Source organism: Xenia sp. Carnegie-2017, unplaced genomic scaffold (assembly GCF_021976095.1).
Source record: "Xenia sp. Carnegie-2017 unplaced genomic scaffold, XeniaSp_v1 HiC_scaffold_26, whole genome shotgun sequence".
NCBI lineage: Eukaryota > Metazoa > Cnidaria > Anthozoa > Malacalcyonacea > Xeniidae > Xenia > Xenia sp. Carnegie-2017.
In genome coordinates this window covers 1-285,000 of record NW_025813489.1, presented here as the reverse complement: position 1 = coordinate 285,000, position 285,000 = coordinate 1, and the positions used below count along the sequence as shown (strand labels likewise).

At 34.7% G+C, this 285,000-nt stretch overlaps 21 protein-coding genes, 10 long non-coding RNA genes and 1 pseudogene across 35 annotated transcripts; 14 read left to right on the top strand and 18 right to left on the bottom strand.

Moving 5' to 3' along the window:
- The window catches only part of LOC124453907, a 90,842-nt pseudogene extending 74,838 nt beyond the window's left edge, over positions 1-16,004 (top strand).
- Positions 3,472-5,873, top strand: LOC124453826 (kinetochore protein NDC80 homolog). The gene is made up of 7 exons (XM_047004675.1): positions 3,472-3,919; positions 4,008-4,070; positions 4,408-4,507; positions 4,595-4,621; positions 4,696-4,763; positions 5,350-5,399; positions 5,489-5,873. Exons 1-7 carry the CDS (start codon positions 3,905-3,907, stop codon positions 5,604-5,606), a joined length of 441 nt encoding a protein of 146 aa, XP_046860631.1. The 5' UTR covers positions 3,472-3,904; the 3' UTR covers positions 5,607-5,873.
- Positions 10,889-11,438, bottom strand: LOC124453838. Its single transcript, XR_006951215.1, has 2 exons — positions 11,303-11,438; positions 10,889-11,217 (listed from the first exon to the last, which is right to left on the bottom strand). It is a non-coding gene; the product is annotated as an uncharacterized LOC124453838 (long non-coding RNA).
- Positions 16,005-16,962: 958 nt separating the features above from the next.
- Positions 16,963-23,246, bottom strand: LOC124453836 (regulator of telomere elongation helicase 1 homolog). Its single transcript, XM_047004685.1, has 5 exons — positions 23,211-23,246; positions 18,660-18,745; positions 18,499-18,576; positions 18,340-18,417; positions 16,963-17,125 (listed from the first exon to the last, which is right to left on the bottom strand). The coding sequence occupies exons 2-5, from the start codon at positions 18,714-18,716 to the stop codon at positions 17,105-17,107; spliced, it is 234 nt and encodes a 77-aa protein (XP_046860641.1). The 5' UTR covers positions 18,717-18,745; positions 23,211-23,246; the 3' UTR covers positions 16,963-17,104.
- LOC124453830 (nuclear pore membrane glycoprotein 210-like) lies at positions 20,045-21,698 on the top strand. The gene is made up of 4 exons (XM_047004679.1): positions 20,045-20,240; positions 20,447-20,508; positions 20,657-20,746; positions 21,616-21,698. Exons 1-4 carry the CDS (start codon positions 20,065-20,067, stop codon positions 21,651-21,653), a joined length of 366 nt encoding a protein of 121 aa, XP_046860635.1. The 5' UTR covers positions 20,045-20,064; the 3' UTR covers positions 21,654-21,698.
- Positions 23,247-31,964: 8,718 nt separating the features above from the next.
- Positions 31,965-35,002, top strand: LOC124453906 (mucin-21-like). The gene is made up of 3 exons (XM_047004736.1): positions 31,965-32,072; positions 33,766-34,408; positions 34,722-35,002. The coding sequence occupies exons 1-3, from the start codon at positions 31,965-31,967 to the stop codon at positions 34,979-34,981; spliced, it is 1,011 nt and encodes a 336-aa protein (XP_046860692.1). The 3' UTR covers positions 34,982-35,002.
- Positions 35,003-36,484: 1,482 nt separating this feature from the next.
- Positions 36,485-60,063, bottom strand: LOC124453873 (CLIP-associating protein 1-like). Of its 3 annotated transcripts, XM_047004711.1 has the most exons (35): positions 59,649-60,063; positions 57,868-57,946; positions 57,742-57,785; positions 57,360-57,416; positions 56,920-57,011; positions 56,477-56,552; positions 56,112-56,209; positions 55,466-55,536; positions 52,557-52,597; positions 51,652-51,727; positions 51,509-51,576; positions 51,232-51,324; positions 50,991-51,083; positions 50,859-50,908; positions 49,824-49,917; positions 49,647-49,691; positions 49,413-49,483; positions 48,985-49,044; positions 48,770-48,847; positions 48,466-48,510; positions 48,216-48,356; positions 47,645-47,703; positions 47,297-47,530; positions 46,992-47,106; positions 41,137-41,255; positions 40,616-40,668; positions 40,336-40,455; positions 39,227-39,391; positions 38,955-39,118; positions 38,777-38,852; positions 38,202-38,277; positions 37,919-37,986; positions 37,603-37,689; positions 37,014-37,508; positions 36,485-36,949 (listed from the first exon to the last, which is right to left on the bottom strand). In XM_047004711.1, exons 1-35 carry the CDS (start codon positions 59,832-59,834, stop codon positions 36,842-36,844), a joined length of 3,597 nt encoding a protein of 1,198 aa, XP_046860667.1. In that variant the 5' UTR covers positions 59,835-60,063; the 3' UTR covers positions 36,485-36,841. The 3 variants fall into 3 exon arrangements, with proteins under 3 accessions (XP_046860667.1, XP_046860669.1, XP_046860668.1); XM_047004713.1 differs by lacking the exons at positions 37,603-37,689; positions 37,919-37,986; positions 38,202-38,277; ... (1 more) ...; positions 38,955-39,118; positions 39,227-39,391; XM_047004712.1 differs by lacking the exons at positions 55,466-55,536; positions 56,112-56,209; positions 56,477-56,552; ... (3 more) ...; positions 57,868-57,946; positions 59,649-60,063 and adding an exon at positions 53,898-54,100.
- A 12,601-nt stretch (positions 60,064-72,664) lies between these two features.
- Positions 72,665-73,587, top strand: LOC124453888. The gene is made up of 3 exons (XR_006951255.1): positions 72,665-72,742; positions 73,226-73,299; positions 73,377-73,587. It is a non-coding gene; the product is annotated as an uncharacterized LOC124453888 (long non-coding RNA).
- A 5,294-nt stretch (positions 73,588-78,881) lies between these two features.
- Positions 78,882-79,625, bottom strand: LOC124453859 (lysosomal Pro-X carboxypeptidase-like). The gene has a single exon (XM_047004705.1). The coding sequence runs from the start codon at positions 79,478-79,480 to the stop codon at positions 78,947-78,949; it is 534 nt and encodes a 177-aa protein (XP_046860661.1). The 5' UTR covers positions 79,481-79,625; the 3' UTR covers positions 78,882-78,946.
- Positions 79,626-81,479: 1,854 nt separating this feature from the next.
- LOC124453905 (kinetochore protein Nuf2-like) lies at positions 81,480-88,962 on the bottom strand. The gene is made up of 18 exons (XM_047004735.1): positions 88,836-88,962; positions 88,606-88,680; positions 87,937-88,019; positions 87,736-87,797; positions 87,612-87,639; positions 86,975-87,044; positions 86,617-86,690; positions 86,479-86,515; positions 85,608-85,664; positions 85,248-85,310; positions 85,090-85,179; positions 84,904-85,014; positions 84,003-84,061; positions 83,279-83,363; positions 83,083-83,189; positions 82,272-82,356; positions 82,057-82,131; positions 81,480-81,548 (listed from the first exon to the last, which is right to left on the bottom strand). Exons 1-18 carry the CDS (start codon positions 88,929-88,931, stop codon positions 81,480-81,482), a joined length of 1,326 nt encoding a protein of 441 aa, XP_046860691.1. The 5' UTR covers positions 88,932-88,962.
- Positions 88,963-89,736: 774 nt separating this feature from the next.
- Positions 89,737-92,184, bottom strand: LOC124453892. The gene is made up of 2 exons (XR_006951256.1): positions 91,291-92,184; positions 89,737-90,609 (listed from the first exon to the last, which is right to left on the bottom strand). It is a non-coding gene; the product is annotated as an uncharacterized LOC124453892 (long non-coding RNA).
- Positions 92,185-103,680: 11,496 nt separating this feature from the next.
- LOC124453815 (TNF receptor-associated factor 6-like) lies at positions 103,681-113,516 on the bottom strand. Its single transcript, XM_047004661.1, has 5 exons — positions 113,459-113,516; positions 113,053-113,130; positions 112,057-112,345; positions 110,155-110,368; positions 103,681-104,440 (listed from the first exon to the last, which is right to left on the bottom strand). Exons 1-5 carry the CDS (start codon positions 113,471-113,473, stop codon positions 104,110-104,112), a joined length of 927 nt encoding a protein of 308 aa, XP_046860617.1. The 5' UTR covers positions 113,474-113,516; the 3' UTR covers positions 103,681-104,109.
- A 542-nt stretch (positions 113,517-114,058) lies between these two features.
- On the top strand, positions 114,059-114,985 carry LOC124453904. Its single transcript, XM_047004734.1, has one exon. It carries the CDS (start codon positions 114,059-114,061, stop codon positions 114,983-114,985), a length of 927 nt encoding a protein of 308 aa, XP_046860690.1.
- Positions 114,986-121,481: 6,496 nt separating this feature from the next.
- Positions 121,482-122,654, bottom strand: LOC124453903 (craniofacial development protein 2-like). Its single transcript, XM_047004733.1, has one exon. The coding sequence runs from the start codon at positions 122,652-122,654 to the stop codon at positions 121,482-121,484; it is 1,173 nt and encodes a 390-aa protein (XP_046860689.1).
- Positions 122,655-124,416: 1,762 nt separating this feature from the next.
- Positions 124,417-144,172, bottom strand: LOC124453816 (TNF receptor-associated factor 6-like). 2 transcript variants are annotated; one of them, XM_047004663.1, is made up of 6 exons: positions 143,992-144,171; positions 142,445-142,785; positions 141,563-141,614; positions 136,963-137,073; positions 126,660-126,821; positions 124,417-124,723 (listed from the first exon to the last, which is right to left on the bottom strand). In XM_047004663.1, the coding sequence occupies exons 2-6, from the start codon at positions 142,774-142,776 to the stop codon at positions 124,688-124,690; spliced, it is 693 nt and encodes a 230-aa protein (XP_046860619.1). In that variant the 5' UTR covers positions 142,777-142,785; positions 143,992-144,171; the 3' UTR covers positions 124,417-124,687. The 2 variants fall into 2 exon arrangements, with proteins under 2 accessions (XP_046860619.1, XP_046860618.1); XM_047004662.1 differs by lacking the exon at positions 124,417-124,723 and having other exon boundaries at positions 126,347-126,821; positions 143,992-144,172.
- LOC124453817 lies at positions 128,185-128,891 on the top strand. The gene is made up of 2 exons (XR_006951206.1): positions 128,185-128,418; positions 128,611-128,891. It is a non-coding gene; the product is annotated as an uncharacterized LOC124453817 (long non-coding RNA).
- A 132-nt stretch (positions 144,173-144,304) lies between the features above and the next one.
- Positions 144,305-145,347, top strand: LOC124453902 (mitotic spindle assembly checkpoint protein MAD1-like). The gene is made up of 2 exons (XM_047004732.1): positions 144,305-144,382; positions 144,528-145,347. Exons 1-2 carry the CDS (start codon positions 144,375-144,377, stop codon positions 145,345-145,347), a joined length of 828 nt encoding a protein of 275 aa, XP_046860688.1. The 5' UTR covers positions 144,305-144,374.
- A 4,656-nt stretch (positions 145,348-150,003) lies between these two features.
- Positions 150,004-151,595, top strand: LOC124453901 (probable ATP-dependent DNA helicase HFM1; the record flags this gene model as incomplete). Its single annotated transcript, XM_047004730.1, has 6 exons — positions 150,004-150,030; positions 150,141-150,221; positions 150,333-150,488; positions 150,717-150,763; positions 151,323-151,476; positions 151,569-151,595. Coding segments are annotated over 6 exons (492 nt in total), but the record flags the coding sequence as incomplete, so codon positions are not given.
- Positions 151,596-160,417: 8,822 nt separating this feature from the next.
- Positions 160,418-168,736, bottom strand: LOC124453900 (WD repeat-containing protein 3-like). Its single transcript, XM_047004729.1, has 12 exons — positions 168,611-168,736; positions 168,442-168,518; positions 167,807-167,869; positions 166,952-167,021; positions 166,791-166,840; positions 166,106-166,174; positions 165,955-166,033; positions 165,634-165,807; positions 165,216-165,288; positions 164,698-164,754; positions 163,846-163,946; positions 160,418-160,508 (listed from the first exon to the last, which is right to left on the bottom strand). The coding sequence occupies exons 1-9, from the start codon at positions 168,734-168,736 to the stop codon at positions 165,253-165,255; spliced, it is 744 nt and encodes a 247-aa protein (XP_046860685.1). The 3' UTR covers positions 160,418-160,508; positions 163,846-163,946; positions 164,698-164,754; positions 165,216-165,252.
- Positions 168,737-168,976: 240 nt separating this feature from the next.
- Positions 168,977-172,439, top strand: LOC124453812 (TNF receptor-associated factor 6-B-like). Of its 2 annotated transcripts, XM_047004659.1 has the most exons (5): positions 168,977-169,016; positions 169,463-169,536; positions 169,663-169,738; positions 171,932-172,030; positions 172,097-172,439. In XM_047004659.1, exons 3-5 carry the CDS (start codon positions 169,667-169,669, stop codon positions 172,310-172,312), a joined length of 387 nt encoding a protein of 128 aa, XP_046860615.1. In that variant the 5' UTR covers positions 168,977-169,016; positions 169,463-169,536; positions 169,663-169,666; the 3' UTR covers positions 172,313-172,439. The 2 variants fall into 2 exon arrangements, 1 of the variants encoding a protein (XP_046860615.1); XR_006951203.1 differs by lacking the exons at positions 171,932-172,030; positions 172,097-172,439 and adding an exon at positions 170,769-170,975.
- Positions 172,440-173,317: 878 nt separating this feature from the next.
- LOC124453813 lies at positions 173,318-184,044 on the top strand. Its single transcript, XR_006951204.1, has 6 exons — positions 173,318-173,437; positions 174,402-174,591; positions 176,841-177,038; positions 177,506-177,890; positions 177,966-183,183; positions 183,919-184,044. It is a non-coding gene; the product is annotated as an uncharacterized LOC124453813 (long non-coding RNA).
- Positions 184,045-190,767: 6,723 nt separating this feature from the next.
- LOC124453814 lies at positions 190,768-192,098 on the bottom strand. The gene is made up of 3 exons (XR_006951205.1): positions 192,038-192,098; positions 191,751-191,882; positions 190,768-191,137 (listed from the first exon to the last, which is right to left on the bottom strand). It is a non-coding gene; the product is annotated as an uncharacterized LOC124453814 (long non-coding RNA).
- Positions 192,099-196,179: 4,081 nt separating this feature from the next.
- LOC124453893 lies at positions 196,180-197,592 on the bottom strand. The gene is made up of 2 exons (XR_006951257.1): positions 197,516-197,592; positions 196,180-196,391 (listed from the first exon to the last, which is right to left on the bottom strand). It is a non-coding gene; the product is annotated as an uncharacterized LOC124453893 (long non-coding RNA).
- Positions 197,593-209,292: 11,700 nt separating this feature from the next.
- On the bottom strand, positions 209,293-210,764 carry LOC124453885. The gene is made up of 2 exons (XR_006951252.1): positions 210,666-210,764; positions 209,293-209,534 (listed from the first exon to the last, which is right to left on the bottom strand). It is a non-coding gene; the product is annotated as an uncharacterized LOC124453885 (long non-coding RNA).
- A 1,593-nt stretch (positions 210,765-212,357) lies between these two features.
- On the bottom strand, positions 212,358-224,248 carry LOC124453899. The gene is made up of 7 exons (XM_047004728.1): positions 224,208-224,248; positions 215,567-215,697; positions 215,073-215,435; positions 213,921-213,959; positions 213,209-213,274; positions 212,526-212,567; positions 212,358-212,446 (listed from the first exon to the last, which is right to left on the bottom strand). The coding sequence occupies exons 2-7, from the start codon at positions 215,685-215,687 to the stop codon at positions 212,358-212,360; spliced, it is 720 nt and encodes a 239-aa protein (XP_046860684.1). The 5' UTR covers positions 215,688-215,697; positions 224,208-224,248.
- Positions 224,249-224,444: 196 nt separating this feature from the next.
- On the top strand, positions 224,445-226,418 carry LOC124453886. Its single transcript, XR_006951253.1, has 3 exons — positions 224,445-224,517; positions 225,383-225,489; positions 226,129-226,418. It is a non-coding gene; the product is annotated as an uncharacterized LOC124453886 (long non-coding RNA).
- A 588-nt stretch (positions 226,419-227,006) lies between these two features.
- LOC124453887 lies at positions 227,007-230,073 on the top strand. The gene is made up of 4 exons (XR_006951254.1): positions 227,007-227,196; positions 228,273-228,316; positions 228,747-228,803; positions 229,876-230,073. It is a non-coding gene; the product is annotated as an uncharacterized LOC124453887 (long non-coding RNA).
- A 475-nt stretch (positions 230,074-230,548) lies between these two features.
- LOC124453897 lies at positions 230,549-232,363 on the top strand. The gene is made up of 7 exons (XM_047004727.1): positions 230,549-230,614; positions 230,741-231,010; positions 231,139-231,236; positions 231,304-231,398; positions 231,482-231,545; positions 231,800-231,968; positions 232,359-232,363. Exons 1-7 carry the CDS (start codon positions 230,596-230,598, stop codon positions 232,361-232,363), a joined length of 720 nt encoding a protein of 239 aa, XP_046860683.1. The 5' UTR covers positions 230,549-230,595.
- A 9,526-nt stretch (positions 232,364-241,889) lies between these two features.
- On the bottom strand, positions 241,890-243,647 carry LOC124453880. The gene is made up of 2 exons (XM_047004718.1): positions 243,624-243,647; positions 241,890-242,761 (listed from the first exon to the last, which is right to left on the bottom strand). Exon 2 carries the CDS (start codon positions 242,719-242,721, stop codon positions 242,188-242,190), a length of 534 nt encoding a protein of 177 aa, XP_046860674.1. The 5' UTR covers positions 242,722-242,761; positions 243,624-243,647; the 3' UTR covers positions 241,890-242,187.
- Positions 243,648-247,140: 3,493 nt separating this feature from the next.
- LOC124453896 lies at positions 247,141-249,495 on the bottom strand. Its single transcript, XM_047004726.1, has 3 exons — positions 249,059-249,495; positions 247,243-247,666; positions 247,141-247,198 (listed from the first exon to the last, which is right to left on the bottom strand). The coding sequence occupies exons 1-3, from the start codon at positions 249,078-249,080 to the stop codon at positions 247,141-247,143; spliced, it is 504 nt and encodes a 167-aa protein (XP_046860682.1). The 5' UTR covers positions 249,081-249,495.
- Positions 249,274-265,235, bottom strand: LOC124453895 (putative leucine-rich repeat-containing protein DDB_G0290503). The gene is made up of 13 exons (XM_047004725.1): positions 265,045-265,235; positions 263,777-263,836; positions 262,561-262,596; positions 261,880-261,957; positions 260,765-260,982; positions 257,644-257,689; positions 257,217-257,324; positions 255,473-256,969; positions 253,349-253,468; positions 250,126-250,336; positions 249,620-249,782; positions 249,547-249,578; positions 249,274-249,332 (listed from the first exon to the last, which is right to left on the bottom strand). The coding sequence occupies exons 1-13, from the start codon at positions 265,177-265,179 to the stop codon at positions 249,274-249,276; spliced, it is 2,763 nt and encodes a 920-aa protein (XP_046860681.1). The 5' UTR covers positions 265,180-265,235.
- A 445-nt stretch (positions 265,236-265,680) lies between these two features.
- LOC124453894 (kinesin-related protein 11-like) lies at positions 265,681-271,543 on the bottom strand (the record flags this gene model as incomplete). The annotated part of the gene is made up of 5 exons (XM_047004724.1): positions 265,681-265,782; positions 267,104-267,233; positions 267,569-267,705; positions 267,987-268,064; positions 271,529-271,543. Coding segments are annotated over 5 exons (462 nt in total), but the record flags the coding sequence as incomplete, so codon positions are not given.
- Positions 271,544-285,000: the final 13,457 nt, after the last annotated feature.

Below are 285,000 nucleotides of genomic sequence, written 5' to 3'. Positions count from 1 at the left end.
TTGATGTCACAATGTTTTCGCGCCAAAATGACGTAATTCGTACTCTTTGCTGAAGCTCCTAATGAAACTTAAGCAAACCAATCGACGCATGCGTTGTATTTTGTTGTGTTGTAATGATTCTACTACGTCATCAGCTATGGTCGTGTCAGAGTTGTACGAGAGAGAACATACGCATGCGCAAGTTAGCCAGTTGTGTACGTCTTGTCGCAAGCGAAGCTACGGAAAAATTTAGGAAGGATATTTATTCATTATAATCCTTCCCATCCATAATACAATTTCTCACAGGATCTTCTAAAAAGGATACAATCGCTAATTACAGATAAGTTTATCGTTTTCCTTACGTTATTGTTCATAACTTTTGCCCCATTTATATAGAAACAATTAAAGTATGTCATCCGAATCATTAACCGATGACGAGCACGCCGTGTCTGAATTTTATGAAATCAGCGCGCCGCAACGGCCTGATAGTGCTCCCACTAGCGGTGACTCACGTTTATACTCATTGCTTTCGGCTATGGAGGCTAACATGTCAGAAACGAATAAATATCTGAAAGGTATATTTGACGAGCATAATGCCGCCAAAAAAGCGACCACGTGCGTCTATTGAAAACAATGAATTATTGATAATAGACGAAGCCGAACAAGGCGAACAGCATGAGCACTCGGCCCCAAAGAGGGCAAAAATTGCCACAAAGTCTGGGCACAATTCTGACGGCAATGACCGCTCATTTGACCAGCAAAGTCCTGAGTCTGAAAGTACTGAGGGAAACTCTGAGATTGTGCATGAATCAGACGATACTTTGAGTTTATTCGGAGGACCAGAAATTGATTCAGAAATTGAAAACACGGTCGATAACGATGATCTTATTTCTGAAATTGCTCAAACACTATCTTCTAAGGAGCAAACCGGGCCCCCCATTTCAGAAAAATTGGCAAAAATCATAAACGCCAAGCTTAGCGAAAATTTTGACGTTACCAAATTAAAAGAAATTCTTAATAAGTACCTCGACCAAAAAATTGCGAGCAAATGTATGTGCCGAGAATAAATCAAGAAATATGGCAAAAAATGAAGCCATTTACTAAAAAAGGGGATATCAAAATGGCGAATCTACAAGATTCCACCATCAAAGGTTTATCAGGGCTTGCTTGTAGCATTGACAACCTTTTACAATGCAGGGAAAATAAGACAATTCCAAATTATAGAGCTCTTATACCAACACTGCTTGATGTAACTGCTTTATTTGGCCATGTATGCAAAGAACTTTCATACAAGCGCAAAGAGGCAATTCGGCCCATACTTCATCCTGATTTTAAACCGCTCTGTGCAAGGACTCGCAAAGTGGGCCCTCTTTTGTTTGGGGAATGAGAGTAATGAATCTTATACCCAATCCAGGCCAACGGGCACAAACTATTTTTACAAAACGGTTTTCATCAACCCAATCACAGGCACGCAAGCCTTTTTTATACCAACAAGGGAGGGCACAGTTCCCTCCCAGAAAACCCCAAACATTCACAAAGAACTAGAGTTATTAAAAAATCAGGTAACACAATTTTCAGAATTTGTTGAGCATGTACTTAAACCTTATTTTACCAGAAAAGTTAATTCATTTCAGGCTGGTCCAATTAAACTATGCCACAATGAATGGGCAAAGCTTACTACAGACCCCGATATTCTTGAGATGGTTTCAGGGGCAAAAATTTCTTTTAAAGGTTTTAAACCAGTTCAGCACCAGTCTCCTCCTCACTCTCTTCCTAAACAAGGAAGAAGCGAAATCGATGAAGCTATTCAGGCATTGAGAGATAAAGGAGTAATTATTCCTAGTAAATTTGATTCTACTGAATTTGTATCACCTATCTTTACCACTCCTAAAAAGGATGGTGGTGTCCGCCTGATTTTAAATTTAAAGAAACTAAATGAATCGGTCGAAAACTTTCATTTTAAGATGGAAAATATCCACACTGTACTTAAACTTATCACAAAAGATTGCTGGATGGCCTCTTTAGATTTAAAGGATGCCTACTATAGCGTACCTGTCCATCCAGAATCTCAAAAGTTCTTAAAATTCCTTTACAAAGGAAAATTTTACCAATATACAGCATTTCCTAATGGCCTCTCCTCTTGCCCGAGGAAATTTACTAAGCTACTTAAACCAGTTCTGGCCACATTACGTGTAATAGGTCACATTGTCATTATATACATCGATGATTTACTCCTGGTAGGCTGTTCCTATGAAAAGTGCCTTGACACAATTATACAAACCTTAATTTTATTAGAGAAGCTCGGTTTTGTCATTCACCCATTGAAATCTGCATTTATTCCAGTACAAGAAATAACTTTTCTTGGTTTTTTAATAAATTCACGAACCATGACAATTCAACTTACCAATAGTAAAAAAGAAAAATTGCTCTCCCTTATTAAAGCAATTCTAGCGCCCGCTAAAGTTCGGATTAGAAAGGTGGCTCAGTTAATTGGCCATATAGTATCAAGACTTCCAGCAGTGGAATTTGGACCGCTTTACTATCAAGCTTGAGAAAGATAAAACTTTAGCATTATCACAAAACAAAGGCAATTTTGAATCGTTTGTGATTATTTCCGATGAATCCAAAGCAGAGTTGAAATGGTGGCTAAAAAATTTAAAGGACTCTTTTAAATACATTCTATCTATACCAGATGGTAGACAATAGTACTACAGTGTTTGTCATAAACAATATGGGCACTAGTCATAGTGTCATGTTAAATACTACAGCATTAGAAATCTGGGAATTTTGCATAATACACAAAATCAAAATATCTGCCGCACATTTACCAGGGTCAAAAAATGTAATTGCGGATAAAGAGTCAAGAAAATTGTACCGTGAAGGTGAATGGAGGTTAAATCCCGTTTGTATCAAGATTGCCATGAGCAAGTTTAATTTCCAGCCTGAAATTGACTTATTCGCTTCACGACTAAACAAACAGTTTAATCAATACTGCTCTTATCGACCAGACCCTGAGGCAACATATATTGATGCTTCTCCATCCCGTGGAAAAACTTAAACTTTTATTGTTTCCTCCTTTCAGCTGCATCTTACAAACTGTTCAAAAATTCTACAGGAAAAGCCACTGGCATTTTGGTAATACCAAATTGGCCAACACAACCTTGGTATCCCCTAATCGAACCAATACTTTTACAACCTCCTCATGTTTGTCCACCGTCGCAAAACCTGCTCAAACTACCAGCTGCACCAACAGAAGTGCATCCACTAGTAAAAAAGCTAGAGTTGAAAATATGTCTTGTGTCAGGCAACAACTTACATCAATAGGTGTCTCTCCAAGTTCAGCAGAGATAATCATGGCCTCTTGGAGAAAGGGAACAAAAACCCAATACCAAACTTATATAACTAAATGGAGTCAATTTTGTGTTGCTACAAAATGTGAATTTTTTAATCCCTCTATTACCACAATCATTCAATTTTAACTAACCTTTTCATTCAGGGCTATCTTACTCTGCTATAAATTCTGCACGCAGTGCATTATCTGCCATAACCCAGACCAACAATCGAAACAAATACAGCATTAATATGATGCAGCATTGATATAAAACATCATATTGCTATCATATGACAAATATTCCAATATGCATTCTAGTAATCAATGTATAACATAATTCACACAATGTTTGTGACCTACCGAGCCTGAAATCTCTATGAACTTTGCAATTTACTTTGCAGTTGTATTTTACAGTTCCTTTATAGCCATATCAGTCCAACGGACACAAATAAAAAACTAAAAGAAAAACCAGAAGAGGAAGTACCGAAAATCTTCAAGAGTCTTGCTTACCCCTTCACCATTCATAAAACATCATTATCCAATGTTGGCTCACCTCACACATGGCCAGTGCTCCTTGGTGCACTTCACTGGCTTATGGAACTTGTCAAGGTTGAATTTTGTACAAATTGAAATTGAAGATTGATGAGTTTGCCCAAACATTTTAAAGCGTGATTTCCTTTCCTTCTTTTTTTTTCAGTTGGCTCAAAATGTTAATGACACCATCGACGAATGTCTGTTTCCCATGAATGATGAGGACAAGGTAAGTTCTTATCTCTATCAAAATGTCTTTGCAGTCTGAATGCCATAACATGTGATAACATGTGTTTCAAATGTACCTAGTCTAATATGGCTGTGACAGTCATAGATATATGGGATGTTTATGCTTGATTTTCCAATGAATTGTATTAATATACCAAGCAATTAAGCGAAATGTAAATGTTTGACATGATAGGGCAAAACCTGCAAAGTATCTTCAGAAAATCTAATCTAAACCAAAACAACCACTACTAAATCATTCCAGATCCATCTCTGTATTCAGCAGATGTTTCTGCCACTGTTAATGTCTCACTATGTACACCTTTGTCTTGTTACCCCAGTTGTATTTTGATTACCTTGAGAAAGCGTACGAAGCGTTTATTTACGGTCAAGACTTAGATAATCTGGATGAGTACACAGAAGCACTATATGAAGAACTGAGTGAGTGAAGTTGTCATTGCATCAATTCCTGTAACCTTTGGTAGTGACCTACAAGATTTATGCATGTATCTGTTTCTATTAATGTAGGAAACAAGAATGCTCCACTTATTGCTGGTAAATGTGTATTGTTGAAAAATTATGTGCATCGTCACTTTGTAATGTACAATTTTATGATTTTCATATTCCAGAAAACGAAGAGCTGAGTCACGAAAACAAGCTACTGGAGGAAGAACTGGCGAGACTTGAAAGTGAACCGGTAGGAAAGATATTGTGTCGTGAAATTTTGAGAACTTCAAATTGCTTATTTCTAAATGTGAGTGTGAGCAAAATAATCGCAAACGGTTGGGTACTTTTACGTACATGTGTGAACATTTTGGAAAATCGCTCATATAAATTGTTCAGAGCCAAAACTTTGGCCACTGGTGAAGCTCCATCACTGTGAAAAATTACTGTGACATAATTTATGACATAATTTGGCTCGATCCTAGGAATGGCTCGGTTTTCCGATTTTCATTCAGATTATTTGGCCAAAAATCGTACTGTGATTTTTCTTGCACGGAGCTTCATTTGTGCAAAATTAATTTAAAGGATTTTCCACAAATGTTCCCATACACGTTCATCCCTTTAAAGGTGCATCTTGTTAAAGTGAGCTACGTGTTTGAAATTTGTCATTCATCCTTTTTGGTAGGGGTGGGTTGTGGTCGCCCACTTTTATAAATACATACTTTTGTATTTCATATTATCTTTGAAATTACCCTCCCCTTTTACCTCCCTTTATCTCCATCTTTTCACAGTTGATAGATGTGTAGCTAACAGTCTTAACATATTCATACTTAACCTAGTCAAAGCTTGAAGCATTAGTGGAACAAAAGAGAACACTAGAGCTCGACAAGTAAGAGAAGATTTACCGTGATGTTGCTTCCACCATGTACGTTGTATTAATTTGTGGAAACATGTACTGGGGATGTTGTCGATTCTTAGGACTAAATTCTACACCTACATCACTGATCTCGAGAAGCATCGTCTCAAACTTGAGGAAAGAAAAATTCAGAACGAAGAAGAATTGAATGATCTCAGTAAGTGCAGTGTGGTGTCTTGAGGCATCCTCTTACACTTGCGTAGGGTGAACTACCCCTCCAATGTACAAGCCCTATCCTGAGTATGTCCAGTTAGGTCACCCCAATCGTGAAACTCAACTCACTTTCACAGAAAAACCCTACCGCTTATACGCTGACCCTTAGATAAGCCCATTTACTTGGGTAATGTTTATAGATCACTTCAGTACGTACGTACGTATAATATAGTCCATGCAATACTTCTGCCTCCCCCCCTCCCCCGCTATATTAGCGTCCATGTATAAGTCCATTTGTAAATTATGCGAACGCTAAGGGTAGGGTATAGTACTTATTTTCTTCTGACAAAATATATCGACTGACCGAAGTTTACTTTGAGGAGAAAGTAATTATGAGCATGTTTCATTTTGACTGTTACGGGATTTCATCATGAATTTTACTTCAAATAATCGTGATATTTTCATTTTTTATGTTACCTCAATTATGTAAAGATTAAAATCAACAGAAGTAGAGTTGAAGCGTGAAGAAGAATATTCTTCTTTGCTCGTCAGCTTTATATTTCATGCGTTATGAAATATAAAGCATGAAATATAAAGCTTACGAGCAAAGGAGAATTTTAGAAAAACTCCATGAAAGAAGAGATACGCTGGATGAAAACATATGGGCGACCGAAATGAATTATGCGCGCAGATACGAGCAGGTATATTTGAAATTTACTGACAACAACCACTGGCGGGAAATTTATATAGGGGTTAATATCGAGGTGCCTTCTCCCTATAGCATGAGATTTCCCATCACATTCTATCCAGAACAAAAGTTGCAAACCAGTCAAGGTTTAACACCGTAATAGTACAGAACTCTATCAAATAGTCATAGTTAAGAACGACAGAAGGTGTACATTATTGTATTTTTGTTGTGTTGTAATGAATTAAAAAAAACTCGTGGTTTTTATTGAAATGCCAAATCGTAAAAGAGCTTGCTTTCCTCGCATAGAATCGTGAGCTCAGCTGAAAACGCCTGTGGCAATGATTACGAGCTGCAGTTGAGCGGTTGAGCGGTAACATCAGCCGCACTAAGTGCACAAATCATATGTGATTCACAGGACGCTTTACAATACGAAAACAACTATCTCAAACGTGTTTTCGACAAAAACAACTATAACTCTGACTTTATCAAGCGCAACACGTACAAACCCAACGAACCCAACGAAACGAACAACTCAGTGACAACAGCAACGATACCTTACATCAAAGGTACGTCTGATAATATCTCGCGTATCTTACGACCATACAACATACGTGTCGCACATAAACCAATCACAACGTTACGACAAGTACTAACGAACATAAAGGACAAAGAACAACCCAACGAACGACAAGGTGCAGATTACAAAATAAACTGCTCCGACTACCACGCCTCCTATATCGGGGAAACTGGCAGGAACTTAAACATAAGACTTACTGAGCACAAACGAGCTACTAAGAAACACGACAAAACTAATCACATTGCCGAACATCACCGAATGACAAAGCACAACATTGACTGGGACTCGGCAAAATGCATCACTTACAGTACTGACTATAGACAACGGCTTACATTAGAAAGTTGGTACACCAACTAGAAACAAACCCCCCTGAACAGATCACAGCAATTACTGGCACCTTACAAACGACTTATTCACAATACAAACAAACGATCAACTAAAAAACATCACACTTCAAACTAATTCACAATGACAATACACAATTGACACCCACACATTACAACTAAAAACGTCACACCTATATCACACATCACAACTAAAAATAAAATATTTCACTTCACACTAATCCACAATGACAATACCCATTTCCTGCACACACAATACACTGACGTAAGAACCAGACAACAAATACGGCTAACCTGACGTTTACTCCTCTTTTGACTCTGAAGATGACTACCGCTAAGGTTGTCGAAACATCAGTCAACAACAACAAAAACAGTCCTTCTCAGGACTTTATTAACCTGGACGATCATCATTTACAAACTTATAGTTGACTCTCGGGCCCCTTCTGATCATCCAAAACACGCATATCAGATGAGAAAACTAAAATTGTTCATAGAAATTACAAGCAAGCCACATGAAATGCTTTTTCGAGTTGATTTATACAAACAGCCAGTGTATCCCCTTAAAAGAATCTGTGACAACTGTTCTTCTATTTGAATAGGTAGAATAGCAAAGTGGAAAAGTTGAATTTTTAGGAAGGCAATATATTTGCTCCAGTAAATCATTTGCCAAAGAACATGCTTTTGAGGGGTTTTTCGGAAAGGCTTCAAATGCAAATTGTACAAAGCTTGTAAAACCGGTTGCTAGTTTTCTCTTCCAAAATTCTCTTCTTTTCCCAATACTGCTATACAAAGTACTATCTTTCAAAAGAACTTAACTCTACATATCATGAATATATGAATACGAGCCTCCTCCCCCCAGTTAACAATCTTTCTACGCCCATGCTCGTCCAATTTCTCAACATTAAACAGTTACATTCGCTCTTTAACACTGGTTTGCGCATGCACAGTGCTGTATCTTGTACAACTTCCATTTGTAACTGTTGACTCGTAGAATTCCTTCTAATTTGCGTTATAATCTTCTACGTTGCGTACAATACACTGCTGTGTTGTAGCATGTTTGTAATTAATAAAATGCTTTACATTCACTTGTCATCTAAATATTATATTAGGGAGCTTTAGCACGAGTACGGCTACGGCTACGTGTTTTTGTTGTCGCAACAATGTTTTCGCGCCAAAATGACGTAAGTCGTACTCGTAGTCTGTGCTAAAGCTCCCTATTATTTTGTTACGTGCGTCATTTTTAGGTAAGTGAGCTTGTCATGGCATATTTACTCTTTAAAAAACATGATTACAACGAGTGTGGTCTCACTCACTTATTCTTCTTGTTTTTTGTTATTTTTTATCTATATTTTAAAATTTTCATACTCCAGGTGTCAAGTTTACTACGAAAGGCTTACGAAAATCGTTCTGTGGCAGATACAAACTGTAACGATCGCTCGTCGAGAAGTCACTCTGTCTTTCAACTAAAACTCGTCGGGAGTAATGAGATTACTGGGGAACTAAGTCAAGGCAGGATTATGCATATTTATGTTTTGTTTTCAGTTTAAGAATTTTTGAAATAGTTCGTCATATTAGAATATGGATGTTGACTATCGACTTAGTTCTATATGATTAGTCCAGCTTTTATTTTGCTTTAACACGTTTCCACGCGGTAAAACAGGGACTGCGCAGCGAAATCAAATCTGGAGGGTTGGAAAGCCTGTTTTCCACTAGGCACGTGTCGTAACCTATCATAGCATGCGCCCTGTTACGTTTTGCTACGATACGTTACGATACGTGGCTATTGGAAAACAGGCTTAAGACATATATTAACTAAATATACTACGTCTTACCTTGCCTTTAATTTAGCTAAAATGTATAAATGTTAGCAAAAACTTTATCTGGGGAAAAGTGGGTGTGTGTGCTCTAGTCCCCACTCTCTTTGGCGCCGTGGCTGTAAATGTCTCCTCGATATTTATTATATATTCAGTAGCAAAAGAATCTGCAAAATTGTTATCTATTGTTTTGCGATGACGATGAGCTAAATTTTTTCAGGGGTATTGAGTTTGGTTGATCTGGCGGGTTCTGAAAGAATAAGTCAATCCAGATCAACAGGATTAAGACTTAAGGAAGCTAATCACATAAACTAGAGCCTCACACATTTGGGTATAGTCTTCAACTTCTTGGCTAAGAAGGTAAGCATATACTTACCTTATGATGGATGAACTTGAATTCATTGACAGGAGATATGATTTTTGTATTTTATTGATTAACGCTGTGCACAATGCGATTTTAAACATTACATAAATATAAGAAAAATGCATACATCTGCAACAATAGACCGTTCTTTGAAATTCCAACAATAAAAATTTGCATGTTTAGATTATTTATTCCAGAAAATAAATGTTTGCGTCTGTTTTTAAATTTACTCAATCATACGTAGCTATACTGTGTAGAGAGATGATAGTCAAATAAATTATAATACATTTTAGGCTAGTCACGTGCCTTATAGAACCTCGAAATTAACTCATTTGTTGCAAAACTCTCTTGGTGGTAACAGTAAAAGGTTGGTATTACTGAATATATGTGTATCAGATTTTCATCAATGTACACACGTCATTGTAGATGACATGAAGTATTAACATGTGTTAGTTGTGATAATTAGTGTATGTAAATAATACATTCATATTTCAGTTTGATGTTCGTGAATGTTTCTCCTCGCGAGGACTCTTTCCAGGAAACCCTATGTTCACTTCGATTTGCCACTCAGGTATGATTCGTATATATCATAGCATGATTTCGAGTGCAATTCGGGGAAAACATGCACGAGTGAGTTTTTCAAAGACTATCGAAATTGCACAAGTCTGAAGGACGAGTGCCTGTTTTTCCCAAATTGCACGAGAAACCATGCTATTACTTATTAATAAAGTACATGAAAAAATTTCTCAATCCTGCCGGCAAGTTGTAAATATCGACAAACTCGTATTTTTGAATTCCGTGAAATATTACTTTTCGCAACACCATAGCTTCCGCACACGCAGCTAGAACAAGGTATCTACTTTTAACAGTGTTCATGTGTTCATACAGAAATAATTTGAAAACGGTGAACTGTAAGCTCGTTCGCCAAAGCATGAGTGTATGATCTATGAAGTAGAACATATATTTAGCATTTAATCTATTGTTGTATTTTCTCATGCTATGTCATTAGGCTGCGACTACAGATATTTTTCATACGTCAATTTCTACGTGAGAAAGTGAATCTCATTTCATTTGGTTATAAACTATATATGTATGTTGCAACTAGCATTCAAGTTATTGTTTTTGGAAATTTAACGTAAATTGTAACAGTGAAATCTGCACAACAATATCATCAGGCATTAATATTTCACTATTGGCTGATTTCTAAAGGACATGACATAAGCATCCGCATAAACGTAAACTTAAAAAAATATTTAACTCAAAGAAGAACAAATGAAGAATTGAATAAAAATTCCACGATGTCTTTGTTCTTGTAAACATTTTAGTAAGAGTAACTAAAGTCTTTTCGCTCATGTTCATTCCACTGTTGTAAAACATGCATAAACGTTTTAGCACGCTGCCTTACCCTACACTTTTATTCCATCAAAATCGCCATTTTCCATTCATTGATATTCCGTGTGAAAACTTTAAGAAATAACTTACAAGAAATTCCTCTGCAGTACAAAAAGTGTGAAGTTCAAAGTAATTATAAATGTCTTATAATACAATGATATCAAACAAAAATATTTCCACTCGAAGTTCAGGCACAAAAATAGAAAATTTACTATAATATACATATACAAGGAAGTTTCTTTACGAAAACAATAAAATCCATAAAGACAAAAAATGTTTTCATATTCTTAAAAATTATTTATCAGGATTAATGGCACAATTTCACAGAATACATACGTCAGTTGTTTTGCCGTAATAGTCAATCTGATGAATGTCGCGAGCTAAACCAAAGTCTGCAATTTTCATTACTCTATCTTCACCAACTAAAATATTCCTGGCAGCAAGATCGCGATGAATACACTACAAAATTATTGGTGGTGTAAGGGTAAATCATCACACCAATGCTTATATAGCTGTACAGTGATATAGTTCAATCTAAAGCCACCTTTCTTCCTGACAAATATTCCATTCCACGAGCAATTTGATAACTGAAGGAGACGAAATCCCTAAAGCACAACTTTTCTTCTCCTTCTATTGGAATGGTCTCTCCGTTTCGGTCAAGTCTTCTTTCACGAAGATATTCTCGTAACATATGATTTACGACAGTGTTTTTTGTTAAAACCGCCGATTTTTGCACATCGTTTGAAAAAGTGATGTGCAATTGTTTTCAATTTAGCTAAAACGATGTGCAAATTACACATTGCACACCGTTATTTCGCACACTGCATTAAGTCATCAAACAAGGTCTCACATGTACATATCTCCTTACCCTCGTAAAGTAGCAACATGAGTCTGTGTGTTGCCATTCACTTCAAAAACCCTGACACTGCGATATGACGAGCAAGTTGCATAGCACGACCAGATTTACAGGTGACCGCCCCAATGTAATGTTTCAATGTTTCGTCGTAAGTTCCTAACAGAGAAAAGCAATTATGCATTTCAAAAAACCAAAATCATTCAAAATACATACTTCTTGCATTTCTTTTTCTTTCATCACAACGTTTCCTTGAAGTTGGTGTTTCTGTCACTCCAATCATTTATATTAAAGGACATTGGCAACGAAAATTTTTTTTCATACGTTTATTATAGATTGCTATTGAATACTTTAATCTCGTGTTTTTGCGTCTCTTTTGAATTTTGCTGTTGAGAAAGTTTGAATATAGTTGACCTGATGTGCTTCATTTACAATGAAGCAAATCACATCGGCACATCACTTCCGTCACATCGTTTTTCACTTTAAGATGTTTTTCACGAGATTTCAATTTCGAAAAATTCGAATAACAAAATCGATGAAAAGCAACAATTCACAAGAAACTAAAAAATAGAAGAAAAAACTATGAAATCAATGCTGTATTTCTTGAAATAGATAATATTATAATAACAACTATCTCACTTCACAAATCAATTCAGTTTCTATTCGACGCTGTTTTTCTTTTTTGATCTTCTCATCCTTTTGCCTTGACGATGTAGAAATTTGTTTTATGATTAGGATAATTCAATTTACTGCATGGATAACACGGTTGACTATATAGATAATATGGTTCACGACATGGATAATACGGTTGACTATATGGATATTACGGATCACTACATGGATAAGACGGTTGACTGTATGGATAACAAGGTTGACAGTATGGATATGGTTCACTACATGGATAACACGGTTGACTGTATGGATAATATAGTTCACTACATGGATAACATGGTTGACTATGTGGATAACACGGTTGACTATATGGATAACACGGTTGACTATATGGATAATACGGTTCACTACATGGATAATACGGTTTGCTACATGGATAACAAGACGGCTCACTTGATAGATTATACGGTTCAATACATGTATAATATGGTTCACTAAGACTAAATGAATGATATGGTTCACTAAATGGACAATACGGTTTACCACATGGATTATATAAAGTCCACCATATGAAACAGGGTGACTTTTGGATATGTAAATTTATAGAACTTTACTTGCAAAGTAATTTTGTCTCATGTTGAGCTTGCGCTAATGTTTGAAATTGCTCCTGAAGTTCTGTTAATTGTGAAATGAAATCCTGTAATGAACGAGCCTAGGAAGATATGGGATAAAAGAGAAGATAAAGAAGTAAAAATTTGATGGAAAATGGGTTAAAAGTTAAGCAACAAACCGGACCCGTTCAATATTGTTCTGATTGTATTCAATTTTCAAGTTGTCTAATGTCGTTCACGATTCATTGACTGAAATGAAACGATTTTGAATCAGACAATTTCAATAAAAAAACTTTGAATATGATAAAGTTTAATGGATCTTTGAGTACACCACATGATAGATTGAATACACCCCGTGATAGATTAATACATCACGTGATGGATTGAATACAACACGTGATAGATTGTTTACCGTAAAAACGTGTCACATATACACAAAGTTACAAAAACTTACTCTTACTTCAATCTTATTATGGGCAACTTCCAACTCTACTTCTTTATCATTTTCTCGTTTGACACACTCATCCAGTTGATGTTTTGTTTGTTTTAATTTTTCTCGTAATTTCTTAATCCTACCATCCATCTCTTCTTTTCGCTTTTAAACCAAACATTTTCCTCTTTCAAAGAGTTTTTTAGCTTCACTATTTCCTGAAAATCTTTGCGCATCTAGAAGAAATAATTATTTGTTTATTTTTTCATGAAAAAAATGAACAAAAAATTGGAATCAAATGATGAGTAATCGACGCTGTTTAGTTTGATCAACGTCATACGTACGTAGACTTAAAATTTATTGAGTATCCATTTTTACCTTACCAATTTCCTTCTTATGATTCTTCTGAATTTCTTTTATTTCAGAATCATATGTTTTTCTAACCTTGTCGATTTTCGTCTCCATTGTAACAGCTTCCACTTCCATCTCGCGTTTAACGTTCACATCTACATCTACATGTACATGTACATGCACATCTACATTTACACCTGGCATTCTGATAATGTCGAAACATGTTTGCTCTCAAATAAATCGTCGTTTTTCTCAAGTGTTTTTTAAAATTGCTTCTAATTAGAAATTATGGTAGAACGAAAATTGTCATGTTAAGGATGTGTCAAATATAGATTTAATAAAATACAAATATGTTTGCAATGTATTGACTATACCGCAGCTTTATCTATTTACTGCATGTTCTATTATTGAATTCATTATTCATGTATCTACAATCACCATCTTTATTATATTTAGTTCCACGTACGAAGTCCTCAAGATCTGAAACTTCGTATTTCATTGAGAGACAATAAAAATCGTTTGTTTGATAAATTTACGTCACTTGAAATTATTTGGACAAGCAGCAGCTATGATATGGCTTCATATTGTTGCTTAAACAAACATCTTTCTCCAAGTATACACGCCATACATACGAGACCATTATGTCCGGAACGTAAAGCAAGAAGTTCTGTGTTTAAACAAGATAATGGTACAGCACGAACAATAGGTGTTAGTAAAGCTATTTTAATGTTTTTTGTTAATCTTGTAACGATGTTGTCGTCTGTATAATTTTTTTCTTTTTCATCTTTTGATATTGTACGTAAGGTCTGTGACCAAAATGCGAGACGTGTTAAGAAGATAATGACAGACGTTACATCAAATATTACGGTAAAATAGAGAATCAGTTTATAGTTTGAAATACTTACATCGATACCATGTTCTTTCCAATCTTTAAGGTCTTGACAAACTTTTTTAGGTTGATTGAGCAATCCACTCTTCCCTCTCCAATAGATTTGTTTGTGTAAGTACTATCGATGTTTTTCCAGTCATCATTATTTGACCAAGCGTTTACGAGAACTGCTATAGTTGTAGCAATGTCGAGAGATCGTAGAACTAGAAAAAATAACAAACTGTGCGATGTATCCACGATAGTTTAACTTTGCAACTTTGTTATAATTTTCACTAACTTTTCTTGTCATTTTTTGTAAACGAGTCAAGGTTGTAGTTAGTGCATGGTGTTATTCAAGTGAATGTCTCTTCATTATGTATTTCATGTTATATCTACGTAAGATTCTTTAATATTTTATTAGAAAATATCTTTAAATAATCCAATAACCATTATTCATTTACCGCATGTAACATTGATTTATATGTCAAACATTTCATCGTCAGATTCATAAAATAAGAGTATTCTGCGCATTTCTACGATGGAAACGAAATAAAAAGTATACGCAACATTGGGTATAGTTTATGGTTTACACACCAGTTCACGTACGAACAGGTATACCTGCTCTTTTCATATGTATTTGCATTAAAATATTAAATTTTTTACAAAAAACAGCAAGTAAAAACCTACCTGTCATTTACTTTGTAGTTTTCTTCTTTTCATATGTAAAAGAAATTAATACGTACTTGCAGAAAGATAGCATGATTAACGTCCTTTCATGTGACAAATTATTACAATGAAAACCAATCATATTTTCTTAGCAAAATATCTTGTTGTCTGTTATTTCATTATGTGCTCTTTTTTAATGTTATTTCCCTTCTTTTTAAGTTTAAGTTTATGATATGTATGTAACAAAACCAAACAGTACACTGACATTAGTCGAACAGTCTACTCTTGCTTTACAGTGTCCCTAGTTACCCATAGCAAGCCATCCACAGTTATCCAGCAGTATTCTAACTTTCTTTATTATTTCATTTTGTTTTTTCAATCAATATGTTTCGTTCGTTCATACGTTTTTCTAGAGCTTTTTTTCTCTTTTCGTTTTTGTGTTGTCACCAGTTTATGTTCTTTTACGATATTTTTTTTAGTTTGTAGATCTCAAACATGTGTTCTTTGTATGTTGTTGCTCATGTTATATTCCATGATATCTTGTTTTCTCTAGGCTTAGCTTGAACTGTTTCATGAAAGAACAAGTGCACTTATGATAAACGTATGGAACGGATCGTACACACAGGAATGATACTTTCAGCAATAACTGTTGAAACAACTTTCCAAGTCTGAATCGTGCTTACCGTTTTATGGATTTTTTTATCATCAGGCTGTAAACCTTTCTTGTTAAAATTATCCTTCAGTGTTTTGTAGGTTTCGTGCACTGTTTGATTAGTTTTGTATCTTTTCTAACCGCATGTAGAAGTTTCGTGTCGAATTTTTGTGAAACTGATTTGATATTTTGAAACTGATAAACTTTTTCATCATATTTCCTTCCAGGGCTATGTTTAAACACAATGGGCTATGTTTCCTTCCAGGGCTATACTTAAACACAATTAAATTGTAAAATAACCAGAAAACTGGTCGATAAGTCTTTCCCCATTTCCTTCAATCCTGTTGAAACATTCTATCAGTATACGACCTTCAGAATAATTTATATAATGGATGACAATTTACTATAAAGGAATAACAATTTATACGTACCAGTTGATATTAATAACGTATTAAATCTCACTTCATGGTAGAGTTGAGTTCATTCCCAATTTGAGTGTCTAGTGTCTACCTATTTTGCTGCGCACATGACATGGATGAGATGTTTTTATCGGTTGACTTATTTTTCGAAAACACATACAGCGAAAAAGTTATGTTGATTTCAAGGTTCTGTTGAGCATCGGTTCTTTAAAGTATCCTAACAAAATGGCCGCTTGGACGTTACACGAATGTTGAACGATTTTGAAAATAAGGATTTTCCTCATCCAACAAGGCAAAAATTCCATTGTTTTTCCACTCGCTACCCTCCCTATACATATACTTCCTAGAGCAAAGAAAATGCAAAGAGAAAATAGTTGTTTATCGGTATGGTCTGATCATAGGTGGCCCAAAAATCACATAGCTAAATTGTATAATTAACGATAACTCTCTCCCATTTCATTGCAACAGACCGTAACATTGAAACAGAAGTTTGCGGTGCGCGGTCTGTTACGATGAAATGAGGAGAGTTTAATGTATTTGTTTAATCTATTTAGCTAGCTAAATGATTTTTTAGAGACGCCTATGGTCTGATTGACCAATTGGAAAATCGGTCATATTACTAAGTACTATTTAATGCCTGACTGCCCTTCCCCCACCTCACCTTACCCCCCCCCCCAACGGTAAAATACTTTTGCATTACACAGATTATATCGCTTCAAATTTCAAACTCTATATTTTGCCATATTATTTTCTGACTTTAATATTCCACGTGAGAAACATTTTTTACAATGTTTTCTTTACAGAGCTTTCATCGTTACTTTCCAGCACATTGCTATCGGATTCTTTGTCATCTCCTTTACTGGCTTCATCCTCAGTCTTTTCCTTTAACTTTTCTTCTGTATGATCTTGATAGCTACAAAAAACAGATGATATAAATCATACAACAGCATAGATAAAGCAATTTTGCCCACGTAGAAGCCGAATCGTTAATACGCATTTAATAAACATGACAACGAATATTTCAACATCTTGTGTGTGATGTCATCTTTAGTACAGCTGTAAGGCTGGAAAAAATTGCTTTTGAGGGAACTATTTCCAGTTTTAGTAAAACACTACTAAAAATAGCACTTGAAGTTTAGAAAAAATATAAATAGTTTAAGTCACAATGAGCTACTTTAGCGGAAGATGAAACTTCGTAGTCACTCATAAAGCGACCCCACAAAGTGACGGACTAACGGTAACGTAGTAACGTACTTGCAAACAAAGTTATTCACAGCAACGAGCATTTAATGCGATGATATTACACAAGATACTAGCTTTAAAGACGTATAATAAAATAAGAGGTTTAATAAAACATCTATTTTAATTCATCTGTCTCTCATTACTGTTATTTTATAAAAGAAACAAAAGATGTTTAATGTTACATGTTTGTAAATGTAGATCGTCCAGGTTAGTATAGTCCTGAGAAAGACTATTTTTGTTGTTGACTGACGTTTCGACAACCTTAGCGGTAGTCATCTTCATTTGACTCTGAAGATGACTACCGCTAAGGTTGTCGGAACGTCAGTCAACAACAAAAAAAAACAATCGGTAAGGAGGGGAGGGTGAGGTTCGAAGTCTTGTTTGCAATGGGGAAGTAAAGAAAGGAATCATACTTGCTATTTATATTTCAACTAACAATGCTTTAATGGGATATTTTATTTGAAATCTACCATATCCGTGATTTGTTCTAGTTTCTTTCATATCTTAATATCATAGATATTAACATTACGTTGTTGTGATGTACTCAGGTATAGCAACAAGATAATCATTGTCTTCAATGTTCTACCAACTAAACTATAACAACAACATTGGACTATGATGACTTTTCAAAACACAGTTCTAGTTTCTTTCATACTTTAATATCATAGATAATAACATCACGTTGCTGTGATGTACTCAGGTATAGTAACAAGATAATCATTGTCTTCAATGTTCTATCAACTAAACTACAGGATTAACTTGATCATTGCCTTCAATGTTCGATCAACTAAACTACAAGATTAACTGTGGACTATAATATTTATAAAGAAAACTAGTGCTCCAAAACAATGTATCGGACAATATTCGCCTCTCATACCTTTCCTCTACATAAAGCCAAAAACATCGCTCCTTTAAACTCGGTGCTTTTCACTTTTTCATAAAAGCCATCCATAGTCTGAAAATACAATATTAGAACTAATTATTAATATATTATAGCACATCTGAAGACGATCTGAACGAATGAAAAATCTATCACCTCCGCAAACTCAACATTCCTTCGAGGTTCGATGAATATAGGTTTACGTTGCTTAAGTCTCGGCCAATTACTTTTGGTCTGTAAGGTATAGATAAAGAAAATGTATATGAGACGATGTGATCAATAATATCATATGATTTATGAAAAGCGATATCCAGGACCTTCCAGTTTTGAACAGCGACCTCAAGCGAGGTATAGGTTGGAAAAAACACCAACATTCCATCAGGGACAACCTGAGCAAAGTTTACTAAAGAAAAGAAAAATGTTAAAGTTAGAGTACTCTTAAATGTGCGCTTAAATTTAATGCTGTGACGAAAGAAATCTTTTAAAATGTTTTAAAGTAAAACATTATAATCCGACGTTTTACCGATTGATAGTGAAAAATAAGACAAAACAATTTATCAATGCTGCTAATTACTGTAAGTGGTGAATTATCTAACTATTAGTTGCCTTGATTTGGGAGACTTTCATTGCTGTTTAAGAATGCTAGTAATCCAGTTGTAGAATAAGAGTATTTAGTACTTAGTATACAACTATACATAATTTTATAATAGTATTGTTACTTTTTGAGAATCATTTATAAATTAGAAGTTACTGTAAAAACTGACTGATTTTCTTGCAGACCTTTTGCTTTTAATCTGCCGAGTTTTGTCACACTTATATAGTGCAGTAGGAATGTGTGTAAGCTTATTTCAAATATAATTGTGATCATTACTTGTAAGTTATATGATTTTACATCTGTTAGTCAATTCAGTAAACGTTGTGAACGTCTATATGATCATTTCGTACGTGACTTATGTTTACATGGCTTCAGCCTCGTCAAGACCCCCCACCCCTTCCTCTAAAAAATTTAGCCTTGGTCAGCACTGGTCTGTATCAATAATAAAGGTCGACGTCTTAAAAAGTAGAAAAAAACGTTTATTTACAAAGACTTTTTTGAATTTTGTACAATATGTTAAATTTATTCTCAAATTATTTTTTAATACCACCTTCGTGTCTTAAATGAAAAATAGAAATAAAAGTCACAAATTAATGCATGAATGGCTGGAATTTTAGTCCCCCAAGCTTTTAAATGCCAATCATTGATGTGTGAAAACAAAAATGCCAATTTACGCAAATTCCACTATAATTAATGCTATCCATGACAAATATTTAACACCTCAATAACAACCTGCACGTTTATTATGTCTAACATCTAATGGAAGCACAAGCAAGCGTTCGAAATTTTCTCTGTAATATGAAGTTTGCATTGCACTTGCCACAAAAATACAACATTTCCTTTGAAATTATTCGCTTTGCGCGGGGCCCTCAAAATCGCTGGGCTCCTGGCAACTGCCTTGACGCCCTCCTCTTAATACAGCCCTACTTCAACCGTCAATAAAAATTGTTTATAAATTTCACATGCAGAGTGGATATAAGCTTTTTGAAAATAGTGGATTGTTATTATTGTGTTTATTTTCTTACTAAAAAGATAATTTGCATTTTTGGGTAACTTTACTTCTTATTTATTGTAGGAAGGACTTTATGTTAGAAATACGAAACATACCGTTCGTCTAAACTCCAAAAATGGCGGGGTTTAGGAAGATTCTTTTGTTAAAATGTTTTCTTTCATTATTTGATTTATTTTTCTGTGAAAAACAACCTGATACTTTGAATGTTTTAAGCATCCTTCTTCCTTATTCTACGGCAGGCTCAGCTAACGTCAACTTTACTGTTTGGGCACAGAGTGGTTGCTATAAGTGGTTCGTTGAAATGAACATATTTGCACGTGTTTAATTTTATATATGACTTTCTATTGAGTCTTTGTTTATATGTATATTATGAAAGATGAAAGGTTTAAAAAACGGCTTTGATTAAGATGATATTATTCCCAATTTGTGTACTGGTAAAATTCCTTAGAATTAAGAAACATGAAAGACTTATAACGTATAATGTGATTTGATTTTAGGAGTTCTTCAAGACCAAAGATTGCCGAAATTCGACCTGTTATTGGTATTTCACCAAAGAAAAGTGAATTTTGTTTTTTTCCCACTAAATTATGCTTTAAATTATTCTGTGTACAGTCAGTGTGAATGTGTACATGAATGATAATGAATATAACGTCCAGCAAGACTAGTATTGATTTCTAAAAAGAAAGATTATTTATTTTTGTCATTAGGTCAAAATGACTGTAGTCAAAAGGCGATAGTCACATCACAGTCATCAAAACCTGAAAAGCAAACTGCAATAATTGTTGCTGAAGAGAAAGGTTTGTCAAATCTTGATGATTTTAAACTATTTGTGTCATTGTATGAGGGATTTTTCTAATAAAATTGAAATTTGATCATGTCTAGTAATAAATGATCTCTGTGACAGATGTGTGTTTACTTGACACTAAAATTAGCTATTTTCAGCTAAAACGATATCTTATATATTAAATATTTTATTTGGTGTGTGTAATCTCCTTAATTTCAAGAGAAAATGCAAATGCCAATTGTAATCTTGTAATTTGATGTATGTCATTGTCTAAATGTTTGTGTATTAATGAGGAAAGAGTAATTTCTCATTGTAACACAAGCACAAACATCTTGTATTAAAAAGATATATCTGCAATTTCAGCTGTAAGAGTGTCTCCCTTTCACTTCAATACATTTAAGCAAAGATCATGATTTTATCTGATTTTTTTTACTTTCAGTAACTTTCAATGTCATTCGTGCTGATGTATTCGTCAGCAAAATAAATCGTATTCAAATCCAAACTACAACACGTGAACTTTTACTGGGAAAATCACCAGAAGTTCTTCAAGTCTTCGCTTATGATGATACAGATAATTTATTTTCTTCAATTGATGGCCTTGTCTTTTACTGGCAACTTATTACTATTCCTGGATCTTTGGATGCCTCCAGCATATTAAGGTACGTAGTACAACTGCATCAATAATGTATTGTCATGTTAGATAAGTATAATGAGTGCTAAAAAATTTTTTTAATCACTTTGTATTTAGGATTGTCCCATTTGCTGAATCAATTTATGAAACCTCAGCTGCTATTTATGCTTTAGAAGCCGAGGTAAACTCTATGTTTACCACATTGCTGTTGTCGAAGTCGGACTTAACTCATGAAAATTGTTTATTTTTAGGGTTTAATGGGGCAGCAGTATCATTGTTGAAGGCCTAACAACAGGAACAGCACTGGTCAGAGCAAAATTAAGTCATCCAACCTTCCAGGTTTGCTAAATATATAAATTATCGTTAATGTATTCACAACTTACACTAGACAGTTTAAGTTGTCCCATTTAAAAATGATTTAGGCAATTTGTAAATTGTTGCGTTTATTGTAAATTTTGTGGGTTATGTAAAGGATCGTACTTCGTAGTACTTAAGTCTTTCTTGGACAGCTTTATGCACGTATGAAACATAGTCCATACGTCGTAGATCAATTCACAAATCTAACAACGAGCCAGACAGTGTTGTTTTCCAATGTGCAAACAATTCACACGTATTCAAGAATTCCTATGTTATATAGTTTGTTACGTATTTTGAGCGTTTAATGAATTCTTATTTTCCCTAAAATGGACGGATACGTACGTACGTCAGTCATAAAACATCCATAAAAAATAAATCGGGGTGTTGAATTGTGAAAGAGAAAAGTGTTTCAGATCAACTTAAATTAAAAGTCAAAGTTGGATTAAAGTTAAATTACAAGCTATATTTCTCCCTCTGGATAGCGCAATTTGATTTAAAAGAAGCAAAATTTTGTACATTGATTGTGTTCACGTTGTTGTATAATAAATATTGACGATACGTGATTTTAATTCTAAAACAAAAATGAAAGGATCACAGTCACAAAATCGTTCTGTGCTACATTTAAAATGATCGTTATATATAAGAACTGATTTATTTCATGATAATTGTGACGTTTTTCTCTATGATTTGCATTGCGAGCGTGCAGCTGATAAGTTTAATGAATTGACTTTTTAGGTGTTATCCTTTTAAAAACTTTAAGTCTTGAAATCAGTTATATCGACCAATTATTATAAGTCAAAAGATAAACGTTCTTTGAACCTGTGCAGTATCTTTTGATTTCTTTGTATCTTTTATGATAAATACTCGTACAAGAACACTTGCGATACATCGAGACATTTAAGCACTAGTTCATCGCGTGTTAACGTTTCATTGAGAGACTTAACTTGACGTCCAATATGTGCATGGCGTGCTTCTACATAACCATGGACATTACACTTTAGATTTTAAAGAGAAAATCGTTCAGCTTGCAAACCGTCGATTGTAAGACAAGAAGTGGTTATTTACACCATAAGCTTGTGATATGTTTTGTTCAAAATTTAAATTGAAGTCAATGGATGTTCTTCTCATAATACGTACTTGAATCAAAATTAAATGGGATTCAAAAGACTGTGTGTTTTTTACATTGTATTATCTTTGGATCCGTACTGTCAGTGCGACTTCTCTGCAATTTGCCAATAAATTGTTAGAAACTTTATGTTATTTTTGTGAAAAGACTAATCACGTGAGTTTTGTTTTTCGGAGATGAAAATTATAACGATGTTCGTACGTAGCTTATAAGCGTATTTCCTTTGTTATAAAAAAAAAGCAAAAATATCAATCTGAGAGCGTGAGTGGCGTTTCTGTATATATCTATTCTGTGCTCCTTACATAAGATAGGACATATAATAAATGCATACATAATTTTTTGTAATATAATATGCTAACATACCATTGTTGACATCAGGGGTCTCCAAAACTACGGCCCGCAGAGACACTTAAGAAAAATAATAGTATTATTAAACAAAATAAACTTTATGCAGAAAGTTCACGTTATGACGCAAGCCAGCTAGCAAGAGTGGCTCACGTCAATTTTTGTCCCAACTTCCTACTGAGACAGAATCTGTTTACATACCATATTACACTGCAGTAAGATGGCTAAGTTGTGAAAAAGTGCTGTCAAAGGTTTTTGAGCTAAGGAAGGAGCTATTTTCTTAACTAATGAAGCTTGTGTTATGTACTTCGTTTTATGTTTGTAAATGATGATCGTCCAGGTTAATAAAGTCCTGAGAAGGACTGTTTTTGATGTTGTTGACTGACGTTTCGACAACCTTAGCGGTAGTCATCTTCAGAGTCAAATGAGGAGTAAACGTCAGGTTAGCCGTATTTGTTGTCTGGTTCTTACGTCATTGTATTGTGTGTGCAGGAAATGTGTATTGTCATTGTGGATTAGTGTGAAGTGAAATATTTTATTTTTAGTTGTGATGTGTGATATAGGTGTGACGTTTTTAGTTGTAATGTGTGGGTGTCAATTGTGTATTGTCATTGTGAATTAGTTTGAAGTGTGATGTTTTTTAGTTGATCGTTTGTTTGTATTGTGAGTAAGTCGTTTGTAAGGTGCCGGTAATTGCTGTGATCTGTTCAGGGGGGTTTGTTCCAAGTTGGTATACCAACTTTCTAATGTAAGCCGTTGTCTATAGTCAGTAATGTAAGTGATGCATTTTGCCGAGTCCCAGTCAATGTTGTGCTTTGTGATTCGGTGATGTTCGGCAATGTGATTAGTTTTGTCTTGTTTCTTAGTAGCTCGTTTGTGCTCAGTAAGTCTTATGTTTAAGTTCCTGCCAGTTTCCCCGATATAGGAGGCGTGGCAGTCGGAGCAGTTTATTTTTTAAACTGCACCTTGTCGTTCGTTGGGTTGTTCTTTGTCCTTATAAATATTTCTTCCCGCCCATTAGACGAAACTGAAACGCGACTACTATCTTACGGACTAAAACATTCCATAACACCTAGACAAATCCCGACTGAGACGATAGTATCAAGTGTCGAGGCTGTCCTAGCGTATCAAAGAGACTTGTCAGAGGCAACAAAAGACGAGATCAGAAGCAGGATAGCCTCCACTTTACAATCGTCCTCTATACGCAGAGGCCGCGGAACCGGGGGGGCATTGGGGGCAAGTGCCCCCCCACTTTTTGCAACCGGGAAAAATGTGCCCTTTTTCATGGTATAGAAATGCCCTTGTTTTGGTAAAATTGGACTGAAGAAGTTTTTCTTAGATACAATTAGCCCCGAGAGTAGAACAAAGTCTGTCGGCATCATGCAAAATCAGCTATAGCTTAGTTTTTGATCTTGATTACCCAGATGGATCAAAAATCGCGTTTGTCGATTGGGGTTGTCTTTGCAGGCCTCCGCCCAGTAACTTAACCAATGAGAAGTCGCAATTTATGATCCACATGAGACTATAAATTCTACGGCAACGCATTGCTCCCGTCGTATTGTCTTTCAGGCCATTGGTCCTACAAAACTGTTGACAATTCATAATCATAATAATTGAAAATTTTGCGGTTTGAATCACTTCTAATCAAAATCATCATGCCTAGAGCTGCTAGGCGAAAACGAGAAAAGGAAAAGAGCTTGTAGAAACAGCTAAAGGATGCGAAAACTGACGAGTTTTTTTAGTAGTGCTCCAGCAGAGAACGTTGTTGACCAAAACATCGACTCTAGGTCTAATTTGACACTGCCGTCAGCTACAGAAACTCCATCAACGTGTTTATCTCCTCATTCTCACGAATCTGACTCTACATCGTCTTCAGAGATACTAGTCGCGCCGCCGACCGAACCAGTTCACACACCTTCTCAAAACCTAACGTATGCGTCTTTGCCAAGTTCCACGACTACCGCCCTATTGGTAGGACCTATGCAAATTGAGTCAACGGAATGTTTAGCACTCGATTTTAAGCGTTTGTGCTGTACAGCCGACACCTACCATCCCACCCTAGAAGAAATAAAGCACACGTCTAGAAAGCAAACCAGTACAGGAGGATCGTCAGAATGACACGAACTTGTCCGTCTTCTATATTTTTCCAATATACAGGAACACATACTGCATGACAAAAATGGCACCATTGCCTGTTACTTCTGTAAAAGAGCGATGCGTCAAGACCTTGTTACTTACAAACATAATGGTGCTACGTAGATGACACAATCACAGCACTACATGCAGACGAGATTGATGACTTCCATACTCACATCAACAAACAGAACAGCCACATACAATTTACCAAAGATGTCGAAGAAAACGGAACTCTTCCTTTTCTCGACTGTTTGGTAAAACATGACAATCAAAAACTAGGAACAACAGTTTATCGCAAGCCAACACATACTGACCGACTACTAGACCAATCATCTTACAACCCTACATCACACAAAGCCACCACAATCAGAACATTAACAAGACGTGCACAAATCATATGTGATTCACCGGACGCTCTACAAAACGAAAACAACTATCTCAAACGTGTTTTGACAAAACAACTATAACTCTGACTTTATCAAACGCAACACTTACAAACCCAACGAACCCAACGAAACGAACAACTCAGTGACAACAGCAACGATACCTTACATCAAAGGTACGTTTGAGACTATCTCGCGTATCTTACGACCATACAACATACGTGTAGCACATAAACAAATCACAACATTACGACAAGTACTAACGAACATAAAGGACAAAGAACAACCCAACGAACGACAAGGTGCAGTTTACAAAATAAACTGCTCCGACTGCCACGCCTCCTATATCGGGGAAACTGGCAGGAACTTAAACATAAGACTTACTGAGCACAAACGAGCTACTAAGAAACAAGACAAAACTAATCACATTGCCGAACATCACCGAATCACAAAGCACAACATTGACTGGGACTCGGCAAAATGCATCACTTACAGTACTGACTATAGACAACGGCTTACATTAGAAAGTTGGTATACCAACTTGGAACAAACCCCCCTGAACAGATCACAGCAATTACCGGCACCTTACAAACGACTTATTCACAATACAAACAAACGATCAACTAAAAACATTACACTTCAAACTAATTCACAATGACAATACACAATTGACACCCACACACTACAACTAAAACGTCACACCTAAATCACACATCACAACTAAAAATAAAATATTTCACTTCACACTAATCCACAATGACAATACACATTTCCTGCACATTTCCTGTACACACAATACAATGACGTAAGAACCAGACAACAAATACGGCTAACCTGACGTTTACTCCTCATTTGACTCTGAAGATGACTACCGCTAAGGTTGTCGAAACGTCAGTCAACAACATCAAAAACATTCCTTCTCAGGACTTTATTAACCTGGACGATCATCATTTACAAACATATAACGATACTCCCGGGTTCAAACCATTTACTTTAGTACTTCGTTTTATTAAAATATTCGCTCTTTCACCAGCGGTACACGGTTCGTCGGCCGCTCAACATGCTGGATGAAAGTTCATGTGGCCCTATGGCTGTAAAGTTTGGAGACCCCTGGTTTACATGAACAGTTTGATGTATTGGTGCAACCACAGCAGTGGAAATTTATTTATAGGTTTTGTCATTTTGAGGGGCCCGCATACAGCAAAGTCATTTTTTCATTTCTATACTGCCTTATAATAGCGCCAAAGGAAGACAGAAATCCCTGCACGAAACATTACATTGTAATTATTACATTATACTTACTGTAATTACGACATTATATTTCTTGTAATTATTACATTATACACATTACGAAGAAAGGTTGAGTGCTTTCGTCAGGTGTCAAGTTGATGTTTTGTTTTCAACGTGTGGTGATCAAGGGAGGCTCAAGATTTGGTTTGGAAGGGCCCCATGCAAGTTTGATGCACCGTTGGCTCTCCTGTTATAAAAACTTAAAGCAACTACCGGGGGAGGATGAGTAAAAATCCATTTTCAAACAGACGTACGTGTGACAAAGTATCCTCACCAAAAAGTTGATTTAAAATTGCTTAGATTAAAATTTACTAGGAATGTTTCGATTCCTAATGTTTTGCAAGCACTTTCTCAGGGCCTACTTGGTATTCGAAATAAAGAAAATGCGAAATTCTTTGTATTTCGCTGTTAACAAAATGTCCTACATTTTCTAAATGAGGACATCGTTGGTGATGGTGACAACACGCACCTGCTTTTAGAGGACGCTAAAATTGAATCAAGATATTGATGTTAGAAGTTAAATATACAACACAATAATTCACAACAAATACATAATTATTTTGTTTCCATATTATAAAAATAGTTACAACTGCATTGAGCACAGTGCGTTAGCTTAGAATAGAAACAAAGTAGCTGCGTGTACATAAGTTCATCATCACAAGTGAATTCTTATGGGTTGTTTTTATACTACAGATTTATGCTAAAGACTGATTATCTATTTGAACAAACTTGAGCAAGCAAAACATAGTTCGTCTTCAAGTTCGTCTGTGTGTATATACGGGCAAACTGACAGATCGTCCATCAAGATGCGCAGGAATTATTTGAATAGTTTGTTTACTTAGACGAATTTGCATGGGTATTTTGACTTGACGCATCATCCTTCTGTGAATATAAATGTGGAATGAGGACAAACTACGGAAAAAATAATACTTCGTAGTTCATAACTCGCTCCAAAATCTTCCAAAGGCAGAATTGGACTTTGTGTGGTTTATTAATAGAAAGTTCGTCTTGTGTTTATACTTAGACGTATGATCTGTTAGACGGATCATTAGTCCAAACGGATGGGATTATTCGCCGTTTAATCAAGTAAGGCTTTAGGTGATTATTCTGACATTATTTGTGACAAAATTAAACCAAATAAGATAGAAAGTATATACAATATTTATGAATTGCGACAGAAACTGTAATAAAATGTTACAAGAAATTAAGATGCGTTTTATTATGTCAATGTTTACCTAAATTTTAGGGGGCTACAGGCCTCTCAGTTGCACCACCACCCCACCACCCCACCACCCCACCACCCCACCACCCCACCACCCCACCATCCTGTTTTATACGCCTTTAGAATCATCTTGCCTTAACACAAAGCTGTTATGCATCTGCTGATTCGTTTTTGGGACTGTATGCTATCCGATTTGTATGCACAGTCGACACACAGTTTTCAATTTTGCTTATAACTCTTCCGATATAATTATTCTACATCACAGATAAACATTTCAATTGCCTAAAGCACTTATCGTCACATGATTCAAAAGTCTTTCATGTGGAGCCAAAAATATTTTTAGAAATACAAGCGTCTTTGTTTTTGTTGTTAATTTTGTTGTGATTTTCAAAAATACATCATTCTTTCCGTGCATTTTTTTGGAAATTTTTGTCGTTTCTAATTTTATATAGGGGACTGTTTTGATAAGTACCACAGGCCTTTGATGACCTGTGTATGAAACAATCCATGTCAAGATAGAGGGACTTCTTGATTCTTTTCCTGGTTGTGATTTTAAAATCATCTTTGAATCTAAAAAAATTCAAATTCAATTTGAATCAATGTGTGTGGTACATACAAAAATAGGTTTTTTACAAATGACTAACTTCCATCATATTTGGAGCCTTGCAATGAATGTTATAAAACTGATTAATTGCAACCCACACCTCACATTCTACCGTGGCAAATATTTATGCCAGCATAGTTACCTAGGTAGTTGATATGGGGGGATAGTTCAAATTGCTATTTTCCGTGCTCTCACCTACCGCGCATTAACAGAATGAACAAGCTAATGCTGCTTAGATAGAAAATCTCTAATGAATAAAATTTTCTAATAAAGAACCTTTAAGTTTGTAATTTTTCCATGTAACAAGAAAGCAAATTTCTCTGTTTTTTGAATTTGTAAGCTTTTGAACGCAATATTGAAAAAGTCCGCAAATTTTGTTGTAACTATATAAAGTAGGGATCCAAGGTTAGTGCTAAGTTTCTCAGAAAAAATGTTTCTAGACATAGCAAATAAAATTAATTTCAAGTCTGCTTAGTATCGAGTCTTGGCCAGGGGCGCTACAGGAGATTATGAAAAAGAGGCCGAACTCTTTGAATTTGTTTGAAAACTGAATCTGTCCTGTCATTTTTTACTATCATTCAATTTTTTTGTTTTTTTCTAATAAAGGCGCAGCATCTCGCCCACCTAAATCCGCCCCTGTTGGCGTTTCAAAAAATGCCAAACTAAAATTCATTTCGAGAAGTGCTTATCAAAGTCTAAGCAGTTTGTTTCTTGACGAATAGCCTTAGACGTAAATAAACCTAAATTTCGTATTTGCACTTACATAGCGTATACATAATAAGGACATTTGGCACGCCACAATCATACATTCGTAATTCATGCATCACATTTTTTTTTACTATGCAGTATACAACTTAAAAGTTACGAAATCACTCATGATTTACTTTCTTTGTTTCGGTTATGTTGTATTTTTTGATTCTTCTGACACATATGTGAAGCTCATGTGTTCGGAAGAATAAATTGCTTTGCTTGCGATATTTTCTAGCGCAAAATTCCACCTAAATAATAAGGCAACGAGCAGTAAAATGCAACGGTATTCAATAAATATTTACGTAGTACAATTTGCATCATTTGATGAATAAGTCCAGTTTTCGGCAAGTTTGCATGAATGAACATTCATTTCGTATTTGCACTTTCGTAACGATTACATGAAAGTCGACAAATTATTAATGTCTTACATGACTTTCTCATATTGTTCTAAAGCACTCCACAACTAATGCTTTCTTCAAGGACAGTAATAGTGCACTTTATTTCTCGTAAAATGTTTCTTAACGAGGCAGATGTGTGCGCAACTTCAAATTTTATTGTCGTATGTTTAAGACGAATTCACCAACACGTAGTGTATGAGTGTAGTTTGACCAGAAGTTGATAGCAGGTTGCTAAACAAACAGCACTAACCAAGTACTTGGCAAATGCGGCAATAAGGCGAATTAAATAGCAATATTCTTACATTCTATATAAACTCGAGCTTGCAAAGTCTTCAAAACATTTGTCTACAGTGCCAGCATTAATGAAAAGCGTCATAGTTAAAAGAAATTTTTTGGATTTTGAAATATTCTATTTCCCCTTACTTTACTCTTAATACACAATTCATGATACAGTTTGCACAAAAATAGCGCATGCGCGTTTAGATATTTTTTCAAATAATAGAGCTGCTGGGGATAAAACGGGGTAGATACATTGTTATAAATGTCTTAACTAATGTGAGTTTAAGTTGGTGTTAAAATCTTTTTTAACAATCGCTGAAAAACTAATAATAAATTTCTAAAATATCATTAAACATAAAATGAGTGTTATTACTAGACACCACCCGGAAGGTTTACATTATGACTGACTGAGTGACTGACTCGTGTGAATTTTCGCCACTTACCACAATACTGCAAAGTTCCTATGAAAACATTGCACTAAAAGTAAGGCGCTATGATGTATTCTTAAATACGTGACCCCCTATCAGTATTGATTTGCAGTTGATCACTGGAAGTGATAAATTAAAAGAAAAACTTTGCCAATGCAAAAGGCCAAAATAAAATTCTATTTGAATTATTATTTAAAAAATGTAAAGGAAGGTTTATGAAGCTTTCGTTAAAAGTTCAACGATGAAAATGATGTTTTAACGATGTAATTATTCAGTGAATAATTACTTAAATAATACAACGTTTATATAAAAGTAATATGATACAGTGACATAAATATGGATAACTTATAACAATAATAAGGAAATGAGATGAATTAATGGGGAGCGTGTTGCAAACTAAATATTGTGTTGAATCTAAAAATTTGAACATTGATGTCATGGTTAGTTTTGTTAATGTGGAGTGCTTCTTTGATTTTAAGGGAGAATGAGGTGTCTGCGGTGTCGATAATTATGGAGCAAGAGGGTTAAAAGTTGGTTTTATGAAGGAGATTTAGGAAGGTAACGGTAGATATGAGAGTTTTTGCCTGTTGTGGTATATTCCTTGATTCTTGTGGATAAACGGCACCTTCTCAAATCTCATTCATGTAAAAGCAACTATTCACCCTCCTGCTTCAATATCATCGACACTGCAGACACCTCTTTCTCCCTTAAAATCAAAGAAGCACTCCACATTAACAAAACTAACGCTGACATCAATGTTCAAGTTTTTAGACTCAACACAATATTTAGTTTGTAACACGCTCCCCATTAATTTATCTCATTTCCTTATTATTGTTATAAGTTATCCATATTTATATATTTATGTTACTGTATCGTTTTACATTTGTATAAACTTTGTGTTATTTATGTAATTCTTCACTCATACTAAAGATGGCATCATGACGTGTCGAAACATGTCTATTTTCAAAACCTCGTCGCTTACATTAAATGAACCTTTTTCCACCATTTTCTAGTTCAGTTTATCTTGTTAGCCTGTCTGATTTCCTCGTAAATGAAGCGAACCATCGAATTCACTTGTAAAAAAACAGAATTGTCAAACCAGAGTACCTTTTCTACGAAATCATCCAGAATCCATCTCTGAGATGCGTGGTCTGAACCACAAAAATTGTGAGGCGTCAAAACGTTTTTGAGATCATTGTAATAATTTTCATATTTCTATCTGTTTCGTGTCATTTACTTATTTCATTTCAATTCACCGTCACTTACACAGGTTTCATGTCCAATGTGCCGCGCGCGTGATAAGGCTGGGACCGAGCGACGTGATAGTGAAATATTCAAAGCGATACTCGTCGATTTCGAAGAACAGATTGGAACTGACGATGTTGCAAAGGTTTGTGACCCATGTTACTGCATGTTAACCTTTGTTTTCCACATTCTTCCTTTGCCACGAGTCTTTTTCTTGTGCCTAACTTGTATTACTTATAAAAATACGATTGTAGTACCATTGTTGCAACAATTTCTATTGCTTCAGTAAGACGAATTGACAACGTATTTACCTAATTAAAATTCAACTATTTAAATTCAACAGTCGTATTACAAGTAGTACGACTTTGCCCGTCCTCTGTGCTGGTAGTATAGCTAACAATCCCGAATTTTGAGCTTGAAATAATCAAAATCACCACAAAGTATTCACAAAAACATTTAATTGACGCTATCGTTGACAGTGTGTGAAGCACTGTCTAAATTAATTCTGCAAACATAGTAAGACCTTGGTATAATTTCGTAAAAGCACTATTGCTAATTTACATTTAATATAAACGACGACAAGTTTTTTGAAAATAGACATGTTTCGACATCTCATGATGCCATCTTCAGCATGAGTGAAATAATAAGTGATGCAAGGTTTGTATAAAAGTAATATGATAAATAAATTACAACAATAAAAAGGAAATAAGATGAATTAATGGGGAGCGTCCGAGCGTATTATGAAAAAAATATTGTATTGAATTTAAAAAGTTGAACATTGAGGTCAGGGTTAGTTTTTTTAATGTGTAGTGCTTCTTTGATTTTAAGGGTGAATGAGGTGTAGGCAGTGTCGATGATTTTGAAGCAAGAAAGTGAATAGTTGGTTTTACATGAGTGAGATTTAAGAAGGTGTCGGTAGATATGATAGGTTTTGTCTCTTGTGATATGTTCGCTGATTCTGGTGGATAAATGGCGCGAAGTTTCACCAATGTTTCGGGAATTACATCCCGCGCAATTGAATTCATATACCACCATACATTTAATTGAATCAGGGATTGGGTCTTTGAATGAGAAAAGGTTTTCGATTTTGAATGATGTAAAAATTAGTCGAATCTCAATATCTGTACAGAAGCGTTTCATAATGTTTGTAAGTCAACGTCCAACATACACCCGCTGCATGCTTGTTTCTGTATTCTTCAAATTTCATATCATTCTAACGTGGATAAAAAGTCTTAGTCCAATTAATATTTCGTTTGAGTTTACAATAAATAATGTTTTATGAGTTGCGAAAATGCATAAATTTAAGAGATTTGAATATTCGCATTGCATATTGGTAATGACGCTCACATTCCGTCTAGTCATTTGCCGTACGATGTTAAAGTATCCCGCAGCAAACCAGATCACTTCTTGCATACTGTAGTATTACTTTTTGTATTATTCGTGTATAAATGCAATTATTGCTTCCTATAAAATACATCCAATTGCCTGAAAGGTTTGTACAGTAATTTTCTGGAAAAAATAATTTTTACCAAATTGGTGGTGCACTTCTATGTTATAGAGGACTAAAAATTTTTTAGACAACCTCTCGAAAGAAAATATGTAGTAATTGCTCTACTGCGGTGGGCAATGCATGTAAGCGATGCTCCAACTGTGGACAGCTCATTCCAAAGAGGCCTTCTTCCGTGTCAATACCACAATATTCGACCACGACAAGACAGAAAATGCTGCTGATGAAAAGGGTTAGATATGTGTTCTTTAATGTATCTTAGGGTATTGGAGCAGATGTTAAAATATCAATGTATAATTTGATTGGTTTCGGAATTGGACTTTTTTTGTAGGCTCAGACTCTTCAACAGAACCACGGTTATCATGTGGTGGTAATGTATTATCACCCATCAACCACTGGAGGTCCAACCGTCTGGGATTCTGCTGCAACTCCTGGCTTGGCGACAGATTTTATTAGCAGCAGTGGTGTAATTGGAAAATCAGCCAGAAACGTGTTTCAAACCGGGATGAAGAAGTTATGGCAAGATAGAAATGAAGATAGTCAATCTACAGATCTTTCATCTACGAATACTATCCCTGCCTCTACTTCCCCTTCCGTGTCGTTTTCTGTTTCTCCTTCTTTTTCAGCATCTTCATCTATAACTCTTTGTAGCTCTGTTACAACCTCTCTTCCAGTTAGTAGCGCTGCTTCAACATTCAATCCTATACGCAAAGATCTTCATTTTAATACGATTTCCGCAACTTTCGAATCTTCCTTCCTCTCTGCCGCTACAAATACCAATACAAATGTCGTCACTGATTCTTTTAGCACTAATCCCACTCTGGCCTCTTCCAGTGGATGTACCTTGATCGGCAATTCTTCATCTGTTTCAACCTCTTCTTCCTCTTCTTTAAGCTCCTTCGTCGCTACAACATCTGTGTCTACCATATCTAAAACGACTGCCCCATCTGTCCCTACAGCAACTTTTAGCACAGGTCAGGAATAGTGTACATAGGTATTAGCATTAAAATGGTTGATTTTTTAGTTTCTTAGAAGTTTTTAGGTTGTCGCAAAACAAGTTCGATCTTTTGTTGATTAATTTTGTCATCAACATGGAACACATTTCACAACAGTAAGCATGTCCAAACACACATGACTACTTTCAGCTTTAAAATGTTAAAACTTGATTTGGCTCTTTGGCAGTTACGTACATGCCGATGATGCGTAGCAATATTTCTTCTGTCATAAAGAGTGATCAACGAAGCAAATGGCTATGTCTTGAATTTAAATTGTTTCATGTACACTTAGGAACTGTTGTAGCATTGGCCAACGAGAATGGTGTAGTGTGTGGTTTTGGATGTGTCTCAGGAATGTCGAAGGTGCATAATCGGCCCGTGACTCCCGGCTACCTAGCTGTCTTTTTTACTAGTGTGGTACCGGGGAAAACAGTTGCTCCACCATTTCCTGGTCCATTCGACGAAGATGTCGTAAGACCTGGCGAGTCTTACATTTGGCCAGTTGACAGAATGTTTGTTGCTGGACCAGATGATTTTACTCACAATATATAGCTACGTAAATCTTCTGCATTTTTTTTCTTTGTGGATTTTATTATTTTCCTAAAGAAACTTCCTTGTATATGTATATTATAGTAAATTTTCTATTTTTGTGCCTGATCTTTGAGTGGAAATATTTTTCTTTAATATCATTGTATTATAAAAAGAACAGATTTTATATTATGCGCGTCATATCACGTAAGAAGTCCAAATAAGAAATTTCCGAGTCGTGAAATAAGACATTTATAACTACTTTGAACTTCACAATTATTAAAGTTGAAGTTAAAGTTGAAGTTGAAGTTATCTATTATTTCTTAAAGTTTTTACACGGTATATCAATGAATGGAAAATGGCGATTTTGATGGAATAAAAGTGTAGGGTAAGGCAGCGTGCTAAAACGTTTATGCATGTTTTTGCAACAGTGGAATGAACATGAGCAAAAAGACTTTAGTTTCTCTTACTAAAATGTTTACAAAAACAAAGACATCGTGGAATTTTTATTCAATTCTTCATTTGTTCTTATTTGAGTTAAATATTTTTTAAGTTTACGTTTATGCGGATGCTTATGTCATGTCCTTTAGAAATCAGCCATTAGTGAAATATTTAATGCCTGATGATATTATTGTGCAGATTTCACTGTTACACTTTACGTTGAATTTCCAAAAACAATAACTTGAATGCTAGTTGCAACATAGATGTATAGTTTATAACCAAATGAAATGAGATTCACTTTCTCACGTAAAAATTGACGTATGAAAAATATCTGTAGTCGCAGCCTAATGACAGAGCATGAGAAAATACAACAATAGATTAAATACTAAATATATGTTCTACTTCATAGATCATACACTCATTCTTTCATAATTGCATTAAAAATATTCCAAAATAAATAGATTAGAAAATAAAATTTGCGATATGTCTTAGAAAAATTAGAGCTCATTTATTATCTAAAGTATTTATGTAATACACGTACACGATTTTATTCAAGTGTTGTTCACCTATTAATCCCAAAAATAAGATGATTTAAAAGTTTTTCTATGGAGATGCATAATAAATTCAGAAAAAAGCGTCAACTGTTGCGTCAAAAAAAAAACACTAAGACGCCAACAACCAACGAACTATATTCCAGGTGTATCAAAAAAGTAGACTCTTGGAAAAGTTTCTCTAAAATAAGACACGCATGTGTATTTTAACGTTCTCTGGTACAGCTGGTAATGATTTAAAATATAAAAATAATATTACCTATATATTTATTCATATCATATGAATAGCTATTAAATATATCATGAAATGAAAATTAACTTAAATAAACATTTTCATGTTTGTAAATGATGATCGTCCAGGTTAATAAAGTCCTGAGAAGGACTGTTTTTGTTGTTGTTGACTGACGTTTCGAGTCATAAGATGACTACCGCTAAGGTTGTCGAAACGTCAGTCAACAACAACAAAAACAGTCCTTCTCAGGACTTTATTAACCTGGACGATCATCATTTACAAACATGTAACGATACTCCCGGGTTCAAACCATTTACTTTATTTCCTAACATTTGTGTAAGAATTAAGCAAATTACAAGGACACTAGGAATTATATTTTTAGTTGACAGATATATATCTTCTGCCATACATACAAACATTTCCCTTTAGTTCAAAGAGGAAAGTTTTCTTTGTTCCAATGTTTTCGCAAGAACCATTCACTTTAGAAACATTTTCGATGTTCAGTTTCAAGTTTATGTTTTATAATACGAAATTTTGCACACCTTAACATGTTAAGTACGTATGATATTAGCATCAATAATAAAAATAGTAATACACTTCTAGTTTAGAATCTCAATTTCTTTAAAACAGTCAGTGTTTAGAAGTGAAAACAATACAATGTTATAGTAAAATAAGATTGTAACCTTTATTAAATGTATCAGACGATTCATTCGATAGGGATACTGTCACATTATCTTGTATGGTATCAACACCATTTACACTTGTATCCTGCAAAATTAAATAACTTGACAACTAGCACCAGCTTCAATGGACACTTTTATTTACTACTTACGGTCGAAACACGAGATGTTTCATCTTGATAGCGAGAAGCATCGTACTCAGTATTTTTAGAGACAGAGAAGGAGGGACTTATGGGTAATTTCGGTTCTGAATGTAACACATGACGTGAGCTGTTATTAATTACTGTATCATTTGTATGGATCTCATCACTATGATAACCAGATGACGTAATACTCGGTGAATTTTCCGGGGGGTTTCCACATGCTTTCTTTCCTTCTAAGGATTCAGAGCTTTCATTCGAGCGTAGAGATGTTGCACTATCCTCTCGTTGTAACGGGGAAAGTTCATTGGAAACAACATCTACAGATGCAACCGGATCATCGCCATTGCTCGAATGTCTTGGCGCTGCGAGAGGAATACTACGGTAACCAAGGCGACCAGGAGAGGATGGCGGTTTTGCGTTTGATACATCGGACTTTGAAGTGTACGCCCTAGGATCATTGTCAACTTTCTTCAAGTGATTAAGGATAAGTTTTTTGGCGGTCTCCTGCATGTGAAAAAAACCCATTATGAATAAAGGTGTCACTCAAACTTTATAATACAAAATATGAGATTTGCTAATGTTGCACGAAATAACTTACGTGAAGTGTTTTTGAAAACTCAGGCAACATGCTACTGAATATTGGAGTATTCAATTCAAATAACGCAATCACGACATTCGCAGATTCCTGTAAAAGAATAAAAACAAACAACTGGATAATTTAAATTTCGAAACAAAAAACAGCTGAAATATCGTAAAAATATAATGATTCAGTAGCACAATCGTAGATGCGCAATCGACGAAAAGTAAATTTCTTATTTAACGTAAGATTGCTCATAAACTTTCATAAACGACACATTGATTTAAAGTGTGTAATACTACATATTAATGTTTCAAATGTTGACATCAATACAAACCTTTCGAACCTCGCCGCTTTTCGGGTCCGAATTCCACTCGATTAATCGTGATGCGGTCAGCCTCGTCTCTACGTACAGTTAAATGAAACTAAACATTTTTACAGGTCACGTGTGTACGTCAAGTTTTCTACATTGTGACCATCTACAATGATTTTCCAAAGAGAACCAGAAATTTTTTAAAAGCTATTAGTACTAAAATAACAATTGTATGGTAATTGTTGCATATTATAGTCATTATAAGCCCCAACATGAGAAAGTATAGAGGGTAAAAGAAAAAGGATACCCGATGAATTGATAAAGTCTGCAGCATCCAACCGTACAATGAGCCCTTGCAAATAAATTAAGATGGCAACTCTGGTCTGAAAAAGATTGAATATAAAGTTTTATTAAGAAAGAGCGAAGCCTTTACTGAAAAATATTTGACCAAGTTATTATTGTAAAGATCAAGCAAGTAGGAAGGTGTGTACTTAAGGGACCGATATTTCTCAGTAAAGACCATGCAAGCGAAGTTAATAAAAAGTTTAAAATATGGGCATGAGACATTTGTAGTTTAGCTGCTAGTTTTAAAAAGGTTTGGAACTAAGCCAATAAAATTCCGCTTTTTCACCGGAAGTGATGCAGGCCATATAATAAACATAGTAACAACCAACCGAAATTATTATGACGATGAATACACACTATTTGTGTACAAGATTTTGACAGACTGGGATTAAATCACACTAAATTGAACACAATAAAAGTATGACAGTAATTGGATAGCAGAAAAAATCAGTCATCTGAGTCTTTTATTTATCCAGAACTATGTTTACGACCAAATGAGGCTCTTGACAAAATGTTTTGTACAACAGAATACTTTACCTTTGGATTTGGTATTTCTGACATAGAAATATATTTCGTCATTACTGAAAATTGAACGTACAACGGAAACGAATCTCTGTAAAAAGAAAATGTAGTTGTATTATGGTACAACTGAAAAAAGGAAAAACTTGACGGAAGATTGTTATACATTTTTAGAATTTCTTATATAAAGTTCTACCTGTCAACATCCAAGACTCTAACAACTTTGGAATGTACAGAAGCAAGTAAGTTACCACCCAGTTTACCAAGTAATCGTGTCAGCAAAATAAATAACCATTCGTTAAGGTCAGCTTTATGTATAACCATGAAATCCGTAAGGGGGTCCAGGAATGCACTATAGACCTAGAAATAAATTACACAAGAAACCATTTATTTATGAAACTTGAAACTTTATGAGTAAAGATTTAACTAGTGTTACTTGTATTTAAACTACATATGGATTATTCTTACTTTATTATGAGGATCGTAGAAAAACCGATGGAAACATTCAACACAGACTACGATTTCCGTATGAGTGTGAGTACGTGAAGTTCGAAGGTAAGCTTGAATAGCAGTGAGAGCATCACATCCAGACCAACTCTTGCTTTGGCACAAACGAGTAATTTCGGAGATTTCCTGCACAATTGAAAAATTAACATTAAAAGTAAATACGCACTTCTCTACGAAATATATCCCAGCAATGACGAAATTCTGTTTTCATATCTACTTTGAGTTGCGTTCAGCTATATGAAGAGCACACAAAGCAAGTGAAAGGTAGCTATAATTACCACGTGTTCAAGTATGTAAATAATCTACATACGTGTCAAAGTGCAAATGTTATTAGCCGGCTTAAGTAATGTATAGTAGAGTGTTGAAAGTTAGTCAATGTAAAATGTATATTAGGGGCGAATTTCCAAGGTGGTGGGGGGTGCAGGAAGTTACGAACTCCCTAAGAAAAATTCTAAAATGGTAATACATACTGTAGACTATTATAACAGTATTAGAAGCTAAGAAATTGTACAGTAAGACTGTGTAAAGAGTGGAACTTATCATTTCAAAGGCAATTACATGCCGTGCATGAATATTTTCATTGAAACATTAAAATTGAAATAAAAATTACTAAATGTGATGTATCCTGTTACTTTGCCAAGTCAACTCAGTTTGTACTTTATTTTCTTGTTTGTCATGTATAAAAGCAACTGTTGTATTCGTGTTTCACTCGTCGTTGGCAATATTTGGATACATAATTTATGAGCTTTGTTGATTATTTGAGGAAGTATTACACAACTATACAACTAAGATTTAGAATTTACTTAATTCTATCAAAAATGCTTAAAAGCTAATAACGCTTCCAATTCGCAAGGTTAACTCATTTGTTAGTCTACAAATCTCCAATAGCCCAAGCCCCCCGCACCATTAGCTAGGAGAATGATGCACACCCCTCCTGTCAAACGAGCATTAATCCGCCCCAAGGCAAATGATGTATATCATTTGAAGTAGTAAAAACAGTTGATTTCACCAGACATACAACAAAAGATGTGTAGTATATACAATGAGAGTACAAAGAAAGAAAAACCAACCAGAGTTGTCATAACAGAAGATGATCTATCTGAGTGTACACTAGATGTATCACTGCCTTCATCTTGTTCTTCAGAACATGTTGAATTAAACGAGTAATTTCGCGGTCGTGGACTTTTCGACTGCAAAAGAAAGAATTATATATTTATAATAATAGCAAAAAAAAACATGGCGAAGTTTACCAAATTATCAGTTAAATTAATTAAATTTGTTGTTTGATAATTGATCAGGAATATTTTTAACTACAGTTATCCACCTCTCTATGTGAAATGTTATTCTTACCAAAGCATCCCAAAAAGCAGCTTCGGTAAAATCCTTCGCATCCAGTCTCCTCACTGTATAAGACGGATACATCATTATGCAAATGTAAAGTAGTTAATCAACCAAGTCAGTAATTTTCTCAATCACCTCCCCTCCCTTCCAACCAAAAAAATTATTAAAAACATGAAATTGAACCAGATGATAAGCAGAGTACTTGAAAAAAAAAGTTAAATTAAGTTACATAGCAATCAAGGTTAATATGTCATCAATAATATATTCGTTAATATTCATCGATTGCTAAGTTATATAGCAATCAAGGTTATTCTGTCCGAGTAAGCAGTTGTGACCTCGGACAGAATAAGGTAAGAACGCATATAGTGACTAGCTACTTTGAAATAATTACGGTCATCAAAATACAATTACAACATTCAATAATTAAAGGCAAAAAAACCAAACAATCTTAGAGGACAAACTGTTTTATTAGCGCGAGATACATTCTATAATTTCAACGAACAAAGAACTGTTATGAAAGTAAGTCTTACCATGAGATGGTTTCCTTCCATGTAAGCTACTGCTACTGAAACTACGTAAACCACGATCACGTGTAGGGCTAGGATCACGACTACTGGCACGTGAGTTGCATCGTGATGCAGAACGGGAACTAGAATGAACATAAAAAAAGGACTATATATGAAAACAAAACATGTAGCGACATATCTATAGGTATGCTCAATTAAACTATATATAATAATAATTGATTACTGGTAAACATATTTTTGAGGAATTATGCTCACTTTGGTGTCGGTATCTTTGATCTTAAAGGACACATGCAACATAAAATTCGGATTGTTATTTTTGTACTTTACATGAAGGTATAGCTCCAACTAATAGTTCACCAAAGTTTGAGACTCAAAGGATAAATATTTTTGAAGATATGGAGGTTTAAAGTTGATGCTTTACTGATAACGTATTGAAAGTGCCCGACGAGCTAGCGACAGCTACCGATGTCGCTGTGACGTAATAGTTGACATTCGCTAAACGCGGTCAATTGCGCGCTTCGTTCAAAATATATTGGTAACTTCTTAACAACACGACAATTTAGCATTGAAAATATGGATTATTGTGCCGCATTTAATTGTAAAAACGGTTCTTCTAAGAACCACCAAACGCAGCAAAAGAAAACAAGCGCATGCGAGATATTTGGATTGAAAAAATCCGACGCAAAATTTGGAAGCCAAAAAAGAGCTCAAAATTGTGCTCGCAACATTTCGAGAGTTCGTGCTTCGTGCAAAATTTTGAAGCGATGCAATCAGTAGGATGGACAGCAGGACGGCTTCGCCTTAAGAAGGATGCTGTACCCACGATTTTTGAATACACTGTGGAACCCACAAGTGTAGCATCTAAAAAAAAGGAAGCAGCCAACAAATGTTAGAACTGCATTTGAGAAGAGACGAAGGCAAGAGGTGAATATTATAGTTATAGTTAGCAATATTTGTTTACATTTATCAAAAACTAAGCTATATAGCATTACCAAATTGAAGACAATTTTATAATTTTAGATTATTGACGACGTTCTTGCAGAACATGACGACTTTCTTGTAGACGACGACCACGATGTGTCGACATCGGCTCGAAATGTTTGTGCGTTTTACCTCAAAGGAAGTTTGTCTAAGATGAATGATGTCAAAATATATGTAGACAGCGAAACACAAACATATACAGTGGTAACTAATTCAGACTAATGCCGTTTGATCTTTTCTTTGTTATTTTAACTCATAAAAAATTCCTTAACGTACCTTAGAAGCGCAATGTGAAATGCCAAGCAGCCATAACAATCCGTCCGCAAAAACACGTAAGGTCAAGAACCACTCAAACAAAAGTGCCAAATATGATAAGTAGAGGTATAGACTTTCCATTTCGGCCGTTTTGATTTTTGTGAAAATCCAGCAATACGATAATTTTATGCTAAGGTACGGAGGTTGAGTTAATTTAAACAAAAAATCACAGCACACAGACGACGTTATGTGAAATTGAACATTTTGAGGATAGCGCTGTATGGTGTGATACAGAAAGCACGTCGACGATGAGCAATAGCAACATGGATCAGACTCTCAATGTTCAAATGAGTTAAGCGAAAATGAAGAATCACAATGACAATGCAAATCCGTGCCACTGTCGGTACGCCGTAGCGTAATGCTCTGAACGATACAAAATTTTGTCTAAGATACTTTCGGCATTATACACTTGTCGACATACACGTAATTACACTTCTAAGGTAATATTTACTCGTTTTCTTCATAGGTCAATGTCATGTCATGTGTATACATACTCTCTTCCTTGTGTCGCCATATATCGCCATGTATCAGAGGATCAGTGTTGTTTACCTCTTGGCAACATATACTTTCCCGTCCTGTACTCATGACCACACAAAAGCCACACTCGCACCTAAAAGATAAAAACATTCTTTCTACTTTGGGAAAAACAATGAAGCATCAATAAAATGCAACTAACCATTCAACATTTCCAATTCTGTGAATGTATTTATCTTCGCTTTCCGATGACGAAGAATTGTATTGAATTGTATTCATTACTATGACCACCTTGCGCGTTGGCCAAAGGCTCAAACATGTAAGGTTGTACCTCATTGTTATTGACGACAATATCATAATCGGCTTCTTCAGAAGAAGAATCCACTAATTTTTGTTAAATAAAAAACAGTAATAGCAAACTACCGAAAGCCGTGCAAGAATTGCGTGCAAGTCGTAGAATGATATAAGAACGATGCTACTACGCTAATACGTCACTCTTTCCCAGTTCCCAGACTTAAAAAATCTCTCGGCGTTTTAGCAATGGTCATCGAATATCGTGTTTTTACCGATTATAACCCTAAATATCTTTTTAAATATTTCGCGGACGACTTTGAAACTTGGTACGTCTTATTTTCACGCTATAGGCATTACAATAAAATAAAGTTGTCTTCTAGCTTGCATGTGTCCTTTAAAGGACTTGCCATAGTAGAATATACGTTTGATCTTTCTTTCGGTGAAAACATAAAATGGAGGCGTGAAGGTGAAGTAGAGCGACTAGCAGCTACAGAAAGATAAACGAAGATCTAATTAAAGTATTCTTTTGCACAACAACTGTATGTGTTGAAAGATATATATTCAATGATCAAAAATGCAGTAAACCACTCCTTGACTTCTAAAATGCTGAGTTGTACAAGCAAACACACGAAACTTAAGAAAAAAGAACCGAAATAGAGAAAATAATTTCGTCATACGTTGTGACATGTATCCTCGATGAACGACTTTCGATGAAGACAGTGATGGTCTAGGTCTAACATCACTTGGTGCATAGTTTGACGGTTTAACTGCATCTTCTGTTCTTGATCTACGACGCATGCGCGCTCGTTCAGCTGCACGAGCATCGACAATACTGACTGATCTAGCAACCATTCGACTGGGAGTTGAAGAGTTATTTTTCTTTCCAGGTAACGCTCGACGTCCTGGTGAGGCTGTTGATTTTAGTTATAAAATATAGTCAAAATCACATATACAATAATAAAATACAAAGAGTAGAATTGTTTTTGTTTGAAAATTAATTGACTTAGCTAGTACAAGGAGCATACCCTCTCTTGAAATTAATCTTGTCGGTTTATTATTAGTGACTACATCAGTCCTCGTTACTCTACAAGACAAAGAACTGCTGTTACATTAAAAAGAAAAACGTTCTTAATAAAACATATCAATCTTACACAAAATACTAAATCTCTCAATATTTACTATAAATAAGTCATAAGGAAGTAAATACAGTGCATACAGTACATATCACAAGTTTTCTACGTGAAAATTTCTTCTCAAATTGGAATTTCAACAGAGTGAAAAGTGTAATTATCCAATACCACGAAGGAAAATCATGTGTGTGTCACTTTACGTCTCATACTTATGACACTCGATACTTAACTACGGAGTCACAAGATACATGGCATTGTGTTTTACGTATTGAAGTTTAGTGCAAGTCTAGTTCCCAAAGCATTGTGTTTTACGTATTGAAGGTTAGTGCAAGTCTAGTTCCCAAAACATTGTGTTTTACGTATTGAAGTTTAGTGCAAGTCTAGTTCCCAAAGCATTGTGTTTTACGTATTGAAGTTTAGTGCAAGTCTAGTTCCCAAAACATTGTGTTTTACGTATTGAAGTTTAGTGCAAGTCTAGTTCCCAAAACATTGTGTTTTACGTATTGAAGTTTAGTGCAAGTCTAGTTCCCAAAACATTGTGTTTTACGTATTGAAGTTTAGTGCAAGTCTAGTTCCCAAAACATTGTGTTTTACGTATTGAAGGTTAGTGCAAGTCTAGTTCCCAAAGCATTGTGTTTTACGTATTGAAGTTTAGTGCAAGTCTAGTTCCCAAAACATTGTGTTTTACGTATTGAAGTTTAGTGCAAGTCTAGTTCCCAAAGCATTGTGTTTTACGTATTGAAGTTTAGTGCAAGTCTAGTTCCCAAAACATTGTGTTTGAAGTTTAGTGCAAGTCTAGTTCCCAAAACATTGTGTTTTACGTATTGAAGTTTAGTGCAAGTCTAGTTCCCAAAACATTGTGTTTTACGTATTGAAGTTTAGTGCAAGTCTAGTTCCCAAAGCATTGTGTTTTACGTATTGAAGTTTAGTGCAAGTCTAGTTCCCAAAGCATTGTGTTTTACGTATTGAAGTTTAGTGCAAGTCTAGTTCCCAAAACATTGTGTTTTACGTATTGAAGTTTAGTGCAAGTCTAGTTCGCAAAACATTGTGTTTTACGTATTGAAGGTTAGTGCAAGTCTAGTTCCCAAAGCATTGTGTTTTACGTATTGAAGTTTAGTGCAAGTCTAGTTCTCAAAGCATTGTGGTTTACGTTTTATGTTTAGTGCAAGTCTAGTTCCCAAAGCATTGTGTTTTACGTATTGAAGTTTAGTGCAAGTCTAGTTCCCAAAGCATTGTGTTTTACGTATCGAAGTTTAGTGCAAGTCTAGTTCCCAAAGCATTGTGTTTTACGTATCGAAGTTTAGTGCAAGTCTAGTTCCCAAAACATTGTGTTTTACGTATTGAAGGTTAGTGCAAGTCTAGTTCCCAAAGCATTGTGATTTACGTATTGAAGTTTAGTGCAAGTCTAGTTCCCAAAACATTGTGTTTTACGTACTGAAGTTTAGTGCAAGTCTAGTTCCCAAAGCATTGAGTTTTACGTTATATGTTTAGTGCAAGTCTAGTTCCCAAAGCATTGAGTTTTACGTTTTATGTTTAGTGCAAGTCTAGTTCCCAAAGCATTGAGTTTTACATTATATGTTTAGTGCAAGTCTAGTTCCCAAAGCATCGAGTTTTACGTTTTATGTTTAGTGCAAGTCTAGTTCCCAAAGCATTGAGTTTTACGTTATATGTTTAGTGCAAGTCTAGTTCCCAAAGCATTGAGTTTTACGTTTTATGTTTAGTGCAAGTCTAGTTCCCAAAGCATTGAGTTTTACGTTATATGTTTAGTGCAAGTCTAGTTCCCAAAGCATTGAGTTTTACGTTTTATGTTTAGTGCAAGTCTAGTTCCCAAAGCATTGAGTTTTACGTTATATGTTTAGTGCAAGTCTAGTTCCCAAAGCATTGAGTTTTACGTTTTATGTTTAGTGCAAGTCTAGTTCCCAAAGCATTGAGTTTTACGTTTTATGTTTAGTGCAAGTCTAGTTCCCAAAGCATTGAGTTTTACGTTATATGTTTAGTGCAAGTCTAGTTCCCAAAGCATTGAGTTTTACGTTTTATGTTTAGTGCAAGTCTAGTTCCCAAAGCATTGAGTTTTACGTTTTATGTTTAGTGCAAGTCTAGTTCCCAAAGCATTGAGTTTTACGTTATATGTTTAGTGCAAGTCTAGTTCCCAAAGCATTGAGTTTTACGTTTTATGTTTAGTGCAAGTCTAGTTCCCAAAGCATCGAGTTTTACGTTTTATGTTTAGTGCAAGTCTAGTTCTCAAAGCATTGAGTTTTAAGTTATATGTTTAGTGCAAGTCTAGTTCCCAAAGCATTGAGTTTTACGTTTTATGTTTAGTGCAAGTCTAGTTCCCAAAGCATTGAGTTTTACGTTATATGTTTAGTGCAAGTCTAGTTCCCAAAGCATTGAGTTTTACGTTTTATGTTTAGTGCAAGTCTAGTTCCCAAAGCATTGAGTTTTACGTTTTATGTTTAGTGCAAGTCTAGCTCCCAAAGCATTGAGTTTTACGTTTTATGTTTAGTGCAAGTCTAGTTCCGAAACCAAAACAGCAAAACATGCAAACAAAAACATGCAAAACATGAAAACAAAACATGCAGCGACATATCTATAGGTATGCTCTAATAAACTATATATAATAATAATTGATTACTGGTAAACATATTTTTGAGGAATTATGCTCACTTTGGTGTCGGTATCTTTGATCTTAAAGGACTTGCCATAGTAGAATATACGTTTGATCTTTCTTTCGGTGAAAACATAAAATGGAGGCGTGAAGGTGAAGTAGAGCGACTAGCAGCTACAGAAAGATAAACGAAGATCTAATTAAAGTATTCTTTTGCACAACAACTGTATGTGTTGAAAGATATATATTCAACGATCAAAAATGCAGTAAACCACTCCTTGACTTCTAAAATGCTGAGTTGTACAAGCAAACACACGAAACTTAAGAAAAAAGAACCAAAATAACGAAAATAATTTCGTCATACGTTGTGACATGTATCCTCGATGAACGACTTTCGATGAAGACCGTGATGGTCTAGGTCTAACATCACTTGGTGCATAGTTTGACGGTTTAACTGCATCTTCTGTTCTTGATCTACGACGCATGCGCGCTCGTTCAGCTGCACGAGCATCGACACTACTGACTGATCTAGTAACAATTCGACTGGGAGTTGAAGAGTTATTTTTCTTTCCAGGTAACGCTCGACGTCCTGGTGAGGCTGTTGATTTTAGTTATAGAATATAGTCAAAATCACATATACAATAATAAAATACAAACAGTAGAATTGTTTTTGTTTGAAAATTAATTGACTTAGCTAGTACAAGGAGCATACCCTCTCTTGAATTTAATCTTGTCGGTTTATTATTAGTGACTACATCAGTCCTCGTTACTCTACAAGACAAAGAACTGCTGTTACATTAAAAGAAAACGTTCTTAATAAAACATATCAATCTTACACAAAATACTAAATCTCTCTCAATATTTACTATAAATAAGTCATAAGGAAGTAAATACAGTGCATACAGTACATATCACAAGTTTTTCTACGTGAAAATTTCTTCTCAAATTGGAATTTCAACAGAGTGAAAAGTGTAATTATCCAATACCACGAAGGAAAATCATGTGTGTGTCACTTTACGTCTCATACTTATGACACTCGATACTTAACTACGGAGTCACAAGATACATGGCATTGTGTTTTACGTATTGAAGTTTAGTGCAAGTCTAGTTCCCAAAACATTGTGTTTTACGTATTGAAGTTTAGTGCAAGTCTAGTTCCCAAAACATTGTGTTTTACGTATTGAAGTTTAGTGCAAGTCTAGTTCCCAAAACATTGTGTTTTACGTTTTATGTTTAGTGCAAGTCTAGTTAAGGGTTCCTGCCAATCAAGGTGAATAACATACCTTGAAGTCGCACTGGTCGGTCGAGTTCTTATTGAACCGCGAGAAGAAATCGTCGATTTTTCAACTGTATGATCAATATCAGAAGACTTTTTGTCAACTTCAAGTAGTTTTTGTTTGCTTCTGTCTAAGTCATTGAACATTCTGAATGATGGAAAAAAGAAGCTTGATGTATGTGGCTGCAACACAAATCATTTCAAACGAAGCAAAATAAAAACAGCAAATAAAAACTATTCAATTTACAATAACATACTTGTCTGCCTTGTCTTTAAATAATTTCGAAAATTGCCAAAACGCCCTTCGGTAAAAAAGAGATTAACTAAATATAAATTTTCACTGATCGCATGAGAAACACGAACTCGCCAATAGTCGTAACCATGAACAGGTCAAATGGACAATGTAAAAGAATACGTTGAAAATTATAGGCAAAAGTAATTTAAGTAAATAGAAATACTTTATGCTGAAATACAAATTAAAATTTTCTAATACGTCAGTATAGACTCAAAGTTTTAAATAAGTTGAAAAAGTCAATGAAAAAAACTCAATGACATACATACTTTCTTATAATTGCACGGACATCAGAACTTGCGTCACTTAAGCCATTTCGAACAACCTTCTCTAATTCATCAACATGTCTGAGAAGTAAAATAGATGAAAAAAAGATGCTCTATGTAGCATTGTGTGCATATATGATTATGTTTTCTAATTTGGAAAGATTCTCAAGCACAAAGCAGGAAAGAAAGAATATTCTTTCTATGCTCTCTATACTTACGATTTTAGATAATGCAGTTCCCAATATTCCAAAAGTAGCACAACATAATCTGCGCAACGACTAGAAATGCAAAAGCCATAAATAGCATTTATACTAAATGGTTGATACAAGTTACAATATCAAATAAAAATGTATGTATACAAAATAAAAAGTGTTCAATATCAGAGCAGATAGAGCTTTGAAATTATATTTCAATAAAACTTGAAATGATTCACTACACAATGTTTCACGCAAAGTATGAAAAACGTGAAACACTGTAATAGTGAGTTATATCATGTGTTTTTAAATATAATTTAAAGTTAATATAAGTTAAATATAAAAGTTATCTAATAAAAGTTATGCTGATTTCTTTCAAAGCAGATTCTAATCTGAGCAAAGTACAGGACCCTACCATTCCAAATTTAGATCATTTCCCAAAATGTACTTACATTCGGACAGGTGTTGATCTTGACGCCATTCGAGTAGTAATGTGAAGAATAAGTCTGGGATAATGGGTGTTCTACAAAATATAACACTGGCTATATTTCATAATGATAGGTAAGATACAAGACAAATAGCATTCGACAAAATAGTTGATAGATTAAAATAAACAGACAGTTTCCTTTTGGTTTCTGGCCCTTTGCGTATACCATATACGTACAAGCAAAAACAATAAAAAATACCTTAATGATTATCTTTGCACATGTATCCCCAGACGAAGCCATTACCTGAATAAAAATAAAAACTATGTAGTAGAACAGCTTTTTTTGTAATAAGTATTTGACTCATGTGAAAGGTAAAAATAAAAAAAAAACATGCAGGTATATAAGAAAAAGTGAAAGACACAGATGTCTACAAACCTTAGTCGCAGTGTTCGCGTTTAGGTCAATTACCGTTGGAAGAATACAGTCTACGACTGGACCAAATTTATTGCCAAGTTTTGTAGCAAGATAGCTGAAACCAAAGAGCATTATAAATTAACTGCAGCTATACAACTCAACTTAAAGAAATTTTCTTCGTTGGTTCAAGCATTTCATCAGGATATATTTCCCAGGGATGGCATTGAGGGAAATTACTTGAAACACTATCACCAAGAAAGCGATGAAACAAAATACTTCGTGAGTATCTGAAGTTGGAATCCTGTGTAGCCTGAATCCTTGAAATGCCCGAAGCTAACTGTACACCGTAGTCAAAAGAACTTACACATCAAACTGACCTAAGAGGATTATAAAATTCTAACTTCTCCCATCACATGTTAACAGGGCCAAATTTTTGAGCATTTGGTTTTGAATGAATACGAATAAAGAATTAGCGCATCTATAGATTTTGCATTACGCCTAAGGCCACGAAGAGTTAGTGGCGTTTTTTGGGGGAAGGGGAAGCGGAGGTAAGGACAAAGTATGTTTCGAGGCAACAAAGACCAAATGATACCCAAATTTGTTCTCTTTAGAGTTACGACGTTTTAAAAAATATGATTTGGGAGCTTTACAAGTTCATTAACAGTTTTAAAAAAAAAAACACGTAAAGTTATAGCTACATTGCAGAAAGACGTTTTGGTGAAAGAGAAAGTAAAAATTTGCTTTTCAACGACTTCATGCAAACAGGATTTTCAATTTCCAGAATACATAGAAACTTTTGTTGGGTGGTGGTGAGTTTAAGAAAGTTATTGTCAATTTACAATTCATTATTTCTAATTTAAATTGAATTAATGCATTTTAATGGCATGTTGACAACGCGAACATGCTTACGTAGCAGTGAAAATAAATAAAATATTCAGCATCAGAAAATGACTTCAATAAACAGCAAGTGGATCAAAGTTTGAAATATAAAATAGAAACTAGAAGATTGAACTTAAAGTTAGGATACTAAATTAACTGCACATGATATAATCTAACCTCAATGTCACACATGCCTCTCTAGCCACAGCAGATCTCAATGATTTGACCTGACAAAAAATAAAATACGTATATATAATAAGTTCAAGTTTTAAAGCACGTGTTTGAAAGAAAAGAACGAAGAAAACTTACAGCCGCATTAAAAGCACCTTCCAAAGGTTTCAATTGTGTCATAAAGTCAAAATCAAGCGAACCTCCGTCCACCAAACTACGGACTCTTTTTAACTATACGATGGATTCATAAAATCAATATTACTTGACCACGATGAAAAAAATCAAACATTAACACACACGTTTTCATAGCAAAAGAGATATACACATTGTCTAGTATACATATACATAGTAAGCAAAAGTAAATATGGTGAACACATACTGCTGCAACATGTTCCTCCCAGTCATCTGATGGACTTGATAACGCGTTGGAAATCTTTGTTAACGCATCACTCAACTCTCTGGCCGAACCAATCTGTGAAAATTGATATTTTTTATACATTTTTAGATCAATGATAGACATGAAGTAGCAGCAGACACAGCAAATTGACACCAGTTGTTTTGGACTGATATGTTTTTACAAAGATATATCTTATTTCTTATTTCCCAAGACAGAAGTAATTCAAATCAACTGTAAAGAAATGCAAATGCAAACAAACCTGGACAGTTGGAGTATCCGTGTATGCTCGAATAAAATCATTTTCATCGACAGCACCCGCAGCAAGTCCTATAAAACGCAAAAGATAAAAGGAACATTTACACAAACGTTTATTGTACTTAAAATAAACATTTTATTAGCTACCTGATGTTGAGGATCCTTCGCTTTTTGCTTCATTTCGCAAATTTGATTTCTTCAGTTTAACACTTGCTTCTCGCCTCTATGGAGACGAATGTGCAGAATGAGTGTCAATACACTTTAAAAGGATTAGGCTGTAATGCTTATAAACCTTTGCATTCAGTCACTTATTTATATATTTTACGAAAGAAAACGACAATATCGTCACCATAGGATTCACAAAACACATATTAATGTTTCCCTATTCGTTTTTACTCTTTTCTACAAGTGTGAAAAATTTTGTAATCAAAGAGCGTTTTCCAACCACGCGACTAGCAGGTGTTATGGATTTAAGTGTCTGAGTACAACAGATAAGTACAATGTGTTCAACTACATAAATTTTCATTTTTCAAAAACAATAAACTGTTTCAGACATATCAAAAATTTTTTGAGCAACCACATTTCGAGTAAATAATGTTTAAAATTCGTGTAATCGATACTTTAGAATTTCACATAACGCTGTTCGGTGATCACGTACACATTTAAAACATGGACGACTTTTAGTGGTTTGGGAAATGAAAATTGCTGTCATTTTAGATTTAATCACTGGATAACCAGATCCACAAGAACAAAAAAGCACATGTGATAAACTATCTAAGAAGTCATGTAACAGGTAATGCATTTTAAAATACAAAAAAATATTGTCTTAGTTAGTTCATAAAACACCAGGAAAACTTTACTCTTTTGTTCAAAAATGGAATTTTCTATCAGTACGTACATTTAAAGTGAAGAGCAGAAATGTGAAAGCAAGTGAAATGAGATCAGTGGAGGGGGGCAATTGTTCATGTTTAATTAAGACAATTTTACGTATAAAATACTAAGCTTGCCACAAACGCAACAACCACTAGAAATTTTCTTTCTGATACAATTACCTTGACGGGTTCTTGTACATCCCCATTCGCTTTTGGTGGACCTAAATAATAAAAATTAATTGTACGTAATGACAAATACTTTAAAGATGCTTTACTTCATAAAAAACAGACTGCTGTTGCGTAAATAGAATACTATATTCTCGCCTAGCCCCAGTGCCCATCAGTGACTAGCGCATTAAAAAACAACTTAACAAGCGTGTGTGGTAATGCTAAAGAGATGGAAAAATCGCCACCAGAACAAGTCACTTAAAACAAATTTTGACTAGGCATTGCTATACAAATATTTCTTCCACACATGACATACTTCAAGACTGACATAAAGTCACTAAAGAATGAAATAGTCTTTGACATGTAACATAAAGCATATTGTTTTTTGGTGTGTTTTTTTTTTTGTATAAAATATTCACCTATATGATGTAAAACTTTTTACTTGCTTTTTTTATAAAATATTTAGCTATACGATGTAAAACTTTTTACTTGCAACGAGACTAAAAAATATTTTCAGAAGTAAGAAATATTGTAGCACACCACCAATGGTTTGGTTGTGATTCAATGTTTTGGTAAACATGCCGTGACTGCAGTATTTCCTCAGCGATGAACAGCGATTATAGATTTTTACACAGTGACGACTAAAAGAGCCGTGCTGTTATAACGATACCTAGTTGAGATGAAACATTCTTTAGTTCAGGTAATCAAGTTTCGTCAATTAGCATGACGTCAAAATGCATGTCATTTCACTGGTTTTAACTTCCAGACATCAATGGAATAACTAAGACTATTTCTCCAACTACAATCTTTTAGTTCGCTTCTTTACTTGCATTCATGTGCAAACGTCATTAATTGCATTGGGGACAATAATTATGTTGCAAAAAAATTTCAAATGGTTTTGAATAAACGTGAAATGAACAAGAACGCAAACAACAAACAAAGGGTTAGAATGAAAATATAGGAAACAAAGGTCATAACCTGGTATAGTGCTTGCACAATTTCTCGAATACTCAAATGTTATAACGAAATGTGCGCGCAAGATATATGATAAAGCCATCCAAAACAATTTCTGTACAATAGACCCCCTCCCATAACCAGAATATTTCCTGCAGTATCTTGGATGACCTTGTCTGCAAAAGATGGCAACTTGGTAAACACTACACTCCACCGCATTTGCTAAGAACAGAGCGGTGAAAAACACTCATTCTATAATTACATAGAGCAGTGTACTTGCATTATTTCTGCATACGTTGGTCCTGAGCCCGCGCTCTACAACAAATCGACATGCATTTAAATTCGAAATGCAACGTAAATGTAAAATGATCTTACAAAAATATCCTAGAAAAAACATACCCTGCGAACGAAACGTCTCGCACATATGATTTATATCGTGTAAAAGTTCGTAATATTCTTTAGAAAGCGCTGAAAATGTTTCGTTTTCCATAGGTTTTAAACAAAAAGCAATAGCTACTCTGAAACATCTTGAAACATAAAAACTAATCTAGATCGACTCCACGCAAACATGATAATCAAATATTTACAGTCTTCGTTCACTTTTCGACAACTAAAAAGATATCCTTGTCATAGTACATGAAAAGCCAGTACTTTCTTGACAGACGATAAACAGTATTTACCAGCTGGTCTGCATGGGCAGACGTACACACACCACACAGTAAGAAATTTCCTTCACAAATTGCAACAAAATACTCCATAAAATCCGTACAAGTAACTGCGTAGCTTAATGTTGTCTTTGCAGTCTATCTTCGCAGCATTGTAATAAAAAGTCGCTATGTTTTTATACGTTTTATGTAATTATTCCATCACTCCATTTAGCACAAGTATATTGCGTGAGTAAACTTTCGTGAAATAAATATGTAATTTAAGTGATTAATTATTAACAAAAATATTAAATATTAAAACTAGAATGAAACAAACTAAACCGAAGTATACGCAAGTATGAAAATTTAAAGTAAAAATAAAATTTAAAGAAACTGTACAGAAAACATAACGCAGAATCAAAGGCAATTTTTGTGATATCGTGAGAAAAAATCCATCGCATGATAAAAATAAAATCCGATGACTAAAATGTATTTAACTACAATTGGAATGAACAACTATAACAAAATTAGTATTTTGTTCAACATTTGTTTATACATACCAACAAGAAAAAGTAACAATTGCCTTAGAATGTTCAGAATTTTTATTAACAGAAAACACAGTCAAAGTTTAGACACCTACATAGCGTGCAGCAGAATTTCAGAGATATTACGCACATTTACAACAAATGATTGATTTAAAATATGGTTTGCACAGCTTTCCAAAGAAATATCACAGAGGCAATATATTTATGAGTCTGTTGGTAGCATTGTTGGCAGACTGAAAATTGAATAAAATCATTAACATAACCTCAAAAAATGGAGGTCAAAGGATAGTGGAAAGCTTCAGTGAAAACCATGTGCTAAAAAACTGTTCTTCAATTGACATTAAAAACATTGGTTGTAACTTTATAATTTGATGCGATGATTTGAGAAATGACAGAAATTGTTTACCACACACACTTGCGTGTACATAAATGATGTTTAGGTGCAATGATTGATATTGTTTACCAAACACACACTTGCATGTACATAAATGATGTTTAGGTGAAATGACAGAAATTGTTTACCACACACACTTGCGTGTACATAAATGATGCTTAGGTGCAATGATTGATATTGTTTACCAAACACACTTGCGTGTACATAAATGATGCTTAGGTGCAATGATTGATATTGTTTACCACACACACTTGCGTGTACATAAATGATGCTTAGGTGCAATGATTGATATTGTTTACCAAACACACACTTGCGTGTACATGTTTAATGCAATGATGGATATAGTTTGCATAAAAATTATCGATCAAATTATACGAATCCTACCGTCCGTAGCCGAAGCAATCATAGTACCAGACTTTAACACTTCATCAAATTTTGAGTTGATCAATGAAAGTCTACCGATAAAAAAATCAGAAAATAAAAATTATACTCCAAATGCACACTGTCTAAATTTCTTCTTAAACATTATAAATCTTCTGCTCGACAATTTCTTTGAAAAACCTTTTCCAGCTGACAATTCGGAAAATTAATTAGTAAAACACACTCCAAAAACATCATCATGCAAACTCAAAATTTAAGTTATTAAGAGACGCGATTTAAAAGCAATATCTCAAATTTATTTCAAAGTCATTATCAAGCTAAGTGATTATTTACAATTTATAATTTAGTTTAGACCAATTATGCACCACAAAACGATTGCTGCAAAATTTTGTTTCGAAAACAAATTATAGGCGTTGAAATACGATAATTTTCTTTAAGTGCAATATATTCAAATACTCGTCAAAGAACCAATAAGAGGTCGTAAAAAAGACACATGTTAATCAAATTGGGTTTGTGCCTCATCCCGTTTCATAAGAAATTACATAATTAATTTGCAATAAAACTCGTTGTTGATATAGTTTTTGCTTGATTTTGAAATAATACGAGACCTTTATTGACGAATAAATTGAAAATGGTGACAACTGTATACCTTGTAGGTGGAATTCCTCTTTTACTTAAATCAATGCGAACTTTTTCACCAACATGTCGATATATTTCAACAAGAGTACGAATGGCATTATCCCGCACCTTTAGTGAATAGAAAGAGCACATTAACGGTTCATTAAAAAATCATTCAACCGACGCTAATTTTAAAATTCCATTAATGGTTGCATCAAAATCATATGTAAAAAACACAGAAATGTTATAATTTATATGCGACAACATTTTTCTTACGGCGAACAAACAGTCGGCATCAGCAAGAGTAAAATGTATACAAAAGTTTTAGATTGGAATGTAACTACATTATAATGACAAGCTATGAAATATGAGTAGTATGTACAACAATATACGTACCTGACTGTTGGCATCACCCAATAATTTGCATATATGAGGGGTGAACTTTGATATAGACAAATTGGTTACACCAAATCTGATATAAAAATAAAAGATAGAGAAATACATGAAATGTTAACCATTTGTTTTGATAAACATGTTAATACCTTTTTAGTGTTGAATACAGAGACCTTGTAGCAAGACGAAACAAAACAACTACTATATACATATGTGTTCGCTACAGGTTACATCAATTTTTTCCCATTTAAACTATGTTTCTGTTGATCTACATCTTACTAAACCTTCGCAATCAGCAAAAACTGTCCACATACAGTTCACATCCTTAATGCATCACAAAAACTAAGTACAACATCCTTAATGCACATAGCGACGTAAAATCCAAACAACAAGTTTCGATTATGTTACTGTGACATGTGTAAAACAATAAAGACAAACTTTCTTACACATTGATTGAATCCATGAAACATGTCATAACTTCTTCACGAACTTTAAAGCCTTTATGAGAAAATGCTGGTATCAACAAATCTAATACAACCTGAAAAACAGCACATTTTCAACTACTATGCATATAGCATGAAAGTGCATCTTAAATTTTTAATAGTGTCTTTGTTTCACTTTAACATTGTATAATTTTCAACTCTTTGCATTTCTAGCATCAGTTTAGTAATCAAATTATTGGCCATTCACCATAGCAATTGAACTTTTCAACGTAATATTTAAATTAGTCACTATGACAAATTCTTCATTTTCATATAAATTTGTTAAACATGTTGGTAATTTTCAGCAAAAAAAGCAATGTATCATGATGACTAATAACAGAGTAAATATTAAACTAGTTGAGCCAATTATTTACAATACACACAACAAGAAATGTTTTACGCACCTGAGGGGTGAATGAGTGCATTAGTTCCTGAAGGAATGATCGCGAATTTTCTCGAACCTATATGGTTGAAATTATGTTATGTTATAAATACAGTACAAAGTATACCCCCCAAAAAAGTGACACCATAAATAGAGATTATTTCATTGTTCATAAAAATCTGCTAATCATAATGACTACAATCAAGGAAGTTCAATCATAGGCTATTTGTTTGAATTCATATAAACAAAATATCATTGAATTCCCTTGTGTGTAATCGTATTAATACTTTGTGTAGTGTAATTTTTGTTACACCCTGTATAACTGGTAGTGTTTCTTAAAGACTTTCTTAAAAGTTATCATTCGCCATTCGGTAAGAAAAGGTATCACATAAGTTATAACATACCACTGCTTTGCTATCACCAAGGCGATCAATGATTATAGGGACAACTATTAACACAAGATAACAAGGACAATAGTAAAGGTATACTAAAAAATAGCTTTTATTTGTTATGCACTAATCCATACTTACCTTTATTCAAATTCAATTTTACAGATTTTCCACCTCTTCTAATAAGAATTGTAAATAATTCCAAACCACTAGCACTGATCTAATGGAAGCAGAGAGTTGTAAAAATTCATAAAAACACTATTCTTTGATAATAAATATTTCTATTTTGTTCGTAAAATTGCATAAAGAAATAATAAAATTAAAGTGTAGTTTGTTTACATGAGCCACGTAAGCGATGGATCTTCTAGTTTGGATTGTATGTCAATTGCTATTTGTTACTATAGCATGACAGATTTTTCTTGGTAAACTTCTGTTACCTTTTTATTATCATATGCACCCCTCCGGCAAAACCCCCTGCCAAGGCTACCTCATTGTGCATGCTCCCTCTAAATCTATCCCGTGCCATGTCAGCGAGAATTAAGTTGGTATTACATAATTTTGTCTAATAATCAGGGCTCAAAATAACAGACAAAATGCCTTCTGTCATGATGTATTACGATTTTTGACCAGTCACCAATACTCATAAATTGCTTATTTTAGGTGTAGACCATTCTGGTTAATGGTGTCCTGAGAGCTGTTCACATTCGTATTGACTGAGGTTTCAACAACACAATGGTAGTCACCTTCAGAGTAAAGTGAGAAGTAACTTGCACTTGTAGTCCTTGCTTGATTCTAAAGATGACTATTGCTAAAGTTGTTGAATTGTCAGTTAACACCAACACCAACAGTGCTTGTAAGGACTACACTAACCAGGACGTTTTACATCTACAAACATGCATGTAAAAATACTCACAAAACGTTTAAACCATTCAATTCATGCATAAATTGTATCAAAGAACGTTAAAAAATAATTTGAGACAACAAATTATCATTTTTGATGTTTTAATTTCTTGAGATCTTACTATGGATTGCATGCCTATTCCATAGTACTTTTGGGAAAAACATAAAAATGTGGTTGGTCAAAATGATTATCAAGGTAAAAATTTGGTCAGTCTACAAGCATTTTCAGCAGATCATTGCCCTACAACCAGCAATTATTTTGAGCTCTGCCAATAATATATAAAGATAAGTTTATGTCGCAATTGATGTGTATCACCGAAAATAGTATAATGGAAAACCACCATATCACAATTTTGCATAAATTTATAATTTATATGAAAAAGGGTAAAACATTTATAAATACAACATATTAGTAAAGTTTGAATGACTCTCTATATTAAAAACAAAAGATGTTTGAAGAAATTTCTGCACCAAGCAATTAATTTCATTTAACACAGCAACTTTCACGGTTTCAAAGTTAATTTCATGTGGAAATGGTTCATTTGTACTTCAATGTCTCGTACGGCTTTTGATGGAATGTCATGTAAAATCACACAACCATTTTAAGGTTCCTACGTTGCTATTAATAACACATGTAACCAAATTATTTCATTTTTGTTTCAAAATCATATAAAACTAAGATGTGAATTATACTATCACATGAGTTGCACAAGTTATTTCTTATTACTGCGATGCTCATTTAAACAAAAATATCAGTGAAGCTACAAGAAAGCTACGGTTTAATAAATGATAAAAGTATCAATTCAATAAAACGAAAATGCTTATAAAGCAAACATTCGTCTCAATATAAAAATTATAATTATTCCAACAGAGAGCCATACAAAATTAACTATAAATAATGGATTTCTAGAGCTTTCGAGCGAAAAACATTGTTTGTGATAGTGAGTAAAACGACAGGACAAGAATCAATAATTGCCGCAACATAAAAATTTTAAAATTTATAAATGGTAGAGTTGACAAACCTTATAATTTCCACTGTTTATCCATATTTTAAAGTTGTCGACAAGGCAATCGATCGCATCAGCAGTAAGCGGACTTAGAGGATTACTCAGATACTTCTTCAACTCTTCGCTGGCCATAATTTTCTTGTGTGTATCGTTTTGTTGTACCATTGACAATAGACTATTTAGTTCTGGATAGTCGTCCATTTTCGACAAGGCAAGATCAGAGTTGTATCGTTGAAATTAACCCAATCCTCGAATAAGCGATAAAACCAAATCTTTAAAATTTAAGTAACGCTAAGAAATTAGCCTCCTTTCTCGTTGTGTTGCATGGCACAATTTCTTACAAGATAGGGTGAAGATGAAATATTATGTAAAATAACACATTGTTTCTCGCATAGCCGCCATTTTCTGTCTTCTTACCTCTCGGCTCTCGAGTCTCGATGAATCGTAACGTCACGCGACAAATTTGTTTGTGCCATTTCGTAGCGGTTAGCACTATTTTCCACCCAGCAAACTGCCCTTTACTTTACACAATCGGAAATAAATTAAAGATGGCGGCTAATGGGAAAGAACCAAAAGCTAAAAGGAAACCATGCATGCACTGGTGCAAGGTCGTTTTGAGATGGCGAGTAATTTTATATTTTTATAATACAGTTTTTAATATCAACATATGAAAATATTTACAGATAAATGTTGCAGTATAAATTTTCATGCAACCACCTTAAGTTATAAACTTATAATCTATATTGTGTAAAATATTAGATTGTGTAAAATATTATATTGTGTAAAATATTATATTTCAAAGTAAAGGGCGGTTTGCTGGGTGGAAAATAGTGCTAACCTTTCGTAGCATTCACGAATAAAAATAACAATAGAAGAACACGGGGGGTGTTTCGATAAAATTGCAGCAATGATCATTTACGGTCAGTGGAGAGACGGAGACAAGACCAGACCAGTGAACTCGACATTTGAATAACTGGAATGATAACCGAAGCCAAAAATTGAAGCCAAAAAAATATTTGTCGTCATCATTTGTCATCACACGTCAGGCTCTAGTCTCTCGCATGTTCATTTTAATTTTTTTAAATCATTTGTCCCTTGGTAATGGTAGAGTTCGGATCTTGATCAGAGCGTAAAAATAACGAATTTTTTGGAATGAAAAGGTTCACGGAAAGTGAATCAAAGTGATAAATCGAGAAGCAAGATGAGGTGAACTTAGTCGATCTGCTCTTACGCTGCGGTTTTCCTTTAAAACATATCAAAGTCTTTAAGGATATTCAATTGTTGATATAGAGATGACAACCATTTAGTATTTCAAGTTTCAAGCACTATCAAAATCGATGAAAAATACAATGGCTCTGTAAAAAGTAAAAATGCGAGTTATAGACTCAATATTTTTTATTAAACTGGATATTCAAGTTTCTTTTTTATTCGGAAAAAAAGATCTTTAAGTCCACTGAAATGACAAAAAAAGACAAACACTGTCTGACACCGTTTGAAAAATTACCTTCCGATGTAAGAAAAATTTTTGCTTGAATATTTTCTCGTCATATTTTCTTATTTTATTGTCTTTTTAGCATACAGTGTAATTTTCAGTTGGCTTTTCCTCGTTACAAGTTGTAAGTTACAACGAGCTCACTGTAGTAAAGTTTCAGCTGTAAAAAATAGCCTTTTGCGAGGAGTTAGCCTGGTGTGTTGTTTGTAGTGATGTTGTTTATATGTTTATGCTTTCGAAATTTGTATTCAAATTTATATTGGCCGCGTATGTTTGGCACTCAGGGGAATGATACTGACGTACAAACCGCGTGAATATTCGACTTTCAAGGACTGGAACTGACGTACAAACCGCGCAAGAGACTAGGACTTTGGCTTCAACTTTTTATCTATAAAATGTATTGTCGTTATCATTCCAGATATATATATATATGGAGTTCACTGGACCAGACACAGGATTCAGTGGTGGGAACAAGCGAGAAAATACAACAATGTGCTTAAATGACATAATCAGATAACCAAAATATGAATTCTAGTAGTGAAAAAATTCGTATGATAGCAATTAAGACTTAAGTCAAAACAAGACCAAAGTTCGAAGAACTAAAATTCACCATAGTATAGTCAGGCATTGCAAATTTTCAACTGCCATGAGTAAAAATCCCATATGAACAAAACTATTATAAATATGAAACCAATTTACACAAGATTGACACTTTATTTTATAAGTTTCCTCCTTAAGTTTCTCGCGTTTCTCGCTGTATTTCCAATGGTTGGCGATGCTCTTACTTCGTTTAATCTACTTAAGTCCGATGTCGAAAAATCTGTGGTCCAAGCTGTTGACGAAGCACAGCCCTTTCAGGTGGAAACAGACGCTTCCGAGTTTGCTCTTTCAGCCACTCTCAACCAAAACGGTCGCCCAGTTGCGTTCTTTTCGAGGACGTTAAGTGGATCAGAACTTAAGCACGCTTCAGTGGAGAAAGAAGCAGCGGCTATCGTAGAAGCCGTGAGGAAGTGGAGACACTACCTTACGGGTAAGCATTTTATGTTAATTACTGATCAGAAGTCAGTAGCTTACATGTTTGATACCAAGCAAAAGAGCAACATTAAGAACGATAAGATAATGAGATGGAGGATGGAACTATCCACTTATGATTTTGATATAATCTACAGAGCAGGAGAAGAGAATGTACCAGCGGATACATTTTCTAGGATAAGAGCAATGAGCATGACCTCCGATAAGCTGATAGAGTTTCATGAATCCTTGTGTCACCCAGGAATAACGCGGATGGCACATTTTGTAAAAAAACCGTAATCTCCCTTTCTCTATTGATGAAATTAAGCTCATGACACAGTCCTGCAAGATATGCAGGGAAAGTAAGCCTCAATATTACAAAACAGAACATTTCCATTTAGTAAAAGCGACTCAACCCTTCGAGAGACTTAGTTTGGACTTCAAAGGACCATTGCCGACGACTAATCATAATAAGTTTCTTCTTACTATAATAGATGAATATTCAAGATTTCCTTTTGCTTTCGCTTGTAAAGACGTTAGCGCGGAGTCAATTATAAATTGTCTCTGCGAATTGTTTTCGATTTTCGGTATGCCTGCTTACATACATTCGGATAGAGGTTCTGGCTTTATGAGTGTAATTACACATACGTTCGTTTCACTTCTCCAACATCAAACATTGTTCGTTCATTGTAGACCCGTTCATAGATTTTTAAAAGGTTAAAAAACATGTTGACTTGTTTCAAATTCAGATTTTTAATGATTGTAAAAATAAGATCAAATCATATTGATAAAACATTGACAATATTTAAAGAATCTTAGCCTCAAGAAGAAATTCTATAGAATCAAGTCAAAGGTCATGTACCTGTTTTTAAGTAAAACCTTTGGTGTTGTTCCTTTGGCGCCAAATAGAGTCATGTAAACCTTGGCATCAGTTCCTCCACCAAGGACATCTCCAGTCTCTACACTGACTTCATATACAAAAAACAATAAAATCTTTAACCAATAAACTAAGTGAATCGTTTCGCTTGCTGTAATATTTCAATGCCATTGGGCGTCTTTTGCATGCCGAAGTTTTCGTTCGACAGTTTTACAATTAGAAGTCTGAATCATTCGTGATATCATGCTATTGTGAAATATTTGCTTGTTTTGCATCGGAAGATGAGACTTAAATGTGTGACGGAAATATCTTTCTTTCTCATTATTTTACAATTGATATTCTTCAAATGTGTGAATGAAATGATTTTGGACCTACATGCAATCTACTTCAAACCAGTCGGGGTTTTATATTTAATGGAGACAAAACGTAATTAAATTTTGCACTATTCTAGAATTGCGTTAAACCTTTTTGCCTTGTCGATCAAAGTGAGAAAATAAAAGAAAATAGCCCAAACAGAAAAAAAATTGTATCGAAATCATAACCAAATTTAATCGCCAATGACTTCAAATACTTGATCTTGTAAAGCCCGGCGCACACGAGAGCTATGATCTCAGCAAAATGTCATTCTTGCCAAGTGGCGTAAGCAAGTTGCTCTCGTGTGCGGGTAATTTGATAATTGGATGTGACGTTTTTGATTCATCCAATCAAAAGTATTTGCAAATTTATTAACGGTATTTTGCAAAGTGACAAATAACATGTATTAAAGTAAATGGTTTGAACCCGGGAGTATCGTTATATGTTTGTAAATGATGATCGTCCAGGTTAATAAAGTCCTGAGAAGGACTGTTTTTGTTGTTGTTGACTGACGTTTCGACCACCTTAGCGGTAGTCATCTTCAGACTTCAAATGAGCAGTAAACCACCTGACGGTTAGCCGTCATTGTATTGTGTGTACAGGAAATGTGTATTGTCATTGTGAATTAATGAACTAATTGTTGATTGGAAACGTCATTGTATTGTATTGTATTGTCAGAATAAAGACTCTTACCCTCTTCTGTCATTGCCAGCAATTATTTCCTTTTCGTCCATCTTATAAATACGTTAAGATTAAGAAAAACTTAAAAGTGAATGTGGAAAAGTTCTCATCGCATCATATATCATGTTAAATGCTTTGCGTTAAACTTAGAAGATAAAATAGGTAAATTATTATTCTTTACTTTAATAATCAAACTGATTGACACGCCCCTTACTCGAGTTCCTTCACTGTGGTATATTGCAACTGTACTTCACTCATTTTTCCCTCGTAACGCATGCTGCCATATACATTGATGTGTTTCTCTGACAACTTTTATGTTCGACTCACAGTAATCAATGTTTTGCTGCAACATGGTCTCCAACATTGAATTAACTTATGCTGATTTGTTTGAAGGTGAGTGAAGACTTTTTTCTCCGCATTCATTATTATTAATCATTATTGTTAATCATTATTATTCTTTATTATTAAATACTGAGAGTTTAATGCCCCGTTCACACTGTTTTTGTTGTAGTAATTTTGAGCTGCTGTAAAACGTCATTAAATGCACGCTCGAATTTCCACTTTAAAAATGGCGACATATTTATCGTTTGCCCGTTTGGTTCGTTTTCCATGGCATTAACATGATAATTATTATTTTAGTCGATATAGCTTCAGACCAAAGCGCTAATATGTCAACAATTATTTGAAAACTTAACATAAGATCTTTAAGAAATCGATACTGACTTTAACTAACTTTAACACCTGTTTCTTTATTGTTGCCAATGAAGTGCCAGGCGAGAAACGGATTCTCGATATAAATATTAGAGCTCAACAAATAATTTTGAACACAATCATAAACAATTTGGTTTTGTGAAATTTATTAAAATAGTGACGTTTCCTCTTGACACAAGACATCTTCAGACTAATAAGGAAGTTAACAAGAATTACAGATATATAGGCCCTGTTCACACGATACCAGATTCGCTGAGCAATCCGATACGAAAAATGCACTCTGTTCACAAGATGCCAGATTCGTAAGACGCAACATAAATTTTTAATTTGCCCCAGTACTTGTACGTGCAAGCGATAACAGCGATGGTTGCTAATTCAAATATTTCGTGAGAAAATGAGAAATTTTTTTGACAGATAAACAAAGTAGAGCTTTTTCTTGAGTGAATTAAGCTTTTTACATCATTTGTACGAATGGCCGCAAGGACTGAAAGAGTATAAAGTCCAAATACAACCGGATATATGTTGCCATTACAGTGATACTAGAGAGCAGCTTTTCGCACTGCGATAATACATTGTTAAAAGCTTAAACATGCCATGCTGAAGATATATTATATTTGCTGGTGGATTATTCATTTAAAACATAGTTTGTATCGCTATGTTTGCTTTCATTTTTGAAAAATCGCTCGAACTTTTTAGTTGCCAAGGTGGAACGTATCGGATTCCAGCGTTCCCACGACAACGGAACGTATTGGATTGGTTTTCATACCACTTCCACAGCGCAGTCAAATCGCTCCGGAAAAACGATACAAAGTGTATCGGATTTCAGCGGAGCCGACTAAACGTTCGAGTGTCTGGATATCTTTTAAAAAAGCTTTTTTCATTCTCAGATTTATGAAATATCAAACTGTAGAAGTCTGTGTCAAATGTAGCCACTGTTTGTTTAGTTACAAAGTGTATAACAATGTGCCCTCCCGGTTATCACCATTTTGCAGTGGTAACTCCTGCACTTGTGACACGGGATGTACGGTTGCATATTGTATGGATTGTTTTTTAGAGTCATTTGTCATTTGAAATATTCAACACCAAATCATTTACTTAAAAAACACATATTACATTAAATATCAAACAGTAGAAGTCTGTGTGAAATGTACGGTTTGCTTAGTTGTGTAGATTTGGCATTTGACAAATTTAACACCAAATAACTTTACCTTAAAGGCACACATTGCATAAGTGTGGAACATTTACATCGAATTTTTTGAGAAACTGTACTGAAACTTAGTGTGACTAACTAAAAATAAAAAATCAAGCTTAAAGAATTGTCACTATTGTCTTGTTATAATTTCATAATTTTCCCACGATTTTTCCGTATAATCTCAGTTGACATTTTTACATGATGGTGATAGCACTTTGCTTGTCAGTAAATTCCGCAGTAGTTCTTATTGCGTGCAGGATATGTCATCTTCGATTATGTAAAACATTATTAAAACACATGCTTGTAGAATAATTTTCTTTCTTATGATCTTGTGGCATAGTATTGGTCTTTTATCAAATTCAAACTGTAAAGAAAACCGCTATAAATGTATATTGAAAGAGTCGTGTTTCAAGTCCGTACACTTAGAAAGTCGAATTTAAGCTCTTGGGGATTTTTTAACAAAACAAATATATATTGTGTTTAATCCGTGTTAGTAGCTAATATTGATTTTGCTTTGTTAATAACGACAGTTTTCAACGAGGATTTTTGTCACAAAAAGTGGTTGTCGTACTTACCCCGAATTGTAAAACTTTAATTCCAACAATATACCGGTGAAGTACATAAAGGTGTATTCGAAACAACATAAAAGTCAAGGGAATTAGAAATTAATATTGCAACATAGATACTTTGTGTGTTTCGCTTTCAAATCATTCCTATCTTTGACACGTTATTATAATCTACCGCATTCATGTGATTTATATATGTGTCACAGGTCATGCATATGAACAATATTCGAAATTTCATAAACATCACAACATGGAGTTCAAACAAAAAGTGACTAGAAATCAGATGAAATGATTTCTTTAATTTTTCGCCCTAGGAAAATAATGCCCAGCTTTTTAACTTTTCGACATTTTTGTGTACATTCATATGTGTTTTCATGTTTAGTTATTCCAGAACTGTGCAGCGAGATGCACCAATCGGTGGCGGAGAAGGGCTCTCTTTCTGAAGGTAATTTGATCATGTGACATAGTAAAACACTATTCTTATCCGCAGATAGCATTTTCGGAAATTATTTTATTATCTATGATATATCGAGAAATTTTTTACATTCGCACATGAATATTGTTGGACGTCTCAGGAAGAGAGGGAGTAGTCGGTACTTGTTAATGATCTGAAATAGACTGAAATCAATCTTTGTGTAAAATGTAACTTTTGCTGACGTTCATGAATTTTAGTGTTTAATCTTATTTTTATCGACAAATAAAAAGCGATTAAGAAAGTTTTTATGTCATTTGAATTTTGAAAATTTATTGACGTTTTCTCTTTGCCGAAGTCTTTTGCACAACTCTTCCAAAAAAATACTATACTGACATGTTGTTCACGAGTTTTCCACGTTCAAAGCACGCAACCTGCAGGACTTTTGCGAGACTGAAATTTCCTTGTTTCTACCAGTGAACTGTAAAACAACTGGAAGGCTAACTTGGCCGCCATCTTTGAAGCCTGTATGATTGCCGCCATTGAGGGTACGAAGGCGAAATACATCACTTCGTAATTGCCGGATTTTTTAGCAAAAAAAAACAGTGGTCTTCGAGCCAGCTTAATGTCTATAAACCTTAAACAATGTTTGGACTTTAATATAAAACAAGTCTAGGCATGTGTATATTGAGTTAGCCTTCCCGTTGTATAGGAGTTCATTGGTTTCTACATAGTTATGAGAAACGCATGTTTTTGAGCAATCAACCAATCAATGCTTATGTTTTTAAAACAGTCTATTTTTTTATAATGTGTCTAATTTTTACTCTTTGAGCTTTCAAATATTAAAATAATTTCCAGTGTTTATGTGCGAATGGTTTCATTGGCCTGATCCAAACACGGGAACGACCAATCAGAACATCTCTTCCCACATATATCCATAATAAATGTTTGTAACAAAACATTTGTAAATCTGCAACAACATATATTGATTACTTTCAAACTGAGCTGGACAGATCCAGTCAGAAATGGACAAAATTGTTGTGCGATGTACATGTTTTTGTTTGTTATTACTAAATTTAAATTTTTGATGAATTCAACTCCTCTGATCCGCCAATCCCTCTGATGATATATATTGCACTTTTCAAGTGTATAATTTCGAATGCATACTTTGTTGCAGGTTCATTTTTAGATTGCTCTGACACAAATCAAATGAAATTTCCTGCCAATGTGCCAGAAGCGGGAAAAAAAACATTCTATGTCGGTCAGACTCCCACACAATATATTTGGAATACAGACGTGACTGGTTGTTCTAGAAATGCTAATTTAATATACGACAGTCCCCCGAGCTTATGCACAGAAATCGATAAAAGAATTCCATGGCTCGCCAAACAATCGCCAGATAGTAAGTGAAAAGGTTCACATGTGTATATGTAGTATAGTTTAGACGTATCTGTTCAAAAAATGAAAGCACCTAATGGACCGATGGCGGAGACGACGACAAAGCAAACAGGGATTGGTTTCTGTATTATGATTAAATAAATAATCTGAAACTATTTTAAAGTAAAAAATATTTGAATTATGGTATAGCTTCGTATAAAATTAATTCCTCTCAAGATTTACTCACATTTGAGTTAACCCAAATGTTAATAGAACAGACAAATAACTTATAAAATATATCTCATTTTATACAAAATTGAAGTGCTTTCCGTATGTTTCGTGCTTGAAAACAGTAAGTCAATAACTGATGATAATCTCGGGCTGAGGTCCATGTTTAATCGATTATTTTATTTTATACACGCCAAACAAAACTAAACTTAACAGAACACTTTATGAGGAAAGATCCTGTATTGAACACATTAGCTAAACTACGTTTTATGGGGGTCGTGGGGCAGACTATATGTTGTTGGTAAAACGACGAGTGCAAATCTTTGCTTTTTTTCAGGTAAGATAGAAATCACGCAAAGCTCACCTGGATGTCCAAAGGCATGCTCCTCAGAAGAAATTAAAACTTCTGCTTGTACATTTCAGTCTAACAATGAGTATTTAAAGAGCAGTGGAAGGTATATATTGCATCGACGATTTGTAGTTGCTTTGACTGCACAAAAACTGTTTTTTTAACTTTTAAATAAATACGAACACTTGATTCATATATGTCTCACAATTGATGGTTGAGTTTGAGCTTTGTTATGTGTTACAGTTCATCGAATCAAAACTCACTCCAGATGTACGGTGAAAAGATCAACTTCACGCAACAGAATCAAATCAGCATTTTCTTTCCCCAACAATCCCGCAATCTCCATCATCATGCTCAATCTGTCCAAACTCCATCTTATGAGACCCCGTTCACACCTCAGCCCAGTGTATGTTCAGACAAATCAGCAAACATGGCATCATCCACGACCAACAACTTCTTAAATAACAATATTAATGATCTCCTGATCAATCAGGACTACGCACATGCTTGCTGCGATAAGTCGATTGAGAAAAATGGCAACCAGATTTTTGAAAATTGTAAATATTCAAAATCTGCAAACTCAGTATGTCAAGCGGAAAAGAAAAAATACAAAAATGGGACAAAAGCAGCCCAGAGTCGTTCTAAAAAACCACGTTTGTACCATTTTTTATTGGAGTTGCTAGACAAACCTGACCTCTACTCGAACATTATTGTGTGGATTGATCGTAAAGATGGAGTTTTCAAGTTTATCAACTCATCAGCGGTTGCCTCTCAGTGGGGCAGGCGTCGTGACAAGCCAAACATGAAATACGAAAACTTTGCTCGTTCTTTGAGAACATATATTTCAAAAGGATTCATGGCAAAGCCGCCAACTCGCCTCGTGTACAAGTTTACGAGTAAGGCTTTTAGTCATTCGCATTGAAAGGAAAGTATCGACCGTCATGTGACTTGTTTCATCGAACATTCTATAACACCAATTTCTATTAAACTGTCTCACTTGTTTTCAAATATGCTGGGAAAATCCAAGTGAATGTATATCAACATTTTCTAGACGAACAGTAGTGTTGTCAGCTTGCAAATTTTGTCGTGCAATGTCTTCACTTACAGAAAAAACATTATATTTCCATAATGAAATAAATGGTGATAATGTTGTGGAATTTACATGTCAGGACTGAAACTTTCTGGCTGGCTTTGCTACTGTGGAGGTAAAAACACAAGTGAATGTTCACTTGTGTTTTTAAAACAAAAGTGAACATTCGGATGTGTATAGATCAGTGGCGTAACGGACTTAAGAAGTCGAGGGCCCTACAGCAGTTGCGCAGCTGTGTACTTTCTCTCAAGGAGGCCAGTTTACCGGCATGGGAAGCATGTCCGATTTAAACAACGTAATGTAAGTAAAATATAAAATTGTAGGGGACCAAGAATTTCGCTCGCGTGATCTACCCCCCAGGTCCCCACCTTTAGCTGCGTAACAAGGCTGCAGTCACTCTACTTTTCTCATACTGGTTGCTAAAAGGTATTATGCAATTAATCATAATACTTTTACTCTAACACATTACTATTATTGAATGATTTTTTTTGACATACTCTTTCCATTATTTTACTGAAGCTCATTATTTTTCATTACAAACTTGCTGAAAATTTTTTCCCGTTGATCAAGAAGCTCCGAATGTAATTCCTTGTTTGGTTCCATCCTTGCATGGTGGTACCTTGTTACATTTGGCTTTCCTAGTTATACAAACGTTATGACCGACGCCCTTGTTGTGATAGAGCTGATATAGATATTTCTTAAAGTTGTGTATGATAGACAGTTATTTATATTATGGGAAATAAACTACGGTTAGGAAAGAAATAAACTACGGTTAGAAATAACCTACGGTTAGAATGTTTAGTTTATGATTGTTGTCGTAGTCATACACATTTTGTTTTTGCTATACCAACAATTAGAATAGGATAATTGTCAAACCATGTGACAATTTGAAACTTTTTTCACTTTTACGGTTCTGTTGACATTTCTCTTGAAGTCATATTACAGGGTGTCTCAAAGTAGAAGCGATCTTGCTATTTATTACATTTTTACTGACCCACGCATCTTTCGTATATTCAACTATCTTAGAACGCTTTGAATTTCAAGCTATTATTTTTGTATCGTGCCTATTTCTTGAATACCCTGTCTTGGACTTCATTTGACTTGATGAGTTGCTTTTTTAAGGTTTTGTTAAGAAGTAGTGTATTGTAGAAACACTTCTTGCGAACTATTGTTTGGAAACTTATAGCTAACGCATTCAAGAAAGTTTATAAGACAAAAAACATGACGTATGATTTGTTATAAATTTAAGTTTTTTCATGTTCTTAAAAATTTGTCAGAGTTGTAAATAATATATATATTTTAAGAACTTTTATTATGTTGTATTTAATCGAAAGACATCGAAGCAAAGTGTCGTAAAACCTACTTTGTTGTTATTTATTGCATTAACAGATGAAATTCATATGTCTTTGTATTAGTTTACTTTGGTTAGTGATTCGTACAAAAATTAAAGAAAGTGCGTGTCACTTTGAAAGCGTATAGACAATAGCATGGAAAGGGGAGAGGGGCGTTTTTCTCCATTGCTTTCTTCTAACTACGCTCCTAACTACCTTTAAAAGACAAATATATTTCTCTTTAAAGGAACAATTGCTTCGTCAAAAGTTTTGATCTTTTTTCCTTCATCTTTTTACCTGCTTTCATGAATTAAAGAAAAACATGCGTATTCAAGAATCGTAAATCCACATGTTTTCTGCAAATCATACTATCATATTTCGCTTCCGGCACATATGCTTATCACTTTTAGTTCGCCGATTACAATTCCCCACCACTTGCGGTAAAAACTTTCAATATCTTTGCCAATTAAGTTTTGAGTGTTCCCAAATGAATGTAAGCACTTATTTAAAGTAACAGTAGGCAGTATTGGGGCCTGGCTATTTACTCCTAAATCAAAATACTTTTGCACAGAAAAAGTAGTGAATGAAATTTATAAAAAAATATTATAAATGCGCAAGAAAATATACATAGTCTTGAGTAAAAATTTTGGGCTGCCATTAATGATGTAACAGAAAAAAGCTGTAAACATTTGCCGCAAGTAATTATTGCCGAGAAAATGTAATTGATAGCATTGACAGAATTATTATAAATTAGCAACGCGTGCGCTGATTGTTCTAGAGCTGGGGTTTCATTAGCCTGTGCAAACCAATCGAGGCAAGATAGAATTAAATCAATCATGAATACATGTTCAAGAAAATATTAAAACGTTTGTCTTAAATTTATCGGTTTCGGATTATTGTTATTTTATAAGAGAAATAAAAGATGTTTTTCGTGTTTGCACTGGAGACGTTTATGAGAACTCATTAGCATATACCCTTACTATATACCTACGTCGGGTCGGACCATTGAATTTTTTAGTTTTTTTAAAAAAAATGCACACAAAAAAAGGTTTATTGAAAAATGGTGAGCAGGTCAAACACCGCACTGCATAAAACATTCACACGACATTCCTTTCACGAGAATTGATTCATTGTAGTGTGGCTACAATTTCTAACATTGTTATAACATTCACTCATGTTTTGCATGAAATTTTGTTTGATGACCTAATGACGTCCATCCCCGGAAAAAGACAAGATCTCAGCACCCTCCTCTTTCAGGCAATTTGAATCTTGTCGGATTTTTTTAGACTGCACAGATATTGAGGTTGTTATGAATTAGTAAATTAATATTGACTTTATGTAAATGCTATATTTCAGTGGTGTACGACCCTTTGGTGTATCGTTGTTGTTAGCTGGCTGGGATGAAGACAGACCTTATCTGTTTCACTGTGATCCTTCGGTTGGTTTAATTGTTTCATATTATTCAGTAGCAGTTTCAGGGAATTTCTGCTGTTCATTCGAACGTAAATAAAGAGTTAATCAACTTTCATCATGCATCTAGCTGTGTATTAACTTTTCTCTGACAAGAACACATATTGTTCCATGTGTAAATCAAGCTTCGTGATTCTTAAAACTTGCCATGTGCTAAGTTGACTCAAACTCAAAATAAAATGACATAATAACATCGCTAGGTCATAATTTGCACTAGAAAGATTTAATACTTTCAACCACACCATGCGTTTTTGAAGTTGTTTACTTGTTTTGTCGTAAACTTACGTATCTTAGAAAATATTTTTGATCAACAAAAAGTGTAGAATAGTAACTCAGTGATTTAATACTACAATGAACATACGTACATGTATCATGAGGCAGAGGAATTTTAAATTCATTTTAAAGAACTTTTAGTAAAGGTTATCATACTTGTTAAGTTTTTGTTTTCTAGGGAGCGTACTTTGCTTGGAAAGCCACTGCAATGGGAAAAAATCACTTGAACGGACGAACATTCTTAGAAAAAAGGTAACGGCATAATCCTTGTTGGTTTGTTATACGTACTCCATGCCGAAAAGATGTATAATTATTTCCTATTATTTTAGGTATAATGATGATCTGCAGTTAGAAGATGCAATACACACAGCTATACTGACACTTAAGGTTAGATACAGAGTGTTATAAATTCTAAAAATATGAAGTTCTACGCATTTAAATGAGTATAACTTGAACGCAATTGAAGCTGAGATTTTACAAGTATGCCCAGTCCTTTTACAATTTTTTTTTTAAAAAAACAGCAGTTTTTTATTCAGTTTTTTTTTATAGGTATTTGATAATCTCTGTTATGAATCTTATGATAAACTTCGAAAGTCGGAAAAATTATTTCGGATGCGCCTTTTGGTGGATGTCTTTTTGCGTATTCCCGAAAAGAAAAGAAAGATGATTTCGACAATGGTTTCCTTATTTACAATGCGAATGTCATCCAACATGGCGGAAATCTATTGTTTTTTCACACCAATGGGTGCAAAACAAGTTGTAACCATCACCATGGCAATCTGATAGACCGAAGTCGGTGACATGCAGTTTTTGAAGTGACGAAAAAATATTATTTTGTCACATCTATAGTCCTGCGTTGAAGCATGACAAAAAAATACAACTTTCGGCAAGACTAAAATTGCATCGTGATTCCTTTTCATGAACTATAAATTATAAGCTTCAACACTTTAAAGTATAATTTCACTTGTTATTGTTAACATCTACCAGTAACATAAACCTGATGTCATCTGCTAAGTGTAAAGCTCTTCATCCACTTTTGTGTCATTATTTGCAACTTCAATATCATCGCATCCTTTAAATGTTTTTTGACTCTCACATTGCTTTATGTCTACTTTACAATACTATATAGCTTGGTCACAAGAAGGCGTCGCTAAATCCGATTATATTGGAAGAAATTCTCGAAGATGTAAAATCTAAGGTATTTTTATCGAGTCATTTTTATATATTATTACGTATCAAATTTCATTTTCTACAGGTGGCTGGGAGAGGAGGTTTCTTCGGTTGTTTTGGTAGAGTAAGATTTGCGATGTCAGTGAACAACAAGACATCTGTCAAAAGTGGATTGGATTTGGCAAAAATGTAATTCGGCAAAAATGTTCAACTGTCCCTAATACATCGAACGCTACCTGTAATAGAAAAGCCTGATAATTTTTTGAAGCCAATTCTTACACCCAGACACGCGTTTATAGTTCAATCAATTTTCACCACGTGAAGGAATCTCGAAACACTACACACGCGTGTCTGGGTGTAATCTCGCGTGTCTGAATGCAAGATTTGGCTTCAAAAAATTATTAGGCTTTTCTATTACAGGTAGCGTTCTATGTATGTTTGTTCAATGCCCTAACATTATGATAACGTACTTTAGGTACGTGATGTGGTAAATCGTGAAATGGTCGGACCCCAGGAACATTTAAAGAAGTATGAAAAATACTCCGACTTAATCACGAGAAAAGCTGACGCAGAAGTGGAGCAACTTCTTTTGGAGGGGCATCAGTTTGAAAGACTCGTTGATGTTTGCAGTTTGCTTAATACTTACACTTTTCTTAAGACTACTTTTTAATGGAAGGTTAGTTATATTTACCGAAGTTTGTAGACCCACAATTACCGAAGGAGAGTTTTGAGTTCATTGTACGCTGTCATAATTTTGATGTTTACTCAGATACATTTCTAATTTAATTGAAATTTCTCTTAAGAGGGAGGCGCAACTAGAATTAAAGATGATAACGTTCAGGAGCCCCGCAAAAAACAAAACCTCAACGTACACGAATTTATAGACGAAAGGTTAAATGTAAGATTGTGGTGCAGAAATGAATGCTGATAATTTTTGAAACACAGTTCAAATAAACACAATGGTATGGCAAAATCCCAAGATGTTGTAGAAGCATCACAAACAACGCTTCATTTTTCTAAGGTTAGTAAAATGTCACTTACTTATATATGTACATGGTAAATAAAATGAATGTCTTTAGCATGCGTTATAGATCTCTTAGAAAATTGCTGGTTAGTTCTGTATAAGTGCCGTTCAATTTATGTGAAATAATTGATAATTCGTGTTGCACAAAACTTTGTTATTCTGCTCTGTTGCAGCAGCAACTATCTCTGTTATTGTGAAGGACACTCATACCATAAAGTTTCAATGTATTCTTATTTATTTTAGATCCTTCCAACTGCCCCTGTTACATGTGATAGCATTGATGAAATGCATGAAGAAGTCAAAAGTGTAAAACAAAAATTCTGCAATGATACAGATTTATCACAAAAGGTTACATTCAAAAACTCTCATGATTTGTAAAACTGTAATAGCACATTTGCACATACATACCCTAACCCTAACCGTACATCCTGTGTCCTAAGTGCAGGAGTCACCATTGCACTATGGTGATAGCAGGGAGGGCACATTGTTATACACTTTGTATATTACGCTTGCTGCGCTTGCGCAGTTTGAGCGCTCTCGGATTGCGTAGCGAGTCTCATAAAGAGACGTTCACCGCATTCGCTTTATGCATTGCTCACCTATATAGGTTTGAGCGCTCTGGTGACTCGACAATACAATCCATACAATGTGTAACCGTACGTCCTGTGTCCCAAGTGCAGGAGTCACCATTTTACTATGGTGATAGCCGGGAGGGCACATTGTTATACACTTTGTACACTTGTTTATATATGATTTATGAAAACACGTGGATACAGAAAGAAAACAAACAAAACTGCAGCATCAAGAGGGACTTCATCAAACAACTTCCACCTCTGAACAAAACCGAAAAACCTGCCATGTTTGTTTTGAAAAAAGACTACTAATCCTAAAAGGACATAAAAAGAAAATTTTAAATAAACGCTCTGAACTTTTTAGTGCATGCCGTCGTTAATTTAACACCTAGTAACGAATTGTATATGCAGTGAATAATAAATAATCTGTCAGTTGCCTGAAGATCGCCCTACTGCGTGAAACTCCGAAAAAATTACAGCTATTGTCTATTTTATATATATATATGTATATATGATTTAATAAATTACATTTCTTAAAATGTTGCTACTCGGGGAGTCTGGGTTTCATGCCAAAGCAATCTTCAGGCAATGTATCGTTTTCTAACGTTAAATACTGTTTAAAAATGCTACCTTGCTGGAAAACCTTGAAGTGGCATTAAAAATACACAATGTATGCCAGGATATATTTGAAATAGATAACAAATGAAGTTGATTCAGAGGAAGAGGAAATTATGGATGTGGTTTGTAATATCTGAGTATGACATTGAAATAATTAAATTAATTTTTTAAAATGTTATTTCTAAAATAATTATATTTTGGTCTTTTTTAGGTTGATGAAGAAGAATCTGTTAACGAACAAGAAGAGAGAGAGAAATCTCACCTGTCATGAGAAACTTGCGTAGCTGAATTAAACATATTGGCTGAAAATGTTAACCACTGCAAAAAAACTGTCACTGAAACGTTGTCCTCAGAAATAGTGTTTACTCAAAAATTGTAATGCATGTCCTTGTTTTGTGGGCAACGCCCTTTGCAGGCAATTTTCTCCACCCCCATTACCTCAAGTCTAGTTACGCCCCTGATCACTGGGTTTGTGCTTTTGCATTTAAAAAATTATCTTTTGTGGCGTTTCAGGCAATTGCCATTTGTCGGGCATAGATGTTTCTGTCTGCAGTTACATTTCTTTGGTGGGTTGTTCTTGTTCTGGGTTGTGTCTGGGTTAAGTCTTTTTAAAATAGTCTTGTTGTGTCTGGTTATGAAAGTTTTCATGTTTTCGCCGCAGCTGTAGCTTACGCGTATTGTGTGTCGGTTGAATATCTTGGAGAGTATAGTATTTGGTGGGAAATGTTTGTCGATAAGTTGTAGGAAGTCATGGGCGATGTGAGTTTTTACGTTTTTGCTGTATGGTGGGTTAAACCAAGTGACGTTACGTTTTCTGTTGTACGTGGTGTTTACATTGATGTTTGATGGATTAAAGGTGAGTTGGGTGGTGAAGTTGCTTTGTTTAAGAGCTTGGTTGTAAATTGGTGCGGCATTTTCGAAGGTGTCTTTGTCAGATGAGAGTGTGTTAATTCGGTTGTTGATGGATGTGGGTAATTGGCGTAATACTGATGGTGGGTGGTTGGAAGATCTGTGAATGAAGAGGGGCTCGTCGTTGGGTTTTCTATAAGGTTTGTAGGTGTCGTTGCTAAGGTCAAATGTTACGTCAAGGAAGTTTGTGCGTTCATGGTTTGTCATCGCTGTGATTTTTAGTCCAAGCTCGTCAAATAGGTGTGAGAGGGTTTTCTTTCTTTGTCGCAGAGTCTTCCAGATTTCGTATTTATGACTGCAAGGCCATCGTCACGGTATAAGCCGACGTTGCTTCCGTACCGCTGCTGTAGTTGGTAGAGTAAGAATAGCCCTACAAGCTCGCAAACTTCCGCTCCATCATAGCTGCCCATGGTTACATCAAACGTGTTGGTAGCGTTGCGTTTGGACCATGATTTGTTTTGGTGGAAAAGAAGTAGATCGTCCAGGTTACTAGAGGTCTGAATGCTTTGATCGCTTTTCACTGTAATAAAGTAAATGGTTTGAACCCGGGAGTATCGTTACATGTTTGTAAATGTAGATCGTCCAGGTTACTAGAGGTCTGAATGCTTTGATCGCTTTTCACTGTAATAAAGTAAATGGTTTGAACCCGGGAGTATCGTTACATGTTTGTAAATGTAGATTGTCCAGGTTGGTATAGTCCTGAGAAGGACTGTTTTTGTTGTTGTTGACTGACGTTTCGACAACCTTAGCGGTAGTTATTTCTTACACTGTGAAGATGACTACCGCTAAGGCTGTCAAACGTCAGTCAACATCAACAACAACAGTCCTTCACAGGACTCTACTAACCTGGACGATCTATCCACAAACATTTAACGATACCCCGTTCTAACCATTTAATTTATTAGCTTGTGAGCTGTAGATCGATGTTACATCTGAATAAAGATGAAAGTTCAACTGCAATATTACAAGTATATTACATACTACGACAGCAACTTCTCATTACTTTAGTCGTCCAAGTCAAATAGTGGTGAAAAGGTTTTCAAATCACTGTCAATGAAAAATGACGAGGTTGCAAAAGTGGCAAGAGCCCAAGATTGTGTTACCTAATGACCTAGAACCCAATCCACTAGATATCTGACTCCGCCGAAATTGTATAGTAATGAGTGAAAGTGAGGCAAGCCGCCATCTTGAGAGGTGGCAAAACTGACGATATTTACGACTAAAATCTGCTTTTCCTGTGTTGATATACAGTTGCAACGTTAATAGTCTAGGTTTCATTCTTAAAATGTTTGATAGGATGAGTTTTTTAAACTTTCTTTTAACTTATTTTTCATTTTGAGTTTTGCTTTTTGCCGCCTTTCAAGATGGCGTCCTTGCCTCACCCAAGGAACTAAAATACATGGAACGCTACCTGAAGCAAATAATTTAAGCCAAATCTTACACCCAGACACGCGTGTGTAGTATTTCGAGATTCTGAAAATTAATAGACTACACACGCGTGTCTGGGTGTAAAATTTGGCTTCAAAAAATTATGACACTTTTCTATTACAGGTAGCGTTTCATGTATTTTAGTTCAATGGCCTCACCTCACCTTGACACACGTTATTTAGACATCCAGAAGATTGGGTTCTAAATCATTGACATTACCTAAGAACTCCTTTCCATCCTTTGGTAAATGAAGACACTTCAACTTTCTCGTATGATTGAAGTACACCGACAAAGCGTTGGATAAATCCTGCAACAATTCTCTATCGTCGTCTTTAACATTCTTGATGTTTCCACAAACCGTCTTAATGGGCCACGGAGGTTTCGTGGAAGTCGGGTGAGGATAGTTCTCCATGGCGAGGAAAAGATAGGATAGCGCCAACTTGTCGCGAAGTTGATAGATTTCTTTTGATTCATTCAACGTTTCGCATAGGGAAAACGTTTTCGAAATAAATTTCAAGCCTTCTTCATTTCGACTGAGTCTGTCAAGAATATCCCAAGAACGACGTATAACTTCCACACATTCGTGGCCTCCCTCTTTTTCAAAGGCCTTAGTCACCAAAAAGTACTGTGTCCCACAGTCTGCAGAGTACTGGAAGATTGGGGCCGAGGATGCAACTGCACCTGCAACTACACTTGGATATTTCATCCTCATCCAGGCAGCATACTGACCTCCTAATGATGCGCCGAAAGCAATAACTGGACTATAGCGAGCACCGCTCACATTTGACTTGATATTGTCTATGAGCTTGGAGTAGTCGGCAAGAACCTGCGATGAGGTCAAATATCCGGTGTATTGAGAACCCGAGGGAGTTTACTCCGTATGGCATACTACTCCCTTGATAGCGTTGCTCGGCGAATACTAGCATTGCGTTAAACTCGGGCGCAGTCTCCCACAGGAAACCCATTGTTTTTGCGAAGTGTTCAATATTTGCCTCGTTTCCACAGTAAAAGAATATGACGTTCCCCGGCTTCCAGTGAGACGTACTGATAAGATAGCGTTGTTTGAATGTGGCATTGCTTAAGAATGTGAAATGATCCACGTTTTGGTCGAACCATTTCGTTTCGTAGACGCACGAAGGACAGTTGAATATTCCACGTTTTAGTGTGTCACTCGATGTCATATCTGAATGAAAATAAGCGGGAAAAACAGGCCAGTGAAACGCTCTCACCATATGAAGGATCGACTGCAACAGTACATATATGTTTCCAAAAGAGTACCTTCTCATGTTAGACAGTTTAGTTCAAGTTAGTGATAACTGTTTTTAAGGGAAGTTTTTCTGTTCGAGAAAACATGACCTCAAACAACGGGTACCAGTCGGCCTGTCCTTAAAGTGCATATAAACCTTACGTGGTTTTTACACTATCCAATGAATGTGGTTTAAAAAGCCATGTTCCAAAATTTTAATGTAATATTTACCAATCGTACTGTCCGTCAAAGTTGCAAAAATAGACCATTTTAAGCGCTCAGCTTTACCGCTAAAGGACTGGGCCTGTGCGGTTGGGTGACGTCATGTAAGTAACACGGGTCTGAACATTATAGTAATTTAACAGGCTATTTTCTTTACTATTGTCACATCATGCCAAATGCCGATGTATTCGTAAGGCGATATACCAAGTTGCAAGGACAGACACCGGTAAAACACTGTCCTCCATCTCTATATCATAATTCGCATTTTCTGATGAATCTGAAGATGATGTTTCCGACCAAGATGAGGACATTTTGAAAAAACGACGCAATAATCGAAATATCGGCAACAACATTGATTATTTTAAAAGCAAATAATTTGTTTTGAATAAAGCCCACGCGACTGTATTCCTTACATGACGTCACAACATGTACTGGATACCAGACCCCATTGGGAAATAAATGTAGGGAAATCTGGACTTTTAAACCGTAATTGCGAAGAAAGCTTTGATCTCAATTCATTTGTTTTTTTTTAAATTTACAGTTTTAAAGAACTGTAAACTCTTTCAAACTATACTAAAATCCTGCAAGGTTAATGCGCACTTTAAAATTTTACTCAACTCAGACGAATGGAAGCTTCCAGCATTGTCAGTGTCAGGTAGTGAAATACTTTATCCAGGCCTGGCACATTAGCTAAAAGCCCCATTGAAAGAAAATCTATTTAAGTATATAAAAAACGAGACGCCTTCTTATCGCATTAGTGTAGAAGTCTAATAAAGTCACACTGGCAGTCGAAAAAAACCCCGCTCAATTGTCATTGCTATATGCGTTGAAATGGTGGCGCATTCGTCAGTTGAAATTCAATATTGCTTTGAAGGTGTTTAAAATGTCGCACTAAAAGCTGAAATATATTTTACGTATACGACAAACTCTCATGTGAGATGGTATTTTTGAATGCTGGTGTACAACTCCACGATCACACCGAATAAATGATTTGCAAGAGCTTTGTTTTATATTTGAATGAACTTCAACTCAAAGATGAAGATACTGTTCCTAAATATAAGTTCATCGAGTTTTTTCAACTCTACTTCAATCTCTTATACAATACACATAACGGAGGAAAATATTTTCAGCTATAAACAAAATCACGCTAACTTTTATCGTTTGTATTTACTTAACTTCTAGCATTACTTCATTTGGCGTCGGATCATCACATCCAAACACTTCATTGGCATTATTCGTATCTTCAGAATCTGAAAAAAGCGTTCAGCACAGCATGTGCGCCATTTCTAAGCCCTTCGTGATAATTGTTCAGCTGAAAAACAAAACAAAAACCTTCCACAAAATCAATGTTCAATAAGTCATTTAAGATACAATCAATGTTTACTGTTTGCTTACTGTTTGTTTACTGTTTGCATGTTTACTGTTTGTCTACTGTTTGTCTACTGTTTACTGTTTGTTTACTGTTTACATGTTTACTGTTTTTCAGGCTTACGCAAACATAGGTGACTTTTGGGAAAACTCGAGAGCAGATCGGTACAGTTCTCAAAAACGTCCACGACATTTACATAAGCCAGTGTAAACACGAAAAACATCTTTGATTTCTTTTATAAAATTATAATGATGCGAAAAAGATAAATTTAAAACAATCTAATTTTTCCTCTAACATGTATTCAAATAATTGATTTGAAAATTCTCTTTGACTGATTGATTGTTTTGATTGATTTGATTGGTTGAGCTCAGATCTGTTTTGCCCAGGCTAATGCGAGCACGGCTATAGACCAATTTTATAAATTTATTTCATGATATTATAATATATTTACCGAGGTTATCATCTGCTCGTAGACCTCTTTCACTAAATTCTTTTTCATGCCGTAGTCTTCCTCCATTGCTTTTATCTTTAAACACAAAACAAGTTGTACGTTGAAAAAACAGCGGTGAATTTAAATAGTAAGTAAGCAATCCTATTGACTTAGAGGAAATTGAACCCACAGTTGAATGTGATATATAGAAAATGAGCGAGTTGTAACTTTCCCACCTTCGCTAACACTTCTTGTAATTCTTCATCTGTCGAAGATTGTTCTTGAAGCTGTTTTCCTTTTTTCTGCAACATCTCAACATCCCTACGACGATCAAAACATGTCCAAAACATGTCCAAAACACATGTCCATCCGATACATGTCAAAAACACGTCCAATACATGTCAAAAACATGTCAAAAACATGTCCAATACATGTCCAATACATGTCAATAAACATGTCCAATACATGTCAAAAACATGTCAAAAACATGTCCAATACATGTCCAATACATGTCAATAAACATGTCCAATACATGTCAAAAACATGTCAAAAACACGTGGAACGAACGAAACTAAAAATTCCGTTCGTAAATTATTTACAAAAATTCTTATTCTCGTGACAAAAAGTTTTTCCATGCCATGTTTTGTTGTTGAGATAGACACAAGACAAAAAGAAAGTGCCTTCCCGACAAAATTGTTATAAATTCTTAATAAAATGAATTCCAGATAAATCAGCAGAGCACTAATCAGACTTTAAGTAATTTACCAACGGCCATGTGACCAATAAGATCACTCGTGCTTTGCGAAAGGGGACTTTCTTTCTTGTATGACAATCAAATAATTTATCTTTTGTTTTAAAAGTGTCGGTGAGATATAAATTTCACCAGAAAAGGAACTCAATTAAATACCGTAAAAACGCACGAAAAAGAAAATCTTTTGAAGAAACTACATAAAACGTTTTAAATGTTCTTTTGATATTGAAAACATTACGTGTGCAAACAGTAAAAATTGACGTCGAAAGGCAACAAATACGACCACGAATTCGTACTTTTTGTTCACTTCAAGCTCGTCCCTTTTCGCAGCCAGTTTCTTTTCATAAACTCGCTCCATGCGATCTTTTTTTTCTATCATCATCGTCAACTGACGTTTGGCGTTCTGAAAATGGAAGAAGGCGGAGAAAACGATTTTAGATTACTTCATATACACGAGACAAACATCTACAATTAAATTTACGATGTATTGACCTTTTGTTCAAAATTAATATGTTCAAGTTGTTCATTGTTGATGGCTGCCTCATCCAGTATTTCTTGGTATTTTTTCTGTCGATTTCTAAATTGACAGTTTGTATATTAAATAAACTGATCATAACACATTGAAGCACTGAGCCTATGTATATTTACTGCACCCTAGCTACAACTACTGTGCCCTAGCTAAATCTCCCGGGCCCAAGCTATATTTACTAGGCCCTCGCTAAGTCTGTTGGGCCATGTGCTGGGCCATATCTATGTCTACCGGACTCTAGCTACATCTACTGGATCCTATCTATATCTACTGGATCCTATCTTTAACAACTGGATCCTATCTATATCTACTAGATTCTAGCTATATCTACTGGATCCTAACTATATCTACTGGATCCTATTTATATCTACTGGATCCTATTTATATCTACTGGACCCTATCACATCTATTGGATCCTATCCACATCTCCTGGATCCTATCTATATCTACTGGATCCTATCTACATCTACCAGAACATATCTATTGTACTGGATCCTATCTATATCTACTGGATCCTATCTACATCTACTGGATCCTATCTTATATCTACTGGACCCTATCCACATCTAATGGATTCTAACTATATCTACCAGGTCATATTTATATCTACTGGAGATTATCTATATCTAACTAGACGCTAGCCTGTATGAATATTGCAAAAATAAGTTTTGAAGACACGAAACTTACTGCAATTTTGCGAATTCATCTTGCACTGATGAGATAACCCGATCAGCTGTGCAAGAATTCTAAAAAAAATCGCCGAGAAACTTCACACAATGATGTAGGACGAGAAAGAAAGGTGTTAAGAAAGCAGCCAACTATACATTTGACGTCAAATCATCCCGTTTGGAAATATTTCAAGAGAGATGACAAGAAACAAGTTTGCAGTGTGCAGTCTGTGCCAGAAAACAATGGGAAAACACAGACAAAACAAGCCTTAGGTTTATGGCATCTAGTCATCATATTCATAATTGAGCTTGTACAAACAAATTTTTTTCTTTTGAAAAAAAAAATAAGGAAAAGCGAGCCTAGGTTTTCTTCCGGAACAACCGAAAACAACGGTTTCTAGACAAAAGCAATAACGGAGAACTAGGCGAATCAAAGTGATGGCTCTTTTAAAGGAATTATTCTGGTGATTTCATATCCAGTGGCCAAGCGAGTTGGATAATTGAGGGGTTATTTCATTTATTCATCTTCTGTTGCATTAAGATCCTTTGAAATCCATTGCTTTCTGCAAACTATAACACGCATATGAATTTTGTCTCCCCCCTGCATTATTAAAGTAAATGGTTTGAACCCGGGAGTATCGTTTCATGTTTGTAAATGTAGATCGTCCAGGTTAGTATAGTCCTGAGAAGAACTGTTTTTGTTGTTGTTGACTGACGTTTCGACAACCTTAGCGGTAGTCATCTTCAGAGTCAAAAAATGACTCTATACACATACTACTCTGGACGATCGACATTTACAACCATGCATTGTTGATGCTAAATGCAGCTGTTAATAACACGCAAAAAATGGCAGTTATGGATGGTGCGACAATACGAAGCGGACTGAATACACAAAATGAAGAAGGTTATCAAAATCCTACATCTTCAACAACGTTGAGAGATTCTTCAAATTTTTTCTCGTGAAGTATTCGACTTTTCTCTTCGATGACCAATTTGCAAGTCTCGATGGCGGTGCTCATCCGATCGAGTTCCTGAAACGGAACAGAACCGAAGGACGTTTTTTAAAAAAGGATGAAATCATCATGAAAAAACCAAAATTTTCTTACTCCAAGAAACTTTTCGGGAGATGTTACGATTTTCGCCTTTAACTTCTCCGATTCTTCAACGTTGTTTGCGATCAGCACCTTCAACTCGGCCTGAGAACACGATAGTGAATGATTATAAAAGGCGGAAGACTGGGAACGAGGTTCAAACATTCCCAAACCTGACTCGATGTCTGCTCGGCAATTTCCGTTTTCAATTGCTGTGTGTATTTCACGTCTGATGCCTAAACAAGATGAAACAGAACAAATGAAAACGATTAACCCCAGAAGCAGGGTATAGTGAATATACATTAGAGCCACTCCATTAAAATTTTTTGTGCCAGGCATATCTCTTTACGCACGTAATTACCATAGTGGCAACCGTTCAATTTTTGACCAATGGGAACGATGAAATGGCTAACGACAGCCAGTAATCTAATTAAATATACAGCAGTCAGTTGCACGGCGAAGTGGACCTACTGTATATCCCTATACTTAGCGAAAAGCCAACTGTTGTGGGATTACGTAGTGCGCATGCGCACCTGTTTTATGTTCAAGTCATTCACTTCTTTCTTGAGATCTTCTACAATCGGCTGAACCTGTACATATCAAGCAAAACATGAAACTATGTCGCATGAAATTTTTGAAGTTCAATTTAATGATGCAGTCTTAAAACCGGTATCTAAATCATTCATGACGAGGGTCTCTTTGTGCGTTTTCATTTGTTTGAAATTCGAAAAGTTGGTGATTACTAATTTATTAATAATGAATGGTTGTCTGAAAGAACTAATATAAAAGATCGATAGAATTCTTAATGAAAGAAGGACAATTAGAGCATATCGCTCGGTTGAATATTACGCAACTCGTTATAAATTTTTCATGCTAAATCAGGCAAGTAGAATGCTTAGTTGGAAACTTTTATAGTTATGGACCAATAAAATTCTGTTTATATTTACGTTTTTCGTTTATAGATACATTTACGTTTTTCGTTTATAGATATGTTTACGTTTTTGGTTTATAGATATGTTTACGTTTTTCGTTTATAGATATATTTACGTTTTTCGTTTATAGATATGTTTACGTTTTTCGTTTATAGATATATTTACGTTTTTCGTTTATAGATATGTTTACGTTTTCGTTTATAGATATGTTTACGTTTTCGTTTATAGATATATTTACGTTTTCGTTTATAGATATATTTACGTTTTTCGTTTATAGATATATTTACGTTTTGGTTTACAGATATATTTACGTTTTTGTTTATAGATATATTTACGTTTTCAATTATAGATATATTTACGTTTTTAAAATTTACTGTTAATAAATACGATTTGCGTGTGTTTATAAATGATTGTATTTACATCAAAAACTTTATATTGACTTTGTTTCTTTTAAAATTTGTTTGGTGCGAACCTGCTGTATCTTTTCTTCGTCAACGCTGCGAGCCGCTCTATGGAATGACAATGAATAGAACAAAAAGATACATTGGGTTTTATTGGTAAGTTTAGCATATCTGGAAGCAATTATGTCATAAATTGGACGATGCTCTACTTGATTTTTGCAATTTTTCCCTTAAGTTCCTTGTTTCTTTCCTGAAGAAGCCTTTTTTGTTCCGCTACCGATTCCTGTAGCGAAAAAGACATGAAATATATCTCACAAAAAACGAGAAAAAAATGTTTTTTGTGGGTTAAATCCATTAAGACCGCCCAGCTTAAATTGCAGCCTTCTAAAAAGATTGTTGAAGCAATTAAATCAAGTGAATCCTGACTTTGTGCAACAAGCCCTAGGATAATATACAGCAAAGACCAGCCACAGGACCATAAGCAACCAAGAGATAAGACAGTAACGAGTCCAAGATAAACCCGATTTTCAAATCAAGCCATTCAATTTTGTTGTACTGTTATTGTACCTTCTTTTCGGTCACTCGATCGAAATGTTGATTCTGAGTTCCTTTGAACTTCTCGTAGTTTACTACAGCACTAAATAAAAAAGCATCTAAGAGTACATAGGCACATTCAGCAAATTGAGCACATACAGCCTGAGTTTGACATTTAGGAAACAAGAGATGTTTACAGTGTTTGCACAGGCTTATGCACACAAAGTCAGGAGCAGATGAGCGCAAGCCCTAAAGCCTGTTTTCCACTAGCCACGTATCGTAACGCATCGTAGCAAAACGTTACATGGCGCATGCGCGCTTGTGCCTATTGACCATCAAATTCACAAGCACGCATGCGACATGTTATGTTTTGGTACGATACGTGGCTAGTGGAAAACAGGCTTTAGACAAAGCTGTTTTCCACTAGCCACGAATCGTAACGTATCGTAACAAAACGTAACATGGCGCATGCGCGCTTGTGCCTATTGACCATCGAATTCATAAGCACGCACGCCATGTTACGTTTTGCTACGAGACGTGGCTAGTTGAGAACAGGCTTAACAATCTCACAACTGCCTACATGGTTCATATAAATCATTGCAAACATGAATGATTCCATGCATTTTATTGATTTACTTTTACAAATAGGAATGATGTTATAATGTCATACCTTATGATGTTCAAAGTACGTTTTGGTTCTGTATAAACAGAGAAATTTGATGAGGTAATGCTTGCTGATAACAAGACAGTCAAGCATTTTACATATTTCAATAGTTGTTCATGATCTCACTTACTTGGATCTGTAAGATCATTTTTCGAAAAATCTTTCACCAAACATGAATGGAGGAATCTTTGTCTGAAATTAAACAAAAAGTTTTCTTTAGAGCTAATGTTGAAAGTCGGGATAACTTTTGAAATCATTAACTGACTTGAACTTGCTATCTGAAATAGCACATTCATTTTGCATGACATTTCGGTTATATTGCTATACTTACACAATCAATGTGTAGTATATAAACGATGCTCCTTCCTCTAAAATATCTGGATAAGGAAGCATACTGACCAGCTTGAAAGGTGGCTAAAGTTAATATAGATGACTGATGAATGACATATACACCTGGGCAAATATTGGCAGTTGTTGCTCATAGGTAAAATTCACATTGAAGGCAGCAGGAGCCGACTATCCAGTAGGCTGAGTGGACTTAAGCCTAAAGGTCCGGGCTTACAAAAGGCCTGGTGTATCTGGACACAATTAGGATTTGAACATTTTTGCTTTTAGGGCTAGGCGGCTAGCTAAATGCGGCTTAATTTGCGCTTAATTTTGAAATGTTAAATGCTCAGAACTCGTGAAGTATTAACTTTTGCTCTTTCCTTGACCATGTCAATCTTTTTTTAAATTTTTTTTAAACCTTTTCTCATTTTTTACCTTATGGGTTTACACTAATAGGAAATGCCAAGCAAAGGAAAACTGAACTTAGTGGGAGGAATAGATGTTACACTGTTACTTAAAAGCCCTTACCTTCATCTTAGCCTAAAGGCCCCAAAATTAGTAGTCTGCCTGTAGAAGGCAGTCATTTGCGACGTAGAATATAATTGTCTTGTTTTAGGTTAAACCAAACGAATACAAATAACTTTTTCTAAACATATATAAACTGTGTTTGTACCTGCATCATTTGTTCCCTTGATATGCCAAGAGATGTTGTAGCAAGGTCTAGCATAAGTTTCTTAACAAACTGTGACTACAAAAACAACGGTTATGCTTTAGGTGGCAAAGGCAGAACAAATTTAAAAACCTTCGGTCTTCCTTGCTTACAAAATTATAAAAATAATCCTAAAAAGTTAGCCTTAAGTAGCTGATCAAAATTTTAATACCTTTGACCGACAAGGAACTTACTGTGGGTCTTCTGAGCTCCTCTTCGCACACATTTAGGTCAAACATTTGACGTAAACTGGAAATTGCCTCTTCGTATGAAAGAATAGGATACGACATTTTGAATTGCGCGCTTTTTGGAAAGGGAATTCAAAGTCGCCGTCACGTGACGTATACGTCATAGTATTAAGAAAGTTTGTAGATTCAACTTAAGCCCGCCGCACACTGGAGGAACTTGCCTACGCCAAGTGTCATTCGTGATACTTGGCGTAAGCACTTTCCTCTAGTGTGCGGTGCCGTTTGGAGCGCTTTTTGTCACGCGTGTCACTTGCATCTGATATTCAACATGTTGAATAATTTTTGCCACGAGTGATACTTTACTCCAAGTGTGCGGTGAACGAAAGCTTCTAGCTTTCAGCTTCAATATAATACGCATGCGTTGTGTGCACTCTGATACAACAAAACAAACATGGCGGCGAGCCCCAGCTCTACCAGTGCAGTTGTTGCCGAAGCAATTTTGGAAGACCAAATCGCTGATTTGTGGCCTGAATACCCATGCCTATACGATGTTAGGTCACCAGAGTTTAAAAATAGAGAAATGAGAGAGCGTGCTCTGGAAGAATTGGCTGAAAAATTGGGTCAAACTGGTAAGTCAAATTCAATTGAATTTGTTGATTCAACTGTGAAATGTCTTAGTGATTATTAGCGCTTATTTTGCAGTTGCATGGTTAAAATCTAAATTGAAAGCATTACGAAATAGTTACGTGAAAGCCAAGAAACCATCAGCAAGTGGGAGTGCTAGGAAAATCCTACGAAACGGTCAACGTGGCTGTTGGAGAAATTACAGTTTTAGCTCCCACGTGGCTTTTAGGGCGTCTGTTTCCAACTTGGATACGGTATGGAATTTTACACTCAAAGACATGTATAAATCAGTTAAATTCATTTTTCATTGGGTTTAAATACTCTTGAAATATTTATATGTAACTAAAATTTATGACATATCAACAATTCGGTTTTGCCATGGCACTGCTCCATCATTGTTGAAATAAATTGTTAGCAGTTCACGTTGAACTTTTGCACCTCTAGATGTATTATGCACTAATGTACGCTGCATGTCAGTTAAGTTTGGGTCATTCCTCCAAGTTCCAGGTGATATTGTGTGATCTGCATTCTCTTGGTCAACTGCTACGGTATATGTTGCTTTGTTCTTGTTGATCATGTAATTGTGCAAGCAACAGGCAGCTAATATAATATCGGTTATTTTGTCTGGGGTCAGTTTGATAGTGGTTAAAAACACTCGCCATCTATGTGCAAATATGCCAAAAGCATTTTCAACTACCCGGCGTGCCCTTGACTATCTGTAGTTAAAAATGCGCTTTCCTTTTTCTAAGTTACGATGAGGATATGGTTTCATCAGGTTGGTTGACATGGGAAATGCATCATCGCCAACAATGTGACAATGTATTGTTGTTGCTATCCCTTGTACATTTTGTGGAGAGGGAAGATTTAAAATGTTGGATGATAATGCCCTTTTCAATGCAAAATCTCTGAATACTCCAGCATCCCCAGAACGACCTGCTGCTCCAACATCCACATAAATGAACTTGTAATTAGCATCAACAAGGGCCAAGAGAATAACACTGAAGTAATGTTTGTAATTAAAAAACTCTGATCCACTTGCAGTAGGTTGCTGGATACTAATATGTTTTCCATCTATGGCACCTATGCAGCATGGGTAGTTCCACTTGCTTTCAAAGTCACCAACAATTTTCAACCAATCTTCTTCTTTGCAAGGAGTCTAAAAATGAACAATCTTTTTGTTTAGGTGTCGTGTACAACACCTACATCAGATCTCAGCACTGTAGAGCATGATGACAGCATTGAAGATGACAATTTCTCAATTGAAAATGAATCATGGGAAAACAATGATACTGACACAATTGAAATAGTAAAGTCAACAAAAGAACCACTCAAATCCAGGCAAATTAGCACACAAAAGAGGCAAGCTGATCACGAATATTCCTTGATAAAAAATCTTTCTGATTCAATTTCTCAAAGAAACAAGAAACCCAAACCTGATGAAACTTCAAAAAAACAATATGATGCATTTGGAAAATATGTATCTCAAGCACTATCAGATTTGGACAGTGTAACACGTCATCTGGCCCAACATCAAATAAACAATATTATATTCCAGGCTCAAACTGGAATGCTAACTCAGGATTCACAACAAGCAGTGGTGGTACAACCGCAATACAACCAATTTCGGCCCATACAATCATATCACATTCCCTCGACAAACAACTATCCCACATCTCCATTCAACTAAGCAAGTCCTCCGCTACATAATTCCTTACGAGAAGAATCAACTATATTTAATCAAAATAGGTGGTCTTCAAACTGACAGATGATGATGTGGCTTGAAGTATAGTCAAACAGTTCATTGCACATTTATTAAATAAAACATGTTCAGATAAACCTTCAAATATTCTTCTTTTCATACGGCATACAATGCTTTGCAAGTGTCTTCTACAATCCCAGAGATAGTCCTTTCTCCTATTCGGTACTGGAAGGACAAGCTTCTGAAAAATTCTCCTAGGCATGTTTTAATAACAATACATTATACCCTGGCTGCTTCATAGGATGCATTATAACACTACTTTAGCATTAATGAACCCATCAACACATTGGATAGATTGCAAACGTACTAATCTCATATACACTGTAAAAGTTCCATACAAGTTTCTTAGCTAACAAAAAAAACTGTTCCAGTAACTAAATGACTATTGAAAACTTGAAAATACAAATGTTTGTATTGAATATTATCAAGAATATATTTAAACTTTTTTATATACAACTGTTGTTGTTAGGACTTTAGTGTAAATTTTTTCTTTAATTCACGGACTCCAAAAATCTTGTAGAAATGTAGAGGAGAGTACCAGGAACACGTAGATACCAAAGATAGATAATCCACGATAGATTTAAGAGCTAAAATTTTCGAACGAAGACGAGCGCGTGATAAACAAAACAACCGCCGATCGCACCAATTTATAAACTTTGATTTCTCGGCGAAAAAGGACCAATTTCAGCCAATAAACTCTTGAAATGATCGCTAGACTTTTAGCTACAAGATTATACCATAAAGTAAGGCCAATGAACAATTTTGAAGGAAGAAGATCAAAATTTCGAAGAGCACCGCCGGAAAATTCAATGGCCTTGCATTTTTGACCTTACTGTGGCAAGATATCAGGCCGTGTAATTTAAGTAGGCCATGAAAGCTTCAATGTTAATTTCTTTAGTATTGCTCGTTCATAACAATCTTTTGCTTTTTGTACTCTCCCATATCACTGTAAACCAAACCCAGATTGTTGTACGTTGTCACGATATTAACATGGTCAGGTCCAAATGCTTTCGTTTGAATTTCCATCGCTTGTATGCAAAAATGTTTGTCTTTTTCGTACTCTCCTATTTTACTGTTAACAAAACCCAGATTGTTGTAAGTTCTCGCGATACTAACATGGTCAGGTCCAAATACTTTTGTGTAAATTTCTAATGTTCGTTCGTAAAAATCATTTGCTTTTTCGTACTCTCCCATATCACTGTAAACGAAACCCAGATTGTTGTACGTTGTCGCGATATTAACATGGTCAGGTCCAAACGCTTTTTTTTTGAACTTACATCGCTTGTTTACAAAAATGTTTGGCTTTTTCGTGTTCTCCTATCTTACTGTAAACAAAACCCACATTGTTGTACGTTTTCGCGATATTAACATGGTCAGGTCCAAATGCTCTCGTTTGAATTTCTATCGCTCGTTCATAAAAATCTTTTGCTTTTTCGTACTCTCCCATATCTGTGTAAACCAAACCCAGATTGTTGTACTTTGTCACGATATTAACATGGTCAGGTCCAAATGCTCTCGTTTGAATTTTCATCGCTCGCATGCAAAAATGTTTGGCTTTTTCTAGCTCTCCTATCTTACTGTAAACAAAACCCAGATTGTTGTACGTTGTCGCGATATTAACATGGTCAGGTCCAAATGCTTTCCTTTGAATTTCCATCGCTTGAATGCAAAAATGTTTGGCTTTTTCGTACTCTCCTATTTTACTGTTGACAAAACCCAGATTGTTGTACGTTGTCGCAATATTAACATGATCAAGTCCAGATGCTTTTGTTTTAATTTCTATTGCTTGTTCGTAAATATCTTTTGCTTTTTCGTACTCTCCCATATCACTGTAAACCAAACCCAGATTGTTGTAGGTTGTCGCGTTATTAACATGGTCAGATCCAAATGCTTTCGTTTGAATTTCCATTGCTCGTATGCAAAAATGTTTTGCTTTTTCGTACTCTCCTATTTTACTGTAAACAAAACCCAGATTGTTGTAGGTTGTCGCGATATTAACATGTTCAGATCCAAATGCTTTCGTTTGAATTTCCATTGCTCGTATGCAAAAATGTTTGGCATTTTCGTACTCTCCTATTTTACTGTAAACCAAACCCAGATTGTTGTACGTTGTCGCGATATTAACATGGTCAGGTCCAAATACTTTCGTTTGAATTTCCATCGCTTGTATGCAAAAATGTTTGGCTTTTCGTACTCTCCTATTTTACTGTTAACAAAACCCAGATTGTTGTAAGTTCTCGCGATACTAACATTATCAGGTCCAAATGCTTTTGTGTAAATTTCTAATGTTCGTTCGTAAAAATCTTTTGCTTTTTCGTACTCTCCCATATCTTTGTGAACCAAACCCAGATTGTTGTACGTTGTCGCAATATAAACATGGTCAGGTCCAAATGCTTTTGTGTAAATTTCTATTGTTCGTTCGTAAAAATCTTTTGCTTTTTCGTACTCTCCCATAATGTTGTGAACTAAAGCCAGATCGTTGTACGCTGTCGCAATATTAGCATGGTCAGGTCCATATGCTTTCATTTCAATTTCCATCGCTCGTTCATAAAAATGTTTTGCTTTTTTGTACTCTCCTTTATTTCTGTAAACAGAACCTAGATTGTGGTACGTTGTCGCAATATAAACATGGTCAGGTCCAAATGCTTTGGTGTAAATTTCTATTGTTCGTTCGTAAAAATCTTTTGCTTTTTCGTACTCTCCCATATCTTTGTGAACCAAACCCAGACTGTTGTACGTTGTCGCAATATAAACATGGTCAGGTTCAAATGCTTTCATGTAAATTTCCATCGCTCGTTCATAAAAATCTTTTGCTTTTTTGTACTCTCCTATTTTACTGTAAACCAAACCCAGATTGTTGTACGTTGTCGCGATATTAACATGGTCAGGTCCAAATACTTTCGTTTGAATTTCCATCGCTTGTATGCAAAAATGTTTGGCTTTTTCGTACTCTCCTATTTTACTGTTAACAAAACCCAGATTGTTGTAAGTTCTCGCGATACTAACATTATCAGGTCCAAATGCTTTTGTGTAAATTTCTAATGTTCGTTCGTAAAAATCTTTTGCTTTTTCGTACTCTCCCATATCTTTGTGAACCAAACCCAGACTGTTGTACGTTGTCGCAATATAAACATGGTCAGGTTCAAATGCTTTCATGTAAATTTCCATCGCTCGTTCATAAAAATCTTTTGCTTTTTTGTACTCTCCTATTTTACTGTAAACCAAACCCAGATTGTTGTACGTTGTCGCGATATTAACATGGTCAGGTCCAAATACTTTCGTTTGAATTTCCATCGCTTGTATGCAAAAATGTTTGGCTTTTTGGTACTCTCCTATTTTACTGTTAACAAAACCCAGATTGTTGTAAGTTCTCGCGTTACTAACATTATCAGGTCCAAATGCTTTTGTGTAAATTTCTAATGTTCGTTCGTAAAAATCTTTTGCTTTTTCGTACTCTCCCATATCTTTGTGAACCAAACCCAGATTGTTGTACGTTGTCGCTATATTAACATGGTCAGGTCCAAATGCTTTTGTTTGAATTTTCATCGCTCGTTCATGAAAATCTTTTGCTTTTTCGTACTCTCCATTCTCCCGAAGCAACCAACCCATCTCGTTGTACGAATATGAAACATCAACATGATTAACACCTAACACTCTAGTTTGAATTGTTGTTATATCCTTAAGTACATTGATGGCCTGTTTAAAGTTGTAAAATTTTTTTAATACATTTGCAAAGTAATTAGCAATTTTCAAATTGCTTTCATCAAGTTCTTGTTTTGATGATTTTACATCGATCAACTTATTTAGGAAATGTTGAAATGATGAATTTGTTATGAATTTAATTAGATGGGGAATTATTTTGATTTGATCTTCTCTGTCTTCAAAATGATAGAGTGCCCAAGCGACTTGACACGCAAGTAGAGACATCTTAGTCGAATTATTTTCTTTTTGTTTACTGCAAGAGGTCTGCCAAAATTGATAATTTATGATGGCTTCATGTACAACGCGATGCAGGCGGATGTCGTTGTTTTCCGATTGAAGAATTAACGAACAATGCTTTAATTGAAGACATATATCTTCTGCAGACGTATGTGGATCAGTGCTTTTAATAAATTGTATGATAATATCTTGTGGTAACGGATCGAAAGATATTATCGAGAAAAGACCAAAAACTTTTCCCATTAATCTGGATTCTTGAGTACTTTTTTGTACTGCCAGCTCAACAGTTTTCAATATAGTTGATTTACCTCCAGAATATGCTGTATTGATCTTTTGAAATGTGGCATCCATGCTCTGTCGCTCTCCTTCAGTCAACTTATCGAAATATTGCTCCCACGTGAATTCCAGATTTGCAATATTTACACTACCTACGTAGTAAGCAGCACTTGCCAGGATCAATGGTTGACGATCTAATTTTTCTGACAAATTCTTTAAAAACTCTTCATCATGATTATGAATATCGGTATAAACAGATAGAAGTTGACGACATTCTTTATCATTCATACCATGACTGATTGAAATGTGTTTGTTTAAATTGTCATCTGGTGGTATAGCATCGGTATTTTGGACAGTTACTATAATTTGTCCATTTTTCCAATTATGATCACCAACTTGAGGTAATAATGGATAAATTTTATCCAGTTCAACCACGTTATCAACAACAATCCACCATATTTTCCCAGATTTCAGTTTTTGTGTCAGCAAGAAATGTTAACTTTATTGTTAACATTTCCGGGGGGGATTTTTACGGAATGAGGGGGGAAGAACAATCACAATAAGGTAGAACCTTTCGGAACTCCTGTCAGTTTCTCTTTGATTTTAAATGTCTGGAATCCGAATAGATATGCGGCCTAAACAACGTTATACAGTAGATACCAAAATCGAGTGATTACCGACATCAATTACACATATCTCGTTTGGCGAAAAACACATGAAATCGATTCACCGTGCCGTATTTAGCCAGCTCGGTTCACACTTTTTATCTTGCGCTCTATGGTCAGACGGTGAGCAAAATATAGTGTAAGCATGTATTTATTTTCGTTCGAGCTTTTATTATTACTTGAAATATCGGTGTGGATTTAACAAAACGTCAAAAATAATTTAAACGCATGGTGCGAGTTCAACCACGAAATATGAATTATGAATATGACTAGGAGTTACTATCGCAAGGGAAGTGCTGCCCCTCCACCAAGTAAGGTAAAACAGTTTGGAAACTGCTATTGCGTGTTTTCCATCATTTATCATCTGCCATAAACAATACAATAATGAATGGTAAAAATAAAAATACAGCAAGAAACCGCAACAACTCGTATACTTTGTCATTGCATAAAGACAAGCTAATTGTGTCATCTTTTATTTTCAAATTGTCATATAAATCAATTTATAGAAGTAGATGCAAGAAGTAACACTGTATGTATGTATAATTATGCTAATTTCAAAATGGAATAATTGGATGAACAGTTTTCAAAGCTCATTTTACAAAAATTTGCATATTGTCATTTAGAACTCGGCCAATAACAATTAAATCATGTTAACCGGAGCTTAAATTTGATTTTGTAAAATATGATTCTGTAAAAAGCCACATGGTTGATGTAAACATTGTGGACATTTGAACAGATTTTAACCTTGAAAAGTTTTTTGACTTTGAAAAGCCATATGGTTCCTGTTGAAAAAGTTTCAAATTTGTCAAAAGCTTAAAGTTTTGTTTGCTTAAATATTTTAAGACAATTCACAATTCTGATTTTGTTCTTTAGGTTGAAATAAAAACACGGCATGATTTCTTGTTTGATTTGTGTCACTTTCTTTTAGACTGCTTTTTGTGAAGCTCATTCGCCTTATTAATTGTAACCTGAGAGATAATTTAGCCTAGCGCAAATCAATTTTTTGCAATACAACCAATATAATATGATGCATGGTTTACTCGCCATGTTTAATCACGATCGTGACTAAAACACCACACGAGTACATACGAGTACATACAAGTAACATACGAGTACATACGAGTAACATACGAGTACATACGAGTAACATACAAGTACATACGAGTAACATACAAGTACATACGAGTAACATACGAGTAACATACGAGTAACATACAAATACATACAAGTAACATACGAGTACGATTAACATACGAGTACATACGAGTAACATACAAGTACATACGAGTAACATACAAGTACATACGAGTAACATACGAGTACATAGGAGTGACATACGAGTATTTTCTGGTCAACAAATGAGAAACAACACAATTTCTTCAATACATTGATATTTGCGTTTATTTTTCCTTGTATTTGTGTAGACTTTGGGGCAACCATTTGATGGATTTAAATGCTGAAAAGGTATTTTACTTTCATACTACATTCATTTGTATGTTTTAGTTGAATTTGTTATAGATATTTTGTCGATGCGATTTGCCTGTATTTGAGCGCTTTTTGACACACTTTCACCTAGGAAATACATATTTATGAAAGCGATTATACATTCATTTTGACTCTGAAGATGACTACCGCTAAGGTTGTCGAAACGTCAGTCAACAACAACAAAAACAGTCCGTCTCAGGACTATACGTAACAGTGCAACTCTCATTTAATTCAAATATATATATTGTACATTTATTTCATGTAGCACGTTTTGAAAGCATTATTTATACGTTGTTTATTTAATCGCTTTCATAAATATGTATTTCCTAGGTGAAAGTGTTTCAAAAAGCGCTCAAATACTGGCAAATCACATCGACGAAATATCTATAACAAATTCAACTAAAACATACAAATGAATGTAGTATAAAAGTAAAATACCTTTTCAGCATTTAAATCCATCAAATGGTTGCCCCAATGTCTACACAAATACAAGGAAAAATAAACGCAAATATCAATGTATTGAAGAAATTGTGTTGTTTCTCATTTGTTGACCAGAAAATAGTCGTATGTCACTCCTATGTACTCGTATGTTACTCGTATGTACTTGTATGTTACTCGTATGTACTTGTATGTTACTCGTATGTACTCGTATGTTACTCGTAAGTACTCGTATGTTACTCGTATGTACTTGTATGTTACTCGTATGTACTCGTATGCTTACTCGTAAGTACTCGTATGTTACTCGTATGTACTTGTATGTTACTCGTATGTACTCGTATTTTACTCGTAAATTACTCGTATGTTACTATATGTTACTGTATGTACTTCTGATGTTACTCGATGTACTTGTATGTTACTCGTATGTACTGTATGTTACTGTATGTACCTGTATGTACTTGTATGTACTCGTATGTACTTGTATGTACTCGTATGTTACTCGTATGTACTTGTATGATACTCGTATGTACTTGTATGTTACTTGTATGTACTCGTATGTTACTCGTATGTACTTGTATGATACTCGTATGTACTTGTATGTTACTTGTATGTACTCGTATGTTACTCGTATGTACTCGTATGTTACTTGTATGTACTCGTATGTTACTTGTATGTACTCGTATGTTACTTGTATGTACTCGTATGTTACTTGTATGTACTAGTATGTTACTTGTATGTACTCGTATGTTACTCGTATGTACTTGTATGTACTCGTATGTTACTCGTATGTACTTGTATGATACTCGTATGTACTTGTATGTTACTTGTATGTACTGCATGTTACTCGTATGTACTTGTATGATACTCGTATGTACTTGTATGTTACTTGTATGTACTCGTATGTTACTCGTATGTACTTGTATGATACTCGTATGTACTTGTATGTTACTTGTATGTACTCGTATGTTACTTGTATGTACTCGTATGTTACTTGTATGTACTCGTATGTACTTGTATGTTACTTGTATGTACTCGTATGTTACTTGTATGTACTCGTATGTTACTTGTATGTACTCGTATGTTACTCGTATGTACTCGTATGTTACTTGTATGTACTTGTATGTACTTGTATGTACTTGTATGTACTTGTATGTTACTTGTATGTACTCGTATGTTACTTGTATGTACTCGTATGTTACTTATGTACTCGTATGTTACTTGTATAAGTTACTTGTATGTACTCGTATGTACTCGTATGTTACTTGTATGTACTTTCATGTTAATTTATATGTACTCAGTATGTTACTTGTATGTACTCGTATGTTACTCGTATGTACTCGTATGTTACTTATGTACCGTATGATACTCATGATGTACTTGTATGTAATTGTAAATTTCATATGTTACTTGTATGTACTCGTATGTTACTTGTATGTACTCGTATGTTACTCGTATGTACTCATGTACTCGTATGTACTCATGTTACTTGTATGTACTCGTATGTTACTTGTATGTACTCGTATGTTACTCGTATGTACTTGTATGTACTCGTATGTTACTCGTATGTACTCGTATGTACTCGTATGTACTCGTATGTTACTTGTATGTACTCGTATGTTACTTGTATGTACTCGTATGATACTCGTATGTACTTGTATGTACTTGTATGTACTCGTATGTTACTTGTATGTACTCGTATGTTACTTGTATGTACTCGTATGTTACTCGTATGTACTCGTGTGGTGTTTTAGTCACGATCATGATTAAACATGGCGAGTAAACCATGCATCATATTGTATTGGTTGTATTTCAAAAAATTGATTTGCGCTAGACTCAGGTTACAATTATCTCTCAGGTTACAATTAATAAGGCGAATGAGCTCACAAAAAGCAGTCTAAAAGAAAATGACACAAATCAAACAAGAAATCATGCCGTGTTTTTATTTCAACCTAAAGAACAAAATCAGAATTGTGAATTGTCTTAAAATATTTAAGCAAACAAAACTTTAAGCTTTTGACAATTTGAAAATAAAAGATGACACAATTAGCTTGTCTTTATGCAATGACAAAGTATACGAGTTTTTGCGGTTTCTTGCTGTATTTTTATTTTTACCATTCATTGTTGTATTGTTTATGGCAGATGATAAATGATGGAAAACACGCAATAGCAGTTTCCAAACTGTTTTACCTTACTTGGTGGAGGGGCAGCACTTCCCTTGCGATAGTAACTCCTAGTAATTAAAAATTAGGGTTTATATACTTAACACTTCCTAAGTATTTTCTCTCTTAATTAATTCATGTTGTAGTAGTGCACGTAAGTCACGAAATGTAAACATATAAATAGACTCAAATTTGTAATAGTCGGAGAGATTGTGTAGATTGTTCATTGCTAATAAACTCCATAAAACAAACCGAATCAGAGTGCAGATCAATTTTCTGGACGAACTCAGTGAATTCTGCGACAATGACAGTGTCATCTATTAATATGCTCATTTCAAGAGTTCTGTATTTAGTATTACTACTATTACATTACGTGGTGTTATTTATACAAACCTATATATTTATATAAATATATAACATTTACTTACTTTCTTCAAGAAATCTGGGAGAAATGGACCATAAATGTTAATATTACGACAAAGTCGTTTGTTTTTCGAATAAACCCGCAAGTTTTTCGAATAACATGGTAAGCACAAGCTGGAAGTGGAATTCTTTTGTCTCGAAGAATGCCATGTACCATTCTTGTAAATTGTCTATATGAAACAACTCGAAAAAACCTGAAAAGGCATAATACACAAGGTCCATTAAAACAGGTAGGTGTCCATAAAATACAAATTTTGCAAGTGTGCATTCATAGATAACCCAGACAGAAACATTTAACTATTAATTCTAACAAACCTTTGCTCCAAGAATCCTTTATGATACCTAACTCCATCTCGTCTTTGGTAAAGATTGCCAGCTAAATTTAATGCCCATCGATTGAGGCAAATGGCATCAAATCCTGGATGCTCTGTAATGCATTTTGGCTGCCTTCCTAATTCGTATACCACCATATGATCTTGTATTTCAATCATGCAATTGGCAATTTCGTGGCAACATCTACATTCTTTTGGATTAACCAAGAGAGGAACACGGCAGTTACCACAATTGCACTTACGAAAGTTATCTGTCAAAAGCTTCGGAAACAATAAATAAACAAATTTTCAAACTTTTCTTACTAAGAATCAAGAGGAACTTCATTTTGCATTCTGCGTTCGAGCTCTTCTGTTTGGCGTCTTTCTTCTTCTGTGTGTTTTTAGTGTTATTTATTTATTTGTATGAGCTGTTAAATATTATCTGGTTATAAGAAAAGGGACAGAATAAGAATCGCAAGGAAATGACAACGATTGACGCTATTTTAAGCGATAAAATTCAAACAAACAGAAAACCGTAAAGACGTAAATGTGCTCAATGTGTTCCTTGTTTTCCTTATTTTTATTCGTCGTACTTCCATAAGCAACGCAGGTGTAAGGCATAACCTACATTTTTCATAACCTTACATTTTCTTCAAAATAAAACCTTTTTTGAGAAATCCTTATGAAAACTTTTGCGCAGAGTCGCTGACGTCATTTAAGAGAGGATTTGTTTGTTTTTCTTTTAACAATATTTACGTCAATTTTTAAATGCATTTTTCTCAATATCAGAAAGTTAAATCTTTTCGAAACTTTCCAAACTGATGAATTTTATATTGTTTTAACTATTTCTTGATGTTTGACATCTTGAATTTACGCAGAACTTTCAATAGCACAGAAAAAGCAGCACAAAATGCACGGTTTTTCAGAACGTCAATGCGTATTGCCATAGTTTTCCACATATTTTTGAAACTTCTGCCTTGTGTACTATGGAAACATTAAATTTGTATATTATAATTCTGATTTCAATTACTGCTTCTAAATTTACGGTAAAGTAACGTATATTTTGTTTTTCACATAATGTTTTAGCTATATTAGAAATAAACATCAAACGGCAAACGACATTCTTTAGTATAGTACTGTAACATATTTCAATACACAATTTCATGCACACTTCTTGCATGTTTGACTGTTTGTAAACAGTTTGGTGGAACTGTCTCTCTTAAATAGATGAGTAAATCTTACTTAAAAAGCCCAAAAAGGAGTGAGAAAAAGTTTGCTTACTCCTACGACTAAAGTCAACTGGAAATATATCATGAGTAGCTATATAGGTATGTAGTTTTTTCAGTTATTTTGGTACGATTAATTCCTAGTATCTTATTTAAGTTAAAACGAAATAATATTCTGATAAATTTACTGAGAACATACAAAGAAAATATTTTGAACTAGGAGAGAAAATGAACAAAATTCAAAATACTATGATCATAGTATTTGAATAAATGAATCAAGTTCTACAAAAATTAATCTGAACTCTGATTCTTTTTCATTACGGACTACAACTGAAAAATAATTAATTATTTAAGAAAAAGAGATGTTTCCTTTAGGAGAACCCGAAAGAAGATCATTGCAGGCCCGGGACCGAAGGTAGAGTGTTGCATCTGCTCCAGAGTTCTCACAAACGTCTCAGAGGTTTGCATAAACCATTGAAAACACGAAAAACACATTTTATTTCTTTGCTTAAATAGAAATAATGCAAAACAAACAAATTTAAAACAAACGTTCACTATTTCCTATAAATATGTATTCATTTTGGAAATTCTCTTTTATTGATTGATTGATTTTGTTGAACTCAAAGCGGTTTACACAGACGAAACAGGATACTACATGGGTTTTAACTAATCTTTAATTAGTCTTGTTTTCATGCTTTCAATATTTTTCAGACAACGTAAAAACTGGTTTTATAGCACAATCATATAGTTAAAAAGTATCAATGCATATTGGCTGATGTTTAATACAAAGAGTTTTATGATACAGAATAATTTGATGATACTAAACGAAACACAATCCGAAAGTCAATATCTTGTAAACTCCATATGATATGGACTGCATCAAGACAAGAAAATGGATTGTATAGAATACTGGAATTTGAGTAGGTTGCAACATCATTTTTAGACTGATATAACAGCAAGTTGGATTAATTAAACATGAAGGTTGACGAAGCTAAATTGCAATTTTTTCAACAGCAATTTTCACTACAATGTTCATGTTCGTCCATTTGACCTTAAGTCATGACGTATGTCAGTTTTATTTAATTTGCCTGATGTTTAATCACTGAACGCAGAAGATCAATAATTGGTGGGGTGAATATTCTTATATGTATGAATGTTCCACTTAACTATAGTTTCCATTGAAATATATGGTGATTACGGATTATGCAGGATGAACATAAGAATATGAGCCCCTAGCCCCTCAATTATCAATCTATCGCGATTCTTTTTGATAAAATTGTGAAATAGGCTTCGTCTACTTTTTCGATCTTGTGAGTGTGTTTCGTAATATATATTTGTTTTGCAAATTTTTGGCTAAACTCTGGACTTGATTACAAAGATTAACGCTGACTTTTCAACCACATCTATTAGTCGAAGTGGTTTTTTTCTTTATCAACTATGTGGAGATATACAAGTTGTATGGAAAAAGCTTATAGTTGCAAAAACGCTGCTAAATTTATTAGCGTGCAAGATTCGCATAATGGTTTGTTGAAAATAGGCAATTGGATTCCCCCTCGTTCTTTTAATGGTTAATTTGTCGTGAATAATAACCGTTTTTTAGAGTGAGAACTATGCAACAGAAAGTAATTTTTAAAAAAGCTTGTCAAAAAAAATGATGCAATAGGAATGACTGTGGCACGCGTTTCAAGCTTATGAAATTTCAGGAAATTTGGCAAATGCAGCTTCCAAATAGCAGTTAATTTTTTGAATATTCTCACTTTAAAAATGGTTATTATTGAATTTACTAAAACTAATACATGAGTGCAAAATATAAATGCAAAGTTCCACGCAAGATTTATGTCACGATCTGCTTTCATTTAAAGCCAGTCCTCACTGGCGATTATGTCGCAAATAAAGACCAGACTTTTTAGAGTTAAATGTTTCATAATAATACATCACATACACACCACATTCTATCAGTAATACAACATACTGATTATTGAAATACTTGGACACGAATCAAAAGACAGTCATTTTTTAGGTACTGTCGGTCTTGTAGCGTTTCGGCCTGAGCAAACTCAACATAACCATAACCCTTGTGATTGCGAGGCGTTGTTGGTCGCTGAAATGCTAGTAGGTTTGGTCTTGTGACTAATGTCTCACTTATGTGACGTTTATAATCACCGTCATCGCTTTGGTCGAGAATGGATAAAGAAATTCGTCCTGAGAAAGGCCATTCAAGCGTATCATCCCACTCAGTTTGCATCATGTGAACAAACAAAGACACGTGAGAACCATAGCCAGTATCTACTCCATTTGGGTTGATTCTTAAACGTCAATAACATGTTTTAGTATGTTGTCAACAACTATAGAGCATAAAGTTTGATTGATGGTCTAAATCAAAACAGTAGCATGATCAAGAGACCGGTTAGCCGGAATTCGGCTAAGCGTTGAATGACTTGTCAAATTGATCAAATATTTATCATCTAATAAATCTATTTGAGCAATTTCTCACAATAATCAGACTTAATAAATTTAAAAAACATAGTTACAAAACAACAAAAGATAACTGTTCCAATTAATAACAAAAATTATCTCATAGCGCTTAATGAAAGGTTGTAATTTTTATTCTTGAAGTTTCTATTCGTTTCAATGCCTCAAAATCATTTCACGATTCACTGTATCTCGGTTAACCTGGATCATATCAACAGCTCTTGTTTAAAAATGGCCAAAACCAATATGACATAGATCATGCCCAACAAAACAGAAAGGTAGCAGTGCAACTGTGCAAGACAGTGACATGGCTTTGTGACTTAATTCACAAATAATAGTGTAACAAACATATTTTAATGTTTCTGACTTTGATACAGCGAAACGTATAAATTTTGATACAAAGAAAAAGTTAAAAGTAGACGTTTATTTTTGACAAAGTGAAATAATAAATACGAAGTTCCCATAAAATCACTCATGCCATCAAACTGAAATGTGAGTTTTTTTTTGTATAAAAAATAGGTGTGGTCAGTGGATACTTGTTATTATTATTCACTATGTAAGCAATTTCGCTTTTGATTGGTCAACTCACATTTCAGTTTGATGGCATGAACAATTTTATGGGAACTTCGTATTTATTATTTCACTTGGTCAAAAATAAAGGTCTACTTTAGCTTTACTTTTTCTTTAAAAAAGCGGCGAAGCTGACTTTGAACAGATTTACGACGTGTTTAAACAAGACGAACTTAAATAACCCGTCTGACAAAAACAATTTAGCGAAGGTTTGAAAAATGTTTTGTATTGATATGTTTTAATATTTCAGTTAGTTAAAGTGAAAAATAAAACAATTATTGAACTCAGCTTTCGCATGATCACAGAATAGAAAGGTAACAAAGGCTCACTCGCGTCGGAACCTTTGATATTCGTGTCCCCCTCTTTTCTGAATCAAAATTCTGAGCGGCCACGCCTTCCAGCAAGATAATTCAGTAAGAACGTAATAGAAATTATACAAGAATTTTACAAATATATCAATTTTGTGGAGAATAACAATTTATTACAGATATGAATGACAGCATTTTAAGTAACCAGCCAGGGACCAAATTCACAATTATTGTAAAGACATTAAGAATAACTTTTGTTCACAAGGTCCTGACTCCTGACAATGCAATCTAGTTACATATTCTGAAACAATGCAAGATTTATAAAAAACAAGCTGCAGTTAACGTTTCTTATTGTTTGACAAAATATATTTATCATGTTCCCAAAAAGTCATAAGTTATCTTGTATGGTGTTTTGGAAATAATTTCAAATCTGACCTTGTTAGCTTGCGGTTAAAACAGTTTATTTCTGAACAGTGTGTTGTTGTCACTCCTTTAATCTTTAATTATTTTTGTCATTTGTACCTTTTAAGATGGTTACACTCAAAACATATGTTGGCTTTCAAATTTGGTTTTACTTAACAATCTTTCTGCCTAATTCTCAATGACAACAAGCACTTTTTACTAAAAAATATTTGCAACTTGCATTCAGCAATTAGTGTCAAGGACATGGATCAACATTGTTTTGTGGTTGATGAAATGGGATTTTTGATTTTCATTGCCTTTTACATAAAACTTAATCACTCAAGAGTAATGAAAAATATCGATATTTATTTGAACAATATCAAAATAACTTCTATTAATTACACATTTGTCATAACATCAACTGAATTGTAAACAGCATTTTCAAGTTGTCTTTGCAAATGAAATTGCAGATATCTAGCACCATGCTTTATTCCTAATCCAAGATTTAAGAAATAAAATCCAGTGGAAATATTATTTAGCTATTTATTTTGTACGAAAAAAGATTTTTACCCATCTCCTTCCCAAGATGAACACTCCTTGTTAAAATTTCGGCAAACGTTTGGTTTGAACGTGAATTATTAGCAAAAACAACATTCTCTTGCAACACAACTCCATATTTATTTTGTGAAAGTATCTTGCTCGAGTTAAGCAGAAGTAGCGCATGCGCATTGGAAAAATACACCACAATTTTGGCTGAGTGGGATAACAGATTACGTTATCTATTCTGTGGCATGATTTCAAGAACTATTCAGACGGTTAGTTCTTGACATCATGCTCAACCTCATCCAATAATAGACCGTATGAGTAATGACGTCAAAAGCGCGATGCTCGAAGAGCATTGTGATCTTGGTAGTCACGCGAAAGCACAGTATAGAAACAAACAGTAGTCTCACTCAATTGTGCAACTTGGTGCTGTATATTACTGGCTGCGGATAGCCACCTCAGCGCTCCTATTGGCCAAAAAAAGCAATTGACTGGCTGCCACTATGCTGAACACATGCCTATAATAAGATATGCGCTACACAAAAAATTTCAATAGTGTGGGACTACTGTTTGTTTTTATACTGTGGCGAAAGTAAATATTACAATATGGTTATACTATTTACAGTAAGTCTGTGTCTGTTTATCGTTTTGTTTCACAAACTTTTAATCTGAATAAAGAAATTAAATCTATTATATACTCTTGCACGGGTTATCAAAGATTCGGCTGTCATAAAAAGCAAAGTCCAGTTTCTGTGCCAATTTCGGCCGAGCAAAGTGGTGAGTACGGTGATTTGAATTGCTGCATTCCTAAACCAACAAACTTCACCCTCAACGCGATTTTTATTATTTTCCAAAATTTAAAGACATAAAATACACAGATCTAAGAAAGGTAGGTGTATATTTCATATCGTAGAAGTATTTTTTTTCAAACGCCTGGGCGTATAGTAGAGTGTCATTTTTTTCCTTGGGAAAAATTCTTCTACGAAACCATAAGTACCTATTCCATACATCGATCTGTGCATTATACACGTTTCATGGTCAGAAAATAAAGAAAAAGCTCGGGATGGATTTTGCTCTCGTAGGAACGCAGCAAGTGAAACCATCGTAATCTTCACTTTGTTTGGCCGTAATCGGCATTGAAACTGGTCTTTTGCTGTTTTTTATAACAGCCGAATTCCTGAAGATCTGCGCAACAATTTATAAGAGAATTAAGGTGTTTGTTTGAATTAAAAGCATCTAATACACGTCGTGAAACAGCGGTAGACTAGCTGTCAAGCCATATTGTAATATTTTCGCTCGCGTGCGTGACTAGTAAGACCACAATGCACAACGCGCTTCGGCTATTCGACGTCATTACGCATAAGGTCTATTATAATATTCTGCGCAGTAGAATTAATTACGTAGTAATGGACATGGAAACTTTTTTATAAAGAGTATATGAGATTTTGCTCGTGTAAGGTGTCATCTAAAGGTTAGTCGGGGAAAAATTAGCTATTAAAGACGAACGCAAAATTAGAAAAAATTAGTATTATTATTGGATAATTCAATTCAACATTAACTGGTTCAGCAAAACAACACTTAAATTTATTGGTCTTTTCGGATAGCGCTAACACAAAAATCAGCGGAGATATCCTTCTGCATATTAGTTATTGAGCTTTCATTACGGAAGATGAATATCATACATCTTAAAAACATTGATCAGGGTCATATCCTGCTCAATAATTGGGGAGGAGTTATTTCCATATGCGGATGTTACAAGCAGAAAACAATAGATTTCAAATGATATTGATGTAGCAGGTCATGAATATTTGCACATTGGCCCAACAATTATAGAACTACTTTCCTGACTTCTATTTTTTCTTAGTTGAAACACGACTTTTCTACATTATTGAAAATCTCTTTTATGAATGCTTGGTTACAGGATCAACAACAAAAAATGAGCAAACCGATCTCGTACATTTCATCACATATCTACAAGATGTCCAAAAGAAAGAACACTCTATTGAAATGAGTATTTTTGTTGTGTAGACATTACGTCATTCACTCAATACACGCAGGTTTTTCAGTACACGGTCGTCAAACGAACGTAAATTGAGGGGGGATCTTATTCATTATGTTCTTCTATGACATGACGATTTCTTCAAAAACGGCAAATTTTTTGAAAAGAAATTAGCCAGGCATATAACAGAAGAATATATGAATATGGTCCCACAACTAACGTATGATTGTAGCGCTTGCAAATCATTCAATGACCTCGTGACAAAAATTCCTATTAAGTGAAAATTTATTGAACACATTACATTGCGCAGGCATAACAGCACTTTCTTATTATGCCCAAAGTCTTTTTTAAACAAAAAATACAAAAAGACTCGCTTAGATAGGTGCCAAACTTATAAAACGTCCACTTCTTAGTATACTGTCAACTATGAAAAAGTTTTTGATGAACGTTCTAAATTAAAAGTAGGATTTAACGAAGCGTTAAAAGATTTTAGAAAAGTGAAAAGATTTAGTATTTATCATTCAAAAAATCTACTTGAGCAATACAGTTTGGACTGTAGAAACACATACAACGTTCAAGAAGATATTTACTAATTTAAACTATTGGATAATGAAAACAAAAATTCGGGATCGCAAAAATTATCAAGCCCCGCAAATAGGATGGGGGGAAATATTAAGCGTTGCACTTAGCAGCTTGTCCAGTCTTGATGAATCAGTACAACCATCTAAGTGACACAATATTCGTTGACACTAAACATCATGAAAACGGTTTATATCATATCGTTTTTTTTGAAATAAAAATATTCAAGATGAATATTAAGGTAAAATTACTTTTGAAGCGCATCTCCCGGTGAAGAGCCGCTCCAATTAGGACGGAGAAAATCCTATAAGCACCTCGGCACTAAAACAGGTAATTACAGTAACGCAACGTTTTGGATCGATCTGCGTTCTACTCCTCAAAATTAGTTGAATCCCGCCCATCCGAGCGACCTAATCACATATAATAAGCCCAGTGATATTAGAATGACTAAGGCACCAGGTTTAAAAAGTGGCTTTAAAATTGAAGCCAAAAGTCAGGTCATATAATTGCGTGTATTACTCACTTTACTATTCTTTTGTGTAATGACTTGGGAAAAAGAATAAAAATGTAAAAATATGATTTTGTTAAACAAAAGTACAATAAAGCGCGATCAATATACCTCTGACGTAAGCCGTATGGAAAGGAGCAAATACTGGGCTTCAATTTCGGTAACGATATTTTGTATCAAATTTAGTACACATATCAGTGAGTCATTATTTCAGTCAGTTCATTATAGGGTTTGTCAAATTTTCTAACTGCTAAAACACAACGACGTCTATTCGTAAGACTAAATTTGCTCAAATTCCATTACACTCAGAAATAACGTCAGGTCATTTTAGTGGTTAGAAAACGCAACAAATTCTAGTCAACTGGCTGGAATAAAGGCTGACGCTATAGGCACTTATATCAGTATTTGAAAAAGGATAGCAACGACTACAGTCAAAACAAAACGGATGTTACGTAGCTCGTTTCTACTGTTGTTGTACAGATATGAGTATTGAAGAAATTCCACCTATTAAAGAAAATCCTTCGTGTAAAGTAAACTCAAGTGTCTGGGAAAATTAGTAGAGGCCAAGAGCATTTTAAATTATAAACTCTAAAGCCCGAAGAAAATGGGAAAAGTTGCGTAAATTAATTTTAAATATACCTCAAGCACAATTTGTATCCATAGAAGCTGGTGTAAAAAGGAGGACTGTGTAAAGCTGTCACAACGTTTTCTCTTGCATTTTCCCGATGGCGAGGGTAGTTCGTGATCCTCCAAAGATAGACGCCATTACACATCCGTGCTTCCAAATCAACTATCGTGTTCTTAACACTAGTCAAACCTGCTTCATTTTCTCTATGCTGTCTGTCAACACGTGCTTGAAGTAAAAATGGTATATTAATAAGAAAAAAATCGAATAAATATAATGAAGAATGGTGACTAATTCTCATGCAGGACATCGTTATTGTGAAAAGATACGCGACTGAAAAATATTGTTGCTTATTTTGAAAAACAAGAACAGAAAAACCTATCAAACTAATATACTCTTATATGTTTTTTAAATCAACGATTAATGAAGGTTGGATATCAAGCATATTTTTATACACACAAACAATATGTAGGATGGACGGAGAATTAAAAAACATTCAAACACGGCTTTTTTAGAATTAGCTTTCAAAACATGAATTTTCCACGTTCCCTCTTTTGTTGTACCTCTGGGAACCACTAAACAGTAAGGAAAATGTCGCAAAACTCATAAGCACGTAAGATTTGCAAAAACCTTTGGTGTAAGTAGGTTGTTAGGATATTCATCCTGTTATGTAAATTTTAGATCATTAACATTTTTCATTTCTTTAGAAATCTATTGTTTTTATAGTGAGTGAACACAGAAAAATTAACAAGCCAGGACCAAATTTGCGGGCTGCCTACGCCACTGCTTTTAGCAGTGTTCGTATTTTTGTTCAGAAACGTCTTGCAAACGATGAATTGTTGACTCGTTCGCCAAAGAAAATCTACTTAACACTTACGCCAGCCATCGTAATTGTTTGTATACAATAATGTAACTTTTCCGCCTTTGAAATGTTTTATTTTGATTGGCTCTTATAAAGAGAATTTGAAAATCGGTTATGAATAAATTATAGAGGAAAAATTAAATGTTTGTCTTTTTTCGCATTATTGTTATTTTATAAAAGAAAGAAAAGATGTTTTTCGTGTTTGCACTGGTTTATGCAAACCTCGTTTGTGAAAACTCTCGACCTTCGGTCTCGGGCTGCACTGATCTGCTCTCAAGTTCTCCCAAAGGTCTTTTCAGTTTGCATAAGACTGTGCAAACACAGTAAACATCATTTATTTCTTAAAAGAAAAACACAAAATAATATGCAATTTGGATGCCTAGCGTTCGCGTACGGTTTGGTTTCAGACACCTTTTCACCTTGAACAATATGTGCCATATTTCAACCTTGTGTGGTTCAATTGCTTTTTATTTCAATAGATTTTGTGCGAAAGCTGTATCGAAAGTGCTTCTAAACAACGAAATTCTTATCCTAAAAATTAGTATTTGTAACAAATCCACAATCGCAGTCCAACTACCTCATTCCTCTAAAAGTTTTCACAAATCTTGTGCGCTGATGATTTTCCCGACATTTTCCAAACTGTTCACTTGTTTATACCCCTCGTAGAAAGAATTAACTTTATTAGAATGGGTTACCCTTCAAGCAACAAACCTAAATCTTTCTAGAAAGTTACCTATTTTACGCAGAGAAATGGTGGCTTGGTAGACTGCGGCATAAAAAGCTTCATAAGATGCAGCGCTTATTTGATGGTGACGTAGAATAATTGTTATAGCTATAAGACGAGACTTTATGTAAGTCACTTTCATCTTGTTCTTCACGTACAGTTAACTTAAATGCAGGGATCATTCCCAATTTTGGTGAATAACCACAATAGCGTGTCGAGCTTTAAAGGTAAGTAAAACGCAAGGTAAGATAAATTACATTACACTTGCATTTCCAATCAATTAAGCTAATCTAATTTATTTTTCCAAAGCTGCACCCACTAATAAATTACCGGTAAGATCTCGAAAAGATCGTTCAATTTGTTCAGTTCTCAACATCAACGCGTTAATTTCATCGTTATTTCTTTTGACAGGGCGGCTGAACTCCTCCAAGTTTCTGTCGACCGTATCTGCAGCATTGCTGCTGCTCGCGCCAGCACTCGTACTGGCTTCTGTTCTAGAGGCTGGTCGATTCCTTTCGCGGCCATTTGCAGACAATAAACTAGCCAAGGCAACATTCATCAGAGATAAATGCTCCTTCATGTCACTGTTTAGATGGTGTTGCACTTGATGTCTTTGACCCTGTAGAGACAGTCAAGACACGTTTACATATGCTCAGATACTTTGGTCAATTTTTTAATGCGAGTCAAAATACTTTATATTAAACCTTGTGTTTACGAGAAAATATTTTTTCCTCTTTTGTTACTATAGATGCAAGGGCTAATAATATATATATGGCGACTCGAAAGACAGGTCATTGTGGAACAATGAGGTTAAGGTAAAAATATGGCTTAATCGAAAACCGCCTTCTCAACAACATTTTTAACAGCTACGCAAAACTTGCTCGTTATTCCTAGAGTAAATATGGATGTTGCATATTATATCCTAAATTTCATCTTTGTCCATTCACATATGTAGTATGAAAAGCTTAGTAAACAAAAAACGTATTCTTAATCCTCTTATGGGCAAATAAATTGCTCTTTAAGATGTCTACATAAAATGTAATGTTGCCTACATAAATATTTCAAAACATCTTTTTCATAAATATATTTATTAGTGATTAAATGAATTTGCATGGGATGGTACTAAAGCGAGGCTCCATTGTTGTCCTGAAAATAAAATCATTGTCAATAAAAAACATGATCTAAACACCTTCTTCTGACCTCCACATTCTGGAGCAGAAATTAATCTTTAAGTACCACAATTTTTGTGAAATTTTGAGAAATAGACTAATTATTTTAAGCAAAACATTTCTTTTCCGGCAGCTACTTTCCTCAGTCGACACTTACCGACCACTTGCATCCAATATTTCGATATTCACAAAAAATGTTTGCTTTCGGACATTCCTTCTCGTGACCAGAATTCAACTATAATTTGAGACAATTTAGACTTGTGAGACAATTTAGATTTTGTAGAAGCTTTGCCTAGTTCAGTTTTAAGTGACAATGTCATTGACTAAATCCCTTTATACATTTTGCAATTGATTGCTATTCATATAATTCGAGTTTAACGCTTTACGATATCCTTATCTATACATAAGTCTCTAAATCATTTGAAGTGAATGATCAATAACAAAGAATACTTTTCTTTCAATTAGTTACTTTCTGCCATGCACGTCGCACTGACGTGTGTAGTATATATTATGTCATGTTCTACAATAAGTTGTCAATTGTTAATATATATACCACAACATACTTTTTCTCGAAGCATCTTTTTCTTACAATTTGGGCAAGTGACCTTTACTTTTTGGCAATTCCCAAGGTGATCCTGAAATAGCAAAACCCAAAACTGGAGTGAAACTAATTTTTGGTTCATGAATTTACCTCGGAAGATACTAACATAAGAGCGAGAAAATTTTGACTACTGAAAATTTGTAAAATCGGATGTTTGAAAATATGCACGAAAGTTAAGCCTTTTGGCAAATAATAACTGCGAAAATAATAAGTGTCAGTAAAGCCCGTTTTCCACTCATAATTTCGCTCGTCGCTGGCGAATTAATTTCGTAGCAAATTAAATTCCCGCGCGAAAATTTCAATCTCCACTGCTTAGCGAAATTTCATTGTCAACTGCTTTAAAACAACATGGCGAGCATTTGGTTTTCGAATGCCACAGAAAGGGATTTTTATTTTTGTTGCGGTAAGACAAAGACTTCGGAGGCATTTACGTCGCCATAAGTATAAAAAACGTTTTTGGGTTAGAAAAACGTTTGCCAAACGTAAACAAAAAGGCGAATTTCACCTCTTAGTCAAGGATCTGTTATTGGCAGATCACGAATATTTCTTTACCTACTTTAGGATGACTCCTCAAAAGTATGAGGAACTTTTAACATTAATTGCACCTCATATAACAAAATCATCTAAAAGACGGGAGGCCATTGAACCAAGTGAAAGACTTAGTGCCACATTGCGGTATTTAGCAACGGGTGATGCTCAACAAACTATTGCCATGAGTTATCGAATAAGTCCCACAACAATTGGCAGAATAGTGATGGAAACGTGCCAAGTCTTATGGCAAGTCCTCAGCTCAAAGGGTTATATAACGGCACCAAATTCAGTTAAGAGATGGAAAGAAATCTCTCGGGAGTTTGAACTAATGTGGAACTTCCCAAATTGTCTGGGAGCACTCGATGGAAAACATATTGTAATGCAAGCCCCTGCCAGATCTGGATCAGAATATTTTAATTACAAAAAAACACATAGTATTGTGTTGCTTGCTGCATGTGATGCCAAGTATCAGTTTACACTCGTAGATATTGGCAATAGTGGTCGTATTAGTGACGGGGGAATATTTGAAAACAGTATGATTGGTTATGGAATAAATCAACATTCATTGTCTTTTCCAGAAAATACAATTCTCAAGGGAAGTGATAAAGTTTTACCATATGTTCTGGTTGGCGACGAGGCATTGCCATTGAAGCCAAATCTTATGAAGCCTTACGCTGGTGGTGGTAATTCACGATCAGAAAGGATTTTTAACTATCGACTTTCGAGAGCTAGGCGGGTCATTGAAAATACATTCGGTATTGCTGCATCACGATTTCGCATACTGCGAAGACCTATTATTGCAAAAACAGAGTTGGTAATTGCAATTACACAAGCTATAGTAGTTTTGCATAATTACTTGATGGAGGATACAAACAAGGGAAGAGCAACACGATATTGTCCTCATGGCTACACTGATAGCAATGGTCAGTCAAATGGTCAATGGAGGGTCAATGCATAAATATTCGTAATTGCTGCACAAACACATACTCAAGAGATGCCAAAAATGTTCGACATAGCTTTAAGGAATATTTTAACTCACCTCAAGGAGAGGTACCATGGCAATGGAATGTAGTGGACAGCGTATCTAACAGTTTTGATCAACAACCGATTACTATTGAAGAGCTTCTGCAGTAATAGCAAGAAAATGTCAAACTATAATGCTCAACAAATAATGAATTGATGATACTGTCATTTAATGTACTTATTAAAACTTTAATGAACAACATAAAGTTAAGATCAAAAAACAAGAATTACAAACAATAAACTTATCAGAAAATAATTTTTTTTGACAGTTTCTTAATATTACTATGAGTAGACCTTTAGTTATTGTTGATATATTAATTGTTTGCAAACTCCACATCAAACAATAGCTGTTGGATTTTTGCTTTGGCCATCTGATTTGCTTTGTTATCTAGGCGATCAAGAGTAGGTACAAGACTTCTGCAAAAAAATTCATTATCAGATTGTGGTGTATTTCCACCAGTTTCTCCCTGTCTCTTTAAATGGTTTAACAACTGTAAGTCTAGTGCTGTACTTATGTCTTCACGCTCTTTGACACGAAATTTCTTTTTAACTGGTACTGAGGGTTTTTCTTTACATGAGGTGGGAGATTCTCTATGTGATGAATAAGATACTTCTGATGGCACTTCTCCAGATGTATCACTAGATACAGAATTTCCAGTTGCCATAACAGCTGAGTTACCATCATCAATATTTTGTAAGGTGAAATTACTTATAGTAGTTTTGTTGGATACTGAATCACTCAAAAATTCCAGTTCTTTAAAGAACCTGCACTCTGGTAAACGTTTAGACCCTGCACCTGACCGTGTAGCAAGATCCCTCCTTTTAAGACACTTTCTGTAGGTATCTCGAATGTTTTCCACTTTGCACGACAAATACTCACTAAAAACGCCAATTATATTACAAGCTTAAGATAATATATGGGGCGCCAAATTGGACTTTATTCTAAACTTACAATACAACATAACATACTAAAATTATACATGGCAAACTTTATATACTTCGAGACAAATCTAAAAAATATATGCGAAACTTTTCATATACGTTCGAAACTTCTTGTATCGTATCGTCAAAATTTATAGCGTTCCAATTTTCATATACGGTATGGCGAACTTTTTACATCGTGTTCCAATTTTCATATACGGTATGGCGAACTTTTTACATCGTGTTCCAATTTTCATATACGGTATGGCGAACTTTTTACATCGTGTTGCATAATGCTTTGCGATCCCACTCTGGATTTCATATGAATTTAAATATATTAGTGCCCAGGTCCCAGGTTTTTAGAGAAGTGTATTGTTTTGATTTTGACGCCGCCCTATTGACAACATGTTAGCATTCGACATCATGCTATCTCGACTTCAAACTTAATAATTCAATCAAAATAAACTCTCACTACATGGCTGAAAATACTGGAAACTTTCGGGCTGCTTTATCAAATCTTGCTCAGGAGGCGCGTAATCTTCTGGATAATTTCGATGATAGAAATACTTTGACAATTTCGCTGCTTTAGAAGAATCATATCATTTTACCCTTGTTGTTACGTCATATCTGTTAATGAAAGTACAAATTCAAGATAGCAAAAGCGTTTTGATTGTTGCTTAATAAGTTGTTTTATTTCAATGTATTTACTCGGAAATTGAAAGAGTTTCCAATGTTTCAAATGTATTCCCTAACATAGATGGCAAACTTAATTTTTGTTGCCAATTCTTACTGTAATAGTCGACATTGTTTGACAAATTGTTGAAATTAGTCCGGCATATCTACGTATATTATTACATGAATATTACAGAGCAATCTTACACATAGTTACTGTGTGACTTGATATATACTTCAATTGCATTGATATGCGTAATCATCAGGGGCGGATTATCTGGGGGTGGCTGGGAACTTTTCATTTCAAAAGCAATTATATATTTTATACCACCACCATTTTCAATCGAGTATTACCATGTGCGTTTTCATGAAAACATTAAAGTTGAAATTAATTACTAAGTGCATGCTCAGACAAAAATCATACAAATTTTTTTTACAAAGGTAATAACATTTTCTTTATGCAAGTGGTTCACTCTTCTGTAAGCCTAAAAATTCTTAAAACATTGCGTTAATGGCATTCACAACATGCATGTACGTGTGAACTTTGTAAAATAAGTTGTTGTTTTGACTTGCTAAAGGTGCAATATAGGCAAACTGATCTTCAGTTAAATTTAGTGTTGTTTCAGGTACAACCACACCAGCTACATTTTCAATTTCATCACGTGCTTCTATTTCATATGATTCAACTTCATTGCTTGATAGTACATTGTCTAAAGTTGAGTTGCTTTGTGTTGCACATCTTACAATGCTTTCTGACCAAAGTTGCAAAGGCGATAGCCCTCCTTCAGTACTGATTCCATGGTGATTACATTGATTAAAAAACTTTTGTAAGGACTGATTAATGACTGTGACAAAAACAAACTGTAGTGCAAGAAGATGTACCTCATTGGCAGGATCAAGAAGACCTGAATGTTCCATCATGTTAAATTGATCAATATAAGCCTTTAGAACACCAGTAGTAACATCTCTATGAAGCCTTTCAACTCGTTGGTTGTGAACTGAAGCCCCTGTGATGATACTTCCCCTGTTTGTTCCACGGCACTCCAACATCATTCGAGCAACACCTACGTTTTCAAGTCCATGATCACATCTCACTCTTGAAGGTAATTCATATGAACGACATGCATCTTGGAATAAGTCTAAAACTGTGTTTGCTTTGTTGTTAGTAGCACAGCTTAAATATGGTATCAACCTGGAGTAGCCATCAATGGATGTATGAACCACCATTCGCCAGCGAATCATTTTATGGTTCCCGTCGATGTGCCACAGAGCATTTGCACAACCCACATTGTAATTTCTTCTGCAAATTGCTCCCCGCCAACGAAGTGCTGTTCCAACTGGATCCAATTCACGCATTAATGTCCTCACACGTGACCGTTGGACCCTTATATTTCGGCTCCTCAGTGCACCTACCATACGTGTTTGTCCTATTCCTGGAGTAACACTCATAATCTCTTGCATTGTTTCTCTAAGTTCAATGTCACTTATGGTTGACCAAGATTCTTCTACATCAATTTGAAACTCTACACGTCTTCGTTGTAATGTTTTTGTTGAGATACCCAATAATTCAGCGATTCTAGTCCAAGAAAAGTGCAATTCCCTTAGACATTCTACTAATCTCTTAGATAGGTCGACTTAAATAGAAGGATAACTGGTGCATGTCATTATAAAAACTCGCCATATCAAAATCATCCATAAGATTTAATGCTCTCTGTTTTAACGTGAATACAGTGTTTCCAGCATCTGAAAGTCGCTCATGTATGCGCTCTAAACCGTCGATATTGTCAAAAAATAGGTGTTCTGAAATGATAAAATGCTCTGCTTCAGCAATAATTGCTTTAGTTCTCTGAAAGAATGAATAAAGACTGTGTTCCGAGCCTCCAATGCCTCCTAAACCCGCCATTTTGAATTTGAGAAAAAAAGCGCGTAAACCTGTAAACGAAGCAATGAACTCTACAACAACTGGAAGGCTAACTCATTATAAACAAACCTAGACTTTTTTGAAGCCACTAGAAGCTGATTTGCCGCTTCGCGTGTATCTCGCGTGGACTGTTTTATTTGCGTGACGGATTGTTTTGCAAAAACTGCTAACTTGGGAATAGAATGCTAGCCTAAATGCTTTATTTTTTTCAAAACCGTTAGCAAAATTTGGTTATTAATGTGTTAACACGTTCCAAGACATGTTTTGTATACGTAACGCTGTATTATATAAAACATAAAAGGGAGAAACTTGCTTCGAAATATGAATTTCTCATTTGTCGTCGAAAGACCAAAAATTTAAGATAAAACTGATAACAGGTAGTCTGTATCTTTGAATGCTGTGCAAAATACACACAATCCACTTAATATAACATGTTTCATAACAATTTTATTGCTTTCAAAGTTGGACTTGCTTTGTAAGAATTTCACATGCTCTTTTTGTAATGTGTGAAAGTGATGATTTGAAATTTGAATTGTGGGTGATTGTTGGCTCTTGTCATTTACTTCTCCCACTTCTTAAGAACTGGTGGAAGATTTGACATGCATTCATATTTGTGTATTGACCATTTTATCAGCAAGTTCATGCTTATAAATAAATAGCCAAGTGTACACTATGACAAGTATTGCTAATATAACCTGCTCTACATAAATGCTAAAAAGCAACCCTCATCCTCAGTGGTTTGAAACAGGGTTTTGAAATGATTATAAAGCAAGCAAAGCTATATCCTGTATCAAAATTTTATAGTATATCATATTGATTGTAAAATTAGTTTTTTCTTGTAATACAGATGATGATGAATGTATATGTAATATACTAAATTTTAGGATGTGTGTTTAAAATGTTTGGTCATATTTGTGAAAATATATGATTCTATAATATTAGACTAATAATCGTTTTCATACTTGTATTACAGTACAATTTTTACTTAAGTGTTTCAAAAGTTATGAATATGGAGTGTCAATTGTGTTTTTGTCTTTATTTTAAGTGGGTATTGACCCTTTTGTCTCTTTAATGGTCACCTTTCTCCGCTTTCTCCTGCTCGGGTAGCGGGTCTTTGCCGGAGACCCAGTTCTATGAGACTTCTCCAGGCTGCTCTGTCCTGGGTATCCTCTTCTTTGACACCACATAGCTGCATGTCTCTCCTGATGGTATCCTTCCACCGATGCTTTGGGCGTCCTCGTTTCCGCCTCCCCTCCATTTGCATCTCATAAACTCTCCGAATGTCTACATCTTCTTCACGCCGGCACACATGTCCGAACCACTGCAGTCTTTTTCTTCTCATCAATTTCAGTATACTCATGACATTCGCTTCTTCTCTTATGCTTTCATTTGTTCTGTGCTCCTCCAGGCTGACTCCAAGACAATAGCGTATCATTCTCATCTCGCATACACTGATCTTCTCTGCTAGGTAGTCTGTAACAGGCCATGTTTCATTCCCATACAGAAGCACAGGGCGTATCACCGTTTTGTAGAGGAGGATCTTCAGTTTCTTCGGCATCTTCTTATCACAGAGCACTCCCGTTAACTCCCTCCATTTATTCCATGCCCGGCTAATCCGTAGTTCAACCTCAGTCTTGCAACCGCCATCCTGATGGATGGTGGTCCCGAGGTACTTAAATGTCTCGCACTTTGGTAGATCTGTATTTCCGGGTCCAGCATATTCTCTTAGCTTGATGTTTCCTATGCAGTCACTCGGTGGGAGGTACTCCGTCTTGGCTCTACTAACTTTCAAGCCAACATCTTCTAATATTCTTCTCCACTCTTCTAGTCTTCCTTCCAGATGTTCTCTCTTCTCATCACACAAGACCAAATCATCTGCAAACATCATACTCCAAGGTGTGTCCTCTGTCGTGTCATCCGAGATTACATCCATAATGATAATAAAGAGTAGGGGGCTTAGTGCCGAGCCTTGATGTAAGCCGACCTCTACTTGAATTTTCTCCGTCTCACCAACGTTTGTTGCGACACTAGTGGTAGAGCGCTTATACATATCTTTGATGGTTTCAATATAGCCCTTCGGGACTTGGCGCTTCCTTAGACAGTACCATAGTAGCTCCCTCGGGATTGTATCATATGCCTTTTCAAGGTCCATGAAAACCATATGTAGCTCTTTCTTGAATTCTCTATACTTCTCTTGCAGCATCCGCAGACAGAACATCGGCTCAGCTGTTGATTTTCCGCGTTGGAATCCATATTGGTTGTCCTTTATCTTCACTATTTCTCTCAGTCTCGCCTCTATCACTCTCTCAAATAATTTCAGTGAGTGGCAGAGGAGTTTAATGCCTCGATAGTTTCCACAGCTTAGGGGATCACCTTTCTGTTTGTAAAGGGGCACTATTCTGCTTGTTCTCCATTCTTCTGGTATTCCTATCTTCATTATTTCTCTGCAGCATGATGTCATCCACTCTGTTCCTGTGTTTCCCAATTTCTTCACTAGTTCGATGAGGAGCTCGTCCGGTCCTCTTGCTTTATTGTTCTTCATCTTCTTTAGTTGTCTTCTCACTTCATCTTCCGTAATATCTGGTACTGGCCCATGGACTGGTTCAAGATGGTCTAGTTCTTTCCTGTTGTTCTTCGTGTTCAAAAGTCTATCAAAATATTCCCTCCATCGCTCTTTGATTTTCTCATCTTCGCTCACGATCTTTCCCTGCTCATCCTTGACAAAAGTGATCTTGTCAATGTCCTTTGCTCTTCTCTGTCTAGTTTTTGCTAACTTGTAGATTCTTTTCGGTCCGTTTTGCTCCAGATCTTTGTATAGTTGTTCCTGACCTTTCTCTCTAACAATCGCACACTTTTCTTTACTGATCTTGTTCATTTCTCTCAGAGTCTCCCTGTCTTCCTCCAAACCAGATCTCTTTCATCTCTTAAAAGCTTCTTTCTTGTTCTTCACAGCCTCTTGTACTTCTTCATTCCACCACCAGGATTCTTTTTCTATGTATTTCCCACCTCTACTAACTCCCAGTGTCTCCTTTGCTGCTTCTAGTATATTGGGGTATGTTTCATTCCATTTCCACTCTCCCACCATGCTTTGTTCCATTAACATTTCTGTGATCTTACTTTCCAGCTCATCTCCTTCCTCATTATGTAGTTTCCACCAGTTGATCTTCTTCGGTCTCTCTCTTCTTATTCTTCTCCTCTTCTTGATCTTATAATCCATCACAACGAGTCTATGCTGCAGTGCAATTTCCTCACCAGGGATAACCTTACAATTTTTAACATCGCCTAGGTCATCTCTCCTTATCATGATGAAATCTATCACGGTCTGGCTAAGGCCACTTTTGTACGTGTAGGTGTTTCCATCCCTCTGTGTGAAGAATGTGTTTACCACTGCGAGGTCCTTGCTCCTTGCATAGTCTAAGATCTTATCTCCTTCTTCATTTCTTCTTCCGATTGACTTTACTCCATGCCATCTCTCAAATCCCTCTACTCTCTCTCTTCCGATGTGCCCATTGAGATCTCCTGCCACAATCAGCTGTTCTGTTTCCTTCACATTGGTGGTCACTTCTTCAAGTTGGTTCCAAAATCTCTGCTTCTCGTCTTCTTCACAACCTTGCTGAGGTGCATAGGCAGTCACGATGTTGAACGTCTTGTCAGGTGTTACCAGTTTCATAGTTATGATTCTATCGGACTTTCTCTGGGTCTCTATCACTTTATCTTGCCATTCCTCACTCAGGCATATAGCCACTCCATTCTTTGGCTTTCCCCCTCCGCTGTAGTACAGCTTGTAGCTCTCTCCGATGTTTCTTGCCTTCCCTCCTGATTTCCCACCAGTCCATCTTGTCTCTTGTAAGCATAGTATGTCGATCCTCCTCCTCTTCATCATGTCTGCTATTTCTCTGCTCTTTCCAGTCAGCGTCCCGATGTTTAGGGTCGCAACTCTCAAGTTCTTCTGTCTCTTCTGTCTGTTCTGTCTCTTCTGTCTGTTCTGTCTCGCTTGCATTCTTTTCACAGCGTCAAGACAGTAGTGCCGCTGCGCATCGCTTACGGGGTATGCCCTAGCATTGTCTTCTCTTCTGATTGTCTCCGGCATATTATCATGTGGCATATTCTTTTAAGGACCGGATGCTCTTCCTGACATCCACCCTCTGTGTTTATCCGGGCTTGGGACCGGCTGTCTACTGCATTGACTTGTCCAGCATCCAGGCCACATTCTTTTGTCTCTTTAATGGTGCAATTAATAATAACACGATAATATGGCATAACAGTTTTTTTCTCAAACGAACTCAAAATATTTTTTTGCTAACTTTTTGAAATATTTTGCAAAGTGTTTTTATTTTTGTTTATGCTCTGAACTTTCAAAAAGGACTGGGGCGAGCTAATTTTGCTCGGAAACACAAAAATTACCGAAAAACAGCGTTTTTTGCCCTGACAGCTTCATTTTCAAAGATTCAAACAATATTTTAAGGATAGACAAGTGTGTTTTACATCCTTTTCATGAAAAAAAACGAGGGGTGTCAGTTTTGTATTCAAGTTATAAGGCATGTTTTCACTTGGCAAAACAAAGTTCGCTTTTCATCCTTCTAAAAATAAGCTTAAGCATGTACAAATGTCGTTCAAACTTGTTTTATATTAAAGTCCAAACATTGTTTAAGGTTTTTAGACATTAAGCTGGCTCGAAGACCACTGTTTTTTGCAAAGAATCCGGCAATTTCGAAATGATGTATTTCGCCTCCGTACCTTCAATGGCGGCGCTCATGCAGGCTTCAAAGATGGCGTCCAAGTTAGCCTTCCAGTTGTTATGGAGTTCATTGAAACGAAGTGAGATCGCAAAGCATTATGCAACACGATGTAAAAAGTTCGCCATACCGTATATGAAAATTGGAACACGATGTAAAAAGTTCGCCATACCGTATATGAAAATTGGAACACTATAAATTTTGACGATACGATACAAGAAGTTTCGAACGTATATGAAAAGTTTCGCATATATTTTTTAGATTTGTCTCGAAGTATATAAAGTTTGCCATGTATAATTTTAGTATGTTATGTTGTATTGTAAGTTTAGAATAAAGTCCAATTTGGCGCCCCATATAAATATACAACTAGTGAAATTGAGAGATGTTAACTACATATACATCGTCAGACAAGGGAAATTATTTTCCCAAACTAACCTTCGACTCCTAATTGCGATGCAACTACATTCCATGCGGATTTTTTTTTGTTAGTTTCTTTGTATCCTTTAAGTTTAGTGTTCCAAAGAATAGGAAAACTTCGCACGAGGTCTACAAGAAGTTCGCAATCTATATTTCCATCTTCCTCAAAAACTGAATTTTCTGAATCACCATCAATGGAAACTTGGTGTTCATATTCCTCATTCTCTTGCAATATTGATTCCAACCGAATATCCGCCATGTTGAATGTGAAAAAAGACACGTGATTAATTATTAATTTATGATTGGTTGCTCGTTTTTTTGTCGCCAAAACGCCAAATGGAAGTTGAAATTTTTCAACGACTGCAGCGGCAGAAAAAGTTTCCCTAGTGGCCAAAAAATCGTCAACAAAAGTTACGTCACTGGCGAAATAATTCGCCAGCTGCGAGCGAAATGGTGAGTGGAAAACGGGCTTAAAGCATGTATATACTTGTGACTTACACTATGTAATACTTGTTTCCAACAAATATCAGACGTCTTTATGCGATTCTTTTCTGTGTTGCATGTCTTTAAGACTAATAAAATGGTTTCGACAGAAGTCTGGTCGAACTCAATTGCGTTGAAAATGGTAATAACAAGGAAGATTGATTCTTAATCAACTGCTGGGAATGAAAATTATCGATATTCGAGAAATTCAGTTAATTTTGATGGCTCCAAAGGTTTTCACCTTGTTCATTTGAAAGATTTCTGGCTTTAAGAACATTACAATTTTTCTTCTATTTCTCTAGCGCATTCTTTAGAATTTCTTATTGATGTTTCCTAAGGTTTTAATGGCGATCGGAACAGTCTTTTTTATTTACAGAAATACCTAAACACAAAGAAGTTGCAGGACGACAACGCGGGACAACTAGATCTCGCTGCCATCAAACATTAAAACTTTTGCTATCGCTTTCTTTGATATTGAGGACATTGTCTACAGTCGCATGTTGTGTTTTCTTTGGGCCGGGCACTAAAAATCATTGATCCAATCATTGATAATGTTTTGTGGTATAAATTATTGCTAATAGCACTTCTTACTCAAATGAACTCTCAATATGATGAACAAAAGAAAATCAGTGAAAGCATCTGCATCTGATTCATCATATGCAGTGGCGAAGACAACCCGACTATTTAGTCCTGCTACTTATTTATTTGTTTTCCCTCACTGTAAAAGCAATAGATTTTTAAAGAAATGAATAATGATAATGATCTATACATTCAGTAAAAAGAGTGCTTGCAAATTATCCCTGCTGTTAATCACTCTACGGAAAAGATCAATTATAAAAAATATGTTACAACTTTTGCAACGTTTAGTATTTGGTTGGGCTCACTTAAGCCATGTTATCTTTATGAAGCATAATTTTGAATCCAATGAACAATTCTTCCCTCACTAAGTGGTACTGGAATGAACTCCAACTTACTATCATATATATGTCAAATGTTCTTCGCAACGATTCTCGGACATTTCATTTAACATGGCTAAACATGGCTGATTACTTATGGAAACAGAAACAGAATGCAAAAGTTTTTGACAAGCTAAATCTTCTGCATATATAAGAAATTCCAATTTGAGCAGATCTTTTTCATTGCCTGAGTATAAATATCGGCATGCATACGTGGGTATTAAAGTGAGCCGTGAGAGATACAGCGAAAACCACTAGTTTAAAAAATGCTTTTTATTTAACGTAAATGGAGAATTTTCTTCACCTTCAAAGAAATAGTTAATAGACGTTTATTGATCAGTTCCTTTAACCAAAAAAAATTTACTTGCAAGAATATGAGGTGGTTTTGGGCGAATATTAGGTTTTAGTATTTAACAATTTTTATAATAAATTCCATGCACGTGTTATGTTGACGTATGTACTTCTATGCACATAGTGTTCAATCAATAGTATATCAAATATTTTCTGCATGGAGAAGACTCTGAAGATGACTACCGCTAAGGTTGTCGAAACGTCAGTCAACAACAGCAAAAACAGTCCTTCTCAGGACTTTATTAACCTGGACGACCTACATTTACAAACATGTAACGATACTCCCGGGTTCAAACCATTTACTTTAGTACGCAAGTGTTTTAAAAGAGGAATTGTACTAATAACCATTGTATAAATTAATGCATGCATTGTTTTAAACTAATTCTTATCTTCATTGATAAAGAAACTACTAAAATAGGTAGTTATGAAAAACCACTACATGAAACTAATTAAGAATATTAACGTGTATATAGTGTTTAATTATATAACAAGAATAATTACATGAACACGGTAACCGGATTCAGCGAGGCGTGTAATCATTTTGAGTCATTGAAAGGAGTAAAAACTTTAAGGGCAAAACTTACAACCTTTTCTTGCAAGCGTCATATGTCATTTTAGTCGTAATTTTCAAATCAGGCTAAATTATTTGTTTTCATTTTAAATGTTTTGTGATTTTGAAAAGTCAGAGTGAGGTGAAGTATTTAATCTTTTCCATTTACCAAAATGATTTAAGGCTTCGAGGCTACCGGGCTCATTTAATCAGCCCATAGGAATTTGACTAATTTAGTACATTATTTATAGATTTGATATGAAGTTTGTTGAGTATCTGAAATTTTACACGAAAAAACTCTTTTATGGTTTTAGTGTTACATTTGTGAACAAGGAATTGAACAGGGTTTAAAATCTAAGGTTTTTAACCCATCGTAAAAATGAGAAAACTAGTTCTCATACTTTTCATAAAATGCATCTACACAGGTATAATACAGTTTTCGCCGTGATTATCATACGAAAATGTCTCACTTAACTACCCAAGAAAATGACAATTAGTTATTCTGTAAAACAGAATAAGGGTAGTCTATAAACAGAACCCCACCAACAAAAACGTATTTCCTTAAATAAAATTTGCCCAAATAACACACATAGAAAGCATACCTTCATATTTTTTTGTAGAATCTCTGTTTTACAATACTGACAAGTAACAGTTCTTTTTGGGCAATCTTTTCTCAAATGTTGATCAACAGCTCTCCTCTCAATGCTTTGATTGCATCCTTTGGGACAAGGAATCTCAACGTACTCACAAGTTTTCAGGTGGTCCTACAGATGTAATTTATACTACAGCGTTAGAATTCTTTTGTTTGAACTTTTTTACGCAACTCTAGCAGCCCTTCTAATTCACAACATCAAATGTTAAGTTTGTTAGTACAATGCACGTTTATGTTACCATGGTCATCTTATTTGAATTTAAATTTACTAACAAAAATTAACATGTATTTTTATAGGGAGAATCGCTTGGGTAGCCTACGTTCTTAGGTCACGTCAGCGTAAGCTTTTATTTTTTTAAGAATAATCTAGCTAACTGCGCTACACAAAATTTATTCGTTCTGTAATTTCAAAATCTATAACATAAGGAGTGTGCTGTTGAAGCAACGAGGCTTGCAAGCTGAAAGGTTTTACGAATTTTGTCTTGCAAAATGCGGTACCGAAAATTGCAAAATATCGAGGACAGCGTGTCGTCAATACTGTATAACGAGTACAAACAATTTTCGCAGCCAAGTTTTTGGCATAATGAAAAGACGTAAAACTTTACAATACGTGGAAATTAGTATGCAGGTTTATAAGTTTTACTTCATTCAGCATCATCCGGGTATGAAAAGGCCGGTTGACATGATCCAATTTGTCGGATCCAATTGTTTCGGGTCCGACTTTTGGTTGCTTGTTCAGACGGTCCGATCTTTTTGTTGATATTTATAGTTGTTTAAAGTGCCCCTGTCAAAAAAATGAAACTCACACATATGAATCTTTGTAATATGTACATAATGAAAATGGAAATCAGAATTAAATTAAAACAATTTTGCCGAGTTATTGCGGTATGAATTGCAAAATTTTCAAATTTTAACGGCAATAGTTTTTTAAAATCGCGAAGTCGGAAACCTGGTAACTAATACGTCACAGTAGGAACCGGTTCGCATCTCAGCTTGTTTACAAATAGTAAAAATTATTCTACAAAGGTCGATATTTACAATCAAAACTCGCTCAATTTTTCTAATAATGTCCTCATCGAACTCAGACACGGAAAGTACTAGCTACCAAACAGACGACTCTGATTGGAATTATTATCCCGGGATATTCGATATAAAAAAGACAAGTGAAGCGTCCGCTACTAAAGACGACAAAAGCACAGATGACAACGCAGACGTTGGCCCATACAGCAATGAACCAGTTGCTGATGAAGAATGGCTTTCTAACTACCGTGGAAGAAAACAAAAATATGATGACCGTTTGAAAGAACTTCAACGTAGACTTGACGGCGAAGAGAAATATGACCAATGGTAATTATTTGATGGTTTTGTAATATAATTCATCGGGATTTCTTTTAAATGAAATTTACAGTACAGAGCTTCTTTATTAAGTTTTGAAAATAACGTTTTAAGGTGTAAACGTGGCAATTGTTGAGTTGAGCTTCTTCACAATGTTAAAGAGTGTCAGTGTTGCACGGAAATAGAAGAGTGCGAACAAGCACTGAATAGCGAACTCGTTTTGCAAGAGCTCAACACTGAGAATCCTCCGACTTGCATTGTCAACCATCCTGGTTTTTATAGCCTGTGCTTAGACAAGTGGTCACTTCGACTAGCAGCTGCAAAGTTACGTACTAAGAAAAGCAGGAGTACCGTCAAACAAGCACAGAAGATAAGTAAGTGCATTATTACTTTGAGAGAAAGACAATGTGTCATTTATGTTTCTGTACTCGTTTCTGTTCATATTCTTAACTCTAAAAATATTAAGATACAATCATACACTACAATTCAAAAAGAGTTATATATAAACTAAAATACCACCTGTTTTTTGGCCACTTCAATGTATTAATTGCATTTTTAATTTGTAGATTTTTTCGAAGTACGTCTTATAGAAGTTTTATGTGGTTAGTTTTTGGACATATGGGAAATAAAAGGTATCCCTTACCGGCATGTGCATATGACAAAATAAGACGGCAGTTCCAACCAGCTGACAATGACGATTTTGTAGGATTTGTGGAAGAGGAAATCTCTTGAAAATTTTCAACTGTTGTATTTAGGGTTTGTGGGATTAACTTCAAATTATAACAAAAACTATATTTATATGTAATATGATTGTTTGATTATGTAATATGATTGTTTGATCTTGTTATAATCTCGTTTGTTCTAACTCTGTTGTCACTCTGTTGCATCTAATCTGACTCTCTTGTTTTGGGACAGTCCTTTATTTTGCTATGTCCTGCCATTAAATTTCTGCAGACAGAACACCTTGGTTTTGCTCTGTTGGCAGATGATTTGCCACCCTTTGCCGCCTTTTCTTGAGTAAGGACTACTGAAACTAAAATTTCATTATACGATAAGTCAATCAAGAAGATATTAATCCAAATGACGAAAGAGTTTGGTGTTACATACACATTGAAGAAAAAAGAAAGATAAGATTAACTTAATTTTAGATTATTATTATGCACCTGGTGTTGTTGGAGGCATATCTTCAACAACAATGGTTTTTCTGGCATTTCTCTTCATCACAGCTATTTCTCTTCTCTCTTTTTCAAGCATGGTGTTCATGGGAGCAGGTGCCATCTTATTCAGCTGTTCATAAGCTATCTTAAGACTGCCATTTTGAGATGCTCTCACATATGTCTGGTAGATCTCATCAACATAATCTAACATTATAATGTCATATTTATTGAAATCATTGCACGAAAAAATTCACTCTTGCTAGAAAAATTTGAACATTTGACATTCATGCCACTATAACATTACTTACCAAAGGTATAAAAGTATATATATACTTTGCTGCAAGGAACATCGCTTGGTATCTCTTCATCCACATTTAATTCCATTGGCACGCAGTGTTCGAAATCCTCTGGCTCTTCTTCTGATTCTCCTGGTCGAGACAAACTTGTGGACAATGCTTCTTTTAAAACCTTTCGAAAATGTCAACAAATTTATGTACAAAACAGTGATTCTCAAAATAGGTTCATGTGTATTTTACTGTATTTACCATGTATTAAAAAGCGTGCGTTAATCTCTTGAAATGGAATGAATAAACTTACCCTTCTCTTGGCTCTTGCTGACGGGGGACATTCAGCTGCAATATTATATTTAGGGACTGCAACGACGCCAATCTCATCGGTAGCTAATCTAGGTACTTTATATGTTTGTAAATGATGATCGTCCAGGTTAATAAAGTCCTGAGAAGGACTGTTTTTGATGTTGTTGACTGACGTTTCGACAACCTTAGCGGTAGTCATCTTCAGAGTCAAATGAGGAGTAAACGTCAGGTTAGCCGTATTTGTTGTCTGGTTCTTACGTCATTGTATTGTGTGTACAGGAAATGTGCAGGAAATGTGTATTGTCATTGTGGATTAGTGTGAAGTGAAATATTTTATTTTTAGTTGTGATGTGTGATTTAGGTGTGACGTTTTTAGTTGTAGTGTGTGGTGTCAATTGTGTATTGTCATTGTGAATTAGTTTGAAGTGTAATGTTTTAGTTGATCGTTTGTTTGTATTGTGAATAAGTCGTTTGTAAGGTGCCGGTAATTGCTGTGATCTGTTCAGGGGGGTTTGTTCCAAGTTGGTATACCAACTTTCTAATGTAAGCCGTTGTCTATAGTCAGTACTGTAAGTGATGCATTTTGCCGAGTCCCAGTCAATGTTGTGCTTTGTGATTCGGTGATGTTCGGCAATGTGATTAGTTTTGTCTTGTTTCTTAGTAGCTCGTTTGTGCTCAGTAAGTCTTATGTTTAAGTTCCTGCCAGTTTCCCCGATATAGGAAGCGTGGCAGTCGGAGCAGTTTATTTTGTAAACTGCACCTTGTCGTTCGTTGGGTTGTTCTTTGTCCTTTATGTTCGTTAGTACTTGTCGTAATGTTGTGATTGGTTTATGTGCGACACGTATGTTGTATGGTCGTAAGATACGCGAGATAGTCTCAGACGTACCTTTGATGTAAGGTATCGTTGCTGTTGTCACTGAGTTGTTCGTTTCGTTGCGTTCGTTGGGTTTGTAAGTGTTGCGTTCGATAAAGTCAGAGTTATAGTTGTTTTTGTCAAAAACACGTTTGAGATAGTTGTTTTCGTTTTGTAGAACGTCCGGTGAATCACATATGATTTGTGCACGTCTTGTTAATGTTCTGATTGTGGTGGCTTTGTGTGATGTAGGGTTGTAAGATGATTGGTCTATGATGATTGGTCTATTGGTCTTGTTGGCTTGCGATAAACTGTTGTTCCTAGTTTTTGATTGTCATGTTTTACCAAACAGTCGAGAAAAGGAAGAGTTACGTTTTCTTCGACATCTTTGGTAAATTGTATGTGGCTGTTCTGTTTGTTGATGTGAGTATGGAAGTCATCAATCTCGTCTGCATGTAGTGCTGTGATTGTGTCATCTACGTAGCGAAACCAAAAAGGTAGTGCATGTTTGTAAGTCATGAGTGCCCGTTTCTCTATAGATTGCATTACAATTTCAGCAACTACAACAGAAACGGGCGAGCCCATTGCTGTCCCATGTAATTTTTTGTAGTGTGTTCCTTTGTATTGGAAGTAAGTCGAGGTGAGGCAGAGCTCTAGTAACTCCATAATGTCTTCTGTCGGTAATGGCAGTACGTCCGTGGTGTTTGTAATGAGGGTTTTTGTACAAGTAAGTGCCAGATTAAGTGGAATACTGGTGAACAGCTCTGCCTCACCTCGACTTACTTCCAATACAAAGGAACACACTACAAACAATTACATGGGACAGCAATGGGCTCGCCCGTTTCTGTTGTAGTTGCTGAAATTGTAATGCAATCTATAGAGGAACGGGCACTCATGACTTACAAACATGCACTACCTTTTGGTTTCTACGTAGATGACACAATCACAGCACTACATGCAGACGAGATTGATGACTTCCATACTCACATCAACAAACAGAACAGCCACATACAATTTACCAAAGATGTCGAAGAAAACGTAACTCTTCCTTTCTCGACTGTTTGGTAAAACATGACAATCAAAACTAGGAACAACAGTTTATCGCAAGCCAACACCGACCATCATACAGACCAATCATCTTACAACCCTACATCACACAAAGCCACCACAATCAGAACATTAACAAGACGTGCACAAATCATATGTGATTCACCGGACGTTCTACAAAACGAAAACAACTATCTCAAACGTGTTTTGACAAAAACTATAACTCTGACTTTATCGAACGCAACACTTACAAACCCAACGAACGCAACGAAACGAACAACTCAGTGACAACAGCAACGATACCTTACATCAAAGGTACGTCTGAGACTATCTCGCGTATCTTACGACCATACAACATACGTGTCGCACATAAACCAATCACAACATTACGACAAGTACTAACGAACATAAAGGACGAACAACCTAACGACAAGGTGCAGTTTACAAAATAAACTGCTCCGCTCCTATATCGGGGAAACTGGCAGGAACTTAAACATAAGACTTACTGAGCACAAACGAGCTACTAAGAAACAAGACAAACTAATCACATTGCCGAACATCACCGAATCACAAAGCACAACATTGACTGGGACTCGGCAAATGCATCACTTACAGTACTGACTATAGACGGCTTACATTAGAAAGTTGGTATACCAACTTGGAACAAACCTGAACAGATCACAGCAATTACCGGCACCTTACAAACGACTTATTCACAATACAAACAAACGATCAACTAAAACATTACACTTCAAACTAATTTACACAATACACCCACACTACAACTAAAAACGTCACACCTAAATCACACATCACAACTAAAATAAAATATTTCACTTCACACTAATCCACAATGACAATACACATTTCCTGCACATTTCCTGTACACACAATACAATGACGTAAGAACCAGACAACAAATACGGCTAACCTGACGTTTACTCCTCATTTGACTCTGAAGATGACTACCGCTAAGGTTGTCGAAACGTCAGTCAACAACATCAAAAACAGTCCTTCTCAGGACTTTATTAACCTGGACGATCATCATTTACAAACATATAACGCTACTCCCGGGTTCAAACCATTTACTCTAGGTACTTTAGCCGACAGACCAGAAAACATTTGCGAAAAATCTTCTTTTTGCGAAATGTGCTGAGCAAATACTGGAATTAGGTGTTGGATCCCATTTTGCCCGTTTCAACCGTACGAAATCAATCCATTGTTTACGTCTTATTTTGGCTTCTGGCCTTTCATCTCCGGAAAACGGTATGAAATGAAGCGAGACTCCTTTTTACATTAGAGACATTAGAGCAACCAGCCACAATACATCTATTTGGCATTTTCTATTTTGCGTGACTTTTCGGGCCGCCAACTACAGTACAAGAACACTTCGACAATACACGCTCTAATGTTTTCGTGGATCAATAGGCCTGACCGGATCCTACTGTGACGTCACTAGACTGATTTGGTACCAATCTCTTATGCGCGGTTTTCGAATTTTTACTTCTCAAAATTCTATGTTCAAATGACTATAATTTCTGTACTAAATTCAGAATCGAAATTCGATTTTCAAATAACGCATGTACGTATTACAAAGATTCATATATGTGAGTTTCATTTTTTTGACAGGGGCACTTTAAATATTTATAGTTGTGTGAAAAGCCATTTGTGTTATCCAGTGCTTTTATCTACACACTTATCGTATTTTTGTTCTTGTTTCCAAGTCTTTTTAGTCGGATTCCTTTGACTTTGTCGAATAAAAATAAAGCAAGTTCTATTTCCATCCGATTTTTCAGATTGACGGATCTGACTATGGAAGCTCACTATATGTATGTGTTCACCCACGATCTGTTTTTATGGATTCGACAAAATCGTATCAAACAAATCCGAGCGTGTCAACGAGCAGTAAGTCAGAAACACTAACAAAATTATAGTTAAAATTGAAACTAATTTTCAACAATTCTATGGGTAAAGTTTTGTCTTCAAAAAATTGTTTAGAAATTTTCAACCATCAGAATTATTCCCATATTATTTTCAACTTATAATGAAGCGTTGCAATGTTTTCTGACTTACCATTGACCCACCACTGATTATAATCCTTGTCTTAGCCATTTTAATAGTGAATAAATATCTATTTTGATATCAGTTAAGGCTGCTTTCCACTATTGCAATTTTCAAAGCGCGTACACATACGTTTCCGTACGTATCCTCCAAGCGCGTCAACGCACAAGTTGAGAACAACTTAACTTTTACGCAGCAAAATTGAAAAACGCGAGCAATTATCCAATGAAAATGAATTTACAGATTACGTGCTTTACAGTGAAGTACGCTTTTGCAAATTGGTTTACAAGTTGAAAAAAGATGGGAAAATATACAAAAGTTGAGAAGAAACTTATTGAAGAAATTGAAAAATATCCAGCGCTTTGGAATACAAAAGACACTAAGGGGGTGTTTACATGAATCCGGAATGACTTTCAATCCCGATCGAAACGTGATGTCAATCTGTGTTTACATGAAACTAATTGTTGATTTTCTTCGCACTCATTTTAACCCATTTAGCCTCTTTATTTACTTACGAGCTTCAATTTGCCAGAAGACAATACCCATGGCACATGCGTGCTTCGTCATTAATCACAATATCATTCCAGAATGAAACTCAATTCGCGTTTACATGAGATAAAAAGTAAATTTCGATCCGGAATGAAATTTCGATCCGGAATGAAACTAGGAATGAACTCGATCCGGATCGAGTTGTGACTCATTCCGGATTCATGTAAACATGCAATAGGATTTCTTTTAAAGTGGAATGAGTTCATTCCGGATCGAAACTCATTCCGGATTCATGTAAACACCCCTTAACTATAAGAACAAAAATATTAAGGAAAATGCGTGGCAAATAGTGACTGATGATGTGAATGCAGCTTGTCAATCAACGTATTCAGGTAATATAAATGCATATGTTGTGTTGTGTTTTTGCATAGTTTCAGCACCGAACGAAGTGTATTCTAAATTATTTTTTGACCCAGTAAGCGACTACAAAGACAGAATTTGGAAAACCTACGCGATTCATATGTCCGTGTGCTAAGTGGAAATGGGAAAAAAAGGGGAGCAGGTGTGGATGAAATTGCACACTATCCGTACTGTTACGAACGTCCCGACTAATAATAAAATGGCCGCTTTCGGTTCAATTGCTCGTAACAAAAGGAGTAAAACCTTGTGGAGAAGTTGTTGTCAATTCGTAAGATATTTATTTAATATACTGATAATTTTGATATAAACGTTATACTATAAATGTTTAAATGTTCAAACTTATCTAAGACAACTGCTTTCAGACTTTCAGTGACTCTTTCGTTGATGGATTGGATATATATCTGTATTCTTTGGTTGTTTTCGTAAATAGTTCGTTTTCTTTTACATGAGCTTTCTTCTGATGTGGACTTCTACTAAGCACCAACATAACTACAGCTTTCGATTCTCGGCTTATATGTGATTGCACAATGACGTACGATTAACCGCTTGTGCGTAAACTGTGGTCAGTTGATTAACCACGTCCTGTACGTTGTCTGTGGTCAATAGGGTGACCACGTCCTATACGTAAGCTTTTCCTGTTATTGTGGTTAACATACACATGCATGTATGAGTAAGGCATTTTACAAAGAGCACTAACTAGTTAAATAATAATATATTTAAGTATATAACAATAATAAGTATAATTTACATGATAATTTACTTTTCTAGGCATGTCCAATGCATTCCAGTTCATTTGGAATGTTCACCATATGGCTTGTTTTCTACAATGGTGTTGAAATAAGAGAAATCCCCATTTCCAAACATGTTTCTATATTTTAGTTCTCTAGTAGATAGCGATTTTTGGAATAAACGCAAGCACCTGTTGCCTACATACTGTTTGCACTTCCCACATGATTGATCTTGCAGGTGTGTGAAGCATTCCATTCTACAAATCTAGGGTCATCTTTCTTCTTTGCATTTGAGACATTGGGTACACTTGTCTGACATCACTTGAACATCAGACATTCCTTGAGTCTAAGGAGATTGCCGTCACAACACCATTGTGAGAAGCATGACCCCTCTTTTGCCACGTTCCATCAATTGAAATCCCACATTCACCATCATTGTAGGCATTCTCCTCCTCAAATTCATGGCATTCCTAATCATGCTGTCATTTGACAACTGTTTTACCACTGGCAAAACCGTATTTTGGATTTTGATTACAATCCGACGAGCTGGTGGAGCAGGCATATTCATGAGTTTGGTAAAGGAACTCATGGCACTTTGTCGTCTGCCAATGTCTCTAAATGCTAGAACTGCTATAACATTCATTTCATTGGAACGTCCTTGCTTTTTGACGCGTTAAAACAGCACTTCCATTCACACTCCAAGCTTTTACATTGGAGCAAATTGTAATATGAGAATCCATTTTTTTCTTCATATCAATATATGATATCAAATCGCCACAACATTTCAAAATATCGTCAAAAACAGTGAATAAAATGGACATGTCCATAAATATTGTACCCTCCTTTAGATTAGCATACTCGGGGGCTAGAAAGCAATCAAAATTCGCCGTATTTTTACAAATTTTTTTGGCAGAAGGCCCAGGATCTTTATAAACGTCACCACCATCTTGGAAAATTTTTTGTTTCTTTGATGGTGTATGCCTCGCCTTTTTTCTCGATTAATTACGTGAATTTCCCATTTATTAACATTGATATATTAACAATAAACCCAATAAAAGATATTTGAGCAAACAGAGGGCAATTTTTCAACTAAGAACTGCAAAAAAATAAAACTTTCCGATACACCTTGACTCACGCAACGAAATGGACGAAGGTTATTGAACGAAGATTATCGAACGAAAGGAATTGTAAATAAAATAAACGTCTTTCCGTCATTCAAGCTGACAAAGCATGTGATGGGAGAACTTTAAAAAGCATATACCAAACGTAGAATTTGATAAAGCGTAGGTTATGCTGAATTATACGAGGAATTATGTGGATAAAACATGTTGCTAAGGCGTCGCTATGGAGGATATTTTAACTCTTGTCACTTTAAACAAATTTTAAACATATAAAAAATATAGATACTATAAAACTAATTGAAAATTTATAAAATCTACAATTTTTAAATTACCTAAAACACATGAAAAAAAACCTCAAAAAAATTTGGAAAAATGACTTTGAAATTTGAAGGTGAACGACTACCTTAAGGTTCACAAAACGACACATTCTCACCTCAAAAACTCACCTCAAGATTTTTTAGGGGACCATTCCATGGACATTCTTTGTTATTTTTTAGTGTACGGCATTTGACATTTAGCTGATTGATTTCTCTTTTGGCAAAGTTATCGACGTATATCTGAGTGGTGAAAATAGAAAAAAACACGTTGAAATAAGAGTAAATCGTTACAATAAGACTATTAAAAGGCATGGGCAATGAAAATAGCGATCTTCAAAAAATCATCTTGATTGACAAATTGTCACTTCACAAGCATTAGAAAATTTTTTTTGATTACTGAGAGCGTTTTGGAATACTTACCGGGAGGATTTTAACTTTCCCGTAGACTGTGAAATTTGCCATCTTGTTTCGGATAACAATATGATAATTTATGTTGACTATTCCGTCGTGACGTTATTTGCGGGATGCTCAAAATTTTTACATGTTTTGGTTTGTCGAATTCCGACTTTAAAGCAGTCACTTCATCTGTTTTTTCCGGTTTTTCTTCTCAATCCTCAATACTAAGAAATAACTATTATATTGAACTTATCAAAACACGTTTACCCGCAAGTGACGTCTCTTCTTTTCTCCTGGTAAGTACTCTAAAACGCCCTCAATAATAAAAAAAATTTAATAATGCTTATGAAGTGACAATTTGTCAATGAAGATGATTTTTGGAAGATCGCTATTTTCATTGCCCATACCCTTTAATATACTACAAAATTTACATATTAGTAAACCACAGAAGAAAAGAACGTGAGATTAATGTGTGATAGCGTAAATCTTATCATCTAAAAAGAGTAAGAACACACAATATACAGCGCGAAACTTCATTAACATCCGAAATATAGATTGTGATTTGATAGGCGGGAAACAAATTTGTAATGTGAAAATTAATGCCATTTTGGAATTATGATAAAAATTTTATTCGATCGATAGTAAAGTCATCAACAAATAATATACGTACAAACAAATAAATTTATATAAACGTAAGTTAATTACGTACAACTCGTGCGCAAAGCTGGAAAAGCTACTTTTTTAATGAAGAGAATTTTGACACTTTTTCTAACATCAATGTAACCAGGGATATACCGGGCGGGAAGCGAATTCATGTTATAAATATTAAAGCCCGGCAAAGTGCTATAAAAAGAGCCACTCAACACAAAAATGACGTATGGAAAGGAAGACGAAACTTAACGCTACTAAATAAATATTTCTTTTTTATACTTCATTTTTGTATTGAATGGCTCTTTTAAAAGCACTTTGCTGGGCTTTAATATTTATAACAACATCAATGTAGCCCAAAAATAAGACCCGTAAAATAGTACAACGAAATAACCTGTCACCCGCAACACATTGAAGGCAACTGCGATCAGAAATATGAAGGAAGGTAACGCGAGCGACGTTAGACTAAAGTGAAGTATTTTAGTAGCATTTTTGCTAATTAACACGTAGCTCACTCTACTTACCATTTGGATGGTTAGGTGTTAGCTGGTATGACTCAGGGGTGGCCTGGGCACCAAAACTGTTCCTTGCGTCGAGATTAAGATTCATGTTCCTGACATCCGAAGCTGACCACCCCTTCCCGACTAACACCTTCACACCGATATAGTGGAAATAACGATAGACATAAATAGACAGACAACAACAAGAAAAATAGGTACGTAATGCGTACATGTGAGTAGCCGATCAAGTATGTAGATTTAAAAACATAACTCAAAAGAGTTAAAAAAAAGTGCTATGAGCTCCTTAATAGTCGAACGACCAAGAAACTTTATAACCTAAACCCTTTTACCAAACACCCTCCTCTAGATAGCATGTCACGTGACAGTACTCACATTTAGAAAAGTGAAGTCCACAAGATTTCTTAAAAATTTTAATGATGAATTTATTATCATTTAATTTCATCCAAAACCATTTTTGGGATGAATGTTTAATCGTCAACGGCTTTTTTAAAAGCCCGTTCACACGATCTTATTTGCTGGATCTGACTGTCTCCGTTCCGATTTTTGGTTTATTTTTTAGACGGTCCGATAATTTTGTTGATATTTATATTGGTTTACATGTTTATAGTCGTGTAAACAGCCATTTGTGGTACTCAGAACATTTATCCATATATTTTTCCAACTTTTGTTCCTGTTTCCAGTTCTTTTTCAAATCTATGTTATTTGGTTAGTTGGCTGCCTTTGATCTTGTCGGATGAAAAAAGAAAGTTCTAATTCTAACCTATTTTTTTGATTGACGGATCCGGCTGTCGGAGACTCATTTTATACGTGTTCAAATCGGATGGTGTGAATGGGCCTTAAAACAGTTTTCTGACGTGTATGCCTTACAATTAAACGATAATCCAACACGTCTATGAATTTTTAGGATAGCTATAATTCCGAAAATACCGCTCCCATTGTAGGCAATGTTTAATAGTTGAAAGGTATTAATAATGCTTCGCAATTCGCACATTTTTAATTGATCGTAAGTACTTGAATGTATTTCCTGCTCATAGTTCGACTGTTGACAAGTGCCATATTCCATAATTTTCATAGTCAATTGACGTTATGTAAATCCCAAAGAAATAATAATTGTAATTCGTACAAGAGTCAAAAGCAAAATAAATTTATTTGCTTAGCGTCTCTCATTTAACTAGCCAACAGACTAAGTAAACTGAGCAATACCTAAACAATGCTAACAAGTACTAAATCGGACTAATTATTAAATTATATGATCGCCAGCGAAGCATTTATTTGTATATTATAAATCATTGCCCAATCCGTGAATACATTTCAGATTTCGTTCGCTATGAACGAATGAATAAAGGCAGTGTCACACATGTGTACGTTTTATAGTGTTTGGGCTGCGTTGTTTGATGTTCAATTAGCTAAGTTATGAAGATGATTCCGACGAATTTTTCTCGATTGTAAACAACGAGGATAAACGTTTCACACAAAGCAAGGATTTCGATGCATTGTATCATGTACTTCGATTCACTGCCACAATGATAATATTACGCAGTACAAGAATAAATTAATGCCGTAAACTTTAGATCACAAAGCACAAATGCAGACATGCCAAGTCTCACGATTTTATCGTGAGACTCACGATTTTGATGTAAACCTCACGGTCTTTTTCTCGTATATCTCACGATAAATAAAATGGAAATCCTTAAAGGGTCTATAAATTTTTGTAGACATAATTATTAGTGTAGTGCCTTTGTGTCGAATCATCAGATAGTACGATCGGATCGTCTCCCTTGATCGCATTGACGAGCCATGCGGAGGCATAATGCATCAAGGTTGGTCATTGCGGGTTTCAGAGTTCAGGGGGAGCCTGGGCGCAGCCGGCAAGCAGCCACGCTGACGCGTGACGTGCATTTTCGGCGCGTGGCATGGTAATTTACCAAACCAATATGGCATCCACATCAAAACGATGTGCAGACGAAGTCGAAGAGGACGAATCTGACAAGTCAGGCGATGATAGATCTCAAGTTAGTCCAGGAGAACTACAAAAACCTAAACGAAAAGGTGCTGCTGCGTACAGGGTAGTTTATAAAGCTGAATGGAGTAAGGATGGTACCCTTTCAAGTATCTTGGCCATGAAATCCCAGTACGCGGAATCATCTACACCATGCCATAAATGGAAATCGGGTGATCAGTTACTGAAAGATTGCAAGAAAGCAACCATGAAATTTAATAATAACCAGCAAGAGAGTGAGAATGATGAATCATGATGACTCTGCATGACTCATATTACTGTAAACTTTTTACAGGAAGTTGCAAAAATAAAAAAACAGCATTCAAACTGCATATTTTGGTTGTCTCACTATTTTTAGCCTTTTCTCACTATTTTTTTGGGGGAAAAATTAAAATCTCACTATATTTACTTGCTGGAGGTTGGCATGTCTGCAAATGAGCAATCGAGGTAACAATGAGAAAACAACGAGTAATAGTTTAGTTATCAAAACAAACAAAAAATTTGCACTTCACTCAATTTTGTTTCCTGCTTACTTATATGTTTGTAAATGATGATCGTCCAGGTTAATAAAGTCCTGAGAAGGACTGTTTTTGTTGTTGTTGACTGACGTTTCGACAACCTTAGCGGTAGTCATCTTCAGAGTCAAATGAGGAGTAAACGTCAGGTTAGCCGTATTTGTTATCTGGTTCTTACGTAGCGGTGGTTGAACCAGAGTTGTTGGCGTATGCGTCTGACGTTGCTTGCAAAACGTATGTAGTCGTTAGCAAGTTGTTCGCTCTGTCGTCCAAATGATCGTAATAAAGTAAATGGTTTGAACCCGGGAGTATCGTTATATGTTTGTAAATGATGATCGTCCAGGTTAATAAAGTCCTGAGAAGGACTGTTTTTGTTGTTGTTGACTGACGTTTCGACAACCTTAGCGGTAGTCATCTTCAGCTTGCTTACTGCTATCATTCATCCTGCTTACTGCTATAAGTTCTCGCCGTCGCGTTATAAATGGTTATGTTTGACTCTTGAGCTTACGCCTCATATACCCCTTTCGCAATTATTGAAAAATGCGTGGTTTTGCTTGTTTAAAGAAGAAATACCATCACAGAAATGTTTTTTTTTGTATTTATATAAGGCATGACTTCATGTCGTACTTTGAAAATTTAATGTTCATTACCTCGTTTGTATTGAGCTGTAGATTATCTGAAGGGCATTTCGCGCCGTTTAATCTGTAAAAAATCTAATAATTACAATAGAAAACACACTTACAAGATATATAAATAAGGACCATAGTTTGGGAATATTGGGGGTAGATTTCACCATGCAGCCACAACTGTCTATATGGGGTATATCATAGTTAAACGTTAACTGTAAACAAAATTTCTTACTGAAGAATTCACTTGAATTTTAAACATCAGAGCGTGAGAAAATTTGTCTTACTTGCAACTGCTCAGGAATGTTCTCTCACATTATTTCTCAGCCGTCATATTCATGACATTAATCAAGGCTTTAATTTTTAACAGAAAAATAGCATTTTCATAAAACACGAAGCTACAAAAGCCAAGAGGCTAATTCTGATTACCTATCTGGTACAAATCCAAAACTATGATGAATCAATGAATGAAATCCAAGTGTCCGATTTTTGAATCTAATATATATAGCTGTAACCAATTTATAATAACTTAACGAATAATGCATTCACAATTTATTGATTAGAGAAGTCGAAATAAAATAAGGGAAGCGAGTTTCTAATAAAGTTAAGCATACGAGGCACGAGAGTAAATTGTAGCAAAATCATTACAATGCCACATAATAAATTATTACCAAAAGGGTCACTCTCGAACGTTTAGTCCTCACGGATGTAACAATATATTTAAAGTATCTTCCACTTCAAAAAAAACCGGATTAACATGCGTAAACCAGTATTACAAATCGGTTGCTTCTGTTATCGTTCTACTTGCGTTCAGGTCGAAATCTTTGATGAAATTGCATTAAAAGTTTCCGAAAAAAAAACACATCAGTGACAGTAAATGCCATAAAGGAGCACGTAAAAGCTTACCGTATGTGCTGATTCATGCATCCGTTACAGAACCGATGACCGCAAATCGTTTGTACTGGATTGCGAAGTAGCATCATGCATATGGGGCATTCGTAATCCGAGTTTGGCGGTGGATCAAATATTTCATCATGACCTTCAATAATTTCTAAAGAGCTATTAGCCTGACTGGCAGGAGGTAAATTTGGTTGGCGACTGGCGTTGCTGGAAACAGGAGAAGCAGAGGCCTGAGAAGAAGATGTGTAAGAGACTCGTGATGGGACATATGCCTCATTTTGTTCATTAATCATTCCAACAACATCATTGGCCAGATTAACATAATGTTGGTTTGACATTTCAAATACCTAGAGAAAAATCAAAAATCACTTTGAAGCCCTAACAAAATTCTTTTATTCAGAATGTCCCTCATGCGACAGGTCCAAAAGCACAAACACTATCAAAACCATAAAACACTTTCATGAAGTTATACAAATAAAATTGAATTATTTACTAAAAATGTCTCAGAGCTTAAAACCACAATGCACCAAGTTATTGTTAAGATCATCCTGCATTCTTATAGAAGTATTTTTTAATAATCTGAAGGGAAAATCATAACATCACAATTCAAATTCTTAAAAATTTTCATGCAAAAATGGTTAAAGACTAAATGAGAAGAAAAATGACCACTGCATTAATGGTATATTAATTATAAGGATCATTCATCAATGTATAATCAAAATAAGAAAGTCATCAAATATATCAAATTTATCAAAATAAAAAATTTATTATTAAAATTCTTTAAGAAAAATTCAATAACTTAACTAGATTGCACAAAAACAAAAAATTTCAGGTGAGAGAAAATAGAATTTCAAAACAAATATTTTCTCATTTAGCTAAGATATAATATTGTAAGGGGTTTTTGGCCAAAATTACAAAACTAAATACAAAACACAAAAATCCAGCAAAGTTCTGATTTTAAAGGGTTTACATGTTTTAATTTATATAACAGTTATTTTCAAGAACATCTGTCAAACAGTTTTATGATAGACATAATGCAAACAATATGGTAAGTCAAAAAGTGCTTTCTGAAACTGCCATAACTACTCAATGTATATTCTGAAAGTATTTGCAGCAGTGTAAATATTAATTGTACGAAAACAGAGATTTATTATTTGGTTAATAATCAAGAATGAAAATCAATTCACATGATTACATGGCAACAATTTGTGGCCTACATGGACTTTTAAACATCCTTGACAAAAATGCTGCTTTAGACAATGGTAAAGCTAAATACGATAAAAAGGTGGACAGTATAGGAAGCATAAGATTATTGGAATAAAGCAACACTACAACTACAGCAAGTCAAGGAACAAATGGAAATTCTAAGGGCTACTTTGACGAACTATAACCTATTTTTTACATAATGAAATTAAATTATATAAATCAACAATATACAATTGGTTTTACGGAATTTCGCGCATCATAAACTGAAACAACGTCTTTGCTCATGCAAATTATTGGAAAACTTACAATATTCGACGACGTGATAAAGTTTAATTGTCATCACCAACCTTTTCTCACATAAAATATAGATTACTTGAAATTCTGAAACATAGGGTGTTTTCTTTAACTATATACAAAAGATTCGTCCAAAACAGTAAAGGCTGAAACACACACTAGGCAGTCGCTTTAGTCGCGCGTCTAAAACTATCGCTATGCGTGGTTGCTCAATGGAGTGGCCCTTCTGGTTGTAGGGACCTTACGATGCGACAACGGCAACTGCGACGGCACCGGAGTTTGATCCCTTTTTTTAACTGAGCATGCGCACGCACCATCTGTACGTTGTTTACTCGTTTTGAAAAGACGGAACCGACGTGAAAACAACAACTTTGGCGTCGCTTCAGTACGGCAGAGAAAAAAATCAAAAATTTTGCAAAAATCATTCGATTGTCAAATGGCGAGGTGAGTTTTGTTATCTTTGGCTTAATATATGTAAATAAACGGAGACTGAAAACTTACTTTTGGTTATGGTTGACTCAGCCTTTATGCTTAAATGGCTACTTATGGCTTAAAATGCTTACATATTTTTCTGAATATCTCTTTGTAGCACTACTGTTGCTTCACGTGCATCTATGAAATGGTCCTCAAGCCATGATATAGCTTTATCACGAGAAATCTTGCTATTTAGACCATGGATTCACAGAAGAGGATCAACTGAAAGAGGCCAAATTTGGGAAAACATTGCTAAATCGCTCAATGCTTTGGAAATGCCAAAATTCCATGTATCTCAGAGATCTGTTCGCGATCGATATCAACTGCTCGAAAAGAAATACAAAAGAAAACAATCAGAAGAAGAAAGAGCCAGTGGTATTTCACCCGAAGAGAGTGAACTTGACGAGGCTATGGAGGACATCATAGCTCAGTTTGAGGAAGCTGATCATTTAAATGAACAACTCACGTTCGAGAAAAAACAGAGAGCTCAGGCAGAAGTTGAAAAGGCTGTAGAAATGCGTCGCTGCTCAATGGAAACGTTCAAAGAAACGAAAAAGAGGAATGGCGAGGAAGAAAATAACGAGCCATCTGCTAAAAAGAAGAAAAGGACCAGTGGATCGGATGTCATGCGATACCTGCGAGAAAAAGGCGAAATTGATATAAAAATGAAAGCTGATGAAGTCGAGCTGAGAAGAACGGAAAGTGAACGACATTACGAACTTATGCAGGAAGAACTACGCATTAGAAGGCTTGAAGCTGAACGCCAAAAAGAGCAGAATGAGCAACAAGTTATGCAGTTAACTAATTCCCAAATGATGCAACAACAACAGATGAAACAGCTATTTGAAGTGACTCAAGGTATGATGTTACAGCAGCAGCAGCAAAGTGCTTCTTTTGTAGCGATATTTGAAAAGTTTGCAACAAAATTCAACTAAAAACCGTAACAATAATTGTGTTTTATTTGATTTTTTGTTTGCATATCATTGTTCTGTTGAAAAACAGTGTTTATAAGACATTTAATATTTCTAAACATAAACATAAATAAGAATAATGAAGGATTAGGACTAATTTCTTGGTCTAACTTACATTGTTATTTGTATTGTTTGTATTAATTATTGTTGTTTTTAGTTATTGTTTTGGTCTATTCATTCTGTACTCTGTTAAAACATGTCAAACGTTCATGTAAACATTGCAGCACAATACAGCATTTATAATACCTCATTTCATTCATTGTCAAAATAATATTCATCTAAAGCAGGTGGATCAAGCTGAAAATAAGTGGAGGTTGTTGACTGATATAGGCAAGTGCGTGCATTATGAATAAAGGCAGAACCAACATACATTTTCCCCACTGCACTCAAGTGAACTTTGAGATTTTTCTTAAAGTCTACAAATTTAAAATAGTTAACAACATCACCAAACACCCACTCTACTGCCACCCTGACAGAGCTCATAGATTTGTTCCATGCAAGTTGGTCTGCTGTTAGCCCAGCCCCTTTGTATGGAGCTTGAAGATGTGGTCTAAGAGGGTAAGCTGGATCCCCATACACACAAAGTATATCTCCTTCAGGATTCATTGAGTATTGCTGCATTTGATTCAAGATACCAGACATTGCCAGCATGGCACTGTCATGTCGTTTTCCTTCGACTGGGCCATACAAATTAGCAATTAGTCCATTAGGGGCTGCTATAGACTGAAACTTTATGGCGTGTACTCGTTTATGACCGTTGTAAAGTACACGTTGATTTTTTCCTGGTCTAGTCACAGGTCTGACTGTACCATCTATGAACCCCCAGCAGTTTGCCAATGGAGCACCTTGGCTGTGTACTGCATCAGCAAATATTTGTAAATTGGAGGGAGAAAGCCAGGGTTGATTTAAAGAAGACAAAAATGTCCCCATCGCTCATATGTGAAGTTGATAACTTCGTTTGTTATCATGCATAGCTGTGGAATGGGTCTTCCAAATGTTGGCACCAGATCTGCAAAGCGGCAAGGATAAGCAAACCTCATCAAAATATACAAAGCGCCTCAATGCCGTCGACTTGAACACCATTATAACAAGTTACCTCTAGAGGTAGCTGCATTACGTCGCGTAGGTGGTATATATCGTTGCGATAAAATCGAAAATTGTTTTTGCACTCATCGTCAGAAAACTTGTGAATGGAAAACTTGTCGTACTTTCTGTAACACATATTCGGGTTTTTTGGTTTATATATTTCGTATAGCAACATGCAGTCATCTACACCAAGAAAACCATCACCATGAGAAAGTAACAGAGCGTCTCTGATGCACGGCATCATGGAAAATATATAAATATGGAAGCTAGCTGTTTAGCGAAAAACTTTTTATCAACATAAAGATTTCCCGCGCTTTTTACGAACGTCGCCTTATCGTAAGGACAAATTAGGGAGTTTTAGCAGAGCCTACGAGTACGACTACGAGTACGATTTACGTCATTTTGGCGCGAAAACATTGTTGCGACAACAAAAACACGTAGCCGTCATCAATCTGAGTACGATGTTTTGTAAAAAATTCGTAGTCGCGACTACGATGTCTTTTTAAGCAAAGAAAGTAGGTATATGTCTTCATTCTGTAAGAAATTAGTTTACAGTACTATTTTCGAGCATCAGGCTTTAATTTAGAACCCTTTTGAGCGCAGATGTTCATTAAAAGGAAAATATGACCTGCAAAACTTTCATGTATTTCGTACGCAAAGTGAAAGGTAAACAAACAATAAAATAGTACAAATATATCGTACATAAAACTTAAAATAGTGAAGATTTTTTAGTCTAAAGAGTCCTATATTCTTGTAAAACCAGTATTATCGATTCTTTGATATCATTATTGAAAAATAGAGCCGTAGCTGCTTCGCAAGCGTCGGTGTTTTACACAATAAAAAGGCTCGTTCTGTTGTTTACAACTAAAGCAAAATTTTGACCAAGCGACAACGACAACAAACTTCCTCGTGCCATTCTCTTACACGGTCAAATTTCGTACTCGTAGTCGTAGCAGTGAACTCCATATATATATATATCTGGAATGATAACGACAATACATTTTATAGATAAAAAGTTGAAGCCAAAGTCCTAGTCTCTTGCGCGGTTTGTACGTCAGTTCCAGTCCTTCAAAGTCGAATTATTCACGCGGTTGTACGGCAGGTATCATTCCCCTGAGTGCCAAACATACACGGCCAATATAAATTTGAATACAAATTGCAAAAGCATAAACATATAAACAACATCACGACAAACAACACACGAGGCCAACTCTTCGCAAAAGGTTATTTTTTACAGCTGAAACTTTACTACAGTGAGTTCGTTGTAACTTACAACTTGTAACGAGGAAAAGCCAACTGAAAATTACACTCTATTCCAAAAAGACAATACAATAAAAAAATATGACGAGAAAATATTCAAGCAAAAATTTTTCTTACATCGGAAGGTAAATTTTCAAACGGTGTCAGACAGTGTTTGTCTTTTTTTGTCATTTCAGTGGATTTAAAGATCTGTTTTTCCGAAGAAAAAAGAAACTTGAATATCCAGTTTCATAAAACTATTGAGTCTATAACTCGCATTTTACTTTTACAGAGCGATTGTATTTTCATCGATTTTGATAGTGCTTGAAATACTAAATGGTTGTCATCTCGGTATCAATAATTGAATATCCTTAAAGACTTTGCATGTTTGTAAATGTAGATCGTCCAGGTTGGTATAGTCCTGAGAAGGACTGTTTTTGTTGTTGTTGACTGACGTTTCGACAATCTTAGCGGCATTCATCTTCAGAGTCAAAAAATGACTCTAAGTAGTCATCGCTAAGATTGTCCTTCTCTCTTGTCCAACAAAAACAGTCCTTCTCAGGACTATACCAACTACATCTCATTTACAAACTCTAACGATTTCTCGAGTTCAAACCATTTACCGTAAAGACTTTGATATGTTTTAAAGGAAAACCGCAGCGTAAGAGCAGATCGACCAGTTCACCTCACGCTTCTCGATTTATCACTTTGATTCACTTTCGTGAACCTTTTCATTCCAAAAATTTCGTTATTTTAACGCTCTGATCAAGATCGAACTCTACCATTACCAAGGGACAAATGATTTAAAAAATAAAATGAACGCGAGACTAGAGAGCCTGACGTGTAATGACGAATGATGACGACAAATATTTTTTTGGCTTCAATTTTTGGCTTCGGTTATCATTCCAGTTATTCAAATGTCGAGTTCACTGTTGTCGCATCGTAAGGTTAGGTCAGTGAACTCGACATTTGAATAACTGGAATGATAACCAAACCAAAACATCATCATCATCACGTCAGGCTCTAGTCTCTCGCGTATTTATTTTAATTTTTTTAAATCATTGTCCCTTAATAATGGTAGAATTCAGATCTTGATCAAACGTAATAACGAATTTTGGAAAGAACCCGAAAGTAAATCAAAGCTGAAAATGTGAACAATCTGCTGCTACTGCGATTTCTATCAAGCATATCAAACATGTCAAACATTGGCCGTGTATGTTTGGCACTCAGGGGAATGAAACTGACGTACAAACCGCATATCAAAGTCTTTAAGGATATTCAATTACTGATATCGAGATGACAACCATTTAGTATTTTAAGCACTATCAAAATCGATGAAAGATACAATCGCTCTGTAAAAAGTAAAATGCAGTTATAGACTCAACATTTTTATGAACCTGGATATTCAAGTTTCTTTTTCTTCGGAAAAACAGATCTTTAAATCCATTGAAACGACAAAAAGACAAACACTGTCTGACACCGTTTGAAAATTTACCTTCCGACGAAAGAAAAATTTATGCTTGAATATTTTCTCGTCATATTTTCTTATTGTATTGCCTTTTTAGCATAAAGTGTAATTTCAGTTGCCTTTTCCTCGTTACAAGTTGTAAGTTACAACGAACTCACTGTAGTAAAGTTTTAGCTGTAAAAAATAACCTTTTGCGAAGAGTTGGCCTAGTGTGTTGTTTGTCGTGATGTTGTTTATATGTTTATGCTTTTGCAGTTTGTATTCAAATTTATATTGGCCGTGTATGTTTGGCACTCAGGGGAATGAAACTGACGTACAAACCGGGTGAATATTCGACTTTGAAGGACTGGAACTGACGTACAAACCGCGCGAGAGACTAGGACTTTGGCTTCAATTTTATATCTATAAAATGTATTTTAGTTATCATTCCAGATATATATATATGGAGTTCACTGGGTTAGGTGTATCTATTCTGTGACTACGAGAACGAATACGAAATTTGACCGTGTAAGGGAATGGCACGAGGAAGGTTGTTGTCGTTGTCGCTTCGTCAAAATTTTGCTTTAGTTGTAAACAACAGTACGAGCCTTTTTATAAATAGTCCTATATTCTCGCAAAACCAGTATTACCGAGTCATTGATATCATTATTGACAAATAGAGCCGTAGCTGCTTCGCAAACGTCGGTGTTTTTCACAATAAAAAGGCTCGTTCTGTTGTTTATAGCTAAAACTAAATTTTGACGAAGCGACAACGACAACAAACTTCCTCGTGCGATTCTCTTACACGGTCAAATTTCGTACTCGTTCTCGTAGTCGTACTCTTGCTAAAACTCCCTATTGTCATGACGACGCCGGTCAGCTTTCAAACGAATGCTTTTAGTAAAATAACTCATTTAAGTAGTACTGAAACATATAATCTTGACCCACCACAACTAGACCTGAGTATGATGAAATTTTTTTCCAGGAAAAATGGGACAGTATGACAAGGAAATGGAAAGATAACAAAGCTCTGGTGCAAGCTGTACGATTATTTCTCGTTGACGAGGTATCTAGCTGTGACTAACTTTATAATAATGGTAGCTACTAAACATGGTGTCCCAGTACATGTACATCAAACAAATAACGTGCAATCTTTTTTATATAAAAAAATAACCAGGTGCATTTACTGAACGACGAGTCACGTGGACCAACAATGGAAGCAGTAATAAGCAGAATGAAAACGGTCAAGACTACAGAAAGTCGAATCTGTCATCGAAAAGGAACAAATATAAGATTCCTGGCCGTATCAGCCACCATACCTAATGCTAATGACGTGAGTAACACCGTGGTTTGAGCAGGGGCGAAATTATAACGTTAATTAAAGGAGTGTATATTGATATATTGAAAGTAATTGAAAGAAAATTAGCTTTCTAAAGCAATCAGCAGGGCATAACTAATTATATAAATACACACCCCTCCCCAATTAGCGTTTTAGTTTCTTATCTGGGTTGAGAGCTTGACTAAAGACATTATGTTGACTACAGTATGTTATTCCTTTCAGATAGGAAAATGGCTTGGAACAGACGATGATCCGGCAGCAACATACAGGTATTGCAACTTCATAAGAGTATTAGATAAAAATTGTAATTCGAAGATTTATTAATTTCATCCAAACACTCAACTAGAAAAATGTACGGCTCTTACTTTAATTACAGGTTGATAAACACGCTAGAGAAGAGTGCTTCATCCTATATTTAGCACAGTTTGCCTATTTTATATGCGCAATATAAGAATTGAACATCAAATTTCAAAGTACTATCGACAAAGAAGCTCCAAAAAATTTCATCCATACATACAAACTCTAACGTTTTGAAACAAGATTCCTTTTGATAAGCACTTGGAATATATAGGATAGCTTATAGCTTGTTTTAACATCACACGAGTTATGAAGTTCATAACTCGCTGTATATCTAAGGGAACTAAAGCTAAGGTAGCAATGTGGACTAAAGTGGACTAAAGGTAGCAATGTAGCTACCTTTCAAAACAATGTAGCTACCAATTAAGTTTCTATTTCTGAGCTTTTCTTGTGAAAAAAAAAACCGACTCGCGTTATAAAATAATGAAAATAATTAGTGAACTAATCATCAAACATCTCATTCATTTCTAGTAAGGACGAGAGCTATCGGCCAGTAAAACTACGCAAAGTTGTAATAGGCTATCCGTGGAACAACAACATCACCAACTTTCGATTTGATCTTTCATTAAATTACAAACTGAACAACATCATACAGACATACTCCAAAAACAAGCCAACATTAGTGGTATGTGTGAATTATCCACTTATACATTTCATAGTGAAACGACGAAATGAAAATGTCTTGATTATTCTTCGAATCACTCGTGATATATGTAGAAAAAGGAACACTTTACGGTGGTTTAAGGTTATCTGCAACATAAAGTGCGCTTGCATGCAATGTTTTCTATTCATTACATAAATTCTGATCGCGTTCAGACGCGCACCAAATTTTACTCAGTTTGTGATTGTTGGGTTTTTTTATGGAAGTCTGGCTTCATTTTCTTAAGAATTTTTCAACCAACAGAATTATCCTCATGGTATTATATATTTTACGTAAGGCACTATAATAATTTTATAGAAAGAGTTTAACAAATTTAACAATTCAAAACATGTATTCGGTTTCGGTATTTATCATGCATTCACTTTCAAAAAAATTCTGTCAGGCGCAAAAGAAAAGAATGTACGAATTAACGTTCTCATTATGCCCCTGACTGGTAGTCATATTGACCTAAATACTTTTGCTTCTATATTCACGTGTTATTTACCCTGTGCTGCTCTATGATTGGAGATCCGCCATTTTCGGTTGCCTTAAATGGCCAACAGGGCGCGAAAAGCGTTACCCTAAACTCATTCGATAAAACAAGATTTCCGATGGGTGGCTTAGGAAAAGAGATCAACCGAATATTTACTTTTAGGCATTACAAACTTTTTTTGAATCCATACAACTTTTGCGTATTTGCAAGAGAAACAATTAAGGCCACGTCAAAAATTAAATGATTTCCGCGAAGGATTTCTATAAAATAAGATGCCGCTGTCACAGTGATATGGGTATCCCCGTGTTTTGGGTATCCCCGTACTTAAATCACTAGTGTTTTGGGCATCCCCCGTGAGGATACCCAAAACACTAAGACCATGGCATATGGCCGAAATAAATTAAGACCATGTAGCTTGAAACGAAAATTGGTATTTCTAAAAAGGACATGTATGGAAGTAATGACCAGACATTATAAGGTGAGATGAGCAGCTATTGCTAGCTAAAATATTATGTCTTTATTGGTATTTCATGGCATCTTGTTTGAATTACGTATGAAATGCTTCATAGATACCGTTGACATATAAATTTGTTGTTGTGATTTCCATTTTTTTTCATTCTGTATTGCGAAGTACATTGAACGTATACTTTTGAATAGACTTGTAATTTAACAGTTTTAGATTGTCTTGAGTTCATTCAAACATAAAATGATTTATTAAAAACTGGGTAGTGTCAAAAACTGGGGTGTAGATAAAAAGCGGGCGCGGACGACGGACGCGGACGGCGGACGCAGACGGCGGACCCAGACGACGGACGCGGACGGCGGACGCAGATGTAAGACGAACGTCTGTTTGTTGTGGGCGGGAATTGCAAATGATTTATTGTAGGAGTTTGACAGTAATTTAAACGAGCTTTAACTTTCAGGATATATTTTTTGACCTCATTATTTAAAGCAATTAAACATGCATGTTTCAATTTCAGTCAGTCATATAGAGTGTAACGCAATGAAACCTCATTGTATTTTTTTCGTGTTTTGTCAATGGCATTTCACTCATGTTGGCCTTACGTGGGTGAGCCTGTTCATATTTACTGCACTATAATGATTTCCGTCAACTTGTCATTTGGCAAGCAGTACGTATATTACAGTTTTCAACTTTAACTTCCTTTTGAAAGCTGAGGTTAGAAGCAGTTGCAAGTTAGTCAGTGCGTCAGTTACAGTCATGTTTGCTGTAGCTATGTGACAACTTTTGATGAATATTAGCCAAACGCATTCAAAAAGCGTTATGAAAAATATATCCAAAAAATATATCCTGAAAGTTAAAGCTCGTTTAAATTACTGTCAAACTCCTACAATAAATCATTTGCAATTCCCGCCCACAACAAACAGACGTTCGTCTTAAAATTGGAAAAGCAAGGCTCACCCACGTAGGGCAAACATGAGTGAAATGCCATTGACAAAACACGAAAAAAATACAATGAGGTTTCATTGCGTTACACTCTATATGACTGACTGAAATTGAAATATGCATGTTTAATTGCTTTAAATAATGAGGTCAAAAAATATATCCTGAAAGTTAAAGCTCGTTTAAATTACTGTCAAACTCCTACAATAAATCATTTGCAATTCCCGCCCACAACAAACAGACGTTCGTCTTACATCTGCGTCCGCCGTCCGCGCCCGCTTTTTATCTACACCCTCAAAAACTGTCAACAATTACGCACATTTGTAACAATATCTTTTCTTGTGATATAATCAGACTTTTTTACCCCTCGAAGAATACAACATAACAAATGTTAAAACAAATTGCAATATAGTTAAAAGTACTAATAATTCAGAAGAAGAATTACTTTCATTATCAGTCACATAACACACACTTAACCTGTTTTTACTTCTTTTGACCACAATGTGGATTACATTTCCATTTTATTTCTGCTTTTTTAAAAAATAGTTCTGGGACATCAAGGCAGTGTTTATGAAACCAGCTCTGACAACTGACACATTCAACCATGTCATCTTCCTCCCTGACATTTGGAAGGTGACATCTACAGTAAATTGGTATAAGAACCTTGTGTGATGTTTGTTCAGGGCTTGACATTCTTGGTACAGATTGAGACATATGCATTTTGCCTTTAGTAAAACAATTCCACATGTGACTTCGGATATTCCTCCTTTTGAAAGTTATCTTGCTGGGATCCTGTCCATAACACAATGATGTAGCAAAAGCAATGGCAAATATACCACAGTCATATCCATTTGTCTGTTGGGTGATTGGCGCAATTGAGATTTCGATTACATTTTCTGACTGAAGGTATAGCAGACTAGCAATTTGCTTTTTAACTGTGTGTTACTAATTTTTAACAGTGAGGTCTGTCTCACATTTCTCAGCTTCAAAGGGAAATCTTGGATTTCTTCCAAACATTAAATAGAATGGACTGTATTTAGTGGTAGCAGACTGATTTGTATTAATTGCAAAGAGTGCTCCTTCTATATATTCATCCCATATGTCGGCTTTACTATCCATAACTTTCTTGAGAGTTCTTAATAGAAAAAATGACAGAGGAAATTGGTCTATAAGAATACAAGTTAAGTATACATGTTAATTTAAAAATACTTTTTAATCGTCTCATTAGTTCTTTCATCTTGGCCATTTGATTGAGGGTGGTATGCTGAAGTAATGTGATGATGGATTTTAAAAACTGTGAATAATTCCTCATTCACCTAAAACATATATTTTTAAGTAAACAAGCTAACCAATGTCATTCTCAATAATTAAAAAGAGTTTGTTATTGTAAGAAGTAACAGAATTTTGGTAAATCAAATTTACTGTTGATTTTTCAGGAAATAAGTCCTAAATGTAAGCCGTTTATGGCCCTTTTAGAGTGTTAATCATACTCACCAGACAGATCCATGAAAGAAATAAGAGTGCTAGTCAATTATTGAAAATATATTAGCTAATAACTATTGTATTTCATTACCTGGTTCACAAACTCTCGTCCTTGGTCTGTAATAATGTGGGCAGGAGAACCATGTCTGCAGAAAGTGGAATAGAGACCTTTGACCACACTGGTAGCTGTTTTATCTGGAATTGGAATTGCCTCGACATATTTTGTGAAATAGTCTGTTTGTGTCAATAGGAATTTGTTTCCCTTTTTTGATTTTGTATGTGCATCAATGAGATCAATACCAATCAGGTACCATACTCGAGGAACCACTTTGACTGAGTGAAGAACATCACACGTACTTTTTTCTGCTGCATTACGCTGACATCTATCATATTGTTTTATCTAGGAAAACATCAAAGATTTGTAAAATATGATTGTCATTTTAAAATTTTCATGTTATTACTGTTGCACTTGTTAATATATTTTCATTACATTTATAACATTCTTCAATTTGGTTATTTTGTAATAGATTTATAGTTTACCATTTCAACTGTGTTTTTGTAACAATCTGGCCAATAATATCTATCTCGTACCTTCTTGAAGTTATTGTCTCTTCCACTGTGGTCTGCGTAAGTTGCCGAATGGCATTCTTCGAAAACCCTTGACTTTTGATCTTCACATATAACTAAGCGTTTAACTGTGCCTTCTTTTGTCTTCTCCAAGTACAAAAACGAGTCTAATTTTTTATCGTATTCAAATTTTTTTGAAAATTTGCGCAAAACAAGTTTGTCTTGCTTGGTAAAACACTCGGGATACACGGAATGTTTAACATACTGAAGTAGATTTTTATGTTTTATTGGATCCATCACGAATTTTTGAAATACTGAAATTTGGTTTTGTTTCGCGCAAAATTGTGTTGTTCCCGCTAAGTCAGGGGAAATCCTTTAATCCACAGTAGGGAAACCCCTGAAACAAGCGTAGGAATGGGAACAAGTATAGGGAAACCCATATCACTAGTGATTTGTGAACCCTGAGTGGTCGGATGGGGATACCTAAAATACGGCAGCCATTTTTGCCGGGATGCCCAAAACACTAGTGATTTAAGTACGGGGATACCCAAAACACGGGGATACCCATATCACTGTGACACCGCCAGTGTTTTTATAACGCAGTAGAGTCGTCAATGTTTTTTGAAGTTATTTCAGAGTGACGAAGTTAAGCACGACTGTATATTACGTAAATCCATCTATAATATGTACATAAATTATATAAATGATCTATTGTGTTTTTGCCTGTTGTTCAACGTAGTTCACCACGCCCATAATTTGTAGAGGCAAAGTAGATAATTGCACCGTAGTGATAATTGTAACAAAAATATGTAAAATATAAAAATGGAGCGTTACTAAAAATGCTACAGAATGCTCAACATAACACATACTCTAAATTTCTACGCACTTATCTTCTTCATCAAACCGAATTACTGTGGTGTGCAGTTATTTGGGACGTGCTTTGGATAATTCGGACCTCTCTTTTCTTGTGAACCAAACCCTCGTGCTGGTCTAGAAACGGGGTTGCTGGATCGCAAATCTGATCTGTCCTTTGTGATAGCCTGTATCCCATCTGATCTATTGCGGTCTACCCGAGGCTCCAACCCGATAATTTTATTGATTGTTTTCATTCGACTGGGAAGCGGCCCGGCTAGTTTTGATCCCGCCTTCAAAAACGATTCCGTTGGTCGGAAAGCAGATTTTTTCCCCTGATAGAGAAACGGCTTTCCTTGTAACGAATTTTCATTTTCATTCCATTTTTGTTGTTTAAAGTTTTCAGAATTCATTTCACGCGACTTTTTTGATGTTTGAGTGGCTACAATAAAATAATCTTTCTCGCTTTTTTTACACTTTATTTACCCGAAATCGGGTTGCTGTCCATTATCCGTCGCAACGTCAATACTCGACTCGTGTTTAGCTTCTACATCAACCTTTTCTGGCTTTTGGAGTTTACACTCGATCTCGTGATTCTTTTTCCTGAATGAAGGTAAGACTAATTGTAACATTACTGATCGTATTACATACGTACACTGTAAAACATACGTTTGATCACACTGGGCTCATCTTGAGAGCATTGCTCTCCTTCTAAAAAGAAATGAAATAAAAATTGTAATATATTAAGACGATTAAGATGAAATTTAATGAATAAATAATGCCAGTATTAAGTTAAGAAATTGAAAAACACTATTAAGGTGTTCACTAAAAACATCACCCTCAATAAGCTTAGTCAACTTAAAATTTAATGATAAAACGTTTAATCAAATCGCACTACGTCGAACACAGTGAAACACTCTTTTAACAGACTGATCTGTGAATCCGTCTCAAATAGCTCAATACTATTTTTAATGACTGCGTTTATTATTGTTTACATATTCACCATTTTTTAAAAGGTAGTTGGATACACAGAGAGAATGCAAAATATTTCATCTTTCACGGACACATATATATCTAAAAATTATAGTATAAATATCAAACAGATACAAAGACACGCACGAAAGTCAATGAAAAAACATTTAGATAACCCTAAGGTGACTTAGCCTATGTTATAGACGATATTACGTAAGGAATATTGAAGAAAATCTCGCCCTCGCTTACGTCATGATTCACATCTGTGCGAGGTTTTGCATGAATTAACTGCGTCACACAAAATTTATTCACTTTGTAATGACAACATGGGTAACACAAGGACCGTGAAAGTGAATGAAATAAAGGATAAAGAAGTAATCAGGCTCGGTTGCTGATTTCCGCATGTTGAGATTTTACGCCTTCTCATCTCGCTGAAAAGAGTCGTGAAATCTGTTTGTACTGATTGTCTTGCCGCAGTTGTCAAAATATACGAAATATCAACGATGGGACCATTTTTGTATTGATTATACATACACATGCGTACTCAATCCTGTAGAACCAATACAAATAATTGTCCCATCCAGCGGGATGATAAGGTGTAGAACATTTTAATAAACAGAAATCATCAAGCAAAGCTAGTTCTTTCTTTCAGTTCTACTTCGTTCAACATGACAAACTCCTTGTGTTAGCCATTGCTGACGAAGCAAAAAAATTTATACACACGACAAGCATACGCTTATAGAGCATCACGGGATATTTAGTAAGAATAGTAATATTTTGACTAACCATTTAAGTTGGGTATTTCAAATATTTCATCAATGAACAACAACTCGCATTCTTCCGATATTGTTTCGTTTTTGTTTTCGCTTTGACGAGAGGAACAACAAAATACTATTCACAAACTTGATGTCACTTGCATCCCCAAATATTAAAAGTATAACCGCTTACTTCATTATTATCTTGGCGTGAAGTTTCTTACTTCCACGAGTTGTCGACTCGCTCTAAAACACAATAACGTAACAAAATAATTAATCTCCTTCTAAGGAGCTGTTCATTTGAGCACGGTAGCCGGGATTCAACGAAGCGTTAAATCATTTTGGCAAATGGACACGATTAAAAACTTCACAACAGAAAACTTATTTGAGCAATTTCTCTACGCTCTGACTTTTCAAATTCACAAAACCTTTCATATGAAAACAAACAATTTAGGCTGGTTTGAAAATTACGACTAAAATGACTTATGACGCTTAAGAAAGGATGTATGTTTTACGCTTGAAGTTTTTACTCCTTTCAATTACTCAAAATCATTTCACGCCTCGCTATTTCCCGGTTAGCGGGTTCATGTGAACAGCGTCATAAGTCATGTTCGTCGTAATTTTCAAATGTGGAGTATATAAGCTTTGTGATTTTTTTGCATGGTTTCAGTTCTTGAGACACGTTTGAGCGATAAATAAACAAATGGTGAATGGACAAAGTACCACATTCACTCTTAAACGTTTCACTTCAGTAAAGTGGTGCAAAGTAATTAAGACCTTTCTTTGCGTTGAAGATCTGGTTTGGGCAATGTTGTAGACAGAGGCGTAACTAAAACGTTATATGGGGGGGGTGCATATTCGTATATTCCGTTGTGACCTATTGATTTCTTTTGGAAGTGAATTGAATTGGATGATCCTGCCATGATCATGTATGGTCCTACAAGTCCTACAAGATTGTAATTATGGCGAATCGAAAACCTGAATAATATTTGTACGTCAGGTCAGACTAACAAAGACCTAAAAATTGGGTTTTTTTCTTCAATAATCTTAATAGATAATATGAATTTATACGAAAGGATCGTGAAGATGAAAATTTTGCACCTGCAAGCAAAATGGTTGCCACAAAGTGAGTTGAATATAAGAAATATCGTTATTTAAAGCGCTTCATCTTCATTTCAAATGTTTTTAATGCCATGCTTTGTGCGCTCCATTTTTTAACTCATGACTGCTTGTAGAAGCCATTCAAAGGCATATTACTCCCCGTTGTTTCAGGTGATAAGTTCTGTTGGTTTTTTAGTGTTAGATTAAGGTAAGGATGCTAATGTACACATGCTACCTGGTACTAACATTTGAGTTGTTTAGTAGGATTTATACTATAAATCAAATTTTTAAAAGTTTCTACTTTCTTTCTGATACATCCTGTTGTATTTATCTTTCTAAACAAAATGATGCGAGCAGAAACAACAACAATAACAAAAACAGAACTGTGCAATACGCTATTAAAGTCCTACGACAGTTATGCACGTAGAGTAAAAACGAATTGACTGAACGATCACGATGAATAACAACAAGTAGTAAAAAACTCACTTTTCTCATGACTTTTACATCATAGCAGAAAACCCCTTTCCTTTGGATTGTCGGTGTTATAGTTTGCCATTACAATCTTTCCAACCGTAATCTAAAAAAGACGCCTTACGTACATCATCTATAAACGTGCATAAAGATTATCAAAAATGGTAGTTGGAAAGATTTTAGTGTTTACTTGATCCCATGACAGTAGAGCACTTGCTCTAGGTCGAATATCTTTTTCCATTAGTTTGACAGCTTCGTCATCTTCGTATCTACACAAAAACAAGAAAAAACGGTTAACCAAAAGTTTTTGACTCTTACCACACTGAGTTATCATTTTAAAGTTTTTCCACCTTTGTTTGAGCATTCCATCTAAAATAGATGAAAAATAGAAAAAACTTAGACAACATTTTTTGCTCTGTAAATTCAAAGATGATGGCTTTTGTTTTAATATTTCAAGTCATACCCATCGAAAAATTACCTACAAAAAATCAATTCTAGATTTTTTCCTCAACAACACTATAATTTCATTTGATTAAACTGTAAACACAGTACTGAGTACACTTAGTAGAACAGTATATAACATGCCTGCAAAATTATTTCACTTCTCAGAAGAAAACAATAAAATAATTCACAATTCCTGACACTGAGAACATTTTAATAAAAAATATCTATTGAAAACAAATGTTTACTAGTCTCAGTTAGCAGATAAAATCTGACATAGCATATGGTACAGTGACAGTACTTGATAGTAATAAAGTAAATGGTTTGAATCCTGGACTTTCGCAACATGTTTGTAGATGAAGATCGTCCAGGTTAGTAGAGTCCTGAGGACTGTTGGTATTGATGTTGACTGACGTTTCGAAAACTTTAGCAGTAGTCATCTTCAGCGTCAAAACTATACCATGCACGATATATTTTTTGGCTAAACAGTATAAAAGTTTGTGATGCATTACGTAACGTCACACTACAGCGTTCTTCATCGTTTGTTATCACAATGCATCACAGTACATATTAATAAATCCCAGACACTGATCTCAATGTATCACACTACATCACAATGCATCACAATGTATCACAATGCATCACACTACATCACAATGCATCACAATGCATCACAATGTATCACAATGCATCACACTACATCACAATGCATCACAATGTATCACAATGCATCACACTACATCACACTACATCACAATGCATCACAATGTATCACATGAGAATACAATATTGTGAATGATCACAGAACCACACATACCTACGTCAAAAGTTCAACGGACGTTTTGCTGGATTTTAACAGGAATATTTCAACATGAGTAAAGTTTAAACTATAAGAAAAAGGCAAAGTCGCTACCTACGTCAAAAGTTCAACGGACGTTTTGTTGGATTTTAACAGGAATATTTCAACATGAGTAAAGTTTAAAATATAAGAAAATAGCAAAGTCGCTTCCTACGTCAAAAGTTCAACGGACGTTTTGTTGGATTTTAACACGAATATTTCAACATGAGTAAAGTTTAAAATATAAGAAAATAGCAAAGTTGCTTCCTACGTCAAAAGTTCAACGGACGTTTTGCTGGATTTTAACACGAATATTTCAACATGAGTAAAGTTTAAACTATAAGAAAATAGCAAAGTCGCTTCCACGTCAAAAGTTCAACGGACGTTTTGCTGGATTTTAACACGAATATTTCAACATGAGTAAAGTTTAAAATATAAGAAAATAGCAAAGTCGCTTCCTACGTCAAAAGTTCAACAGACGTTTTGCTGGATTTTAAAACGAATATTTCAACATGAGTAAAGTTTAAAATATAAGAAAATAGCAAAGTCGCTTCCTACGTCAAAAGTTCAACAGACGTTTTGCTGGATTTTAAAACGAATATTTCAACAAGAGTAAAGTTTAAAATATAAGAAAATAGCAAAGTCGCTTCCTACGTCAAAAGTTCAACAGACGTTTTGCTGGATTTTAAAACGAATATTTCAACAAGAGTAAAGTTTAAAATATAAGAAAATAGCAAAGTCGCTTCCCACGTCAAAAGTTCAACAGACGTTTTGCTGGATTTTAAAACGAATATTTCAACAAGAGTAAAGTTTAAAATATAAGAAAATAGCAAAGTCGCTTCCTACGTCAAAAGTTCAACGGACGTTTTGCTGGATTTTAACACGAATATTTCAACATGAGTAAAGTTTAAAATATAAGAAAATAGCAAAGTCGCTTCCTACGTCAAAAGTTTAACAGACGTTTTGTTGGATTTTAACACGAATATTTCAACATGAGTAAATTTTAAAATATAAGAAAATACCAAAGTCGCTTCCTACGTCAAAAGTTCAACAGACGTTTTGCTGGATTTTAAAACGAATATTTCAACAAGAGTAAAGTTTAAAATATAAGAAAATAGCAAAGTCGCTTCCTACGTCAAAAGTTCAACGGACGTTTTGCTGGATTTTAAAACGAATATTTCAACATGAGTAAAGTTTAAAATATAAGAAAAAGCAAACTCGCTACCTACGTCAAAAGTTCAACGGATGTTTTGCTGGATTTTAACACGAATATTTCAACATGAGTAAAGTTTAAAATATAAGAAAATAGCAAAGTCGCTTCCTATATACGTCAAAAGTTTAACGGACGTTTTGCTGGATTTTAAAACGAATATTTCAACATGAGTAAAGTTTAAAATATAAGAAAAAGCAAAGTCGCTTCCTACGTCAAAAGTTCAACGGACGTTTTGCTGGATTTTAACACGAATATTTCAACATGAGTAAAGTTTAAACTATAAGAAAAAGGCAAAGTCGCTACCTACGTTAAAAGTTCAACGGACGTTTTGCTGTATTTTAAAACGAATATTTCAACATGAGTAAAGTTTAAAATATAAGAAAATAGCAAAGTCGCTTCCTACGTCAAAAGTTCAACGGACGTTTTGCTGGATTTTAAAACGAATATTTCCACATGAGTAAAGTTTAAAATATAAGAAAAAGCAAAGTCGCTACCTACGTCAAAAGTTCAACGGACGTTTTGCTGGATTTTAACACGAATATTTCAACATGAGTAAAGTTTAAAATATAAGAAAATAGCAAAGTCGCTTCCTACGTCAAAAGTTCAACGGACGTTTTGCTGGATTTTAACACGAATATTTCAACATGAGTAAAGTTTAAAATATAAGAAAAGCAAAGTCGCTTCCTACGTCAAAAGTTCAACGGACGTTTTGCTGGATTTTAACACGAATATTTCAACATGAGTAAAGTTTAAAATATAAGAAAAAGCAAAGTCGCTTCCTACGTCAAAAGTTCAACGGACGTTTTGCTGGATTTTAACACGAATATTTCAACATGAGTAAAGTTTAAACTATAAGAAAAAGGCAAAGTCGCTACCTACGTTAAAAGTTCAACGGACGTTTTGCTGGATTTTAAAACGAATATTTCAACAAGAGTAAAGTTTAAAATATAAGAAAATAGCAAAGTCGCTTCCTACGTCAAAAGTTCAAAGGACGTTTTGCTGGATTTTAACACGAATATTTCAACAAGAGTAAAGTTTAAAATATAAGAAAATAGCAAAGTCGCTTCCTACGTCAAAAGTTCAACGGACGTTTTGCTGGATTTTAAAACGAATATTTCAACATGAGTAAAGTTTAAAATATAAGAAAAAGCAAAGTCGCTACCTACGTCAAAAGTTCAACGGACGTTTTGCTGGATTTTAACACGAATATTTCAACATGAGTAAAGTTTAAAATATAAGAAAATAGCAAAGTCGCTTCCTACGTCAAAAGTTCAACGGACGTTTTGCTGGATTTTAAAACGAATATTTCAACATGAGTAAGGTTTAAAATATAAGAAAAAGCAAAGTCGCTACCTACGTCAAAAGTTCAACGGACGTTTTGCTGGATTTTAACACGAATATTTCAACATGAGTAAAGTTTAAAATATAAGAAACTAGCAAAGTCGCTTCCTACGTCAAAAGTTTAACGGACGTTTTGTTGGATTTTAACACGAATATTTCAACATGAGTAAAGTTTAAAATATAAGAAAATAGCAGGAAATCTACGTATAAAACATTTTAGGAAGTGGTTTACTAGTATGTTATAGACGTACGAGGTAAAGTGAAGACAAAACAATGATGTAACCAGGGTAAGAGGGTTTAATAGGGTATAATGACGATGTACATAGGAGACGAGTGTATAGTAAGGATATAATCGACTGTTTCAGGCTATCATATATAACCATCATAAAATTGCTTATCTGTCATTTAAAATTACATTGTGCGTACCTGTCAACATGGGCGAATATTGATTTTCGACAATCACCAAAATCCAAACCCCAAATCTTAATGTTCTTGTCAACGCCACCAGAAACGAGGAGAACGTTATCCTGTAAAAAATGAATCAAGGATGACAAAAATACGAATCCAAAGACAGAGAAAAGTTTCAAAAATAAAAAACAACGCCATTGAAAAGCGTTCACTAATGCAAAGTGGTCAAGTGATGGAACACAACACGCTCTACACTTTCACAACAGAGGATTGGTAAAAATTTACACGGTCATACGTAGTTGACATTATGTACGTCTTTTTCAAAGTTTCAAATCAGTTTTCATTACATTCTCATAATCATCGCTCATTTTATAATTCCTTAGTTTACGTCACAAGCCCAAACTTCCTCGTTTGGGTTTATAACAAAAATGAAGAAAAGCTTATCCAGCAAAATTGACATTCTTTTGAACTGTCGCATAAATTATTAATGTATAATATAAAATTGATTCACATTGTAATTTTATTTCGAAAATATCTAATTCGAAAAGCTATAGCGAAATGACCTATTTACAGCTTGATAATGTATCTTTTGTTTATACGTATTTTTCTTCTATTTTATGTGTTAAAGTTCTTTCAACCAAAAATAAAAAACGTATTATAAAACATGATATCAAAACAGAGTTGGAAGCCGTTCCTGTGAGCTTGAAAAAAACAGTATAATTTATGCGACAGCTAAAACGGATGTGACGTATACAAAATGTATGCGTCCATGACGTAAGCTAAGGATTCTTCTTGTAAACACAATACATGTTTGTATACGACAGTGAAACGTGGATACTTAGAAACACACGTCATATGAATAAAACGTACCGTTGATATATCCATGGTAACAACAGGTAATTTATGACCATAGAGGGATAGGAAGAACTAAATAACGACGCGGGAAAAGTAACCACATTTAAATAATGAATACAAAAGTTAATTAGGATAAATGAACAGGAAAATATTTATTCAGTTAAATTTTTGAGACTTCTGTAAGTCAAATTATAACGTTGATGGAAAGCATACATTAATCCAATGTTACGTAACTAGCTTAAAGTCAAAAATATCGCCTTCTTTTTACAAGAGTGAATTTTTTTAGTGAATTTTTTGTAGGAAAAGGAAATAGTTCTAACTCAAAGAGCATTTTTATCGTGATTCATAGAAAAAAAATGGGAGAATTTCGTACAAGGAGTCATCTTTAAAGTGATCTACAGCAACAAATGAAAATATTCTAACAACTGCTATCCAATATCATCAAATGCTATCCAATATCATCAACTGCTATCCAATACCAACAAATGCTATCCAATATCATCAACTACGTACAAAAATATTTAACAACTTACCTTCAATGTATCAGTGAAGAAAATTTTCATTGTAAAATCAAGCAAAGCCACGGCAATAAACTTTTGATTTGGACTGCAACGAAGGTTGGCACGTGATTAAATGAAAGATCATAAATACGTATTTTGTTTTCCATAATTTAATACCAAACCCATTTCTTAGAAAGCTGTGCGTAGCTATTGTCTAGGGTTTAAATAGTACAATGAAATACAATAAGCTATAGAATTATAAAGAACGAACACCCACTAATATCCACCAACAATCCTAATACTACCTCAATGTAACTACGCATTGTAACTAAACATCTTAAAAACGTTTATTTTCCCTTTGGTTTTCTGAATTTAAGTAGCATCCACTATTATCCCTCGTGCATCATGCAAGACAACGCAGAGAAATGACCAACAAACACCTCTTATGTACCTCTATTTCCCCTACACCATCCTCGCTAGATTGCGTTGCTGTTTTTCGTTTTCTCGTTTCTTCGCGTCTTTCTGTTCTATCATCTTTGTACTCAATTTTCCAAACTCTCAATTCACTATCTGCAGAACCAGTAATTAACCTTGTTTCATTCTTGACGACGACAAAGCCCCAAACCTTAAAAAAATGTACATTACAGTGACTTTATTACTGTTCCTAAATCCATGTTTCTAGCCAAGTATTCATCCTTATTCTTTTACGGAGAGTGAAAGGTAGACAACTCCTACATCCTATCATAACAACAAATTCATAAGTTCCATTCACCTCTGTTTTATGACCAACCAAGGTAAGAAAACAATGCTGTGAATCAAGATCCCAAAATTTCACGAAAGTGTCTTTGGAACTAGGAAAGACAAAACCATTAAATATAAACTAGCAAAGCCATTGAAGATGAAAATAAATCTTCTACATTTACTTAGTTATAAGAACATTTTGAAAATGAAGAAACCGACAACAAGTCACCATTCCTTTATGACCTTTAAGTCTGAAGAAAGAACAAATTTAAGAACATTGTGGTCATACATACATACACATCATTTATCTCTTTCTTAACAACATTGCTATATAATGAAGAACTCACTAACTTTGACATTTCTGTCATATGATACGTAGTTTCTAAGCTTTACAGCATACGTACAGCATGTATGTAGGTGGCAAGACCTCAGTTTAAATATTCCACTGTAAGTCAGTAAGTCATACCCTTACACTCAGTTCATAAGTAGTTAGAAAGTCATACCTGACTTTTATTTAGTAAGTCATACTCTCCACTCTCAGATTGTAAGTCATACTCCCCACTCTCAGTTTGTAATTCATACTCCCCACTTTAATTTAGTAAGTCATACTCCCCACATTTATTCAACATCTCATGATGCCACCTTCATATAAATACACTTATCATTTATTCTAATCAATATTTCATTGTAATATTTATATATAATCTACTCATAATTGTATAAATTGTATCACTGTATCATATTACTCTTATTTATATTCATCACATACATAATACTCTTTATTATACTGAAGATGGCATCATAAGATGTTGAAACATGTTTGTTTTAAAAAACTTGTCGTATAACATTAAATGATCATAATCGTACCTGAACATTCCTGAGTCATTAATTATATCCCAAACAATCACATCTGTATCCTATAGTAGTGGTAAAAAACAACACAAATGAACTGTTTACATTTTATAAACTACCATTCACAATTTATGGCGATTGATTTAAGTGTCACGAAAATCACAATTAAAGAATACCTTTGATCCAGACACCAATTTGACACCAGTATAATCATAGTTAAGAGCTGTAACTGCTGTCTTGTGACCACTAGAAGAAATTCAATGAAACAAAAGATGAAATAATTTTTTAATCTTTCATTCAAGATATGGCAAGAATAGAAAATGCCTAATGAAGATGTTTGCTTTTGCATCTTTGAAAACATTAGTGCTGATACACATCCATTCACCAGAATTAATAATTTTACACGAAAACACAAGTCTACCCTTCACTCCACAGTAATGCATTAGTGCGACATTGACTACATCACTGCTCGATACTATATTTTTAGGAACAACACTGGTTGTATTGACTATTCTTATAGTTTCAGAAGTTTCTGTGTAAATTTACATGGCATTCAAGGTTTATTTATCTCTTATTGATTTTATATACTGAAATTTGAAAACTTTCCATGTTCCTTTTGGTTGAGAGCTTATAAAAAATGTCTTCAAGTAGTAACTTGTTTACTGGCAAATTTTTTCAATTGAGTTTTGAACTGCTTTGTGATTGGAACACAGAAGTTGCAATGGCAACAAAAAGCTAAATAGGGCAAAATGCGCCATCAGCAACATCTGTACAAGTTGTAACCCTCTCAGGATACCTCTTATATCTTGTTGCGGGCTTTGTGGGTCTTGAAGTTGGAAAATTTTTGGTTGTTGTGCGTAGCACATATATTACAATAGCGTGCTGAGTTATATTAACTGTTTGTTTACCAAAGAATTTTTTGAAGTGAGTTTTGGACAGTTTTGTAATTGGAAGTAAATTAAGTACTGATGGTAAACAAATGGTTGAGCATAGACCAAATTGAAAAATATTTTCCATGACAAGAAATGTACCTAAATGTCACTGAGGATGTACCATTATTTATATTCCAAATTCTGATGACACCATCACCATACCTAAAATTTAAAAATAAACTGCAGGTGGAGGTGGATTCATGCAGGTGGAGGTGCATGCATGCAGGTTAAGCTTTACACTCTTTTCCCTGTAAGCAGTTGCAAATTTATTATATGCATTAAGATCAAAAGCTGTTCAGTTTTTAAAAGCAATGAAAATTATTTTATATTGGCAAATTTTATTACCTGTTGTCAAAGGGATATAATTTATCAAGTCTAACAAATATGTAGAAATTTAAATAGTTTGTGACTCGTGGGGAATGTACACCAATGATTTTCATTTTTGTTAACATTACATACTGTACAGGTTGACTGACATTTTTTTCCTGGATATCAAAATCTTTCAGAATACAAGGGGAAGGGGAAGATCTGGCTTTTATAAGTTAGGAGGCCCAGGATCTTACTTTTATAAGCAGGGGGGTTGAGCCCCTTCCCCTGCCTGACCTTGTGTTTCTTACAACCATACCTTTTACTGTTGAAAGTGTTGATTAGCCACAATGAAGTAAATATTCGGCATCATTTACCAGACATAATGAAATGTTATATTATTTAATTAGATAAGTTGTTTTACTCACCCAACAGCAAGATGTTCAGAGTTAGGACTGAGGCAGAGACATGTCACTTCGCTCTTGTTACCTTGTAAGACATTCACCTAGACATTTAGATAAGAATATCATAAAAACAATTTTTGAATAGTGGAAAATCTAACATTGATGAAAGGTTTCAACAATTCTCTTCTAATACTTTTTCGCCAAGTCTAGCGTCCCAAATATATACATTTTCTACTGCGGGAACAATCGCGCGGCAAATTTCACGTCTTTTCTCGCCACTTTGAACAAGACACACATTAGCTCTAAACTTCCCACTCATTGAGCTCTATAAGACCTGGAGGGGCAAAGGGGCCTGGGCCTCGTGGTCAAAAACATGGCGGATTTTGGTGGTCAAAGTCAGCGGAGAGACGCGGGCTCATGAAATGAAATTTTTGTCGCCCACCCTGATTTGACCACCACGATTGCGAGTATAGAAAATATCAAAACTGTTTATTTTCCTAACATAAACACTTTTTTAAAACTTTATTTATTAAACTGCCAACTTTTGTGGTTTGCGGATGCTGAAATAACGACAGAAAAGGGAACATTTCTTGACTCCGGTAAGTAGCACAGTATTAGTTTTACTATTTTGTTTTTAACACGATACTTGAAGCTTGTTTCTACTACTAAGTTTTAATTTAAAGTTATTTTGGTCCAGTCTTGTTTGTTCTTCAGTTAATCGCTCGCCAGACGTGGCGAAGCTGTCAATTTATATCCTGAAAGAGTAACACACAACACTTACTTTTTTCAATGAAATCATTGGCTTCAATACCAAACTTTTTATCATACACATATTGCTAATATGTGTATGCAACTGGGATATGGTATATCTGACAAGTACAAAAATGTTGTTTGGCCTGTTTTAATAATTTCATTTTAAAAATTGCATGTTTAGATTATTTATTCCGGAAAATAAATGTTTGCGTCTGTTTTTAAATTTTACTCAATCATAGGTAGCTATACTGTGTAGAGAGATGATAGTCAAATAAATTAAAATACATTTCAGGGTAGTCACGTGCCTTATAGAAACTCGAAATTAACTCATTTGTTGCAAAACTCTCTTGGTGGTAACAGTAAAAGGTTGGTATTACTGAATATATGTGTATCAGATTTTCATCAATGTACAAACGTCATTGTAGATGACATGAAGTATTAACATATATGTTAGTTGTGATAGTGTATCTAAATAATACATTCATATTTCAGTTTGATGTTCGTGAATGTTTCTCCTCGCGAGGACTCTTTCCAGGAAACCCTATGTTCACTTCGATTTGCCACTCAGGTATGATTCAGTATATGTCATAGCATGATTTGAGTGCAATTCGGGGAAAACATGCTGCAGTGAGTTTTCAAAGACTATCAAAATTGCGAGTCTGAAGGGCGGAGTGTTGCCCAAATTGCACGAGAATCCATGCTATTACTTATTAATAATAAACATAAAAAATTTCTCAATCCTGCCGCAAGTTGTAAATATCGACCAACTCATTATTTTTGAATTCCGTCAAATATTACTTTTCACAACACCATAGCTTCCGCACGCAGCTAGAACAAGGTATCTACTTTTAACAGTGTTCATGTTTTCATACAGAAATAATTTGAAAACGGTGAACTGTAAACTCGTTAAGCCAAAGAAAATCAACTTGAAACTTAGCCAGCCATTGTAGTTGCTTTGTTTACAATAACTTAAACTTTCCCTTAAATATTGTATTATGATTGGCTCTTACGTAGATCACTTCTTTGTTTGACTAACCAATTAGGAGCACAGTTTTCAAAAATAAATCGCACTGCTCATAACCAATTGAGAATTTTTTTCATGTATATTATTCTAAATACAACTTTACACCATATGACCGACCTTACACCATGTGACAAACTTTACACCATATGACCAACCTTACACCATGTGACTAACCTTACACCATATGACCAACCTTACACCATGTGACCATCCTTACACCATGTGACCAACCTTACACCATGTGACCAACCTTATACCATATGACCAACCTTACACCATATGACCAACCTTACACCATATGACCAACTTTACACCATATGACCATCCTTACACCATATGACCAACCTTACACCATGTGACCAACCTTACACCATATGACCAACCTTACACCATGTGACCAAGCTTACACCATATGACCAACCTTACACCATGTGACCAATAATAAGACTTCTTCACTCTTACGTTCATGTAGTATTGCAATTTGCTTTTCAGCTTGACGTTGATATTTTATTTTTAATTTCATCAACCTTTCGTTTCATTCTTCAATATGTAGCTTTGTTTGTTTTATTTTAAGGTAAACAATTGTAATATTGGTACTGCTCAAAAAGTGAAGAAGTGATTTCTCAAGGCTAACTTTGTAGATAAATAAAAAAAAATTTGCGCGGATTTGCGTTGCAGTTTTATGGATGTATATCATTAGAATGATAATATAAGAATTTGAGAACTACTTCTTCATAGGAATAATAGCGTTATAAAGTATTACATGATAATTCAATGTGCACGAGACAATGTCTCAGTTCATACAACGCTACATTCTGGGTCTCATATAAACTTATATTGCTGGCGGTGAAAAATTGATATGAGTAGTTAAGCACCTTTTGTTATAACATCAGACTAGCACGCTAGTAGCAAAGATTAAAACAGTTTGAAACAGGGGCGTAACTAAACTTGAAGTAATGGGGGGGTGTGGAGAAAATTTGCCTTGCAAAAGGGCGTTGCCCACAAAAACAAGGACATGCATTACAATTTTTTCAGTAAACACTATTTCTGAGGACAACGTTTCAGTGACAGTTTTTTTGCAGTGATTAACATTTTCAGCCAATATGTTTAACTCAGCTACGCAAGTTTCTCATGACAGGTGAGATTTCTCTCTCTCTTCTTGTTCGTTAACAGATTCTTCTTCATCAACCTAAAAAAGACCAAAATATAATTACTTTAGAAATAACATTTTAAAAAATTAATTTAATTATTTCAATGTCATACTCAGATATACAAACCACATCCATAATTTCCTCTTCCTCTGAATCAACTTCATTTATCTTGTTATCTATTTCAAATATTTCCTGGCATACATTGTGTATTTTTAATGCCATTTCAAGGTTTTCCAGCAAGGTAGCATTTTTAAACAGTATTTAACGTTAGAAAACGATACATTGCCTGAAGATTGCTTTGGCTTGAAACCCAGACTCCCCGAGTAGCAACATTTTAAAAAATGTAATTATAATTTATTAAATTATATATACATATATATATAAAATAGACAATAGTTGTAAAGAAAAATTGAGCCGAAATGATGTAGGTGAAAATATTCTAAAGTTTTAAAAGGAAACGTACATACAGCTATATCAATCGTTTGTTAAGAAACTCCTCTACGAAGAGCGTCCTTTCTCAACATCTTCCTCTACCAATATGCAATTATCACACTAATCTTTGAACTTCTATGAAACTTATATACAGGTTTTCCCTGATGCTTTTACGGAACGTGAGTTGAAAAGTATTCGTTTACATTGCCCTTCTGAACAATGTGAATGGTTTGGCTCCTACGAAGAATTGGAAGTGAGTTGAATTGAGAAATTTATCAAAAAAGTTTGGCATTTTTACTTATTAAGTTTCTTTTTTCAGGGTCATTCTCAAGTTTGTGAGCATGCGCTCATCAGCTGTGTTCACAAGCAGTGTAACATTCAGTTACCTCGCTCTCTCCTTAGTGAACATTTGAAGAATGAATGGGAATATCGCAATGTGAAATGTGAATATTGTGGTAAAGATGTCCCGTATGCTTCACTTAAGGTATGCGGAATATTCTCAGGCGGATTAAAGGAAAATAGAATGGAGATATAGCCAAAAGTGCTAATAGGTATTCATTACGATGTATTTATACCCGTTGGGTCATATTTTTGGACTTTTTGTACAAAAATACAGGAATAAATCAAATGAGCGCTTTTCTCTTGTTTCAATATTTATAAAATTGTATGACTTTAAACGTCATTATATTTTTGTCTATCATTTGTTACCAACCATCTTTCTATATTTCAAGACATTATACCGGATTTTACTTTCTAAGTTTTTGCTTACTTCATTTAACATGTAGGATCACATGGAAAATGTGTGTGAATTTTATCCTGTGGTTTGTAAATATTGTAATTTCAAATTACAATATTTATTAATTACAATTACAATATTAATTACAATATTTATACACTTACAATTACAATTACAATTACAATTACAATTACAATATTAATATTAATTACAATATTTATATTTTTGAAAATTTCTTTCAGTTTATGTTTCCATCTACCAATCTCTTTTTATCTATAACCAAATACAATTACAATTACAATTACAATTACAATTACAATTAAAATTACAATATTAATTACAATATTAATATTAATTACAATATTTACATTTTTGAAATTTCTTTCAGTTTATGTTTCCATCTACCAATCTCTTTTTATCTATAACCAAATTTATGACCTAAAATTGGTGTTTTTTAATGGCAAAAATGTGTGGCCACTAAATAGAAAAATGTTAAAAGAGATTTAAATCATTTTGACAATGCTATTGGCTGATAGAACATACAGGCGTGTATAGAATTTTACGTCTGTTGTGGGAAGGGTTTGAAATTTCAGATGCATGGTATCTCATTCACAATTTACAGTTTCCTATTTCAATGCAATTAGGAGAGAAACTTCCTCCATCTGTAAATTGTAATATTAGAATGGTTCAATAAGTCAACGGTAGGGATGAAAAATTTATATTTTATAACACAGTGTAAGTAAGTCTTAGAAGTAATGTGTAAGCATCTTTGTGAAGTAGTATCAGGCAGTAAATTTCCATTTTAGAGTGAATTGCGTAGAAACGAATTCTAGGAAACTTTGGACATTGTCTTCCTAGTAATGGTTCATTCATTTTGTATTTGGAAATTGAGATGGGTCACGTGATTATAATCCTAGCACAAAGGTCTGTAACTTACGAGCGGGAAGATTAAAATAATTATTACAGGGACGGCGCAACGAAATTGAGCCTGGGGGAGGGTCCGTATACGACTTATATTTACTAAAGTTACTGGGTCTTACTTTGCCTCAAGTTAAGCTAAAATAAATAAATGCTAACAACAGATCTTAGAAGACTTTTTCATGATCGTTCCAAGATCTTACTATGATCCTACAAACTTCTTGCTAAAATCATGCATAAACTTTCCATCATGCATGATCTTTCAAGACTTTGCGCATGTTATTGTTGTATGGCAAGAACTTTTTGAAATGTCGTTCATGTCGTTTTTTTGAAATGTGGTTCTTGTCGTCTCTATTAAATTTCAATATACTGGAAGGGGATTGAGGTGAAATTATTGGTCGTATATCTACCATCAACAACCCACAAAAACCGGAGATGAACGAATCCAAACATAAAGGAAGACATAAAGTTAAACACAAAAGTATACATGAAGGTAGACAGAAAGGTAAACATAAAGGTTAATATAAAGGTAGCGGGGAGAAAGTGGGGGTCTCCCCAGCCCTCCTTAGGCGCCATACCTGTATTGCTGTTATTACCAGCACAGTTGAATGTTGCTTCGTAGCTATTAGAGTTTGCTTAGACCTTTAGAAAACAGCGAAGATGAAACATAACTTTTTATTATTTTCCTAAATACAAGGAGCCCATCAATTTTAGAATTACCAGTGATCTGAATCCCTACTCACGGAGCCCCCTAGTAGCCTGATTGCTTGAATGTCCGTAGCTCTGACCATCTTGAGCCACTGACTTTGTTCATACAGTTACGCCACTATTCTGTGTTTATGCCGCTGGTAATGGTAATGATTGACAGGGTACTGGAAACAACATATCAAATTTCGGGACGTGTTTTGCATTAGTTACTAGGCCTCAATCGAAATCAGCCCATCCCTTTTTCTCCTCATCATTATTGTAGGTTGTGGCTTGGTTAGTTGTCCTCAACCTTGTTCGAGTAAAATCGGGAAACCACAACAGTGTAGGTTACAAGAAATCAAACTGTGTCAAAGACTTTCAATGAAAAACAAGTCCACATCATCGTAAGAAGCGATGGGCTCGTTTTGAAAGCAACAGATGAGGTAAATTCATCAAAATGTATCGAGGACAAGGTAAGAAATATTGCCAAGGCAGATGTTAATTCGAAGGAATGTTAGAAAACGACAATGCTTGACGATAACTGCTTATAGACCCGGAGCTATATTAGGATAATCGGTTCATTGTGTTCATGAACTGTGTATTTCATGCAGTATATTTTGAAAGAAAATGATATTCGATTGTAGTTGCTTTTAGTGTAGTTAAGTAGCACATATGTAACACAAAAATCTATACAATATTTGTAATTTTGGTGTTTCACTAGTTTTGAAAGTGGCAAGCAAATTAGGGAAAGTAGGCGGCATGTGTGTGACAACATTTACACTGTAATTCTATTGTTATTCTCAGCTTTAGCCATAAACAATAATTAAGACCTTACAATTATTTATTGTGCCTAAAGATAACTTTATCCAAAAGCAAATGCTTTTAAATGTTTTCACTATTCTTTTCTGAGATACAAAAGCAAATGTGTATGACACACAAAAATGTTTCCTAGGGCCTTCTTGACCAGTGCCACACTTAGTGAACACTGATAAGGCAAAGTAGTGAAAAATACATTAAATGGTAAATAATAGACATATTAGCATACATAATAACACATGCAGGAAGCATAAAAGTGTTACTGTGCATGCACAGTTTCTGAGAATTGCCCATTACCGTAATATTGAAAGCATTTTGCAAAAATTGCCAGTTGCCAGCCTTTTATGGAACTCCTGAGCATTTCCCAAGGCTGTCGTAATTTGTCATGTGTTTTTAAAGTTGTACTTGAAAGCCCACTGTATTATAGTATCATATTATTTATACTTAAAGACTGTTTAGTACAGCCACATACTGCACTTAGTTGGCTATAAATTTGTTATAAGAGATTGATCATGAAATCATTGGTTTCCACATTTATTTTTCGTACTCATGCATAGTGATTGGCTGGCACAGTGGGCAGCTCTATAAAATATCTTGATTGTGGTCCAATACTGTTATTTTTTTTGCAATAAATTTGTTTGCAAATTGAAATTAAAATTTGTACAATTGATTTAAAAGCCATTTAAATTGTTCAAAGAGCTTTCTCAAAGGGTCCTTACTGAAAAATTCCTTGGCCTTCATCCTAAAGTGGCTTTTGAGACCTAAGATTTTTTTTTAAACAAGTGGTAGATAACATATCAATGTTTTTTTTTAATATTAATTCGAACTTATGGAATTGATTTGAACAAAATTGAAGTCTATCTGTTTATGTGCACAGCAAATTTTTCATGTTCTTCATAAAATTTGTTATTTTCATGTTGTTCAGAGTGTAATGTTTGAAAACAGAAAAAGCTGATTTAGTCTAAGAAGGAAACGCACATATAAATTATAAATTGCTGGAAAAAAGCTTGTGGATGAATTCGACTTTAGCAACCTGTTTGTTTGGCGATGACCAAATCTTATGTGGCAAATTTGAAATGAAATTTTATTTGTATAAGATTAACATACCACACCAACTAAACGGTTATCTTGAACAACCTCCCTTGCTTCACAAATTTAGCTTAGAATGTTATTAACATGTATATAACATTGACGTTTAGTAGGAGTAGTCTAATTCAAACACTTTTAAAGTAGTTTCAAGTAAATTGGATGTAGAGTGAATCATTTCCATACCAGCAAGGACACTATTCGAACAAAGTTTGAATGGCAATTAAACAAGGTAACAATATTACCTAGACAATCACAAAGGATTTAATTAAGTGAACACTTTCTGAATAATCCACAAGAAAATGAAGAATAAATATTCGTTTAACTTATGCATACAATATTAAATTAGAAATTTTTTTTTAATGATCCATTTCCTTCATAGCCCTCATTAACAATAATCAAGCGATATAGAAACAAGAACTTGTAAAATTTTGTGTCAATTTGCTACATGGACTGATTTTCATAATTATTTTTATTGGGTTCATATAAGTTGATGTGGGGTGAGTTGGTAGTGGTGTGAGACAAAGTATGGTTTAGATTTTAGAAATGTCAAACCATGTACTGAGGTATAACAGAGAGTTGAAAAGAAACTATCCCAGTACATTTCATGTAGACAAAAATTTCACTAACAAAGATCACACTCGCAACAACTGGCCATATTGCAACCACAAATGAATATATTTTAGTACTATCTTATTTAGTACTTATTACATTGCTGCATTATCATCCAAATATTTTCATGTTTGATTAACAGCTACAGCCATTGTGGATTTATTAGCAGTTATCTTTATTCAAGTTATTTCTTCATTGACTTTTCCAGGTTGAAAGAAAAATACATTGAAGCAAAAGAACCAGTAAAGCAAAACAAACGTCTACTCTAGAATGTGAACTTCAGTCGCCATTTTGACCATATCAACGACTCATTATTGATGATAATCACTAAGTTCTTTCAAAACGAAGAAACAAGCAAACACGTTAATTATGAAGAGTCGCGAAGACAAAATAGAATAAATAATTGGTGAGTAGTTAGTAGAAATAGTCTAACTATTGGTAAGTATTGGTAAGTATTGGTAACTATTGGTAACTATTGGTAACTATTGGTAAGTATTGGTAACTATTGGTAAGTATTGGTAAGTATTAAGTATATTATTGTATTGGTAACTATTGGTAACTATTGGTAACTATTAGTAATAGTAACTATTGGTAACTATTGGTAACTATTGGTAACTATTGGTAACTACTGGTAACTATTGGTAACTATTGGTAACTATTGGTAACTATTGGTAAGTAGAAGTAGAAATAGTTAGTAGAAATAGTAGTAATAGTGTTTGAGGCATGATGATCATCTAATATAGTTTGTATCTCCGCTTGGTCTTTTTATGTAATAAATGTTTTGGTAATCATCAAGAATGTATTACATACGAAAGCTCTATTAATTGATTTACCCAAGAAATTAATTTGTGGTATGTGCCTATTGTTTTGCAGAAAAATGGTTGATATCATCGTCATATCAATGGTTGAGAACGGTAGCAGCTTTCCAAAATGAAATGGCAGATCTTTCTGGGATGTCATTATTTAGAGATGTTTGGTACCCCTGGCTATATTATTAACCGTCGTTACGTGGAGTGCCATTGCCATGATGCATAAGAATTTATCTACGTCATATTTTCTTTAAATTGTTTTGTTCTCAAGACCTTTTTGAGATTAGATGATGAATAATTGCATTTGTGCATCATTCGACAAAACTGGTTGTATGCCATTGATGCGGGCGGAAGAAGTGACAACTGAAAAACGAGCAATTTAACTGATGTTAAAAGATCTTTAGCATTTTGTATGAACGTGTGTTAATCCCCATACATATTCATGCAAGGTATTACTGCTAATTTTAAACTTTCCAGTGGCTTTTTATTTTCTAATTGTATTATTCCTGTTTTGTATTTCATAGGGTTAGTATCTGATCCTGCTCAATAGTCTATTCCATTAGCTACGTACGTCGAAGTTGCGCGGAACAACAAACATAGAAACAACTATTTACTGATGATGTTTTATCATACGATTTTCAGTTAATGGGAATAACACAGCCCACTTTATTGTGGTAGGCTTATTTCTTTAAATGATGAATATGATAGAACGGCAAGTAATATCAGTTGTGTGAGAAGCATAAAGAAAATAATGGACTGCGATTTATTGCGTTCGATAGATCAGTTGAAGAAGGTTTGTCAGATGCCCACAACATACATTTTTCTCTCTTCATTCATTTATTTGGTCATGCGGAGAGTTTATGAGATGCAAATGGAGGGGAGACGGAAACGAGGACGCCCAAAGCATCGGTGGAAGGATACCATCAGGAGAGACATGCAGCTATGTGGTGTCAAAGAAGAGGATACCCAGGACAGAGCAGCCTGGAGAAGTCTCATAGAACTGGGTCTCCGGCAAAGACCCGCTACCCGAGCAGGAGAAAGCGGAGAAAGGTGACCAAAGGTGACCATGCTCGCTGGCTGGCAGGGAAGGTAGGATTCGAAGTTAGATGCACCTGTTATGTATCTTCCCTTTCTAAGGTTTTTACAAAGCGGGTCAATTTATTCTTTCTTTCGCCATTTGTTGTTATCGTCGTGTATTTAGTATTGCCGTAAATACACAACAAAGATTGCCGAAGTTAGCGAGAATTAACTTTGCCGTTTTTCCGGTTTATGGGTGATTGTTCGTAGCTTAAGGGAAGAGACCGAAATCGAATTTGATAAAAAAGAAACGTTTATAACCGTAGAGCTCTAACGTTGGTGATTCATTTTCACGATCCAAGCTGTACATTTAAATAATAATAGTTCGTCTCGTGTTTATACTTAGACGTATAATCTGTTAGACGGATCATTCCTCCATGCAGATGATCCGTCTTTAGTATGAAAATTGACCTATACTAAAAGTTAACAAAGACATGGTCCTGATTTTGCAATCGTGACTTTTGCTCATTAACGATTTTCACTAAATCTGACATCATTGATAGTTATTCTTCAAGGCAATATCTATATCATTATTGGAGTTCCTACATTCTGTATTATTGGTAAATAGCACAACAACTACATGCATCTTAGCATTTATCACAAGTTCTTGAACTTTTTATAAGAGCTTTAAACTTTCCTGATCAACCTCTGCTCTAGTTCATTCGCATCAAGGTGTATCAATTCAAAATATTGCTATTTGGGTACAACTACTTTTTCCAAAAAGACATCAATCACTGCAGTTCAGAATGAAAGAAAATCTTGTCTTGCACAAAGGTGATTATCCTGACATTAATTACGACAAAATTATACCAAATAAGATAGAAAGTATATACAATATGCATAAATTGCGACAGCAACTGCAATGCCCAAAAATTGTTGGTATGTTACAGTCCACAAAAGTCAGATCGATCATGTTAAGCTCTATGTTTTTTTTGTAAAAAATTATCTTGATTGCACTATACTTTGTGTTGCAGTTTTTTCTCCTTTGAGCGTTAACACAAAGCAGTTATGCGTCCACCGATTCGTTATTGGAACTGTATGCCATCCAATTTGTATGCGCAGTCGACACACAATATTGTTTAGTAAATTGCCTAAACGACTTAGCGTTGCCTGGGGCAAAGTGCGACACTTTTTCACATTTTTGGATATATCTCGGTTGGGAAAAACTTGTTTAACTCAAAGATTGGCACAATAAATCTCAAGGCCCTTCTGATATAAATAATGGATGAAAAAACGTTCAAATATAATAAGTATCGTTTCAGTATTCCATAATATCTTACAAGTCAAAGTGTCTCACTTTCCCCATTACCTGGGTCAAAGTGCGACACTTAGCTAGGGACCTTTTTTAATAGGTAATAGGGCACCGGAGGAGAAAAATTTGAGAAAACATCTCGAAAAATATATAAACTTCATTTGTACAAACAAATCTAAGATAAAAAGATTAATTAATCTATAGAAAGCTTAAGCTAAAATGTAAGTGTTCAAAATGTAAATGTTTAAAAGTCAAAAACAACTAATCTAATCACACAAGAAACAAATTTCGTCTGATGTGCACTCCTCTTGAACCCAAGCAGTGCAATTCGTACAAACAATCCAATCAGTTTCACTTTCTTTCCAATTCCCACTGCAGACAGGGCAGATCCAGTCTGATCTATCATTCTCACATTCAGTCAGAACAGGTCTTGCAATATTCTTTTCCTTTGGTTTTCTTTTATTCTTTACCTTTGTGTTCTTTGCCTTGCCTTTTCTTGCCTTCTCTCATGGACCGTTTTCTGCACATTGGACACAGAAAATTAGCTTCTGCGACATTCTTTTGAATTCACGTTCTACACATTTCATGATTACAAGGTAAAACGACAGGTTCTATCAGTAGCATCAAGCAAATACCACATTCATAATCCGATCCTGAATAGGGGAAAGGTGCTTTCTTGTCAGCACTTGTCATTGTCAGTGTCTCACTTTGTAGTTTTCTTTTATATGGGAAGCTTGTTATAATTTCAGATACCTCGCCACGGCGACTTCTTTTGAAACAAAGTTTAGGCGTTGCCAAAATTGGACTGGCGCCAAAATCAGCACCAAGTGGAGCAGGCTATGTAGCAGGTGCCAAACTTTGTGTTGGAGGTGTTGTTGCTCTTGTGGTAACACTTTCATTCAAGTAAAGACATTCATCATGGCTTTCATTATCTCTAGCTTCTGGCACGTTCACCTCAATTTCTTCCACACTGTTTGCAACCTCTCTACTTGTAGCAGAGGAAGTGGTAACCAACAAACATGGATCCTCCATATATTCGTGCTCTGGTACTACATCTGGATTGAATGGAACAATTCCACTTGTGCGAAAACCAGAGACAGCATTTTCCATGGTAGCAGATTTGACATAAGCTTCATTGAAAAGCTCTCCCAAATTCTCGGTTTGGATTCTTCGGCCAGGGCTGATTTCTCATCCACTTCTGACAAGCATTATTATAATGTGTTTTTAGTGGCTTGAAAAAAGATCTATCCAGAGGTTGCAGCTTGTGAGTTGTATGGGGGGCCAATGACAAAAGAAACAATCCATTATCTCTGGCAAGATCAATTAATTGAAGACTTTTTGTATGGGTCTTGTGCCCATCAAAAATCATCAGAGCAGGGTTTTCTTTTGTGCAATTGGTATACTTAATGAAATGCCTTGTATATTGCAGAAATAGCTCGGTGTTGATCCAACCATTATCAGAGACTCCTTGCAAAGTTCCAACTGGTGCTTGATCAGTGAGAGAATCTTTCTTATTTTCCCTTTTAAAGATCATCATGGGTGGAATGTAGTGGAATGGGTGGAATGCCGCACAAAGAACAGTTGTGGTAATTCCCTTTTCACCACTAGTTACTGAGGAAACACAATGTTTTCCTTTTTTTGCGACCACCTTCACCGGTTTGTGAACACTGGTAATTCCACTCTCATCACAGTTATAAAGTGGGGTTGAAAATTGTGCTCAGTTAGAAGTTTCTCAAGATTACTGAAATATGTCCTCACAGCAGTCCTGTTCAGCCCATATACTCGATTTAAAGCAACACCTTGTGGTTTCCATAAAGACAGGTCTGGATTTCTTTTTAAAAACCCTCGGACAAAATCTTCCCCGCAAAGTTTCTTTTCTTTTGAGAAAGGATTTGGAATCTTATTTTTGTCACAGAATTCATAAACTATTACCCTAAGGTCCATAATAGTTAGTCCGAAAAATGCATTATCTATCCATATCTGTAATGTATTTGGCCAGCTGCTTCTCCTGGTCTTTGGACAAAACAGTGCGGAATCTTCCAAGCTTATTGTGGCACATGGTATCAATGTTATCATCAGTACTCTGTTTATCCAACTTCTTCAATCTTTTATTCAATGTGTCCTTTGGAAAACGAAAAGTCCATGCTTTCTCCGTTTGTAAATTTCTGCGATGTTTCACTTTTCTTACATGACACAGATGACAGAGAAGCTGCTGACTGACTCTTAAGCTGCAGCTTAGTTTAACGGCTCAGATATTTAATAATCATTAGCAAATGTCGCACTTTGCCCCAGGCTACGCTATCAAGCGCAGCAAAATCATTCAACTTAAATTCCTGATAAGGCTAAATTACCTGAAGAAGTATCGTCGCATGATCGAAAATTGGTTTGTGTGGAGCCAAAAACACATTTAGAAGTACAAGCGTTTTTGTTTTTGTAGTACATTTGGTTGTGATGTTTAACAATAGATCATTCTTTCCATGTATTTTTTTGAAAGTTTTTGTTGTTTCAATGTTTTTATGGGGGACTGTTTTGATGTTTACCACAGGTCTTCGATGTCCAGCATATGAAACGATCCAAGTTAATATTGCTGGACTTTTAGTTTCTTTTTTTGGTAGGGATATCAATATCATCTTTGCATCTAAAATATTTCAATTTCAACTTGAATCAATGTGTGTGATACCTACAAAAATAGGTTTTTTAGTATGAAGTCCGCAAATTTTGTTGTAACTATACAAAGTTTCTCAAAAAAATGTTTCTAAACATTGCAAATAAAATTAGTTTCAAGAATGCTTAGTTTAGAACCTTGGCCAGGGTGGTCCAGGAGATTGTGAAAAGGGGAGCCGAACTCTTTGAACTTGTTTAAAAACTAAAACTTTCCTGTCATTTTTTATTATCATTCAATTTTTTTGTTTTTTTTCCAGCAAAAGGGGGGTTTGCGGCCGTTTCGCCCCCCCCCCCCTAAATCCGCCCCTGTTGGCGTTTCAAAAAATGCTAAACTGAAATTCACTTCGAGAAGTGCTTATCAAAGCAGTTTGTTTCTTGACGAATAGCCTTAGACGTCAATAAACCTTAATTTCGTATTTGCACTTACATAGCGTATACATAATAAGGACATTTGGCACGCCACAATCATACATTCGTCATTTACGCGTCGCATTCTTTTTTTTTACTATGCAGTATACAACTTAAAAATTACGAAATCACTCATGATTTACTTTCTTTGTTTCGGTTATGTTGTAATTTTGGATTCTTCTAACACATATGCGAAGCTCATGTGTTCGGAAGAATAAATTCCTTTGTTTGCGATATTTTCTAGCGCAAAATTCCACCTAAATAATAAGGCAACGAGCAGTAAAATGCAACGGTATTCAATAAATATTTACGTAGTACAATTTGCATCATTTGATGAATAAGTCCAGTTTTCGGCAAGTTTGCATGAATGAACATTCATTTCGTATTTGCACTTTCGTAACGATTACATGAAAGTCGACAAATTATTAATGTCTTACATGACTTTCTCATATTGTTCTAAAGCACTCCACAACTAATGCTTTCTTCAAGGACAGTAATAGTGCACTTTATTTCTCGTAAAATGTTTCTTAACGAGGCAGATGTGTGCGCAACTTCAAATTTTACTGTCATATGTTTAAGACGAATTCACCAACACGTAGTGTATGAGTGTAGTTAGACAAGAAGTTGATAGCAGGTTGCTAAACAAACAGCACTAACCAAGTACTTGGCAAATACGGCAATGCGGCGAATTAAATACCAATATTCTTACATTCTATATAAACTCGAGCTTTCAAAATCTTCAAAACATTTGTCAACATTGCCAGCATTAATGAAAAGCGTCATAGTTAAAACAAATTTTTTGGATTTCGGAATATTCTATTTCCCCTTACTTTACTCTTGCTACACAATTCATGATACAGTTTGCACAAAAATAGCGCATGCGCATTTAGATATTTTTTCAAATAATAGAGCTGCTGAGGATAAAACGGGGTAGATACATTGTTATAAATGTCTTAACTAATGTGAGTTGAAGTTGGTGCTAAAATCTTTTTTAAGAATCGCTGAAAAACAAATAATAAATTTCTAAAAAATCATTAAACATAAAATGAGTGTTATTACTAGACACCACCCAGAAGGTTTTCATTATGACTGACTGACTGACTCGTGTGAATTTTCGCCACTTACAATAATACTGCAAAGTTCCTATGAAAACATTACACTAAAAGTAAGGCGCTATGATGTATTTATGATGTATTCTTAAATACGCACTCTATCAGTATTGATTTGCAGTTGATCGCTGGAAGTGATAAATTAAAGAAAAACTTTGCCAATGCAAAAGGACAAAATTCTATTTGAATTATTATTTAAAATGTAGGGAAGGTTTATTAAGCTTTCGTTAAAAAGTTCAACGATCCACAGCGTGTTTTATTACTTGTTTGCGAATGTGTGGCGAATAGTGTGCATTTCATGGTGCATGTTTGAATATTGTTATGCCACAACTAAATACGAATTTGAAGATGTCAAATATGGCCTTTTTGTGGACGTTGCAATTTTAACGGCTTTAAGCATGATAAACTCTTTCCACTTTCATGTATCAATTTTTGTTGGCGTCCTCATATTGACAAAGAAAATTAAAAATACGGGCAACTGCCCTCTCCATTCTTATTTTCAACGATGTATTCTTTATGATGCAATTCAAAAATACTATGTAAAAATTATTATTGCAGGATTTTGCCTCCAAGTTAAAATACAACTGCAAGCAAACATTTTGCAATAAATTAGAAGAAGTATAATCCGGTGACCCAAAAAAAAAGTATTTTAGACATAATATTACCACAGTTCGGCTAAATGAACACCATTAGAGCAATTTCATAATTGAATGCTGGCATGCAACTATAAATTCGAATATGTATATGACAAATTCGAGACTCTAATTTGATTTGGTGATCTATATATCTTACATTTCCAACATATGTATTAATCTAGTAAAATATACATTTACATAAAAAATACGCCTTTCATACCTACACCACTGAGAACAAGAGTACAAAGGAACATCACGTAGCTGACCAATTGCTGCTTGAAAAAAAAATTAAATTTTCAAGAAACAAATACCCAGGGAAAGCTAACACTAAAGCGTGTAAATTAAGCTACCACAACTATAGGAAGTTTTTAGTTCTGCACGTATAAACGTCCGTGCTTACGAGCAAACAGCGCAGAAACTCTTGGAACAATTGCACAGCATTATACACACAAAAACTCACCATTTTGAAGATATTTTTGTAAAAATGATTCACACACGTGCTGCTACGTCAAGAACAAGAGAGAATGAAGTTCAACGGACGTTTTTCTGGATTTTAAAACGAATATTTCAACATGAGTAAAGTTTAAACTATAAGAAAATAGCAAAGTCGCTACCTACGTCAAAAGTTCAACGGACGTTTTGCTGGATTTTAAAACCACTATTTCAACATGAGCAAAGTTTAAACTATAAGAAAATAGGAAAGTCGCTTCCTACGTCAAAAGTTTAACGTACGTTTTGCTGGATTTTAAAACGAATATTTCAACATGAGTAAAGTTTAAACTATAAGAAAAGAGCAAAGTCGCTTCCTACGTCAAAAGTTTAACGTACGTTTTGCTGGATTTTAACACGAATATTTCAACATGAGTAAAGTTTAAACTATAAGAAAATAGCAAAGTCGCTAACTACGTCAAAAGTTTAACGTACGTTTTGCTGGATTTTAACACGAATATTTCAACATGAGTAAAGTTTAAACTATAAGAAAATAGCAAGTCGCTTCACCTACGTCAAAATTTTAACGTACGTTTTGCTGGATTTTAACACGAATATTTCAACATGAGTAAAGTTTAAACTATAAGAAAAAGCAAAGTCGCTACCTACGTCAAAGAGTTTAACGTACGTTTTGCTGGATTTTAAAACGAATATTTCAACATGAGTAAAGTTTAAACTATAAGAAAAAAGCAAAGTCGCTACCTACGTCAAAAGTTTAACGTACGTTTTGCTGGATTTTAACACGAATATTTCAACATGAGTAAAGTTTAAACTATAAGAAAATAGCAAAGTCGCTTTCTACGTCAAAAGTTCAACGGACTTTTTGCTGGATTTTAACACGAATATTTCAACATGAGTAAAGTTTAAACTATAAGAAAATAGCATAGTCGCTACCTACGTCAAAAGTTTAACGTACGTTTTGCTGGATTTTAAAACGAATATTTCAACATGAGTAAAGTTTAAACTATAAGAAAATAGCAAAGTCGCTAATTACGTCAAAAGTTTAACGTACGTTTTGCTGGATTTTAACACGAATATTTCAACATGAGTAAAGTTTAAACTATAAGAAAATATAATCGCTACCTACGTCAAAATTTTAACGTACGTTTTGCTGGATTTTAACACGAATATTTCAACATGAGTAAAGTTTAAACTATAAGAAAATAGCAAAGTCGCTACCTACGTCAAAAGTTTAACGTACGTTTTGCTGGATTTTAAAACGAATATTTCAACATGAGTAAAGTTTAAACTATAAGAAAATAGCAAAGTCGCTAACTACGTCAAAAGTTTAACGTACGTTTTGCTGGATTTTAACACGAATATTTCAACATGAGTAAAGTTTAAACTATAAGAAAATAGCAAAGTCGCTACCTACGTCAAAAGTTTAACGTACGTTTTGCTGGATTTTAACACGAATATTTCAACATGATAAAGTTTAAACTATAAAATAGCAAAGTCGCTACCTACGTCAAAATTTTAACGTACGTTTTGCTGGATTTTAACACAGATATTTCAACATGAGTAAAGTTTAAACTATAAAGAAAATAGCAAAGTCGCTTTCTACGTCAAAAGTTCAACGGCGGACTTTGGATTTTAACACGAATATTTCAACATGAGTAAAGTTTAAACTATAAGAAAATAGCAAAGTCGCTACCTACGTCAAAAGTTTAACGTACGTTTTGCTGGATTTTAACACGAATATTTCAACATGAGTAAAGTTTAAATTATAAGAAAATAGCAAAGTCGCTTCCTACGTCAAAAGTTCAACGGACGTTTTGCTGGATTTTAACACGAATATTTCAACATGAGTAAAGTTTAAACTATAAGAAAATAGCAAAGTCGCTACCTACGTCAAAAGTTTAACGTACGTTTGCTGATTTTAACGAATATTTCAACATGAGTAAAGTTTAAATTATAAGAAAATAGCAAAGTCGCTTCCCCGTCAAAGTTCAACGGACGTTTTGCTGGATTTTAACACGAATATTTCAACATGAAAAAGTTTTAACTATAAGAAAGAGCAAAGTCATACCAAGTAAAAGTTTAACGGACGTTTTGCTGGATTTTAACACGAATATTTCAACATGAGAAAAGTTTAAACTATAAGAAAATAGCAAAGTCGCTACCTACGTCAAAAAGTTCAACGGACGTTTTGCTGGATTTTAACAGAATATTTCAACATGAGAAAAGTTTAACTATATAAGAAAATAACAAAGTCGCTACATACGTCAAAAGTTTAACGGACGTTTTGCTGGATTTTAACACGAATATTTCAACATGAGTAAAGTTTAAACTATAAGAAAAAAGCAAAGTCCTTCACCTACGTCAAAAGTTTAACGGACGTTTTGCTGGATTTTAACACGAATATTTCAACATGAGTAAAGTTTAAACTATAAGAAAAAGCAAAGTCCCTACGTCAAAGTTTAACGTACGTTTTGCTGGATTTTAAAACGATATTTCAACATGAGTAAAGTTTAAACTATAAGAAAAGCAAAGTCCTTTACCTACGTCAAAAGTTTAACGTACGTTTTGCTGGATTTTAACACGAATATTTCAACATGAGTAAAGTTTAAAACTATAGAAAAAAGCAAAGTCGCTTCCTACGTCAAAAGTTTAACGTACGTTTTGCTGGATTTTAACACGAATATTTCAACATGAGTAAAGTTTAAACTATAAGAAAAAGCAAAGTCGCTACCTACGTCAAAAGTTTAACGTACGTTTTGCTGGATTTTAACACGAATATTTCAACATGAGTAAAGTTTAAACTATAAGAAAATAGCAAAGTCGCTACCTACGTCAAAAGTTTAACGTACGTTTTGCTGGATTTTAACACGAATATTTCAACATGAGTAAAGTTTAAACTATAAGAAAATAGCAAAGTCGCTTTCTACGTCAAAAGTTTAACGTACGTTTTGCTGGATTTTAACACGAATATTTCAACATGAGTAAAGTTTGCACTATAAGAAAATAGCAAAGTCGCTTTCTACGTCAAAAGTTCAACGGACGTTTTGCTGGATTTTAACACGAATATTTCAACATGAGTAAAGTTTTAACTATAAGAAAAGAGCAAAGTCGCTACCTACGTCAAAAGTTTAACGTACGTTTTGCTGGATTTTAACACGAATATTTCAACATGAGTAAAGTTTAAACTATAAGAAAAAAGCAAAGTCCTTCTACCTACGTCAAAGTTTAACGGACGTTTTGCTGGATTTTAACACGAATATTTCAACATGAGTAAAGTTTAAACTATAAGAAAATAGCAAAGTCGCTACCTACGTCAAAAGTTTAACGTACGTTTTGCTGGATTTTAACACGAATATTTCAACATGAGTAAAGTTTAAACTATAAGAAAAATAGCAAAGTCGCTTCCTACGTCAAAGTTCAACGGACGTTTTGCTGGATTTTAACACGAATATTTCAACATGAGTAAAGTTTAAACTATAAGAAAATAGCAAAGTCGCTTCCTACGTCAAAGTTTAACGTACGTTTTGCTGGATTTTAACACGAATATTTCAACATGAGTAAAGTTTAAACTATAAGAAAATAGCAAAGTCGCTTCCTACGTCAAAAGTTTAACGGACGTTTTGCTGGATTTTAACACGAATATTTCAACATGAGAAAAGTTTTAACTATAAGAAAAGAGCAAAGTCGCTACCTACGTCAAAAGTTTAACGGACGTTTTGCTGGATTTTAACACGAATATTTCAACATGAGTAAAGTTTAAACTATAAGAAAAAAGCAAAGTCGCTACCTACGTCAAAAGTTTAACGGACGTTTTGCTGGATTTTAACACGAATATTTCAACATGAGTAAAGTTTAAACTATAAGAAAATAGCAAAGTCGCTACCTACGTCAAAAGTTCAACGGACGTTTTGCTGGTAAATAATAATATTTCAACATTTATTTAAACACTAAGAACTAGCAAAGTCGTTACTCTGAAATATGACGTAAAGAAATAAGAAGGTCGATGTTTATTTAAAACTAAATAACTTTTCACAATATGCGTACGTTTTGTAGCTACGCGTAACAACTGTAACTGAGTTTTTTAAACTTTATAAGACATATTTTTCTTGAATAGTAACTTAAACTAATGAATCAACAATATGCATTTTGCCTTTTTCAAGTTCAATTGTTTAAAAGCGATAAAAATCTTAATTTATCTCAAAATATAAAATACATCACGGTAAAAAACCTGAGAAGAAATTCATTATTTATAATTTTACGATCAACGTAAAATGAATTCTTAGAATATTTAAAAGTAAAATTATACACTGAAGCCTCTCTTCAATTCCGAGATTTTTCCTGATTTGTTTGTCTTGATTTTGAGTAAAATTATTCTAGAAGATAGCAAAATCAATTATGTAATAGTGTTGTAAACCCGTCACATTGTAGGTACTTGTATCTTCCATAGCAAATTAAGTAATTGGACTTTCCAAATTCAATAATGGAATAACACACAACTTATGTGAGGTGCATACTTACAGTGACCGACCTCAGGTAACATAACTTGACTCGCGAGTATCGATGGCAGTGACTCGCGATAATTCAGTGAGAGGTTTGCGAGTGGATAAAATATTTTGCTGTTTGCGAGTAAATCGAAATAACTCGGAAAAATTTCTTTCTCCGCAACTGCATCGCGAGTCACTCGCCATTCGATACTCGCGAGTCAAGTTATGCTACTCGAGGTCGGTACTGTAGAACATGCAGGAAGCTAATACTGTGGTACAATAACAACAAAATATGAGAAAATATGAGTAACATATCAACTTTTTCTATTTTCCTTGACGGTTGCAAGAATTTCCAAAAAAAATTTTTAAATTTGTTTAGCATAGGTAAAAGAAATTTCACTCACACCATTGTTCAGTTGTAAATTGAGTTAAGATAAAAAAATCTGTTAAAAGCGTCCTACTCGAATTCTAGTTTGTTAAAGAGTTTAGATAAAATAATAAGTATAGACACACACATGAAATAAAATTTGAATACCTGAAGCTTTTATACATGAAATAAAAATTTGAATACAAGCATTATGCATGGAGTCAAAGTTGGATCTTCAGGCTTTTATGCGGGTAAAGTTGGATACTGGGCTTTTTACGCAATTAAAAGTTTGATAATCTGGGCTTTTACGCATGGGTAAAAGGTTGGATATATGGAGCTTGCACGCATGAATTAAAATTTTGGGATAATCGCAAGGCTTTTACGCATGAGAATTAAAAGTTGGATAATCTGAGCTTTTTAGCACATGAATTAAAGTTGGATACCTGGGCTTTTGACATGAATTAAAAGGTTGAGGATAATCTAGCTTTTTTACACATGAATTAAAGTTGAATAATAAGCTTTTACACACATGAAGTAAAAAATTTGAATACCTGAAGCTTTTTACACACATGAAGTAAAAAATTTGAATACCTGAAGCTTTTCATATTCTTTTTGCAAATTTTTATAAGCATTAAAAATCTCATGTGTTACCACATTTGCACTGGTGAACTTAGGAAAGCACCACTTAATTAAATAATTGTAGCATATTTAACAGGGGGAAACATTCTGCACAGATCAAGGCATTTGTGAGGATGAATCATTCTGGTATCGTCATACTGTTGAGTTTTAAAGATTAAATACAGTAAAGTAACATGCTTGGTTCACAGGGGTTTTTACAGATCGATATTTAATAGAGAAACTTGTGATAATAATCTAACCTCAGAAAACTTTGTTTTATAACGGGTTAAAGCTTTTTCTTGTTTTCTTGCAAGCTATAAAAGTTCTTCTTTTGTTGCAGCATCATACTTCTTTTCAGACTCAGAATCATCAGACTTGTAGTCAGATTTAGGACTTTGTGGCACAGAAAACTGATGTTGTAGGGGTGTTGTTGTTACAGTAGAAGCAGCTGTTGATGTTGTGGTTGTTGTCACAGCTGTTACTGATGTTGTCACAGTTGTTACTGATGTTGTCACAGCTGTAAATGTTGTATCTTTTGATGATATAGTTGATGTTGCTGTAGTAGCTTCACTTGAATTTTCAGATATGTCTGATTTCTGCTTTGATATTCCATCATTTTGTGCCCGACCAACCTAAAGTTGAACAATATGTAATTTTAACTTGGTATCAAAAATAGTGCAAGTTTTAATCAACAATGCTAAGTTCACGGTTTGCTAAAAGAAATAAATGCAATCATTATATTTAAAAATGAGATAAGAATGATGTCAAAGATAGTGTTAATATTTCTTGTCCATTGGTTGGTTCATGTAATCAATTCATAACATTTTTCGCAAGACAGTCAAAAACTTATTTATGACATTAAGCAGCATATTTTGAAGCTATCATTGCTTATGTACAATGTGTTTAGACAGATATGTTAGAATGCTTATGAAAAACATATAAAAATAAATTAAATGCTCAATGATTATTTTTACTACATGACGCATATAACTTAAGTAAAAATACTGGAAAAAATTTCATAAAGCCTTTATTGTTTGGGTTGTGCAATTTTTAGAATAATAAAAATTCAAAAATATACAAATTAAAACAAATAGGAGAACAAATAAAAATGTTGGATAGTGCCACGTATGCTATGAACGTATTTATACTTTTATTTTAAAATGTCAACAAAATTCTATCATTTCACTTTCACTTTAAGCAAGGATTAACACGTACAGAGCAAGACTATTGGTATTTTGAATTTACCTCAAGAAAATGTTGAACTCGTGCGATTACATGTTTGGATGATGTATTGTTGTGATCATCTTCGACCTTTGAAGATTTTACATCACTCTGGTTGCCAGAGACGTTGTCCTTTTTCAACACAGAGGAGGTTCTCTTTAAATAATATGTTAAAGAATTTGCGTTACATCGCAATATGATTGTACTGGTTACGGTTTTAAGAAGAAAAAATATTCAAAACTGTATCATCAAACTCATCGAAGTTTGTTGATTTATATCCAATACTGTATGTTGATTAGAAAATGGCTAACCTCATTTGAACGACGATTTAACTTTTCACTCTTAGATACAGGACTCTGCCACAGAATATATACTATACAGAAGTTCCACTCTTGTCGGAACGTTTGATGTTTTTGGGGCCGCGCATGCTGCTTCGCGCATCTCGGCCGCCATCTTCCTAGCCAGTCAATTTCTGATAAACAATATAAGGACTGTAAAGAAGTACAAATATTTGCCTGTATCTCTTCAATATGGTCGTAGATTTGTTGTTCCTAGCGAGAGTTTGACAAAATTTGAGGTATATTCTATGTCTTTCTTTTTTACAACGTAATTAAACGTGTTGTAAAGCTCGAATCTTACATTTCGTGCTGTGACTGTGACCGCTCCTCAGCTTTGCTAAACTGCATTCAATAGATTTTTCTTATTTTGCCTCGATTAATGACATTAAGTTTGAAATCTCTTGGAATTTTACTTACAGTGGTTTGGCACTTTGATGCAGTTAGAGTTCAGTGACCTGCATCATAATGTATAGAAAAAGCGTTTAATCTTGACGGTCACTTTCATTTTGATTCATCAAGGGTGTATGCGGGTTCATTTATTTTTCCTTCTAAAAGGTAGATCACTTTTATTACTTTTTATTTTTTAACTTGGCGGCTGATAGATCACGATTCGCAAACTGATGGCATAGTGGAAATCCTCATTCTTAGAAAGAGTTTGAGGAGATAATCAATTGAAAATGCAGGCACTGTTCAAAATGGGATTGGAGCTTTTTGTAGCTGCTGAAGAATCTTTCATAATACCTACACTTTTTGTATAAGTGGGAGGAATTCTGTGACAAATATGTCTTCAATTTGTTTATATATTCATGAAATGCTACTTTTAGTGCAAGGGGCCGTAGCTCTTGTCTGACTCATATACCTTGAAGTAGCAAAGCAGATTTCTGCTATCATCAAGTTGGTCTGTGACCATAACTGACTCACATATGGAACACTTGTGCTTTTCAAAATATTTCTGGAGTAAGTATCCAGCTACATAAGCAATTGGATTCTCTTTCATTAAATTGCCATATAGTATATATTCTGTGACTCTGCTCTCCTAAACACACACTACTGTGAAGGTACCACAGGATTCATCCTGACATTCACCACAGGATTCACCACAACATTCAAAATTAGCATAAAGTGTGAAGTTGACACCAAATTCATTTTAATACATTAAATAACATCAGTTTCAGAAACAAAATAGAAAAAACCGTATTTTTGCTAGAAAAACAAAAATGCACTGTTTGGTGCCGTTGTAAAGAACCAAGTTGTTTTAAGGGCAAAGGATTATACTATTTTTAAAGACTGCTTCCGCTTTTGTCTCTTTACGTTAATTAATTTTACTTTTGATGTTTACACAACGCATAAATGTTGACATCTAAAAAGGCCTATTGCCAACCATTTTCGTTATGTATGCTTGGTTTGTTTCTCTTAGTACTAATCTATAGAGTGACTATAGTTTTCCAGCGTTTTATATGGAGTCAATTAGGAATGTGATTCGTCATATATTTTTTTTTTGATTTTTGTTCATGTTGAATGATTTCGTTTTATACAATACATATTTCGTATTTCACGAGACAGTGGCTAAAATACTTTTTTAAAGGCAAGTACTATTCTTATCACTAAAACTAATTCTGGATTTGAAAAAATGTAGAGAGTATTTTAAAAACTGATTTTGTAAGAAAAAGAGCCTTTGGGAGTTGGAAAAAATTACGCTTATTTTTAACTTTTATCAAAATTTGGGACAGATAATTAATAATGTCCTAACATGAAGATTAGGACAAATCAGTTTCATAGCATTTATCTTCATACAACAGACAACTGACCTTGTTTCGTGAAGAAAGATCGTATTAGTCAAAGCAAATTTCCGCCTTACATAACAAAGAGTTTTTAATATATATATACTATATTGGGTACACAGTAAGATAATGGGACGCTAGACTGTAGAATGCCTGGAGCAGTTAAATGGTATTGCTTGTGTAATGAAAGATTTCCGAAGGTTTGCTTAGATATTAGCAGGTTACACTACCTTTATTGGTATTTTGTATAAAATCTCTAAAGGTTAATAGCACTAGACACTTGTTTTAAAAAACTTTTTCTATGATTGTTATTAATGCTGTTTTTTACGACTGTATATTACGTAAATCGATCTATAATATGTACATATATTAAATAAATGATCTATTGTGTTTTTGCCTGTTGTTCAACGTAGTTCGGCATACATAATTTATGTAGAGGCAAAGTGGATAGGCACCGTAGTGATAATTGTAACAAAAATATAACAAAAATATAAAAATGGAGCGTTACTAAAAATGCTGCAAGTCTCAATGTAACACATACTCTAGATTTCTACGCACTTATCGTCTTCTTTGACCAATTACTGTGGTGTGCAGTTATTTGGTCGTGCTCGATAATGCGGACCTCTCTTTTCTTGCACAGACCAAACCCTCGTGCTGGTCTAAGAAACAGGGTTGTTGGATGGCAAAGCTGACCTGTCTTTTGCGATAGCCTGTATCGCATCTGATCTATTGCGGTCTAACCGTGGCTCCAACCCGATCATTTTATTGTTTGTTTTCATTCGACTGGGAAGCGGCCCGGCTAATTTTGATCCTGCCTTCAAAAACGTCCGTTGGTCGGAAAGCAGATTTTTCCCCCTGGTAGAGAAACGGCTTTCTTTGTAACGAATTTTCATTTTCATTCGATTTTTGTTGTTTGAAGTTATCAGAATTCATTTCACGCGACTTTCTTGACGTTTGGCTGGCTACAATAAAATAATCTTTCTTGCTTTTTTTACGCTTCATTTGCCCGAATTCTTGTTGCTGTCCATTATCCGTCGCACGTCAATACTCGACTCATGTTTAGCTTCTACATCAACCTTTTCTGGCTTTTGGATAGGCTTTGCTCGGGGTACGCAAGGAGAAGGTGAGCGCGACCGAAGTCTGAGCTCCTAAGCCACTGCATACTTAATTGCACCAAGCTTCCACTGCCAGTTGACACCTACTATATGAAGTATTACGAAAGTTGTCGTATGATTGACATCATTACCACGCATGCTCAGATGATTTCTTTGATAATTTGCGACTATGTGAGCTATTTGCCATGAATTTAGTGCAAATGCACCAGTTAGTCGTTGCTATGACTATGGACAATTAGTCGAGTGGACTGTGCATTCTCGAGCGCACGCGCAGATGATTTTTCTATTAAATTGTTACTAAGCATGCTATTTATTTCAAAATCTGTGCTGCAAGATACAGTTGGTCGTTATCATGTATATGTTTTGACAAATGCATATCAAACTCATCAACACTTTGTTACGCCACTCGTAATATCTGTGACAATGTTAGAGATGGTTATATTTTTCTCCATAACTTTGTATCTGCATATTTTGTGCAGAAGCAATGCTCTAATATTTATGACATATATTATAATTTGTAACTGAGGTAGAACAAATACTTGATAATGAAACTTCAAACGGTGACACAAAATCAGGCATTTCATATAATGACAGTTATAAAATAAAATAAATAAAACGCGTACGGTGATTGGTCTAGCGTGCTGTGCAAAACACATCTGAGCTCAACCAATAAAATTAATCATAACCATCTATCTGTCAAAGATAATTTGAAAATCGATCATAAATACATTTTTGAGGAAAAATTAAAACATTTGTTTTAAATTTGTCTGTTTCGCATTATTGTTATTTTATAAAAGAAATAAAAGATGTTTTTCGTGTTTGCACTGGCTTATGCAAACCTCGGATGTTTGTGAAAACTCTCGAGCATATGCAACCCTCAACCTTCGGTCTAGGGCATGCGCTGATCTGCTCTCGAGTTCTCTCAAAAGTCTCCTCGGTTTGCATAAGCCTGTGCAAACACAGTAAACATCTTTTATTTCTTAAATGTCGTACAAATTGGTACCCCAAAAAATTTAAATAAATATTATTTTTACCTATCTTTATATTCGTGTAATAAAGCGTTAAATTGTTAGGAAAAAATCGTCGATGGAGCAGTATTTTTAAGAACTGTGTTCCACAATACATTGATTATTTTCACCGAGGGGCAAGGACATTGCTGTTTGCTTTCAAAATCTAGTAGTATGAGTAAGTTTAAAGGAAGTATGATTTTAACACGTGCTACTGTGGTCTAACTCACCCAAAAATAAAAATATATTTCATTCTGTAAAAATTGAAAGATTGTACAACGAAAAATGATTATCATAGGCATTGTTCTTATAATTTCAAAAATAAATCCAGTTAACAATAAGATATCGACGAAATTAAATACACGGCCAATTCAGACTTTTCATCTTGATCCTTTGGTTAGCCATGTCTGTGAGGTTTTTTTAGCTGAAATTGAGAAAACTTATTTTAGCCCAAAGTCGAGTAACTTTTTGTATATGCTGATGACAACCACATTTCTTTATGTTTTCGCTGTTACCCTGTCAGAAATTGAAACTTAACGCTTGTCTTGGTGCGTAAATTTATTACACACATGCATGGTATGTAACTATACTAACTGACGCGTAATACGGTCACTATTTGTATGTTCTCATGATATACAGGGTGACCCAAAAAGATTCGTTCGTACCCATGAAAATTTCAATTATGGCTTTAATTAAAAAGCTATTGATTTCAAGTTACAACCACACATCATTCAGTTTATGGAAAACTAATTACAAGAGTTTCGGCTATTTCTGTCAATTTTTAGTCAATTTATGGCTTTCCCAATAAATGTTGAAATGTCAACCATTTAATTAAACAAACTGTACTCTGGTCTAACTCAGTTTTGAATCATTTTATACATGTCCTCTTCCGGGATGGCTCTTATTTTTCTGTCATGGCAGTTTAAATTTTTCTAAATAAGAGCCATGCCAAAGAAGAGTTATATCAAAAATGAATTCAAAAACACCGGTATGCAGAATTACTTTTCTAACAAATGGTTAATTTGTTAAATCTTAGGAAAGCCTTAATTGACTAAAATCGACAGAAATAATGAAAACTCATTTCATGAATTATCTTCATAAATTGAAACTTAACGTTAATTGTAATTGAAATAAATTACATTTATGCATGAATGAAAATTTTCATGACGCGTAATCACTATTTCACCCATTATTATAGTAAATTCATCACTGTAAATTTCAGAACAATGTCGTCATTTATTTCCTTAGAAATCTATTGTTTTCACAGTAAGTAAACATCATGTGGTAAACACATAGGCATTAAGCGGCCAAATTTGCCAGGTGGCTATCCGGCTATGCCACAGATAATATGACCTTTCACCTTAAACCCTTGACCAAAAAGACATACGTTTAATGACCTATCAGTCCAGTGAGGTTCAGACATATACATATTTACTATAAAAACGGCCTTTAATAGGTTATTTCTCGTGCTTCTTTCAAATTTTCCCAACCAAATTTCCCAGTTTCAATAGAAACATTCAATAGCTTACTTTAACTGTTTATACTTACCGAAATGAAACCCATGTCACAACAACTCCAGTAATGGCAAGAATGGCCAAAAAGCTGATGACTAATATTAAGATTGCTTTTTGTTCAAAATCTAAAATAATGTGTATAAAAATAGCTAAATTAGCAGTTTAGCACTTAACTTTCAGGTAAATGAGTCATTAAATCAATCTCATAAGTTAACTTAAGACCTTATATTTGGAATTTAATTCAGACAAATTTCATTGGATGTTCAGTTCATGACAGTTCGTCGATAGATCGTTTGACGGTTGTTTATTTCAAAAAAGGTAACCTCACAACTTCAACTGACATTTTACCCTCGATTTTGCAAACTAGTGGTTTGGATAAAATTACCATAAAAAGGGACTATTAAAGCAGACATAATTTATTTTAATATAATATACCAACATACCATCGTTTAAATGAACAGATGGATTAATTTGATTTGTTGTAACCATAACTTTAGAATGACTTTTATTTATAGTAGGTGTAGTCTTCGAGATTTTGTCGTTTAATTGAACAGTTCGTTGTATTGGCGCAACCACAGCAGTGGACATTGTATTTATAGGTTTTGTTTTTTCCGTTGTAATTTTGATATTATCGAAATCTAGTATAAGAAAAAGTCATTTAAGAGAGGCTTATATGTGTGGCAAAGACCATATACAACCCACACCCACTTCAATATTCCTCAGGGTGTGTTTTAAGTTGTCGCCCGAGGCCCCGCGTTTTGAAGGTCCCCGATATAGCGAAGTCATTTTTTTCATTTCTATACCGCCTTATAATGTCGCTAAAGGAAGACAGACATCCCTGCACAAAAAATTACATTGTAATTATTACATTATATCTATTGTTATTAGTACATTATACACATTACGGGGAAAGGTTGAGTGCTTTCGTCAGGTGTCAAATTGGCGTTTTGTTTTCAATGCCTGGTGATCGAGGTGGCCTCAATATTTGGTTCGGAGGGACCCCATGCAAGTTTGATCCACCGCTGGCCCTCCTGCTATGAAAATTTAAAGCAACTACCGGGGGAGGATGGGTAAAAATCCATTTTCAAACAGACGAACATGTGACAAAGTATCCTCACCAAAAAATCGATTTAAAATTGCTTAAATTAAAATTTACTAGGAATGTTTCGATTCCTAATGTTTTGCAAGCATTTTCTCAGGGCCTAGTTGAATTTCGAAATAAAGAAAATGCGAAATTCTTTGTATTTCGCTGTTAACAAAATGTCCTACCTTTTGTAAATGAGGACAACGTTGGTGATGGTGACGATGCGCACCTGCTTTTAGAGGACGCTAAAATTCCATCAAGATATTGATGTTAGAAGTTAAATATACAACACAATAATTCACAACAAATACATAATTATTTTGTTTCCATATGATAAAAATAGTTATAACTGCATTGAGCACAGTACGTTTGCTTGGGATAGAAATAAAGTAACTGCGTGTACATAAGTTCATCAGCAGGAATGAATTCTTATGGTTTTTTATTTATCTTACCTCTACCATGGTCTACAAGCTACCTATCTAAACAAATATAACTACCAATTTCTTATTGTACCATTTACCCATCTAAACAAATATAACTACCGATTGTTTAGTGTGCCATTACAATAAGACATCGTATTTACACAGCTCTTGAAATGAGCAAGAACAGAATAGGTATAATAATATTTAGCTAAAATAGCAAACTTTTTAATCGAGTTTCTCTTAAGTAAAAGTTTGTCTTCATACAACGAGAATGAAATGTAAAACAGTCATTTGCATGCACCCTTAATTATAACCCCAAATGATAAATAATATGCACGAATTAAACTGTTGATTAGTTGATAACCATATATGTGTATAGATGTGTATATGTGTGTATAGGCGTAGGAAGCGGAGGGGCTAAGGGAGCTTTAGCCCCCTATATTAGCCACCGCTCTCCTGTTATAAAAATTTAAAGCAACTACCGGGGAAGGATGGGTAAAAATCCATTTTTAAACAGACGTACATGTGACAAAGTATCTTCGCCAAAAAATGATTTAAAATTGCTTAGATTAAAATTTACCAGGAATGTTTCGATTCCTAAAGTTTTGCAAGCATTTTCTCAGGGCCTACTTGAATTTCGAAATAAAGAAAATGCGAAATTCTTTGTATTTCGCTGTTAACAAAATGTCCTACCTTTTGTAAATGAGGACATCGTTGGTGATGGTGACAACATAAACTTGCTTTTAGAGGACGCTAAAATTCCATCAAGATATTGATGTTAGAAGGTAAATATACAACACAATAATTCACAACAAATACATAATTATTTTGTTTCCATATGATAAAAATAGTTATAACTGCATTGAGCACAGTACGTTAGCTTAGAATAGAAATAAAGTAACTGCGTGTACATAAGTTCATCAGCAGGAATGAATTCTTATGGTTTTTTATTTATCTTACCTCTACCATGGTCTACAAGCTACCTATCTAAACAAATATAACTACCAATTTTTTATTGTACCATTTACCCATCTAAACAAATATAACTACCGATTGTTTAGTGTGCCATTACAATAAGACATCGTATTTACACAGCTCTTGAAATGAGCAAGAACAGAATAGGTATAATAATATTTAGCTAAAATAGCAAACTTTTTAATCGAGTTTCTCTTAAGTAAAAGTTTGTCTTCATACAACGAGAATGAAATGTAAAACAGTCATTTGCATGCACCCATAATTTTAACCCCATATGATAAATAATATGCACGAAATAAACTGTTTCTTAGTTGATAACCATTATATGTGTATAGATGTGTATATGTGTGTATAGGCGTAGGAAGCGGAGGGGCTAAGGGGGAAGGGAGGGGCTAAAATTTATATAGGGGCTTAGCCCCCCGAAAAAGTGTAGGTTAACATTGATAAAATATAATGCACCTCATTCCCTATATTCTTTCCATAACTTGAATCATGGACAAACATACAGCGGAGCGCATTTATAGCTCATCATGTCAATGCAGTTGCAGTTGAAATTCAAAAAGATGTCTAATTGTCGGTATACAACCTATCTTTTTCGTTAAAACTTTGTCGCCAAGAATAATGAAAAAATCACCCAAGGCCTCGCCCATTGGGGTTGACTTGTGGCTGAAGTGGCTTTCCAAAATCATACCTTCTAATTAACCGTTGTGTGAGACAAGGGGTTCTTTCAGAATTGTAGTGCTTGATGCCTTTTGGAAAAAAGTGTTGTACCCAAAAAGCAATGATTTGAATTGATAGACCTTGATGAGAATGAACTAGAGCTCTGATTTGACCAAAAAAATTTATAGCTGTTATGAAAAGTTAAAGAACTTGTTTTAGATCCTATACTGCATGCAAATTGTTATGCAATTTACCAATCAGACAAAATTTAGGAACTCCCAGAATAAAGTAGAAATTGCCCAAAAGAATAACTATATATCAATGCTGTCAGAGAACCGCTAACAACAACAAATCATGCACAATTTAAACATTATGAACACGTCCATAATGCTTGAATTAGCACGTTTTTCAACAACATGAACATCTTCGTCTTAGTCAATGTTTTACGGCAAAGCTCATGAACCTCTTTACACCAATTTAAGAGTACTGCTGACATCGGCCAAATTTTAACTCTTCAGAGAGTGAAAATTTGCAAGCTGCATTAATTCACAGTCTTAGTAACAGATTTAAATTGGGGGGAGTTGGGGCTGGCTAAAGTTGAAGAGTATTTCGACCCTTTTTATAAACAGAACGTTTTGTGATACTCATTGCAAGCTACGTATTATAGAACAATATTAGTAAGATTAAGATAATCTGTCTGAGTTTTGTGCCTAGGTATAATGTACGTTTTTATTCTTGAAGAATCTATCATCGGATTAGGCCAGTGGCTTTCTCAAAGTGGTGTAAAGAAGTTACTGCTTGGCCAGATTTATGCTAAAGACTGATTATCTATTTGGACAAATTTGAGCAAGCAAAACATAGTTCGTCTTCAAGTTCGTCTCTGTGTATATACGGGCAAACTGACAGATCGTCCATCAAGATGCGTAGGAATTATTTGAATAGTTTGTTTACTTAGACGAATTTGCATGGGTATTTTGACTTGACGCATCATCCTTCTGTGAATATAAATGTGGAATGAGGACAAACTACGGAAAAAATAATACTTCGTAGTTCATAACTCGCTCCAAAATCTTCCAAAGGCAGAATTGGACTTTGTGTGGTTTATTAATAGAAAGTTCGTCTTGTGTTTATACTTAGACGTATGATCTGTTAGACGGATCATTAGTCCACGGATGGGATTATTCGCCGTTTAATCACGTAAGGCTTTAGGTGATTATTCTGACATTATTTGCGACAAAATTAAACCAAATAAGATAGAAAGTATATACAATATTTATAAATTGCGACAGAAACTGCAATAAAATGTTACAAGAAATTAAGATGCGTTTTATTATGTCAATGTTTACCTAAATTTTGGGGGGGGCTATAGGCCTCTCAGTTGCACCACCACCCCACCACCCCGTTTTATACGCCTTTAGAATCATCTTGCGTTAACACAAAGCAGTTATGAATCTGCCGATTCGTTTTTGGGACAGTATGCTATCCGATTTGTATGCACAGTCGACACACACTTTTCAATTTTGCTTATAACTCTTCAGATATAACTATTCTACATCACAGATAAATATTTCAAGCTTTTACATTCAAAGCCAGTGACAAAAGATGCCTGACTTTTAACATGTGACAACTAATAAAATTTTTTTATAAGTTCCTATTTCCGTTCTTTCATAAGTTTACAGTCTCGAATTACAATTACCTATTATTTTCCTATATAAGTTGCGACACTTGCTTGTTGCATTAATTATAGTATGAGTTGTAATGAAATACAACTAAACAATAAAGATCACTTCTTAACTTGCTACAAGTGCTGCGTTTGTACAGAGTTCAAGAATATTTGAAGACGAAAGAGGCCATCTTATCAAGTCAGCCACTTAATTCATTTTCACCCCTCCAAAATTTGAATCTGTTCCTATAGGCCTATGTTTGCGTGTAAGTTTATTTTGTATTTGTGCAGATATTTAGATAATAAAGTAATACTAATATAAAAGTATCCTCAAGTTCTAATTATTCAGGTAAGAATTCCTGCATTTCAAAAATATTACTAATACTATTTGTATCAAAATGCGTCTCTAAGTTTTATCAATAGATTTTAACAACTATACTGTTTAGTAAATTACCTAAAGCACTTATCAAACGCAGCAAAATCATTCAACTTAAATTCCTGATAAGGCTAACTTACCTGAAGGAAGTATCGTCACATGATTCAAAAGTGTTTCATGTGGAGCCAAAAATATTTGTAGAAATACAAGCGTTTTTGTTTTTGTTATTAATTTTGTCGTGATGTTCAAAAATACATCATTCTTTCCGTGCATTTGTTTGGAAATTTTTGTCGTTTCTAATTTTATATCGGGGACTGTTTTGATAAGTACCACAGGTCTTTGATGACCTGTGTATGAAACAATCCATGTCAAGATAGAGGGACTTCTTGATTCTTTTTCTGGTTGTGATTTTAAAATCATCTTTGAATCTAAAAAAATTCAAATTCAACTTGAATCAATGTGTGTGGTACATACAAAAATAGGTTTTTTACAAATGACTAACTTCCATCATATTTGGAGCCTTGCAATGAATGTTATAAAACTGATTAATTGCAACCCACACTCATTCTACCGTGGCAAATATTTATGCCAGCATAGTTACCTATGTAGTTGATATGGGGGGATATTTCAAATTGCTATTCTCCGTGCTCTCGCCTACCGCACATTAACAGAATGAACAAGCTAATGCTGCTTTGATAGAAAAACTCTAATGAATAAAATTTTCTAATAAAGAACCTTTAAGTTTGTAATTTTTCAATTGAACAAGAAAGCAAATTTCTCTGTTTTTTAAATTTGGAAGCTTTTGAACGCAATATTGAAAAAGTCCGCAAATTTTGTAGTAACTATATAAAGTAGAGATTAATGGATAGTGCAAAGTTTCTCAGAAAAAATGTTTCTAAGTATGGCAAATAAAATTAGTTTCAAGAATGCTTAGTATCGAACCTTGGACAGGGGCGCTCCAGGAGATTATGAAAAAGAGGGCCGAACTCTTTGAATTTAATTGAAAACGGAAACTATCCTGTCATTTTTTATTATCATTCAACTTTTTTGGGGGTTTTTTCTAGCAAAAGGGGGGGGGGGTTCGCTGGCGCTACGAATAGCCTTAGACGTAAATAAACCTAAATTTCGTATTTGCACTTACATAGCGTATACATAACAAGGACATTTGGCACGCCACAATTATACATTCGTCATACATGAATCACATTCATTTTTTTTACTTTGCAGTATACAACTTAAAAATTTACAAAATCACTCATGATTAACTTTCCTTGTTTCGGTTATGTTGTATTTTTTGATTCTTTATAACATATGCGAAGCTCATGTGTTCGGAAGAATAAAATGCTTTGTTTGCGATATTTTTAGCGCAAAATTCCACCTAATTAAATAATAAGGCAACAGGTAGTAAAATGCAACGGTATTCGATAAATATTTACGTAGTACAATATGCATCAGTTGATGAACAAGTCCAGTTTCGGCAAGTTTGCGTGAATGAACATTCATTTCAATTTGCAATTTCATAACGATTACATAAAAGTCAACAAATTGATGTCTTACATGACTCTCATATTGTTCTAAAGCACTCCACAACTAATGCTTTCTTCACGGACAGTAATAGTGCACTTTTATTCTCGTAAAATGTTTCTTACCGAGGCAGATGTGTGTACAACTTTATGCTGTAATGCTAGTCATGCAGTAAATTCGAAATATACAAAACGTCGCAATTCAAGATCGACTTTTTTAACTATATCACTGACTTCCAAGATAAGTATTAACGTAGTTACGCAACTGCGTAAACTTATTTGAAACATAAAACACACCTTACATACCTAAACCAATAAAGACAGAAGTCCAAACGAACAACATGTAGATGACCAATTGCTGTTTATTAAAAAAATTAAATTTAAATTAACAAATTGAGCAAGCAATCACTGAAGAATTTTTTCAGTTCGATGTACGTATCGAACAATCAACGCAAAAACTCACCATTTTCAAGTGATTTTTCTAAAACAATTTCGTATGCTGCTGCGTCTCAAGTTCAAGCAAAAATGAGCAAATTTTTCTCCAAGGAGTCATTAACAAATTCTTTTCAAAACCACTAATAGTGCTGTGTAAATACAGGCGAAAAACAAGACGAAACATCAATATAGATTTCAAGACATTAAACTTTTGTACAGCGCAAGGTCATAGTTTATCTGATAGCTATTATCAAAACTGTTATCGGAAAATGCTTCTGCCTAAGTAATTTGTAAGATATACGGGGTACATAATTAGAATGCCATTAAGAATATTTCTCAGATCAATTTAATCAGAAACACCTTTATACTCGCTACATCAGTGCTTAGTCAGACAACTAAGAAAGTTCTTGAAATAATACTGTCTAATTAAAAATATATTCCAGCTATCTAACCATTGTATGTACGTCTTGGCATAAATTTACAATTAAAATTTTTATTTGTTAATTTATTTGCGCAAATCTTGTTTTTCTCAATTAATTCTAGTCGAAAATTGTGCCACAAGCATCGTGAAAATATAACTCCAAAAGACGTCAATTCGTGTAAATATTATTGTGGAAACATACATACGGGTAAAATCAAAAGATTCTCAGTATAACAAAAGATTTTTCATTTCAAACTTCAAATAAAAGCTGCTGATTACCATGCAGAAATGGATAGTGGAGTAAGCTTTGTAAGAAAATCATTTCATATTGGGTGTTTTTGTGTACAGTACACATACAGTTATTTTGCTTATTTTATTTGACAAAACAGTGCGATAATCTTTGTATTCATTAATTGCTTTTTATCGTATCAAAGCTCAAGGCAACATCACTATCATAATAAACTTATGCAGTGCTTGTACATATACTGCCCCTCCTCTCTTTAGCACATTAAATCCTCATCACGTTGCTAACTATTAATTTCAGGATATAAAAAATAAGGAAACAAAACAGGATATTTAAAGTTAGTTCCTATAACAATATAAAACTGCAAATCTCAACATTAGGGTAGTGGTATTAAAAGACAGAACTTTGTTTTGAACATTCAGATTTCATGCAGAATATCTATGTAAAATACACACAACATCGAAAAATTGACCCTTTAGAATATAGTTCTATTTTAAGAACAACAATATGAAGCTTTTTAATGAGAGGAATTAACTGATGGGTGGAAAGAAGATTAAAAAAAATAAAAGTTTAATAATTCTTTGAGGCTTTCATGGTTACTTGATAATTTTTTTATGACCAAGCGTCCAATGTACAGTGTAGTCACTGTAATATGAAAATAACGCGTTTAAAGTTAACTTTATAGAGATTTGAGAGACACAATTACACTCTCTTCCACAATGGTATGTAGAAAATATGCATCGACGACTTGCCAAGGTCACATAGGTAATACTGGCAGATATATCGTCATGGTTTACAATGACACGTTTGTAAGCAACTTGAAAACTTTATTGCTGACGTTTTATAGGGAACATTGTTTAATTATGGTGTGTGGTTTGGACCGCAGATTGTTTGTAGAAAAGAATCTGTTCTGGTTGGTGGTCGGCGAAGGTTGTTGAGATAATAGGTATAGAAAGTGATCAATACCCTTTAGTCTTTTCTTTATGTTTGGCATTTAGAGTGATGTTGTTGTAATCGAAGAAAAAGCTGGGCTGATTGGATGTCTGCGTAAAAATGGTAATAGGTTCTAATTCATTATAGAAATCGTTCGCGCTGGAAATCAAGACACACATATAAAACGTTTTTGAGGAAAGAGATGACTAGGCAATAGTGGTGCAGATCTTTGACTTGCAGCTGAACTGGTATCTACACGTTGATAGTTACTTCTTATGTAGTATAGAGTGTCAGTTAAGATAGAGGCGTGATATTAAGTAAAAAGGAGAAACGACATGATTTTTAAATTGTAAAACCAGTATTTTTAAATCAGTTTTTATTAAAGAATTACATGTTCTTGTTAAGCAAAGTATCTTTGGGCTTTCTCCGTCATCTCTTCTCCGATTGATCCCAGTATTCATCTCTTCTTCTCATAGATCTGGTTCCTCACCGTTTATTGATATATCCAAATCTGTCGAGTATTCATCTGTGGAAGATTCGTTTTCCTGTGAGGTGTAGGTCTATATTCAAATAGGTGAATGCCAAGTAAGGATGTTTTCATTTTCGGGATAATGATCATTTGCCATTCCAGGACCAATGTCCTCTAGTGTTGAGAAATTGCTACCAAACCTAAGAACGATGCATCTGTTTCAATAGCCAAAATAGTGTTTTTCTGATCAAGAATCACTCCAATGATTTTTTGTTGGCTTAGTACAGTTGCCCACGAGTTGAAGTCAGAGATCACTTCTGCTCTTAATGCACTGTCTTCAGCAGAAATTTCCGTATCATCCAAAGCGGTGGAGCTGACAGTTGATGGATTGTTCTAGATGAGCTACTTTTGCCTTCAGGATATGGGTTTCATGCAGCTGTAACCATTGTAAATGGTGCCATTTACCAGACGGTACTGATATGGTAATATGGTGGTTGACTTCAGCAATGCACAAAGATTAAGGATTTAGCAAACAGGTACCGGTGAACATTATCATTCATGATAATGAATCCTTGTTTTCTCAATTACTGGCACAACTACCGGATTTAGTACAATTGTAAATGCTCTGGGGGAGGGTGGAGCCACTGAAAAAGGTGGGTATACGGTAAAAACTATGGTAAAAACTGATTGGTTAAAATAACCATAAAAATTGGTTATCTCAGATGCATTTAAACTTTTTCGCCAATATTTTTATGGTTATTTTAACCAATCAGTTTTGTACAGTGTACTGAAAGTTATATATTTCAATGCTGAACATAAAGCCTGTAGAGAATAGAAAAATAGGCATGTTGAAGGTCATTTTTCATCATAAATTCGTTGGGTTTCAACGTCAAACAACGAAACTGCACTGCAAACATTCAATTTAAGTTTCTTTGGTAGGACCATAGGCATTCACAGCCAGTCTCAAGCAAAAGGAGTTAGGGCTGAACAATTTGCCAAAAAAATTCATCCCAAGTTTACAATGAACAACGCATAAAATAAACCGATTTTTTACGAGCTGTGAGTTGTTTATTTAAAATCTACAGATGTTTACTGTGTTTTGCAGATTTATGCAAACCAAAACGACAACTGACTAACTCAAGAACGGATCAGTGCAAGCCCGAGGCCGAAAGTTGCACCTGCTCGAGAGTTCTCATAAATAGTGACGTAGCCAGCCGCAATAGTCGTGCTATGTAAATTTTGATCATTACATCTTATTTTTAGAAATCTATTGTTTTCATGAGTTTTATAGAAAAATAACAAAGACGAACAAACTTTACTGGCTACGCTACTGCTCAAAAATCAAATTTAAAACGGAAATTTTTTATTTTGTCCTCTAAAATTTATTCATGATTGATTTGAAAATTCTCTTTGAGTAATTGATTTTTGTTGAGCTCAGAGCTTACAGGCTGCTAATAAAACACGGCTATAGACCAATCACCACACGCCTTTTATTGTGTTTATTTTAAAGTTCCAAATACTTACAACATTCACAGTTGGTTTATTAACAAGAAAACGGCAGAATTCATGTCATCAGAACAAATACGATCGGATTCTATGAGTCTTTCAGAAAAAGTCTGTGACTGCGAGTCAATTTACATTATATTTGAAAGATACAGGTATTGCGAACTTTCTGTTAGCTAAAATGTCGATTCACAGGCATTAGTGACTACATTCTTAAAAATCAGTACCTCGGGTCAAACCTAAGATGATAGAAAAACTATGATCCCAATAATTTCAATCTTTCTATTTTCTTAATACATCGAACCATAACATTGGAGGAACAATTATGGAATCAGTTAAAAAATTTCACTTTGTTTTCAATGTCAACTCTCAATCAAAACCCAAAGTTAGAACACTTACGTCCCATATTTAACAATTGGCATAAAACGTGAAATGAAACAGAGCTGATAAATAATGAGAGGTTAGGAAATTGTACAGTAGACTGAGTAAAAGTGCAACTTATCCCTTTAAGGTTCACTCAAATTCAAAAAAGCAAAGCCTTTAATTGTAGCTGGTCTTGATAAAATTCCTAAAATATTATTAAAAGATGCTGCAGCTACCTTTCTGAATATTATTTTCTATATATCTCATCATAAGGAAATTATCTAAGCGATTGAAAAAAAGCTAGAGAGTAGATGTTCCCTATTTATAACACTGGAAAAATGAAAGATAGTTGCCACGTAAATGAGTGTTAAACTGAGTTGAATTAACGCACAGAAGCCTGGTTGGTTTTGCCTACGACTCGCTCTTCTTATTTTTAAAGATTGTTTTTACGATGTTCACTTTAGGCATGAATATATAAATTCAGATGAGAATGGAAAAAGTTTTTATACTTTATTCAGTCACACAAAGTATTGGAAAATCAAAAATGTATATGAATAGCGTAATATAACTTTACTTTTTTACCGGAATTTGCTTCATTTCCAAACTCAAAGACAAACACACACACACAAAGGCCAAACAATATGCCGGTACAATTTCAAAAGAAAATCCCATGGTTCTAATGTCAAAATTTACAAAATCTTTTATAGTTACAGAATCTTTTCATCATGAGCGCAATGTTATTTGTACTAAAACACAACTTTATTTATTAAGGCGCCATGCATAAACATTAAACATATAAGACACACCTGTCTAATTTAATATAACAACCAACATACAACCGAGTGCCTGTATCGTAATAAAATCTTCCAACTGTATACATTAAGCAACGTTAGGCTTATAATCACGATAATCACAGCACTAAAACATATAAATATCCACGCCCATGCAACTCGTTGCTTTTCATCTGAGACTGGGTAATGATCTATCAAAAATTAAATAATAACCATAAGAATTCGAGAAATTTTATTGGTCGATAGTTATGATCTATAAGAGGACATACGCAAGTAATTGACGTCACAGAAATTTCTTGTATTTAAATGACAAACGAACGGCGAAATTGCTGGAATATTTACCTGAATTTATCGTAGAATGGGCAAATGAAGACATTAAAAATACCGAGTTGAAGCAATCGACGTATTTGAGCAAAAAGAAAAGAAAAAACCTCGTTTGTAAACGATGATTTGTAAAACTGCTGAAAACTGTCGATAACAAAATTCTAACAAAATTGATTAGCCAATGTTTGTTCATCTGTTAGCTAATCGCATTTAATCACGTGACTAATCTACTCAATACCACTCAATACCATTTCTTCAATCCTATTATATTATGTACGCGTAATATTTGCAAAATCAAGACTTTTCAATTTTTCAAGTGTTGGGGAACAAAGAAAACAAACTGTTGGACAGTTTAGTTTGGGAAATTTCTCTATTTTATTAGATAAAACGGCGGCTCGTGAACACTTTTTTAGTTCCGATTACAAAAATGACGTCATACCCGTGTATCTACTACTGTATTGACAACGGTTAAATGTTATCTATTTGTTAATTCAAAACTCTTTTATTGTACAAATTGGTAACGTTACAACACGATACAAAATCCTTTTAAGAACTAATAAGAGGTAAAATAACAGTAAAATATGTGGGAGCCTACATCTGTCATTTGTTGTACTACGTGATAATACTGTTTCGATTAGTCTGTTTTAACATCCCCAACACTTATTTTGGAAACAATAAATGTGTTTAATGACAGATCAACGAGAAAGGCGTTTCTACAAAGTAGAACGTGAATCTCGATATACTACAAGTCGCCATTTTAAAAGCTCAATTCTCTTCAAACTTTTTGTACAGAGAGAAATGTGTATACAACTTTTTTCAAGAAAGGTCCAAGCCCATTAGCAGCAGATTCGTTGATGTTTTTTATGTTAAATTAACATTCCATCATGTCATTACAAAACCTTGCATCTTCAACTGACATTTTGCAAAGGTGTTTTATCACGATAACAACGGACAACTAAAGCAGACATAATTTATGTTAATATAATATACCAACATACCATCATTTAAATGAACAGATTGATTTGGTGCAACCATAACTGTCGACTGAATTTTATCTACATGTGACGTCGTCGTTGAGATTTTGTTGTAATCAAGTGCTGAGGGAAAGTCGTATATAAATAAAGCATTAAGAGTAGGATACAACTAGCCTTACTGTTATGAAAACCTAAAGCAATTGTAGGGTGAGATAAAAATTCATCCTTAAAATGACATATAGTGACAAATTATTGTGCCAGAATATTGATTTATTATATTTGCTAAGATAGTAATTTTATTAGGTAAATTTCTCAAGGTTTGTGAGCCTTTTCTCAGAGCTCAGTAAATTATTGAAATAAAGAAAATTCGAAATTCTTTATCCTTCATGTTGTAAATCTCCTACCTTTGTAAATGAGGACATTGTTGGTGATGATAATAACGTATAGCTTCTTTTAGAGGACGCTAAAATTCCATCAAGATATTGATGTTAGAAGGTAAATATACAACACAATAATTCACAACATAATATTATTTGTTTCCAAATGATAAAATAGTTACAACTGCATTGATCACAGTACTTCAGCATTGGATAGAAACAAAGTAGTACGTGTACATATGTTCATCAGCAGAAGTGAATTTTTGTTTTTATTCATACCACCTCTACCATGCATTGACAAATACCAGCTATCTAAACAAATATAACTCGTTGTTTAATGTGCCATTACAATAAACATCGTATTGACATAATTCATGAAATGAGCAAGAACAGAATGGATTGTAATTTACAAAATAGCAACTTTCTAATCGACTTTCCCAGAGGTAAAAGTTCTCTTCATACAACGAGAATGAAATTAAAACAGTCATTTTGTGCACCCTTAATTATAACCCCAGTAAAATAATATACACAGAATTAAACTGTTGATTGGTTGATAGCCATTTTATGAGTGCATTATATATGTGTGTATGGCAAGGAAGTGGAGGGCTAAAAGGCTTAGCTCCCTATGTGCTAAACCACTCTCCTGTATAAAATTTAAAAGCAACTATAGGGGAGTATGGGTAAAATCCATTTTAAACAGACGTATGTGACAAAGTATCTTCGCAAAAAATATTTAAAATGCATAGATTAAAATTTACCAGGAATGTTTGATTCCTAAAACTTTTTGCAAGCATTTTCTCGAGGCCTACTTGAATTTCCAGAAAATAAAGAAATCGAAATTCTTTGTATTTCAATGTTAACAAAATGTCCACCACCTTTTTGTAAAATGGGACATCGTTGGTGAGGTGACTTATGCACTTGCTTTTAAGGACGCTAAAATTCATTTAAGATATTGATGTTAGAAGTTAAATATACAACACAATAATTCACAACAAATACAAAATTATTTTGTTTCCATATGATAAAAATAGTTACAACTGCATTGAGCACAGCACTTCAGCATTGGATAAAAACAAAGTAGTTACGTGTACATAAATTCATCAGGAGAAATGAATTTTTTTAGTTTTTCATTCATACCACCTTTCCCAACCCTACATTGACCGGCATCAGTCAAAATTTTAACGTTGTTCCCAAGATAATAAAGCTCAGATAATAAAGCATATATTGATGAATGAAACAATTAAACAAAATGTAAACACAAATTATACAACATGCACAGGAACTACAACTGCTTGACATTTCAAAAAATAACTTTCTCTAACACTTTCCGATCGATACATTAGTTGAGGCCATAGAAGAAGGTGTTGTTATAGATGATCAATTTTGATTCACCAGAGTTTTGGGCTTTCAAAGAACCAGACATACCGCCTATATAATGAAGTAGCTATATTTAATTTCTTAATTTATACTGACAACATAGACACGTTTATCATAAATATGACTTTACCCCTTGTCCATGAAGTAATCAGGCTCCTTGAAGTATATGTAGCTATAAAAAAGAATAAAATAAACCATACAAATTTAAATTTAAAGAAAACTTTTTTGTTATGCATGCACAACTATATACGCATGCAGCATTTCCAAAACAGAATCAAAATGCAATGTTTATGAATAAAAATACTAAGAACTAAGCTGCGAGGGTTCCTGGCGCTAGAAATATAGAAAAATTGACTATTTTCACTTATTGTTCAAGTACAGTTTGCATCCATTTTTTAAAATATCATTGTATATTTTTACAACTCATGATCATCAATTATAAATCCAAACAAATGATCTTTGATTCCAAACGTGCAGATCTCAAAAAACTCCGAAATGTTTTACTTAACATTGATTTTAAATTTGAATTATCCATCACAGCAACGCCATTGTATAGCCCCACTCCACTGCACAACCTGGCGCTGTATAATTAATTAGATTGCTGACCGTGGATAGTCATCTATGCCCTCGTATTGGTCGGAAAATGCAAGTTATTAGCTGCCACAATGTTAATCACAGGCGTAACAAGTTATGTGATACACAAAAAATTTCAACAGAGTGGGACTATTACTTCTATTTTTTTAAAAATTTACTCTTCCCAGTACTACCTATTTATTTAATATAAATATATAAGCCATCGATTCTCTTACGTACCGTTACAATATGACATCGTATTGACCAATAATGAAGTAACTTCCCCTGACAACGAAATTAATGATTCTAGAAACCATTAACAAATTAGCAAAAACGTACACAGGTCAATAACTACGAAAAGCAGTTTTAGTACATCGCTATACGTATAGCAAACTTGAAGTACTGGCGTCTTCATATATGAGACGAAAAAAACTTAGTTAACAGAAGTAATTATTACAATTAAATTTATTTGCGACTGAAACAGTGGCATAGCGAGCCAGCAAGTTTCGGTCGGTTCAACAATGTAAATTTTTAAATAACATCATTATTCATTTCTTTAGAGGTGTATTGTTTATGCAATGAGTGAACACAGAAAAAGAAGTAATTATTTTCTGCTCCTTGACCTCGGCTTTGATTATATACTTAATAGATCAAATGTTTCGATTCGTTTTTTAATAGAGCCTGCAATTGGCTATCCATCAACCGTACATTTTTTTCCATCACACAAAATTCCAACGTTGTTCCCAACAAGAAAGTCTATTAACGGTTTAAAGAAGTAACAAAAAATGTATACAATGCAACGTGTGCGATGACCAAAACTGCTTGTCCATGTTTGTTTGATTGTAAAAAATAACTTTCTTTCCACTTTTTGATACATACATAGATACATGTTTAATTTCTTGATACAGCCACAACGTATAGACTGTCACTTTTGTCATAAATATGACTTTACCTTTTATCCATGAAGTATCCAGGCTGCTGGAAGATGTAGCTAGAAAAATATAAAAAATAAATCATTTTTCAGTTTAAATTGAATGAAAAAAATGAAAACGTTTTTGGCATGCATGTGTCAGAGCATTTCCAAAACAGAATCAAAATGCAAATGTTTCAAACTGCGAGAGTTCCTGGCGCATTAAATACAGAAATATCGACCATTTTCATTCACATTTCAAGGGCACTTAGCATCTTTTTTTAAATACCAATATTTATTTTTTACTCTCTTATGAGCTCTGGGTGGGCAGAGCCATGGACACCCAAGCATTTAATTTGCAAAGGGGGTAACCTGGACGGTGTTATTTATAAAAATAAAGGTAAAAATGTAAGTTTATATTTAGACCAGTTAACGCATTGAATATTTCTCATTAAAAGTCATTAATGAAATCGTGTTCACGGTAGTAAAATGAAAGTTCTATAATTGTTTTTTTTTCTGTATATGAATTGAAAACCAGTCACTATTGTGTTCTACTAACTATTATTAAGAAAATGTTTGTTGTTTAGTTGTCAGAGTTAGACGCAGTGGGCACTCTGGGGTGAGGGGCACCAAACCTAAAATGACCACGGGCAGCCTAGTTCAACTGATGCCACTGGATTTCGGGGCTTTGGCTGTTCATAAAATGAAGTGACTTGGTGAATGGATCATATTTTCAAATAAGTATAACGTTAATCCTATACACAAATTCTGTATTGTCAAAACTGTTGGTGGAAAAAGTTGCATATCTCTAAATCTTCATTTATACGATGACACGATGCTAATTACTTCTAACAAAATGTACAGAGAAATAAAGTAATCGAATGCTAACAACGCCATGTGAGACCATAGACAAATAAAAGTAATGTGGTTTGTTGCAACTTCGGTTTGATTCGTGCATTTTTTTGTTTCTTGTAATTCTGTTGAATTATAAATATTTCATTAATAAAAAGATCTATTTAAATGGCAATCATTTGACATGATTATCGAGTGGTACATTTTTTATCAGTAAACGTCACACAAATGCTCTAACACAGTCATAAAAAAAGATTTGCATATGATATGAATGGTCCGTGGCAGTGCAGACACCATTTTGTACCTCCACTGTGCGGAAGGCGCGAAATAATAAACACTGACCTGTAACTAAAATTGTGATTCGTGAATAATAAAAAGGAAAACCAGCTCTGCGTTTGTAATTGTCCGTGATAGATAGTCTCGCAAAGACTTGCGATCGTTTGTATTTAATGGAGATGTTATTTATAGTTATGCTTGAGAAGGTCGAATTCATATATGAATCGTCAACTTTGTCAGTTAATCTTATCAAGAAACCATGAAAAATCATCGAACAAATTAGAGTTTCATTAACCGACCATGTTACGTAATAATCTTCAGGCCAGCTTATATTTCCTTTACAGTTATACGAAAAACTAAGAGTCAAGTTTGACCCCAAAGGAGCACGAACAAAGTAATTTTGAGGGGTCGTAGTTATGCGACATGGATCTAAAAGAGATAAAAATAATTAATGAACATTTAGAAAATTGTCAGAGAAAAGTTGTCGGAACTGCTGTAGAATAAGGGAATAAGTAACAAACATAAGTATAAACAACGAACTGCCAGTAGTTGTGTCTTACCCGATCTTACTAAACTGCCATTCACGTACACAAACTTCACAAAAAACACACCAAAGAAATATTTCAAAACTAGATGTGTAAACATAGATAAATCTTTTATTCCGTTGCTCAAAAACTTCATTGTCTTCAAGCTAAGAAAAAGAATTGAGAGTGTTAAAATTAGTTCCATCAAAAAACATGTGTATGTCGTACAGCATAATGGCAAGAGTCACAGACAAAAAGACAAGTTTGATGAGCGAAAGAAGGCTTTCAGATGAGGTTAGTTTTAAGGTACGTTTACGTTTACACACAACGATTTGTCGAGCCGATACTGACGCAATATCACGTGATTCTTGCTGTATACGTATGCATGCAAAAAACAAGAAAAAAATGTTAATTCAGAATTGTGACTACCAGCCTACTTGTGCTGTTCGACTATGCCTTTGATTTTTGTAGTTTTAATTGTCAGTGAATACTATGGGAAGGATCTAATTAAATCCAAACATAAGTGCTAACTCTAACAAATAAAGAAGATAACTCTTTCTTTAGTTGGTTCATAGTGGTTTAACTGGTTTTGAATGAAGGGGGGGTACATTTAAACATAAATGTTTATATACTGTACACATGGATATAGACAATTGCGTAAACATTTATCCCTCTCAATTCTTTATCTAGCCAAATAAAGTGGTGTGTTGAAGTCAGTTCGGTTGATTGTGTAAGTTTGCAGAGCCAAACTTTACGTCATTGAATGCAAGTCTTTTCTCCTAATGTCTGTTATCTCCAAAGAGTACTCGATCAGTTGTCTATACTTTAAGGGGCGGTGGCACGTAGCCAGGATAGCGTTATCCACTGGATAGCAAGTTTTTTTACACTTTTATAAAAAATATTAAAAAAAGTATAAGATTCGAACTAAACGATCACAGAAATAAAAACATTGTTTCGAAGATTAAGAAATTTTTTTGTCGTATGAAAAATATAAACACCATTTTTAAGTTTAAAAATATCCAATGGATAACGCTATCAGGAGGCTTTGTGCAACCGGCCCTGAGCAATAATATTCGAGTAATAACAAGCGTTTGTGTGTATCTAATTTTCAAAATTAAAAAGTGTGTGTATTTTTTAAATCTACAGCTTACAAGCCTGATATTTGATATTGATAAATCGAGCAGCTTATTCATGTCCATGCAAATTACGCTCGCTTGACAAAGAATGCAATATGTTGGTGAGATTTCCGGAAGACTAACAAAATTCCGTTGACGTTTTTTTTACATATTAGCAAGTTGACACAGCATGCTGAATTTCTTTTTAAGTAAACGACATATACGCTTTATGGAAATTACACACGCTATTCACAAATAATATACTTTAAGTGTTCAACTATAGTTATACATCGTACTTATTATACATCACAGCTTTACTGGTCAGGCTTCAAATAACAAAATATGTAACGGCTATCAGCCTGCTCATGAAGTTCAACTCAACAATGCCACTGCAGGCATTGCTGCATGCAAAATATGGTGGTCAGTTTACTCAATTGTTATTGAAGGTTTATGAAGGGATCATATTTAATCTGTACTCATATTGTAACAAACACTAACTCTAACCAATGAAGAAAATAACTCTTTCTTAATTTGGTTCATAGTGGTTTAGAATAACTGGGGGAACATTTAAGTTTTATAAGCCCCTATATAAATTTTAGGGAGCTAAAGCTCCCTTAGCCCCTCCGCTTCCTACGCCTATACACACATATACACATCTATACACATATATAATGGTTATCAACTAATCAACAGTTTAATTCGTGCATATTATTTATCATTTGGGGTTATAATTAAGGGTGCATGCAAATGACTGTTTTACTTTTCATTCTCGTTGTATGAAGACAAGCTTTTACCTCAGGGAAACTCGATTACAAAGTTTGCTATTTTAGCTAAATACTATTAATCCTATTCTGTTCTTGCTCATTTCACGAATTATGTCAACATTTGTTTGTTTGGTTTTGGTCTAGATCAGCAAAAAGAAGATTTCAAAAAAAAGTGAATATTAGAGAATATGAACATGCTCTATGTTGCTCAATGTATAAAGACTACCGTGAAATTGGCACCACATTGGGCACAACATTCAACACAACATTCATCACAACATTCAACACCACATTCAACTAAAATTTATCATTGAAAATGATAAATCGAAAAATCGTCTTTAAAACACGTTTTCCATCAAATAAAACAGTAAAAAACAATTCTTAACTGTTTATTACTATTTTACTGTCATAACCATCACAAAAATGTATAAAGTCAAGAAATTGAAAGAAAACACTAAGACTTATATTACAGTGTACTTTCCATTTGTCTTAATTAGCCTATAATTTAAAAGTACATGGTATTTTTTAGCCCAGAATAGATAATTATATTGCCTAAAAATATGTCAAAATCTGGAGAGTGCACAAAATATAAATGATAGAAAACATCTACAAAGTCGGATGACACGAATACGCGTAATATAATATTATATAATTAACTTCCTATATCAAAGGTATTTTTGCAAACAAAGGCCTGTAAATAAAAAACTACACGGTGATTTTTAAACTTGGCCATACTGTTGATATGTTTATTCTCTATAATATATATCAAAATCTGGAGGTACAAAATAAGTTGTAAAATCATCAGCAGTCGGATGACGAATGCGCGTAATATAATCTTGCATAAATAAGTTAAAATTCCGGTTCTTTAATAAACAAAGCTTGTAAATTAAAAACTACACGGTAGAATAAACTTGGCAGAATATAGATAATTATATTACTAAATATATCAAAAGAGTAGATTTTAAAAAAATAAGTTGTAGAAATCATCAACAAAGTCGGATGTCCACGAATACGCGTAATATAATATTATATAATTAACTTTCTATATCCAGGTAACTTTGCAAACAAAAAGAACTATAAATAAAACTACGGTAGGGAACTAAACTTGGCCATATTATGTAGAATATTTTATTTATCTATAACATATCCAAAATCTGGAGAGTGCACAAAATAAGTTGCCAGAAAATCATCAGCAAAGTCGGATGACTTACGAATGCGCGTAATATAATCTTGCATATTTATGTTAAGAATTCAGGTTCTTTAATAAACAAAGCCTTATGAATTAAAAACTACACGGTAGAATTTTTTAAACTTGGCAGAATATAGATAATTTTATTGCCTAAAATATATCCAAAATCTGGAGAGTGCACAAAAAAAATAAGTTATGAAAATCATCGGCAAAGTAGGATGCCACGAATACGTAATATAAGTATTTAATAATTAACTTCCTATATCAAAGGTATCTTTTGCAAACAAAGGCCTGTAAATAAAAACTACGGTAGAATTTTTTTAAACTCGGCCATATTGTAGATATTTTTATTTATCTATAATATATCCAAAATCTGGAGAGTGCACAAAATATAAAGGAATAAGTATTCCTTGAGAATAAACCGTGAAGTTGGACCACATTCAGACAAACAGCTCTATAGCTAAAAACTACGGTAGAATTTTTTTAAACTCATAGTATATTATAGGAATTTTTATATTGTCTAAAAATATATCAAAATTTGGAAAATTGTGGCCAATTAAATTGTTCCTGAGTTCTTGGCCATACTGTTGATATGTTTATTCTCTAAAATATATCCAAAAGATACAGGAGAGTGCACAAAAAAATAGGATTGTAGAAAATCATCGGCAAAGTCGGATGACCACGAATGCGCATGTTATAATCTTGCATAAATAAGTTAAAATTCCGGTTCTTTAACAAACAAAGTACTTATAAATAAAAAACTACACGTAGGAATTTTTTTTAAACTTAGCCAGAATATAGATAATTATATTGCCTAAAATATATCAAAATCTGGAGAGTGCACAAAAAAAGTTGTAGAAATCATCGGCAAAGTCGGATGACACGAATACGTAATATAATTTAATAAGTACTTCCTATATCAAGGTATCTTTGCAAACAAAGGCCTGTAAATAAAAAACTACACGGTAGAATTTTTTTAAACTTGGCCATATTGTAGATATTTTTATTATCTATAATATATCCAAAATCTGGAGTGCACAAAATATAAAGGAATAGTATTCCTTGAGAATAAACCGTGAAGTTGGCACCACCATTCGACAAACATCTATAGCTAAAAAAACTACACAGTAGAATTTTTAAACTCAAATTATATTATAGAATTTTTATATTGTCTAAAATATCCAAAATTTGGAAAGTGCACAAAAATATAAATGATAGAAAAACATCGGCAAAGGATTGGATGACTCAAATGCGTAATGTGTAATCTTGCATAAATAAGTTAAAATTCAGTTCTTTAACAAACAAAGACCTACTAAATAAAAAACTACACGGTAGAATTTTTAAACAGCCATACTGTTGATATGTTTATTCTCTAAAATATATCCAAAATCTGGAGAGTGCACAAAAAAATAAGTTGTAGAAAATCATCTGCAAAGTCGGATGGCTTACGAATACGCATAATATAGTATTTAATAATTAACTTCCTATATCAAGGTATCTTTGCAAACAAAGCCTGTAAATAAAAAACTACACGGTAGAATTTTTTAAACGGCCATATTGGCAGATATTACTGTATCTATAATATATCCAAATCTGGAAGTGCACAAAAATAAGTTGTAGAAATCATCGGCAAAGTCGGATGACTTACGAATACGCGTAATATAATCTTGCATGTGATGAACAGTTGTTTTTATTTTGCTTTGTCGTGACGTGGCGCGTGCATTTCACGTGATTGAAATTTGGGATTATCACAGAAGGGAAAGTTGTTGTTGAAAATAAAAGAATTCGAGATGTTGTTGTTGTTGAATAACGTAAGTGTTTTCTTTTGACGACTTCGTTGTAAAAATATGATTTTATCATGCAACGTGCATGACATTGCATATTTAAGTTAAGAATTCCTGTTCTTTAACAAACAAAGCCTTATAAATAAAAAACTACACGGTAGAATTTTTTTAAACTTGGCCATATTGTAGATATTTTTATTGCCTAAAATATATCTAAAATCTGGAGAGTGAACAAAAAATTTATTAGTACAATTCACTTTTTATTAAATTGTTTAAAAATAGTAAACTCTGTTTGGTTGTTAGTACCAAATTAATTATGCAGTGACGTAACAGTGCTGGTTATTTTTTTTGAAAATTTGTTCTAGTTGCTCATCGCTTTAATTTTTTGAAAATTTAGTGAATGAAGTAAATGACTTGTTTTTGGAGTAGTCGTGACCAAGTATTACTTTAATGCAGGACCTTTACGTCACGGTATAATTAGACATGTGCATTATTTATATTGTATTTTTACAGACTTACTAGATAGTTACTTTTACTTTATTATCTTATAATTGAAATCAGCTATGTACCACAGTATTTTTCTTTCCTATCGCATTTTTTACGTTGTTGACACGATCAGAATATCGATTAACAATTTCAATTTTTCTGGAAATGCTCCTCTTGCATTCACAAACTTATAGCAAGTTACTTTATGCCCGTTTCCGCTTTCTTAACACGTCACTTGTAGCTAAATAGAAATCACAGTTATTCATAGATGATTTAGTATTCTCAATGTATTCCTCACAGGTTTATAATGCTTTAGTATATATTTTTTACAATTACAAATCAGCACTTACAGTTTATAGCACAAGTCCTCATTTTTTGTATCTTCCACAGTATGTTTTATTGATGTTGAAGAATTTACTGCAATATTATTGTAACGGTTACAATTGGAATATCCATGGAGAGATTTTTTCTGAAAATGTTATTTATGTATACTGAAGTAAATGAAAATACGTTATTGCAATAATTGTTAGAGACTTGAATTTGGTTTTCGGCAGATTTCAGCAATTACATTAGCAGCAATTAATCTGCTTTTACAGGTACATACCAGTAGTTTGAGGCACAAGTGGAAGCGGCTATTTGTGCTGATCATGACCAACGAACGTCGAATCTGAAAGATTTTACCATAAACGCGATTGCTCTAATTTTTCCAGTTTCTAGGCGAGTGCCAAGTAAAACGATTGTTTCCATTCTTTTTAAATTTATAATTACAATTTTTTGTACTTTTCATTGATTTTAGAGTGAATGGCAATAACATGTTCATTTTCACAACGCTTTGAAAGGAAGCTGTGTTGAATTTTTTTATTTATTAGAGCAATCAGCGTTTCTGCTGATACATATGTATTGTGTGTATTCTGACCATTGAAATGCAAGCATCGATTGGAGAAGCAAAAATAAGCAAAGTACGTATTCGTAACGAATGTTTAAAAACACGCTCCAGTTATTTAACAAACGTCTTATGGTAAAATCTTTTCAGATTTTGACGTTCGTTGATATCATGATCAGCACAAAATAGCCGCTTCCACTTGTGCCTCAAACTACTGGTATGTACCTGTAAAAGCAGATTAATTAAAGCCAAGTACGTAATTCTGAAATCTGCCGAAAACCAAATTCAAGTCTCAACAATTATTTGCAATAACGTATTTTCATTTACTTTCGAGTATACATAAATAATTTTCAGAAAAAATCTCTCCATGGATATTAATTGTAACCGTTGTTAACACAATTAAATTCTTCAACATCAACAAAATATACTGTGGAAGACAAAAATAGGGACTTGTGCTGATAAATTGTAAGTGCTGATTTGTAATTTCATAAAAAATATATACTAAAGCATTATAAACCTGTGAGAATACATTGAGAATGCTAAATCATCTATGAATAACTGCATTTCTATTTAGCTACAAGTGACGTGTTAAGAAAGCGGGAAACAGGCATAAAGTAACTTCATATAAGTTCAGAATGCAAGAGGAGCATTTCCAGAAAATTGGAAATTGTTAATCGATATTCACAGTCAGTGTCAACAACGTAAAAATGCGATAGAAAGAAAAATACTGTAGTAAATAATAGCCAAATTTCTAATTATAAGATAATAAAGTAAAATGAATTATCAGTAAGTCTGTAAAAATACAATATAAGTAATGCACATGTCTAGTATACCGTGACGTAAGGTCCTGCATTAAAGTAATACTTGGTCGACTACTCCAAAACAAGTCATTTTACTTCATTCCCCACTAAATTTTCAAAAAATTAAAACTGATGAGCAACTAGAACAAATTTTCAAAAATAACCAGCACTGTTACGTCACTGCATAATAATTTGGTTACTAACAACCAAGCAGGTTTACTATTTTAAACAATTTAATAAAAGAGTAGATTGTACCTAATAAATTTTTGTTCACTCTCAGATTTAGATATATTTTAGGCAATAAAAATATCTACAATATAGCCAAGTTTAAAATTCTACCGTGTAGTTTTATTTATAAAAAAGGCTTTGTTTGTTAAGACAGGAATTCTTAACTTAAATATGCAATGTCATGCACGTTGCATGATAAAATCGTTATTTTACAGCAGAAGTCGTCAAAGAAACACTACGTTATTCAACAACAGCAACATCTCGAATTACATTTTCAACAACAACTCCCCTTCTGTGATAATCCCAAAATTTCAATCACGTGAAATGCGCGCCACGTCACGACAAAGCAAAATAAAAACAACTGTTCATCACATGAAAGATTATATTACGCGTATTCGTGTGTCATCCGACTTGCCGATGATTTTCTACAACTTATTTTTTGTGCACTCTCAGATTTTGGATATATTATAGACAATAAAATATCTACAATATAATGAAGTTTAAAAAAAATTCTACCGTGTAGTTTTAATTTTACAAGGCTTTGTTTATTAAAAGACCCGAATTCTTAACATAAATATGCAAGATTATATTACTGCGCGCATTCGTGTCATCCGACTTTATGATGATTTTCTACAACTTATTTTTTGTGCACTCTCAGATTTTGGATATGTTATGAACCAATAAAATATCACAATATGGCCAAGTTTAAAAATTCTACCGTGTAGTTTTAATTTACAAGGCTTTGTTTATTGAAGAACCAATTCTTAACTTAAATATGAAGATTATATTCACGCGCATTCGTGTCATCCGACTTTGCCGATGATTTTCTACAACTTATTTTTTGTGCACTCTCCAAATTTTGGATATATTTTTAGGCAATATAATTATCTATATTCATAAAGTTTAAAAAATTCTACCGTGTAGTTTTAAGTTATACGCTAATTAAGAGAAATGGAAAGTACACTGTAATATAAATCTTAGTGTTTTCTTCAATTTCTTGACTTTTATACATTTTTTGTGATGGTTAAGACAGTAAAATAATAATAAACAGTTAAAATTGTTTTACTGTTTATTTGATGGAAAACGTGTTTTAAAGACAGATTTTCGATTTATCATTTTGAATGATAAATTTTAGTTGAATGTGGTGTTGAATGTTGTGATGAATGTTGTGTTGAATGTTGTGCCCAATGTGGTGCCAATTTCACGGTAGTGTATAAAGACCTGTGCGCCGGAGCCATGTTTTTATATATTTTACAAGAGCCAGAGTTGAGATAAAAATACAATGTTGGGCGGCGAGCGAGATATGTAAAGTTACAAAGTTATCTTATATTTCGTTAATAACATTAAACAAAATTTAAGAAAGTGTTTCCAGGTTTTCGTGTCATTATACGCCTTTACAGTTTACATATTCAACACTAAAATACATACCTTCTTTAATGTTGATTTAATCCGTCCTCACAACTTAGAAAGAATTAGATATTTTTTCTATCTTTTGCGATTCACCTTTTGATTACGTTTTCTTCAAGCATATTTACAAGGATGGTTTCTCACATAAAATACAAGTATAAGGCTTTTAAGATCTATGGGCTTCCGTGTTTGACTGTCGCTAGGGAGATCTACACGACTTATGATCATGTGACATAAATAAGTTATTCTGTCCAGAGCTCAATGGTGCCGACCCTCTATTTCTATGGTGTGAGTGAACGAGTATTCTGCAATCGCTCTGTGATTTGTAAAGGTATTTATATACTTTGGTGGTATTTGCATGATTTTCTGTATTTGAATGTTTCCCTTAGTAAAATAAGCATTAATCACATTTCCTCATTTACGACTTACACATGTGGGGGGAGGCTTAATTCGCACTTTTTCATCGCCATGTAGCACCAGGGTTTTTTCACAAATCAAAGTATTGGCGTTGTGATGTGATTTTGCATCGCATTTTTGTTGTTCATTGTTTTACATAACTATATTTCAAGCACGTGGTTGACGCCATATTTTATTTTTTATTGCCCTATGCAAGAAAGTCACACTTGTCCTTTATGTTTAACATATTCTATGGACAAAAACAGGCAACTGTATCATGAATAATTCCTTTTTATTTAAATTTCACTGCAATCACTATAACAACTGTTCTTTAATTGTATTGTCTTTATGGCAACAAAAGGAATCGTGAGCCGCTTTGTTTTATGCTAAGGAAACGAAATGCATTTACAGATTGCATTCTTGCAGCTACGAGTTTAACGAGATTTAAGAATTGTCGTGGTAATAATGGATTTTTGTCTTTTATCCTTTGCGTATGTGTGTTTTGTTTTCATTTGCACGTAATTTTGGGTAATATTACAGCAATGGAAGGAATTATGCGTTGGGTTGGATTAATAAGAATTCATTACTTGAAAATTCATAACAATGTTATTTTGATGAAATTTCCGTTTATTTCTTTGAAATCATATTTTCAAAACATTGGCCTTAAAGTATATGTGTTAGTGTAATAGGTTAAATAAAGTATTATTAGCTACTAGTAAGTGTAGTATTATTTGTGCCTACCTTGGGGGTGTTTATAATTGTACAAATAGTTGTGCTAAATTATATTTGTATGTTTTTAGATGTCTCAATCATGTCAACCTTCATCACAAGAGTCAGATATTTTATCTCAGGGGACCTTTCAAGAGATATGGGCTTCCTTGCAAAGGACATTCAGTGATCCCACCTGGTATGATATTGTTCATGTTAAAATTGTTTAGGGATATTTATGGTTAGTGAGCTTGATACAGTAAGTATCTTTCAAGATGTGTTGGTCATTGTGGTTCCATTTGCATTGGTTGAATTTGATATTGACTTTTACTGGTTGAGTACATTTTCGTAAAATGTAGCAAATTTACTTATTTGCTTTGTGCATTTTTAGTGTTTTGGATACAATTCCTAGAAAAATTGAATATAGATATCAAGATTATAAAGTTAATAACATGTAAACTTTGTGTATTACATATTGCTATTAACTTTTATAACCTGTTGAATGCTTAGATTTGTATTCTCAGGAAATATATGATTCTTCATTCAATATCATCTTTACTTCCTTTTCCTATGTCCTGTCCTTCACTGACTTCCATCATTCAATCTTGTATGTATTGTGTGCCTGGTGGCACGCACGTTGTTCTTGAACATTTGTGAAGTTCATGAGCAAAAATATACATGATGCTTAATTGTTGCCTTCTTTTTGTTTTACCATGGAACAAACAGTGTTCTCGACACAAGTTGATAGCAATATTTTAATTTGCAACATTAGAATATCATTGATTTCTTTTGTGTGCTGTCGCCCGGAGTAACAATGTGTCATACCTTTATGCTTTAGAAGTTACTTCCATCCTGTGTATGGGTCAATAATGCTGACTTGGGGATATTTTAGTTAGTATTTCCTTGAGTTGTTGCTCGTCTGTGATCAAAGAAAATGAGGACACTTTGCAGGGATGGCATTTATTCTTTAATCATTTTTTCTTTAATCTTCTTTAATGATTAAAGAAGATTTGAATCAAAACTTAAAATTGTCTTTAATGTTCCTTATTTATGCTCTTACGTCTGAAATAGTGTTTATCCAATGTCACATTAAAATATTAAATAACAGCATATTTTCTCCATGGTTCACTTGTGCATTCACTATGTAATATGAGGTTGTCTTGATGAGAATACAGAGCCTGGTGACTTGTTAAAGTCTCAAGATGGCGGCACAACAAAATAAAAATTTATATTATTTCATATTTGCATTTTTAGCACTATTGAATATTTAGCTCAAGGAATCGTATTTCCTTCTTGACAATTTGTTTGAAATTTTATTAAAAGTTTAATGGTTTTTCGAAAAGTTTTCTATTTAATTGTCTTTAATTGTCTTTAATTGTCTTTAATTAGTTAAAGAATAAAGAAAAAATTTTCAAAAAACCTTCTTTAATCCATCTGACCTTTGTAATGCATGTTGCCATGTGCTTGGTATGCTCGTTCATAACCATTCCATGTTTTACGTATTAGATCTTTACATTTGTCATTGTAGCAAATGTTTTCTTGGCTTTTGCTTGTCCAGTAATGTAGGTATTAGTTGATATAGTTAGATATCATGTGAAAGCAAGAAAAGGTGTAAGATGTGACAGTCACTTGAAATATTCCTATGTTCACATGAGCCATATTGTGTATTGTGTGGCTTTCATCCTTCTGGTCCTTGCCTCATTTTTTGAGTGGTTATAGAAATTCAATAGAATGTAATAAGCTTTTGTCTCTTGAAAAAATCAATCTTTCTATTGACTTCCACTGGCATTTGTTCAACATTCAAGTTCTCTTATTTGGTAATTGACATCAAAGAAATGCAATCAACTCCTTACATTGTAAATCTTATCCCTTCTATTGTGGTGATAAATCAATATATGTCACAGAGGTGGGCTTTGTTTTACAAATGACCATTGTTGTGATAACCAGAATTACAAAGGCTTCTTCTTGATAAAATAATCTGAAGCTTTGGTTTATACAAAGAAGGTTTATTTAATAGTATCAACTTAACACAAAGCAGGCACGTGTAGAAAGCGCCATATATAAAGTAAGAACAGGAAAGTTATTGAGTTACAGATTACGGAACACGTGATTACATTGACGTAACTATTATATTCTAACACTTCTCTTGTTTATAAGTTATTGCTTGAATATACTTAACTTTTAATATTTCCTATCAGTCTTTCTGAAAGTGAAAAGTTTTGTGTGTGCTTATTTATGTTTGGTTTCAATTTTTTATTCTTAAAAATAACCAGCTGTGATAATAGCTTTTGTAATTTACATCCTAAAAGTCATTAGCTTGCTGAACAATGCCACATATGGTTATGTTTTTCAAAGCATATAAAGAATTTTTGTTTTGTAAATGTTTGCTTCTCTGCTGTTTGGATTCTGTGCCTGTATTTTTGTATTGTATTTTTGGATCCGTTGTTGTGCGCAAAATTTACTTATAACATCACTTATGTTTTGAATCTTTGTTCAATTGTAATGCATGATTAGATAGCTTAACATGACAATTTTGAATAATTAGTTCAGTCTGCACAATTTCATTGGCTTGACAAGTTTGGGTAATTTACCCACCCACATTACTTTTGATGGACACTGCTTTTGACTTTTTAATGCATGCACTGGTCTCCATTGATGTAGTTTACATGTTCATGTTTTACTTTATTCATGACATAAGGAAGCTCTTTTAACATGACTTGAAAGTGCTTATGAAGCAATGTTTTAATACCCTTGTTAATATAGTGGCCTAATCAAAATCACTTTACTGTTTGTTTATGTATGTTTCTGTTAAAAAAAATTGCACAGCACTCTGTAGTGTCAACAAGATGGGACTTATGAAAATTTTATCAATGTAGGATTAGGTGTGGTAAATGAGGTGATAGAGTGAAAAGTGATTAATGTATGCATTAGAAAAGAGGAGAAGTCAAAGTTGATGTTAAATTTTTATTTTTTATCTTATAGATCATGATGAGATAGAACTTTCATACACGAAGTATAACTTTCAGGTAGACTAATTTGTGCCACATACACTGCTAGGTTTATTTTTTTATGGACTTGCTTTATTTATTAAATGTAACAGACATTTTGTAAGCAATGACTTAAATCTGTATTGTGATTTCTTTATGAAATTATTTGATTATAGTTAGAAAGTGTTCAAATGGTTTAGCAGATGGAAAATAGATATTTCTGTTAAGGGGGTGGTGTTTTAAAGATGTACATTTACAGCTATACTTCTACAGTCAGTGATGTAGGTGTGCTTTCATGAAAGTGCCCTGAAAGTTGGGATTTATTTGTTTTTGAAAGGAAGATTCAGTTTAATTTATTTAGCTCAGATGCAGTTTAGAAAAGTTAAGATGATATTTCATATTTTATCCAAAATCAAAAGGCTACAAAGTTTGCATCATTTATGTGAATCTTATTTATTTGTCAATTTAGGAAAAAGAAAGTTTGCCATTGACCAATGGCCATGATGATTAAAGTACAATGTTGAATGTAAGAAATGGTATTTCTAATTTCTACCAGTTGTTATTCTAAGAATATTTTATGTATGTAGTGGGAAAAGAGAACTTGAATTAAAACTATAATGGTTGAGACCAGTATGTTTTATGTTGTGCGACAATATAAACAAAACATTTTCTTTTGTTGCACATTATTAAAAAACACGTGATCAGTTGATTTAAAATAACGTTAGATGAAGTAGTGCCAAGTAATCTTTGATCATTTTGCCATGTGATTTAACATCGTAGCTATCAGATGAAGGAATTGCACAGCTAATTTTGTTGACAATTCTATTTTTAAAGCTTTAGTAAAATTTGAACATTTAAAATAGTAGCGAGACTTGCTGAGTGGAAATCAAATTCATTACATATATTGTATAAATAAAATTTAATGTAGGTTAAAGGAGGTTAAGTTGGAATGGAACTTCCTTGCACGTTAAGTGAAACTTGTATTTATTTATTGATTAGAAGGCTCTCATGAATGGAGTTCATAAGAATCGTTAGAAGAGGGAGATTATTTTAAAGTCGTCTAGGTTGGGGGTGTGTCCAGTTGCGTTAATGTGAGGCAAAATGCTCGATAACTTGAAGGGTGGGAAACTTAGTTTGCCTACAAGGGGGATATTGCCGTCTCCGAAAGTGGTGTGTAGATGAAGTGTAGTTTGACCCACATACAAACCGTAGCAGCTTCAACACTTGTCCTCAAAGGGAACGTATCTCTTCTTTCTTCCCCAGTGCATTAAGATTTATTTTAGAACTATTGGGTTAGTGCTCTTTACTTAAAACAGTTCTTTTAAGAACTATCAACTTATTATATTACTTTTACCATTCACTATGGTATTTGCTATCTTTAGAACTATTTTACAACTTTTGGTATATTTCTATGGCTCTAATTAAAACTTTATGTTGGGCATTAATTTTTATTATACGAATTTGAACATTTAGGAAACAATAAATTTGTAGTGAGTAGTTCAGCTTTTAAACTTACATTATTGTCTTTTTTCTTCACGCACAACAGAAGAAACAAACGACAAATATTGCCTTATAACAATTGTTCGTTATTTTTCTAGGGGGAAGGTCATGTAAATATAGAAATAGAGCTGGCTCCAATTCTTAGCAATAAGGATTATCCAGGAATATACAATTTTAATATTGAGTTTGAGCCCACAGTTTATCCAATAACCAAGCAACACCGTGTCTTTACGTTGAAGAACGTAAAAAGTTATTTGTTAAGATGCAATGTGTCATTCAATAATGTTTAAAATAAAGGTAAAAGAATCAAATCGATTTCTGTATTTTTATTCTCAATTTTGTGAGGAATGTAATGTTAGATATTTTATCTAGGCAATCACCCTCTGGTAGCGGAGATTCGTGAGTATTCTTATGTACAAAACCTGAAAATTATCAAGAAATTGTTGTCCGTTGTCCAAATCATAAAAATACATTGCCCAGAAAGTAAGACTCACCTTTTTTAAAACTTGAGAGATGAAACGACTTTTAATATGAATTGACTTTATTTGTTTTAAAAGAGTATCCTAGCATGTAATGAGATGTGATAATCCACAAACAAAGATGCAAGAAAGTTGCTAAAGACAAAAAGGTTGTCTATATTCATACAGCTGATGCTATGAAGAGCAGATGGTATATGTGCTGCTCTTGTATTTTATTTTAGCACTTTAATTTCTTTACATACACAGGTATTTAGTAATTTTGCTGTAAATTATTTTGCAGATAAGGGATATCGCCAGGAATTGTTTAGATTTACATGCTTTAACTCTTGTGTTGGATGAATGAACGACTGGAATATGGGTACATTATTTAATTACTTTTATTGTATAGTATGGATTTGATGGATTATAAGGAATGAGATAGTACATACATGTATTGTATGTGATATACATGTATGTCAAAGGCTCATACTTTCTCCTCTGTCAGTTCTAGGGACTAGGGTTGAAGGTTTAGCTGTAGTTGAGATCCGTATATGTGCTTCACCTGGAAGGGACTACATTGACAAGGACCTTGGATCTAATTCAAAGCTAAACAAACACCAGGACAACGAACCCAGTTCAACGACAGACGTCACATCATCCACAACAACATTATACCCCCCTCGACAGAGTGTACTCATGTCAACTGTTAAAGACTCCAGCTCACCCAAACTGTTCCAGTTCTCTATCACGCAAGGACAACAACCTCGTAAACGACGTAAGTTTTACGTATGAAAGAATTCATAGAAAGTTTCTTCCTATGTGCTATGATATGAGATATGTATGTTTTTTGAAAATTTTGTATTCATAAGTAAGCACGTGATTTTAATCGACATTATTTTCCAGTAAATCCTTATGTGAGCGATGGATTTGTTGTGGATTTGAAGTGGAGCCAAGAATGTGCTGATTCATCTTCAAGTTCCGATGAAACGTTTTATCTGAAGGTGAGAACAATTGGAGATTATGTGAAATGATTATCACCACGAAGGTATTTTACTTTTTTTAAAAAAGGTACATGGTCAGAGGCGTTATGAATTATTAACGAAAATCAACGAGGCTCTCCATTTACTAGATGGTGTAAAGGCACCTGATCAAATACCAAACAAGTAATTTTACGCGAGAGATTTTTCACCTTCAAACATTATTGTCATTATTTTTAATGTTATGTGCATTCACTAATCGTTTTAAGATATGCAAGTGATGAAAGAAGACCTCCAGAATTCACCAGAATTCAGCCAAGAAATAATGATAAGGTACAGGATGTGCATTCTGAAACTCAGGTATATTTTCACGATGACTTTTCACCGTCATTTCAATTCATGACATCTCAATTCGTCGGTACATATTTTTGTCTTTTTTGATTTGATATATTTCGTTTGGTTTTAGCAACTTCAGCACATTCGTAAATTTGACTTCACTAACTTCTTTTGCTTAATTTTGCGTAATTTTGACTTCACTAACTTCTTTTGAAGTAATGATGAAGGACTGAATATGAATTGTTGTTTAGGAACATGAAGCAAATCTTCGTCAACTTCAAGATCGTATCAGAGATGAAGGGAAAAGGTCATTACAATCTGAGACTTTCAACAGTCTTGATGACTTTGTTGGTGATGATGATGATGAAAATGAAGTTATCATGAATACAAGTGGAAGGCAGCCACTGGGAGCAAAATCAGGTGAGGTGCATCAGTTTTATTAAAGTGTGATGTTTACTTAAGATGATAATGATAAAATTTGTGTTTTGGGGTAATTCCTCATGGTTTTGGATCAATGGCCGGAGGGATATTTCCGATAGAATTATTCATGATGTTTGTTTATGTTTGATAATGTGCAGCATTTGATATAGGATGGATATGTACATGATTTTGTGTGGGGGGGTAGTGCTTTGGTTTGTGTGTTAGACGTTGGTATTCTACTTGTAGCCTGCCATTGAATGTCACTCATATTTTTTAACTCTACCGTGTTTTTATATGGCTGGGAAATTATGGAAATTTTCTACAATAAAATGCACTAATAATAGTGCATTTGCTTTTTGTATTTCTAACATTTCACTTGTATTCTTATAGGATAACAGTTCATTGTCGCCTGGGGACAGCAGGGATGGCATTTATTCTTTAATCATTTTTTCTTTAATCTTCTTTAATGATTAAAGAAGATTTGAATATTTAGCTCAGGAATAAATATTTTCTTTTTGACAATTTGTTTGAAATTTTGTTAAAGTTTTAATAGTTTTCTCGAAAAGTTTTCTTAATTGTCTTCAATTGAATTAAAGAATAAAGAAAAAAAATTTTCAAAACAGCATGCCATAAACAGTGCTGGCTCAGAAAACAAGTTTGGCCTCTTGTTGCCATTTTGGCCACTTTTCAAACCATATTTGGCTCAGGGTTGTTAGTTTGGCCTTTTTGAGGCCAAATAACTCGTTACAGTCTTTTTTTCTTTTCTGGCTCAGGAATTTTTTTTGGCTATTTGGCTACTTTTGGTCTCTTTACTCAAAACAATTTTAAAATTTTTATTGAGCTTTATTTGTAAAAATCTCTTAAATGTACAAAATGCGATGGAAATACAACTAAAAATGATCATAAGGATCAAACTGTTGAGCTGGCAGTACAAAAAAGTACTCAAGAATCCATATTAATGGGGAAAGTTTTTGGTCTTTTCTCGATAATATCTTTCGATCCATTTACCACAAGATATTATCATACAATTTAATTAAAGCACTGATCCACATACGTCTGCACAAGATATAGTTCTTCAATTAAAGCATTGTTCGTTAATTCTTCCAATCGAAGAAACAACGACATCCATACCATCGCGTTGTACATGAAGCCATCATAAATTATCAATTTTGGCAGACCTCTTGCAGTAAACAAAAGAAAATATTCGACTAAGATGTCTCTACTTGCGTGTCAAGTCGCAGGCACTCTATCATTTTGAGACAGAAAGATCAAATCAAAATAATTCCCCTCTATTCAATTCACATAACAAATTCATCATTTTCAACATTTCCTAAATAAGTTGATCGATGTAAAATCATCAAAACAAGAACCCAGTAAGCAATTTGAAAATTGCTAATTACTTTACAAATGTATTAAAAATTTTACAACTTTAAATGAGCCATCAATGTACTTAAGGATATAACAACAATTCAAACTAGAGTGTTAGGTGTTAATCATGTTGATGTTTTCATATTCGTACAGCAAGGAATGGGTTGGTTTGCTTCAGGAGAATGGAAATTACGAAAAAAGCAAAGATTTTCATAGACAGGCAGTAGAAAATTCAAACAAAGCATTTGGACCTGACCATGTTAATATAGCGACAACGTACAACAATCCTGGGTTTGGTTCCACAAAGATATGGGAAATTACGAAAAACAAAAGATTTTACGACGAACATTAAATTTACACAAAAGCATTTGGACCTGATAATGTTAGTATCGCGAGAACTTACAACAATCTGGTTTGTTTACAGTAAAATAGGAGGTACGAAAAGCCAAACATTTTTGCATACAAGCGGTGGATTCAAACGAAAGTATTTGGACCTGACCATGTTAATATCGCGACAACGTATTACAACAATCTGGGTTTGGTTTACAGTAAAATAGGAGAGTACGAAAATGCCAAACATTTTTGCATACGAGCAATGGAAATTCAAACGAAAGCATTTGGGTCTGACCATGTTAATATCGCGACAACCTACACGTCGTTCCCTGAGAATTTCTTTTGTAATTTTCAATTTTGACTGTAAGAAGTATAGTTTTTTAAAAATGAAATTGCTTTCTTATAGTTTTTAAAACAACATTAAAAACTGAAGTCGTGAAGAAATTTGCAAATAAACAGGTATGTTTAGAAAATGGATAAAAAGGAAAGGATGAGCGCTAAGTAAACATTTTCACATTTTTTTGGATGAATTTCAATCAAACGTTTTTTACAGGTTTCTTCTAAAACAATCGGTAATTCGTCAACGTCAAAACCAAGGTCAACGATGTAAATGACAAAAAACTAAATCCATCATTAAAAGAAAATCCATCAAATATAACTGTAAAGCTCTGAAAAGACTTCTTTAAAGACGATCATTAAAGAAGCCATCAAAAAAGATTTATACAGTGGAAGATGTGCTGATGATGATCTTAACATTTGTGAAATTACTTTACTTTTAGTGTAGAGTCATGAATATTTTAAACATCAGTTCATTACTGTGATTTGATATTTGCTTTAAAATTGTGAACAATGCAGTTGTTTTAACGATGGAGAACTTTTTCAAACAAATTTCATTGCTTTGAAGTACATCAATGGAATTATGTATGATCATTCAGTTCTTTATCCTGTGATGTAATTCTAACTTTTCTTTTTAGTTGGAGGTCACAGCTGTAGAGACTGTGGAAGGATGTATACTTATCCCGATTATTTAGAAACATTTAAAACGATGTCAATGCTTGTTTGTACGAAGATCCTGGGAATGTCCACGTTGTGGTCAAAGAAATTACAGTAGTAGAGACTGTCTAAATGTTCACATGAAAAATGAATGCTGGAAAAAATCCACGATTAAAACGACATGTGAGGGTTCAAACAGGAGAGAAACCTTATCATTGCAAACATTGTGGTAAAATGTTGGACTAGCTTTCTAAATTGAATAAACATGTTAGGATACATACTGGAGACAAAACCTTACCAATGTGAAAATTGTAGTAAAAGGTTACACAGCTTGGTACCAAAACGTCATGGTGGCGATACATGGAGAGAAACATATAAGTATGAACATTGTGGTAAAAGATTTACACAGCTTGGTAACTTAAAACGTCATGGTATGACAGGAGAGAAACCTTATAAATGTGAACATTGTGGTGAAACATTTTCAAATTGTGATTTGAATAAACACCTTAGGATACATACAGGAGAGAAACCTTATAAATGTGAACATTGTGGTAAAACATTTACCCACAATAGTGCCTTGAATAAACACCTTAGGATACATACAGGAGAGAAACCTTATCAATGTGCATTGTGGTAAAACATTTACCCACAATAGTGCCTTGAATAGACACGTTAGGATACATACAGGAGAGAAACCTTATCAATGGGAAGATTGTGGTAAAACATTTTCACAGAATTGTGATTTGAATAAACACCTTAGGATACATACAGGAGAGAAACCTTATCAATGTCAACACTGTGGTAAAACATTTACACAGCTTTTGTAACTTAAAAGTCACGTAATGTACATACTGGAGAGAAACCTTATCAATGTGAACATTGTGGTAAAAGATTAAGGTCTAATAATTTTAAAAGACACATGAGGATACACAAGAAAAACCTTATCAAGTGAACATTTTGGTAAAACGTTTAATAAGAAGAGTAACTTGAAACAACACGGTAAGATCTATGCTCGTAAGTAACATTTATGATATTAATACTGTGGCAAGGGATTTACAAAGGATTGATTAAGTAAGGCTGACAAGAAGGAGGCCTTGGCCCTTCCTAATCTTGTGAAGGACTGCCATCATGAAAATGAAATTCTTACAGAAATTATGATGGAGTAATCAGTGACGAAATTAGCCTGATCTTTTACTCCCACAATTCAAATATTTCGATGTCTTTACAAAATTGGTTCATTTTATTGTCTTCCGGTGAATGAACACAAAAATATTTACATTGTAGCAGTGAAAACGTGCTGGCTTTGCTATTGGGGTCACGTTTTCATCCCACCATGTAATTTAATATTATATAAATAACTATTTATATAAATCCCTCATTACTTGTAATTTTACTCTGGTGGTGATACAGCTTGAGAGTCAAGACGAAACGTTACGCTAATGAATAAATATTTCTTTTTTATACATTATTTTTTTGTATTGAATGGCTCTTTTAAAAGCACTTTGCTGGAACATGTCATAAATGCTTCCCTTAGTAGCGTGGTGGTGCAATTTTGACTGCGGAGGCCAAAGCAGTTCGCGCCCCTTCACTAATGGAATTTGCAGTACATGCCGCAGTATTGTTCGTCTCGATACTTTATGTTAGCCTTTGCATTTTGATTACACTCTACCGATGACTGCGCTACCATAAAAATTAAAATAGGTACGCGAACGTAAATGACTAATATTTAATTAACTACATGAGAATGCTGAAATTGACGGTCATTTTTGTAATAGAAATATTATAGATCATTTATCAACAAGTAATATTTTGTCTCCAATTACCACCAACTAAAAGTCTGTCTTATTAGTTTTATTAGCTGGCGCTCTATGGACGGCTGACTTAAACGACTGAAACAAAGTCGGACGTCTGTTTGAGAGAGACAGGCTTCAGTCAATGACTCAATGGACCACTAAATGGGCTAGCCATTATAACAACAGTAGTGACGTCCTCAAGAAATCTCAAAATTTTAGCATAATGCATGATACTCCCTTCATCAACTATCCTCAACATCATAATGCATGATGCCTTCAATCAACTATCTTTAACCCCTGATCCACCATTCCTTGTCCTATCCTTGTCCCTTCATCCTTTCCCTCCATTTACTGTCCATTCCATCCTTCCCTCCAACCTCACGTGCATGGCTCCATTTAATCAATTATCCTCAACCTCCTTATTAACCCCCTTCATCAATTATCCTCCAACCTCATATTCTGTCACCCCTTCATCAATTAACCCTCAACCTCCTGTGCCATAATGCCCCTTCATCAACTATCCTCAACCTCATAATGCATGATACCCCTTTAATCAACTATGTTCAACCTCATATTGCATGATACCCTCTTCATCAACTATCCTCAACCTCATAATGCATGATACGCCCTTCATCAACTATCCTCAACCTCATATTGCATGATACCCCAATTCATCAACTATCCTCAACCTCATAATGCGAGAAATCTTGGGACTTGCGGGCACATTGATCGAAGTTGAGGCACAAAGGCAAACACAAACATTTATAATGAAATAAATTATTCTCTATAGAGAAACAAAACCAAATAATTGTATATTTTCCACCTCATTGCGTGTTGCTCAAGATAGAGCACGTGTCGATTTCTATGCCTGCATTCTGATACAAAAATGTAAAAAAACATTTCGACAGCTCAAAACTCAAGCAACACCCTAAAAATCAACATTAGAGATCGGCAACTACCTTTTTATCTAAGGTGGGGGTAAAGGTATAGGTGGCACGCTGACGAATGCTTGTTTTTTTGTAAATGGACGTCGTTGCTCTGTCTGCTTTCCGTAAAGCAATTCATTCTTGACATTTTTGTTCGTATACCGGCAAACGGCGTGAATTTGGCGGGATAGACACATTTTTGGTCAAATAAAATGAATGACGGAGCAATGGGAGATATACTGAGGGAGGCCTTTTTTGTTTTCCTACGACTCAAGTCCTTGGTAGCATTTTTTTGGTCGAATTTTGAAATGTATTAGATCCAGTTGTACGCATATTTTTCCCAATAGACTTATCAATATTCATGTCTACGTTTTCTGCCATAGTATCATGACTATCCCTGTCTCCTTCCCATGATGCACCTTTTGAAGAGACCGACCAAATGTTCGGCAGGGTCGATTACATGCTCGTTTACATGTTTCGATGCGCTATCTGAGGATTTACCTACGAGATCACCAACGTTGCTTACGTGGCTTCGCTCGTGATGGGCCTCTTCTATAAACTCATTCTATAAAACAAGATTTCCGATGGGTGGCTTACGAAACGAGATCAACCGAATATTTACTTTTAGGCATTACAAACTTCTTTTTGAAATTAATTGGTCTCTCTGATCACTTTCCTGAGCAACTTGCAAACATGATAAACGAATCCTTTCTAACACCCATGAAAGATTTTAACCCACCGCTTGCTTATTTATGCTTTGATAATCCGAATGATGATTTCCAGGGTTATTACTGTCACTGAGTTTACTGCTTTCAAGATTTGTCAGCGACGCCAGGGAAATAATGGCCCAGACAGGTATTCCCGCCTGTTCCTAAAGAGAATGCTAAAGTTTGCCGCTCCCGTGGCAGATATTACTCAAAGCTCCTTTAAAGAGGCCCAGTTACCAGAATCCTTGGAAAAAAGCAAATATTACACCGATTCCAAAGCAGAAACCTGTGAGATTAATAAACACTTAAAGGCCTATATCGCTTACTGCGGTGTATCAAAAGTAGCCGAGGTAGTTTGTTGTGGAAAATTATATCAGCCAGCTGTACTTAAAAGATAGACTCTAATCAGTATGGGGCAATTCCAAATTCCATCACAACTATAGCTTTACTTGGTATGTTACAGTCGTGGAATAAAGCAACTGATGGTAACTTGGGCGGCCAACGTGCGTGTGTTGTTATTGGTTTCAAGAAAGCCTTTGAGTCCTGATTGATCACCAACTTATTGTTGAAAAACTACGTTCATTTGATATACCGAAATGGGTTCTACACTGGATTATGGATTTCCTCTCCTTTAGGAAACAAAGAGTAAAGCTGAAATTCGATGCTTTTCAGATTAGAGACTCCTACCTGCAGGCGTTCGCAGGGCACAAAATTAGGGCCTTGGCTATTTTTTGATAATGATTAACGATCTCAAGTTTACCAAATAATGAAATGCTTGGAAATTCGATGGACGATACCACTGTTAGTGAAGTAATTAGAAAGATGTTGAAGTAACTTACAAAACCAAATGGACACATTAGCGAACAGCATCTCGCGTGTTATTTTCCAGTTAAATGAAACAAATGTAAAGAGATGAGAATTTGTTTTGGATCTAATACCAATGACGGCTAGCCGTTACCATCAATAACATTACACTGGATATTGTCCAACACGAAAGTTTTGGGATTGGTTACTTAATACCATTGAGTTCTATAATAACTGGGCAGCTATCTCAAGCACTGACCTTAGATATCTGATGACGCCAAAATGGCGGATTTCGTCCGTTGCGCGTATTTACTGGAAATTGACCGCTTTTCCGAAAATTCCACAATTTCCCTCCCTCCTGAGAGGAAAGAGTGAAGAAAATGTATGTGTGTATTTGGGATTTGGCAAGCAATTTTTTGATGAAAATCACGATAAAAACCTACAATTCCTAACAGCGAGTCAACTAAGCTTTCCAGTTATTGGCTCCTACGAGGATGTATTTATAACTATCGACGAAAAGAGCTATGTCAGCTACATCTATGAATAAAGTGCCGTCGTTTTCTTACCAGCGTCAAACGTTTTGATCGATTAAACTCTTTAGTCTATACAAAAAAAAGTATATCATAAGTTCATCTCCACGGTTCACAGGAGAATTTAGCTTATTTGTTATCATTGCTATTTTGCTTCTTTTTTCATGGAAAGGCAATGGCTTTTTTGCCACAATTGTAGGATTTTACTTGTTTCTTTAAAAAGTAAATATTAAAATCTGGATATTTACGGATTTTCTGTAATTGAGTTTCATATTAAATTTCAAAAGACTCAAGTCTGCATAGAGTTTGGTAAATGAAAAACAAACAATATTGTATAGAAATTACTTTAAGTAACCTTTTTGTGATGTTCTGAAGTGCAACTGCATCAAATGCTTGTAAAGTTGTAGCACATTTTTGAATTTGTTGTATTGATATATAAAATTGGGTAAAATGCAAATAATCATCAAACACTTATGCTTCCAATGGTGTTTATAATTCATTTTAGTTTTAATACTTCTACCTTCTTTTCACTTTGTTTTTGTTTTCCTATATTTTCAATATAAATTGCACAATTTGAATGATTAACACAGTTTTCCTTCAATAATAAAATTTCATAAGCAGTTGGTAGTGCATTTTGTTCTCCTGAGTATCCACATTTGGTGTTTTCTTCCTTACATGATGCTTTCTAGAAATTATAAAGTTATTGGATTATATTACCTCTATATCATCAATCTCATGAAAAGAAATAAGAAGCTAAATATTTGTAGAAAGCTTTGAAAAGTGAAAAAAAATTTATTTAAAAAGCAGCAATGATGCATATGATAAATCTCCATTCTGTACTCTAATAGGTAAATAAGCTCAAACTGTTTCTTAAAGAAATATAAGAAATATAAGAAATATACAATACAGTAACTTTAAAGGTTTCATCACTGAATCTTTAATGCTTCAGTATAGTGCATTAGGTATTAGTAACATTCAAACAACATAACTAAAATATTTTGATAAAGATATGACATGATTTAAACATTAAGTTATATAAAAACCCAATGGCTTATACAGTTTGATGCTTCACATCTGCATCGAGTCATCATCAATCTCAGTACAAATCTTTACTTAGACACAAACTTTATAGCCTTTCCATTTTATATGTTGTGAATTGACATTTAATTAAGCATCAAAACACACACAACCTTCTTGCCATCTTTTTTGGTTCATGAACTTTACTTCAGCATTCAAAGGCATCATTAGTGAATCCATTGTCTCCATCCATAGAATTTGACCATGATCAAATTAAATAACTCTGGATAAGGCAGACAATAAATCAATTATCTTTACAGCATTATCATTTTTTTTTAAGACTCTGCCTGGTCAATAACATCTTCCAGTCATCTTTACTCCTTGGTCTTTCACCGCATTTGTCAGCCAAATAGAACATAACAAGCTCTGCTCCAATATGGGTACTGTTGGGCTGATCATTTCTTTTGATACTTTCACATAGCAAAATGTGTGCAGGGTCTTTTCTTAGGGAAACTATTTTGCAAATAGATAGGTAAATTTACGATTTCATGCATTAACAAATGACAGAAAAGTATGCAGAATTTTATAGACAAAACAGGAAAACATCAGTATATTTTGCGTTTCAAGTCAGTCTTAAAATACGATCTTTAATATGTATTTTATGGCATTTCAGTGCATGTATAATTGCTTTTCAATCGTTGACGGACTAACAAACAAACAACTACCTCACCTGTGAGAAGCGATATGTTCCTTTTATGGAAACTACGACATCCAACAATTGAACGATTGAAGTGTTGGCATTATAAAAGAAATGCCAAAAGAATCGTCACAGAATATGGAACTAACGATATCCATATTCTGTGATATCGTGTTGTTTTAAAATTCTTTATAATTTACTATAGACACCAGGAGGTCTAGAATATTATTTTTCTGCAAACGATCATTTCAGCGGAAATACGTCCGTTGGCCGCCATTTTTGGCGACCTCGCCCCAGTAAAGATAGCCGCTCCAGTTATTATAGAACTCAATGGATTTATAGCCAGTAACCCAAGTGGAACATCCACGTAAATGAAATTAACAGGAAAAATGCGTAGAACGCACCTCTATTATCTTATTCAACTAAAACGAGCAAATATGAAGTCAAGGAATTGCTCCAATTTTACAAAACGTGTATAAGACCTGTCTTGGGTATGCTTGCCCAGTGTTCCACAATAGTCTGACATTGTATCTGTCAGATAACCAGAGTCAGTCCAAAGCGAGCATTAAAATAATCCTGCCTCATCAGAATATGAAAACGCTCATGCAGTTTACTAATTTACAACGCTTAGCGAAAGGAGGAATGATATAACAACAGCGTTATTTCAGAAGATATTAGCAGATTCCTCACATAAGCTTCATGACCTTTGCCTCCTCGTTTAGAACGTTCAACTATGGAACTTAGGACTCAATCTTCATTCAATACTAACTTTAATACCAAACGTTTTAGAAATAGTTTTATAACTTTTAACTCATTGAAGATGTAATTTAGTTAATTTATCTATGTATGTATTATATGTAATCTTATTTTCGTAATCTTAATCATTTCAGCAATATGGGTGCCAGTTTTTAAGAAATAAATCATCTATCTATCTATCTATCTATCTATCTAAGTAAAATATAAAAATCGAGCGTTACTAAAAATGCTACAGGATGCTCAACATAACACATACTCTAAATTTCTACGCACTTATCGTCTTCTTCAAACCGAATTACTGTGGTGTGCAGTTATTGGGGTCGTGCTTTGGAAAATTCGGACCTCTCTTTTCTTGTGAACCAAACCCTCGTGCTGGTCTAAAAACGGGGTTGCTGGATCGCAAGGCTGATCTGTCTTTTGCGATAGCCTGTATCCGATCTGATCTATTGCGGTCTAACCGTGGCTCCAACGCGATCATTTTATTGTTTGTTTTCATTCGACTGGGAAGGGGCCCGGCTAATTTTGATCCCGCCTTCAAAAACGATTCGGTTGGACGGAAAGCAGATTTTTCCCCCGGATAGAGAAACGGCTTTCCTTGTAACGAATTTTCATTTTCATTCCATTTTTGTTGTTTGAAGTTATCAGAATTCATTTCACGCGACTTTGTTGACGTTTGACTGGCTACAATAAAATAATCTTTCTCGCTTTTTTTACGCTTCATTTGCCCGAAGCCGGGTTGCTGTCCATTATCCGTCGCAACGTCAATACTCGACTCATGTTTAGCTTTTACATCAACAGTTTCATGCTTTTGGATATTTTCAGCCATCATAACTTTCAAAAGTTTACACTCGATCTCGTGATTCTTTTTCCTGAATGAAGGTAAGACAAATTGAAAACTTTGTTGTGTCCGACAAACAATTTTTAATCGCACAAAGATATGGGTCAGTGATAAATATAATTAACATAACACCAAAAATTGGAAGTAGTCTTGGGTAACTGGCTTATGAACGGTATCAAACTTTGCAAGGGAGAGATGAAAGGTGAAAGAGATTTATTCCAGCTTTTAGTACGGATACTTTATCAAAGTTTTGACTCTATATGTCACAATTCTGACAACGACCTTGGCGCAAGGCATAAAATTAACTGGAAGTTTTGTAACGGAACACAAAACATGACATAATCCGTGTGGTCATGTGACCTGTATCCAAAACAAAGAAATGAACGCTCTACAAATCTGCCGTGTTGAAAAGCGGTATGTATTTCTTGGCAACATAAGAGAAACAATTTTCGTACGGACTAAAATGATGATGTCGTAAAACCTCATGTCTAACTACCGAGTCAAGGTGAGACCAGCATGAACAGTGAACGAGACTCTGATTAAAATTAAGTTAAAACGCAGCGTGAAACTGTATACTCCGGTACTCAGCTGGATTAGCTAGATCGATAGGAGAGAGTCATGATTCGTACATGCATGTTTTGTCGCATCAATTTTCCATTGAAATCAACTTTTCGTGGGAATAAAACATACAGGCGTAAAATCAGTTTTAGACAAATCCCAACGGTGAATCCACGGAGCTTATGCTGTACATTGCTATTTCACGTACAAATAAAAACGTGTAATGGCATGAAAAATTGAAAAAAGTATTTTGCAAAACTGATATCAATAAATCATTCGATATTATCATTCATCGTAACTAACAGTAAAACATTTAAAACGTGTATTCATTTTACTTCACATTGGCATTCTCATTCGTCAAACTCTCACTTTCTTTTGTGCGTTGGCCAATTCAGCCTCGATCTTTTCTTTTCAGCATTCATTCTTTCCAGTCGGCGCTTGAGTGAAAATACAGCAATGCAAACACCACGGGCTCACCGTTGGATGAACTAGAAAAAATGGGGAAACTTTGGGGATTCGATTTGGAAATAAGCAAAAATAGAGCATTTGAGAAAGATTTGAAACTGTGTAAAAATGTGGCTTTCATGCTAATGTTTATTTGCGTTTTGCGGCAGAAGGGCTGTGCAAACCTACGGTTTTCATCTCCGGCTCCGGCCTCATCTGAACTCTCGAATCTCGAATCACTGGTTGGTGACTAGTTAATTTTGCAAGTCACTGTTCAACAGTTTAAAGTGCTTATGCATCGAGTTTGACCCTAACTTTTGGCCAAATAAAAAGTAGCCTCACTTTATATTTGAAATCAAAAATAAAATTGAACTTTCTATCCAATGCGATCGTCGTTGTCATTTTTGAAACTTGCTGTGAAACTTAAAATAAGTTTTATAACTTGTGCGTCTAGTCACACTTCTATGGTATGGAATATATAGTAAAATCTCCATCGAGAATAATAACCTTCTCCTGGCGGATAAAGTCGATTTCACCATTCTGTGAAAATGAAAATTAAGATCTTTGTATATATGAAGAATAACTCTCAAAGGCAAAGAATAGGTTGATTTTGTTACAACACTTCGTAATGGGATATTTTTGTTCCGTATGTTGATGAGTCGTGTTTTTGATCATGGCTGGGCGAAAAGAATAAATATTTGATTCCCAGTCATTTTGGCGGAAGGTCGATTAGCGAAAACAGGAAATTGATTTAGCTGGACTACGACGGGTTGGACTTGAATTCACAAGTATTTTAATAACAAGATTATTATTGCGGCAGAGAAGTCAAAAATGAAGTCCTTTAACAAAATATGTGCTGGTTGAATATAATCAAAGCATCATTTTAAATTTTAGCTACCATGAGAGATCAGTATGAACTATGAAATATTGTATGCATGGATAAAAAAAGTCTGACAGTTTTTGATACATTGCCCATGAAAACGTTTTGAGGAATATTCTGGGTAATGAGTTTCTCTGTAACTTTGTTTGATATCAAAACAAACATTGTAATCATTAATATTTGAAGTGCGTAGCACACAAACTAAATCAAACTACTTTAAGCATATCTAAGTTGTTATATATTATTTATGTAGTAGAGCTGTTTTTGTTGTAGAAAACTAGAATGTAGAATAAATATTACTTATACACTCTCTTCAGATTAATTTTGGTTACTGATTAGTATTTGGTTATGTGGTGATTTAGTATAGATCTAGGGGTTTGTACAAATAAATAATTGACATTAAAAATTTAAACAGTACTATTGGTAACTTCTATTTTACAAATATATTACTATCAAAACAAGAACTATGGAATGAGCTTTATGCAGGCTACAGCTATTAGATAAATTCTACATCTTACATATATTCTAGCTTAGTAATAACTTCAAGAGCCTGATTTATTTATCAGGATCGAGTTGAGAGGTACATAGTTTGTAAGAACAGTCATCATTATCTTTTAATAATGGCACTGTATTTTTTACACCTGTTCACATTGTATTAGTGAAATCTCCATCTTCTACATTATGTGTGTAGTTCAGTATTTTTCTAGTTTCTGCTCTCTAATGACATTGGATCACTTATGTGCTATTTCTGTGAAACTATTAAAAGCATCCCAACAAAGCCCAAAAACTCAAACAAGATCGAGTTCAATGCGATTTTCCTTTAAGCAGTTCCCATAAGAATCGTAAGATTAACAAGAAAAAAGACCAAAATAAATCGCATGGGTAAAGAATCATCATGCGCTTCTTGACTTGCAATTCAGCCATGTTAGTGGTCTGATACAAAAGAATATTTTATCAGAGTTATTGTTGGCACCAGCGGGCGTGTGCGAGCAACATTGTTTGACAAATCTCAAGAGAATGGTTGCAAGTCAAGGATATTTTAAATCTAGACTGCTTCCACAACGGAGAATGTCTTCGACAAAATATCATTTATAAAAGATTATATTACTAGCCATCTGTTTCTAAAAGTTATTTTAGCATTTTGTAAAAAATAATTGAGAAGCAATCATTTTTCAAGCATAAAAAGAAAGAAAAACGAAGAAGAATGTGGCGTCGGCTATATAAATCTATAGTTGGTAAACAAAACGTGTTTCACTTATGACGTCATAACTTACTAACATGGCCACTTGAAAAGTTTGCACATTAGGTGCGTATTCAGCGGTAAAATTAACTAACTTCTACTCAACAGAAATGCTTATTTATATGTCAAATTGATTCTAATAGTGTGGATTTTTAGTTAAAGAGAAAAAAGGGGTCAAAATTCATTGCATTAACACTTGAAGGTATATTATTAGATAAATTTAAAATGTAAAGTTAAATTTCCGCTCTCCGACTTTAATTCATAAATTAGCATGTGTGAACGCAATCTAGCGTCATGTTGTGTTATGTATGAAATGTTTTATTTTCATGCATGTTTTTTTATTTTAGCCGATAGTTATCGTTTGTTGATACAAAAATGTTTTGATCAGACATGTTTACCAAAGTTTTACAGTATTTTCTAGCAGTGGCGGATCTAGGGTTAGTCAAAATAAATTACTGCTGCACATTTCGGAATATATTTATAATTCCAAGCCCTTCAGAGACAAGTCAATTGGTGAATGTATATTCTTTAGAAATTCAAAACCAATAGTGCTTTTCTGAAAGTACTTTGAATTTAAAATTAAGCAGCTTCAATTTATTTTGCTTGCTGCTGCTCGCTGTAACTACCCCTAGATCCGCTACTGTTTTGCAGCACAAACGATTGCTGCCGGAGTTTGCCGGAGAAGAAAAAAATCTGGCTGTAGAAGGCAAAAATAGCCGGAGCTCCGGCCTAACTCCGGTGCACAGCACTAGCTGACAGGTAGATTTATCCCAAGACAGGTTGACAATAGTTGGCTGGTGTTGTCTAAAAGCACTCCCTTGACCAAGTCTTCATGCCAGCAAAACGTAAACAAGGCAAGTCGTCAATCTATTACACGCTTGGAAATGCATTATAAATGAGGAGGGAAGGAAAAAACTCAAATCGAATTTTTTTATCAAAATTTCCTTGTAGCATCCACATTTTTTTTGACAACAGGTTCCAGACCCTTTTCCGCAACCGGTAATTTAATAGAACTCAAACGACCCGTCTCATATGAACAGGCCTTAAAAGGTAGAAAAAAGAAGTGATGTCTTCATTTATCTCCCTCTTTAGTAAATTAAACAATCACCGGGAAATTGATAAAATCATCTAAATGAATTTATAACAGACTAATTAAGCTCTATTCATTGATACCAGCGTTTATAAATTGGAGTTTACTAATGTAAAAAATCTTTTTAAATTCAAGCAATTGTTGAGTATAATAGTATTCATTGGCAACTTTTCTAAAAATTTATGTACCCCCCCCTCGTTAAAGCCTCATCCTCAAATTATCTCCCACTTTATGGGAAGTAAAAAAATCCCGGGAGCTAAATAGAGGAAAAACGGTATGAATAAATGTGCGATAACTTACCTGGCTGGTTCACCATGCCTTAAATCAAAAGTAGATTCGTGATGGCGATTTTTTAGAGCCCTTATCTCAGCTTTGAGCTCGCTGCTCTGTCTGGCAAACATACCAAGGTCTTTTTCCAAAGCACGTATCTTTTTCACGGCGATGTCAAGATGCATCGTCTTTTCTCTATCGGCGTTCAGCAACTCCAACTCCCTTTCTTGAAACGATTTGTTAGTTTTCTGGAGCTCTCCGATTGCACGGCGATAACGTTCCACATCGCTTTCCAAAGCGTCGATTTTCGCGCGCAGTATTTCAATCTCACTGGTTTTATCTACATCGACTATCGTAGTTGCAGGATTGCCGTCTGTGTTATCAAGCGAAGTCTTAAGTTCTTCGTGTTCATCTTGTAGATCACGGAACTCAAACTTCAAATCTTGTAATTCGTCTAAAAATTAGTCACATCATTAACAGAGTTTATAGCCCGCATAACAAATGAACGAGTTTCGTGAAAGTCTTTCATGAAATTCATTTAATCTCGTTTATAAGTCTTCGTTTGAAACATGCGTAACATCTAGTGATGGAGCTAGTGTAAGTTAAATTAAATTATAGCTGGTCAATTTTGAATTGGATAAACCTTCTGAACAAAACAAATCGTTATGAGTTTTTAAAGATTATGAATAAAAACAATAAAACGCGTGCGGCGATTGGTCTATAGCCGTGTTTACACTTTTCATTAGCCTGTGCAAACCGATTTGAGCTCAACCATCAAATCAATCAAGCAAAGAGAATTTCCAAATCGACCATGAATACATATTAGACGAAATATTAAACATTTCTTTTAAATTTGTTAATCTTGCATTATTGCTATTTCATAAAAGACACGAAAGAAATTTTTCGTGTTTGCACTGGCTTATGCTAACCTCGGAGACATTGTGAGAACTCTCGAGTAGGTGCAACCTTGCGCTAATCTGCTCTGGTGTTCTCCCAAAGGTCGCCTCGGTTTGAATGAGCCTGTGCAAACCTAGTAAACACATTTTATTTCTTAAATAAAATTTTACAAATTAAACTGCCTCTAACGAATTTGGAAATGGAAATACATTGTAATTTATTTCGAAAACTGGCAACACCAATATTTTTATGAGTTGCTCGTTGCATCATTTGTACCATCAGTAAAAGGAAGCGAAAAACCCTTGTGAACGAAATAATTATTGCACCGCAAGTAGCAAAATTTCAAAACACGTGTATCTATGTCTGAACAGACAATGGTTAAGTGTAATCTATTTCTTTTACGCAAAATCGAAGGAATTCAGGCAAACAGTTGTATTTTGTTTCCTTCGACGTTGGAAAACCGGTTTTTTCCTTTTCTTTTTGTTCAAATACGTCAACCGCCTCAAGTAGGTTTATTTTCAAGAACTTCATTTGTCCAGGGATAAATTCTCGTATAATAATATACTTTGAGATATTTCTCGACTGTGATTGGATGATGGCAGTGCAGTTTATCTGCAATTGCGCTGTTAAAATTTGTAATTGCACTGCTGAAAATCTCTAATTGCACTGTGAGTACTGTTTCCTGTTTGGCTGAAGAGCTGTGAAAGCCAAACATACTTCTTTTTGATTAAAAAGACATGGTGCAAATTGTAAGTAAACAAGGCTTTCCACATTGCAATCGTTTGAAATTCAAGAATTGCAAAAGAATGCAAAGAATAAAAACAAAACAGCAAGTACTGTTTTTTTGGTGAACATTCCGTGCCTCTTTCGTAGACAAAATAAAATTAAAGCTTAAACTCTTGACGTTGTCCTACAATATGCTGAAACACAATATGTTTTTGGATTATACCTTCGCATTCTCTTAAACACATATTTAGTTTGTAATTTTCTTTCTTCAGTTTGGAAATTATCTTAGACTGTTTGACAACTTCATTATTCAGCTCGGCGATTCTTGCATTTCCTTCGTCAATTTGCAGACGGTATTTTTCTTCAAGCTCTTCCTCCTATCTCGTTGCAGTTGAAGACATTTCGCCACCGAGTCGTCAACAGCAGTGGCAGATTTTTTTAACTGCATTTTAAGTTCTTTGGTCTCGTCTTCAAAACTGCGCATTTCATCTTCAAATCTTGTATCACGTCTGCATGATGAACACAAAATTAATCGAATTAATTTTTTTCAACTCAAGAACGTTCAGTAATTTACGTTTCTAGTTACGTAATTTGAATGCTTTGATGACGTAATTCTAACGCTTGAAGGACTGTATTTTGACTAATGAGATAAATAACCGCTGATGGAGCTTCAAACATATGAAAGTTGGGAAAAATAAAACAGAGACTTACCTTCGAATTCCTTTAAACCAGTGTTCAGTTTTGATTTTCGTTGTTCAGTTTTATATTTTCGTTGTTCAGTTTTAGATTTTCGCAGTTCAGTTTTTCATTTTCTCGGCGTTTCTGTTCAAGTAGAGCAATCTCTTTTGTCAATTTCTCTTCACTGGCACGCAAATGTGCATTTTCACATATCACTTTTTCAAAGTCGATGACATCAGATAACGAAAGACGACGTTTTTCATCACTGACTAAAGTTCAAAGAAACATAAAAGGACGTTTGATCTTTGACGCTTAAAGAAAGTCAATGCAGTCGACTTATGAAAAACTATGCAAAATGAAAAATTCACATGGACTTCGCTGTGCGCATGCCTTATTATGTTGTTACCGCAAGGAAAATGATAATTACGTTGCACATAAGATACTTTTACATAGCTTTCTCTACCATGCTTTTCCTTCAGGTTTCTAATGCCAATCACTATGTCAATCACTATATTTTTTGTAAAAGTGGAAAGGCGAAATTAAATTTCGACTTAAATTCAACGACATTCAAGTTTTGTACAAACTATGACATACAATCACGGCGGGTCATACCTTTTTGTTTAAAACAGGTTATTTGATCATTGGAATCAGCTAGGATTAATTCATATTTTTTGATCAAGTCAGCATTTTCCGTTTCCAGTCGAGCAATAGCTTCGTCCTTTGCGAGTATTTCTATCTCCTTCTCGTCCAAAACGAACTGCTTTTGCTCCAATACATCTTGATCAGCGATCAACGCATGTCTTAACTCCTCCACAAGCTTATCCTGAATAAACAAATATAAGCATGTCAGATGTATGTATCCACTCGTGTTTACCGAGGTAAAAGCCGAGATATAGACAATGTTCTTCCATTGTCTCCTTTTAGATGTTAATATACTCATTGGCCGTTTTTATGCTTAAAACTGTTAATAGACGTCAGGACAGATGATATGTCGAGTTATGTCAACTGTCAAGAATGAAGAAGGTTCGACTCGTCTTGTGACCGTTTTTATCGTTCCGACAAGTTTAAGCCGCGCACCAAAGAAATCCGTCTTACGTCGTCCGTCTTAAGACGCATGATATTAACTGTCTTAAGCATAAAAACGGCCATTGATTTCTCTCGTGTTGTATGCACTGTTGACCGGATGTTAGTAGAATTTCTGCAGCGTAAAGATGAGATCTCAATGTATTGTTCCTGTTGGAAAACTCCTTTCCGCTTTCCAGTTGCTGGTTCAATAACACTCTGGAGACTGTATCTTTCAACAATTTTATTGGACATACTCACAACTCTCACTCAAAAACTCTCTAATTAATTACATGTATTTATACTGATTGCTTCGGGCAAACTTCACAGCACTCCATTCATTAGGAACTAAGCTTGTGGGTCTTAAGGAAATTATGAGTACATACTACACCTACCGGGACATACACCTAAAATAGCTGCACGTAAATCTGTTCTTTTCAATGGTTTTAATTTACATATTTTTTTCGATGTCATGCAATCTGAATAACCCCAACCATATCTGTATTCAAAAAGAATTCCTTAACAGTTCCTCTTTCAAAAAGGTAGCCCCCAGTCTCCCAGATGTTGTTTGGTAAAAGAAGATCCTGATTCCCGGAACCTGCGTTTTGTTGCACAGCACCCTTCGACATCTTGGTCTTCTTCGCAATTATATGCGCTGTGTCCAACCTTCATTACTCAGAGCAATTATTAAGCCCTTAATAACGGAGCGCGAGGTCTTTACGGAGAAATATTGGACCGAAGTTTTTCCGCACAGACCGAGCGGTTTGTACAAAAAGACAGAAGTCCCATATTTCTCAGTTAAGACTGAAAAAGCGAGGTTATTAAAAGGTTTATTATATGGCATTATTTGACCTGAAATGAAGCTTGCTTTCTTTCTCGTCCTTGCTGCTTCTTACCGGTTGGCTTTCACTTTTCTAATTTTTGTCCATTAAAAATGAATCGTTTCAAATTATATCGTCTGGATAGTTAAACTGTTTTCCAAGTGTTTTTCCTTCGAATCACATTCGTAAATGATTCTTTGTTTCGTTTATTTTGCGTTTTGCAGTTTGCATTACGAAGTTTGTTTACATTTGACTGTAAAATTACGCGTTTTGGACAGTGCTCGATTACGGGAAAATAATAAACCGGCAAAAATGTTTCTGAGCCAATCAAAGCATGCTTTTGCCGGAAGTGACGCTTGCCATGTAATAATTGACCTTTTATTTCTTCATTTTTCTCTTTTTATCATCTGTTCCACCGGAACGTGTGCAAGAAGAAATCTGGTTTGCTGCGGGATACTTTAACATCGTACGGCAAATGACTAGACGGAATGTGAGCGTCATTACCAAAATGCAATGTGAATATTCAAATCGCTTAAATTTATGCATTTTCGCAACTCATAAAACATTATTTATTGTAAACTCAAACGAAATATTGATTGGACTAAGACTTTTTATCCACGTTAGAATGATATGAAATTTGAAGAATACAGAAACAAGCATGCAGCGGGTGTATGTTGGACGTTGAAAAAATGAGAAATCTAAGTGCCTGTATCAAAGAGGAATAAATGAAATTCAATCAATCTTTGACTAACAGAGTTATAGCAGTTTCAAAAGCAAAAGGAGATCATACAAAATTTTAGAATGATGTCAACTTGTTCTAAATCATATAAATTTAGTGCAAATACGTATTGCATGCCTTTATGTTGCTTTGGCAATGACAATGGGTTGAATACCAACCAAAGGTTGGACATTACCCACGACATACACAACGCAGACTTACAAACATTATGAAACGCTTCTGCACAGATATTGACATTCGACTAATTTTCAAATCATTCAAAATCGAAAACCTTTCTCATTCACACCACTTTCATACAAAACCGGGCTTATACGCACACTAATCGACAGAGCATACAAACTTAATAATACGAACAATGGCTTTCAACGAGACATAAAAAACATCACATCCACTCTTTTACGAAACTCTTTCCCACTTCACTTTATTAACAGAACCGTAAAACGATATCTCGACAACAAACATAGCCTCATTTTGCCACCAACTATTTACTATCTTGCTTCAAAATCATCGACACTGCCGACACCTCATTCACCCTTAAAATCAAAGAAGCACTCCACATTGACAAAACTAACCCTGACCTCAATGTTCAACTTTTTAAATTCAATACAATATTTTGTTCATAATACGCTCGGACGCTCCCCATTAATTTATTTTATTTCCTTTTTATTGTTGTAATTTATTTATCATATTACTTTTATACAAACCTTGCGTCACTTATTATTTCACTCATGCTGAAGATGGCATCATGAGATGTCGAAACATGTCTATTTTCAAAAAACTTGTCGTTTATATTAAATGTAAATTAGCAATAGTGCTTTTACGAAATTATACCAAGGTCTTACTATGTTTGCAGAATTAATTTAGACAGTGCTTCACACACTGTCAACGATAGCGTCAATTAAACATTTTTGTGAATACTTTGTGGTGATTTTGATTATTTCAAGCTTAAAATTCGGGATTGTTAGCGATACTACCAGCACAGAGGCCGTGTAAAGTCGTACTACTTGTAATACGACTGTTGAATTTAGATAGTTGAATTTTAAATAGGTAAATACGTTGTCAATTCGTCTTACTGAAGAAATAGAAATTGTTGCAACAATGGTACTACCATCGTATTTTAATAAGTAAAACAAATTAGGCACAAGAAAAAGACTCGTGGCAAAGAACAAATGTGGAAAACAACGGTTAACATGCAATAACATGGGTCACAAACCTTTGCAACAACGTCTGTTCCCATCTCTTCTTTGAAATCGACGAGTATCGCTTTGAATATTTCACTATCCCATCGCTCGGTCCCAGCCTTATCAAGCGCGCGGCACATTGGACATGAAACCTGTGTAAGTGACGGTGAATTGAAATGAAATAAGTAAATGATAAGAAACAGATAGAAATGTGAAAATTATTACAATGATCTCAAAAACGTTTTGACGCCTCACTATTTTTGTGGTTCAGACCACGCATCTCAGAGACGGATTCTGGATGATTTCGTAGAAAAGGTACTCTGGTTTGACAATTCTGTTTTTTTACAAGTGAATTCGATGGTTCCCTTCATTTACGAGGAAATGAGACAGGCTAACAAGATAAACTGAACTAGTAAAATGGTGGAAAAAAGGTTCATTTAATGTAAATGCCAAGGTTTTGAAAATAGACATGTTTCGACACGTCATGATGCCATCTTTAGTATGAGTGAAGAATTACATAAATAATAGGAAGTTTATACCAATGTAAAACGATACAGTAATATAAATATATAAACATGGATAACTTATAACAATAATAAGGAAATGAGATAAATCAATGGGGAGCGTGTTACAAACTAAATATTGTGTTGAGTCTAAAAACTTGAACATTGAGGTCAGGGTTAGTTTTGTTAATGTGGAGTGCTTCTTTGATTCTCAGGGAGAAAGAGGTGTCTGCAGTGTGGATGATATTGAAGCAGGAGGGTGAATAGTTGGTTTTCCATGAATGAGATTTCAAAATGTGCCATTTATCCACCAGAATCAGGGAACATACCACAACAGGCAAAAACTCTCATATCTACCGTTACCTTCCTAAATCTCCTTCATAAAACCAACTTTTAACCATCTTGCTTCATAATTATCGACACCGCAGACACCTCATTTTCCCTTAAAATCGAAGAAGCACTCCACATTAACAAGACTAACCATGACCTCAATGTTCAAGTTTTTACATTCAACACAATATTTAATTTGTGACACGCTCCCCATTAATTCATCTCATTTCCTTATTATTGTCATAATTTATCCATATTTATGTCACTGTATCATATTACTTTTATATAAACTTTGTATTATTTATGTAATTATTCACTCACACTGAACATGGCATCATGAGATGTCGAAACATGTCTGTTTTCAAAAAACTCGTCGTTTACATTACAATCAAACCGAATGTTGTGTTCCCCTGAACATTGTAACATACTGGTCAATTTAGCTGATTGGCTGATTCCAAACGCAACTAGCTCTAGCGAATTGCACCTTTCTTGCGCTGAAGTAGCTAAACATTCTCTTGTAGAAATAATGGAAAACATGTTTCAGATAGTGTTACCGTAATTAAACGGACGCTATGCTTTTTTTTTACCGAGAAACCGTTTGCATTGTTTCATGAATTTATATGTAAGATAAAAGAAGCGATTCCGTACATTGAAAATTTACTGAAAGCAAAAATAAGAGTTGCATACAAAGACATAAATCTTGTTTTGTTCATCGCTGTTTCTCCTAACGACAATCTGGTCATCTAGGAGGCATTTCGAAATGCGTACGATTGTTGGGCGGAAGCATTCAAAAGAATCGAGCTCGAAGCTGCATTTTTTATAATTTTCGAGGCTGTTCTGTTTCATATTCCCAATTAGGAAGCAATGCTTTTGAATTTTTCGCCTTACCCCGATAAATCAACAACACGTTCTCGATTTGGTAAAAAAATTGTTTAATTGTTTTGTGTGAATTACATGATGAGAAGTATCAACAGTACAGCACGGGAAAAACTTCAAATTGCAATTGCGTTTGGAATAAGCCAATGAATATTGCTCAATTGACAGGTATGTTGCATTGTTCATTGGAACAAAACATCCGGTTTGACTGTAAATGCACATTAGCGATGGTGCTTTTACGAAATTATGGTAAAAAAAGTTCATGGGTTATTACTTCATACCGGGAGGTCGTGCTAATTACTATCAAATACCTAGGTAATAGCAATCTTCGACGGGGGTACATACTGTCTGTGAGTGGTCTTTTGTTTTAAGTATTCTTGCTAATGTTTGCAAGCAAAAGTAATCAGAACAGGCAAAAAAAAAGCTAAACTGAAACCGCGACCGTACCTCTTTTGACTGAGTCTCCAAGCCATCATTTTTCATCTCATTTTCATCAACAGCATCAGAAGTTTCTCGTTCATTAATTTCGTTCAACAGCTCCTTTTTTTGACGACTCAACACCAGTTCTTTCTCGACATCACCCTTCTGCAAGGTTATGCTTTCCAAATCTTTTTTCAAGACACAAATCAGATTATTCAGCTCATCAACTTCAATTCTATGTTTGCTATTCATGCTTTCGATAACATCTTCATTTTTCGAACGCAACTCCTCCCTTACGCAAACTAATTCGTTTTGTACACGAAGCAACTCTATCTGAAGCTCATCCTTTTCCGCCACGAGTGTATCTTTCTCGTCCGTCGCATCAGACTCACCAGCACTGCCAATTTCCGTCTTCAATTTTGATTCCAAAACAACTATACGTGACTCTTTTACCTTCAAATCGTCGTTCAAACTTTCCATCACCGACTCCATTTGCGTGATTCGTTCATTCAACTTCACATTTTCATTTATAATATCCTCGTGCTTTTGGGTCTTCTCTGCAACACAGTCTTTAAGTTCGCAAATTTGCGACGTGTTTTCTTCGATCAATTTGTTCAGACGCATTCTTTCTCTCTCGTTACTCTCGTCTTCCTCTTGTTTGCCTTGTAATTTCAACAAAAGCGCGTTCACTTCATCCCTCTGAACACGACTCAACTCTTTTTCTTTCTCGTTCACTGCTTCGCGAATGAATTCGATCTGATTGTCAAACTCTTCTTTCAACCGTTGTTCGCTGAGTTCATGTTTTTTGATCAACTCCTTTTTTGATTCCACCAACGTTTCTAACTCCGCAGTCTGTTTTATAATTAAAGATGATTTCTCGTCTATGAGCGCATCCTTTTCTTTCAAATTTAACAGAAACGTCTCCTTCTCGTCTGAACAACTATCTGCAGTTTTTAAAATTCCTTCTAATCTTTGAAGTGCTTTGGTCATCTCTTCTAAAGTTAGTTGCGCATCTTGTAAAGTTTTCATTGTTTCCTTCAGCACTGCTGTGGTCTGCTCATAGTTTATAGTAGTTTTAAGTAAATCTTCCTCAAGTCTTACCCCACTAGATATACTAGATATAAGATCTTCGATGTCGGATTGCTTTTGAATAAGCTCCGTGGTCATTTCAGATAAATCGCTGCTTAAATTTTCCTTTTCTTTCAATTTCTTCTCGCATTCTGCTTCGAGTTTAAGCGCACGAGCTTCGCTGTCTTTCAACATGCACTCACTTGACGCTAACGTTTCCTTCAACAGACGCATCTCCGATTTACACGATTCAATTTCGATTGAAAGTTTTTTATTTTCAATTACCATATTTTCCTTTTCCGAAATAACAGCTGCAAGACTGTCTTTTAAGACTTCAATTTCTTCGCCCATTTTTCTTTCAGTTACTTCACAGCGAATGTCACTTTTCTTCAGCAAATCTTCCACGTCTTCCTTAACAACATCTTTATCCAAACTACCAATTTCCTTTATTTGCAACTAGTTTTGACGGGGGGGAGAGGAAATGAAAGCAAAACGCTAAGATTATTTCATGTCGAAAACATTGTGGTTTTCGTACAAAAATAGCTTGAAGGCTTCTGCATTTATCATTGTATGATACAATAATTCTTGAATTCTGCTTTTGCATGATATCAAGAACTTTGCTTCAACAGAAAACATTAACCTCGGGTCTGAGCAATTCTTGATATCATGCAAAACGTCGTCCAATAATTATCAATAAACATACCAATTTAATCTTTTCATCATGTTGTTCGACTTCATTAAGCAGTTTCCTTTTCTCCTCTTTGCATTTTTTCACCTCATCTTGCAAACTTGAGATTTCTTTTTCATCATTCTATAACGCAAATAAAAAAAATACAGTTTTGAAACTTCATAAGAGTTTAACATTCCGCGAATGTCAGTGACGGGGGACAAAAGAGTCGAAATTATTTCGGGTCATCTGAAATTAATGGAGGAAAAGCCGCCTTAGAATCGTTTCGATAGCTTTTTTTAAACCTCTCGCAAAAAGAAATTAAAGCTGGCTTAGCACGAATATCGTCAATTCATTAAACAACAAAATATTTGTAGATTTTACACTTCAGGCAAAAAAAGTTTATTTTGATCCAGCAACTTTAAGAAACAAGAAGCACACACGAAAATAAAATAATCCATACCTCGGCAGATGATCGTTTCGTTTCAATTACAGAGCAAGAAATGGCGCTATAAAAACAAAGGGTACGTCAAAAAAGCATTCACGGACCTGCATACCATTTACCTAATCGTAAGATATATTAAAAATATCTCACCTAAAACTCGCCGTATTTTGTAAAACGACATTAACTAAATTTTCATAAGACTATACTACACGCTACAAAATGTAGTAAACTGAGTGAGATGATATGTCCAGGTATTTACAGGTCAGTGATGTTAATAAACCTCGTTTCATGTTGCAAGCACACCGGTTTCCAACGGCAACAAAGCTGTCATATTTTTATCGAAGTGTCCCCATTCCTTTTCGTCCTAACGAGTTGAATTTCATCTTCGGAAGAAATGAAATACCGATGATGAGACAGGGCAAAGGTTAGGTCGGTTGGTAAACGATGGCATTAGCGAGCTATGACAACAAACTACGACTCGTTGTCGTAGTGGTACTCTTGCAAAAGCTCACCATTTTCTCCCTCACGGAGAGTGGAGTCTGAACAAATTTTTTTATCGCTGACGATTTCAAATTAAACATGGCAATGCCAGAAGCGCAATGGATCTAGTTATCTATATGGGAGACTGGGATGCATCTATGATGGCAATTGGTTTAAAAGATCCACCTACGACACAGCCCTCTCACCAAAATTCTGACTGTTAAGAGCTAAAAGCCTACCAAAAACATATCAATGCGTTGAATGGGCACAACTTTTACTGGAATCACGAGTGCAAGATGAAGCATAAAACTTAAGATACTTTTTAGTAAACAAAACAAAAAATGGGGGAAAACTTTTGGGATTCGATTTGGAAATGTAGCAAAAAATAGAGCATTTGAGAAAGATTTCAATATGAAACTGTGTAAAAATGTGGCTCACATAATGTTTATTTGCGTTTTGCTGGCAGAAGGGCTGTGCAAACTACGGTTTTTCATCTCCGGCTCCGGCTTCTTGTCAAATCTCGAATCACTGGTTGGTGACTAGTTAATTTTGCAAGTCACTGTCCAACAGTTTAAAGTGCTTATGCATCGAGTTTTGACCCCCTAACTTTTTTGGCCAAATAAAAAGAAGTAGCCTCACTTTATATTTGAAATCAAAAATAAAATTGAACTTTTCTATCCAAAGTCACGATCGTCAAAAGTTGTCATTTTTGAAACTTGCTGTGCGAACTTTTAAAATGCCATTTTATTAACTTGTGACGTCATAAGTAAAACACACTTCTATCATGGCGTGTAGAATTTTATAGTAAAATCTCCATCGAGAATAATAACCTTCTCCTGGCGGATAAAAATAGTCGAATTTCACCAATTCTGTGAAAAATGAAAATTAAGATCTTTGTATATATTTCCTAAAGAAGAATAGACTCTCAAAGGCAAAGAATAGGTTGATTTTGTTCGACAACGCTTCACCCCTTCGTAGATATTTTTGTTCAGCGTATTTTGATGAGTCGTGTTTTGATCTATGTAAATGTTTGTTGGGCAAAGAAGCTCGCTGGCGAAGTGTCGTGAAATTAGTTCATGTCAAATGATGTAGATGAAGAGATGCTGTCGGAAGCGTTTTCGTTTCCGAAAGCTATTGTTGATTCTATATATAAATACAGCTGCATGCACGCATTCTATAACCCGTTCGCGGTTCATCTTTTTTTTAAAGGGCGAAACGAGATATTGAAGCCTTTAACAGATGGCCACACTAAGAAATCATCTATCCCCATGTTTCGTACTCCAGAAATATTAAAGTGTTTATCATACCAAATTTTACAATGTTTTCTCATTTTACAGTGTTTTCTGTTTAGAATAACTCAATAACATCTTCGGTACAATAATATTAATGGAGATAATACTTTTTTTTGAGATATGTAACTTTTCTTCATTATGAATATGAGATCATTATAACAACCCGCTGCATAATTAGTATTGGTAAATAGTAATTTTTTCCACCGTCAGCATTAAAATATCAATATCTCTTTGGCAACATTACAAAAATATTCATCAACACGTTACTCAGCAAGCTGTTGTATTTGTGCATAAAACTTTCTAACAATGTGGAAAATAGATGATCTTTCAAAAATTGTTACTGAGTTTCTGATTTCGTGACGATGTCATTTACGTAATGAATAAAGTTCAATATCTCGAGAAAAAGGTAAAGTCAATTCTACTAAAGAGGTTACCAATGTCATTCTATATATTCTTAGCATTACAATCAAGCAAGTTTGTTTCGAAATTTAATGTCATAAACACTTTAATGAGCAATTCAAACTTAGCAAACGTTACACAGCTGTTTAAACAACGAGCATTAACATCAAGGTGGGTAAACGACTTTCAAACATGTCTGCAGTGCACGCATTCGCAATTCACCTTCTCAAATTTTACTTTGCCACGTTGCTGGTGTGCAATAACATTGACTTTGTAAACATGTCTTGATTTTCTGCCCACGAATTTTAATCAATCATGCGTTGAGTAACTTAGCGTTGTCGTAACACAACAATGAAGAGAAGATGCAAAGTGTTCTTACAAAACGTCTGGATAAAAAATAGCCGTTTCGCATTTTCATTTATTTTCCGTACAGACTATTTACTCCTAACATGCAATATTTATGCTTTAATTCACTAAAAGTAGAATGAATGGGACTAATTACCCTGCTACCAAAGGTAAGCCCGAGTTTAAAATTAAAATTTTTTTGGCATGTTAATGAAGATTGAACGTTAAGGTTTTGACCTATGTATTCTACAATTACATTGTAAAACATTACGATCCACCTTTGCAAAGGAACTAAATCGATAATAGACAAACATATCCTGCAAAACCAAGAATTCCAGAACAGCAACACACTAAAGCAACAAACCGATCGCAAGCTAGTTGAAAGTTGATTTTTTATTTATGGCACCGTTCAAAATTCGCTCGCTCCGAGTTTGAGAATTAAACATTATGACATTACTATTTGATCATGCCGTACAGGGAAATATGTCTCTCAGCCTCAATACATTTTCCCATACAGGCCTAAATGCCCGTATATAACATAGCTACGTATATTCTTGCAAATGTTCCCCAACTGTCTTACAACAGATGAGCTAAGAAAGCAGGAAAAACGCCAATCAACTAACCTCATTGCTACAGGGACAGCATTTACTTCCACTTCCTTCTCTTGAATTTCCTCTAACAATCTCCGACGATTGTCCATGTTAAAATCAGGGCTACATGCAAAAGTCTGCTCCAGTCTCCTACATGGCTCGACAAACTTTCTTTCGAATGGAAAATTCATCGTCATTAACGGCTTATGAAGTATGCCCGACGGGCAAACGGTCCAACGACGTTGCTTACGCTGAGAAAATTATCAAAGTGAAAAACTATATGAGTATATTTTCTCTGAAATGGTGAACGTTTTGTGCTGTTATCGGCGAAATTTTAAAAAGCAAAATTCTGAATTTTATAGACATGCTCGTGCGCAGATATGCACGAGAGTGAATTCCGTTCAGAAATTTCGCAAAATTCTGTTATTTTAGTGACCGATGCTAGTATATCTTGATCACGATAAAAAGTTTTTTCAAAGCCTTTGGTATTTCGTGTGGGACTTTGTATTCTACCATACGTAGTTGATGCTGCTATGTAATTGGTTCCCGTTCTCTGTATTTATGTAAAGTACTGCCACCTCCAACCATACTTAGTTAAATACCATTATGTAATTGGCTCATGTTGTTGGTATTGAAAGTGCTGCAACTTTAGTAAAATGGAGCCAGAGACTTGGCAGTACTTTGAGTTTTTTTTTGTGTGCAGCGCCTGCGGCGTCTTTAACACAGAATCTTCAAACAGTTTTTCTTTGCTCATAAACAAACGCCACATGCATGTGGTGGTGAAGAAAAATTCTTGATGAATTATCGAGTATCTGACTGAATTTCCTATTGGCCGCATTAAAATTTGGCTTTTATTGTAATTCCAGGCCACAACCCACCACCATCATAAAATGATGCCAGCCAATTAGCATGGTGTTTTTCAAACTTTTATTAAACGCATGGCCTCCGAAAGTGACTGCTTAATGGAGATGTCTACTTGATAGAGATTTCATTGCTACAAAATTGCTATTTGAGATTAAATTTAGGTCTTTACGAAGTGTCCGCTCAATACAGGATGTCCACTTAATAGAGGTTTCACTGTATACAAGATTTTCAAAAATCGACTAGCCATTTGGCATTTTTAATGCAAACCGCTTGATATAACTTACTTGTTTTACATCATTTTCGTTTGATTTCGAAGTACACAGGATGTTTGTGACTTTCATAAGCTTGATTTTGGTCTCCTCCTTAAACGAAAATATAAAAAACTGTCTCCGACCTTCACAAACACGTATGAATAGCAGGCTGTCCAAAATTGCGGTAACGAAACCTGGGTTACAGTTGCGTTACAACATAGATATAGTTTTGAGCTAACCTAATCTGGAGATTTTCAAATAATTCGAGCTTGTTAGAGCAATAAAAAATTGCATTGATATTTTCTAGTCAGTGGTGAAGACATGTAGTTGCAGGTAATTCTAAACTGCAGACATGTTGTTACTGTATAGTTGTAGACAGTATATGTTTGAATGAGCATGTTTGTCTTGAAAATTAGCTCATCATTATTTTATTCAATATATTTTTGGTTATGTTTACTTTTCAACGGCATCAAGGTACTAAATTCCTTTACAGTTTATAAAACACCTTCACAAAACATTGCCAAACTTTTAAAATTATTGATGGTTTAGACATGGAACGTCCATCATGCACTATTAATAATCAAATCTACGTGGAAAATTTGTGTGACCCAAATTGGCTTTTTCCGCCAAATCAAATTTTGAACATGCTGAATGAAGGTCGCTTGCTTGTTTCTACACACAACACATCAACAGAATTATCTCGCGAAAACTTACAGCAATCTTTCGCTGTTCTTCAAGTTCTTGTTGAATCTAAAAAAAGGCAAACAGAACTTAAAAAAAATGTCGCGAAATCTGTCATGAATTTCCACAAACAAAAGCGTGAAGCTACAAACTGTGAACTGGTCACAACAGCAGACACTTATTTTTAAAACAGTATTTGTCAGTGATTATCATTCTACATGCCTCTAACGGACCAAAGAAAGACCTGTTGTACAAGTTTTAAGGAGATTGTTAGCTGAAAATCGGAAATTCAACCTTCCAACCCGAACGGTATGAATCGAGAGATTGCGTTCGGTCTTTGAAAAAAAAACACGTGGTGAAAAATTTATCATTCCTATTTGTTGAAAATGGCAATTGACTGGCCTGCCATTATGGTTATCTCGTGCTTCAGAAGATATGCGTGGCATAAAAAATTTCAATCAAGTGGCCTTCTGCATATTCCTTTTTTGCAAAAAAAAACCTACTATTATAAAATTGCAGCAACGAGAAAATTGCAGTCAAATATACTAATCTGACTAACGAATGTTACTACTAACCTCCATCAGAAAAGCACGAAGATACAAAAAGAGCAAAATTATGAAAAATATTTTCATAATCACGAAAAGTCGTTATGAAGCAAAATTTTACCATGCAGTTTTCTTAGTGTATTGGACAGAACATTTAAAACGACTTAATTTCTTCATGAATAGATTATTTTATTTCTTTCTTGGGATATTTAACAATATTTATCATGCGAAAACATCACAGTCACATCACATTGCGCGATAAAATTTTAAAGACCACCAATTTTTCGCATCTTTAAATAATTTAATTTCCCATGAACAACACTTTAAAAAATAAATGAATAGATGAATATGTTCATAGATACCCAAGTTAGATATTTAACAAGACATTGTAGACAGTAATTTACTATGTTTGTAGCCATTTACTTTAGTAATTTGCTACTTTACAAATCTTAATTATGTCTTGTGATGTCAGCGATGTTTTTGCAATTTACTAAAGTTACATATCTCGATAAAGAAATGAAACAAAATAATTCCACTGAAGTAGTTGTTAAGTCATTTTAAATGCTCTTGCCATGCAATCGTAAAACAATGCGGTAAAAATTGGTTTCATTAGTACTTTAAATATTGTTATGCTCGCGTGGATATGTTGTGGAGCGAAAAACTGACTTGAAGATATAACTTATCGATAAAGGTTTAAATCTTACTTTCTCCTTCTCCATCTGGAGTTCCATCTCTCTTTGAAGTGATTCTTCTCGTCCTTTAGTCTGTGAAAAAGCAATACGAATCCCGCGTTATGCAACTACTTGCATGGGATTTATCAGCAAAATGAGGGAATTTGTCTTGTTTATGGTTTGAGCTAAGGGGCTGTTCACATGAGCCCGGCAGCCGGTTTAGCGAAGCGTTAAATTATTTTAAATAATGGAAAAGATTAAATACTTCACAACAAAAAACTTATTTGAGCAATTTCTCTATACAGACATTGCAAATTAACAAAACCTTCAAAATTAAAACAAATAGTTTAGCCTGATTTGAATATTACCACTAAAATGACTTATGACGCTGAAGAAAAGGCGGTAAGTTTTCCGCTTGAAGTTTTTGCTTCCTTCAATGACACAAAATCATTTCAGGCCTCGATGAATCCCGGTTATCGGGCTCATGTGAACAGCTTCTAACTTTGGCGCGTTTTCAAAAGTGTTCAGGCTTCTCTCTACACGGCAGGGTTCAAAAAATCGTCCAAAATTTGTGTCGTGCAGCTAAAATCACTTAACAAATAACCCTACAAATCCACTCTTCATCTTTTATTTCATTGAATATGGCATAAAATGGGCAAGTCAAAAATTATCTCCGGCAAGCAAGTTTTCCATTAAAGGCAACCAGATGTTTCAGAATTTTACACACAGAAAATGATTTAGAACCCAATCCTCTAGATATCTAATTACCCAGTCAAAGTCAGGCAAGGACGTCATATTGAAAGTTGGCAAACAGCGAAACTCAAATTAAAAATACGTTAAAAACCAATCCTATCGAACATTTTAAAAATTGAACTTAAACTATCAGCTTTGTAACTGTATATCAACTCAGGAAAGGCAGATATTAAAGGGCGTAAAGAGCATAAGTTTTGCAACCTTTCAAAGTGGCGGCTTGCCTCACTGGTAACTATAGAATTTTGGCGGAGTCAGATATCTAGTAGATTGCGTAGTAGGTCATTGTACACAGCACATAAAGACACAAACTTTGAGACTGTTGCATGGATACACGTTTTGAAACTGATGCTTGCTTAAAACGCGTGATGTATCTTTTCGTGTGTGCCGATGAATTTTCGCGTAATATCTGCGTTTGTATTCAAATAAAATACACCCAACGATCAATACTCCAATGATAACCTTCATACCATACTTTAGCATGACTTTATTCCTTCGTGACCAATGTTACACTTAAGGATGTTAATGACCATTTATCGATGACACCATACCTGCTCTAACTCGTGTTTTAAACGTTTGATTTGTCTGCGACAGCGCTTTAACATGGTACCATCGTCCAACACCTGCAAAGTCGATAAAACCAATGTCAAGATTGAAAGGATTGGTTCAACAACCAGCGTGACCATATATGTAAGTTTCTATACTAGATATGGCCGAATGAGCTTAAATACTCACCCCGTTCTGAATTTCGCAACTAGTAGAAGGGACAGTCTAAGCTCATCAGACAAAATACAGCATAAAAATGGCCTGTAGAATGTTTTTAGGGGTCGCCATGTTGGGGTGAAAACTCATTTATATAGTGAAAAGAATAGATATTAGTTTCATACTCTGTTGGGCATCGGCACTTCAATGTACTCTCCCCCAAATATGGCCAATTGGACGTCACATGCTCACACTCTATATAGTCACGCTGGGTTTTACTGAGCACGCAAATTTACATGAACGGCACGTGATCGAAGGCTCGTACCACAATGCGTTTTCCTTTTCACTGAAATCACAAGTCTACAATCTCGAAATGTTATAAACGCCCATCACTTTCAAATTCAGATTTTCCGAGAAACTGAACGCATGCACGATATTCTTCATTCGGTTCATAGAAATGTTGCTGGACACAAATATGGCACAATTCATTGATCGAGAACCATAAATATTCGCACATCAAATAAAACGTAATCAATAACAATCAAACCACCACAATCCCTTAGCAAAACTGAACTCTGATGCTTTATCTGTTGAAGAGATATATGTAAGGCACACACTGACACACAAACACAGTTATTTCTTCACATCATTTCCGAAATCATTTCGCTATAGCAAGTATCTAACGAAACATTACCTCGTTTACTTCCGGATTATTTTTATTCGTTTGGCTCGGCTCATGAACTAAAAAAGAAACACGCTGTCTTCATCAAAAAGTTCTCGGGAACTACTATATTCTTAGAAGTGTAACAAGCTCTAGTTTAACATTATGGATCTCAAAATACGGAAAAGGCAAAAACAATTCTCACATTTCTTTGTAATACGAATATTACAGACAAGTGATCCAACACATAATTTTCAATAGAGGCATAATGAAAAATTGTGGTAAAAGGGGTTTTTTTGACGTTTCATCTGTTTAAGTTAAGACATCTTCGAATAAATCAGCATGAGACTCAATTCGTAATTAAAAGATGACTTTTTAAGTTTGTTTTAACAGATTTCGCCCCTAAATAAATTGCTCACCCCTCTAAGAAACATTTTAACGCCCTCTCAACTTTTAGCAAATCAAATCGGCAGGAAAGCTGATATGATTGTTTTTTGGCAATCTCTCAACACTATAACCCACGGTAACTGCAGCATGCGACCACACCTAAGCTTCTTTACTTTTTCTTGAGTCTTAAGTCACTTCCTTACCACTCCACCAAAATTTTTTAGCACCACCCGTGCAAAAAATATGAAAATCCGTTCATGTGCAATTTTTGAACAATACAATACTTCCTGACTGGCTTAACAGGCAATCATGCTCACATAAGTAACAAGCAATGATGAATCGGCATAACTATCATCATTATTCACTACATGAAAAATGTCAGTTTTGATTGATCAGGTCAACTGCTTGCAAATAATTCTCGATATCTGTAATTATGACGTCATATTGACAAATAATTTATGATTTTTGTTATTATGACGTATTATCTACAAATAGTAGTTATTGACAATTACTAATGCCATTAAAAAACAGTTTCGAAAAAAATCAAATAACAATGTTTGCCACAGTTTCTAAAAACGATATGCGAAAGTTTTTGAACAAAAAAGATGCGGGATACACTAAAAAAGCAAGGAATCTGGCTTCAAACATATTTACAACATACTTAAAGGAGAGGAATTTGAATGAACAGTCTTACAAGGACAAATCAGCGAAGGTTTGAAAAATGTTCTACATTGATATGTTATAATGGCTCTTGATATCATGTTCAACCTTATGCTATTAAAACAATGTAATAAGAAGGATTCGTTATTTAAAGCCCGAAGATTTTGATCGTAAAGTAAACTGTTAAAATACCCACATACCTGCAAAGTTGTATGAGTTTCGTCAATCGACGCTGGGGTTATCGCACAGATGATTGACGTCTTGGCGTTACCGCCGAGGGAATTTTGCAAGATACGTGTCAACTTCGAGTTGCGATATGGAATAAAACCGCTGAACAAAAAAAAGAAGCGGTCATTAAATATAAGAGCACAACAATCGTTGAAGAGCACCACAAATTGATTAAAAAATTTTAGTTCACGTCAAAGTCTCCTTAAGGAAACTAATTCGAATTGCATTTTTGAAACTCTTTATGTTTTCAACTTGCTAGCCGCCTAAGCTAGTGAAAAAGACTACAATGATTCGATTGGTTGGAATAAAGTTGAAACTCAAATGCGTGGGGAAAGAGAAAAATCCAAAGTTTTGCTATTTCGCAAGGTAAAACTGAAATATAATACCTCCAAATAAAACTAATGAATAAATGTACTACAATGTACACGATTACGTACCCATCGCCGTCACTGAGCTTGTAGATCACATCAGACAACGTAAAAAGACTTGTATTGATAAAAGAGCCCTCTTTAAGCCTAAGACCCTCCGCTCCACTAGCAGAAGCACGTTCGGAACCAGCCAAGTCGACTAGATTCTAAATTCAAGGAACCAGTGTCAAGCAGGTACAAAGTTGCATCATGTTGATAAATATAACCTTCAAACAGATTGGATTTTCCCGTAAAATCTTTGTAGCCACCCTGGTTTCGGCTTCTTTTCATGACTGCTGTGTCAGATGTCATGTTAGTGTATTATTTAACCTGCGCGTAAACCTGTTATGTGTGCCTTAATGATGAATTTTCCAGTATACAAGAACTTTATAAGCAGTCAGTATATATTAAAATATGGGTTTTTGGAAAGTGATGTCAAAGTACAAACCAAATGCGAAACTTTTACAGCGTCGCCTATCTCGCCCGGTTCACAGCTGTGTAAGGAACTTGGACTGCTTTCTGCAATCTAAAAATTTAAACAAGAGTTCTCACTAATAATGAACGAAAATAATATGGTTAGAGTTGGCGAATCACGGAAGGCAATTTCTTATCCAAATCAAAATCACAGAATCCAAATGTAAAATTTGAGAAAAGTTGCTCAAAAAATATGTGTCAACCAAGATGCATTGCGCGTTAATCACAATGTAATGGCCAATATGTGGGTCGATAAAACGGCGAATTTTGTTAATATAGTCCATGCAACTTAGACAAACGGTAATAATTAATGTAAAATAGAGTTTTAATCAATGTTTTTTGCTAACTTTCTAGATAAATTAGACGATATAGTGACGAAATTGAATTCAATGTGTGCCGCAATATCAAAAACTAACGATGTAAACAAAAACAAAAGCGCGCGATGCATCTTGGTTGACATACATTCTTTAAAAGGACTAAATCTGCGGACCGGCTACGCCACTGCTACCGTTATCTTATACATTGAAGAGTGCGATTAATTTCAACACTATGGTTTTATAAACATAATCTTGAGTAGTTAACTCGTAGTCTTGAATTTTACAATTTTTAGACTTTACCTCAAAAAGTATTCAAACTATATTCTTATTTCATATCTAATTCCCATAGTAAATTGATATAAATTATGCTGTTGAATATGAAATCAGAAATGGCTTAAGATTCAAGATCAAAGACAAAAGATCAAATCCATGAGTAGCTAACAAATTACCATTCGGAAGATGGTATGGGAGCGACTGCTCCGTTCATTCATGTTGGTCGCCCCAATGCGACGATTTTTCTGACCAATGTTCATAAACCGAGTGACCTCATCAATGGACGTCACGACCTCCTCGGTCAAATTTTCCACAGATATCTCGCGATTCGTGTTTTCGCGTATTTTTAAGTTCGCCTGATCGGGATTGAGGAGATCAGTCAGCTTGTCGTTGTAGATTTCCAAGAAAGACACTCGTAGGAGGAACTCTTGATTTTTACTGTCCGCGATGTAGTCGAAGACGTCTTGAAAGGCGTATAATATGATGCCTGGCGACTGTGACGTCCCCGTCATCGTGAATGTCTTTCCCGACGAAGTCTGGCCATATGCAAACAGCGTACCTTGAGAGAAACTTAAAAGTCTGCAATCCACGTTATTAGTATATAATGTAAATAAGATATAGTAAGATTTAAGGCGTTACAAGATCATATAAGATTTAGATATATTATAAGCTATAAGGTACAAGATGTATAAGATATTATTATACTATAGTTATAGATAAGATATTGTATAGGAACATGTGAGATATATAAGAAATATATTGCCAATGGCTCTGCCGTACATTCGGTCTAATAAGCAGTAATTAAATCAGGGATGGATAAGGGATGATTTTTAGGACGGGAGAGGTTCTGTTCTTTAGTTTGAATTGAATTTCGGTGGCTACTTTGAATGCATATTAGCATATATTCAAAGTAACTACCTTGGTTGGAGAGTAGCGATGATGCTAATATACCATAAATTAGCATATATTTGTACTTCAGCATCCTCTCTAACCAAGACCTCAGGTGGGGTGCCACCCCTCCGTACCCCAATATCATCCCTGAATCATACGTATATTATCAAGACGCTTATCTTTCATACCATTTATACCCTCCATAACGGCACGAACAACTGGTTTTGCAAAGTCGTCGTACAGATCGATCGTTTTGCTTTCTTTACCAAAGACACGATCTTGAAGAAAAAAAAATACGTAGCAAAGTTATTACAAATGTATCTACGTACGTACCTCGAGGACAGGAGATCGGAAGCACATATGGTGTGGCAAGGAGGCAATGCTACACAGATTTTTAACTCCTGCAACGCATATAATTTTGTGTTCGTTCACTGAAAAGACAACGAATGGAATTCATTTTCGAAAAAAAAAAACGAGTCGCAATATCTGCAGAGCATGAATAAAAATTCAGTGTAGTGATGCACCGATATAGGATTTTACCGATGTACCGATTAACCGATATTGTGCCGATACCGATATTTTACGAAACTTAAAAATGATAAAGTATGCTACTCTTTACTCACCAGTGAGTGTTCGTTTGATAAAAAATATATAATTCAAAGTGTTTATTTACACTGCAGCCATATTTTACAGCACAATAGTGAATGGAAATCAACATCATGTGGAACGTGTGGAACTAACAAAGTTTAAGTAGCATGAATTTAACAAGAATTGTTTACTAAAATATATTTACTATTATTGAACAATGATTTACTTCAATTGTATTTCTATTTCAATGAAATGTTTAAATATCAATATTATGGGCAAGAAAAATACCGATACTGATAATTCTATTTTAAAGCCGATACGGCGATATCGTATCGGTGCATAACTAATTCAGGATACTTCACCATTGGTGCAGTGAATCATCATTAGAGGTTAACGCATGGACTACAAAGCAAATGGGGTTATAACCGTGCAATATTTTCCATCTTGAGCTTGCAAACATAGCGAATGCGTGTTTTACAAGGATAAATTAGAGAGGAGGAAGCAAATTTACGGTGCCTTAGTTTCCCCACAAAAATAAAAACTAAAAGCTTTCGCGTTCCATGTAACAAGACCGGGAGAGTAATGTAAAAAAAGTGGCTACATATGTCGACATAGGCGGCGAGAAAGTTTTGTCCTGTTAATTTAACTTCGAAACAGCATCATAAACGATGTCTAAAAATGAAAATTGCGTTCGCACAAAGCAATAGTATTGAGACTTTTCACGGACTTTGAAGGACATATTTTGAATAAAGTCAAGGACGAGTAATTAAGACATCGAATACATCCGAAGCACGACTAACGCAAAAAAATTACTAAGCGCATTATCAAAATTAAAACCAAAGAGCTTTTCAATGAATCAAGAACAAACGATGTTTTTTCTATCGAAAGCAGTTAATCTGATCTCACACCACATGCATGGTTTTCTTCTCATGAATGTTTCACCTTTACGATTTTCTTTTCTATTAAAATCCTTTCACATTGTCATGGGTGTACGTATGATATTAACGAAGTCATGTGACGCTGAAAAACGCCATGTTTCTGTAGGTTACATCAAAGTTATGACATTTCAAATTACAATTTCACTTCCACTTTTGAAAAAGGAAATTATTGCGCCATCCGATATGTTAACAAAAAGTCGATCAAAACAGGTATTAAAAAATTAAAAAATGCAACGACTTTCGAGAATATCTTTACCAAATCGAGGACTCTGGATTATTTATTTTTAATTTAATGATATTCTAGAGCATTCAAGTTTCCTATAAACCCTGACATCAATTTCCTCAAGATGACCCAAACATAAAACTTGGTGTTCTGACACTTATATACAAAATCCAGGCTGGCTTTATCAGTGGTGCAGTGAGACATGAGAGGTTAACAAGATTGGGAGAGCATGTACATACAAAGGGGGTATCTCATTCAAAGTGCTACAAGTTTGAATGATGCATACCAAAGGTAAAAGTTGTGTTCAGGAGCTTCTTTCCATCTTGGTACTGTGAAATAGAAGTGCCATCATTTCCATGCCAATGTTCATCACAATTGCAATCATTCTCACTAAATGGAAAATACTTTCAATTGTCAGTTTTGAGTTGATTTATTTGTTTGTGTGTCAAGAATGGTGGAAATCTTTACTAAGATCATGCAAGAATCTTAGTAAGATCTTACACCAGATCTTGAACAGCATCTTTGTATCTTACAGGATAGGGATCGTAAGTAAGATTTTATGGAGATAAGAATGGAAATAAAAAATATAGAAGTAAGACAAATTTCAGTTGCTTAATAAGAGCGTTATAAATTATATAAATTATAATAATCAGTGGTGTTGCCAGCCAGAAAGTTTTGTTGTGCTAAATTAGTATTTGGTGTTCACTCTATGTAAAAACAATAGATTTTTAAACAAATAAACAATGTCAAATTTACGGACCATTCAAACATTCAGGCTGGTTATGCTGCTTCATTATGGTGTAAGCAAAGCATGTCCATTGAGAGTCCCCAACAAATTAAAATCAACTTGATATATATGATGTGGTGATTTTTATTAAATTAAACCAAGAAAAATATGAACTTGAATCATGTGCCATTGTATAAGATTGATAGCTGTGAATGTAAAAATTATAGGATAAGTGGGAATGTGGGATAAGTTTGATAAAAAACTGTTTAATAATTGAGATATTGTTGACACTCTTATTATGTAGAAATAATTCAGTAGTCGCATGATTAAAGGCAGATGAACACAACAATTTGTAATACATAAAGCCCTTTGCACATGTCCACCATCTAAAAATCCAAGATTTACGTTATACTTAGCCCATCTTCGATACATCCTGACTATTAATTGTAAACTAAAAATCCAAGATTTGATACTCTCAAGAACAGACCCAGTGGCGTGCGGTGACCGAATTTAATAGGCAAGCGCTGGGGGTGAGGTTCGCGGCTTTCATACTACATTCATGCTCCCCCAGAAAATTTTTGGATTTTGAAGGCTAATGGAGCGCATTTCCCGCGATTTCTGGGAGTACTTTGTCGAAAAAAATGTATCTGTCATGACTGAAACAGTATTGAAAAAATCTAAAAAATTCAAAAACTTTTATAGAGTATATATCACAATTACGGTTTAAAAGTATTACATGTGGTATTGTGATATAAAGTCGTTTTAAGTAAATGGCTACGCGTGCATTTCTATTGTAGTGAAGAAGTAACAGAACGAAATAGTCCAAAATCCTACAACAGATTTACTTAAATGTAAATTCCATCCGTCTTTCCTTTGCGCAAAACTCCTTTATAACGTCCTCATAGAATCGTGGCTTCCCCTGCAAACTTACCAACATCTCCTTCTCGATTGAAATTGTAGCCAATGCAGAAAGTCGCTCTTGCCCTTGTGTACTGCGAAGATACGTTTTGATACGCTTGAGAGCCGAAAATGATATCTACCGGATACAAATATCAAAACTACTACGCAAAAGGAAGCTCTTGTCAATATCATAATCTTGTATTACATGCTACAGATAATATCTTCTTACATCAGGGTTGCCAGATTGGCCTTTTGGAGGCCAAATAACTCAAATTTGGCTTCTTTTTTCCTTGCTTGGCCTCAAAAAATAAATTTGGCCATTTGGCTTCTTTTTGCTTCCCACAGATTTTTAATGTCATTACTACTAAGTTTCACAGTTCTTTCACAAAAGATAAACGAAATGGTTCTATTCTGTCACTACTTCCCAGGCTTTTTGCTCCGGTCATAGGCTCATAGATTTTTGCTCCGGTCATAGGCTTATATTTTGAACATGGCAAACATGACTCAGTGTGGACAAGGCTTGAAGCTGTTGCCCCGAATTGGATCAAATTGACGTGTATCTGCCATTAGTTGTCGTTATGCGTCCAACATGCTTTTGAAAAGCTTCCATCCAGCCTTGGATTCCTCCTAGCAGAAATTCCAAAGTGGTATTCCAAAAGCACTGTACGACGCGAAGCATACAAGTTACTTTATGAAACAATGAGTCCCGATGACGACCAATTACCACCATTTTAGAAGTATTCAGCAACACGTTGGTTGGTGAGAGGAAAGTTGATCTTCCGTGTTTTGGCTAATTGGAACGAGCTCCAAGCTTATTTTGCTGTAGCGAAACCAGCAAGTACACAGAATGCCCGTTACAAAGCACGTACCCTTTTGGACATGCTCAACGATCCAATTGTCTATCTATATTTTCATTTTGTGTCGCCTCTAGTCACTGAATTCGAGCGAGTAAATGCATTCTTCCAAGCTACCGATGCCGATCCCGAAGAGATGTTCACTGAATTGGATACACACCATAAGTCTCTGGGTGGAAGAGTTTTCGATATACAAGGCAAGCAACTCGCCATTGAAAAAGTAGATTTTGGTGGGAAGTTCTTGTGTGAAGCAACAAAATATGTCTCTTCTCAAAAGAACAAGGTTGTTGCTCAAGCTAAAGTTCTTGATTTGAAAAAACGATGCTTAGATTTTCTTATGGAAGCTTTAAATCAAGTTGAAATGCGTCTACCTGCCACAAAAAACATATTCAAAGGATAAAGCGTCCTTCATCCAAGAAAAGTATTAGATGAAGCAACCAGAGATCCTTTATGTCAGCTGCCACTTCCACATCTACGATATGAGAAACTCAACGAGATCGAAGAGCAGTACCGGCAGATCGTTCACCGTGATTGGAAAGAAGATTCAACCTTTGATGGAACTATTCCAGATACAGCGGCTGTATTTTGGTCATGCATCGTCGACATTCAAACTTCACTCGGAGACAAGCCATTTGAGCAGTTAACAACGTATACTTTTTACTGTCTAACTGCTCCTGTAAGCAATGCTGTGGTGGAGAGGACATTTTCCCTGTTAGCATCAATCAAGACTAAACAGCGCAACAGAATGAAACAAGAGTTGATGAAAGCCATAATTCGCATTCGCTCAAAGCTTCAGTTTGGAGAAAATTGCTGCGTGGACGTCAAGACAACCAGGCGAATGCTCGAGTTGTTTACGGTCAAACATATGTACGATGCTCAAAAGGAAACAAATTGATAGTTGACTCGACCTATAGGACATTTAAGAGTGACATTCAGAAGTTTATATTGACCCCAGTATTGGTTGTTTTCATCTAACGTTGTTTACCTGTTTCATTCAACAGATGTCAACAGTATCAGTGTATATTGTTATTGTCAGTCATAACTTTATACTTGCATGTCATTATGATTTAATTTACTTCCTATTACGAGCCTCATTCATGATTCCTGATTGACCAAACTCTTGTTTGACGATTTTTGTCAAGCTTACAGGGGGGAGGGCACAAATCCTGCGTTGCTGGTTGTTCTAGAAATTTGGCCTCTTTTGTTGAAATTTGGCCTCATTTTCTACCGTGTTTGGCCTCGAGCATGCGAAGGAACCTGGCAACCCTGTCTTACATACATAAATTGCAAGACAATAGGCGCGAAATGTATTGTAGCAGTCGTGATTATCAGAGCCCTCTATAGTATACTATACTATAGAGGGCTCTGGTGATTATAACAATTAAGAACAGCCAGTTTCGCGCACAAAATTGGCACGGTGTGTTACGAAATGAGGCCATGGCGTTGTTTAATGTTTATATTTTGGTATAATGACGTCATGTCAACGTGTTCTCCCGTTCTTCAAAATGTGTCTGGCACTGACTCGTACGTTTCAGAATATCGGAGAGTCGTGTTTATTATTTAGTATCTTGTACCTTTTATTTTTAGTCATTAATTTACGAATTCAACGACACAAGACTGACAAGAGCATAGTGTTTTGGTCATAATGCTAGTCATACTTTACCACAACACACGTTTGCGTGCATTTCGAATTTTCGATGTCTCTGCAGACTGCGGCCCCTGCTTGTTTACGCACATTGTGCGCAGAAAATAATAAAATAACCAGTAAAGCACCTACTACTTTGAATTAGAAATCAGAACATTACCTTTCGCTCTCAGTCATCTTTTAATAAACGATAACATTAACGGCGTGAATAATTCGGATGTCCAATGTGTTGAATATACGAATATTATTCGTGCGCTGATATGTGTTTAAAATTGCGAGCGTACAAGACTGTTGACCAATCGCTATCAAGCGGCGCCCTTAGAAGCGCCGCTTGCCTTTTCTCGATATTCCTCGAATAAGAAGCCTCCAAATCTAGATTAACGCATGCGCAGATTTTCAAATTGAGCTCCGAAGGCAAGCGCGCTTGCCTTGGTTAATAAATAAGAAATTTTTAAGGTGTATTTAATCCACTTGACTCATCTTACAGGTGTGGCAAAGTGAAACCGAAAACCACGACAGTAAATCGCGTACAAATAGCAAGCATTTCAACTGTAAAGACAATTTAGACAAAAGATTACGTTGACATTGTTTAGAACAGAAAAATTTAAACTGATTTTTCTCAGAGATTGATCCAAAAAATTTTTGTTCGGTAAAATGCTTAGGCAAGCGGCGCTTGCCTACGCTTGCATGACCGCACGCCACTGATCAGACCACACAATTACTTCGACATATCTGCATTTGATATTTACAACGTTATTTAAAATACTACCACATGGTAGTCTATAAAGTCGATAAATCCCTTTGCTCAAGGTTGTATTGAATTCAAAATACTGCCAGGGACGCTATAATTACCTAAGATGTTGAATCTACCCCTAGCATATCGTTCTTAAACATAAAATACGAATTCTTACCGTCTCATTAATGGTCGTACCCTGATGGCCACTCGAATACTTGTGTCCGACGCAGACGTAGCCATGGTCCAATGTAAAGATCTTCTGAAACAAGCAGAGAAAGCAAGCGGAGTTAGCAAAATTTGCAATCGGTATCTTTATCGATTTTCTTAATCTTTGAATATCGTCCTCGATGTACGGTTTTCTTACAAGAATCCGTATTTCGACAAACATCAATAGAAAATGCAATTTACCTTGATGCTAATCGAAAGAAGAAGAGACTGTTGCTATATCTCCTTTGCTTATTACAAAATAACAACCGAAATTTGAAATTTAAGTGTAGAAGAACGTTAGTGACTTGTATCTCCAACTCAAAAAATTATGACAATTCAAATTTTTGCTAACTATCAATTTGGTTTGCTGATTGGTCAAACGTTTTTCTCGGTTATTCGTACTCAGTCTTCTTAAGTAGCTCACGCAGCTCTACTAAGGCTAGCCGCTGATCAGATATCGCGAAGCAGCAACAGTGAACTCGACATTTGAATAACTGGAATGATAACCGAAGCCAAAAATTGAAACCAAAAAAATATTTGTTGTCATCATTCGTCATCACACGTCAGGCTCTAGTCCTCGCGTGTTCATTTTAATTTTTTTAAATCATTTGTCCCTTGGTAATGGTAGAGTTCGGATCTTGATCAGAGCGTAAAAATAACGAAATTTTTGGAATGGAAAGGTTCACGGAAAGTGAATCAAAGTGATAAATCGAGAAGCAAGATGAGGTGAACTTAGTCGATCTACTCTTACGCTGCGGTTTTCCTTTAAAACATATCAAAGTCTTTAAGGATATTCAATTAATATCGAGATGACAACCATTTAGTATTTCAAGTTTCAAGCACTATCAAAATGGATGAAAAATACAATCGCTCTGTAAAAAGTAAAAATGCGAGTTATAGACTCAATATTTTTTATGAAACTGGATATTCAAGTTTCTTTTTTATTCGGAAAAACAGATCTTTAAATCCACTTAAATGACAAAAAAGACAAGCACTGTCTGACACCGTTTGAAAGTTTACCTTCCGACGAAAGAAAAATTTATGCTTGAATATTTTCTCGTCATATTTTCTATTGTATTGTCTTTTTAGCAAACAGTGTAATTTTCAGTTGGCTTTTCCTCGTTACAAGTTGTAAGTTACAACGAACTCACTGTAGTAAAGTTTCAGCTGTAAAAAATAACCTTTTGCGAGGAGTTGGCCTCGTGTGTTGTTTGTCGTGATGTTGTTTATATGTTTATGGTTCTGCAATTTGTATTCAAATTTATATTGGCCGTGTATGTTTGGCACTCAGGGGAATGAAACTGACGTACAAACCGCGTGAATATTCTACTTTGAAGGACTGGAACTGACGTACAAACCGCGCAAGAGACTACGACTTTGGCTTCAATTTTATATCTATAAAATGTATTGTCGTTATCATTCCAGATATATATATATATGGAGTTCACTGAGCAGCAATAACGTTTTCGGCGGGGAAAGGTGCACAATGTTATTTTTTTCAATAGTAAACAAAAAAAGTGAGCTTTAACTTCGTTAAAATTTACTGCAAGAGGTATTTGCTATTGGCTTTGCTCTTATACATGATATCTTGTTTATCTCGGTAAGTGGATGGCAGTGTTTATGTTTCATTTCATTGCAATGCTTTTGTGAAATTTTTGTGAACTCTAGCTGATTTCAACGCTGCAGGAAGTCTAATGATGACATGTCAACAAGCACAAAACGACCCGTTTGCTTTTCTGGATGAGGACTTGCTTTTACAAAAACTTTTCGAAGACGACGATTTATCTCAAAACGACGCAAGGAAAACAAAATCAACGAAACCTGTGTATGTTAATATTGTTGTAGATTTGCGGGCAGTCGTACGAAAGCTAAACAGCGCTATCCACTGGATAGTGATTTTTTAATCATTTTATACTTTTTAAAGCCATGAAACAACAAATTTAATTTTTAAAAAACATCAAAAGCATAATATTTATTAGGATAAAAAGTGAACACCCGTCCAATACCATGTCAAAAATGATTAGGCAGGACTTAAAAAATATGGATCAGTGATATTTGCTGAACAATTTGCATTTGTACAAACACCCAAAAAACATAAACATCAGAAAATATAAATTAATTTATAAAATAAAATAAATGAAACACGTGTGCTGAGTACTGTCGAGCATAATCTGCTCTCGAGTTCTCCCAAAGGTCTCCTCGGTTTGCATAAGCCTGTGCAAACACAGTAAACATCTTTTATTTCTATAAATACAGGATGAATCACATGATTTCTAATGAGGCGAAGGGGTGTGTTACCAATGGCGGATTAATGTTGGTCCCCTGCGGTACTGTTATGTACTCCTTGGAAGTTTGAGTAAATTTGAAAAATGCTGGTGAAAATTATGAATTGTTCAATAAAGTGGCAAAACGTGAAAAATGTCCAAGCGAAGACAAAAATTACAAAAATTCCTCGCAAATATTGTTGCTTTTTCTTGATTTTTGAAAATTCTTGCTAAGCCAATATTATCAAACCACCAAAATTTTGAAGCTTTAGGTCGTAACATACTTGATATCGTACAATTCAGGTACACCACCACCATATGTAAGCTAGTTTTCACTTTCTACATTACGTAGTCAATGCCCAAACTCAGTAAGAACCTCAAGAATTACCCTTGACGCTAGTTTTGCAGATAAAAAGTCTAAATTTATTTGAAATGTCAAATGGAACTTCCTCCTTCATTTTTTTTTTCAATTGTCCCTTTATTATCGTGGTATCGTGGTAACTAATCAGCCCGTGATATAGATTATATAGAAATGGTAAAAATTTTCCCGATACAGTCTTCCACATCAATTTATTATTAAGGCTTTATAGCTGGTCCTACATCCGGATGAAAACATGTTAGACTCATTGTTAGATAAGATCAATAGAAGAATTCGATTCCAAAACATTCTTATAAGCAAACTTTCAAATACACAGGTTCCGTGCTCCATATAAGCACCATATACCGCCAGCACCACCTAATTTCTCCCAGCTGTTGTTCTCACAATCTTCACAGAACAGGTCTTCTATGGGAAGCAACCAATGTAAGACTGTGGCAAAAGTACAACCTCACACAACGTATGAGGGCCTATCTAAACCAAGCGCCGTGTGGCTTAGCTCTGGTGCTTCGTCAATGAGATGTTATTAACCGGAATTATTTGGTGCGAGATTTGATGGCTTTATAGATAACGATTTTCGCATTCAAAATAAAAGACAACGTGAAGAAGGTATCAATTATTGTGTGACTAATTTAACTAGTTTAAGAAGTGCTGTTTGGTTTTAATTATTATTGCTAGAGAAAGCAGCAGATAACAAAGTGCGTAATTGTCACTTGTTGAAACTTCTATGTACCTCATAAGTACAAAACGTTGGAGGTCTACAGATATTGCAAATAACAGGATCTGGCCGTCGAAGGGTCTTCCCCACCCCCCACCCCCCAAAAAAATGTAACCAGAATTATTGAAAAATTTTAAAATGCCCAAGCTTCTTCCGAAATGCGTTGAAATGCAGTCACAAATTTGGGTTGGCTATCCTCCATTTTAACCAAACAAATATCGCGTAAGCTTTAGAAGAATGAAACTAAATTGATATTATTTCAAATCTTATATAGCGATCGAATCCTATGAAATTGAGCCTCCAGACGACGAGTTTCATCCTTTTCACCGAACACCAAATCATAAAATATTGAATGGTATGAAACGGCTTAATTTCCTTATACAGCACTTGCATACCATACATGGTGTTCCTAGACTTGTTTTCGTGCAGTCTGTTGATCATATTCACGATGAATGATAAGCAGACAACAGTTTATTAAGCGAGTGTGAAAGTGTCGTTCTAATGAAAACATTGCAAGTCGCCACACGCATTCATTAGTTTATGCATGTAACTTGAGACAAGAGTAAATTCCTGAAAATTCCAGTTAAGAGAAATTCCTGAAAAGAACTTTTCACAGACAAAGAGACTTTACTGTTAAATATTTGCGTGTTAAGAGACATAACTTTAAGAGTGCTGTCCACTAAATTTCTAGTTCCATCATGCCATCCATGTCCGCTGTCCGCGTACGCCATCCACACCGCTTTTTATCTACACCTTTTTATTTACATCAAGATGATTTAACATAGCGGAAATCACCGTGAGAATATCCCCGGAATCGCCGTAAAATTATCCATTGTCAGAGGTAAAGAAAATAAATCACGAAATAAATTTTGAAAATCTTGGAATTTCGGAGATTTTCCAAGGAATTCACAAAAATTGCTTACATGAATTAAAACGAAATGTGCGAAATGAAAAAAGTCGCAAATTAGCGAAGCTTTCCCTCCCCCCTCTTCCAAAATTGAATTTCTTCCATGCAATTTAGATGGCGTACATGACAATTTAAAAGAAAAGATTTATGCGCTTCCGAGAAAATTTTGAGATTGATTTTGAACGTAAAAGTTTAAGTGGAAGCGAACTTTTGCAACGAATTTTCGGTTTTTATTCTTTTAATTATAATAAGCTCATGCCCAACGTAGCTGTAGCTCTCGATTAACATCGGCAAAGATATCTCTTGTTAAAGTTTTTTAATGGCTTGTTCGGACGGTCCGATATGTTTGTTAGCAGGATATTTTAGAAGATGTTTATAGTCGTGGCCGGGAGCAGCCACTTGTGTCATCCAAAACATTTATAGATATAAAATAAGACATAATCTGAAAAACGACATCGATAAATTTTTTCGTATTTTTGTTCTCTTTTCCAAGTCTTTTTTAAATCTAATTTTTCACGCCAAATCAAATTTGGGAAATATGAAGACTGAAGTTTGGGTAAAGTTGGCTTTCTTTAATCTTGTCCGATAAAATTAGCGCACGTTCTATTTCCATACATTTTTTCCAAAAATAGCAGAATGACGGATCCTATTGTCGGAGGCTCACTTTATATGTGTTCACATGATCCGGTTTTTTGTGATGCAAAAAAATCGGATCCGACAAATCGGACCGTGTGAGCGTGGCCTTCAAACTAACGACGCTCTCAGCGACTGCTTTTCGCAACTGTTGTCAAGCAAACTGCAGATAAGCGAAATTATGATTTTAGACAAAAAAGCCGTATGCAGTATGCACGGAATCTAGCCATAATATATAACTTTAGACGAGGGGGTCCCGTGACATTGCTAAGACAATCAGACAATCGCATGTGGAAGACAAAAAATATTTCATTGAAAAGTGATCACATTAACGTTTCTCGTGATCATATTAATTAGTGAAATGTTGGCGATGAAAGTGCAAAACGAACTGTAATCGCATTTTATCGTATTTTCACTTAATGTGCAAACGTTCAAGTAATTTTTGAGATGCACACTTGCACACGATAATCATACAGTAATGGCAGAAAGCAAGCCAGACGTTTAAATGTCATGGAAGGCTTGTCCTTTTGAAGAAAAAAAATTGAAATAAAAATCAAGTCATTACCCTAACTAAAAATTACTTTATTAAAATAAATTAATTGCCATTTGTATATACTAGGTGGAAAACGTTTTGATGTATGCACAATTATAAATATTTTTCATGCAAACAAAGCCATTTTGACAACATCACCTTCACCATTTTTTGATAACCATGCATATGCTTACACCATTTTTGGTGTAAGCATATGAATGTTACTTGGAGAAATGCTAATTAATGAAACGAGTCGAAATGTACAATATTGTACTGTTGTATTGAACAATTAAACTTTGTGATAAAATTCCCCCAAAAAATGCAGTACTCAATGTGTTATTGCATCAACAACACATTCAGGAAGACATTGTATTACGCTTATACGACAGATTGGAAATTACCGTCAATAAAAAATGTCCAGCTGCATTCATGCTGATCATGATCACTAGAAAAACAAACATATTCAATTCGATTTATGCAAGAAAAGAGCAATTCCAGAACGCTTCATTTTTCGACCAACGAGCGCTGAATGTGATAGGAACTATTCTAAAATTAAGGTCAACAGTATATATTGGCACAAGTGCTCCACAACACGTCGGCAAGATAACAAGTCAGCAAAAGTCGTGCATCATCATTCAGAAGAAGATAAAAACACTGTCGCTCAAGAGAATTAGATCAAATGCAAAAAGAGTTACTCATGGAACAAAAACTCGGGAGTTGAACATCAATGGGAGTTGATTTATCCAACACAACGAAATTACACCCGCTTACAAGCGAGGTGCTTATCTTGTCATTGGTGTGGAAACCGATTGCTATGATTATAGGCATCATAGGGAATACAATTATTGCAAAGTTTACTTTAATTTCGGCAAGATGGAAGTACAAAGGAATACCAACAGCATCATCGTACCTGATTGGAAATTTGGCAGTCACAGATCTCTTGAATTGTGTTACTTTCTATCCGATTTGGATTGCAGAATTCACGAGAACAATGAGGGATGTGGACAGCAACCAAATGGTTTTCTGTAAATTTAGTCGATGTACTAGTTGGATGCTCTTATCGGTTTCGGTCGAAAATCTTTTGTTGACTACATTAGACCGATACATTTACATCACGAAGCCTTTAAAATATCCTCAAATAGTCACAAATAGACGTACAAAAATATCTATTGTGGGGATGTGGTCTCTGAGAAGTTTTATTCTCCTGCACTTTGCATTTTAATATAGGGCATATCCAAAATTTAGAAGCTTATGTTTCCTGTCGAATGAAATTGCATGGATGACCACAGTTTTAATAGGCCACATTCCATTTATTGTGTTGATCGCCTTGAATTTGAGAATACTAACAATTGCAAGTCGACAGCGCAAGCAAATCCTGGCTGAGAACAAAAGCCAGCTGGAGCATAACAAAAATGTAACCATGCTACGTAAAGTACTTCGCACCTTGTGCACTTGAGCAATTTTAAATATTTTATTAGTGATGTACTAAAACACGTGTTTGAAGAGTCAGTTTTCTCCTGCATTAACCAGAGTGAATGACTTCTTTAATTACGATCATTGCTTGACTCATCCTGCATTGGGTGGATGCTACATTCAGAGTACTCGATGTGACTTGCACTTCTTGACTTTCTTCAACGAAGTCACCCTGTTCATCTAGTTCAGGAAAACCAAGGAGCTTCGACATCCTCATACTCATAGTCTTTTACTCTTCACGTGTACACGCCATGCTTTGTTAAATGGTAAAATAGTCAAGAAAATAACGTTCTGTAACTGATTGTTGTAAAATTTACGCTCGAATTACATGATCTTGAAGCCGCGCGTTTTATCTCCCAAGACTTCTTAGTGACGTAGCCAAGGACGAAATAGAATTAAAACCAACCAATAGTTCCATAATAAATTAGAATAGAAATGGCTGGATGCGTGTAATTAGAAATTTAAAATAAGAATTAAGCATTGATTTACGCTCACAACACCAACATCCGCCTTATTGTAAGAAAATTTATCTTTAGCCTTCGTCTATAGGTGTTCTCCGAGTTAGTTAAATCACCCAACACACTTTAATGATTTCTAGTAATTTCTGGTATCTTTTATTTTATAAAAATACGTATGAAACAAGCTGCGATATTTTTCCCATTTATTGCACTACTGTCTTTTCTTTTGCAAAGTTTTGCTCCACAAGAAAGAGTACCCAACAAGCTGGAAGCATACTGATAAAAGATGCTCGCTTTGTAATGAGTTCGGAACACAGACAAAGGTACAGTGACGTGATGATATTCGATTGGCCAGTTATTTTTTTTCACCGAGACATATGTACTTCTGATTACAACATGAAGTTCATCATTACCAACATTGTTGTCAGTTATAAAATCACAAAAAATTATGCATGCTTTCCACACACGTATACACCAGTAATTAAAAGCATGTTAAATGTAAACCTAAAATGCATTAAATTCTTAGATTGCAGCGTTGTGCAAACACATTACACGAATCGAAACTCAGAGGTAATGCGCATAAAGTTTCAATTTCCAAATGTACAGATTGAATATACATTGTTATTGTCGATTGCATTCATTGCAGATCTGGTGATTTGTGGTGTAGCTTATCATCACGCAGGTTTAGATTCCTCAGATAGGAAATCAATTGAGGGGATGTTCACGAATGGAGAATTGCCAGTGTTGTGTAAGTGCTTCCAGAATATTTCGAAAAATTTATCGTCCATCGAAAAAGGATAACACACGAATGTATCTTTTTAGTTGCAACAAGTACCTTGGCTATTGGGGTAAGTTGATTTTGTAGTTAATGCCATACATAGAACTGAAGAATTTTCACTGTCAATCGAGTGAAAGAAAGGGCTGCTTGCAATGTTACAAAGAAATTTGCATCGAGTAGGTTTGAAAGTAAAAGCGTTAAGGCGGCCCTGAAAGTCGTAAACAATGAAAACATGGATCAGTAATTTTCAAATAAAAACAATATGAACGCATAAATTAAAGCCACGAATCTCATTTTAATATCGCTTATCTCAACAGGATATAAAGACACGGATCATGCTCAAAACAAATAGATAATTTTTTCTGGCCATTTTCTTCAAGATGAGACGTAAAATCTTTTATCCAGTTTTGCTTTTGCGAGAGTTTCTTTACTTTTAAAAACTAACTCAAGTAAAGTATTCAAATTCAAATGATTGATCAAAGAACTTAGTGTATTGTCATTTTACAAGATATTTATCCAATGCATTTGTAATACAAATTATCGTTGGCTT

Excerpts from the sequence above, each read along its gene's own strand:
- LOC124453826 (XM_047004675.1), top strand. Across the intron at positions 4,764-5,349 it reads CGAGACTTGAAAGTGAACCG|TCAAAGCTTGAAGCATTAGT; the intron begins GTAGGAAAGATA and ends TACTTAACCTAG. Across the intron at positions 5,400-5,488 it reads AGAACACTAGAGCTCGACAA|GACTAAATTCTACACCTACA; the intron begins GTAAGAGAAGAT and ends GTCGATTCTTAG.
- LOC124453836 (XM_047004685.1), bottom strand. The coding sequence starts at position 18,716 with ATGTTGGTGTTTTTTCCAACCTATACCTCGCTTGAGGTCGCTGTTCAA. Across the intron at positions 18,577-18,659 it reads TCGCTGTTCAAAACTGGAAG|ACCAAAAGTAATTGGCCGAG; the intron begins GTCCTGGATATC and ends TATACCTTACAG. Across the intron at positions 17,126-18,339 it reads TGGCTTTATGTAGAGGAAAG|ATCATACAGAAGAAAAGTTA; the intron begins GTATGAGAGGCG and ends GTAGCTATCAAG.
- LOC124453830 (XM_047004679.1), top strand. The coding sequence starts at position 20,065 with ATGGCGGGGTTTAGGAAGATTCTTTTGTTAAAATGTTTTCTTTCATTA. Across the intron at positions 20,241-20,446 it reads CAGAGTGGTTGCTATAAGTG|GAGTTCTTCAAGACCAAAGA; the intron begins GTTCGTTGAAAT and ends ATTTGATTTTAG. Across the intron at positions 20,509-20,656 it reads TGGTATTTCACCAAAGAAAA|GTCAAAATGACTGTAGTCAA; the intron begins GTGAATTTTGTT and ends TTTTGTCATTAG.
- LOC124453906 (XM_047004736.1), top strand. The coding sequence starts at position 31,965 with ATGTGCCGCGCGCGTGATAAGGCTGGGACCGAGCGACGTGATAGTGAA. Across the intron at positions 32,073-33,765 it reads GAACTGACGATGTTGCAAAG|GCTCAGACTCTTCAACAGAA; the intron begins GTTTGTGACCCA and ends CTTTTTTTGTAG. Across the intron at positions 34,409-34,721 it reads TACAGCAACTTTTAGCACAG|GAACTGTTGTAGCATTGGCC; the intron begins GTCAGGAATAGT and ends ATGTACACTTAG.
- LOC124453873 (XM_047004711.1), bottom strand. The coding sequence starts at position 59,834 with ATGGACGACTATCCAGAACTAAATAGTCTATTGTCAATGGTACAACAA. Across the intron at positions 57,012-57,359 it reads TGCACTCATTCACCCCTCAG|GTTGTATTAGATTTGTTGAT; the intron begins GTGCGTAAAACA and ends GCTGTTTTTCAG. Across the intron at positions 41,256-46,991 it reads TCAAAGATACCGACACCAAA|TTCCCGTTCTGCATCACGAT; the intron begins GTGAGCATAATT and ends TGTTCATTCTAG.
- LOC124453859 (XM_047004705.1), bottom strand. The coding sequence starts at position 79,480 with ATGAGGATGAAATATCCAAGTGTAGTTGCAGGTGCAGTTGCATCCTCG.
- LOC124453905 (XM_047004735.1), bottom strand. The coding sequence starts at position 88,931 with ATGTCGTATCCTATTCTTTCATACGAAGAGGCAATTTCCAGTTTACGT. Across the intron at positions 85,015-85,089 it reads CTCCCGAAAAGTTTCTTGGA|GAACTCGATCGGATGAGCAC; the intron begins GTAAGAAAATTT and ends GTTCCGTTTCAG. Across the intron at positions 84,062-84,903 it reads CTCTCAACGTTGTTGAAGAT|AATTCTTGCACAGCTGATCG; the intron begins GTAGGATTTTGA and ends GATTTTTTTTAG.
- LOC124453815 (XM_047004661.1), bottom strand. Across the intron at positions 112,346-113,052 it reads ATATTGGATGCAAGTGGTCG|GGTCAAAGACATCAAGTGCA; the intron begins GTAAGTGTCGAC and ends CTGTCTCTACAG. Across the intron at positions 104,441-110,154 it reads GGATACAAATTGTGCTTGAG|AATCAACCCAAATGGAGTAG; the intron begins GTATATTTAAAA and ends TTGACGTTTAAG.
- LOC124453904 (XM_047004734.1), top strand. The coding sequence starts at position 114,059 with ATGACTCCTCAAAAGTATGAGGAACTTTTAACATTAATTGCACCTCAT.
- LOC124453903 (XM_047004733.1), bottom strand. The coding sequence starts at position 122,654 with ATGCCGGAGACAATCAGAAGAGAAGACAATGCTAGGGCATACCCCGTA.
- LOC124453816 (XM_047004662.1), bottom strand. The coding sequence starts at position 142,776 with ATGTCAAACCAACATTATGTTAATCTGGCCAATGATGTTGTTGGAATG. Across the intron at positions 141,615-142,444 it reads TGCATGAATCAGCACATACG|ATTAAACGGCGCGAAATGCC; the intron begins GTAAGCTTTTAC and ends GATTTTTTACAG. Across the intron at positions 126,822-136,962 it reads GTCCCCTAAAAAATCTTGAG|GACCACCTGAAAACTTGTGA; the intron begins GTGAGTTTTTGA and ends TTACATCTGTAG.
- LOC124453900 (XM_047004729.1), bottom strand. The coding sequence starts at position 168,736 with ATGAGTGGGAAGTTTAGAGCTAATGTGTGTCTTGTTCAAAGTGGCGAG. Across the intron at positions 166,034-166,105 it reads CAAAATGTTCTTATAACTAA|TTCCAAAGACACTTTCGTGA; the intron begins GTAAATGTAGAA and ends TGTCTTTCCTAG. Across the intron at positions 165,289-165,633 it reads ATGGTGTAGGGGAAATAGAG|TCCAAATCAAAAGTTTATTG; the intron begins GTACATAAGAGG and ends CCTTCGTTGCAG.
- LOC124453812 (XM_047004659.1), top strand. The coding sequence starts at position 169,667 with ATGTTCGTGAATGTTTCTCCTCGCGAGGACTCTTTCCAGGAAACCCTA. Across the intron at positions 169,739-171,931 it reads CACTTCGATTTGCCACTCAG|GTTTTCCCTGATGCTTTTAC; the intron begins GTATGATTCAGT and ends ACTTATATACAG. Across the intron at positions 172,031-172,096 it reads GCTCCTACGAAGAATTGGAA|GGTCATTCTCAAGTTTGTGA; the intron begins GTGAGTTGAATT and ends TTCTTTTTTCAG.
- LOC124453899 (XM_047004728.1), bottom strand. The coding sequence starts at position 215,687 with ATGAAGTTTTTGAGCAACGGAATAAAAGATTTATCTATGTTTACACAT. Across the intron at positions 213,960-215,072 it reads AATCACAATTTTAGTTACAG|CTACATCTTCCAGCAGCCTG; the intron begins GTCAGTGTTTAT and ends ATATTTTTCTAG. Across the intron at positions 212,447-212,525 it reads GATTACTTCATGGACAAGGG|GCGGTATGTCTGGTTCTTTG; the intron begins GTAAAGTCATAT and ends TTCATTATATAG.
- LOC124453897 (XM_047004727.1), top strand. Across the intron at positions 231,011-231,138 it reads ACAACAACCTCGTAAACGAC|TAAATCCTTATGTGAGCGAT; the intron begins GTAAGTTTTACG and ends ATTATTTTCCAG. Across the intron at positions 231,399-231,481 it reads CCTGATCAAATACCAAACAA|ATATGCAAGTGATGAAAGAA; the intron begins GTAATTTTACGC and ends AATCGTTTTAAG.
- LOC124453880 (XM_047004718.1), bottom strand. The coding sequence starts at position 242,721 with ATGATGGCTGAAAATATCCAAAAGCATGAAACTGTTGATGTAAAAGCT.
- LOC124453896 (XM_047004726.1), bottom strand. The coding sequence starts at position 249,080 with ATGTGTTTAAGAGAATGCGAAG. Across the intron at positions 247,667-249,058 it reads GTGTTTAAGAGAATGCGAAG|ACGAATTACAAGATTTGAAG; the intron begins GTATAATCCAAA and ends ACTAATTTTTAG. Across the intron at positions 247,199-247,242 it reads AGGCATGGTGAACCAGCCAG|CTCCCGGGATTTTTTTACTT; the intron begins GTAAGTTATCGC and ends TCCTCTATTTAG.
- LOC124453895 (XM_047004725.1), bottom strand. The coding sequence starts at position 265,179 with ATGGTCACGCTGGTTGTTGAACCAATCCTTTCAATCTTGACATTGGTT. Across the intron at positions 262,597-263,776 it reads TCCAGATGGAGAAGGAGAAA|ATTCAACAAGAACTTGAAGA; the intron begins GTAAGATTTAAA and ends GCCTTTTTTTAG. Across the intron at positions 249,783-250,125 it reads AACCTGTTTTAAACAAAAAG|TCAGTGATGAAAAACGTCGT; the intron begins GTATGACCCGCC and ends TTTGAACTTTAG.